General features: G+C 43.3%; 2 protein-coding genes and 1 pseudogene across 6 annotated transcripts; 1 reads left to right on the forward strand and 2 right to left on the reverse strand.

Moving 5' to 3' along the window:
• Positions 1 to 2570: 2570 nt before the first annotated feature.
• On the reverse strand, positions 2571 to 170277 carry TOR (target of rapamycin). Of its 4 annotated transcripts, none has more exons than XM_086799123.1 (57): positions 169859 to 170277; positions 169438 to 169776; positions 164505 to 164579; positions 164204 to 164376; positions 163757 to 163855; positions 163496 to 163655; positions 163262 to 163405; positions 162990 to 163159; positions 162586 to 162790; positions 162270 to 162479; positions 160375 to 160527; positions 160143 to 160264; positions 159912 to 160011; positions 159733 to 159828; positions 159464 to 159594; positions 158651 to 158753; positions 158380 to 158574; positions 158212 to 158301; positions 157904 to 157939; positions 146652 to 146750; positions 146405 to 146503; positions 146107 to 146269; positions 145889 to 146013; positions 114999 to 115051; positions 114770 to 114893; positions 114461 to 114661; positions 114216 to 114368; positions 113978 to 114130; positions 113753 to 113824; positions 113535 to 113669; positions 113384 to 113445; positions 110903 to 111000; positions 89069 to 89178; positions 88811 to 88984; positions 88657 to 88722; positions 75662 to 75730; positions 63247 to 63345; positions 62950 to 63090; positions 62713 to 62859; positions 58350 to 58533; positions 58053 to 58267; positions 57739 to 57945; positions 57405 to 57527; positions 57092 to 57286; positions 56639 to 56719; positions 56476 to 56550; positions 56322 to 56388; positions 56075 to 56235; positions 55733 to 55906; positions 55500 to 55628; positions 55315 to 55398; positions 55157 to 55218; positions 54926 to 54998; positions 32008 to 32142; positions 31543 to 31710; positions 31192 to 31457; positions 2571 to 2862 (listed from the first exon to the last, which is right to left on the reverse strand). In XM_086799123.1, exons 1-57 carry the CDS (start codon positions 169961 to 169963, stop codon positions 2844 to 2846), a joined length of 7467 nt encoding a protein of 2488 aa, XP_086655249.1. In that variant the 5' UTR covers positions 169964 to 170277; the 3' UTR covers positions 2571 to 2843. The 4 variants fall into 4 exon arrangements, with proteins under 4 accessions (XP_086655249.1, XP_086655250.1, XP_086655248.1 ...); XM_086799124.1 differs by lacking the exon at positions 2571 to 2862 and adding an exon at positions 13989 to 14115; XM_086799122.1 differs by lacking the exon at positions 2571 to 2862 and adding an exon at positions 18273 to 18372.
• Positions 91177 to 93070, reverse strand: LOC147637340 (uncharacterized; annotated as a pseudogene).
• Positions 170278 to 221182: 50905 nt separating the features above from the next.
• Positions 221183 to 222029, forward strand: LOC147637341 (protein yippee-like At4g27745). Of its 2 annotated transcripts, none has more exons than XM_086798850.1 (3): positions 221183 to 221314; positions 221437 to 221541; positions 221662 to 222029. In XM_086798850.1, exons 2-3 carry the CDS (start codon positions 221446 to 221448, stop codon positions 221884 to 221886), a joined length of 321 nt encoding a protein of 106 aa, XP_086654976.1. In that variant the 5' UTR covers positions 221183 to 221314; positions 221437 to 221445; the 3' UTR covers positions 221887 to 222029. The 2 variants fall into 2 exon arrangements, with proteins under 2 accessions (XP_086654976.1, XP_086654975.1); XM_086798849.1 differs by having other exon boundaries at positions 221206 to 221311.
• The last annotated feature ends 66329 nt before the right edge of the window (positions 222030 to 288358 follow it).

Raw genomic sequence — 288358 nt, forward strand, 5'->3', positions numbered from 1 at the left:
AAGCACCTAGAGGCTTTGTAAGCTTTTGATGAGCACAGGGATGTAACCATTAACCTAGGAAAAACCAAGGTCATAGACTTCAATACCTCACCACAACGAGACTCAAAGACATGATATTCACATATGTAGGGCAGACAGTGGAGATTGTGCACTCTTATGTATATATGGTAGGATACCGGATGAGACCAACAACACATGGTAGGATTGCTAGGGGATATGCAACTCTTGTGAGACTTGAGCAATAGGGCTTTCAAGGCTACTTTCTAGAACCGTACAAGAGATCGTTTTTTTTAAACGTGTCAGTGACATCGACATCGATGTATGGGACACCCTTTGTGGGGTCCCAATCTTTGATTAGAGGAGGTTGGAGAGGCTACAGGTTATGATGTATTAACGTATGACTAGGAGCAAACAATCAATGCCTCATGCATTTGTTCTAGCAGAGTTTAGAGTTGTGGATACCCTGTTCCAAACAATCACATATATACAAAGGGTCTATAGTTTGAGGAGAGATAGGCTCCCCAAGGTGGTACTCGAGTCATCCTGCCGCCTACTAGAGGCAGCACACACGTAGACTTGGTATGGTAGCGTCACACAATTGTTTCAGACACATCGGTTCCATATAGACCGATTACCTCCTTTCCACTATAGCCTTGATGCTCCTCTCTTACAACTCACCCACCACGACATTAATCACCTAATCCATATAGATCTATCTAGACTACAGACACATCACACGGGTAGCACCACAACAGACTAGCACTACAATGTAGTTCTATCACAACACCTGCCTACAGTTTTGGCCAGGTGGTTTCATTCAAAAACCAAGTTACATGCTCGTGCATGTCACATACCATGATGATTGCTATTGGCCAGATTAGAGTTTCGTCTCACCAACTTAGGGTGGAGACAAGGAGAGCAACATATATCCCTAGAGAGAACATGATCTGCTTGCTATGCACATTGGAGGTGGAGACAGAGGAGCACTACATATGTAGATATCCAATGTATCATGAGATCAAAGGGAGATTCCACTGTCTTTTCTAGGAGGGGTTTGGGCCACTCATGAGAGTTCTGGACTATCCAGATCAAAGATGCATGGGGCTTTACCTACTAGAGATCAAACGACACATAGATCATTTACTTCACAAGACACAGAGACAACCCACATACACATATCATTTACCCATAACGCTCCTTAGCCTAAACTATGCTCTAATGCCCTTCTTTGCACCCACGTCCACCAAGTGCTAGAGAGAGTCATCTGAGAATCACCTATCGATGAGATGCACGAGGAAGTGTTTACAAACCCTGAGGTTCCCCGGTGCTTCCTTGGAGAGTGCTACTTAGAGCTAGAGATCCAAATGGTCGCGATCAAGGACGAAGAGTACCATCCCCTTGCTAGTTCTAGCTTTGGGATATCCTCGAAAGATATCAGTGCACTACCGGGCAACCAGTACACAGTTACACATATAGAGCCTATTGCCTTGCCAACGACCACCTCCAACACTTGACCCTACCACACTTTTCGGCCCCTGTGGGGATTGTATCTCTATTTATGAGGATGCATTGCACTTTTATGATTTTGAGCCTAAGTGTAGCACAAAGGGCTTTCTTTGACAATTTTGATAGTGATAGCTCAATTTCAGTTCAGTTCTTGTTTCATTTTTAGTTTGTTATTCCATGATTCAGTTACTCATGGATTAAATGTAAACCCTTGCGGTCTTTTGCAACTGTTCACACACACACAAACACTACTAAGCAAACACCACCTAATACTCCTTCGAGTAACAACCCTCCACTATCTTGGCCCGACACCACACTTACAAGACTACCCACATCCATAACAACATACACCTACACATGATCCTCTAGCCCCACATACACTAGGTGACTATTGGGCGTGCACGATACATTCTTAGAGAAAATGCTCATATTGTCTCTCCACGCGACAGCTACAGATCCAATATGTCCTTGACAACATAGCCATATAGGGAATAAAATACGACTACTTTTGTTTCTATAAAAACCAAAATCAAAAACTAAAATTTGTTCTTAAGCACAAATGTCATACGGTGAGGGCGATGCAAGGAGACACCCTAGACCTATCATTACAAAATAAAAAGTTAATATTCTCTTTGAACACAAATGTCATATGGTGAGTGCTAAGTATGTAATTGCCTTCTACCGAAGTATCTATTAGCAACACCAACATCACTCTGTGTTGACAATGAAGTTGCATAGGTTCTTTCTTTTGCTGCTAAGACCAACCTTCTAGTGTGCCTTCGGTGACTGAGCTTAGCAGGCTGAATTCAACAATTCTTGTAATACCAAAAACATCATAAAGTCACCCGAATTTTTTTTTTCAAAAACAAAGACGCGTGCATAACATACCAACAAGGTATCGACACAAATAGATTGAAAAAAACCTACATGCCACTATTTCAAGAGGGGTTTTACGACACCTGTCACAAGCATTTGCCTCTAATTTAAATCTTTAGAGATCATAAGCGTGTACCCCCAATAAACAAAACTCTTGTTACGAAAAATCCACAAGGGAAGCCCTAAAATCTCATATAAGAAAGTCTTTAAAGGTGAAAAAATACAAAAGCTACCGTTGCTTCTTATATATGGTATGAGAAAAAATATTGGTTGGCATGGAGCAAGGAAGCTTATTTCCATGCAACCATGATTTATACACCTTTGTACATATAGTACATGTAAATTGCAAGTCACAATCTGTACATCCAACACTCACTAGCAGCTTTCCTAGCGACTCCAGCAATTAGCAAATCATTCCAACAAGATGCTACAACACTTCGGCACATGTACTGATTTACCATTTACCAAAAAGGACACCACCTGTAACAAAAATAATACTCTCTCTCTCTCTCTCTCTCTCTCTCTCTCTCTCTCTCTCTCATATATATATATATATATATACACACACACACACACACACACATATATATATATTAATATACATACATATATATATATATATATACATACACACACACACACACACACACACACATATATATATATACATACATATATTAATATATACATACACACACACACACACTCTTCTTTTTTTTTTTTGTAAAACCAGTTGAAATTGCATTATATCATAAATGTACAGAAGGGTTTGACATCAAGAGGATGTCTAAACCCTAGAACTTTAAAAACAGTAGAAAAAAAGTTCTATCGAATATCAGGGCAGTGCTCAAGAAAAGAGCCTATGCCCTATCCATCAGAAACAGTAAAAGAAAAGCTGAACACAAGAAACATCCAAATCTTCCTCATGTACGGCATCATATAAGGATTGTCGCAATGAGGCTCGGAAGAACTCATAAGGGTGCTGAAGGGGTGAATTCAGATATGCATGATTTCGCTGTAGCCAGAGGGTCCATAAGGCCCAGTATCTGATCCAATGGAAGAAAAGAGAATACTGTGACAAAGAAGCTGATAACGTGCCAAACATCCAGAAAGACCTGTAGAACCTGTGTGCACGAAATCTGAGAGAGAAAAAATAGGAGATCCTGTCCAGAAGGTCTCTGGAATATGAACAAGACCACAATAAATGCGGAATACTCTCAGTAGTATGATGACATCTTGGACAAAGAGGAGAGGCAATCCTTCTTTGAGCCAATTTCACTCCCACTGGAAAAATACCGACAATGCATCTCCAAAGAAAGAGTCTCTGCTTCAATGGCATTTTCAACTTCCATATCAATGTCAGTTTTCCTTTCCACCAAGCTAAAGACTTATCCAGATGCCAAAGAGAATTAGCATGATGAGCAATCCATGGAGGAGGTAATATCAATCGATAAGCCTGTATAGAAGTCAATAGATGCAAAGGCTGAGAGGATAATCTTGAATTTGAAGACTGAAGATGCCAATCTTGAAGCCTGTCTCTTACATCCAATGTTGGAATCGGAATGAAAGGGCGTAAGAGATCTACAACAGCTTTCCATATAGATCTATGATGCATCCCAAGATTGTATTGTTGACATGGTGCCGGAAAAGAAAGAATTTGCCCTTGAGTATCTACCACGTCGTCAATGAACCGGATGCCCAACTTCATAAGATTGTAAGCTCTGATTGGTAGCTGTACAGCAAGGGGAGAGTAAAAAACAGCACTCCAATGTATGCTTTCCATTCGAAGCGAGGAAGCTATAGAAGCAGGATGGGGAGACCATTTGATGTGAGAGAGCACTTTCTTCCAATCCTGAATCAAGGAAGTAGAAAATGGACAACCAAGGATTTTACCTTGAAATTTGCCAAGCACTACTTCCGATGGATCAACTAACCAACGACCATAAGCATTTGTGCGCATCTGACCACACAAAATTGCCAACATGATAGACCAAGGCTGCTCTTGTTGAAAAAAGGTTTTGAGCATAGTGATCTTTCTTGCCAGCACATGAAATTTGATGTTTATAATATTCAAACCACCATGCATTCTTGGTGAGCAAAGCAGGTCCATTTTGAGCAACCTTAAAGCTTTTTTATGAAGCTTAGTTTTCCAAAAAATCTCCATGGCTTGAGACATAAAAGAAGAAAGATCTCCAGATGACCAATGTAAGAGAGGAAGGTAGAACTGGACATAGGCCAGAATAATGGACAGAACAATTCGGAGCCGTACATGCAATGGCCAAGTGGAGATCTTTCAATATTCTAATTTGTCCTGAATTTTGTTTAGCACCCGAGACATTTGTTGCTTATTTCTGATTTTCCAGCCAATGGGATAACCCAAATGTCTTACTATGCTTTCCGGATAAATAATCTGGCCGGGCCACAAGATAGCATGCCAGTCACAATGCTTGAGAGGTAATAGTTTTGATTTCTGAAAATTAATTTTTAGACCAGCAGCCAACCCGAAATCTGAAAGAGAGTCCATCAATAGGCGAAGCTCCAGAGGACTGTTCTTTGGCATGAAGAATGAATCATCTGCATAAGCCTGTGCAATGAAAGGCCGTGAACCAGAAGCCCCTCTAACTGTCTAGTATCAACCAGATGATCCATATAAAGAAGCAAAGGATGTGAAGCAATAGCATAGAACAAAGCACTGAGAGGGCATCCCTGTCGAACTGATCGTTCTAGAGTCCAAGACTCAGACAAATGTTTCCCTATAAAGCGTTGAGCAGTGGAATCTGAGTAAAGCCAATATATGACATTAACTAGCTTTGGCCCAAAACCAAGTTTAGACATGATTTGAGAAACATAGTCCCACTGTACCGTATCAAATGCCTTTGCCACATCCACCTGCATGACCAAGACATCTTGAGCAGAATATTTTGCATATTCCATTGCAATGAGAGTATTGGAGATATTATCATGTATATGCCTTCTTGGAACAAAACCATATTGCTTGGGATGAAGTCCATCATGAAGGATATCCTTTATCCGATGTACCAACATTTTAGCAATAAGTTTATATATAACAGGCATCAAAGTGATAGGCCTCCAGTCATCCATTGTCTCACACAGAGGTTTTTTGGGGAGAAGCTTAACCAGACCATGCTTCCAGGCTGAGGGAAGATGTTGATGCTGCCAGGCTACATTAATGAGCTTCAGGATTGGACCCTTCAATTCAGCCCAGAAGGCTACAAAAAATTCAACCGTCAAACCATCCCAGCGTGGGGATTTATGTTTACCCAAATGCTTAAGGGCTTCATCCAATTCAGTATCTAAAAAGGACATTTCCAGCATTGAAGCTTTTTGCAAAGACACAATAGGAGAAACAAGCTCAATAAATCTGCTCCGAACCAATGCAGCCTGAGGTGTAGAAGAAGATGGTAGAGAAAAAAGAAGCTGAAAATGATCCAGACATTGTTTTTCTAGCTACGATAAAGTCTGGGTCCAAAGACCATCGGGTTTCCTGACTCTCATGATGGATTGACTTCGTCTGTACGTGTGTAAATTTCGAAAGAAAGATTTCGAGGAGCCACCCTTATCTAGCATAGGTTTATCTCTAGCCCTTGTCTGCCATTTGGAAAGATTGCGTTTATCATTAGCATCAATTATGGCAGAAGCACAAGACAATGAATTCTGTTCAGAAGCAGAAAGAGACCTTTGATGGCTAATTTGTACCAAGGACTGTTTGTATGATTTTGCCCACTGGATATGCTGTCTGGTTTCTGCCATGTACCATCTTCCATATTCCTTAATGACATTTTGAATACGATGCACAAAAGAGTTCCAAGCAAAATCCAGATCCTCCTGAGCATGGGATAACAACGGCTTACAAGCCAATATCATACCAAATGAAAGGTTGATCCAAAGTGCAGTGTGATCAGATAGTTGTTGAGAATAATCAGTCCACATTTGACATGTATAATCATCATATTGCTGAGCATGAATAAGATACCATCTATCAAGCCTGGCCCAATATTCTGTAAAAGCATTATGATGATATGTAAATCCCAAAACCGAAGGGTGAGTTGCTGTCCATAAATCTGCAGTATGAAGCGATGAAGTCATATGTTCCCATTGCTGGATTTCAGAGGGAAGCATATGGGATTTATGTGTGGTATTGTCCTTCCAGTGAGGAGAATTATTAAAGTCACCACAAAGTAGAGCATTTGAGGACCAAGGATATTGGTTTATGGAGTCCCACATTTGAGCTCTTGAAGCTGAAATTTGAGAGGCATACAAGGAGCCTATTTCAAAAATCTCTCCATTGATCATACATTGGATAATCATCCATCGGCCACAAAGATCATTATATGCTACACAAGGCTGCAGATCATGTCTGGCTAAAATGCACAGCCCAGAGAATTGTCCAGCTCCTGCATAAAATATATCATATCCTGAAAAGAAACCATGCTGGCCAGCAAAAGAATGCTGATTATGCTCTTGCAGACACACAACATCTGGATGAGTATTATTTATATAATGCCATAGGAGCCTCCATTTATGCTGATTGCAGAGGCCCTGTATGTTATAAGAAAAACATTTAAGAGAAGTACGCATGAAAATATGTACAAGAGATGAGCAGTCCTCAAAGAGAAAGGGAAGCATCAGGCCTCTGCCATTGCCACAGGGTCTTGCTGACCCTCAGAATCCAATTCCCTGACTAGATCATCTTCTTCACAAAGTGGAATACCCTTCTTAACTGCATTGACCCATGCCTTTGAGATGGGGCTATCCGAAGAGGTAGAAGGTTGACTAGGAGATGGAGCAGAAGCATCCCAATTTCGATATAGATATATATATCTATATATACATACATATATATATATATGTATCTATATATACATACATATAGATATATACATACATACATACATGCATGCATGCATGCATGCACATGCATACATATACATACATACATATATATGTATGTATATATGAAGCTCCCGCTCTCCCCCCCCTCCCCCCCCTCGCGCTTCTATCTGCACACCCCTCACCCTGCCCGCCCTCGCGCCTTCCCCCCTCCGCCTGCCCTCGGGTTTGTGCCGCCCCCCCCTCCGCCTGGCTTTTCCTACGCTGAAGCCCCCCCCTCCCTGCACTTCGCCTTCGTGCCCCCCCTCCCGTTGCTCTTCGCCTTCGCGCCCCCCTCCCCTGCACTTCGCCTTCGCGCCCCCCCCCCTCCCGTTGCTCTTCGCCTTCGCGCCCACCCCCCTCCTGTTTAGCGCCTCGCACCCCCCCCTCTTTTCGCCAGCTCTCGCTTCCCCATTTCCCCCCCTTTTTTTTTCGTGCTGCTCCCGCTCCCCCCCTAGGGTTCTGTTTTTGCCGCCTCCCCCCCCCCCCTCCCCTTCTTTCTGGTTTTCTCCGCCCCCAGGGGTTTTAATTTTTTTTACCTTTCGCCTCCCTCTCCTTCATGTGCTGCTCGGTTCTTGCAGGTTCTCCATATCCGCTCCGCCTCCGACACAACTTCAGACTCTGATGGAGGTTCCTCCCGCCCCACCTCAGAGGGACTCATCCGCAGCCCCCTTGCCCACCCCTGAGGACACCCCCATCAGGCTTTCTCTTTCGCCAGAAGAGGAAGTGAGCCTCGCCGCAGAGGTGGAACGCTTTCAGGCACATTCCACCATCTGCCGTATAGTCAGCACTCGCCCCAGCAAAGGGGAGATCTGGGATCTTCTCCAGGCCCGCGTTCTTGCAGATGTGGGCAGAGCGTGGCCAAGGTCCTAGCCATGAGTCCCCTTGACATTAGGGGTGCTCGGGCTTTCTTCAGACCTTGGCAGCATGGCTTTGACCCAGCAGTGGCCGAGCAGGGAGAGTGCCTTTTCCATGTTACAGTTTGTTTCCCTGGACTCCGCTGGGAGTACCTTCCGCTCCTTCCTAGGCTAGGAGCATTGGTGGGTTTGGTGCTAGAGACTGGTCCCACAGCAGCTTCAGTGGTGGCCAAAGCAACTGGGCTACCCTTAGTCAGAGTTTTGGTGTCCAACATCTCCTCCCTTTCGAAGGTCATTCAGCTACCTAGGATAGGGAGGGGATGGATTGATCAGAGAGCGGGGTTCTCGGGGCTCCTGAACCAATGCTTTATTTGCAGGCAGGTCAGTCACCTGGTCACGGCCTGCCCTCGCAGGAGACCCCGACCTTCACCGCAGCAGCAGGCCCTTGATGGCCCGCCCACAGATGCGGCTCGGCAGGCAGCCTCCGGGACACCTGCTGAGGCCACAGAGACCTCGGAGTGGCAGCCTGGACAGGGGCGCCGTCGAGGGAGACAGCCACAGCAGCACGCCCAGAGACCGTTGCAGCAGCAGCCACAGTCTTAGCATCACTGGGTTCCCGTGAGAAACAGCTTTGCTCCCCTCCAGGAGGAGACCCCTGCGACGACCGAGGACCAGGAGATGCCAGCACCCCCTCCTTCACCCCCCCCACCCCCATCCCCTCCTACCGCCTCACTTCCACCTTCGCCGCCTCCCGTCCCCGCTCCTGTTTCGGCAGCGGCTCCTTCTCCACCTCCCTCGCCCCCTCCTCCTCCCCCCCCGCCCGCCTTAGCTCTCTTCGAGGCCCTGGCAGCTCTCTGGCGTTCACCTGCAGTCAAGAGGGCTCTGAGCACCGATCTTGATCGAGCACCGCAGAGGAGACTTACCATGCGGATTCGGGCTTCACGGATATCATCTATCCGCAGTCGGCTAAGTCGTCTCGGCACTACACAGCCCTCGAAGGCTTTTCATTACTCCTTCACACGGCTTTTTGGAGCAGAGGGCCCCCATGAGCCAGCACCCATCCGAGTTCATGTAGTGATACCTCCGGCCCGCGAGGAGGAGGCACTTGATTCAGCGGTGGCCTTCTCGTTCCCTCTCTGTGGCCCATGTGACCGGGAGTGGACTCTGAAGCTCGCTATTAGCACGTTGAAGACTCAAGCAGTTGAGTTTTCTCATCATGTGAGCGATCTGGAGGTGACAGATGTGACAGGCCGACTATGGGAGTTGGCTCATTTCTTCCTGGATCCCGGGAGTGTGGACGCCTCAGGGATTCGTCATTTGGTCGTTCGCATAGTGGCAAACTTAGCACGCGACCCTGGATATGTATGTATACACGAGGTTGCTCTGTCTGAGCGGGAGGCAGTCGCCATGGGCCACAGCCACTGGCGCCTGATCCGTGATTCTTGCAGTACACCGGGTGGGCAGATTCGCAGCCGCTCGGATGGGGACTACTCTCCATCCAAGCCGCTTGCGAAGGCCCGCCGTACGGCTGAGACAGCATCCACCTCAGCAGGTCATCCATGAGGATCATCTCATGGAATGTACAGGGCCTTGGCGGAGCACATTTTATACGCTATCGTGGTTGCTTGAGGCAGGAGCTTCAGAGATGCCTGGTTGGTGGCAGCATTGATATTTTGATGATGCAGGAGCACCACTTGGGTGAGAGCAGGATCCAGAGATATGGTTTGGTGATGCCTGGTAGATGGGACACCTTTTGGTCTGCAGGGTTTGGTCCTTTGGGTGGACAAGGAGGAGTATGCATGGTCATTGCAGATGTATGGCGGCAGGCCATTGTGGATCGAGGGATCATTGTGCCTGGTAGAGCACAAGATGTCATTCTGAGGATGCATGATGAGCTATTGGGCGTGCTCAACGTCTATGCGCCCAACCATGCTAGTGCCAGAGCAGAGTTCTAGACCCAGGTTACGGATGCATTGCCAGAGGCCGCACATTGGTGTGTCAAGGGAGACTTCAACATGCTTGAGGACCTGGCCGATAGGGTGGGAGGCAGTCATGTTACAGTGCACGACACGGAGCTTGCAGCTTGGGACCGGTTTTGCATGTCATTGAGGATCACTAATGCATGGCAGCATGGGGCCTTCTCCCGCTCTCAAGACAGTCTTAGTTTCTCGGTCGGATCGCCGACAGGGAGGGACTAATCTATCACGGATTGATCGCTTTTATGTGGGCGACTGGTTAGGGGAGCGAGGGGGCTCCGTCGGCATTCTCGCTTGCACCTCATTTTCAGGTCATGCGCCAGTTATCTTGACATTGGAGGAGAGGACACGGGAGCCCAGCTTGCAGTTGAGGATCCCAGAGAGGGTACTTACAGATCCCAGTCTCGCTGAGGACATTGAGAGGATCTGGCATTATAGTCAGTGCTCTGACCAGGATGCAGCAGGCCAATGTGCCCAGGGACTCATCGAGCTCAGCTCTTTTCTACACGCTGCAGCTTTGACACGACTGGGAGAGATTCGCGAGCGGGAGCATCGGTTGAGACGCAGCCTTGCTTCGCTTCAGCGCCTTCAGGAGCAGCAGCCTGCATGTGAGTGGGTGGCGTCCCAGCTTAGCCAGGCACGCCAGGAGGTTAGAGAGGCAGAGGAGCAGAGACATGAGTTTTACTATCGTCGTCAGGCCTCTCAGTGGACGCAGCTTGGTGATAGAGTGATTGGGGAGTTCTTTGAGATTACTGGACCCTGCCATGCTCGAGCAGGAGTCCGTCAGCTTGGGAGGCCGGATGGATTGGTAGCTACTGAGCCTGGAGAGATCAGAGCTATTGCCACTGGATTCTATAGAGACCTGCTTTCAGCGGAGCCAGCCACTGAGGATCGGGATGCTTGCAGACAGACTGTGTGGGCCCATGTGCAGAGGAGGGTCACAGATCGTATGCGTACAGTTCTTGGTGCGCCTCTTTCAGGGATTGAGCTTGCCGAGGCCTTGAGGGTCCTGCCACGACATAGTTGCCCAGGGGAGGACGGAATGACGCCGGCCTTTTTTATGCGCTATTGGGACCTTTTGGGGCCAAGCCTCCGCAGGGGCTTTCAGTATGTTTTGGATACTAGGGTGATGCCACAGAGCTTTTCAGAGGGCTTGATCTTTCTTATCCCCAAGGGGAGGGAGTATCAGATGATATTCGGCATTGGAGACCTATTACGATCCTCAATACTGTCTACAAGGTCTTAGCAAAGGCCTTGAGTTTGAGGATCCAGCCCTTCCTGGGGGAGTTGATTCATGCTACCCAGACAGGATTTGTCAAGGAGCGCAGTATCCTTGACAACATTTTCACCTTCTGGGAGGCGACGGTCCGAGCTAGATTTCTTGGTGAGGACTTGGTCGTGATGCTTCTCGATTTTGAGAAGGCATACGATAGAGTCGATTGGGGTCTCTTAGAGGGCACTATGCTTTGCCTGGGCTTTGAGCCAGGTTGGATTCGAGGGGTGGCGGCTCTGTATTCCACAGCTTGTAGCCAGGTGTTGATTGCAGGAGGACGGGGGCCGAGTTTTGAGCTGACCAGATCAGTCCGTCAGGGGTGTCCCCTCGCCCCTTTTCTTTTTCTCTTCTTTGCGGAGGCTATGAGCATGTATTTGACGACAGAGGAGGTTGGTTTGAGAGGACTCTAGCTCCCACTCCGGGGGGAGGACCTGCTCGATGCTGAGTTTGCTGACGACACGGGCTTATTTTTGCATGGCCAAGAGGCCAATCTTCTTCGGGCAGAGCAGTCGCTCCAGGTTTTTAGTGCAGCTTCGGGAGCATTGATCAATTGGTGCAAGACAGTGGCCTTTTGGATCAGCAGCGCTCCCACTCCGGCATGGAGCCCGGACCCCGGTTTTAGATGGATTCCTCCTGGCACAGCTTTGGACTAGATTTGTCACCTGAGCAGCAGATTGCCATGCTTCTTCTGAGCATTCGGAAGAAGCTTTTGTATTGGAGTACAGCTCGACTATCCTTGGCTAGGAGGGTGGTGGTGGCAAATCAGGTGCTGTTAGCGACCATGTGGTACATTACGTCTTGCTGGATCTTCTCGAGCTCTTGTATCAACCAGGTACAGAGGCTGATCACGAACTTTCTTTGGTCTAGGCGGGACGGTCAGCCAGCCCGGGCAAAGGTTGCATGGGCAGTTATTACACTTCTGCTGGCTCAGGGAGGCTTGGGCAATATAGATCCAGTCGATCAGAGTAGAGCCTTATTGGGGAAGCTTATTGTTCGGGGGCTGCTTCCAGGCGCAGAGCCGTGGAAAGAGCTTCTCTTGCAACGGCTGGCTCGGGCTCCCCCAGCAGGGGGGACTTGGGCACCAGAGATTCGATGGATCTTCATAGAGATGAGGAGGACAGGCCTCAGTAGAGGATGGGAGGACAGATTTGCTTTGAGCATCCTGAGAGCTTGGGAGCTGCTGAGACCGGGGTTCTCTCAGCGACCTCCTTCTTGTGTTGAGGAGCGGGCCAGACAGCCGCTCATCTGGAGCCCAGCGGTTCGCACAGAGCAGGGTCATATGCTGGGTTCTCGGCCTCGTCTAGCCTGGGGACCTTTGGTGGCAGGCCCAGCACGTAGTTTTGGAGACTGGCAGGCCTTCTGACTCTCCCAGAGGAGATCCAGGTGGAGAGGCTAAGTCACTTCAGAGGGGGGTTGATTATGAGGGATGATATTCAAGAGGCACTCACAGAGGAGTGGTTCACGCCTTTCGAGCTAGTGGCCCCACGGTGGATGGGAGCCTTTACACAGTTGGAGATCCTGATTGCTGTCAGAGCTTGCACTGAGGATGGCAGATGCCTCTACTATAAGATTCAGGATGAGGGCAGACTTCAGAGAGTGGAGGTGGAGTCGCCTTTGGTTGCAGAGTGCACCTTTCAGAGGATACGGGTAGTGGCCGCCGCTTCTCAGAAGTGGCATATTGACCCAGACCCTGCAGATGTGCTCCCAGATTGGCGCATATGGGCATATGCAGCGCGCCCCTTGGCCCGGCTACAGTGGGACCCTGGGGAGTACGAGTGGCATGATCCTTATGCATCCCTTGAGGCCACAGAGATCACCTTTTTCCAGTATACTGTTCGGCTGGGGCGGCATATTTTGACGGCGAGGAGGATGGTCTCGCCAACTGAAATAGAGGCAGATAATTGCAATAGCAAAATGTGTGGGGTAGCTGATCATAGCCTCATCGTGCCACCAGAGAAGAAGCAGTACTTCACAACGTTCTACATCCGAATGGAGGGCCATCACCTACGCCAGCCCTTCATGTTGGTGGGTTTCTCACTCTCTCCCATGCATTCCATCTTCTGCATTTCTATGGGCTTTTCCATTTTATACAATTGCTCTACTGACATTAGTATAGACCATGTGTGTATATCATCTTGTGCCCACTTGTTTTTTTGCAACACTCAGAAAAACTCTTTCGTTTATGCAACAAATTCCAAGAGGGGTCACAAAGCTACTACCCAAGCTACCATGTATGGCAGCACGTCTCCAATGCAATTGCGAAAGGGCATGGAATGTTGAGTTACTTGACAGCTCTAAAGAGGGTTCCGTGTTTTTCCACAACTCCGGAGGTTTTCTACGAGACCATAACATAAATGAAGGAGATTTGTGCATTTTTAAATCGAGCCCCTCTTATAATTCAAAGTTTCATGTGTATGTGTACAAATCACAACATGCAAAGCCATATTGCCCCATCTACCACAACAGAGCTAGCAATCCTTATTAACCATTAGACAAATGGTCCCAACCCTTATACAATGGGTCCACCGCTAATACAATGGGCCCTTATTTCAGAGGACAAGTGAGTTTGGGCCATTTTTGACGGGGGTTTTGAGAGGCGTTTTGATTGAAAGTCATCATCATTCTCCCTGAAAAAATAATATCTTTTGCTTGACTTTGAATAAGCAAATTCTTAGGCCTCACATGCTGAGATGATATGTACTTGTCCAAAGTGCAATCCATTTATTTGCTTCTTGACCTATGATAAAATTAAGATACCTTAGGATAAAAATACAAGAACTTAAAGTATTAAAGACAAAAAACTATATTCTTGTATTTTAAGGTAAAAAATTATGCTCTTATTTCTAAAGACAAAAAGGTCAAAAATTATGCTCTTGTATCTAAAGGTAAAAAATTATGCTCTTATATCTAAAGACAAAAAGTTAATGTTTCATTTTATAGCTGGACCCATTCTAAGTAGATATTTGAATGCACCCCTTAGAGATGCATTTATTTCTTTTGAAAAATAAGATAATTATAAGGTATGCAGCACTACCCATTATAAGGGGAAGGACGTGGACATAGCTCACAAACATCATTAGGTCCTCTTGATGAGATAGCCTACTAGGTCACATACATCATAAATGAATGGGACAATATGTCATTCAACAACTTTCTTAGGAAAGATTTATAATCTTGTTTTAGGAGAGAGGGTGTGACACCAAGAATTTTCTTAAAACCCTAGGTATATTTTACTTCTCAATGACATAGACTTATTCTAGCAATTGAATGTGGTTATTAAGAGAAGCTAATAGCCCAATACTTATTTATTGATAGAAGATTTTAGTATTCAAGCTTTGAGGCGCCCATCACAAAAAGCAAAAAGCTAAGGACAAAGAGTACAGATTTAGAATGTTACAACTTTTGTATGACAAAGATGGTGAAAGAGGCAGTGATGGCCAATGCAAAACAAGGCGTGAATGTGAGAGGGCAATTGTTCTCAACTTGCCTAAAGCATTTCAATGATCCATTCTAAGAGGGGGTGTTTCTCTCCTTGCAATAGGCACCTTTCAATCCTAGATGGGCATGCAAGCCACACTAGCGCAAAGCTGGTGGTGGTGGAGAGGGCAAAAGACTTGGGGGGGATACACATTTGTATAATGTTGACATGGGAGATTTTCGTGTGTAATAATTTGAATGTTGCTTCACTGAAATGACTGACGGAACCCTTTTGCTCCAGAACTGATAGCCTCGCTCGAGTAAGCTACCAACCCATCTTCTGTAATGATTTCCTGTTTTATTTTTCACAGCTTTGCGTTTCCATTTCCCATTTTTGAACGTTCACAATGGATACCATCGCAGACCTTACCTCTTCAAAGGTCTTAATGGTTGAACTGTGCTCCAAGAAGGCATTGTTGATGTTTGGGCCGGACTCGCACCTCTTGCAGTAAGTAAGAGAGGTTCTCGAGTTGATCCCGGCTGTTCTAATAATTGATAACTTGGCTGATGCCAAGCTTGCGGTTGCGTCCATCTTCCCGCACTGGAGCCCCGTTGATGTCATGAATGTTGCCTCAGTTGTCTACAGGACACCAGGTGAACACCTCTTTCCAAACTATTTTAAAAGCTAGTTGTGATAATTAGGTGACATTAAAAATCAGAAAATGTTGCATTCATGTTCCCTTGTGACTATGGCCTCAGAAAATATGGGAGAGCATATGAAGGGGTGACATTACCACAGAAGATGGGGAGAGCATAGGAATGGGTGACATTACCACAGAAGATGGGGAGAGCATAGGAATGGGTGACATTACAACAGAAGATGGGGAGAGTATAGGAAGGGGTGACATTACCACAGAAGATGGGGAGAGCATAGAAATGGGTGACATTACCACAGAAGATGGGGAGAGCATAGGAATGGGTGACATTGCTACTCATGCACACAAGGACACATGATTTTCTAAAAGTAAGATGATTGCATTCACGAGTTCCATTTATGAGTACCTTGCTTTTGTGAAAATCATGTGTCCTGAGGCCTCTTTGGTTCATGTGCAGGAGTACGTCTCAATCCTGATTCCACAACCTCTGAGAAAGGTGAATTTGCTAAAGGCTCTCCTCATGATGTGACTCTTCCAATGCCTTCAGACTCTGCAAAGGCAGATGAAATTTGGTGCAGATATGAATGGGATGAGTGTATGCAGGAGTTTAATTTGGAAAGACTAGTTGAAATTGCCCATTATGATGGGTGAGAGTTTGACATGTTCATGGCTGAATGTGGAGTTATGCTTCGCTTACGGAATTTTCCTCCTTCCCCCTTAACCGTAGGTGGCATTATCAAGCTGCATTCAGATATTGATGATGTGGAGTGCATTGGTGAACTGATTACTAAGGGGGAGTTGCATCTTAGAGAATGCGGACCCGAAAAAAAAACTCTCATCCTTGGTATCACAGACTTGAAGAAAATAAGGTGGCTTCGCCTAACCCTTGATGGCTTTCCTCTTATTACTCGAAGTTTTACGGATGAAGATGTCAGAAGAAGTATTTGCGGTTATCTGCATGCTAAACCTTGTCTGTTAGGTATACACAGGCAATTGAATATACATTGTCTGCCATCTTCTTGGAAATTGTTGAAGCACTTGGGTTCTGGCTTCACAAGTAATGTCTATCTTGTTGATAGATCAGGCAGCAAATTCGCAGTCAAAACACCACGATTAGCTTTTGATCTCCAAGAAGACATTCAATATCTTGAACTTTTGAGAGGCATTGATGGAGTACCTATGATTCAAGAAAAGATCCATAAAATGATAGTTTTAAAACCTCTTTGTGCACACTTTTCAGTTGAAACTTTCTTTGAATGTGGAACTTCGTCATTGGGTGATTTGGTTGAAACTCTTCGGTGTAGCCATGAAAGGGGAGTTGTAAACAGAGATCTACGTGCAGAAAATATCATGATTGGGGAGAGTCTGTATGATAGAGGGAAGATTAGATTCTTTATTCTAGATTGGGGTTTCGCTGCCCATGCTAGTGTGACCAGCAACTTCTCTGGCAGTTTTGTTACGGCATCAGATTAGGTTCTGTGTCTGTTCCATGCTGGATTTGCACGGATTGCTGTATCTGTAAACGATGACTTGGTTTCCCTTGTACGTTGTCTGTTTTTGATCTTCAATAGGGAGGTGAATTCTGCTTTGCACAAGGTAAAGGACCACCCTAAGAAGATCATAGAGTTCTGGCAGCAGCACATAGAAAAGAGCCCTTTTTGGAGAAAGGCTCAGGGAGCTGCTCTCCAACTGCAGTATGATGGTCTCAAGGAATTGTTTCAGATGTCTACTCGAGAAAGCTAATTGAAGTATGATGGCATAAATGCCAATGTTTGTACTAGACTTGGTAGGCTGTATGTGGACCTTGCAGATTTGCCCATAAACTTTCTTTACTGTTCTTGAAGAGTTGGATACAATTACACATAGATTTGTACTCTGAATTTTACACAATTACACATAGATTTGTACTCTAATTTTCTTTATTTTATTCAAAAATATCCTAAAAGTGATTCTTGAATTGTTTGTACTGAGAGAGAAAGAATTGTGAATGTTGCAGTGCTATAATTCGGAGACTCAAATTTTTTGCTGGAGTTACCATTTCCAGATCGAGGGGCGGACCGAACTCCTATTTAGTTGTTTCGAAATTTACCCTCCGAAGTGTACATGATGTTTTATAGGCCTATGAATGGCTCCTTCCCTCTTTTTTGACATTTTGTGCTAAGATTAATGCATATGACAATTGTTGTGAAGTCAAAAATTTCAGCTGGAATGTGACTTGGTTTTTTGAAATTGATGTGATTATGAATGTTCTTATTATAAGAAAGATGTTTATGATAAGAAAGATGTTTATGAATGTTCTTATTATAAGAAAGATGTTTATGATATGTGATTTGAGATGGCTAATCCCTGCAATCATAGGAGATATTGGGACAAGCAAATGCTTGGCAAGAAGCATTGTGGCTTGAAATTTGTGGATTTGTAAGTGGTCTAAAGCTGTCGTAACATATGTGGATTTGTAAGTGGTCTAAAGTTGTTATAACATATGGCTAAACATTGTCCTTTTAATTGTGGTCCAAAGCTGTCATAACATTTGTGGATTTGTAAGTGGTCTAAAGAGAGCAAGAGGAAACTTCAAGCTCAATTATGACTTTGCGTTTCTTACAATGCTCAAGTCTATTGATGGTGTACCTAAACTTAGGTTTCAACTGGAAGGCATGTTGGCTCTACAGCCTGTAGGTGTTCCCTTTACCAAAGAATATATACAGAAACATGAGTTGAATCATTCGTTCAGTCAGCTCGTAGATATTCTTCAAGCAGCTCATGCACAAGGGATTGTGAACAGGGATGTTCGAACAGAGAACTTTATGATAGCAGGCTCTACGGACACTTACAGGTTTTACATTATAGATTGGGGATTTGCCTCTAGGCTTGGTACTCGTAGTCCATTTGCTGGGTGCCTGTACACTGCATCTGATAATGTCCTGCAACAACTTCAAGATGGAACAGAAGTAGGAGTGATTTTTGAGGCAGCTGATGATCTAGTTGCTCTTGTACCAAGCCTTTGTCTTTGTCTTTTATAGTATCAAGCCTTAACAACAACTCAAAAACACATCCAAAATATTGAGATTTTGGGGGACAAGCCCGGCAGAGAACCCTTGACTCGTACATAAATAGGACTAGAAATTGAGGAATAATCCCCCCTTGATGCCGGTGAAGATCCTTTGCATTGTCGTTTCCAAGCAATGGGCACTTGGACCAATGCAGGAAACCTGTGGGTAGATCTGTTCATCGATGAAGAAGTAAAATTCAATGCAGAACACACATGGCCAGAAATAGGCATCAATGCTAACTTCTCAAGATCCCCTGTGAATAGCTCCATGAGAGATCCAGGCTATGTTGTACTGGTGGGGAGATTGAGTCTAAGGAGCATTACATACTTAGATGCCCAGTTTACTATGAGATATGTGGATATTACCACTATATCTTTAGGGAGGGGTTTGGTCCCTTTGTCACTGGTGATGCAGTACAGAGATCGAAGATGCTTGAAACTACACCTATTGGAGCTGAGGCGTCGCAGAGACGGACTATTCAGGCAAGCGGACCCAAGATGAGAGATACTCCAAAGACATCTATCACTGACATCGTTGGCCCCAGCAGAGAGCCCCCCTGCTAACACAGCCTACACGAGATTCCCTGAGACACATGTACCGGAACAGAGCTGCACATCCCCATCGAGTTAGCACCCTCCAAACCCACGGCAAGCTGGCACAATGCACCCGGGGAGTCCTCCAGGAGAGCACCCGGTCCCTTTAGAGAGTGAGGTCCCCCCCTCCCGCGACCCAGACCCTCCACTCACCAGCTCGGGGTCTAAGGCTTGCTTCATGGATATAGAGAGGCAGCCCCACAGGTGGTGGATCTTGACGCCAGGTTTCTCTGCTGCCGACTTCATTGTACACACAAGGTCTATGTAGTATGTTGACCCTGTTTATCTTTTCAGCAGCTAATCTTTTACTTTTTTCATGTTGTCTTGACATCCAGTTTATTCATTGATGACATGTAACAGCTTTTTGGTCTCGTAGACCCTTTGGGTCTTTCATAGACGTCAATAATGACTTTCTTTCTTCTCTTTTGGGGGCTGATGCTCCTCTCATGTTTCCTGCTCCTGGTATTCCATGATAAAATATCCATCGACAGTTTTGTATCACTCCAGTAATGATGAGATATGCCATGGACATTATTGTATCACTTTGGTCTTGTTATTCATAGGCACATTGGGTCTTTACTAGACGTTTAATCATGATTGTATACTCCATGCATATAGCTTTGCATTCGCCTAGTAGTAGAGCTCCATCCCCTCCCCCACTCATTGTACTTATTGCACACCCCGATTCAGCTTTTTAGTTCAGTACTTTTTCATTTTGTTGGGATGACAGAGGATACCCCATACAAGTACACCGATTTGTCTCATAGGCCGAGTTCGGTCTTTTGGAAGACGTTAATAAAATCTTTCTTTCTTTCTTTCTCTCTTTTTTTATCGTGAAATGGTGTTTTATATTATATGTAAAAATGTACATCAGCCACATGGCTCACACAGAACCTACAGCCCCAAAAAACCCCCACAAAAGATCCTCTAAAGAATCATGACCATGCAAACCTGTACACTAATAAGAAAGCCTCCCAGCCAAATAAGCATCCCAGGTAAAAGCATCAAAGATGAGCCAACCGACCCGCCGTAGACCATAACGAAATAACATCTCCATCCAGTAGCTGAGCTGAGAGAAGAGAAGAAAACTGCCAACGCAGCTAACCGCGGATACGTAGAATGTGCCCATGTATTCCAGACAAGGAATCAAAGATGAACCCATTCCGTTTAGTCCAAATATGCCAAAGTCCTGTCCATCCAAGGAAATGGAATATCACAAGGTGACTGTCCGAAGTAATGACTTGAGGACAACTCCCAAATATCCACTAATGAGCGGAAACAGTAGACCTCTCTACTACCTCCCAAACGCGAGAGACAAAAGACCAAATCTGACGGGCCACTGGACAACTCATGAACAGATGCATAACTGTTTCAGTGCATGTCGTGCAGAAGAAGCAAGAGGCCAATGTAATTTTACGACGGATGAGCTGATCCCGTGTAGGTAACCCTCCCACCAACATCCTCCAAATGAAAACCTTACCTTGGTAAGGGAGTTTAGACTGCCAACCACGCATAAGAGTTTTCTGCCACCATGATTTAGACTTGTGCAATCCCCACACCTTATTGGCCTTGGCTGAAACCCAATCTTTCTTTGATACGAGCTTATGATAGACCTGGTTAGCTGAAAGTGATATCAAGTCACCAGATTTACATAGTGCCCAATCAAGCCAAGGCTGATCTGCAGATGGCCGTGGCCGAGGCAATGGAGTAAAAGGCTCAACTGCATGCATGATGTCAACCCATAGTGGCTGAAATGTCCAAGGAACCCTAAAGTGCTGCCGAATACGACGAAACGAATATGGCCTGTCACGACCAGGTATCACAGCATCTCGGATTCTAACCAAGCCTAACCTGACCATGCGGTTGAGTCGTATGCGTGAAGCATCTCTGTGTGGCCAAACAATGACACGCGACTCCACAAATGTTTCGAACTGCAAAGAGTTCAAAAGCACATATCCTGAAAAAGCGCCCACCTACGCACCACCATATGCAAGCGGACATCTAGTAAAGCAGCCCCACCCATTCTTTTGGGCGTCGTAATGTGATTCCAAGCTATCCATGTTTGACCCATAATATTTCCTTGCCTCTTCCACAGCATAAACCGAATGGGAGCAACCAAACGGAGAAGAGATTTGTGCGTCCAAGGTAGCAAAGGCAAAAAATAGGAAATCATGCTAAGCATAATAACCTGAGCTACCTTAGCCCTCACGTGCATAGGCCACCCATGAGCTTTCCAATACACAAATTTATCCGAGATCCGAGCAGAAATCCAAGCAAGAAGCGCTTGGGGGTCCACATCCACACCCACCTGATACCCAAGACAACGAACAATGTCTCCTGTATGCACCACACGGCCTTGCCACCCTACTACCTCAAGATCAAATTCCGTGCATACAATAAAGGCTGATTTTGTTGAATTTATTTTCAGCCTAGAAGCCAATGCAAAATAATTCCAAGCTTCCATTGCTCGATCTATATTGGCTTTTTCGGCCCTGAGAAACATAAAAGTGTCATCCGCAAGGGCTTGAGCAACCAATTGCTTGCCATGAGGGAGATGCAAACCAACCACTTCACCATGCGATGCCATAGCATCTAGGCGAGATAACATAGGATGAGTGGCAATGCAAAGAAAAGAGGGCTAAGAGGACAACCCTGCCGGAGAGAACGGGTGAGAGAAATACCATCCGAAAGTCCTCTATTGGGCATAATCCGCGTGATAGAGCCAGAGCCAAGTAAATGCACCAAATTAGCCATTTTGGGACCAAAGCCCATGGCTGTCATTAACTGAGAAAGGAAAGACCAGCTGACATGATCAAAAGCTTTTTCAAGATCCAGCTGCACCATCACAATCTCTTGCTTCTTTGCCTTGGCATAATCCACTCCAATTTGAACATTAAGAATATTATGCAAAATATTCCTGCCATGCACAAATCCATATTGATATGGATGAATAAGAGTAGGAAGCACCTTCTGCAAGCGATTGGCAAAAATCTTTGTAAAGATTTTATACATAATACCCATAAGTGAGATCGGGCGCCATTGAGCCAAAGAAGTAGGCGAAGGGACTTTGGGCAAGAAACGAAGTATGCCCAACTTCCAATCGGCAGGCATATATCCCTCATCCCAAACCCTTTTGTTGGGTTTTATGCTGTGTATGCACCCAGGGGAGTGCTAGTGATCATCAGTAGGTTACTGGGGCACTTTTTACTTCAGTTAGTGGAGGTTTTTTCCCGGAGTTTAGCTTAGTTTCACTTATAATGATTTATAAGTGATTTGGTCCACCTCGCACTATTTATGGCCGGACCATGTGAACACACTATTAGTGTCACATCTTTTATGTGGCTATTGTACTTCACTTTATCACAATGAATATATGAGCAGTCGTGTTCCTCTCTCTCACACTCAGATTTCCTGTTAATGTGCCTTCCAAACCCTAACCCTAACAGCTCAACCCTACATTTTGGTATCAGAGCAGGTTCGCCCAGCTGCCCGTACAGTCAGTCGCCTTCAGCTGCAGCCACTCAGTCACTCGCCATCAGTTCGCCTGCCCGTACAGCTACAGCTCGCCATCAGCTGTTCCGTACCCTGCAGCCGTCCGTACAGTTCGTCGCCTAGCTGTCCGTACAAGCCCTCGCCACCAGCTGCCCGTACTGGTTCACCTGCACTGCCCGTACAGTCCCTCGCCATCAGACTGCTCTGCTCCGTACACTGCTCCGTACAACAGTCTGCTTCGTACAGTCACCGAACAGTACCTGCAGCTCCGTACAGTCGCCGTTTTGCTCCGGACAGAATGTTTCGTACAGACGACCAGAGTCACCGTACAGTACCCGCAGCTCCGTACAGTCGCCCTTTTGCTCCGGACAATCTGTTCCATACAGTCGACCAGTACCTGCTGCTGTTCCGTACAGCCTACAACCGAGTGTACCTGCAAAATCTTTTGGGTAAAAATTTACAGCTTTACATGTTTTGAAATTTGGGCATTTTCTCTGTGAGAGTTTTTCTGGCAAATACAGGGAGGTTTTCTTGCAGAGAAACCTCTACAGGCTTTTTGCAAGGCTTTGGGTGCATGAATTTTTGGACATTTTGGCACTGTGTGAGCCACCTTTGTTGCTCTACTCAGTCAATGGTGCATTGTTTTGCGCATTCAGAGGATTGAGAGTGCATGCATATTTGGGTCAGTTGTACTCAGTGGAGTACAGTTGCTTTCAGGGTTGTTGTTTTTGGGTTTTTTGATACACAGGTACAACATTGTGCAGTGGCATAATGGCAAATCAACAGCAGAGTGATGTGTTCACGTACTTGTCTAAGGAAGACAAGCTGGATGGCATGAATTACTCCTTGTGGAGTTTTATGCTAAGCAATGTGCTCGTGGCAAAAGGTCTTTGGGATTTTGTTAGCGGTGATGAACCACGTCCGGGTCCATTGGCTCCAGAGACTCCTCCCCAAGGGGGTTCTCGTGGAAGAGGACAACAGGCACAGGCACCAGGTCAGCCACTGCCTGTTCAAAGAACAAATGCTCAGAAGACATGGAATGCCAAAGATGCACAAGCCTTATCACTTATTGCATTGTCAGTACAGAGGTCTATTATACCTCATATTCGTTCAGCTGGCTCTTCACGGAATGCATGGGTGACTTTGGAGCAGATGTATGCTGCTCGTAACGAGACACGGATCTCATTTTTGAAAAGAGAGCTGGAAAATCAGAAGATGCATGAAGGAGATGATATGTCTAGCCACTTGAACAAGCTGCAGGATTTGAGAGAGCAACTCATCAATGTGGATGAGATTATTCCAGAGACAAAGCTTGTATCCACCATCTTGAACTCTTTGCCAAGATCATAGTCGGCTTTTCATACCTCTTTGAACCTTAACATGAGGAATGCTATTGAGCCCCTAAAGTATCAGGAACTTGTTGATCTCTTGTTACAGGAAGAGCAAATCAGGAAGAACATGAACATGAACACAAGTGCTGAACAAGCATTTGTGACAGGTCAAAAAGGAAAGGCAAATCTCAGGCAAAGAGTTCAAATCAGAATTCAGGTGATGGTGGTTCATCTCAGGATACCAAGAAAGGTGATGGACAGCCCAAGAAGAAGGGCAAATGCCATTACTGTAAGAAGCCAGGTCACTACATCACAGAGTGTAGGAAGAGGATTGCCAAAGAGAAGGCGAAGGAATCTGGGATGTCTGTAAATGATGCCTCTAAAGCTCCTCCGAAGACTGCTTCCTTTGTTGAAGACATGGATTACTGTTTCTACACATGCAGTTATGATGCCTCTTGGTCTTCACAGGCACTCAGTGTGACTGAGCATGCATGTACTTGGTATTTTGATAGTGGTACTTCAAAGCATATTACATCTCGCAAGGATTTGTTTTGTAATGTATGCCCTGCCCCTGTTGGCAAGACCGTTCAGTGTGCCAATAATGCTTCATATCCAGTTCGTGGCATTGGGGAGATTCAGCTCACAGCCATTGATGGCTCTATTCTTCGCCTTACAGATGCCTTATACGTACTAGGGATAAAGAAGAATCTGTTGTCCATTTCTTCTTTAGCACAATGTGGTATGCAAGTCAACATTGATGATGACAAATGCATGGTGAGAGACAAAGTTAATGCCTTGACCTTGATGCTTACTGCTACATTATGTCATGGACTCTATCAGTTGAATGCATTTCAGACAGTGGATCAGTCTGCTTATAATGCATTCACTCTTACTCCAGCTATGGTTGATGAGGAGTTATGGCATGCTCGCATGGGGCATGTAAATTTTGGTAGTCTTATGCTTATGCAGCGACATAACATGTTGACAGACCTACCTCTTATGGAGAAGCCTCCAGATCACATATGTGAAGGATGTATTTTGGGAAAAATGCATCGGTTTTCCTTTCCACGCGATCAGGCTCTACGAGCAACTGCAAAGTTGCAGCTTATACACAGTGATCTTTGTGGTCCCATGCAAACGAAGTCATTAGGAGGTTGTTTCTATTTTGCTACATTTATTGATGACTTCTCTCGTATATGCTGGGTCTATCCGTTGACACGGAAATCACAGGTGTGTGATGCATTTTTGGCCTTTGTAGCACTTGCTGAAACAGAGTCAGGATGCAAGGTTAAGACTCTCCGTTCTGACCGAGGGGGGGAATATGTGTCACACATGTTGAATTCCTTTCTTGAGAGTAGAGGTATCAAGCATCAGTATACTACTCCTTATACTCCACAACAAAATGGGATTCACTCATGGAGATAGCCAGATGTATGTTAAAGGCAAAGAAGCTACCACATGTCTTTTGGGTGGAAGTTGTTATGTGTGCTTGTCATATTTTGAATCGATGTCCCACAAAGACATTGGTTTCCATTACTCCTTTTGAGGCTTGGCATGGCCGCAAGCCTTCGGTATCACACTTTCGTACTTTTGGGTGTCTAGCATATGCACACATACCCAAAGAGTTGAGGAGGAAGTTGGATGATAAACCACAAAATGTATTTTTGTTGGGTATAGCCGTGAGAGCAAGGGCTACCGGTTATATGACCCACTGTCCAAGAAGATATTCACTAGTCGGGATGCGATTTTTGATGAAAAATCAGAATTATCCATGGCTAGTTATGATGCAAATCAGGCTGAAAATGATGTGTTAGAGACCTACTACCTATGGAGTTTCATTCCACAGTTGGTGATCCAACCCATGAGGGTGCAGGACAGCCAGCTAATCATGAAGATGGTGCAGAAATTAAGCAGGAGATTGAGCCTGAAGTTCAGCCAAATATGAGACAACAGGCTCCACAAGTCAGACATATACCTAGATGGTATTTGAGGACATTAGAGGACAGCCATCTAGAGACTCCTCTTGCTGGCCGTACTCGTAGGGAGACACGGACCAATGAGCATGCACACATCATGGATTTAAATATGGTTATGGCAGCCAGTGTACAGGATGATGATGAGCCTGATTCATTTGTGGATGCACGAGACAATGTGCATTGGAACAAAGCCATGCAGGATGAACTTGATTCTATTAAAAAGAATCAAACATGGGATTTGGTTGATCTGCCCAAAGGCAAGAAAGCCATTGGTACTAAGTGGGTCTATAAGTTGAAAAGACATGCAGATGCATCCATTGACAGGTACAAAGCCCGTCTAGTTGCAAAGGGCTATGCACAGAAGAAGGGCATTGATTATGAGGAGACATCTGCTCCTACATCCCGTATGTCGACACTTAGGAGTGTCATTGCATTGGCTGCACATCGTGGTTGGGTTGTTCATCAGTTGGACATCAAGACTGCTTTCCTACATGGGGACCTCGAGGAGGAAGTTTATGTACATCAACCCATAGGTTTTACAGAACATGGTCATGAAGGGAAAGTATGCAGGCTGAAAAAGGCCTTGTATGGTTTGAAACAAGCTCCACGAGCTTGGTATGCAAAGATAGATGCTTTCTTGCTCACTCAAGGCTTTATGAAAAATCCATCAAAAGCCACTTTGTATGTAAAGAAAGAAGAGAAAGATCTGCTGGTCATCAGTCTTTATGTAGATGATCTTTTGCTCATGGGATCAAATGATGACAAAATTGCAGCTTTTAAACAGATATTGCAACAGACATTTGCCATGTCTGATTTGGGGCTTGTACACTACTATTTGGGCATACAGTTTGTGCAGGATAACAGAGGCATTGGGTTGTTGCAATCTCGGTATGTTGCTAAACTTCTGGAGAAGTGCTCAGGCTGTTGGGTGCCTTATTTACTTGTGTACTACACGGCCAGATATTTAGTATGCCATATCTCAGTTGAGCACATTCATGCACAGCCCGCGATTGTCACAATGGCAAGCTGTGAAGCGTGTATTTCGGTATTTGCAGGGTACCTTGTCTCTTGGATTGCTTTATCCTGAGGGGGGTGACATGCAGTTATATGCTTACAGCGATTCAGATTGGGCTGGTGATTTTGATACCAGACATTCCATTAGTGGAAATTGTTTCTTTCTTGGCTCTTCATGTATTTCTTGGCTAAGCAAGAAACAGACCACAGAGGCAGAGTACAGAGCAACCTACACTACTACCGTTGAGTGTGACTGGCTGCGTCGTCTTATGACTGATATGGATATTTTAATGGAGGAGCCTACACCTATCTATACTGATAGTCAGAGTGCCATTGCCGTGGCCAGGAATCATGTGTTTCATGCTCGCACGAAACACATTGAGATTCACTATCACTTTGTTCGGGAGAGACTCCAGGCAGGTGATATCAGTCTGATTTACTGCCCTACAGATCAGAATGTGGCAGACATCTTCACCAAGGCATTACCACGTCCGAAATTCGAAGCATTCCGCACTGCTTTGAATTTGTTTCCTTTTGGTGGATGATGTACAGTGATCACATATCACTCCAGAGGGGTTTGTTGGGTTTTATGCTGTGTATGCACCCAGGGGAGTGCTAGTGATCATCAGTAGGTTACTGGGGCACTTTTTACTTCAGTTAGTGGAGGTTTTTTCCCCCAGTTTAGCTTAGTTTCACTTATAATGATTTATAAGTGATTTGATCCACCTGGCACTATTGATGGCCGGACCATGTGAACACACTATTAGGTCACATCTTTTATGTGGCTATTGTACTTCACTTTATCACAATGAATATATGAGCAGTCGTGTTCCTCTCTCTCACACTCACGTTTCCTGTTAGTGTGCCTTCCAAACCCTAACCCTAACAGCTCAACCCTACACCTTTGACAAATAAGCGTCAAAGGCTCTGCAAGCTGATCAGCATATTTTCGGAAAAACTCATTTGTCAAACCATCCCAACCAGGGCTCTTTCCCATGGGAAGTTTGGAGAGAACAACTGCCACTTTCCCTTAAGTAATAGGAGCATCAAGCTGAACCGCCACATCAGAGTCAACTTGATATCGTACTTCAGCAAACAATGTCTCCCTTGCAGCCAGGACAGCCGACGAGACATCCTCTCAAGGGGCAAGCAAATCTTCATAAAACCTGATGCAATGCTGAATAACCTCACAAGGATGAGTAACAAGGTTGCCTTGCAGCCAGGACAGCCGGCGAGACATCCTCTCAAGGGGCAAGCAAATCTTCATAAAACCTGATGCAATGTTGAACCTCAGAAGGTTGAGTAACAAGGTTGCCTTGGGCATCCATCAGCCTAACAATATTCTCACGCATATGTTTTTTATGCAACTTATCATAGAAGCGATGAGATTGACAGTTAGCATCCCGCAAAGCATCAAGACGTGCAAGTAGTTTAAAGCGAACATGTTGTGCTTCCTGCACCCTAGATAGCTCCTTTTTCAGCCATTCTATGGCATCCACAACTTCAGCATCCATAGAGTCAGTAAACATGAACGCCTGCAAGCGCTTTAAAAGCGACTCAAGAAGAGCCACATGCTGTTTTTGTATAGAGGCATTAGCAAGACCATAATGCCGCGCTAATTTCCGAGTGTTGGTAAGGAACACTGGCCAAGCATGATAATCAACCATGGACACTCTTGTGGAGAAATGTCATATCAAATGACGCATATAAACATCAAAAACTTCATGCTCCAAAAAAGTGTGATTTAAGCGCAAAGGCAAGCGTCCCAACAAGCCTTTATATGCATCCACAGGATGATAGACCATTTCAAACACAAGCGGCCAATGATCCGACAAAACCTGTTGCTAATCAACCATCATAGTAAGAACCTCTGGCAAAAAGAGATCTTGATGTAAAATATACATCCTATCCAATCTAGCATAAGTACCCCGAAACTGTTGTGAGGCATAAGTGTAACCCCTTTCATCTGGATGCAACCAAGACCACATGTCTTGTTTTAGCGACCTTGCTGCAAAAGCTTCCCACACCATTCTCTCCGGGCCATCCATTACAGAATGAGGCGACGTGGCTTGATCCCTGGAGACACATATTAAAGTCTCCCTTCACAAAGTCAGGATGAGAGATTGAAAGAGCACACAAGTCGTTCCACAGCAAACGGCGTGCACGCTCTCTCTCTCTCTCTCTCTCTCTCTCTCTCTCTCTCTCTAGCAAGGAAAACCCTAAAACAGTAGCTTTGCTGTAGGCGAAACCCTAAAACAGCAGCTGTAAACGCTAGACAGCAACAAAACCTCTGTTCAAAACCCTAAAAAAGCTGTTTTGCTGCAGGAAAAACCCTAAAACAGCACGTGTAAACCCTAAAACAGCAGCCAAATTTCTGATTGAAACCCTAAAATAGCATCTTTGTTGCAGACGAAGACCTAACACAGCAGCTATGTTACAGACGAAACCCTAGAACAGCAGCTCTGTTACAAACGAAACCCTAAAACAGCAGCTCTGTTGCAGACGAAACCCTAAAACATGTACAAGAAACCAAGATTCGCCCCCAGACTCTAGCACGGCAGAGTCTCTCTCAATCTCCTCTCTCTCATATACTCTCTCTCTCTCTCTCTCTCTCTCTCTCTCTCTCTCTCTCTCAACTTTCTCACATGATCCTTGTAACATGGTCTCTCACATGATGGTTTTATCTTGGTAGATCATTTGTTTTCTTTTTTTTCCCCGTATACCGTTACTTCCTGTACTTACTATAAAACTTTTGGTCTCATAGACCTTTTGGTCTTTTGTAGACGACGATACTGCACTAAAAGCAAATCACAAGTCAAAGCAGCCAATAAAAACATATCCGAATCTAGTTCTGATCAAATATGTTACACCAATAGGAAAGCCCATAGGCAACCTCTGGCATCAACCCATGCTGAGAGCTAATTCCCATCATAATAATAATGAGCCTTAGGCTCTTTTACAATAATCTTAACCTTGTTTTTCCTCTTATTCTTTTTTATTTTTGCTTGTGCTTTTCTTTTGTACTGCTTTTTGGGTCTACCCTTCTCAAAATCAAGCAAGGGAGAAATGGTCCTCTCTCGGTTCTTTCATGCGACTTTGCTATCTCGAATGACTTGAGGATCTATTAATTCACGCTTCGTATGCTGCCTAGGTCATGTCTATTTTCACACTTGTCATGCTATAAAATTGGGTGCCCACGTGCCAGCATGAGAGTGATTTTATAATTATGTTCTTTTCATGTGGAACAAAGATGATATTTGCAACTGCCAAACCCTCGTGAACCTCACGTTGCCTTCTAACTTTTATCATCGAACCCTTTGAGAACTTTACTTCTACTCTGAAACCATAATTGGAGAAAATGGATTGTCCTTCAATAGCTTTCACTTCTGCATATGCCTTCCAAATAGTCCGATGAACATCCTCCTCCCTCCACCTCGTCGGTCCCCTTTCAAGAAATCTAAATGATGCATTATTACATGGCATTATACTACATTCATAGTAATTCTACACATGGTAGCTTTGCACCATCAGCTTTTCAACAAGCACAATGACCAATTCTGTTAATCAACAGTCCCTCTTGTAGTAAGTTAAATTACTCTCTTCAATAGGGTAAAAGTAGGCTGCCTCACCATGGTCCAAACCCAGCTCCGCTCGAGAAATGTTCTGGTGGGGCACTATAAAGAGCAGGCAAAAGTCTCATAAAAGGTCTCATGAAGGGAATGATGACAAGGGAAACCAGTGAAGGGCCGTGAGCTGTTGTCTGAGTGGTTTAGATCACAACCCACCCTATACAAAGGTCATGAGTTCAACCCCTGAAACCTGTAGTGCTGCTCTGCCATCAGGAGGCTTATAGATACACGTTTCAGTTTTTCAGTTTTCATGTTCTTTCATAGTTTTTCTATGGCAGGGTACACCCATGGTATCATTGTACTATTCATGGCCTCATAGGCCTTTCAGGTCTTTTGTAGACAATTATATTTCCTTCTTTCTTTCTTTCTCTACCCCACCAGTAAGAGAGATGTGACTTATTTTTTCCTTTCAAGGCAATCAATGAAGGGTGGAAAGTAGCCGAAAAAATTTGAAGTCCAGAGGTAAATACAAGCAGGAGAAAAGGAAAAAAATCAGAACATATCCTATTTCACTGAAAAAGACGATTCAAAGCCTTCAGTGGAGTGATTTCTTGAACAAAAAATGGTAACTATTCGTGGCCACCCCCACAGAGACTAACAACATTCTATGAAACTAAAGTAATTGCTCACTATCCACGGAAGGAGAAAAACATACCCAACATAGCTTTGACATAAGTTCTCATGAGACATCGCTTGATCAATAAGTTTCTGCACTTGAATCGGAATAGACAGTCCAGAGTCCAAATCACGATCAGCATTGAGTGCACTCCGGTCAGCCAGAGCAACACTATTTACAATACTGCCACCAGATGATGAGGCTGGGGAGAAATCATGCCCAGTGAGCTTGTTTTTCATGCGGGCCATCACTGCTACAGCACGCTCGTTAAGCACCTCATTTGCATCACCCAACTGTCCTACAGCCTGACAAAATAAGTGAAGACCATGCCCTCAGAAACAAATCATCAAGCACACTCAACAATGCTGAAAAGTAATGATACTGATTTACCTGCAGCAGCTCACGTTCCCTCATTCCACGTTGGAGAGGAGATGGAAGGTCTGATGCACCTCCGTAAGCATCACTTGCTAGGCCACGGTTATTTGCAAGGCTTCCCATTTGTGGCACCTCGTTCATGTTGAAGAGACGCCAGTTTATCAAAGGATCGTGGACAAAGGCCTGAACATTTACCAACCTATTAGACCTCAGGTCACCCCTCATAAAGCCAAAATGAGATTTTCACTGCAGAACTGTGCGGCTACTTGGTGAACAAGTCTTCGCATGTGCTTATGCCTACGACTATTTAAAGCAACATATGAATCTAATAAGGCCCCTCCACACAGCACCATTGCTTGAATACTTTGCTTTCTAAGATCATAAATGCCATGCCCAAATAATTCCCTGCTAGCTGTATGTAATGTCCACTCTTGGTATTACAATTTCACCCTTTGTATTGATTCGAATTCAACAAGTTACCTCCATCATGGCCATCACACTGTCCTGGTTAGTGCGAAGCACTTGTACAACATTCTCGCATGTAAACCTGAAGTTTCCTTCGATCCCACTAACTTCCATGGCTTTAACTAGCATCCGTGTAAGCCTGAATGGAACCTGTCACAATCCACAAATAGCACCATGAGGATAGATCTGACCATGCATGTGCACCAATGTTACAAAGCTCTCTCTCTCTCTCTCTCTCTCTCTCTCTCTCTCTCTTCTTGCAAGACTCTTCCTTGTACATGCCACTTTACAGTGACATTACAGATGGTTCCACACAGGGAGAATTCCTATTGGGGGGAGACTTCAATGCACTGACACAGAGTTTCCAATCTCAGGCATATGATTTTGATTGGGACCCAACCATCGTGTATGAGCTTGACCCCACTGAAATGGGCACCAACAGGACCTCAAAGGACATGGAATTCACAGCAGTGGGCAGAGCCTTACTAGACATGGGTGCAGCACATAACTTGATCATTTACAATGGAATGTCTAGATGACCCGATCCTGGAGGATTCACATGTTTCCCACAAGGAGGGAGTAGTACAGCTGACAAATGAATGGATCCCCGGCCTTCACATCCCACATAAAGGACTTTATTATACCCCTTCCACGTACCTTGCTTTCACAATTTCAGGACTGCCCTATTCAGTACCTTGCCCCACTCCAACCTCTCCCTACACAACTATGACTTGGACTGCATATATGGGGATCACATATGGTGCCCTCTCTCGAGTATTAACCTACACACTACCCCCCTAGCTAGTATCACCACTCAGCTCTCATCTATCCTCCATGAGTCAGCCCAAGCCACGTACCCTTGCACTACCCACCAACAAAATCAAGCCCACATTCAATCCATATCTCAAAACAGCTGGTATGATGAAGGATGTAAAGCCTACCGCTTGCAACTCCCGCAAGAATCAAGCAAGGGCAATCATCACGGCACGCCAAGCGCAAAGAACGTCTCAACAGTTTACCCGGTGCAAGAAGAGGGCTTTCTTGGCCAAGCCGGAGGAGGAGTTTTACAGATTGTTTCTAAGTGCAAATAGTTCCAAGGCATGAAAAATGTTGGACGAGGATTCTCCCACTATCATCACAGACCCAGCTACATGGCATGCGTATGCACAAAGACTCTAAGATGTCCCAGCCGAGCCCTTTGACACATCTCAGATACCCCGACCAACCAGATTCTCTCTCTTCTCTATGGCCAATGTCACTAGGGCCATACACAAGCTTAAAAACTAGAAGGCCAAGGACCGTGATGATCTCTGATTAGGTCACCACATGGTATTGGATTACTGTAGAGACAGTATGGCTTGGACAATGGTGGTCCTAGAGGCAGAAATCAGCAACCATGTAGAGAGACACCGGCAACGAGGCAAGGGGCAGGTGGGATTTAGGAGATTTTTCTCAACATTAGACCACATCTTCACTCCAAGAGCTATTTTTGAGGAGGCCAAGCATAGAAGCAAGTGTGTGTATTGCTGTTTTGTGAACTTCTGCAAAGCATTTGACAGTGTCCCATGGGCTCGTCTATTCAAAAGACTCTAGGAGCTTGTTGTCCCAGCAAATATGGTATGGGCAATCCTCACATTATATGAGTGTGTGACATGGACAGTTTGGGCATATGGAGATGTGACACACAGATTAGGAGCACCATAGGGATGAAGCAAGGCTGCCCGCTATCACCCACTCCCTTTGGCCTCTACATCGACGAGATTGAGAGCTTCATTGATAGGCTAGGACTCAGGAGGCGTTGGATCTGCACTAGCTGATACATTAACACCTACCCTCCTCTGAGCCGATGACATTGTCCTAATTTTGGATTCTTTGCAGGCCTTTTGTGATGAGTAAGCCCTCATGGTAAACCTAGGGAAAACCAAAGTCATCATATTTAAGCAGAAAAAAGACATGCATTTACATATGGCGGAGGGGAGGTTGAGATAAGTCTCATCATACCTATAATTAGGTATTACCTTCTCAGGACCGATCTTTATCATGAGGCCAAGAGCACGCACACATATGACACAAGTGGTGGTGGCCAACACATGCTCTCTTCATTTATGCTCAGGAATTATATCCATAGCAGTACTAGTCCACAACAGCGAGCATTGATCATTTTCGTGATTACTTTATAGGTCACATGCATCAATGTAATAGGGTGCCAATCAAAGATATTTGGACACATTTGTTTTTTTGGCACCAGTTTGACTAACCCCTCTTGCCAAGAGGATAGCATAATACCCTATAACCATGATTGATTGATCATAAGCAAGAGTGGTTGTTCCACTATTTCCCAGAACTAAAGAAAGAATTCCACAGTTAAACCATCCCAACGTGGGGATTTCCATTGGGCATTTGAAGTCTTGAAATGCATTGCTTTTGCCTTGTTATACGCAAACTTTAGCATGCTATTCAATAAAGCCATTATGCTGAAATGTATAACCTTTTTTGTCTAGACAAGTTTCTTTCCAGATATCCATTGCATTCAAATATGCATTCCGTTTGTCCATGATACCCTTTCAACTGGAATCATATGTGAGTGACCACAAGAGTTGTCATCACGCAGTGGCAAATTATTAAAGTCCCCACATACAAATGCATTTGTCAGCCATGGATTCTAGAAAAGTTTGTGCCAAAGCATAGCTCTTTGGGCTGAAACGTTAAAAGAGCATAAACCGATGCAAATTCATAAACTTGGCCATTGCACAATGATCACACGGCCATCTGGATCATTATAGGCGATTGTTGGCTGTAATACATGTCTAACCAGCACACAAACTCTAGAAAAAGTATTCAAACTTGCATAATATATATCATAGTCATCGAAGAAACCAGTCTGCCCAACTAGAGCATGATGATTGTGTTCCTGCAAACATACCATATCCGGCTTCATTATGTACATATTGTTCCAGACCAATCTCCAAGTTCTCGGGTTATTCAACCCCAGTACATATGTCATACATTTTATTGGCGCATTCATTGTCCGAAGAAAGGGAGTGGTTTCGAGTAAAGGCCATATCAATATCAGCCTGCATACTTTGCAATTTCATCATTCCACCCTTAGCACATCAGCCCATAACATCCAGTACCAACATTGAGCCAAGCCTAGCAATGCTTCGCTAAAATTCACAGGAAAGTTAACCACCTCAATCCATACCCAGCATTGATGTTTCATAAGGGCCTGATAATCCTTTGTAGCAATCCACGGAAGCCCATGTACCATTTGCCTGCAAATGCTGATTTTTCCAGCAGTTGTTGTTTGCATGTTGCTTTTGGAAGGACTTCCTTGTGTACAGAACATCATAGAAGTATTGTGCATCGGGACTATCATCGTGAGACAGAGTAGAAGCTGATTCTTTTAGCCTTTTAGAATCTTCAACAGTCAAAGTGATACACCCATGGGAGTAAACTTTCTCATGAAAGACTTGATCAAGATTGTCCATGGTGAGAGCAGGAGATTAAAAAAAGCTGAACAAAAGACCAAAAAAGAGGGGAAAGCACAAGGCTATGAACAAGACGCTCAAAAAGGACAACAAAAGAGAAGGGAACAGATACAGAAGAAGAAGATGAACTCCAACATGAACCGACAGCCCTCACAGCAGAAAGAACAGTCGACAGTAGAGAACTGGTAAGAACTCGTCATGCAGGCAAACCGATAGAGTCTGTCAGGTACAATCAGTAGGAGGAACTGACCGCACAATAACCAGCGGGAGCAGTTGACAGCTGACAGGGGGCAATGACAGTAGGAAGCGGGAGCAAGCAACAACTGACAGAGGGCGATGACAATGATGGCAGGAAGCTGAAAACGGAACCAGGAGAAACAGTTGCAGCACCCCCCCCCCTCTCTCTCTCTCTCTTCATGATGAGTTTCCATGCACAATTTTGCATCACCCCAAGGAGATAGCTATGTTTATGTTTTGTTTCTATTTTGTTTTCCATTCCATGATGAGATATGCCATGGACAGTATTGTATCGCTTTGGTCACCACGAAACATTTCACTATTGAAAGGAAACGATGCTTATTTTGGAACAAAAAGTTTCAACAACAGGTAGGTGGACAATGAAACATTGGACCCAAATGATCATATACATAAAATGTGCAGGTACTGGCCAACAGTTATAAGTTGACATTAGCATATTTATCATCAGTAAACAAAGAAGACATACAAAAGAGAAGAGAAAAGATCAAATATGATGAAAGAAGGAAAGACAAAGAATTGTAAAAGATAAAAAGCGCACAAAATCACAACCTATTTCCCCACATAAAACGACATGGTTTCAATGTGCACATGAAACGTTTCAACACTGAAACGTGAAACGAGTTTCAAAGCCACTGAAACGAGTTTCATGGTGACCATGGGCCCATTGGTTCTTTAGTAGACTCTTAATCTCTCTCTCTCTCTCTTTTCTTTTTCGTGAAATGGTTTTTTATATTATATGTAAAAAATGTACATCAGCTACATGGCTCACACAGAACCTATGGCCCCAAAAAAACCCCCACAAAAGATCCTCTAAAGGATCATGACCATGCAAACCTGTACACTAATAAGAAAGCCTCCTAGCCAAATAAGCATCCCAGATAAAAGCATCAAAGATGAGCCAGCCGAGGCGCCGTAGACCATAACAAAATAACATCTTCATCCAGTAGCTGAGCTGAGAGAAGAGAAGAAAACTGCCAAAGCAGCAAACCGCGGATACATAGAATGTGCCCATGTATTCCAGACAAGGAATCAAAGATGAACCCATTCCGTGTAGTCCAAATATGCCAAAGTCCTGTCCATCTAAGGAAATGGAATATCACAAGGTAACTGTCCGAAGTAATGACTTGAGGACAAATCCCAAATATCCACTGATGAGCCGAAACAGTAGACCTCTCTACTACCTCCCAAACGCGAGAGACAAAAGACCAAATCTGACGGGCCACTGGACAACTCATAAACAGATGCATAACTCTTTCAGTGCCTGTCATGCAGAAGAAGCAAGAGGCCAATGTAATTTTACGACGGCTGAGCTGATCCCGTGTAGGTAACCCTCCCACCAACATCCTCCAAATGAAAACCTTACCTTGGTAAGGGAGTTTAGACTGCCAACCCCGCATAAGCGTTTTCTACCACCATGATTTAGACTTGTGCAATCCCCACACCTTATTGGCCTTGGCTGAAACCCAATCTTTCTCTGATATGAGCTTATGATAGACCTGGTTAGCTGAAAGTGATATCAAGTCACCAGATTTACATAGTGCCCAATCAAGCCAAGGTTGATCCACAGATGGCTGAGGCAATGGAGTAAAAGGCTCAACTGCATCCATGATGTCAACCCATAGTGGCTGAAATGTCCGCGGAACCCTAAAGTGCTGCCGAATACGACGAAACGAATATGGCCTGTCACTCACGACCAGGTATCACAGCATCTCGGATTCTAACCAAGCCTAACCTGACCATGCGCTTGAGTCGTATGCGTGAAGAATTTCTGTGTGGTCACACAATGACACGCGACTCCACAAATGTTTCGAACTGCAAAGAGTTCAAAAGTAGTCTTTCATGACCAGGATCCCACCGAGCCAATAGTAGAACTTCATGCCAAGAAAGGAGAATATGAGATAAAATGTGAGATGAGCGAATACGGACAGGATCAGCCACATTCACAATGTCCCACCATGAAGCCTGCACACGTGTCCGTCCATGTGACAATCCCTCCAACTCAATCAAGTCACGAGCCATGAATACCCAAGGCTGCTCCTGCGAACACATATCCTAAAAAAGCGCCCACCTACGCGCCACTATATGCAACCGGACGTCTAGTAAAGCAGCCCCACCCATTCTTTTGGGCGTCGTAATGTGATTCCAAGCTATCCATGTTTGACCCATGATATTTCCTTGCCTCTTCCACAACATAAACCGAATGGGAGCAACCAAACGGAGAAGAGATTTGTGCGTCCAAGATAGCAAAGGTAAAAAATAGGAAATCATGCTAAGCATAATAACCTCAGCTACCTTAACCCTCACGTGCTAGGCCACCCTTGAGCTTTCCAATACACAAATTTATCCGAGATCCGAGCAGAAATCCAAGCAAGAAGCGCTTGGGGGTCCACATCCACACCCAGCGGATACCCAAGATGACGAACAATGTCTCCTGTATGCACCACACGGCCTTGCCACCCTAATGCCTCAAGATCAAATTCCGTGCATACAATGAGGGCTGATTTTGTTGTATTTATTTTCAGCCCAGAAGCCAATGCAAAATTATTCCAAGCTTCCATTGCTCAATCTATATTGGCTTTTTCGGCCCTGAGAAACATAAAAGTGTCATCCTCAAGGGCTTGAGCAACCAATTGCTTGCCATGAGGGAGATGCAAACCAACCACTTCACCATGCGATGCCATAGCGTCTAGGCGAGACAACATAGGATGAGTGGCAATGGCAAAGAAAAGAGGTCTAAGAGGACAGCCCTGCCAGAGAGAACGGGTGAGAGAAATACCATCTGAAAGTCCTCCATTGAGCATAATCCGCGTGATAGAGCCAGAGCCAAGTAAATGCACCAAATTAGCCATTTTGGGACCAAAGCCCATGGCTGTCATTAACTGCGAAAGGAAAGACCAGCTGACATGATCAAAAGCTTTTTCAAGATCCAACTGCACCATCACGATCTCTTGCTTCTTTGCCTTGGCATAATCCACTCCAATTTGAAAATTAAGAATATTATGCAAAATATTCCTACCATGCACAAATTCATATTGATATGGATGAATAAGAGTAGAAAGCACCTTCTGCAAGCGATAGGCAAAAATCTTTGTAAAGATTTTATACATAATATCCATAAGTGAGATCAGGCGCCATTGAGCCAAAGAAGTAGGCGACGGGACTTTGGGCAACAAACGAAGTATGCCCAACTTCCAATCGGCAGGCATATATCCCTCATCCCAAACCATTTGACAAATAAGCGTCAAAGGCTCTGCAAGCTGATCAGCATATTTTCGGAAAAACTCATTTGTCAAACCATCCCAACTAGGGCTCTTTCCCATGGGAAGTTTGGAGAGAACAGCTTCCACTTCCCCTTGAGTAATAGAAGCATCAAGCTGAACCGCCACATCAGGGTCAACTTGATATCGTACTTCAGCAAACAATGACTCCCTTGCAGCCAGGACAGCCGGCGAGACATCCTCTCGAGGGGCAAGAAAATCTTCATAAAACCTGATGCAATGCTGAATAACCTCAGAAGGTTGAGTAACAAGGTTGCCTTGGGTATCCATCAGCCTAACAATATTCTCGCGCATATGTGCAACTTATCATAGAAGCGATGAGATTGAGAGTTAGCATCCCGCAAAGCATCAAGACGTGCAAGTAGTTTAAAGCGAACATATTGTGCTTCCTGCACCCTAGATAGCTCCTTTTTCAGCCATTCTATGGCATCCACAACTTCAGCATCCATAGAGTCAGTAAACATGAACGCCTGCAAGCCCTTTAAAAGCGACTCAAGAAGAGCCACATGCTGCTTTTGTATAGAGGCATTAGCAAGACCATAATGCCGCGCTAATTTCCGAGTGTTGGTAAGGAACACTGGCCAAGCATGATAATCAGCCATGGACACTCTTGTGGAGAAATGTCGTATCAACTGATGCATATAAACATCAAAAACTTCATGTTCCAAAAAAGTGTGATTTAAGCGCAAAGGCAAGCGTCCCAACAAGCCTTTATATGCATCCACAGGATGATAGACCATTTCAAACACAAGCGTCCAATGATCCGACAAAACCTGTTGCTGATCAACCATCATAGTAAGAACCTCTGGCAAAAAGAGATCTTGATGTAAAATATACATCCTATCCAATCTAGCATAAGTGCCCCGAAACTATTGTCAGGCATAAGTGTAGCCCCTTTCATCTGGATGCAACCAAGAGCACATGTCTTGTTTTAGCGACCTTGCTGCAAAAGCTTCCCACGCCATTCTCTCCGGGCCATCCATTACAGAATGAGGCGACGTGGCTTGCTCCCTGGAGACACACATATTAAAGTTTCCCATCACAAAGCCAAGATGAGAGATTGAAAGAGCACACAAGTCATTCCACAGCAACCGGCGTGCACGAGCATTATTTGGAGCATACACCCCTAACAACCATAAAGGCGTATCATCCCAAATAATCTGTATCACTAGGAATCTTCCATGAACATCTTGAATCACAAGAGAAGGCTGAAACTGCGAACGAGCAGCAAACATAACACGTGACTGCGAAGCAGGATGTCCGCTGTAGAAAGCATGAAACCCCTTATATACATAGGCTTTGCCAGCCAACTTATGCTGCTTATGTTCAACTGCACACAAAATATCCCAACCATGACAAAAAGTTGTACGCCTAAGCCAGAACTGCTTTTGGCGCGAAGAAATACCCTTTACATTCCATTGTACAATTTTCATAAGCCTTCCCAGTACAGGAATCAACAAGGCCGTGTACTAGGCCCAGGACAATCTGCCAAATCACGAACCTTTTAAAGCATTGCATTTTTAGACATGGTATTTGTGATCTCAGACTGCCCTCGGAGTTCCCGAGCACGTGCCGAAGGGTAATGAGCATCCCATGGCGAGATGACCTCACCCTTCGAACCAAACAGAAGAGGCAATTGTTGTTGTGCTTCTTTTGTTAGGCGACTTCTAATAGGATAGCGTTCTACTCTATCCACCCCAAGAGCCCCTGTACCCTGGAAAGTTGGCCTCCCGGCCTCTCAAACCTGGTCTGTTGCTGGGCACCTGAACCCAAAGGGCGACAAGCATATGTATGTAAGGGCCCCTGATGAGTACGCAAAGGCCCCCGCCAAACAGCATCTGAGAAAATCCCCCGCGGGGCAACAAATCGTGTCTTCTTACCACGTACTTCCACCCATGGCTACTCAACCTCATTCTGAACATCCACATGTACATCCATGTGCCGGGCATCATGTAAAGGAGCATCATGCTCATCTTCCACGGGCAACTGCCCACCATCAACGATATCCTTGGTAGCAACAACTTGTTCTTTCTTAGGACATTCGGAAACAAAGTGGCCCATCTCACCACATTTGAAACAGTGGCCAGCAAATGTATCCCACCTCAATTCATACATTAAAGGTTGCAGCCCAGCCATATTGACACGCAAATGTGTCGGCCTAGGTCTCCCAGTATCCCACAACATGCATAGACGATTTCGGTTTCTAGATGTCATTCGAGGCACCACCAAGACATCACCAATACCTTGCATGAGACCTGGTAAAACACGCCAAAACATTAGTGGGAATTGTTTCACTTCAACCCAAACTGGGCAAGCCTGGCGCAACATATCTTGGTACTCTGCCATAGGCTTCCACGGAACCACATGAACCAACTGCCCATCCAAAAAGAGTGGCACCTGCTCCAAGACTGCCCTATGGGCTTCCGAAGTGCGAAAAATTATTTCATAAAAGCCTCTCGGACCATCATAAATCTCCTCAAGTGCCTCAGGCGACACCAAGCGGCCCAACCATGCTCTAAGACGAGGCAACAACAGAATACGTCCAATAAAGAAGAAGATAGCAGCACGATCATGAAACTCTGCTAGCTGTTGTAGCAACAAAGGAGTCTCCATGCATACATCAGCCACACCACCATTATCTACTGCAGCCATTTGCACGCTATTTGCCTTCACATATTCTTGCAGATGCTCACCAGTGATCTACAGCAAACGTGCAAACTCCGGAGAAGGTACCTCAGAACTTTCCTGCATTCTCTCCAACATTCACCGCAGTGTAGCTTGCATCAACATCAAGCCTTTGACGTTTCTGTTGCTCCGAGGCATCTAAAGCATAACCCACATCCTTCTCGATCATCTCCTCAATAAGATCCATGTTAAGGCTATTGGCAGCCATGCCACCAACAGCAACAGCTGGGTCATCCAAATCCATGTACAAAAGCAAAGAAAACCCGTTCTCTCAAACCCTAATTCAGCACCTGCAAACCCTTGAATAGTTGCTTGAACCCTTGCTGCACCCTTGAGAAAACCTACAAACCTGAATTTGTTTTTATATTTTGTCTTTAATCTTCTTCCACTACTGCCTGAAACCCTAGAGCCGGAAACCCTCTTTATAAGATACAGACAGCCTTTGTAGTCTTCTCCTCGACTGTCTGCACAAATACCCGAAATCTCTCCCGGTGGCTCCACAGAGCAAATCCGTCCCCACAACGGGCAGTTTCACTGGCGAGAAGCACCCATCTCTCTCTCTCTCTCTCTCTCTCTCTCTCTCTCTCTCTCTCTCTCTCTCTCTCTCTCTCTCTCTCTCTCTCTCTCTCTCTTCGTGAAATGGTGTTTTATACTATATGTAAAAATGTACATCAGCGACATGGCTCACATAGAACCTATGGCCCCAAAAAACCCCCCACAGAAGATCCTCTAAAGGATCATGACCATGCAAACCTGTACACTAATAAGAAAGCCTCCTAGCCAAATAAGCATCCCAGATAAAAGCATCAAAGATGAGCCAGCCGAGCCGCCGTAGACCATAACGAAATAGCATCTGCATCGAGTAGCTGAACTGAGAGAAGAGAAGAAAACTACCAACGCAGCAAACCGCGGATACGTAGAATGTGCCCATGTATTCCAGACAAGGAATCAAAGATGAACCCATTCCCTCTAGTCCAAATATGCCAAAGTCCTGTCCATCTAAGGAAATGGAATATCACAAGGTGACAGTCTGAAGTAATGACTTGAGGACAAATCCCAAATATCCACTGATGAGCCGAAACAGTAGACCTCTCTACTGCCTCCCAAACGCGAGAGACAAAAGACCAAATCTGACGGGCCACTGGACAACTCATGAACAGATGCATAACTGTTTCATTGCATGTCGTGCAGAAGAAGCAAGAGGCCAATGTAATTTTACGACGGCTGAGCTGATCCCGTGTAGGTAACCCTCCCACCAACATCCTCCAAATGAAAACCTTACCTTGGTAAGGGAGTTTAGACTGCCAACCACGCATAAGAGTTTTCTGCCACCATGATTTAGACTTGTGCAATCCCCACACCTTATTGGCCTTGGCTGAAACCCAATCTTTCTTTGATACGAGCTTATGATAGACCTGGTTAGCTGAAAGTGATATCAAGTCACCAGATTTACATAGTGCCCAATCAAGCCAAGGCTGATCTGCAGATGGCCGAGGCAATGGAGTAAAAGGCTCAACTGCATGCATGATGTCAACCTATGGTGGCTGAAATGTCCGAGGAACCCTAAAGTGCTGCCGAATATGACAAAACGAATATGGCCTGTCACGACCACGTATCACAGCATCTCGGATTCTAACCAAGCCTAACCTGACCATGCGGTTGAGTCGTATGCGTGAAGCATCTCTGTGTGGCCAAACAATGACACGCGACTCCACAAATGTTTCGAACTGCAAAGAGTTCAAAAGTAGTCTTTCATGACCAGGATCCCACCGAGCCAATAGTAGAACTTCATGCCAAGAAAGGAGAACATGCGATAAAGTGAGATGAGCGAATACGGACAGGATGAGCCGCATTCACAATGTCCCACCATGAAGCCTGCACACGTGTCCGTCCATATGACAATCCCTCCAACTCAATCACGTCACGAGCCATGAATACCCAAGGCTGCTCCTGCAAACACATATCCTAAAAAAGCGCCCACCTACGCGCCACCATATGCAAGCGGACATCCAGTAAAGCAACCCCACCCATTCTTCTGGGCGTCGTAATGTGATTCCAAGCTATCCATGTTTGACCCTTAATATTTCCTTGCTTCTTCCACAGCATAAACCGAATGGGAGCAACCAAACGGAGAAGAGATTTGTGCGTCCAAGGTAGCAAAGGTAAAAAATAGGAAATCATGCTAAGCATAATAACCTGAGCTACCTTAACCCTCACGTGCATAGGCCACCCTTGAGCTTTTCAATACACAAATTTATCCGAGATCCGAGCAGAAATCCAAGCAAGAAGCGCTTGGGGGTCCACATCCACACCCACTGGATACCCAAGATGACGAACAATGTCACCTGTATGCACCACACGGCCTTGCCACCCTAATGCCTCAAGATCAAATTCCGTGCATACAATGAGGGCTGATTTTGTTGAATTTATTTTCAGCCCAGAAGCCAATGCAAAATTATTCCAAGCTTCCATTGCTCGATCTATATTGGCTTTTTCGGCCCTGAGAAACATAAAAGTGTCATCTGTAAGGGCTTGAGCAACCAATTGCTTGCCATGAGGAAGATGCAAACCAACCACTTCACCATGCGATGCCATAGCATCTAGGCGAGATAACATAGGATGAGTGGCAATGGCAAAGAAAAGAGGGCTAAGAGGACAGCCCTGCCGGAGAGAACGGGTGGAGAAATACCATCCGAAAGTCCTCCATTGAGCATAATCGGCGTGATAGAGCCAGAGCCAAGTAAATGCACCAAATTAGCCATTTTGGGACCAAAGCCCATGGCTGTCATTAACTGAGAAAGGAAAGACCAGCTGACATGATCAAAAGCTTTTTCAAGATCCAACTGCACCATCAGAATCGCCTGCTTCTTTGCCTTGGCATAATCCACTCCAATTTGAACATTAAGACTATTATGCAAAATATTCCTGCCATGCACAAATCCATATTGATATGGATGAATAAGAGTAGAAAGCACCTTCTGCAAGCGATTGGCAAAAATCTTTGTAAAGATTTTATACATAATATCCATAAGTGAGATCGGGCGCCATTGAGCCAAAGAAGTACTTTGGGCAACAAACGAAGTATGCCCAACTTCCAATCGGCAGGCATATATCCCTCATCCCAAACCATTTGACAAATAAGCGTCAAAGGCTCTGCAAGCTGATCAGCATATTTTCGGAAAAACTCATTTGTCAAACCATCCCAACCAGGGCTCTTTCCCATGGGAAGTTTGGAGAGAACAGCTTCCACTTCCCCTTGAGTAATAGAAGCATCAAGCTGAACCGCCACATCAGGGTCAAATTGATATCGTACTTTAGCAAACAATGACTCCCTTGCAGCCAGGACAGCCGACGAGACATCCTCTCAAGGGGCAAGCAAATCTTCATAAAACCTGATGCAATGCTGAATAACCTCAGAAGGTTGAGTAACAAGGTTGCCTTGGGCATCCATCAGCCTAACAATATTCTCACGCATATGCTTTTGATGCAACTTATCATAGAAGCGATGAGATTGACTGTTAGCATCCCGCAAAGCATCAAGACGTGCAAGTAGTTTAAAGCGAACATATTGTGCTTCCTGCACCCTAGATAGCTCCTTTTTCAACCATTCTATGGCATCCACAACTTCAGCATCCATAGAGTCAGTAAACATGAACGCCTGCAAGCCCTTTAAAAGCGACTCAAGAAGAGCCACATGCTGTTTTTGTATAGATGCATTAGCAAGACCATAATGCCGCGCCAATTTCCGAGTGTTGGTAAGGAACACTGGCCAAGCATGATAATCAGCCATGGACACTGTTGTGGAGAAATGTTGTATCAACTGACGCATATAAACATCAAAAACTTCATGCTCCAAAAAAGTGTGATTTAACCGCAAAGGCAAGCGTCCCAACAAGCCTTTATATGCATACACAGGATGATAGACCATTTCAAACACAAGCGGCCAATGATCCGACAAAACCTGTTGCTGATCAACCATCACAGTAAGAACCTCTGGCAAAAAGAGATCTTGATGTAAAATATACATCCTATCCAATCTAGCATAAGTGCCCCGAAACTGTTGTGAGGCATAAGTGTAACCCCTTTCATCTGGATGCAACCAAGACCACATGTCTTGTTTTAGCGACCTTGCTGCAAAAGCTTCCCATGCCATTCTCTCCGGGCCATCCATTACAAAATGAGGCGACGTGGCTTGCTCCCCGGAGTCACACATATTTAAGTCTCCCATCACAAAGCCAGGATGAGAGATTGAAAGAGCACACAAGTCATTCCACAGCAAACGGCGTGCACGAGCATTATTTGGAGCATACACCCCTAATAACCATAAAGGCGTATCATCCCAAACAATCTGTATCACTAGAAATCTTCCATGAACATCTTGAATCACAAGAGAAGGCTGAAACTGCGAACGAACAGCAAACATAACACCTGACTGCGAAGCAGGATGTCCGCTGTAGAAAACATGAAACCCCTTATATACATAGGCTTTGCGAGCCAACTTATGCTGCTTATGTTCAACTGCACACAAAACATCCCAACCATGATAAAAAGTTGTACGCCAAAGCCCGATCTGCTTTTGGCGCGAAGAAATACCCTTTACATTCCATTGCACAATTTTCATAAGCCTTCCCAGAAAAGGAATCAACGAGGCCGTGTACTAGGCCCAAGACAATCTGCCAAATCACGAACCTTTTGAAGCATTGCATTTTTAGACATGGTATTTGTCATGTCAGACTGCCCTTGGAGTTCTCGAGCACGTGCCGAAGGGTAATGACCATCCCATGGCGAGATGACCTCACCCTTCGAACCAAACATAAGAGGCAATTGTTGTTGTGCTTCTTTTGTTAGGCGACTTCTAATAGGATAGCGTTCTACTCTATCCACCGCAAGAGCCCCTGAACCCTGAGAAAATTGGCCTCCCGACCTCTCCATCCTGGTCTGTTGCTGGGCACCTGAACCCATAGGGCGACGAGCATATGTATGTAAGGACCCCTGATGAGTACGCAAAGGCCCCCGCCAAACAGCATCTGAGAAATCCCCCCGCGGGGCAACAAATCGTGTCTTTTTACCACGTACTTCCACCCATGGCTACTCAACCTCATTCTGAACATCCACATGTACATCCATGTGCTGGGCATCATGTAAAGGAGCATCATGCTCATCTTCAACGGGCAACTGCCCATCAACAATATCCTTGGTAGCAACAACTTTTTCTTTCTTAGGACATAAGGAGACAAAGTGGCCCATCTCACCACATTTGAAACAGTGGCCAGCAAATGTATCCCACCTCATTTCATACATTAAAGGTTGCAGCCCAGCCATATTGACACGCAAATGTGTCGGCCTAGGTCTCCCAGTATCCCATAACATGCATAGACGATTTCGGTTTCTAGATGTCATTCGAGGCACCACCAAGACATCACCGATACCTCGCATGAGATCTGGTAAAACACGCCAAAACATTGGTGGGAATTGTTTCACTTCAACCCAAACTGGGCAAGCCTGGCGCAACATATCTTGGTACTTTGCCATAGGCTTCCACGGAACCACATGGACCAACTACCCATCCAAAAAGAGTGGCACCTGCTCCAAGACTGCCCTACGGGCTTCTGAAGTGCGAAAAAGTATTTCATAAAAGCCTCTCGGACCATCATAAATCTCCTGAAGTGCCTCAGGCGACACCAAGCGGCCCAACCATGCTCTAAGACGAGGCAACAACGGAATACGCCCAGTAAAGAAGAAGATAGCAGCACGATCATGAAAATCTGCTACCTGCTGTAGCAATAAAGAAGTCTCCATGCATACATCAGCCACACCATCATTATCTACTGCAGCCATTTGCACGCTATTTGCCTTCACATATTCTTGCAAAAGCTCACCACTGATCTACAGCAAACGTGCAAACTCCGGAGAAGGTACCTGAGAACTTTCCTCTGCATTCTCTCCAACATTCACCAGAGTGTAGCTTGCATCAACATCAAGCATTTGACGTTTTTGTTGCTCCGACGCATATGAAGCATAACCCACATCCGTCTCGATCATCTCCTTAATAAGATCCATGTTAAGGCTATTGGCAGCCATGCCACCAACAGCAGCAGCCGGGTCATTCAAATCCATGTACAAAAGCAAAGAAAACCCTCTCTCTCAAACCCTAATTCAGCACCTGAAAACCCTAATTCAGCACCTGCAAACCCTTAAATAGTTGCTTGAACCATTGCTGCACCCTTGAGAAAACCTGCAAACCTGATTTTTTTTTTTTAATCTTCTTCCACTGTTGCCTGAAACCCTAGAGCCGGAAACCCTTCGGGTAGCCTAATACTCTTCCAAGAAAGCAAGGCACTTAGCCATCCATCGTCGCTTGCCTTCGCTCTTTGTGCATCCTCTAAAGTCCTTGCCCGCCGCTCGTGTCTTCACTAGCTACCCTGCTCGCGCCTACCTTGTGTTGCTCTCTCTCTCTCTCTCTCTCTCTCTCTCTCTCAAATGGCCAGTGTTAACGGCTAGTAGCCCCCCCTCCTTCCTCTCTCCCATTGCCCACCATTATTCACACCTAAAATGAGGTTTTTCCTCTCTCTCTCTCTCTCTCTCTCTCTCTCTCTCTCTCTCTCACACACACACACACACACACAAGCCCTGAGGTAGAGCAGAAGCTCGACTATGAAACAAGAACTGGCGACGACCAGCAAGTGGGAAGGACCAACAGGAGGGCGGAGGCGGCGGGGCAACGGCAGAATTGGGTGCCTCGGCAGGCGGTAGGCCTCTGTAGTAGTACCGCCTAGACAGTCGAGCGGAGATGGCTGAGCAGCGCAGCGGCGGCGATTCTCTCTCTCTCTCTCTCTCTCTCTCTCTCTCTCTCTCTCTCTCTCTCTCTCTCTCTCCACACTACATGATGATGATCTTCAAGCCACCTTAGCTAGCTTGATCTACTAAACCTTACCCTACACTACTTCTCTCTCTCTCTCTCTCTCTCTCTCTCTCTCTCTACCTCCATAGTGTACCTTCCAGTTCCAGTTTCATTTTCTAGGTGCCAGTAGTATCATCTTTATTTTTCATTTTCTGGGTTTTTTTATCCAGACATTGTATCAGATCCACCATGATGTAACTTTTGGTCTCATAGGTCATTATGGCCTTTTGAAGACGTTAATATAACATTTCATTTCATCTCTCTCTCTCTCTCTCTCTCTCTCTCTCTCTCTCTCTCTCTCTCTCTCTCTCTCGCTTCCCCTCTACCGAGGCGAAGGAGTTCTTGGAGAGGCGACCCACTTTAAAGAATACAGACATTTTTCCTGGTGACGATCTTCCTCTTTCACAGTTTGCACATATGAAGGGCGGCAAGAGAAAAGGGAAAGATAGCATTTTATAGAGAAGGGAGGGTGGTCATCGTGGAGCGACGCTCTACATGACGGTGCAAGACCTATGGGACCAAATTAAAGCCGGCAGCGTGGAACTGAGGACAGCTTTAGAGATAGAGATATAGTCTTCTACTCGGAGACTCACCAGGCCCGTGGTCAGATGATGCCACAGGTGACAGGATACAGATGGGAGACAACTTGCAGACTAGGAACGAGATCGGTACACAGTACTAGAGGATCAGGGGGGGGGTGGCAGTTCTTTTCAGGGAGGAGCTACAACCGCTTCTACGCATCGTTCGGAGAAATGATCAGGCCAGATGTATGTGGGTGAGACTGAGGACCGACACATGCAGATTCCTGTATATTGCCATAGCTATTTTGCTCCTAGTACATCGACATATGCAGCACCTAGAGGGCAGTCTCCTTTCTCTGTGCTAGATGATGACATATGGGAGTTCGCTAGGGATGGAGACATCATCCTGTTAGGGGACTTTAATGCCCTCACGGGCAACCGCCAGACAGCCTTTAGGATCATGCATTGTTGACATTGACCATCTCTTTTCACTTTACCACAGCTCAGAGGACACGAGGGGCAGATCACACTCGATATACTTTTACTTCAGAGACTGATGTTGTCTACAGAGATGGGATTTATAGACGTCTGTACACAGAGGAGCCAGGGAGACCTTTGGAGGAGCTGACCCATATACCGACAGAGACTTTACAGGATGCAGCGAGAGAGGCATATCCACATACTCAGCCTGGACAGAGACAGCGTTCTAGGTGTATGCCCCAGAACAGCTGGTATGATGAGGAGTGCAGAGAGACAAGAGCCCGACTGCAACGGGAGGTTGCTTTGGGAGTCACTACTCACCGACAGTCACGTATTGCCTTCCGGTGCCTTGTGCGAAGGAAAAAGCGTGCCTTCCTTGCTCAACTAGAGCAGGAATTATACCAGCTGTTCTTGAGCCAGGATTCGAGGGAGGCTTGGCGTTTGTTTCATGAGTCCTCCCCTGCTTTGGCTATCACTTCTACAGAGGTCTGGGGTAGTTATGCAGCATCTCTATATACAGTTCCTGGACACACATTTTCCTGGCCCGCCAGCACCATGCCCACTGACATGTACTTTCTTTACCGCAGAGATGGTAAGGAAGGCCATTTATAGGATGAAGACTGGGAGAGCATATGATCATGATGGATTGGTCGGTGACCACTTTATTCATGCGAGAGACATGCTGGCAGAGCTTCTAGCAGTGATGTTCAATCGTGCTATGTGGGAAGGCTCCGAGACTTGGAGTATGTCCACCATCGTGCCTATCTTCAAGTCAGGGGACCCTATGGAGCCAGGGAATTATCGCACTATTATGATTGGTCACACACTAGCACGATTGTATGCATCCATTCTTGAGCAGAGTTGAGTAGATGGGCAGAGAGAAAGGGCATTCGAGCAGAGGGACAAGCAGGGTTCATGAGAGGTTTCTCTACTCTTGACCACATCTTGACTCTGCAGGCCATTATTGAGGAGGGCAGGTCGCATGGGCGACGGATTTATTGTAGCTTTGGGGGCTTCCGCAAAGCATTTGATACAGTGCCTAGAGCCAGATTGATGAGGCGATTACAGGAGATGGGGGTACCCACAGAGCTCATATGGGGGATTATGGCTTTATATAGATCAGTTTTTGCAGGACAGGACGCACCCAGAGGGGGTCTCTACTTTGGTTCCCTCCACTGGATCCCACTATTGTTATATGCTGATGATATTGTGTTGATCTCTGACTCCCCTGAGGGTATGCAGCATCATCTGGATGCTTTACATGAGTTTCCACGTGATAGTGGATTGCCTGTCAACCTTGGCAAAACCAAGGTTATGGTGTTTAACACCACGCCACAGTGGGTTAGACGATCAGCTCCCACATTTACATATGGGCAAGAGATTGTGGAGTATACAGATGCATATACATATCTTGGGGTAGTATTTAGTGGGCCAGTGTTTTCGATGAGGAGAGCAGCAGAGACTAGATTGACTAGAGCACATGCAGGCCTGGGTGGTTTGGAGAGGATGTGTTCGGAGGTTCAGTTTCAGGAACCTCGAATGAAACTTTGGCCTTTTGACACTCTAGTGACATCAACTATGCTTTATGGAGTGCAGATATGGGGACCTTCAGTGGGCCATCACAGCACAGGCGGGTGGAGAGGTATGGAGAGGCCTTTGGTATCTATGATTGCTAGGATTATTAGAGCCAAGGCCTAGGTACCTCATGAGATTATTCGAGCAGAGCTGGCGGTTGCCCCTCTGGTGATTGAGGCTCTTACGAGATCAGTCTCCTACATACATGGCTTATGGGATCTCCCCCCAGACAGATATGCACGCCTCGCCCTTGAGTCCACCCGACAGTTAGCTTTATAGGGAGACACGGCTTGTTGGTATGGACAGATGACATCTTGGTTCCAGGCACATGGTTTTAGCATGGACAGATTGCCTCCCTTCCAGTATTCTCTGGAGGCACCCTCTCTCACTCTCACACGGACAGAGATTACTAGACTCATCCGTCAGGATTTAGTTCAGCTGGACATTAGGAGGACATGGATACACCCGACTGAGGAGCTGCGCACGAAGATGGCTTTCTACAGAGAGCATTTTCTTCAGCTCACAGCAGATGGTTTTGTGATCAGACCCAGTTACATGGATGTACACTTGTCTTATGCAGTACGATGTGCTATTGGTCAGATTCGCACACCCTCACACCAGCTTGAGATTGAGATTGGCCGATATAGAGGTATACCAGCTGAGGCCAGGATATGTCGAGTATGCCATGAGGAGCCAGAGACAGAGCTGCATTATATATGCCATTGTACTGCATGATATGAGAAACGTGGTCGTTTCCACTGTTTATTCAGAGAGGGTTTTGGACCACTTTCCAGAGTCATGGGGTACCACGGACAGAGGTGTTTGGGATTTCTCTTGCTTAGATATAGAGATGGCCTGCTTAGGCGCACAGAGAGCCAGACTCAGAGGCACATTACAAACTTCTTTAGTCCAGCCACCACTGCGCCAAATGGACCACAGCACCAGCAGGACATGGATACCGCCCACACCAGCGGTACACTGATTCATCGTGCTATTGAGCTTGGGTGGTCCAGACGCCCACGACTACGGGGGAGGGCATCCCAGCATAGAGGGAGGTTGCAGTTTACCTTCCAGTTCCAGTTTCATTTTCTAGGCGCCAGTAGTATCATCTTTATTTTTTCATTTTCTGGTTTTTTATCCAGACATTGTATCAGATCCACCATGATGTAACTTTTTGGTCTCATAGGTCATTATGGCCTTTTGAAGACGTTAATATAACATTTCATTTCTCTCTCTCTCTCTCTCTCTCTCTCTCTCTCTCTCTCTCTCTCTCATAGGTCATTATGGCCTTTTGAAGACGTTAATATAACATTTCATCTCTCTCTCTCTCTCTCTCTCTCTCTCTCTCTCTCTCTCTCTCTCTCCCAGCGTACATGGATGTACACCTATCACATGGGATACGTTGTGCCATTGGACAGATCCGAACCTCATCACACCAGCTGCGGATTGTTTCTACTTGAGCTCAGGAGACATAGAGAGACCCTCTTGGCAGACAGGAGGCTGAGCCATGATGTACCTAGACAGAGGACCCTGACAGATTTCTTCGGGACCAGCACCAGCACTAGCACCAGCAACCCAGCCCCCACACCTCCTGATACCTCCTCCATTGGGCCATCAGACCACCGACCACGCTCCTAGGGAGTCACCACTGATAGAGCAGTTATCTTATGTCGTGCTCGTCGGGCATGCCCACCCGGATCCCGACCACGACATCCTCACCATCGCCAGATCAGAGCCATTATTGCTCGGCATCGGAGGCGCCTACCTCGCTTCTACGACCTCTCTATTCTAGACAGCCCCATGGCGGAGATACTTGATCTAAGGAGAGGGCAACACTTCAACTGATCACCATACATGGATCTACTTGATATACATTTTCCAGTATTTTCTACTCAGTATCATCTCGGAGTCTTGCAGTTCTGCTCTTATAACTATAGGACAATCAGTTTATTGTACTTCTTAGTCTTGTTCTCTTTGATGAGACACCAACTTCAGATGTACTCTCAATTTTGGTCTCATAGGCCATTATGGCCTCTTAGAGACGTTAATATATCATTTCATTTCTCCCCAACACAGAGCTCTCTCATCAACTTCTTCCATACCAGCACTCCGAGGGCCGATCCGAACACCATATCCGGACCACGGGCTAGTGCAGGAGCTCGGCCGAGAGGTATGACATTCGACAGAGCCACTGAGTTATGCAGAGCTCAACGCCCCAGACCCCATGGCCTTCACCCACAGCCACGCCACCATCTCCCATCATCATAGGACCTCCTTCGCCGGCTAGTTTTACAACCTTGAGCACCATGTCACAGTGGCCCATGGGGGATGTATTAGGGTGATATGCGAGCTCTCTGCTCATGTACCTAGATCAGATTTTATAGTTCTAGGTTTTTGTTATCCTTATTATTACTATTTTGTACCAGAGATGATGTACCTCATGGATATGATGTAACCTTTTGGTCTCATAGGTCATTTTGGCCTTTTCAAGACATAAATACAACTCTCTCTCTCTCTCTCTCTCTCTCTCTCTCTCTCTCTCTCTCTCTCTATGATCAGTCTGCTCCACGGGGTTACCTCTCTCTCAATGAGAGGAACAGAGTGATGAGACAAGACATATGGCAGCACTACATACAGGAGACATGGACAGCACCAGAGAGCCCACTACCACCGAAGATGCTGTACTACAGAGACCACTTTATGAGCATCTCAAGGGATGGGTTTATACATCGACCGCGGTACATGGATGTATACATGCCACACAGCTCTCGCGTTGCTATTGGACAGCTACGAGTCTCATCACATCAGCTAGAGATAGAGGCTGGGAGAGCGGCACGGGTTCCTAGAGCTGAGCGGATATGCAGATTGTGCCGCGAGGAGGTGGAGACTGAGGATCACTTTGTATGTAGATGTAGAGCCCACCAGGAGGTCAGAGATAGATATGCAGGATTGTTTGAGGAGCACTCTTCACTACATCAGTTGATGGAGGCCTCGGACCAGCGACAGCTTGGCAGACTACTACTAGAGCTTCATAGTTCTCGAGAGAGAGTCCTCCAGACACCCGCTCCCACTAGGGGTGGGAGACAGTCCCAGCTCACAGATTTCTTCCAGAGAGCTATGCCAGTGCCAGGTGATGTACCACGTGGGGTGACCGTACAGAGAGCAGAGGAATTGAGAGCCAGGAGGAGACCTAGACAGACTGGACATAGAGCACCCCGACTCCGTCACCGAGAGATAGCAGCTATCCGAATGAGACACCAGATGGAGACACAGGAGAGGCTAGCTCGCTTTCATTCAGACTCAGGGTACATGGTCATGCCATTCACAGCCTCAGCATCGGCGATGTATGATATCTTATATCCCTCTTATGGCACTGGATGGAGTTAGACATAGATCTGCATAGCAGGCTTGTACTACCCCTTCAGCATATAGAGATGCATCTTGCCTTAGCACTCCATCCACATCCCCTGTATATGGGCTCCACCGATCCATGATGATTCACAGTTGTATCCAGACACATGCACACTTTTTCTTTTGTTTCTTTTCTTCCGATGACCGGAAGAACACAGTTGTATTATCTTTTGTCTCATAGGCCGACTTTGGCCTCTCGTAGACGTTAATATATCTTTCTTTCTTTCTCTCTCTCTCTCTCACACACCCCATGTGTGCATGCAAACGAACCTGCACGCAGGCGCATGCACACGCGCGCACACATACATATTTATCCTGATTACGATGATGACTGACCTTTTCCGGAAACTTCTCTCGATTCATCGAGGCCTCAAAGCAGTCCCCAAAGTCAATGTGGAGGATTTTACCACTGATTTTAACACCAAGAAAATGAACGGCAAAGAATATAGTCAGCTCGGGAAATTATTGAGAAAACTTTCTTTTAATAGAATTTTTTGTTTGGAAAAAAGTAAAACAGCTTGAAGCATAGTTGTTCAGCTTCCAAAAAAGCTATGTGATCGAATTCACCTGACACGATGCAGCATAAGATTACTTGGATGGCGATCGCCCAATCCAAGTAGATAGCCCACCTGAAAATATACAATCATATAAAACACCACACTGTTTTTAGTGTGCAGTACGATGGTAATTTCCATGAGCCAGAATAGAACTAGGATGTGAAGTACCATGCTCATCACAGCCAGACTGCGTGTATAATTAGTTCTACGAGAAAGCCAAACCTCAGAGGTTCTACTCTTTAGCCAAAGCACCTGAAAATCAAAGAATAATTATCAGCATCCTAAATGCAAAGTAGTGCTCATAGAACTTCATACCTCAGCCATAAGATATTCACAGGTTCCTTAGTACTCAACTTAGCAAGATCATTCCCATCTGTGTTCTGCAATGCATCTTCAAAAACCTCAACTTTTGCAATTAATGTGAGATTTTCATAATCAGGAGCAAATTGTATCATAAGTCGGTGTTCCATGTTCACAGGAAACTGCCATGAAAAAGCAACCAAACTCTCCAACAATGAAGTCAACCACGGAAGGGGACTGAAAAAACCTGTCTATACTAGAAAGTATTAAAATTGTAACATATCACCTTCCGTGCATCCCTGTATTCACGGATTAGATGGTGAAGTGTGTCACAATTGGGCACCCAGCCTATTAATCCACTGTTAGGGGACAGTGGAATAACAGCATAGCGCCGTATAGAGAGATCTTTCTCCGCAGTATTTGGGGCATTCGCAAGCAACGTGTTCACCAGCCCAAAAAGCTGAATCATCCATAGTAGAAGAATCAGAATAACCTCTAAAAAAGCAACATTGGGAGCCAAGACACGCATTTGCAGGGTCCTCGGTCTACCCAGAATTAATTTCTCACAACAAGCTTCATGCAAGCCATATGATTGACAAAATCCAAGCAAAGACACTCTCAACTATACCTGCATGACACGCTCATCCTGTCGTAGATCCTCATGCCCTTTTAACAAAAAGGCATGATCCTCACCATCACTACCATGAATTGTACACTTTCTGGGCCGTTGCTTTGATGCGATTACAATTAGCTGGGGTGAAAACCCAGTGATTGTGATGACAGGAGCCCCTACGAGAAACAAGAGAAACGCTTCATTTACACGCATTGCCAAGGGGCCAGGTGATTGAACATGACATCCTGCTACATCAGTGTACCTGCACGATATGTTCCAGGCACAGCAAGCACCAGGTCCCGAGCATTGAGGAGTGCTGGGGATACATTCTGTGTTGACAAAGAAGCATACAAAGTGTAGTCACCAACAGCATCTAGGGACAAAAAGGGAAAAAACTCAATTTTCAAAGAACACACCTGCAGCTCAAGTGTGGTAAGGCCTGGGAGTTGCTTATTTATCCTCTTGAACACATGGTAATATAGGTCCCATGCCTGAACTTCACCAGAAACAAGGTTCCAGCCAGTCAATACCAGCTCAAATAGCAAAATAATGGCATAAAGCCTTGTGTTGGCACTTCACCTGAGTAAGCTCTGCTTCCTTTCCTGTTTTTCGATACTTCATGCAGCACTCATAAGCTTCTTGCAGCTCCCGACCATAATTCTGACAAAGGGGGAAAAAATACCCCTCCTTAGAGCTTAAGGTTATTTTCTACAATCATGGCAGCATACCCATAATAACTTTATATTTTTCTATCGAGAAGATCCTTCTGTAGTCATAATTTGGTCCCCGCCCGAAGGCAGCTTGGTCTTCCCGTGACAACTTGTGGCCACAATACCAACGAGGGCCTCCGGGGATTTGAACTCAAGACCTCCCCTACCCAAGTCACAAGCCCACACCACTGGGCTACACCCCATTCACATGATAACTTGTTTTCCTTCTCATGGAGGGCATAATAATTTAAAGTGAACATACTCCAGTCTCCTACTAGCAATAAAATTTAACACTCAGTAGACATCGTCCCCTAAATTTTACCTGAACAAAATGGATCTCCTGTGCAGTCGTAGGGCCTTCTTTTTCGAGCAATTTGTGCAATGGCAAAAGCACGTGCAACATTCCCTCTACATTGTGCTCACCAAAGTACAGACGGCTTGCTTCCTCCAAAGCTTCATGCCATGTCTCGTGCCACAAAATGGCTACTCTTATAAGCTCCTTGGAAACCAATTGAGCCTGGCAAATGAATCATGTGCAATAATCAAGATATCTGTTTAGTGTAAAAAATTTCCCTTTCTACACCATTTGAAAATAGAAGGTTATGTAAGACGTTTCCTTATGGGATTATTTATACCTGCTCAACCAGCAGTGCACTATGTTGACTGTGTTGCCGGACCTGTTCAACCACCTGTTCTGCAGCAGTCCGGCGCAAAGAGCTTATTGATTTACAAGCCACGAGCAGAGGATACATGAGTGCCTGCACCAATTTAACCATGAAAGACATAGATTAGATTGCATTCAAAACTTCAAACTACACTTGTTCAACACTTGCACATCAAGCTAAGAAGAAGAGTAAAAAGCAGCATGCCAACAAGAAGCTGATACCAAGAAGAGCAGCCAACACAAAAGTCAGCACTTTGCTACTAGTACTGAATTAGCAACAACTGCTGTTGCTAAGGGAAACAAACCTGAGGGTGATCTCTCCCGATTCGAACTAACAATGACTGAATCAGCTCTCGAACAGCAGGGATATTGGAATGTATGCGTGCAATGATCTGTGGCAGCACCACAAGCCATGTATCAATATTCACATCGGCAAACCCTTGTTGAAGGGCATCCCTGACTTCATTGCTTGCACCATAGCTGAACCAAAGAGTCAACAGTCGCAGAATATCCTGAAATATTGCAGCCATGTGATCAAAATCTCATCATTACATGCAGAAGTAGAGATAACCCCTTCATTTGCATTCATGTTTCTGTATGTAGATATACAAAGACTAACCTGTAAACTATCATCCCCACCCTTTCGTGCAGAAGCATACGCGATAGAGCGGAAATACCCTTTGACTGCAGCCTCAACATACCCATGCAGTACTGAAGGATGCCCTCGGGTTGCATAGTGTGAAACAACGGCCGTATTAAACAATGCCCACTTATGCCAAGATTTGGCCCACATAGGCGCATATTCTGTTGCGCTATTTAACGCATGGAGTATACCTTGAATTACACCAAGTGACACGGGGGTCAAAATCAATAGTCAAAATTTGAATTTTATGATTTGAATTAAGTATGCAGATACCTTTTACTGAGTCTTCGTCTAGACTGGGCTTGAGGGACCAGTGCCAGGTTCCAAGTTTCAAATGAACCCGAGCTATGAGAGGAATGGGTGTTCCTGTAAGATTGCTTGTATTCAAAGGGAGGCCAACATGAGTTTCCAACCCTGGGGGGTGCCTAACTGAGTCATCCAGCTCAAGAGCAAGTTCCTGCATAAATTAACCATAACTCTCTCTCTCTCTCTCTCTCTCTCTCTCTCTCTCTCATTCATTTGTTTGCCTCTCTGTTTGCTTCTCTCCTCACTCATCCAACCTTAAGCAAAACAGAAAGGGCTAGACAATGACCAGCTCCACTACATGGAACGGACTGCATGGTAAAATGAAGGACATATTGGATAAAATGGAAGCCTACATCAATGATTACAAGGAGAAGACCAATAGCTACATGCGCGAGGGATTCAACATCATTCAGACATTTTGGCATTCCAAGAGGAGCAACATGATAGAGAATTGGCTGAACTCAAGGTTGTTTCTGTATGGCGTAGGACGGCTTATCGTACGGAATACCATACGGTACGATACCGTACATACTCGTATGGATTTTTTCAAAAAAAAAATATTTTTCCCCAACATTTTTTTTCAAAAATAATTCTCTCTCCAAAAAAAATATTTTTTTGGGTGGTAATGGTTTTTTTTTTTTGCTTATCTACGGCTGTTTGAGCTTCCTTTGTATTATGATGCTTCCCTCCTTTCTAAAACACTCCATATCTCGACTTGGAAATACCTAAGTTTATAAGTATTTTTTTAAAACACTGTCTTTTTATCGTACGATAAGAAAAAAATTATATCGTACCGTATTTTCCCGTACGGTATCGTATCGGACGAAACGTACGGCATCGTACCTGACAACTATGGCTGAACTGAACAAAGCCCATAACCCATAGCTCACAAAGATGGAGGAGCATCATGAGGGGTACTCGGCAGAACAAAAAGCAACCATTGCCTCCCTTGACAACAATCAGAAGAAAGAGGAGGAATCACACAAGGCAGACCTCAGACAGCTCAAGGAGGCCACTGCCAAGCCTGACGAAGACATAAAGGTTACCACATCAAAAATCAAGGCTGAGAACGCAGACTTGTGTATGAACATTGAGGCAACCTCCCAATGCGTGAAGGTTGTCAAGAAACAGAAAACATAACAGCTACCCTTGATGAAGAGAAGTGTAGACAGAGAAAAATCATTTAATGTGCACATTACAGGGATCCCTTCAGCAATTCGAAGATGGCGCACAACTATGTCCATTGATGGGTATGGAATGAACACCCACCATTGTTGCTTGGTGAGTCGGCAACAATATGAGCAGATATAAGCCCCTTCTGGATCATGGCTTCAGAATAGTTGGTATGACGAGTGTAAAGCCACATGCCTTCACCTTCTACATACATGGTGAAGGGATCGATCTCTACACAAGAAATGCAAGGATCCTTCCGATGCCTTTCCCATAGGGGGAAAAACATGCATTTTTGCTAAGCACTAGTCAGACATATATGAGTGCAGAGAATACAGAGGCCTAGCGCATGCTCGAGGAAAAGAGACCACCCATGTCCATCACAGATCCCTGCACATGGAGAACTACCTAAATAAGCTACATGATATCCCCAATGAAGTTCAACCTTACCTGTCCCACTTCCACCACCCCCTTCACAACAAGCAACATCACAAAAGCCTTCTTGAAATTGCATAACAAGAGGACCAAGGACCAAGAGAATCTTTGCATGGAGCACGTTGATCATGGGTGGAAGACTCTGGTCCCTATCTTAGCCAGCATCTTTAATAGGGCCCTTCCAGGATCCTGCCACCTAAGCAGCCCAAAGCATTCACTTGTGCCATGACAATGGAGATCCTATAATGCTAGTCTTTCCACACTCTTGCTGAAATTGAAACCCTGCCCACTCTCCAATCCATCATCTCCGCAAGACTACAATACAATCTTTTCCTTCTACTATTCATCCACATAGAGTTTGAACTTTGGTGGGACGAGTGCAAGAAGATGTGTAAACATCGCAATGATCCATGTGCGTGCTAAAGGGAACAAGAATACAACCGTTTGATAATTCTAGAGAACCATGACTATCACCATTTGGCCACCCAATTGGTCCACCTGTGCTTTCCCATCATGTACATAGTAGCAACGAAACCCGTTTCAAATCGTATGAAACGGACCGAAACTTTTACAAAACGTTTTAAAATCTTAGTGGCATTTTGGTAAGTAAATAATGTAATAATTATTTAAAACAAGGATTTCATAATAGAACTCAATAGCAGATATAAAGGCATTCAAGGATTGGAATCAGGGTGCAAGCAAAGTAATGTATTGGCTTTCAATCAGTTTTGAGGGCTGTCCAAAACCTGCAAAATAATGGACAGCCAGACATCCTAGTCTTCTCGAAGACTAAAGAAGAGCATAGAGCTCATTTGGCTATTGTTTTTGAAGAACTCCGTAAGCATAAACTCTTCATAAATGCAAAGAAGAGTGAATTCTTGAAGTAAGAGATACATTATCTTGGGCATATTGTGTCCAAAGATGGAGTGCGGATGGATCCTGCAAAGATTGATGCAATTCGAAATTGGCCCAAATTGCAACGGGTGCAGCGCACCACAGGGGAAGGAAGGAAGGGTGGGGGGGGGGGGGGGGGGGGGGGGGGGGGCGCGCTTGCTTCAACTGCTGATCAAGGGCCTCCCTTCGCAAATAAGAGCAAGGGCCGCCCAACCCATGAATGTTCAAATGATCTACATGGCTAGGGCTGGGCGGAATGAGATATGCTATCTAGATTAATGATGCAAAGACCGCCTCCATGACAAGGCTGGATAATCACCTTCTGGGCTGCTTGTGCAGATCCAACCCAAAGATCGCAAGACTTGCTCAGCCTGGGGAGAGAGCAGATCAGCCAATACAAGTCTCGCTGTAAAAATCTGCTCCAATGGCACCAAAATAATCTCTCTTTTTTCTTTACCACTTAAATCTCATAGATCATTTAGTTTCATAAGATAATTTGGTCTCCCTGGCTATTTTCGCCTCCTGTAGACGTAAAAAGTGTTTTTGTCTCCCTGGCCACTTCCACCTCCTGTAGACGTAAAAAGTGTTTTTGTCTCCTTGGCCACTTTCGCCTCCTTGTCAGCCAAGGGTTTACAAAGAGACTTGGGTGCATTGTAGTGGTTTTGCATAGAGAGAATCCTTACTGCTGCCAACCTTGGCATCACCAAAGGGAGATTCCACTGCCTCTTCTGTGAGGGGTTTGGTCCACTCGCACAAGTGATGCAGTTGATGATTTGAGATGCCTCGGCATGTACCTCCTCGAGCTCAGTTGTCATAGGGATGCATTACTGAGACAGGATAACAAGATCAAGACCCGACATGATACTTCCCAGAGGGTCATTATAGATTTCTTCAGACGTCCCATGCATCCGGCCCACGGCCTACACTAGCAGTCCAGTCCTCCACCCTAGAGGGGTCCCCAGTGATAGAGCTCGAACTATTTTGCAGGCCAGACGTCCCCAACCTAGACCAATACGACCCTCCACCGAATAGAAGTAAATCCAGGAGGTTCTTTGACGCCATGACATGCTGCCATCACAGAGGCCAGATATTTTCTCGGCTATCAAATCTGTATTGGCTGAGGAGGGCATCATTATTAGTTGATCATGGCTAGTTTCTCCGGTACAGGGTCACATGATGATGTCACATCTGTATACGTTAATGATAGTTGTTTTTCCTTTTCTCTCGGTTACTTTTTCCATGGCTCAGTATATTGATGGTATTATTTTACCATTTGTGGTCTCATAGACCCTTGGGGTCTTTTGTAGCCGTTAATATTACTTTCATTCTTTCTTTCTCTATAGGCGGGCAGAGCCAGGCCTTTTTAACATTTGATTAGATGCCTTGATGAGTAAGTCGATCATGCCAACCACGTAAGCAAGCCCTGCCTGGTTTACATAAAGACAGCCTAGGCTTTCTTTAAATTTGATTGGGCGCATGGTCTACAAAACCTTGACTATTTGAACTGTCCCCTACTATGGTCACACAAATCAATGCTTTCCAGATTCCCACATCCATGCCTGAATCTGGACACTCCTCATTATCAAAACACATGATCAGGCTGATCCCCAATTTTCCAGCAAATTGTTGATCATGTATAACCCTACACATTATGGGGTTATGAAACATAACACCCTTGAAGTGTCCTCATATCTCTAATGCCTGCAGCCATGAAGTACATAGAGCTGCTTTTCCATTGGTAGTTCATGTCCAGCAAAGTGTGAAGGTTTGCAAAGAAAATCATGGGTTATTATTTATCATTTCTGATGTCAAGATGTTTCTAGTGTGTAACCTGTAATCGATGAAAGGCCACGAGTCGCTTTTGATCATCTCCAGGTTTTTTTCCTGAAAACCATTGATATTTCAGGTATGCATACATGACCTGAGGTGCCTCACGATATACATGTGCTCTTGGTGGGGATGAGTCTTCAGGATCATGCTGCAGAAAGAGAAAAAGCAGGTCCACAGTAAAGCTCTCAGGATACAGAACCATTCTTTAAAGACCTAAAGGCCTCAAAAAAGCTTTTACCAGTAGAAGTTTTTCCAGTGTGGCCCGGGACTGGTTTGTGCGACCACTCTTTCGACATAGCGAGGCAAATTTCAGCCATGTCTCAACATCTTCTTTCGCAGGAAGAACAAGAGCTCTGACGGCCAACAGGGCATGCCATACCTATCAAAATCCCATAAGCAAGCATGAAAATAAGTGAGAAAAAAATAACTAGAATAATCAGAAACACCAATGAGCTGCTGCTACATAACCATCGATTCCAGCTATCTGAAATCCAAGAAATACTGGGAACACTGGGAACCTTGTTTTATCACCAACCTCAACATTTCTTTTAGTGCCCCGAATGCGGTCATGCCACATCTTACGAATCAGAGCAGCATGACCCTCACTCCCACCATTTGTAGAATAATCAATGACCTGTTGCACTTGCAATAAAATTAATTAATTAGAAAAGGCGGAGCAGACTTGGTGCTTATGAGGTAATGCAAGTGTGAACCCCATCAAAAAGGATGGTAGACATACAATCACAACAAAACACTGTGTCTTCCACCTCCCTTCTCTCTTCACTTCCGCCTGCCTTCGCCCTCTCCCTCCTGCTTGCCACCCTGCTGCCTCCGCTCCTGTATGCCCTTGCCTCCATTTCGTCCCGCTTCATCCTTCAAGTCCCTCTACAGCCCTTCCCCTCTGCCTTATCCTGCTTCTGTGTCGCCTCCTTTTCCCTCCTATGAGCTCCCCCCTTTGCCTTGCCACCTCCTCGCGCCCCCACCTCGCTTCCCACCTCTTCAGTGCTTCTTCACAGCAGGTTTTTCGACAGGTGTCGGCTTCCTTTGGTCTTCACCCCCTTTAGGAGAACTCCAGGGCAGCCACTCCATCACCCCCGACCAAAACCGCCGCCCCTTGCCTCTTCTCCAAAGAAGACCTCCAGCACCTAGCATCAACTGCAGCCTCCCTCTAAGCCTCAACATTGGTTTGCAAGATTGTGGATAGCCGTCCAGCGTGCAGCCATCCAAACCCTCGCCCAATTCTCTAAAGGTGGAGGGCATCATAGATAGATCTCACTGTTGGGAATTTTGGAGTCTCTTGTGTCCTGTATGTACACCTCGTATACTTGTTAGTATGGGTGTATCCATCTACATGTGGTTGTATAGGTGTGAACACCCCATGTTTGTGTAAGTGTGCCTAACACCCTCTTATCTGGATAAGATAAGCATGTGCCATGTGTAATGCCCCGTATCTGAGTGTGATTTGTGTGAGTCAAAAGATAAGGTTTGCAACCTGTAAAAGCATGTACTTGTACTTCATAACATCATCAATCTAATGTAATCCTCATCGAGTCGTGCATTTTGGCCCACGTGTACTTCCATCTCTCTCTCTCTCTCTCTCTCTCTCTCTCTCTCTCTCTCTCTCTCTCCATAGTGGATCGTGTGGACCCTCCACGAGTTGCTCTGGACCTATCTCCCCCAAGAGGAGTTACCTCGGACCAAGCCACTATACTCCAACGTGCCCGACGCCCTCGACCCCCCCGTCAGCCACAATCACCGCATCAGCTCCAGATCCAGGACATGCTCCACCGCCATCGAGCTACCTTTCCACGTGACATAGCTGAGGGAGACCTCTCGGCCATACTCGTCAACCCCATGCTTGAAATTTTGGAGAGTGGTATACCATCTACTCAGAGCTGATGTTGCTCCCATGTTTTTATGTTCTTAGTATTCCATGACGAGTTTCCATGGAAAGTTTTGTATCACCCCAGTGAGATAGCTATATTTATGTTTTCATTCTGTTTTATTTTCTATTCCATGATGAGATATGCCATGGGCATTCCTGTACCACTTTGGTCTCATAGGCCCATTGGTTTTTAGTCGACGCTTAATATATCTTTCTTTCTTTCTTTCTTTCTCTCTCACCCCCCCCATCTCACATTACACTCATGTCCTCTTTGATCACAAGCTTGACCTTGTTTACTCCAACCACATCCACCGCCAACTCCAGGATGTGGAACCTATTGTCCCCCTATCCACCCTCACAACAACACTCACCACCATACTCCACACATCCGCCCCAGCTTCTTTCATTTGCACGCGGCGGTCTACCGCCAAGCCACCTTGCAGTTCCATGCCCCATAACTGTTGGTATGATGACGAATGTCGGGCCACACGCTCCCGTCTTAAGCATGAGGTACGGATTGGGCAAATCACGAAGCGCCAAGCGCAACGAATTTCTCAACGGCTCACCCATCGCAAGAAACAAGAGTTCTATGCTCGGAAAGAGGATGAGTTATACCGACTTTTCTTAGGGCCGAACTGCAAAGAGGCATGGAGGAAACTCCAAGAACATCACCCTCCCACACCTATCACCTGCCCGGACACATGGCACTCCTATGCACGCTCCCTCTATCATATCCCCCATCAACCACCCCTACCCCCACCACCAAATCCCTGCCCCACCACCTCCACCTTCTTCACAAAGGGCATGCTCCTCAAGGCCATTCGTAGACTACACAATGGGCAAGCCCAACATCATGAGGCACTCACTGCCGAGTACATCTCGCATGCCCACGATACCCTAGCGCCCCTACTAGCCTACATAATCAATAGAGCCCTTTGTGAAGGATTTCCACCCTCTTGGCCCACCAACACCATCACCCCCATCCTCAAAGCCGGAGATCCACTTGATCCTAATAACTACATGACGCTCATAATTGGCCACACATTGGCAACCTCTATGGATCAGTGCTAGAGGCGGAGCTTAGTTCATTTGCAGAGAGCCAGGGATGCAGAGCCTGGGTACAGGCTGGCTTTCGAAGGAGCTACTCTACCCTTGACCACATCTTCACCCTCCGTGCCATCATCGAGGAGGGTAGAGCACGACACCAGAGGATTTACTGTTGCTTTGTGGATTTCCGCAAAGCTTTTGATATTCTACCCCGAGCCCGGCTTTTACACCGTCTACAGGAGATTGGAGTCCCATCTGACATGGTTTGGAGCATCATCGCCCTCTATGAGTCCCTGACCAGACGAGTGAGAACCCTAGGAGGTACATCACAAGAGATTTCCAGCACTATTGGGGTGAAACAGGGCTGCCCTCTATCACCCACTCTTTTCGGCCTCTCCATTGATGAGATCTCGAGCTTTATTGATGGATTAGGCGGAGCTGGTCCCACACTAGCAGGCATATTGCTCCCCATACTACTTTATGCAAATGACATCGTCCTCCTCTCACACTCAGCCGAAGAGCTTCAGAGACAGTTGAATGCCTTACATGACTTTTGCACTCAGCGGGACCTCTCTATTAACCTTGGTAAAACCAAGGTAATGGTCTTCAATACCTCTTGCCCCGTCACATCCAGATTGAGCTTCACATATAGAGGGGATCCTGTGGAGATTGTCTCATCCTATGTCTACCTTGGTGTAACTTTCAGTGGCCCACGCTTTACCATGCTTCCCGCAGCACATGCCAGAGTGATGCGGGGATATGCAACCTTGAGCTTACTTGAGCGGCAATGCTTCCGGGCACATTTCAAGGAGCCCAGGACGAAGGGCTGGCTTTTTGACACCCTCGTCACACCAGCCTTGATGTATGGAGCAGCTTTCTAGAGGCAAGATTTATCCGATGAGGATTGGCAACGAGTTGAGAGGCCCCAGGTCATGATGTTCTCCCGTATCATCCGCAGCAAACCATCAGTCCCACACCAGATTATCTAGGTAGAGTTTGCTGCAGCCCCAATGGTAGTGGAGGCACTCTTCAAGACAATCACGTACCTTCATTGCATCAGTCACATGGATCCCCACAGGTACCCGAGGCTTGCCCTGGACTCCACATAGGCTAGCACTTGAGGGGCACTCTAGAGTATGGTATGCACTAGTTTCCACTTGGTTCTCACTATATGGGCTCTACATGGACCGCCTACCCCCCCTTCAGTACAGTTTGGACTCCCCTCTTCTCCAACTGTCTCACGAGGATACCAACCAGGTTATCCGGTCAAATCTTCTTAGCCTCTACACACGTTGCACATGGATCACACCCCCGGAGCTCCCCACGAAGATGCACTTTTATAGAGACAAGTTCCTGACACTCACTGAGGATGGATTCATCCAGCAACCGGGCTACTTGAGTGTTCACATGTCCCATGCCATGCGGATTGCGATTGGCCAGATATGGGTTTCTTCCCACCGCCTCAGAGTGGAGACAGGTAGAGCTAAGCGCATCTTCAGAGCCGGGAAGCTCATACGGACACCCAAAGAGGAGAGGATCTGCCGACTATGCCACACAGGTTGAAAAGGAGGAGCATTACATATGCCGCTGCCCAGTATACTATGAGATCCGCGGGAGGTTTCGCTATCTATTTCGTGAGGGATTTGGTCCACTCCCCAGGATCATTTACTTACAGGACCAATGTTGCCTGGGCCTCTTCCTGCTGGAGCTCCACAGACACAAGGACACCTTGAGAGAGCCTCGGCCCTAGCCACCCCGCCCCCTCCCTCGCAAGCCTACCATCACCAGTTTCTTCCGGACCCAGGAGGTGGAGGACACCGACATAGTGGATCTTGTTGACCCTCCACGAGCTGCTCTCGACCTACCTCGCCCGAGAGGAGTTACCTCGGACCGAGCCTCTGTACTCCAACGTGCACGACGCCCTCGACCCCCCATCCACCACGATCACCTCATCAGCTCCAGATCCAGGACCTTCTCCACTGCCATCGAGCTACCTTTCCACGTGACATAGCTGAGAGAGACCTCTCAGCCATACTCGTCAACCCCATGCTTGACATTTTGGAGAGTGGTATACCATCTACTTGGAGCTGATGCTGCTCCCATGTTTTTATGTTCTTAGTTTTCCCTAACGAGTTTCCATGGACAGTTTTGTATCACCCCAGTGAGAGAGCTATATTCATGTTTTCTTTCTATTTTACTTTCCATTCCATGATGAGATATGCCATGGACATTATTGTATCACTTTGGTCTCATAGGCCCATTGGGTCTTTAGTAGACGCTTAATATATCTTTCTTTTCTTTTCTTTCTACATCATGGCTGTAGTCGTGTGCTTTCACTCGCCATAGCTATTGCTGGAAAACCCTAGCTCTGGCTATTCCTTCGATTGGTATTAGAGCACAGGCCTCTGCGCAAGCCAGTTGAAGAGTAAGTGTGCCCTAGTCCGCACCTATCTGTGCTGTTCTTCAGCTTGCTGTCTTCACATCTATCCATGTAGCAAGCAACCTCTCACTGTCTTCGCATCTGGACGCACTGCTTCATACCGTACGTCGTCTCCCTCTGCTTCGGCTCGATGACATCACCGCGTTAAGTACAGTAACCATCCAGGTCGTCTTTAACATTGCGCATCAGTTGCCATGCAACCCGACGCAAGACTATCTGGCCGATGTAAATAATATTTTTCTCCTCCACATCAGCAACACGATGAACAGCTCCGCCGTACGTTTCACGTCACCGACCTGAATGAGCACCTACTTCATCCGCTGCCTCTCCTACACCACATCATTAGTGTTGCCTCGTCAGCATGTGCCCACCAACACCTTGTTCATCTTCAGTGCATTGAGCTACAGTAAGAGTGCGCTCAACCACCTCCAGCAGGTATGCACTGTGCACGTCATAAAAGATTAATTTGGAAAAACAAAAATTACATTTCCCATTTCAACAAAAATTTAGGGCTTTCTTCAAAATCATCTTTCCTGCATCAAATTGAAGCCAATTCAATCCCGAAAATTTGGGCCTTCTGCTGAAATCAGAAAATTTGAAGTCCTTGCATATACCAGAATTTGAGGCTTTTCAAAATTAGGCCATAAATCCTCTAATTACACCTTCTACAATGCAAAAATTTTAAGGTTTTTCGATTTGAAACCTTCTACGACGCATTGAAGTCTTCGTGGGTCTTCTGCCCTAGCCCTCACGCCTAAAATGACCGACCAAGCATCCACTGCTTGGCGACGCCGTCAGAACGGTATCTGCATTGACACACTACCTTCCTTGGAAGTTATTAAACTTCCAAAATATTTATCTTTTAATGTGTGAGAATCGAGGATCCTCTGCCCGGGTTGTCCCCCGAAAAAGATTTATATGTTAATGTGTTTGTGCCACCTTGTGCTATAAAAGGCTTCGTAATTTTCTCCATTACCCTGTTTTGAGTCAAGGCGGGTAGGAAGCCTGAGCGATCACCCTTTCACCAACAATCTAGCTTCACCGGAGCTCTGGCTTCTTGTGCAAATCCGATGGTAAGGTAAGGTCTTGTTAGGCCGGATAATTTATTTGTGATCGCCCCTAAAATGAATGTCTTCTTTTCAGTCCTTTTTCCAGAGACAGTCTTTTTTCCAGTCCTTTTTCCAGAGACAGTCCCTTTTCGAGTCCTTTTTCTAGAGACAGTCTTCTTATTTCCACTCTTCTTCTTGCTTCTCGATCTCATTTCTAGTGAATTCCATGATTGTCTCAGCTTCTTCCTTTGATCTTTCTTTCAAATGTAGTATCTATACCCTCTCCTTTTCTTTTGGCCAACTCATCAGGCTCATGACCTGAAGATTGCGGGTTCGAACCCTGCCCCCACACTATATGCTGGCAGTAGTAAAAAAGCAAACCAAGATTATCGTATAATAATCCATGCTTAAGAATGGGAAACGTTCCCGTCCTGCAGTTCGGTAGGAAAGCAGTAAAAAAGAAAACAAAGATTATTGTATAATAATCCATGGTTAAGAATGGGATGTAAGCTCACGAGGTGAATAGGGAACAATTGGTGAGAATAGCCTTTTCCGACGACAGAACAGGATCGTAACCAACTGTTTATCGGGACCGTAATCTAGAAGGGCTAACGAATCTTATGTGTGGTCAAGCTTCATTTGCAAGCTTGATTGTGGTCCGTTGTATCACGTCACATATGGCCACTGTGATCTTTTGCATCACGTGGTGCGAATGAGTCCAAATCACTGTAAGTATGAAGGCCACTTCATAAGATATCACCTTCGTTCCAAAGGGGTTTTTTTGGGTATTTCGGTGTCTCTTGTGTCCTATTTATCCACCTCGTATGCCTGTCAGTATGTGTGTATCCATCTCCATGTGGTTGTATAGGTGTGAACAACCCATGTTTGTGTAAGTGTGCCTATATGTGTGTGAACACCCTCTTATCTAGAGAAGATAAGTGTGTGCCATGTGTCATGTCCCCGCATGTGAGTGTGATTTCTGAGTCAAAAGATAAGGTTTGCAACCTATAAAAGCATGTACTTGATGTACTTCATAACATCATCAATCTTTTATCGTCGTTCAGTCATGCATTTTGGCCCACATGTACCTCCATCTCTCTCTCTCTCTCTCTCTCTCTCTCTCTCTACATCATGGCTGCATTCGTGTGCTTTCACCCGCCATAGCTGTTGCTGGAAAACCCTATCTCTGGCAACTCCTTAACTCACCACACCAGACCCCTTTGATGTGGATAGTCTCTTGGAACTTAGGATTGAGCAGCCCGCAATGCCACTCTACGCGGGTAATCCTTCATGAGGAGTTGCAAAGAGTCTTAGTGAGAGTTTCTATTGATACTCTTTCTTCAGGAAAATCATTGGTCAACCGGTCGTACCCGCAAATGCGGGAAGATTTTGCAAGGCAAGAGTCACACCTTTTGGTCACCCGCCTTCGGCCCATCTCGAATCCAAGGCGGAGTATGTATCTCACTTAGTGAGCAGCTTCTTTCAGGCGACAGTGGGTGACTATGAGACTTGGGGAGAGGACTGGGTGGGCCTCCCCAACATTTATGCCCCTAATTCCATGGCAGGTCAAGCGGACATCAGGAACATGATTCGGCAGGGCCTCCCTTAGGCTGATTTTGGATGTATGGGGGGAGACTTAAATATGTGGGAGACCACAGAGGATAAACTAGGTGGTAATTAGGATACCGTCTTTGGTGCTGCTTGCGGCTTGGGAGGAGGGGACAGAACATCTGGCATCTCCCAGAGTTTGGGCACAGTCAGGGAAGTCTGAAATTCTTTCTCCAGATCTAATAGGTGGAGCATATCCTCACCTTTTGGGAGGCGTTCGCTGCCACCACCCATCTACAGCTGGGCTCGAGGACTTAGCAATTCTCCTTTTGGATCTTCTCACAGTCGGGTGTTGATCCAGGGCGCTCGCTCGGGGGTGATGAGTATCCATTTTCTCGTTCAATATGCCAAGGTTGTCCCCTTGTGCTCTTCCTCTTCCTTTTTCTGGCGGAGGGTATGAGCACTTTTTAAGCTTCCAAAGAGACGAGACTACACAGCCTCAAGCTTACTATCATATCTCAAAGTTTGCAGATGACACAGCGGCCTACCTCTCCGGAGATGCGGAGAATCTCCGTAGGTTGCAGATGTAGTTGAAATCTTTTGCGAGGCCTCAGGGGCACAAATCAACTGGCACAAGTCGTCAGGATTTTGGGTTGGCTCATCCCCTACCCCGGCTTGGCTTCCAATTCAATCCTTCAAGTGGATTTCGAGGGGTAACCCAATGCATTATCCTGGCTACCAGGTCGAGATCAACATCACCTCATGGAAACAGCTTGTCCCCCTCCTTGTAAACATTCGATAGAAGCTTCTTTACTGGAGCACGACCAGGCTTGCAATCGCTCATCAAGTAGTGGTAGTGAACCAAGTCCTTCTTGCTAAGGTGGCTTGGAGAGCCATCATTCAGGCTCGCCAAAGAGGGGGTGTGGGCATTATCGATCCTTCTATGCAGAAGAGAGCCCTTTTGGAAAGCTGATCATCAGAGGCCTCCTCTCATGTGGTGAGCCCTAGAAGGACTTTCTCATGGCCCGTATCTCCGCCCGCACTCCAGTTCTTGGCAGTCCTTGACCCTCAAGCCCAAGATGGATTTTCATAGAGATGAGGACCCATGGGCTAAGCCTAGCCTTTGAGATGGATTTTATCATGGCCCATATCTCCGCCTGCACTCCAGTTCTTGATGGTCCCTGGCCCTCAAGCCCAAGATGGATTTTCCTAGAGAGGAGGACCTGCAAGCTGAGCCTAGACTTCCAGAACAGATTTTCAGCCAGCCTCTTCTGAGCGTTGGACCACATCCGCTCTGCTCTTCACCACTCTCCTCCAGTCCAAGACGAGGAGACACTTCGTCAGCCACTAGTCCTGAACCCCTTGATCACCCTTCCTACTAGCCACATGCTTGGCTCCCCTCCTCACATCTCATGGGGCACATTGAGCGAGGGGACTGGCCTTGTCTCTTGGAGAGTGGTTCACCTTCGGCTCCTACCCAGAGACCTAGAAGCAGAGTCTAGCTAGGATATGAGGAAGAGAGAGGCTCACCCTCACATCGGCTCTTCTATCCCTCTGTAGTAGCTCACACCGGTCCACACCCGCCTCCCCCTAAGTGGGTAGGGGTTTTCACCAAACATGAGTAGTTTTCTCTCCGCCCAAGAGACCCGACTTCAGGGATTGTGCCTTCCCCTCTGCTCACAAGGAAGCTGCTCGACTCAGAGTTTGCAGACGACACAGCAGCCTACCTTGCTGGAGATGTTGGGAATCTCCAGAGATCCGCGGAGGCAACAGATTCTCTGCAGTGCATCAGGAGCACAAATCAACTGGCACAAGTCGTGTGATTTTTGGGTAGGCTCAGCACCCACCCCGACTTGGCGACCAGTTGAGGCTTTCCAGTGGATCTCGAGAGGCACTCTAGTCCGATACCTCAGCTGCCAAGTTGGCATTGATATCTCTCCTGAGCAGCAGCTCTCTCCGCTTCTTCTCAGTATTCGGAACAAGCTTCTATACTGGAGCTCCGCTTCTTCTCAGTATTCGGAACAAGCTTCTATACTGGAGCTCCGCGAGGCTATCCCAGCAGGCAAAGTGGTGGTGGCGAACCAGGTACTGCTTGCCACCATGTGCTACATCACCTCGTACTGGGCCTTTTCTCGGGCTTGTATTGGTCAACTACAGCGTTTGATCTGGAACTTTTTGTGGCCAGAAATGATGGGACACCAACCAGGGCCAAGGTGGCATGAAGAGTGATCATTCAACCACATAGGAGAGGGGGGCTAGGTCTCATTGATCCAGCTATACAGAGTCGTGCCCTATTGGGCAAATTGATTGTCAGAGGACGCCAACCCAATGGTGAGCCTTGGAAGGATTTCCTCTTGGCCCAGATTTCAGCCCGCACTCCAAGCCTTGGAGGCCCGTGGCCGTAGAGAACTAGATGGATCTTCACAGAGATGCGAGCTCGTGGTTTTAGTCCTGCCTTTGAGGACAGATTGGCAACCAGTCTACTTCGTGCCTGGGATCATCTCAGGCCAACCCTTAGACAGATTGTTCCAGTGGCCTCAGAGGCGCAGCTTCGGCAACCTTTGATCTGGAACCCCTTGATCCGTTTACCCAGTGGCGACATGCTAGGGGCCTGACCGCACATATCGTGGGGCGTCTTTGAGCATGGGACCAGCCAGGTCTCTTGGAGATTGGGTTGCACACAGGCAATTACCTCAGGAGGAGCAAGAGAGAGGCCTGACAAGGATCCGGGGTAGAGACAGGCTCAGCATCGACATTGACTCAACTATTCCTCCAGAGTGGCTGACTCCTATTCCAGACCCAACCCCCCCGATATGGCTAGGCGTGTTCACCAGACACGATATTCTCGTGGCGGTCCATGGAGCAAATGAGGACAGTTGTCTGATCACTTTTTCTATTGGATTAATTGCCAGATTAGAGAGATCAGAGCACCCCTTGGAGGATCTCAAAGGCTGCACCTTGCAGAGGGTGAGGGTGATTGGTTTTCGGGCACATTCATGGCACATAGATCCAACACCAGCCAAGGTGGCCAAGGAGAGATTTTAGCGGTTATGGATTTGGGAGTGCCGACCTCTCACGGGGTTGCAGTGGGACACTGGAGAGTGGACGTGGCATGATCCCACAGATCGGGTGGAGACTCTGGATGCCCCTTTCTTTGCATATACAGCGAGGCTCGGCCATAGGATCCAGATGTCGGAGATAGATGACAGACAGGCAACAACAGCACACTAGCAGTCTCACGGCCTAGGAAGATCACTCTCAATAGTATCAATCCTAGCCCCACCTACAGGTGTTTGGCGTCCAGGATCATGCCAGCACTGGGAGATTTGCAGCAACGTAGCCGACTAGCACATCTGGCATGCTAGATGTAGCGAGGCCATCGAGGGTACCCACACTCCGCCGGCTCAGACCATCAGGAGCATATGGCTCGCCATCATTCACACCCTCCGCGGTCAGTGGGGGAGGCTGCAGGGAGGTTCTTACCGCATGCGAAAGCCGCGGGAAGCCTTCTTGAGACTTTGGAAGCCTGGCCCTTTCCTCACAGATAGAGGGGGTGACCCCATTCGGCACTACATACCACCTGTGTGGTTGCCCCCACACCCCCCCCCTCCCCCTCCCCCTATATGAGATAGCCTTCTCCTCATAGACCGGCTTGCCGGAGGAGAAGCATCTCTCCCCCTTATGATCACTTGTTTACCGCCCTTAAATGTGGCGAGTTTGTATTCAGCCCTTCGTGGTTGTATTCATCCCTTTGTGGCTGTTTTCTCTTTAACTAAATTTCCCAGAAAAAAAAACATGGGATATAATATCCCAATACCAATCCATGATACAGATGGAGGCACCCTCATGGCTTTTTCTATAGGGCCACAGGGCAGATTGAGCCAATCCGCTCCTCAACACATAGGGTCTCAGCAGCTGCACTTTATAGAAGCTGAGAGTGAATGAATTTCATGACCACAGATGGCACGTCAACGCTCCCCCCGCCCAAAGTGGCCAGCGAGAGATTGTGGAGATTACGGTTATGGGAGGGCCGACCACTAATGCGGCTGCAGTGAGATCCAAGTGAGTGCTAGTGGCACGATCCCTTCTCCCCCAACATCCCCTTCTTTGAGTACGCAGTCCCTCTCGGCCACAGGATGCAGATGCCAGAGATTGATAGTACACCAACAGCAACAGTACATTGAGAGACTCAGGACATCCCCATGCCTTTCCTCCGTGATTTTTGGAAACAGCTGTGGGACATCTTCCAGCTACGGAAGATTACTCTTTTCCTTTGGCATATAGCTCACAGGAGCTTGGCAGTGGGCACTGGGCACCTGGGTGGCAGTTGGATGTCGGCCAGCCTTCTGTTCTAGGTGTGGACGCCCACAAGAGTCAGTGTGTCAATGCCTTCAGGATTGTCCCCAGGCACAGCAGGTTTGGTTGCAGGCCCTCCGTATCTTCACCGTGGACTAGGCATCTGCCCACACCATCACCTGGGGGACTTAGTCTGGAAATCTCATTCAGCACCAGCCCTAGCATATGAGGAGACGGACATGACCTCGCCCTTCCGCAGACGTAGAAATGCCTCATGTTTAAAGCTTTGGCTAAGAGAAATTTATGAGAAACGGGGAGTGACATATGAGAACATGCCAAAAACACTGATAAAATTGAGTAAAAAAGATGGGTAGGATTTATTTGCCACCAATTGGGATTCGAAAATAGAATGTGGAAACATTAACACACAATAATAGAGATTGGAAAAGTTTTTTTACTCATATGTCTCAGTTCGGTACACATGCATTCAACAATTTCAATATATTGAGAGTTACCTATGAATGCAAACGCGTGAGTAAAAATAAAAAATAGAGAGAGTCCATATACAACAATTTTCTAATATTTAAAAACATTTTGAAGACAGAAAGGCAAGCTTATTCATGGCACCCTTCAAGCCATGAGTTGTTCTTATCCTGTTACTGTGTTCCTCCCTAAATATTTGTACCTCCTCCAGCTCAGACAATTGTTGCACTCGCACCATGTTGTTGTAAGCACGATCATAGCTCTCCAATACCTGCCCATAAACAGTCAAGCATTCAATCTCTCTCTCTCTCTCTCTCTCTCTCTCTCTCTCTCTCTCTCTCTCTCTCCCCCAATCAGTTCTAGCCGAGGTGAGCATCATCATTAGCTGATCAGGATATATCTCAGTCTACACAGGATAATTTGATGATTACATGTACATACACTAGTGGCAAAGCAGGCCTACACAGATGATGTGGTTGCTCTCCTGCCGATAGAGATCCAGGGAAGGTGCATCTAAACTGTACTCAAGTGAGAGAGAGAAAGAAAGAAAGAAAGTGATATTAATGTCTACAAAAGACCCCAACGGTCTAACCAAAAGTTATACAATGGTACCAGTGATATACTGAGCAAGGGAAAACTGAAAGAGAAAGTAAAGAGAAAACATCTACTACTCTTCACACGAGCTGGACATGGCTACCTCCGCCGGATCTTTCCAGTGTCCATAACAAAGCTTCAATTCTACGTAGAGCATTTCCTGAGAGTTACCATGAGGATGCTTTCATCACTAAACCTGTCTATCTACACAGACACATGTTCCATGCCATGAGGATTGCCATTAAGGTGTTTTTCCACCGCCCTCGGATAGAACGGAAGAGCAGAGGGCATACTTGGAGAGGCATGGGTATGCAAGCTCATAGCACCAAAGAGGTAGAGATGGAGCACTATCTGTTCATATGTCTCCATAAATATACTATAAGATATGAGGGAGGCTTCACTATGGACTCTGGAAGGGATTGGCCCCCTCGCACGAGTGATTCATTACCCAGATCATAGACATCAGGGCCACTCCCTCTCGGAGCTCCGTTGTCCGAGAGGCCTTATTGAGGAGCGACTAGGCAGCGTTGGGTTTTGCATCTCACAGCAGTCTGACACACGGTCAATGGTCAAAATGCTAGTGAGCAGCAGAGTGGCGAGTGGAACTGGTGGCACAGACGAGGTCCAAGCGGTGGCGAACAAAGACAAACAGCTGCAGTGAGCAAAGGCGACAGATGGCAGGCAACTGTTGACAGATGTTAGCAAGGCATATACGAGCACTTGTAGAAATGCTAGAGTGAGGTAACCCTAGCTCTGATACCATATGTGGGTATTAGGGTTAGAGATCTGCACATAATATCAAACTAATCCATGCTGTGCATGTGCACAAAGAGAGAAATGAAATGAAATGAAGGGTGCCCAGAAGGGTGCTCCATACAATGCCAAGAGTGACCAAGGTATCAAATAGCCACATCTTAGTCCTCGGCTCCTAGAAATGGACTTGGAAGCACTCTCTCTCCATGAGAGCAAGAGAAGCATACCCTCACATCAGTCTAGCCTTTACAGTATGGCTCATCGAGAAGACCGGTCCTGTAAAAGTGACTCCCAGGTACACGAGTTTGCAATCTCCACTGGGCTGCCCATGTAGGTGAAACTCAGTCGAGACGTGAAAAGAGCGGATGTGTTGAACACCATAACCTTGGTTTTCCCAAAGTTTACTATGAGATCCTTCCATGCACGAAAGTCCTATAATGTGTCAAGATGCCTCTGCAAAGGCTCTGGAGAATCTGCAATAAGCACAATGTCATCAGCATAAAGTAGTATGGAAACAAGGATGCCTGCTAGTGATACAACACCTCCTCCTCCTCTATCAATGAAGGCCAAAATCTCATCGATGTATAGGCCAAAGAGAGTGGGAGATAGTGGGCATCCTTGCTTCACTCCAATGATACTGGAGATCTCTGATAATCCTCATGGGCATCTTACCTGCCCTATCACCGACTCATATAATGCCATGATCCCCCAAATAATGTCTGATGGTAGTGTGTTGAGCTCAATCTCAAGTAATAACCCATAAAGTTTGGCTGGTGTGTGGCCAATCATAATAGTCCTGTAATTGTTGGGGTCCACGGAATCTCCGGCTTTATGGATGGGTGTGGCTGTTGCAAGCCCAGAGGGGCGTGTAGTGACTAGTGACAGACTCAACCACCTGTCCAAGAGATAATGATAAAGAGAGAGAGAGAGAGAGAGGGGAGAGAGAGAAGGGAATAGGGATCTTGCACAGTACACCACACTAAGCGGGGAAGAGGCCCCAACCCCTTTCAGGAATTTATTCAAGAACAATCTACGAGCACACTGGCCAGGATCAATACAATCAATGAATACAAAAGCAAACAAATATGCCGATGCAAAATCCCTAAGTCCAAGTCCAAGTCCAAATCCAAATCCAATGAATCCAAGTCCATATCCAAATCCAAGTCCAGGTCCAGGTCCGGGTCCAACTCCAGATCCAAAACCAATGAATCCAAGTCCAGATCCAAGTGAACTCAATACCCAATCTTCAAGTAAATCCTCAGCAAGCTTCTTGAACCCAAGGTGGCAATGCTGAATAATATGGGCAGCTGGCGGACAGAGGTGGCTGCGGCGGTGGTGAAACTTGGCGGGCGGCGAAGCTGGGCGGAGGCGGCGCTGGAAGCGGATCAGCCGATGGTGGCAGCAGCCAAGTAGTGTGGAGCCCAGTCGGCTATCACATGCCATAAATCCAAGCATTGTCCACACCATAGTTGCCAGGCGTTTCAGAAACGGCAGGTATGAAACGGGTTTCATACGTTTTGAAACGTTTCATAAAAGGTAAGAAACGGGTACAAAAAGGTTTCATACAAAATAGAAAAAACATGTATATTTTTAACTTGAAATATAGAAAAGAAAAAACTGTTGACATAACTTATAAGAGACCACATTGAATTCATTTCAATAAAAACAAAATACATGTAAGATATGATGATATCACAAATCACGTGGGTGATCACTGATGACTAAGCAGAAATCAAAAGGATCACCACGTGGGTGATGAGTCATGACTCAAATCCAAGATCAAAATAAATAGCATGTCCAAAGTTCAAACTAAATAACATGTCCAAATAAAATGATACTGGCAGCAGCTGCTAGCTACTATCTGCATCCTCATCTGCGTCCTCATGCTCATCCTCATCTGCATCTTTTGCCTTTGCAGCCTCACTCTCAAGGTCACTGCCGGTAGCCAAGTCCTCAAATGCCTCATCCTCTAGAGGTGCAGGTGCACCACTAGTACTAGCCTCTCGAGAAGATCGTGTAGTGCGAGCCGGAGCCATGATCTCCTCATAGAGCATAGAATAGATGTCTCTCTCCTCCTGAGGAATGTCGGAAATCTCCTTGCACTTCATGATATCAATCTTATCTGGATTCACTTGGCGAGGCTCAATGGGATGACCCTTTTGTTCTAGCAATCAGAGATTGCAATGACAAAAGACAAGCCTCTCCAATTGTGGTGAGGAGAGTCTATTTCTCTTTTTCGTGTGAAAAAGAGCCCATGTACTCCAGTTTCTCTCACAAGGCCCTGAATTGCAATCCTGGGAGAGAACTCTCAATGCAATCCGTCTCTACATTGTACACAAAAAAAAAAAATGGATGATGAAAAAAACGCGTTTCATACAGGACGAAACGTTTCGAAACGTTTCGTACGTTTCGAACCTGTATGAAACGCGTTTCTATGCAACTGTGGTCCACACATCAAAACAGCACATAGAGTCAAAGAAATTCAAACATACATCAGTATGCAGTGCACAAGTAACGATCCTCGTGTTCATGGATTGTCCAGTATGGTTTCATCGAAACCGTGCTGCCACTAGGACCGCTCGGACTATCCTCAAGGCCATCTGGTCACTAGGACCGCCCGAGCATTCTTCCATAGTCATCTAGGCCATCTGGTCGCATTGACTGCCTAACTATGAAATCCGATACAGTCATCTAGGCCATCTGATCGCAATGACCGCCCGACTGTGAAATCCAATACAGTCATCTGGTCGCAACGACCACCCAACTGCGAAGTCCAAGATATCTCACATCGTTGCTGTCCAATGAGTCATGTGGCATTGTTGCCTCCAATATACAAACCTCGTTCGGGCATCGTTGCCTCCCATATACAAATCTTGCTCCTTGGGCTATCGGGCATCGTTGCCACCCAAACTAGAGCATGTCCAAATAACCAAAATAATGATCAACTCCAATCCAATACATATACAGTGAAGAGGGCTAGAGGCACAATCCCTCCCTCTTGAATCTGTCTTGATCGCAGGACATCCATATCTGTACTTCAAATACATCTAGACCAACCACTTCCTCATAAGCTCGAAGTATATCTGGATAGTCCTAGAAGTACTTCTCTGGCATCCATTTCACGTCCAATAGCGAATAATTCTCTAATTCTAAGAGGAACATTTTGACCTCTTTCTTTCCTCCTTTTCTCACATATTGAAACTCAATCTGTTCTGGCTCTTTCACTCTTGGTGGATCCTCCAAAACAGGCTCCTCTGGGGATAACCTGCATGGTTCCAATAAACTGTCAAGGAAGGTATTATGTATCCTCCAATGATCTAAAAGGTCCAACTGATAACATACACGGTTGATCTTCTTGGTAACCTAAAGAGGTCCATATACCATAATTCCCTGACTTTGGCAATCCAAAGATAAAATCCATAACAATACTCTCCCAAGTCACGGCTCTCTGTGATAGCGCATCTGCTACTTTGTTGTCTTCGACATTCATAGGCCACAACATGGCCTGCTTGGTTCAAGACTGCTCCAATGCAATCTCATCATGTTCAACCACAAAAAGGTCTAGAATAACCAACATCGGTCCTTTGCTAGCATAAAGTCTCGATGCTTCAAAAAGAGTTCTGTTTCAACTTTGCTCCACAAAGATTCCACGGCTTTATTTGTCGAAACATGCAATGGGCCAAGCACCACTGCAAACCATTCGTCAAACTTCCTCGTATGATGTCAATCTGATGATCTTCCAATCTCTCTGGCTTCTTTGCCTTCCTTTCCCTTACCTGTCCTGAGGAAATTGCATCTGAGAGAGCAGGCCTAGGAGTAGCTTCCTTGTCTCCTCCATGATAAATAGAGCGGGTAGCTCTAGATCCTTCTACAACGGTGACTCCTTTGGCCCGAAGATAGGCGTTAGCAACTTCAACTCCTTCGGCTTCGGTGGCTCGATCCTTGATAAAATCTTCAAACATTCGAGTCCTTCCTTGATCGCGTTCCCTCTTGGTTCTCCAAGCAAGGAATTCTTCGTCTCTGAGAAATTGTCTAAACTGCTGAAACTCATGGTACTCTTCTGATGACATGGCCGCGGTCTCATGAGTAATAGATCGACAACCCTGGCTCTTATCCTGAAGTCCTAGATCGCTCTGATAGTTGTTCCCTTCATTAGACCCTTGGTTTCCCTCTTCTCTCAACATGGCTTGTCACCCCAAGAAAGTTTCTTCAAGAGAAATCCTGCTCTAATACCACTGTAAGCCCAGTGGAGGGTGCAATGACAGACTCAACCACGTATCCAAGAGATAATGATAGAGAGAGAGGGGGGAGAGAGAGAAGGGATAAAGGATCTTGCACAGTACACCACACTGAGCGGGGAACAAGCCCCGCCACCTTTCAGGAATTTATTCAAGAACAATCCACGGGGACGCTCAATGACTACAAAAGCGAACAAATATGCTGATGTAGAATCCCTAAGTCCAAGTCCGAGTCCGAGTCCAAGTCTAGGTCCAAGTCCAAAACCAAATCTAATGAATCCCGGTCCGGGTCCGGGTCCGGGTCCTGATCCAAGTCCAGGTCCAAGTCCAAGTCTAGATCCAAATCCAATGCATCCAAGTCCAGATCCAAGTGAACTCAATACCCAATCTTCATGTAAACCCTCGGGAAGCTTCTTGAACCCAAGGTGGCAATGCTGAATGATATGGGCAATTGGTGGATAGAGGTGGCGGCGGCTGCGGTGGAACACCAGGCAGCACAGCTAGGCAAAGGCGGCGGCCGCACTACACAGAGGCGACGGCGGCGGCAGCAGAACCAAGCGACGGCAGCAGCAGATCAACCAACGGAAGCGGCTCTGGGTGGCGGCAGTGGCGGCTCAATCGACGGTGGTGGTGGTTCTAAAGTAGCGATGGCTCTACAGGCAGGGTGGAGAGGAAGATGATGATGATGATGATAAGGCTCTTGCTCTTCACAAGGTGAATCCCTCAAGGTGGCTCTTCTCAAATTCTTCTCCACGAGGTTGATCCATAAAGAGTTGTTCGTTCATCATCAAGAGGAATACAAGCTTCTTATATACTTGAAAGGGGTCCCTGCTTTTTACCATGCCTTGCTTTTTGCTTTTCCTCTTTTGAATATAGCCAAATATAGCCAAAGTTCTTGATTTACGCTTTTGTAGCTTCAGGGCCTTGCTTTTTGGCCCTGGGGCTGCCTTTTTTGGGAAAGCGGCTTTTAGCTTTTTGATCCAGTTCGATGTCCTCTTTCCAATGATGCCTTGAGCTCTTGGTCAACACAGTTGACTTTTTGCTTTTTGACCAAGACTAGTGCTTTTTCCTATGCCAGCTTTAAGAACCCTATTCCCATGTGTCCACTAACCTGTCCATGTGTCCGGGCTTCCATGATGTGAAAAAGAGCTCAGACGACCAAATAATTATAGCTATCTAGGTGGGTGGGAAGCCTTCCGAAAGAGTCCAGTTAAACATCTGGGCCGGGAGGGGTGCCAGAGTCTCCCCCGCATGAGAGATGTGCTCTACCAAGAGGCCCTCATAGTCCTGTGATCTACAGTTTTTGAGTCTCCACGTGGCTCCATGTCAGGTGTGAAGAAGATGGATGTGATCGGGCATGGATGTGATGGTGGTGGGATGGGGGACTGATCAGGGACTTCGTACACGGACTGTGCATATGTGTGCCATATGGCTGGAGATGTGATGGGTGTGGGTGGGCGTTTCTCACGGATTTTCTTCCAGCCCTCAGTACAGTTCACACCTTTGAGAGATTAGTACAAGTCATTGTGTTGGCCTTTTAACATGTGCTAACATGTGCTGGCTTCCTGATTGGTGTTCTATTTTAGCCTCTAGGGCTGACCATGTTATAGCTATAGGGGCGGGTCACCCCTCACATATGTTTTCCCATATTATTCCCCATTTTATGGAGTCTTGAGCTTTTTTCCCTAGTCATGGACCTTTTTTACCTAGTCGGCTACCTTCATATGGGCATATATATAGCTAGCTTGCCTCCCTCATTCGTCACTGCTTGCTTGGCATTGTTTGCTGCAGTCCCTCACATACGAGGTTTTCTCCCCTCTTTCTCGGGACATGTATTCCTTTGGATGATGATAAGAGAGCAGGTTCTCACCTATGTTTCCTCTCCATCTCTCTCTCACTCTCTCTCCTCTGTTTCCACTTTCCCTTCTTCCGATGTGCATTCTACCATGGTATCAGAGCGCCGGTGATCTTTAGTGTTGGATGCTCCCTCCTGTGTTTTTGCGTTTTCAGCAAGGTGGACAGAGCTTAAGTTTTTTTTTCTCAGAATTGCTGCCTCTTCCAGGCGTTTTTGCTCTGCAGCCTGTGGTCATCCATAACAGGTTTTGATCCCTGAAATTACCCCTTTCCTCACCTGTTTTCTGCTCTGTTTTCAGGGTAGCAGCACCCTGGTGTGCTGCGTTTTTTTCTATAGGTGTAGTCTACAGCAGTTCTGTAGCAAGTCTTCAGTATTCAGCAGCATCTATCCCCCACCTTAATGCTGGCCACCTATTCTGTGCAGGACAGCAGCAGCCTACCTGCTGCGTTTTTTCTCCTACAAGTTTTCTGATGCCGATTTGCTGATATGAGGCTCAGGTGTACCTATTTCTTCTGTGTTTCCAGAGTTTGCCCATTCTACAGCCCCTTTTACCTCTGCGTTTTCAGATATGCAGCCATGGTTGCTGCGTTTTTCTGAACTGATCTTGCTGGTAGCTCTACCTTCACCCGGGCCTCATCCGTTGGACCCGAAGGTACCTTCTCTTCAGCGTTCTTCCTCATAGGGGGTATGGACACTAGTTGGCCTGAATTTTCAGGTTTGTAGCCCCTGTTTGGCTGCATTGTCTTCTCCAGTGGACACAGATCACTTGCACAGGGGGTGTTTTGTCTGGATTGTGGCTTTGGAGGCAGTTTAGTACTTGAGGAGGACACTAAATTTCTGATTTCAGTCAGCGTTTTGCTGATTTTGGAGCGCATCTATACTTGTGTTTTAATCCTGACCTTCACAGTTACCCGGTTTCTTCATTTTCCTTGCCTTCTGTTGGCAGTGAAGTGTTGTTTTTGATGGACAGCAGTGTTTTGTCAGTGTTTTGCTTCCCAAAGGAGTTTTCTACACTCAGAGGGGGCCCATCTCCAGCTACTTCACTTGAGGATCGGTTTCAAAGCTGTTTTGAATCTATGGAGACTTTCTTTCCGTGAGGAGAGTAGTCATCTTTTCAGGGATCCTGAGGGGAGTTTATTTTGTCCGAGCCTGTGTTCTTTGCAGTGTTTGCAGAGAAAGGAGGGTGTTTTGCCTATGAGGTGTGATCCTTTCACGTGGATCACTTGTTTGTTGCTAATTCATGGGATCTTGTTACCATTGAAGATTATATTCCTGCTTCCCTTCCTCATTGTGAGGAGCCTCTCTTTGTGATGCTTCTGAGGATGCCCCTCCCCCTGCCAATTTGATGCGGTGTGCAGGTTTGTGATTTGGAGGATGGATTTTTGGACCCAATGGGATGCTTTGGATTTGTGGTTGCTAACCGTGCCTAGGGCACAATGGTACTTCCACAGTTTTTTGGATTTGGATCCGAATCAGGTTGGTCTTGTATCAGTCCGGCAACATCTTTTTTCAGAGGAGGATGTGGAGTCCTTTCATCTAGCGATGCCCACCTCAATGGAGTGTGCTTATGTACAACTTTGGGCAACTCATGGTACGGAGTTTGAGCAGATGGCCCCATCCTTTCTACAGAGTCTTTACATCTTGCGATGCCGATCTTTTCAAAGGATGCCGATCTTTACATGTGCTCGTTTCTAACGTTTGCTTGTGTATTAGTTAATCCTTTGAGCATCTTGCTCTCGAATTTGGCCAGTTGCAACCTCGCATAGGAGACGCTCACATGTTGTGCGGCATTCCTCGTCCTACCAATCGTTCTAGGCCATGGTGCCAGTGGGGGGTCTAGCGGTAGATCGGCTGGTGGATGGGAATGCGGCTATGGCAAAGGTGCGTAAGATTGTGGTAAGCTGAGAGGTGAGATCGGCTAGTGGGAGCTTGGGGTCTACATATGTTAGATGTCGATAGGTATGGTCAGAGGAAGTGAATTTGGGTGTAGTGGGAGATGGGCGATGGTGGTGGTGAGGATGGTCGGGAAAAGTTGCGGTTGAAGGAGAAATAGGCATGGTGGGCTCCAAACGGGAAGGAGGGGGGAGGGGGTGGGAGGGTGCTGCAGGTATGTATGGATGTGGCTTAAGCCGGAGATCCCATAGAGTAGTCCACTGTACTCAAGCCTCCACCATGTGGGAAGCATGTTACAGCTCCAGAGGAAGGCCAAAGAGACATCCACTGAAGATGGCTAAGCTGCAATGTCCCCTCTATCCTATAATGCGCATAGGAGATGCTCATGTGTTGTGCGGCATTCCTCGTCCTACCAATCGTTCTAGGCCATGGTGCCAGTGGGGGGTCTAGCGGTAGATCGGCTGGTGGATGGGAATGCGGCTATGGCAAAGGTGTGTAAGATTGTGATAAGCTGAGAGGTGAGATCGGCTAGTGGGAGCTTGGGGTCTACATATGTTAGATGTCGATAGGTATCGTCAGAGGAAGTGAATTTGGGTGTATTGGGAGATGGGCGGTGGTGGTGGTGAGGATGGTCGGGAAAAGTTGCGGTTGAAGGAGAAATAGGCATGGTGGGCTCCAAACGGGAAGGAGGGGGGAGGGGGTGGGGGGTGGGGGGGTGCTGAAGGTATGTATGGATGTGGCTTAAGCCGGAGATCCCATAAAGTAGTCCACTGTACTCAAGCCTCCACCATGTGGGAAGCATGTTACAGCTCCAGAGGAAGGCCAAAAAGACATCCACTGAAGATGGCTAAGCTGCAATGTCCCCTCTATCCTATAATGCTCATTGAACACCAACTCCTCCGAGTCTATCTCCTCCATAGTCGGCTCATATACAGATGCCTACTCGCTCTGAGTCCAGGCATAGAAGTCCCCTCAAAGGAGAACGGCACCCAAGCGTGAGAATGGAGGGGATAAAACTGCTCTTCCTCCTCCAGAATAGCATATGAGGAATATATTGCAATGGGTAGATGTGTCCTGAATAGTATCACCACTCCGCCACACCCGTGTACCCCACCACATGTGCGTGTCTCCTCTAGGTATGTGGATGCCCACTCATAGCCTGAAATGCGTGGTAGCTCTCTCTCCGGGCTCTGGTGGGTCTCTGTGAAAAGATAATGTCCCTCTCTGTAAAAACTTCCCTAAGTCCCCCAATGTCCGACCATAGTGTCCCATTGTAGTTCCAAACCGCCAGCTCTAGGCGTATGGTCCTACAGGCCGTGCGTCCGTATTTGGGACGCCGCTCTATGATGATGACTCAACCGTCTCTATATGCTACCCACTTCCACGCCTTGCGGGCCTTGTGGACCTTGGGCATGTTCGCCCTCTGCTCTACCTGGGTTTGGGTAAAATCATCCCCTAGGTATATCTTCTCCCCTCGAAGAGATGTTTGTGTGTCCAGGAAGGCCTCTCGACCAGCAAGGTCTAAGAATTTCAAGATGAGGAGACACTCCCATGAGGTGTCCGATCCCACATGCCATGTGTCCACATAGGGGGTCCCTTCGACTTTGAGTTTCTTGCATAGGGCTAGAGCGTAAGCCCCCTCCTTTAGTCTTGTCACCCTCACATGCAAAGCGCAGACCTTCCTCCTCTTCGAACGTATCATGTATGATGGAGGTGGTGCGAGGTGCTTTCCCACCACTTCTGTCCATTCTTTCTCTACTTCTTGCTTAACCACTGCGGTTGGAGTCTCTCATGCTCCAATATCCTCTGAATGCAGTCACAAAGGACTTGCAAATGATCTTCCTCACTAGTGGCGTGAGGAACCAACTGAACGATATCCTCCTAGCTTTACCCCATAGATTAGGGCAGTGCCCAAATCCGTAAGAGTTTCCTCTGCGGCATTATACACCCAGTCTTCTGTTAGAAGACATTGATCCAAGGTTTGAATGTTGATGGACTTCTTGGAAGTCGACGCAACATTACCACTAGCCTTTCGACTATCTAGCACCACCTAGATAGTCTCTACTGGAGCCATTTGAACAGCTTAGGCTGCTAATCTTTGTTGACCTCTACGCAACATCTCTTGCACTGTAGCTCTCCATCTCCTTCTTGCAGTTTGATTTTTAGGCTTTCAACCTCCGAGACAAGAGAGGAGGGGGGGGGGGGGGGGGGGGGGTGGCGGGCAGATTAATTTCCCCTTCTTCTTTCATATGTGTTGTGCATACATGTAGCTCCTCCTTGAGGTCTTCAACTTGTGCTTTCCCCTTTGCCACCTCGGTCGCATTGGCTTCCTTGAGCTCTTTAATTTCCCTATCTTGTGTATCTTCCTCGCATATCAAGATGTCCCTGATAACTTTTAGCCCTTCTTTTGCGCATCCGCCTAGGGGGAGCTTCTCTGGCTTCTCCGAGCTTGCAAGCACGTGTTTCTCCATCCTGTCAATGATTGCATTCAGTTCTTAGTGCAAGGCGTCCCATTTCCGGGATCTCTTCACCTTGATGCAAGCGAGAAAGAGTAGAGAGGGAGAGAGAGAGAGAGAGAGAGAGAGAGAGAGAGGATTATGTTGCAGATACACATGTCACATGCTATGCGTATCACGATCGGCCAGCTTAGGGTATCCTCCCACCGCCTCAAAGTAGAGGATGAGGTCCATTACGTATGCATCACGAGAGGACATGCACAGTATGCATCACGAGAGCAGTAGAGGATGAGGTCCATATGTTTAGTTGTCTGGCTTACTATGAGATACGGGGGAGGTTCCACTACCTCTTCCGAGAGGGATTCGGACCACTCACACGGGTGATATAGTTTGAGGATCAGAGGTGCTTGGGCATGTACTTGATGGAGCTCAGACGACACAGGGATGTAGTGTTGAGACAGCCTCGGCTCCGACAAGACACCTTACAAATATCTTTGTGGTACACACATCCACATCGGAATCCACTGCCCACAACAGTTTCTCTACTATGACATCACAGCTCACCACCCGTACCCACGCTCCAGCTCCACGCCCCAGAGGAGTTCTTAGCGAGAGAGCTCGATCCATTGTGCGAGCCAGACGTCACTGACCCAGAGCACCAAGATCCTCCACCACACAGAGAGATTCGTGAGGTTCTCCGCCGACATGACACGCTCCCATCACAAAGCCTTCACATTCACTCCACCATCAGATCGGTTCTGTCCGAGGCGGGTATTGTCATTAGCTGGTCATAGCATATCTCACTCTACACAGGATCATCTATTGATCACATGTACTGTCAGATGTTTTCATTTTACTTTTTCTTTCAGTTTTCCATGGCTCAATATATCCATGGTACCATTGTATTACTTTTGGTCTCATAGGCCCTTGGGGTCTTCCGTAGACATTAATATAACTTTCTTTCTTTCTTTCTCTCTCTCTCACAACACACCACAAACTGGCAGTAATGGAGCTGTTGACCATGGATTTTCCTAATCCTTGACAAGACAACCAATGGACTCGCAAGTTCTCATCCAATTACTGTTGGCTAGACCACCACAAACATTACTGATGATACTAACCTCTAGTTCCAGCTCTGCCTACTACTTGCAAATTCTCAGATGCCTAAAAATATAACAAGAGAACACAAATTTGTTCTAGTCTAGCTGATGTACACTATAACATACAAAAAGGAAAACAGACGTACAAGTTTTCAAGAATGCTTGGCCAGAGGAAACTAGGAGACACACACATACACACATGAAAATAGCCCACACAACCATCTATTAAGATGTGCCTCATACAATACAGTCAAACAATATTCAGCCATCTAGTCTCAGCAGGAAATTGGGCATGGCGCAGTTCTTACCAAAGCAGAAAGATCAGTGGCCACACATTTTCGAGCCCGTTCTATAAAGTCACGAGATTCATCAAACTGCAAAAACACCCATCAAGAGGACTTTAGGAAATAGAAAACCGTAAGCCAGTTCAATTAACCAAAAATCAAAACCCCAAGTTTGAACCTTTCCACGTCTGATGCATAGGACTGCTCTAAAAAAAGGCCCATCACTGCTCCCCTCAGCACTATTCGTAGAGTTCCCCAGATTGCGTAGCTTCCATTCATCACCATCATCGAGACGAGAAACATACTCTCCCATCATTTCCCAATCACCCATGTTCCATGCTGCATTTGCAGCCTGCAGGTCTCAAGGAAAAGATAGATTAAACTTTCTGAAAGACATCCTTTTAACTGAATTCATCAAAAGTAGCAAAAGACGGACCATGGGTGCCATCTCCAACCGAGCACCAGGCTCAGCACGTGTCCAGAACTCTTTGCAAAGATCATTCAGCTCATCCCATCGAGCCAGTGCTGCTAAACACCGCATCTTCCCTGGAAGCAAAAAGTCATGGAATTTAAGAAGTCTCAAGACATTCCCTTCTGAAGGGTGGTTTTACAGAAAAGGGCTTTTTGATCCTCTTATATTTTCTTTTTATGTCAAATTATTGGTAAAGCTGTTTTTTTATCATGATGTATTTCATTTCAAGTACAGATCAAATGATTCTTTTTTGGCCTGCCTTTTAAAAAGCAGGTCTGTTGTTGGGATTTGGAGTCTCGTGTGTACGTCTATGTATGTAAACCACCTTTTAGTATGTGTTAAGTGTGTTTATGTGTGTGAACACCTCCTTATATGTGGAAAAGATAAGTGTCACATGTCATTAGTGTGTGTGTGTGTGAGTGTTGACATGTGCAATCAAGGACTAAACTACTGCTTTGGCATGCTGAACTTTAGCTCTCCAGTCAGGCATGAAATTACTCCCATATTCATGAATAGCATGCCGAAGCCTGTCCACAAGGCGTTGCCATGCAAAATTACAGTCATAATGGACATGGGCTGCAAGAGGAATTATGGCATATCGGATCAATTGTTGAAATTGTGCATGCTACAGGTATCCTTTATTGATATGCTTCATCCGAATGGAATGTAAAGGCATGTCATCCCAACGTTGACCAAACTGAATATTCAGCCATAAAGGAGCATGGTCAGAGAGACCAAGAGAGTGATCAACCTCAATATGAAGACTGAAATCTGTATATTGTTGAGCATGCAGTAAATACCATCTATCCAAGCGAGCCCAGTAGTTAGTAAAGGCATTATGATGATAGGTGTAGCCCACTATTCCAGTGTGCATGGCTGTCCATAAATCTTGTGCATGTGTCGTGATAAGTAACTCCTCCCCTGATCGCTTTTCAGAAGGGATCATATGAGATCTATGAGTAGTCTGATGGCATGGGAGAGTTATTAAAGTCTCCGCCAAGAAGAGCACAAGATCGCCATGGGTAAGAAGCAATAGCATGCCACATGGAAGCTCTGGAAGCAGAAGTTTGCGAGGCATAAACAGAGGCAAATTCCCAAATATCACCATTGACATCACATTGAATCACCATCCATCTGCCATCACAATCATTGAAGGCAAGCTGGGGCTGCAGTTCACGTCTGACCAATATGCAAAGACCCGAGAAATGCTTAGTACCTGCATAGTGGATATCATAGCCCCCAAAATAGCCAGCCTGGCCAGCCATAGAATGTTGGTTATGTTCTTGCAAACAGAGAATGTCCGGCTGCCTGGTTAAAACATAATTCCACACTAGCCTCCACTTAGAAGGATTGCAGAGGCCCTGTACATTAAGATGACACCATGGAGTTTGTCAAGCATGAGGATATATACAAAGGAGGAGACCAAGAATATACAACCAAAGAGTGCTTAAGCATCAGCCATCATGGGCTGTAGCCCTTCCTTCCCTGGGTCAAAGGATAGCCCTTCCTCAAACTCACAAACAGGAATGTGAGTGTTGACATGTGTCCTGTGTATGTGTCAAAAGATAAGGCTACACTACTAAAGCCTACAAAAAGCATTGTACGTGGTGAACTCTAAAAGACATCTAATCAATCTATCATTGACTCATGCAAATTCTCCGCATCTGGTGTATGTGTCAAAAGATAAGGCTACACTAAAGCCTACAAAAAGCATTGTATGTGATGAACTTTAAAAGACATCTAATCAATATCATTGACTCATGCAAATTCTCCGCATCTCAGAGAGAGAGAGAGAGGGAGAGAGAGAGAGAAATGAAAATGAAATGAAATGAAATATTAACGTCTTCAGAAGGCCAAAATGACCTATGAGACCAAAAAGGTTACAACAATTGGTGGATCTGATACAATGTCTGTGTAAGGAAAGCTAAAAACAACTAAACAACTAACTGAAACTGAAACAACTCAAGAAAAGTACGGTACTATGAGCTCCTAATGGATAACATCTGGAAGGAAAACTCCAGCAACAAAGGTAACCATCATACACATCACTATCCACAGATGTCTCTCATCAGTCAATGGCGGATATCCTCAATGTCCTCCATGATGAGTACTCTTACTGGACGTCTCCCATGCCGTGCTAGTATGGTCCTGATCCTCTGTTGTAGTCTCCGTCGGTGTCGAGATGGGCCTCTCATCTTGGGACGCCTAGACCGCCCCAGCTCTATAGTCCGATCAATCATTGTACCTCTGGTGCGGCTGTACTCTGGGGCTAGCTGCAATGCCTGCTGGCCTGACTGCTCAATCTCTGGTCGAAAGAAGTCTGTAATCTGCCTCTGTAGGTGTCTCTCCCTCTCTGATCCCCTCCCTCTTAGGAGACCCTCTCTATGTCTACGCAGCTCCAGCAAGTACAATCCGAGGCATCTCTGATCCTGGTATCTCATGACTCTAGAAAGTGCTCCAAAGCCCTCTCTGAACAGGCAGTGAAAACAGCCTCGTATCTCATAATATACTGGACAGTGACATATGTAATGTAACTCTCTCTCTGGCTCCATCTGGCACAGCTGACAAATCCTGGCCTCAACTGGTACTCCTCTAAATCTGCCATCCTCAATCTCTAGCTAGTGTGAGGATGTGCGCATCTGACCAATAGCACACCGTACCACATGAGAAAGATGAGTATCCATGTAGCTGGGTCTAATCACAAACCCATCCTCCGTGAGCTGGAGAAGATGATCTCTTTAGAAAGCCATCTTCGTACCAAGCTCGTGTCTCGGCTGTATCCATGTCCTCCTAGTGTCCAGCTGAGTCAAGTCCTGCCTGATAAGTCTGGTAATCCCTGCCTGTGTGAGAGAGAGGGAGGGTGCATCCAGGGAGTACTCAAATGGAGGTAGCCTGTCCATACTAAAGCCATGCAGTTGGAACCAAGCTGTCATCTGTGCATACCAACATGATCCGTCTCCTTGTGATGCCAACTGTCATGAACACTCCAGGGCTAAGCAAGCATATCTATCTCTAGGGAGAGCCCAAGTGCTATGTATAAAGGAGACTGATCGAGTGAGTGCCTCTACTACCAATGGGGGGGCAGCCATCTCTGCACGGATAATATCATGTGGTACGGAGGCCTTGGCCCTAATCATCCGATAAATCATAGAAACCAAGGACCCCTCCATACGTCTCCATCCATCAGTGCTACCAGCTCGTCGGCTGTGGTGATCCACTGAGGGTCCCCATATCTCCACTCCATATAGCATGGCTGAAGTGACCAAAGTGTCAAAGAGCCAGAGCTTTGTTCGAGGTTCCTGAAACTGAACCTGCGAACACATCCTCTCTAGTCTCCCCAATGCTGCATAAGCTATGGTCAATCTAGTCTCCGCTGCTCTCCTCAAGGAAAATAGTGGGCCACTAAAAACCACACCAAGGTAAGTATATGCATCTGTATACTCCACTGTCTCCTGACCATATGTAAAGGTGGGTATTGACCTCCTAACCCACTGTGCTGTGGTGTTAAACACCATCACCTTGGTTTTACCAAGGTTAACAGACAATCCACTGTCCTCTGCAAACGTGTGCAATGCATCCAAATGACGCTGCATCCCCTCTGGAGAATCTGAGATCAGCACAATATCATCAGCATACAATAACAGCGGAATCCATGTCCCTGCTAGCTGTGCTCCTCTGTCACCCTCCTGCTCTACATACTCCGAAACCTCATCCACATACATCCCAAATAAGGTGGGAGAAAGGGGGGCAGCCCTGTTTCACCCCAATAGTGGAGTGAACCATCTCAGATATACCCTGAGTAGTACGTACCTACCCCACAACTGTCCTGTATAAAGTCATGATTCCCCAAATTAGCTCTGTGGGCACTCCCATCTCCTGTAGTCTACGCATCAGTCTGGCTCTCGGTACTGTGTCAAAAGCTTTGCGGAAATCCACAAAGCAACAATAAATCCTCCTACCATATAATCTGCCCTCCTCAATAATAGCTCTGAGTGTCAAGATATGGTCTAGAGTGGAGAAACCTCTCCTGAACCCTGCCTGCCCTGATGCACGTATGCCCTCTCTCTCTCTGCCCATCTACTCAACTCCTACTCAAGAATAGATGCATATAATCTAGCCAATGTGTGACCAATCATGACGGTACGATAATTCCCAGGAAGCATGGGATCCCCTGACTTGACGATAGGCACAATCGTGGGGACATATTCCAGGTCTCAGGAAAACCCTCACACATGGCTCGGTTAAACATCATAGCAATAAGCTCTGCAAGCATATCTCTGGCATGAATAAAGTGCTCTGCTACCAAACCATCATGATCATATGCTCTCCCAGTCCTCATCCTGTCAATAGCTTTCCTTACCATCTCAGCAATAAAGAAAGCACATGTCTCTGGGCATGGCTCCGATGGGTCTGGCAGGGGCGGCTGTCCTGGTGCTGTGTACAGGGATGCTGCATACTCACCCCAAATCTCTGTGGAGGTAATGGCTGGTGATGGTGAATGCTCATGGAATAGTCTCCATGCCTCGCCTGAGTCCTGACTCATAAATAATTGGTACAAATCCCTCTCTAACTGAGCAAGATAAGCCCTCTTCTTCCGTCGCACTAGGTGTCGGAAGGTAATCCGTGACTGTCTGTGAGTGGTAACACCCATGAGCACCTCTCTCTGTAAGCTGATCCTCATCTCTCTGCACTCCTCATCATACCAACTGTTCTGGGGCATGTTACCAGATCGTCTCCGTGTAGGCTCACTATGGGGATATGCCTCGGATGCTGCAGCATGAAGCGTCTCTATCAATATCTGAGTGAGCTCATCTAATGGCCGTCCCGGCTCCTCGGCACATACTTTAGCACAGCAGAGGCAGGGTCAGGACACAGCCGCATCCACATCCAGAGGGGTCACTCTTGAGCAAGCCTCTCAGCTATGTCGGGACAGACACCCTAGACCTCAGGGTATCCGTAGCAGATCCAGATGGCATGGGAGGATTAGAGAGATCATCACAAATCACCAGCAAATACCCTCTAGGCAGTTCTCACCCCGGAGGAGCTTGTCTTCATGCTTTAGCGACCTATGAGGGATTTCATCCACTAAGGGCCCATCTATACCCTCACACATTCATGAGCCTCACGTGCCCAGAGATGTCTGTGTGTGGACACTTTCGTCCCCTCTTAGTAGCTTCCCAAGTTTCCCATGTTTCCCATGTTACTCTTGATCTCTAGATCTATATATCTTTTCTCACTTTTTTTTGTTACACACCAGTGACATTTGTACTTCATCTGACCAGATTATTGTAGCTTTTGGTCTCATAGGTCATTTTGGCCTTTTGAAGACATTAATACAAATTACATTTACGACTCCGCCAGGAAGATTTACTATGGCACAGGCAGCCAGGGATAGACTCACACGAGGGTATGTAGCTCTAGCCATGCTAGAGAGATAGTGTCACCAGGCACACTTCCAGGAGCCCCGCACGAAGGGGTGGTTGTTTGACACACTAGTCACCCCTGCTTTGATGTATGCTGCAACAGTATGGGCACCTGGGCTCGCCACCTCCACATGGTCTTAGATAGAGAGGCCTCAGGTTCTCATGCTCTCACGGATGATCCGCAAAAAACCCTCCATCATAGTCATACACCTCACACTGTCTGCTCTGTGTGTGGGCATTGAAGTCACCCGTAAGAAGTACCTCCCCTAGTGTAGAATAATGCATAATCTCCTCTGGCAGACAAGTGTATGGTGAGGCTCCTGTCTCCTCCTCCTGTGGCATGTCCTCTGTAATGACATAGGAGGATCCTGATGGAGGAAAGTAACATAGGGCTATGTATATAACCCTGTCCTGTGAGAGCTGTAAGCTGATCCACATGTATCTGGCCTCTGGATCCTGTGCTACCACTCTCAGTCTCCCATGCAGCTCCCATCTAAATAGAACTGCTACTCCCCCGGCCCTCTCGAGGTACCCTGGCGTGTGGTCCTCCTGTATGCTGAGGTGGGAGTCAGGCATCGTCTCGTTATGTATAACGGGATGCTACAGTGGCCGGGATCAGGAGGACTGACATGCTTCCCCCATGGGAGTCATGCACGGACCGGAGGCACGGTGGTAGACTACATTATAGCATCACAGCTTGTCACCTCATTCTCCATCCCACCTGGCGAGTAGGCAGAGATGAAACCAGGGCGAAGATATTGATCATCAGGTTTGGTGACTTGGAGAAGAAGAAGGCCTTCCTCTCCAAAAGGATGGCCCTTAAGGGGGAAAAGATTTATTTGGATGAGGACCTTACACCAGCACAGATAACACACCGAAAGGAACACATGCCGCGTGTGCTTGAGGCAAGGAAAGTGGGGAAATGGGCGGCGGTATACAGAGATGGCCGAGGAGTCATTATACGGAGAGAAGGCCCACTTGACGGTGCGCGGCCTATGAGACCTTGCGATTCACGATGTGGAATTGCAACGGAGTCCTTAGAACAGATGCAGGGTACTTTGAGGATACTTTCAGACACAGTGATACTGCTATGTATACGGAGACCCATCAAGAGGCTTCCTGACGTCCAGGGTTATAGATGGGAATCAGTTTTCCACCCTCAGCCACGCACAGTGGGAGGTACTAGAGGATCTGGAGGAATGGCAATACTTTATAGGGAGGAGCTTCGTCACAAAATACATGTGGTACATAGAGATGCAAATGCGAGGTACATGTGGGTCGAATATGCAGAGAGAGGCTCCACGAGCTATATGTGGCGGTATGCTACTTTCCCCCAGCCACTCCAGGTTTGCACCATTAGGAGAGTCGCCCTATATACCACTATATGATGATATCATGAGGTTTGCCAGCATGGGAGTCATATTACTATTGCGAGACTTTAATGCACGTACAGGCACAGAGCAGACAGAGTTGTATGATACTCAAGAGGCTATGTACCCGAAGATCACGGTAGAGGACGTAGGGTTGCAGAGATCAGCACAGGATGAGGGGGAGATTACAGATTATGGCAGGCATTTTCTCACACTCGGGAGTGCACATGGGTTGGTCATATACAATGGCTTATCGAGATGGCAAGGATCATATGCTCTCACACACTGGAACTCTAAAGGGGGAGCGAGCACAGTGGACTACTTGATGGGATCTCCTTCACTGATACCTGATGTGCGGGGTTTCACGATTTCATTGGCATAGCAGCCGATCATGCATACCTGAGTTTCACACTAGTAGGTAGATCCCCGAGAGATGGGCCAGCCACTCATCTACCTAGGTACTCGAGATATCAGTTTACACGTGAGACAGTTGGGGTTTATCGGGATGCAGTATCTGATGGCTTGTTCGCTTTAGACCCACATAGCCCTTTGGACAAGATCACGAGAGGATTGGCAGGTGTACTACATGCATCCGCCTCATATGCGTTTCCCTGCACTATGATCCCTTCCACCCACGCCCGCAGCACTGCCCCACAGAACAGTTGGTATGATGATGAGTGTCGTGAGACACGAGCACAACTGCAACGTGAGATTGCCATTGGGTCTCACATGCATAGACAAGCCAGAATGATCTTTCCGCGCCTTGTGGGGAGGAAGAAACGAGCCTATCTGGCTAAGCTAGAGCAGGAGATCTACCAGCTCTTCCTAGGGAAGGACAGCAAGAGGTCATGGAAAATGTTTCGCCTGGTACTCCGATTACTGCACCTGAGGCATGGCATACTTATGCTAGAGAGCTATATGATGCACTAGGACAACCCCCCACCCCCCCTTCATGGAAGCGAAGAAGGACTTCTTGAAGAGACGTCCTACACTCAAGAAGACGGGAATATTTCTTGGAGATGACCTCACACTCTCGCAACTTGCCCACATGAAATAAGTTATGCCAGAGATAAGGGCAGCCCGACAGAAAGGGAAAGTGGCCTTCTATAGAGATGGTAGAGTGGTGATTATGGACAGGCGCTCTTCATGACGGCGCGAGACCTATGGGACTACACTCAAAGTTGCTACTTGGAATTGTAATGGATCTCTACGCCTTGATGTAGGGGCTTTTGAGGATAGTTTCACTAGGAGGGACATCATCTTCTACTGTGAGACGCATCAGGCTCCTGGACAGTCCATGCCACATGCTAGTGGATACCGATGGGAGACAGCTTGTAAACAGGAGACTCGTTCAGAGCATAGAGGACGGGGCTCAGGAGGAGTGGCAGTATTGTTTAGAGAGGAGCTACAGCCACTGATACATATAGTCCACAGAGATGAGCAGGCTAGGTACATGTGGGTTAGACTGAGGGCAGAGACGGGCAGATATCTCTACATTGCTATATGCTATTCTGCTCCTAGTACATCAATGTATGCAGGGAAGTCTCCCTTTTCTATTTTGGATGATGACATTTAGGAGTTCTCCAGGGATGGTGACATCATTCTCCTGGGGGACTTCAATGCCAGGACCGCCCATAACCAGACAGTATTTTATGATACCTCAGAGGAGATGTTGAGGGAGCTTGATGTTAGGGATATGCGCCTATCTAGACTCTCACAGGATGAGGAGCATACAGTGTATAGGCGGTATTTGATAGACATGGGGACTGCACATGGATTGGCCATCCTGAATGGCCTACAGAGATTCCCGACATCGGGCGGTTTCACTAGCTTTCCACATAGGCATGGTGCTAGTACAGTGGACTATGTTATGGCTCAGCCCAGTCTCATTCCCTCTTTTCACGATTTTATGGTAGGCACTAGGCCGGTTGGAATAGCAGTGGATCATGCTATCTTGTCCTTCACTCTCACATTTCAGTTCAGCACCGCTCCATTGGGACAGGTCTCCACACACACTCGTTATACCTTTACGAGGGAGACTGACACCGTGTACACGGATGAGATATACAGACGCTTATGTGCCAAGGAGCCGGGACGGCCATTAGATGAGCTCACTCAGATATTGATAGAGACGCTTCATGCTGCAGCATCGGAGGCATATCCCCATAGTCAGCCTACACGGAGACGATCTGGGAACATGCCCCAGAACAGTTGGTATGATGAGGAGTGCAGAGAGATGAGGATCAGATTACAGAGAGAGGTGCTCATGGGTGTTACCACTCACAGACAGTCACGGATTACCTTCCGACACCTAGTGCGACGGAAGAAGAGGGCTTATCTTGCTCAGTTAGAGAGGGATTTGTATCAGTTATTTATGAGTCAGGACTCAGGCAAGGCATGGAGACTATTCCATGAGCATTCACCATCACCAGCCATTACCTCCACAGAGATTTGGGGTGAGTATGCAGCACCCCTGTACACAGCAGCAACAGGACAGCCGCCCCTACCAGACCCATCGGAGCCATGCCCAGAGACATGTGCTTTCTTTACTGCTGAGATGCTAAGGAAAGCTATTGACAGGATGAGGACTGGGAGAGCATATGATCATGATGGTTTGGTAGCAGAACACTTTATTCATGCCAGAGATATGCTTGCAGAGCTTATTGCTATGATGTTTAACCGAGCCATGTGTGAGGGTTTTCCTAAGACTTGGAATATGTCCACGATTGTGCCTATCTTCAAGTCAGGGGATCCCATGCTTCTTGGGAATTATCGTACCATCATGATTGGTCACACATTGGCTAGATTATATGCATCTATTCTTGAGCAGGAGTTGAGTAGATGGGCAGAGAGAGAGGGCATGCGTGCATCAGGGCAGGCAGGGTTCAGGAGAGGTTTCTCCACCAAGCTGGTAGCACTGACGGATGGAGACGTATGGAGAGGCCCTTGGTTTCTATGATTTCCCGGATGATTAGGGCCAAGGCCTCCGTACCACATGATATTATCCGTGCAGAGATGGCTGCCCCCCCATTGGTAGTAGCGGCACTCACTGGATCAGTCTCCTTTATATATAGCACTTGGGCTCTCCCTAGAGACAGATATGCTCGCTTAGCCCTGGAGTCTTCACGACAGTTGGCATCACAGGGAGACGGCAGATCATGTTGGTATGCACAGATGACAGCTTGGTTCCAGCTGCATGGCTAGTATGGACAGGCTACCTCCATTTCAGTACTCCCTGCATGCACCCTCCCTCTCTCTCACACGGCCAGAGATTACCAGACTTATCAGGCAGGACTTGATTCAGCTGGACACTAGGAGGACATGGATACAGCCGACACACGAGCTTGGTACGAAGATGGCTTTCTACAGAGATCATCTTCTCCAGCTCACGCAGGATGGGTTTGTGATTAGACCCAGCTACATGGATACTCATCTTTCTCATGGGGTACGGTGTGTTATTGGTCAGATGCGCACATCCTCACACCAGCTAGAGATTGAGACTGGCACATTCAGAGGAGTACCAGCTCAGACCAGGATTTGTCAGCTGTGCCAGATGGAGCCAGAGAGAGAGTTACATTGCATATTTCACTGTCCAGTATATTATGAGATACGAGGCCGTTTTCATTGCCTGTTTAGAGAGGGTTTCGGCCCACTTTCTAGAGTCATGAGATACCAGGATCAGAGATGCCTCGGATTATACTTGCTGGAGCTTCGTAGACATAGAGAGGGTCTCTTGAGAGGGAGGGGATCAGGGAGGGAGAGACACCTACAGAGGCAGATTACAGACTTCTTTCGACCAGAGATTGAGCAGTCAGGCCAGCAGGCATTGCAGCTAGCCCCAGAGTATAGCCGCACCAGAGGTACACTGATTGATCGGGCTATAGAGCTGGGGCGGTCCAGGCGCCCCAAGATGAGAGGCCCATCTCAACACTGGCAGAGACTACAGCAGAGGATCAGGACCATACTAGCACGGCATGGGAAACGTCCAGTCATCAAAGTACTCACTATGGAGGACATTGAGGATATCCGCCATCGACCGATGAGAGACATCTTTGGATAGTGATGTGTATGATGCTTCCTTTGTTGTGGAGTTTTTCTCCCAGATGTTATCCATTAGGAGCTCCTAGTACCGTACTTTTCCTCATAGTTGTTTCAGTTTCAGTTAGTTGTTTAGTTGTTTTTAGCTTTTCTTACACAGACATTGTATCAGATCCACCAATTGTTGTAACCTTTTTGGTCTCATAGGTCATTTTGGCCTTCTAAAGACGTTAATATATCATTTCATTTCATTTCTCTCTCTCTCTCTCTCTCTCTCTCTCTCTCTCTCTCTATTCTGCTTTGTATTCCTGATGATGTATTCCTAAGGATGCTACTTGTATTTGTAGCTAGTAGTCTTTTTCAGTGTTTCATTTTTCTGTTTTACCAGGATCAATGTAACACTCAAATACTTTGTAACACCTTTTTGTCTCATAGACCCTAGTGGTCTTTTTAAGACGTTAATAAAAGTTTCTTTCTTTCTACACTCACATTATGAGTACGTACTATCCACCTTAGGTTAGTTACCTTCTGAAAACCCTAAGTACAACATTTGGTATCAGAGCCAACTCCTGCCCAGCCCCTCAGCCTTCTTGCCGCCCCAGTGCCCTTGCCTGCAACATCCCGTTTTTGCATGTGGCTCCACATCTTTGCCAAACCTTCTTCACCAACTGCTTCTTTGCTGCTGTTGCTACCCGTCTTCACTGCTCTGACAAGAAAGTAGCTTTGTACCTCTACAGCCCGATTGTTGTGATCTTCTCTACTATGGCAGACAGTAGCTTTGCAGCCCGACTGCTGTGAGCTTCTCCACCTTAACTCCCACACATGTGCCTGCTCTCGACAGAACACGTTGAGCTTCTCCTATGCCATCACCATTAGCATCTCATCTCAGCTTGCCAACTGAAACTACCTCTGCTTCGACGTCATGGCTCTATCAATGGCAAAAATCGACAGGTTCTCTGGCACCGGGTTCCCTACCTAGCAAACCAAGATGCAGCTCTTGCTGATGATGCAAGAGCGAGTATGGGAGGTAGTCATAGGAGACCACCAAGATCCAGGAGATATTGAACTAGACAAGCAAAAGATATGGCGGCAACACAATGAGAGAGCCATCGCCTTGATCTACCTATGCCTCGCAAATTCCTTGGTGCATCACATAGACTTCAAATCCACAGCCAAGAAAATCTGGGCGAAAATGGTAGGTATCTTCTGTAATAAAATCACTAACTCTTCCTAAAGCTCAAGTTTTATGATCTTAAAATGAACGGAAATGAAGAGTTGAGTTATCATCCAGCCAATTTTGGGTCAAGAGTCCAGCAACTTGCTAGTCTTAAATGTGAACCGGAAGGCGGAGACAAGGTTGTTGTACTCATTAAGAGTATGCAAGCAGTCACTCGATATGAGCAGAGTTTGGAAATCCTTCGTGTGGCAGCTACAAACTTTGAAAGCCTAGTGGCTTTCCTTCTTGAGAAGGATAGAAGAAATAAAGAGGAACAACAAGTTCGCAGCAGCCTTGACCACAAAAAGGCTTTTGCCAAAGCAGAGAAAAGGAAAAGCAATAAAAAGATCCAATGCAGGTACTACAAATGAATGGGCAAACTGTTTTTAAAATCTTGAGAAAAGAGCAAGAAAAGCACCATGCACATCTCGTTGCTGAAGATAAGGTGGAGCCAACTGAAGAAGAAGAGAGAACTACAACAATAGCCCAGGTCTCCTCAATGAGGAAGACTATGATTGGGCATTCCAGTTTTCTTGTGTGTTGAGTCAATAAGGGTTCTCTATCCGAGTTGTCCCCCGAAAAAGCTTTGTAACAAATGTTTGTATGTGTTATAAAAAGGCTCCGTGTTATCCTTTATCCATGTTAAGAGCTAAGGGGGTGACGAAGAGATGGCCTATTTCCTTTGCCTATTTGGTCTCACCAGCTTCGCTCCAAAGGGAGGATTGTTGGGATTCGGAGTCTCTTGTGTACCGTCTATGTGTTAACCACCTCTTGGTATGTGTTAGTGTATTTGTGTGTGAACACCTACTTAGGTGTGAACACTCCCTTATATGTGGATGAGGCTTGTCTTCTTATGCATTCATGAGTACGTCAATTGAACAGGAGGAGGGAAGTATTTACGCCTAGGGTTAGGACTAGGGACGTCTACTTACCCAAGATAAGGGTTAGGGTTAAACCAAGATTAGGGTTAAGAGCTTAGCTAGGACGTGGGAACCTAGAGGGTTCCCACGTGTGCTGAGCACACGAGCAAGATAAGGTCTAGATTGACTAAGAGCTTAAAATTAATAGCCTAGGGCTAATAACGGCTAGAAAACTTATAACCTCGTCCAGAGTTTGGGGTGGCCCCCCTGGTTATAGATGCCCACTTTCACATCATCACTTACATGCAGCATGTGAACACTCTTGACAGACACCACCTAGTACTAGAGTCCTCTATGCAGTTACATGAGGAGAGGGAGAGGGAGCAGGTGAGACGGGCTGGATTTCCCCCTTCCTCGTTAACACGGCCACCACCATTACCCATACGTGCAAAGTATTCGGAGGTAGCTTAGTGGTTTCATGCACATGGCAAACAGATGGACCATCAACTGTAACAGGCCTTCGTAAGGGCTATGGCACATGTACTTGGCTTATCTTCAAGAAAACAACAAACTCACGGGTACTTAGCTTATCTTCAAGAAGAAAACAACAAATTCATGCATAAAACCTTGAGAAATTTTGAAAATAAACGAGAGAGAGAGAGAGAGAGAGAGAGAGAGAGAGAGTTAACTCCTTGGAGGTGTCTTGAGTACAAGTTTTTAGAGCTAGAGAGCTCTCGTCTTTTTACATGTCTCAACAATGAATGAATAGCTGAATTTATAGTTCTTGCCCAAAAAACCTTGAGAAAAGTGCTTCAAAACTCACTTATACCCCAAAAAGCATCTTTTTAATAATAAAATCTCATCTCTTTTTAGTATTTAAAAAGCTATTAATCTTTTGCTTTCCAAAAGCTAGGCATATCATTCCAAGCCCGTAAGGTGGCCCTCTGCTGCTATCCTACCACATGTTAGTAACACATCACCATCGCCACATCACTTTTTATGTGCATTGCATTTTCACATTTCAGCAACCTATATTTTGATGCTTCGGCGATTGTTGGGTGTTGGACTCACACAATCACACACACAAACCTGCACATTAGGGTTAGGTGGAGGGTAGAAAAGCTCACACAGAAATGAGAGAGAGAGAGAGGGAGAGCCAAAAGTGTGGTATCCACAAAATGCAAGTCAACCCTTGCATGTGTGCCACATCCATATAATATAGAAGTACAAAATATTATATGTTAAGAGCGTCCTTTCACACTTAATGTCCAAGGGGAAAAACCACATGGGAAAAAGTGCCCTTGGTTAAGCCCTGTTCACACATAGCACTACCATAAGTGAGCATATGCCTACAAATCCCCCCTGTAGTGGAAGTGTGAACCTGTACAAGGTAGCAGATCACTCTCTGTATGAGAGTAAGCCCAAAGCTTTGCGGAAAGCTTCAAACTTTTCTCGAGGTAAAGCTTTTGTGAATAGATCTGCAACATTATCCTGTGTAGCGCAATAAGATAAACTGATCTCCTTTGCATGTAGCCTCTCTCTGACATAGTGATAATGAATCTCAATGTGCTTGGTGCATGCATGAAATACTGGATTTCGTGCCACGGCCATAGCACTCTGGCTATCAGTGAGAATGGTGGTGGGTGTCTGCTGACACTCACAAAGATCAGCCAATAGTCTCCTCAACCATACACAATCTACTGTAGCTGTGAAGACTGCCCTGTACTCAGCCTCACAAGTAGATGTAGCAACAGTGGGTTGCTTTTTACTCAACCAAGATATGCATGAACTGCCAAGAAAAAAACAATTCCCACTGGTGGATTGCCTGGTATCATAATCACCAGCCCAATCTGAATCACTGTATGCATAAAGCTGCAAGCTGCCTCCCCTGGGATAGAACAAACCAAGATCCAGGGTACCCTTAAGATAACGAAAAATGCATTTGACTGCTTGCCAATGCTTTGTGTCTGGGCTGTGCATGAATTTGCTCAACAAAGACACCCCAAAAGATATGTCTGGCCTCGTGTTACACAAGTAAATGAGGCATCCCACTGCCTGCCTGTAAATGCCGGCCTCAAAAGGCTCTCCAATATCATGCATAGTAAGCCGTACACCTGGTTCTACCAGAGTAGTAATGGGCTTAGATTCATCCATGTGAAACCTTTTTAGCAAACTTTTTATGTACTTAGTTTGCTGCATAACAATGCCATCATCTGTATGCATAAACTGTATGCCGAGATAGTAGTGTAAAGGCCCCAAATCTGACATATCAAATTCAGCTTTCAAATCAGCTTTGAAATCTGAAATTTGTGCTTTGCTAGTACCTGTAATGAGCATGTCATCTACATACAAGATGACTCTAAGAATATCGGGATCGGTTTTCTTCACATACAATATGCTTTCAGCTGAACTATTCTCATAACCTTGGCTGGTTAGATGAGCATGTATCTTATCATACCAAGCTCTTGGAGCTTGCTTTAACCCATACAATGCTTTGTGTAACCTGCATACTTTATGTTCCTCGCCAAGAACTACAAAACCAATGGACTAATTTACATATACTTCCTCCTGTAAATCCCCATCTAAGAATGCACTTTTGATGTCCAATTGATGCACTATCCATCCTTTGCCTTTAGGCAATTCCACAAGATCCCATGTATTGTTCTTCATGATAGAAGAAATTTCAGCTTGCATAGCTTGCAACCAATGCTCATTCTCATGTGCTTCTTCATAAGAAGAAGGTTCTTCTGAATCAAAGAGACCACCCATTGCTAATGCAGACTCCCCACGATGTATATTCAAAGCATGGCTGGAACTAGCCCTTGTTCTACCTGTGAGTGGAGCTGCAAGTTTGCTTTCTTGCAAAGTTTTCAGCAACCATCTTGGCACTGACTTGGCTGTGTCTATGGCTGTTTGCTCTTCCCTGACAAGATCTTCCACTTCTTCCATAGAAGGGGGCTGAATGGCTAGCTGTTCCACATGTTCTACATGAGGATTTTGTTGTGTTGGGGCTGGCTGATCTGAATCCCCCCTAATTGCAATGGGTAAAAGTCCATCAAACATGTCCTGTATGCCTGTATCATTGCTTTTATAAAAGCTGTCCATGGGCTGTTCTGAATTTTCAGCAAATACCACATCTCTACTTACGAAAATCCTTCGTGTAGTTGGATTATAAAGACGGTATCCTTTGCTCTCATTGCTGTAGCCCACAAAAATGCATTTAATTGCTTTGTCATCTAGCTTTGTTCGTAGTTGTTCTGGCACATGTGCATATGCCAAACATCCAAATGTACGCATATAATCCACTGTTGGCTTTCGGCTATGCCAAGCCTCAAATGGTGTTATGGTTGTTAGACACCTGTTCAACACATGAGTTGCACACATTATGCTTCCATCCAAAATTTGTGAGGCAATTTCTGTGCTTTCACCATGCATCTTGCCATCTCCATGAGAGATCTATTTTTCCTTTCAGCTACACCATTCTACTGCGGTGTATAAGGCAAAGAACATTGGTGTTTGATGCCCTTTTGAAGCATATAATCCATGAGTGCATTTGACATGTATTCTCCACCTCTATCTGAGCGGAGTGTTTGGACTTTACATCCACACATATTTTCAGCCATTGCTACAAAGTGTCGAAAGCATGTAAACACATCTGCTTTCTCTTTCAAGGGGTAACCCCAAGCAAACCTGGAGTAGTCATCAATGAATGTAACGAAGTAAAGATGCCCCCCTATGGATGGTGTCCGCATTGGACCACAGACATCACTATGTATGAGCTGTAATTTACTTTCAGCTCTAACAGCTCCATCCTTAGGGATGGTTTTCGATGCATCTTTCCCAAAATACACCCCTCACATACATGTCTTGGTGGAGACTCAAGAGGCGGCATATTATCAACCATATGATGCTTCTGCAAAAGCATCAAACTCTGAAAATTTACATGCCCAAAACGAGCATGCCATAGCTCTGCATCATGCATAGCAGGAGTGTGGGCAGCCACTGTATTTGCATCATAAGTACGCTTGTCATAGCTGTCCAGCTTATACAACCTTTGTATCGTGTTCCAGAAGTGACTTTCATAACCCTTTGATGGGTCTTTTACCAAACACTTCCCATCTTCAAATTCAACCTTTAAACCTTGGTCGTTTATGGTTGAGACGGAGAGCAGATTTTTCTTTATCCCTAGAACATACAATACATTTTTCATATATATATTGGCACCATTGGTTGCAATAAGTATGACATTGCCAATTCCCTTTACTGGATAAGTGGTATGATCTGCACATGATACAGTGCAGCCATTTGAAGCATAAACCAAGTGCTGAAATACATCTTTGCATGAAGTGATGTGGCTCGAAGCACCACTATTAAAATACCATGATGCATTCTGTCTGTCACATGCAATGCAAGACATATCAGTGTTTAAAGCACTTGGTGTGCCACTAGTGCATGTGACCAAAAAAGTGTGTACTCTTCCTGGATTACATTAGCTGATTGCTGTGCTTTGTCATCAGAAGAGTCTGCTACTGCATTGCCTACTTCTTTCCTTCTCTCTTTTGCAATCCGCTTCCTACATTCACTGATGTAGTGTCCAGGCTTATGGCAGTAGTGACATTTGCCCTTCTTTTTCGGCTTGTTTGCATCCCCTTTGTCAGACTTTTCACCACCAGAAGAGGGCTGTCCATGACCAGCCTTGCTAGATTGTTGTCCCCCATGCCTAAAGCTCTTTGCTTTACCCTTATCCTTGGCTGTAAATGCCTTGTCTCCACCACCGTTGCTCGATAAGTTTGCTCTTCCTGCAAGAGTAAACCCACGAGCTCTTCAAAAGTGACGGGATCACCACCTCCTCTCATTGAGAGGTTGAGAGAGGTGTGAAGGCCCAAGTAGGAAGGCGGTAAAGAATGCTAGGTCGGCTCAATTAAAGCCACTTTACCTAGAGCAATTTTCTAGCTTCCATATGGTTTCGCGTACAACGTTGGAAGTTGGTAAGCCAACACGGATCCTAGAGCAAGCAACATAGAATGAATGATACACAAATCCTAAAGCGTAACTGCCATAATTAAATGCGCTTTCCTATACAAAGCCAACTTAAATCCGCCACGTTTTAGTACCTGATTCTACTGTTGCAAGGTGGTGAGAGATAGAAAAGGCCATTGCAGGCATGAGCCACAACACAATTAGCATTCTTGCCATGGGAGTGGTTTTAGAGACCCTTGATGCTCTACGTCGAAGTTTTGGCTACAGAGACTTGTTGATGAGAGCGTGGATGCTGTAGCTAGAGAGCCTTGATATCAATGTGTGTTTGGGGAGGCCACAACTTCTTCACTGACTGAAGGCTAGACAGAAACACTCTTGCACAATCCGCACCCCCCCTACCCGGCCCCCCCACACGCACACACACGTGTATATATATATATATATATATATCTGTCTGGGATAACCTCATCAATGTTGAGCAATTGTTCCTGCAAATCTTTCACTTTGGTGAGATGATCTGCCATGGAGTCACCCTCATCCATAGAAAGAAGATCCAATTGCCTCTTCAAGTAGGCAACTCTTGCCTCGTTGCGTACCTGATACATTGCTTCCAATGTGTCCCATGCAAGCTTCGATGTCTTGCAAGAACGAATGTGCGAAATAATAGTCCTTTTCACTGAAAGGGCTATCAATGACATGGCCTGTGCATCTCTAGAGTCCCATCTCTTCTGCTCTTGTGTGGGAGCAGGTTCTACATCAGGAGCTCTTTGAGCACCTCCCCTTTGAGGTGTGGCTGGCTGTATGGTAAGTGGGCGTGTGTCATCACCACACACGATGCCCCAAAGCCCTTTAGCTACCAACAAATTACGGATCATGAAACTCCAGAGGGAGTAGTTAGATGCATCCAGCTTGTCCTCCTGGGTGAGCACACCAAATACATCTGTAGCATTCTGTGCCATGTCAACAAAATATACCTGCAAGCAAACCAAGCACCAATGTGCACTGCCAGGCATCCAAATGTCCTGTGCAAATGTATGCCTGCAAATCAAAGCAAGTGTAAACCAGCACCAAATTGTCCAATTACACCAAATGTGTATACATACGCGACAAATCACAGCTGTAATGCTCAATTACATCCTCCAATCTGAAAATCCCCAATTTTTATGCACTCCAATCGCTTCAATGTGCATCTAATAGGCCAATTTTCACAACAGCCCCAAATTTCTGCAAATGGAAGAGGTTCAATTTGCTGATTTTGACCTCAATTTTGAAAACCCCCAAATTGCAATTTTTCAATTTTGCCTCAAATTGAGAAATCCCCCAAATTGCAATTTTTTAATTTTGCCTCAAATTGAGAAATCCCCCAAATTGCACCTGCAACTTTCCTTTGAATCTGACTTGCACACTGCAAAATCTGCATATGACGTGCACTGGAATGGCTGCAAATTTTGTATTTGTGTTTGACCAAAAATGTGTACAGAGAATACCTTCAGGCAAGGGCAGCACGTGTGAAGCAGGTGGTAGTCGGGGAGCACACAGGGGAATAGAGTTGACGTGCCAGCAGCCTGGCCAAGGCGTGCAGAGGGTGAGGATGGGCAGCCGACGAGGCGGAGGAGTCGTTGCAGCTGAGCAGCCGACGAGGAGGAGCGGCGACAGCGGCGCATAGAGCAGGTGTCAGGCAAGTGTCATGCAGGCGGTGGCGAGCGCTGGGCACGAATAGCGTACGGAAGCGGTAGGCGCAGGGCGAGCACGGCGCTGGAGTCGGAGGCCGCAGGCAAGTCGGAACGGGCGGGAGCCGGTTACTGGGCACGGCGCTAGAGTCGCTGGTGGGTACGCACGGGAGACGACGGACGGCCCGAATGAAATGTCGAAGGCGGCCGAAGCAGAACAGAGAGGGCAGCCGGAGCGGAACAGAGAGGGAATGGCGGCCGGAACGGAACGTCAAAGGCGGCCGGGACGAAGATGTGACAGCGCGGCTCTACGCGGCCGAACAGAGCGCTGGCGGGCGGAGGCGCTGTCGCCGCCGGCTGGAGAGGGGCCCCCAGTGGGCTGAGCTCGACGGAAATTCGCAGGTTTTCTTCCAGCAGGCATCCCCAACCCTTGGCACACATACAAAGATATGCTCACAAGTATAAATCAAATGAACAAATGAATGCACAAACAATTCCTTGGTTTTTACACCAATTCCTAATGTAGTCCAACTACACATGCCAGTGTGTGACTATGGTAGACTAACATTATACTCAATTCCAATTTCCTTTCACTGATAGATGGTGCCTCCATGAGATGGCTAGTTCCATGACTCTTGTACAAAAGATTAATGGTTGTTCAATCTCAGAGTTGCTCCTTTTGGATACAACTTGGACAACCCTCGAGTTCTAGAATACTCAATTCCCTGCAATGGAACATAAACCTTGAGAATTATCCTTTGTTCCTGATTCCTTGGATGTCAAAACAGAAAGGAAGGTGACATCAACCCCGATTTCAGCACAACCTGACTTCCCCATATCTTGATCTCTCATGGAAGGAGATCAACCGTAACATCCGGCTACACATCCATCAGACGTGGGTGTCCCTGTCAAAGATTGGTAAGAAATGTAAGTTCCACACAGACCACTTCTTTAGACTCTGAGGATGGATTCTTTGAGATCCCGAGATACATACAAATACACATGCCGCATGATATGCATATCTGAATTGGCGAAGTGCTCAAGGTATCCTCCCACTGCATCAAGGTAGAATTCGGCCCAACCGAGGATATCTCATAGGAGGAGACGATATGCGCAGTATTTACCGTGAAAGAGGTAGAGAATGAGGCACACTATCTGTTAATCTGCCTGGCCTATTATGAGATACGAGGGAGTTTCCACTACCTTTTCTGGGGGGGTTCAACCCACTCGTACAGCTGATATAGGATGAGGATCAGAGATGCCTAGGCATGTACTTGATAGATCTCAGATGACACAAGGATGATGTGCTGAGCTAGCACGCTAAGAGATGGGCTCAGCCTCCTCATGACCCCGCTGAGAAAGCCATCACAAATTTCTTCACAGATCCACATGAGTGTCCACCACCCATATCAGTGCCTCTACTCCGACATCGTAGCCCACCACTCATACGTGCGCTTCGGCTACGCGCCCATTACAAATGAGGAATTCTCATTGTCATAAGGGGTGTTCACGTCCAAGCAAGGAAAACACAGGCAGTTAACAAACATAAGGAAGGTCAGGCATGCATTAGATGAATCCTCGGCATTTAGCCCACGGAAGTTAGGTTCTCAAAGGAGTACCTCAGTGGCTTTCCGGGAACACGAGGTGCAGTCTCACGTAGGTGCCTTGATCAACTTCAATGAAAATCATCAGTGTGCTAAGGAACGGGTACCGAGGCAAAAGGGACAACAGATTCACAACTATGACAGGGATTTCAGTTAAATTGCTACAGAGGAAGTATAACAAGTTGGAGTCCCATTACAGTCAAGGGATGATGATAGTCATCCAAAGTCAGGAGACATTGAAAGTTCGATTCCCGTCATCAAGCTCAGCGGGAGAGGATGTCACATGCACGCAACGAGACATGGCTAGCCTCGCATCTAATTCCCTTTTCCATCGATACTTTTTATTGAACCAAATCTAATTTACTGCCTAGGGCAGCAATATCAATGGTAAATTTGCTACAAACATAACATGTGCAAATGTTGCCCTGCTACATCATGCATGGAAGTCTTTATAGCACATTATCAGATATAAAATCAAAGTGTTCTTTAAAACTAGGACAGAACTCTACCTTTGTTTATGCATGATCCAGCATAAACCAAATTCACATTCTCAGAAAAAGTAAAAGCACATCACCTACTATATAACTAAGTGAAATATGTCAAACAAAAACAAACGATGAGCTTGAAAGAGTCAAACCTAAAGTTGCCTCCAGTATGGCATGCACACTTGTCGCTTGAAGAGACTTTGTTGTATATGCTTGCAAAGCCTCCTCCCATCGCTGCAATTTTTCATACCTTAACACATACAAATTACCTTTTACTTCTCATGTGATCCGGTGCTCTAAAATCATAATCATACCAAACACACATGAAAGGATGATACATTGTTCACTCATAATGATGGTTCCAATTGAGTATACATTCAACAGTTACGTAGAGAGAAAACAAGATATAACAAGATCTAGTTTCTTGAAGCCTGTCAAATAGCAGTAAATATGTGAATTCATTGGATCCCCTGGCCTTGTGAATGGGTATAGTGATATCTCCCCCCCTGGAAAATGGACTCATTGACAAGCTTCGCTAGAATGCGTGCAAGGGCTCCAATCGTAGAGACCCTCGTTATTTTTTCCCTTACCCTTTTTGCGTCTCTAATACCTTGAGTAACCCGCTCAGTCGATTAAAAGGTAGATGGTTTGGCACATGTTTGTGATGTCAATGGGGAGCTGGTTCGCCACATTGCGGGGGGGGGGGGGGGGGGGGGCGGTGGTAATGTTTGGGTTTGTTTGTAAGCGTAGGCTTGCCATATGGCACAGTCAGTAAGAGAAAAGACTGAGTTCCTTGCTGTAGACAACATCAAACACTTCCTTTGTGAGAACCACTCATTTCTTGCATCTAATGAGATGGACCATCCATCCGTGGGGTGGTAATTTCTACATTTCTTGGTGGCTTAACACAGCTACATGCAATATGGAGTACTTGGCTGAGAAAGAAGTCTCTTAATGTGAGTCTGGGGGACATGTTGATTGATGAAAACAGATTACATGTGCTTATTTATGTCACACTCTTAATGTGAGTGTCGGGGACGTGTTGATTGGTGAAAACAGATTAGATGTGCTTATTTATGTCACACTCTCGTGGGAGAAACGACAGCAGTGGCAAGCTATTAGAGGATTTGAAGCTCAAAGATAGGTGACCGTAGTCTGCTTCTGGCACGCACGGGGGGATGTCACCATTATTTTAGACATTCTTCAAATTTTATATGTGGATTCCCGAAAGGTTGTGTGGATGGGCTTTGGAGGGCACTAAGACGCCCGAAAGGTTATGATGTACAAGATTTGGGGAATAGGGGATTATCCAGGAACAGTACATACGGGATTATCCAGGAACGGAGGGCTGGGCACACTTTGTTTTATTAGCCGTGCCCGGTAGGATGACATGGATTCGTGGTTCGCTTTTGCAGGCCACCGGGAGGTGCCTGGGACAAGGGCCCTGTGAACAAGGTTTAAAGGAGGACACGTGTGTGTGTTTCATAGCAACCCGTTCACATTCTTTAAAAACGGTGGACAATTTAAATAAAAGGCCAAGAATTTTATAAAACTAGCCCTGGGTTTTTAAATGCATGTGAAAGGGATGACTCACAAGGGTACCCAGTTTTACTATATTCCTATTGAGACACTCTATTTATGTTTCGGAACTCTATTTTTACTTGGTCACGCTTTGTATATGCTAGGCACATATTAAAGAGGGCAGGAGCATGCATCTTGGCAGATTCGTGCTGTTTTCGACTTCTCCAAGCACCGTTACAGGCCCAGCACATGTTTCGTACCATCCATACACATGCCATACAGATTGTACTGTTCCGTATAAACGCTGTACTGATGTCCATACACAAGTGACCTGCTGGACAGCCTGTACAGCATTTCCATACAGTCAACATCCGTCTGTACAGCACTATATATGTTCCATACCTGCTGCTGATCTCGTACTGAACGGTACTCATCCTGTAAAAGTTGTACAGACTTCCATGCTTGACATACGGACTGTTTTTGGCTGATTGATATTTTATACCTGCTGATTTGCCTAGCTTCAGTTGTCGGCTGCATGCAAGTTTACCCCCTGATTACACACAAGTACTTGCGGTGTTGATGGTGTGCTTTGATTTATTGATTCAGCTGTGTTTTATGCTATTTATGAAGGCCTGTCGCCATCCATAGTTGTTTAATTTGCAATACTGATTGAGTGTGTAAGCGTAAGCCCCCAGCTTGAGTTACATATGACTAGAAAATCAAATATCTAAGTGATTGAGGCATGCTACCATGTCATTCCATAAAATATGACCAATCCAACATGTTGTACCCATGTCGATAGAATGTCCCATATGTTGTGACTGTATGTATCATCACAGTTGGCTGAGCATAGACTTAAGTCCATCTTTTTCGGCATCATCTCTATCACAAACAATGCATGCTCAAAAAAGTCTAGCATACATGCCTGATAATAAAGCCATTATTATTTTCATTCAACATCAGGTGAGCCATTCATGAGCAGTCACCGCTCGCACAATTCGTTTTGTTTCACTTGGAGTACCTTGTTATACTCCTGTAGTGTTCTTAAGCTCACAATGTAATTAATGCACATATAGAAGAATGCTGCACTTATTAAAGCTCCTAGTCTTTACCATGATTCTTTGAGCTCAACAGAAAGATGCTGCTGTGCATAGGTCAATATGCCCACTGCAGCCTGCACAGAATAACATGAAGAGTTATCCAAGAGAATTGCCAAAGCCTTGTAAATCAGCAATCGCTAATGAGTACATAAAGGAGTGGCACCTCATGCTGATGCAGCTGATTGTTGATGTGAATCAATGCTTCAACCACCGAGACCGGGTTCCCCTCCATCTTTTTTGATTGTGCCCCGTCAAATTCCATCTCTTTGTAGTGCAAAGCCTTTGCATATGCGTGGCACTACCAAAACATGGCAAGAAAGCATGAAGAGGGAATCATTTGATAAAAATGTAAAGCCCCAAAAACCTTACATAAAGGCATACCTTCTCAGCTAGGGCACCCAAGAGTCTGATGTCAATTGGAAGAGGTTTTTCGTCATGCTCCATGAATTCCGCCTGCACAAAATTTCAAATCATCTTTAGTGTGTATTAAATGTCATCAACACTATTTATATTGTTGGCATCAGACACTAATATCCTTTATGGTCCAGAGTCCCTATGCATGGGTTTTTTCAAGGTCCTTACTGTCAAATGAGGGATTCAAAATACCAGATTTAGAAGTGTGCCAAGAATCTCAGGAGGAATGTTGGGAGAAGAAAAAGCCATCTCAAGGCTCCGTACTAGCTGTTGTTGATAAGCTTCATTGAGCTGGGCCCAGCAACTTACAAACCCTGCAGCAAAGAGCTCTCTCCCTACAAACGGCTGAAAGAAACAGACTCATTAATGTCTTGGCTTCAAATTTCAATCCTAGAAAAACCTGAACTTTCCTTAAATCGTGCCAACAAACCTGAAGTTGGGCTAAGCGAGCACAAGTGCGCAAAGCAGGAGAAGGAGACTCTTTAAGAAGCTCCACACTGAAGTGTCGCATCCACTCAGCCCAGTCCTCTTTAGTACTTCTTTGTGATGCCTCCCAAGCTGCTCTAATCCGCCCATCATTTACCTTAGCACCACCAAAATATACATGCGCCTTGATGAGCTCACAAGTATTGTCCAATCGCTATGCTGATTACAGATTTCAACAACATCCCATACCTTAAAGTGCTTCACTTGACTTGATGGATCTATTCCATCATCATATCGATCATCAAAATCAAGTCCGTAGTAGCCAGTGTTTGCAGGGATAAGAGAATCCCCATTTGCAACACTTGTATTTGTGGAGTGACTGCTTTGGACATCTAAGAACAAAGGCTCCTGTCTTCTCAATCGTCCTTCGATTGCATCAAATTGGGCATGCTGTCCAGTGGTCAGTTTAAAAGCACTTCAGACCCAAACACAAATGTACGAAATTAGAGAAATATAGCATAATGTTTTCTTATGACGACCAAGCACTCCACCAATTACCTGTAACCTATGACGTTGAAGCATTTTGCGGACTGAGGGTAGGAAGAACGCAAAATCAGCACCTAAAGCCACAGCAACAGAACAGATGGCATCGACTGCATCCTTACGCAACTCATCAACCGTCCTACAGGGACACAAGCACAAGTAATTCAGTCAAATAATCTTAAAAAGCCATAATAAAACTAATTGATTTGCACCAGTATCTGAGCTTGCAAAGAATACAGCCTACCCATCAAGGACCTGTTTCAGAGAGTGCATCAAAGCAGAAACGTGTCCAAAGACCTGCCAGATACAAACTCACTGTGAGTACAGTAATAAGTTAGAAGCATTTGGTGTGAATCAAATTGTGGAGAGTCAGCACCAAAGTAAGGAGCGATCAGAGGCAAGCATAAAGAGAATGCTTTGGCGAATATCCAGATGCTTTGCTATACCCCTCTTTTTTTAGCTGCTACTGTTTTTTATTCAAAAGTATCTGAGCATGCATGCTTTATTTTTACCCCAAGAAAAACATACAAGCCCCCTTTTTAAAGTTTTGCTAAGACAAGGGTTTGTATGCTCTTTTTAACTAAAGCCCATGTGTGCCCATGAAAAGCAAACCGCAGCACAATTTTGTGGTAGCCTCACGTTTTCCACAAAAAGTTCGCCATACCTGTGTTAAACTACAGAACACACACAGCTTTTCAAAAAAAACATTTTTTTGCTAAAGGAGATGATGGACACTTTTCTGCTTCAACTGGTCATCTGCATGTGCTTTTAGATATGTGCGCTGGTCTTAGCCCCTTTCTACCGACCTGACCTCCTCTCCCTCATTGGCTGCCACGTGGCACGCCATAGAAGCTGGCTGTACGTGGACATACTGCAGAGGTTGGTGCTGCTGTTTGTTGCATTGCAGATCAGCCACTGGCGGTTATGTGTATGGCCTTCACTTAGAGGAGAAGTAGCAAGGCAAAGATGGAGTCTCCTACATATGGTCTCATAGTTGCCTCATACACACCTCTCCCCTTGACTATCGTCACATGCACTCTGCACTGTAGTGCACGGTGACAAGATGGCTCATCATCATCAGTGCAACATGACAAGATGGCTCATCATCATCAATGCAACATTGTACAGTATTAGTACCCTTTAGGATGATATTTGTCGTACGTCATGACCCCTGTAATCCTGAGTCCAGGATATGTCAAGCACGGGCTACGTAGGTCATTCCTCTGCCATATTGTGTTAGTCAGTCAGTCAAGTCCCTTAACCCACTCGGAGATAATCATTTATGCATGTAGAGTCAGTAGAAACCTTAGGGTTTGCATTAGAAAGCACTCTGCATATAAAAATCATTCATCCATTGCACATAGACCGTTGCAGAAGCCTTGAAATAGCATTTGGTATTTTTAGGATATTTATTAACATTTATCTGGCATTTTCCCATATTTTACAGCATTTAATATCATTATTTATCATAAACCATTCCTGTAGCTCTAGGGAGCCAACCGACCAGCCCTTAGATAAGTATAAATAGCTTTGCTTTAGCACTCATCTAGCATCCAACACCAAGTGTTTCAGCCATCAGCATTCTAGGGCACCAACACTTGGTCATCTAGGAGCATATCATCAAAACGCAGCAGATCCAGCAGCCGGCCAGCATCAGGGTTCCCTCAGCCTTGCATTTTCAGCACATCCATCAGCCGGCCAACAACACAGCATCCTCAGCCTTACGTTTTCAACATTGCATAGCATCAGCCTTTGCTACAGCCCTTGGGTGAAGGTAAGAAAGCAACAACAAAAAGCAGATAGATGGAACGTATGCATACATTCATTTTCAGCATTCATACATAGCTTAGAACAGTCCCAAACACTCCATACCTCAGCCTCAGATTTGCAGCCTTCCCTCATTCCATTGGGAAGAGTGCATAGGCTCGAGATCGGTCATTATTGGTGCTTCTACAGCCGTATGCAGTTCAGCCCGACTCTTGGTCCTCCGAGATCTTGCGTTTGGCTTATTGTCAATCCAAAGTCATTCTCTCCAAAGTAAAAAAGCAAATTCTATTCCAGTAACGGAATAGGGAGATCTTCAATGGGTAATTCGGGACCCAATCTAGTGTGCAGTTTCTATCTCTCTCTCTAAATATTTGAAAGTTTGAAGTCATAAAAGTGAATTGCTAAACTAGCGAAACTCATGATACAGAAGGCGGTGTGAGACTTGTGTGACAGGATCCTTAATTACAAATACTTCCACTGCATGTTACAACTATGCACACCCACATAAGCCTTGCCACTTGGGCCGCTTGCACACAACTCATGCGACTAAGCCTCATGATTGCACACATCTTTTGCATACGACTCTCTCACATGCAGCCTTCTCTCTATTGACCTATACACACAGGACCACACCATGCAACATGCGTGACACAAAATTCAAAAAAAACAACATAACTTTCATTGAGATATTCTCAGAAAAAAAAAACTTTCATTGAGATCAAAACGCAGTTGTAGTGCAAAGAGAAATACCTTGGATTCGACACACGTGCAAGACTTGGGAAAAAACACACAAATCTGGCTTTCTCTGCTTCCGTGATTAGGGTTGCTCTGATACCAACTATAAGATCCCTCCAAGATCTCCCAACCGTAAGTTTGCAAACCACACTCGAGCCCGAGGCTAAGGCTCACTCATATCTACCAAGTCCATGGTCGGAATCTTGGTCTAGGCTAAGACCCACTTTCACCAATTGTGAAAAATAACAATAACAAGCCCACTAGTCAAATAGATAGTGATTACGAACCTCGTGCCGTCACACCCCAATCCTTCTGCATGGCTTCCGTAGCTAACTCTATTGGTCCAACTCTTATAGTGAACCAATAGAGTTGGCTACGAAAGCCAGGCAGAAGGATTGGGGTGTGAACACAATAGTATCTTTCATTCTTGACTTTACATGGATTAGATTGACCCTCAAGTTGACCTAAGGTTTGGCCTTGGTGTTCAGAGAGGAATTCGGTTGCTTCAAGGCTGGGTTGTAGGTGGAAAAGTTAGTCATTCCACCTATGATCATGCTTAACGTGGGTTTTATGTGGGGTCTTCTCTCCTTGTATGGGATGCCAAAGTATATTGCCATGTAGAGTCTCCCGAGGCTTTGCAGGTTTCTAGTCTCGGACGCTATACTTTGACATAGTTGACCTATGGTAACTATGAGGAGCAGTGACAGTTTGTGAGTGACAAAAAGATAAGGGACTTACTTGGTTGTCTGAGCATTGGTATGTCACTCATAGAGTGACAAGTTTTATAATTCATCACTGTTAAAATATATGATGTACAAGTGATAAAGGGTGAGAGAAAGAGATCATGTAGGTGTGAACACACCCCAAATAAAGTGGGCATGTGGGTGGAAAAGGGATCTAGGGTTGACCCAACCCTAGCCCTTGGTGAACCCTATATAAAGGGCAGGAGGCTTCACTTTTTGTAACACAACACAACACAATCAAGACATTCATAAGGTGAAGGTCAAGCCAACTTTGGAGTGGCTGAAATAGAAGGTAATATAGAAGCTTTCTATGCATCTTGTGTTCTTGCTCTCTCTCTCGTATATGTTGCTCTATCTTGTCATCAACTATTACTTCCGTTGTGCATACTCCCCATTATTTTGACATGGTGTCAGAGCCTTGCAAAGGCTAAGTTCCCCTTCAATCCCCTTTTCTTTCTCTCTCACTATCATAAGCCATTCACATCCTCATCAAGGACGGTGGTAGAAGAAGGTGAGAAGCAAGAAGGTGGTGAGAAGAAAGAAGGCATCAAGAAGGAAAGCAACAAAAGAGCTTCATCAAAGAGGAGATTCTCTTCATCAAATTCAAGATCTTCAGCAAGTGAAGCAAGCCAACAAATCAAGAAAGCCGGAAGAGAATATTGGAAAAAACAACACAAGCAAATTGATAATTTTTTGGTTTTTTTACGTCAGCTTTTTCCGTCAATGATCCTCTTCGAAAGCTTTGGAGCCGTCCAAAGAAGCTATTTTGATCAGTTGAAGGTGTGGAAGATTTGTTGTGTTTGGCATGTCCTCTTACAAAGGAGAAACTTCATCTTTTTGGCGCATCAAAAGCAAGTCATCAAAAAACGCAGCCTAGCAATTCGGTCGCCGTCGTCCGTCCGTCACTACTCCGTTGCCGTCCGTCCAAAGGTTCCGTCACAATCCGTTGACCGGACTGGTGCGCCTGTCGCCTTGTGCCTGGGTGGTTAGCTTGGCGACAACACAAGCTAGCCACATCAACAAGCAAAAGCGGCTGCAAATCGCGCATCATTGAAGCAATGCACAACGTGCATTTTTTTCACCCAAAAAAAACGCAACATCAAAAAAAAACGCTGCCGTCCGGCTGCTTCTTGTAGCAAGCGTCGACTCCATCCTCTACTACAACAGCAAGTCGAGCCTCAACAAACGCAAGCTTTAGTAGCCGACATCAATGAGCAAAACGTAGCACATAGCAAGCGACAACAGCACAACACACACCGAGCGTTTTTTAAAGGAGGAAAAAAACGCATTTTTTCATAAGGTTTAAAAACATTTGTTTTTTTTTCATCAAAGGTTTTTTTTTTTAAGAAAATAAAAGACCAACTCTCTAGTAAGCTTTTTGAAACCTTTTCCAAGTTCTCTCCATTTTTCAACCTTTCTACAAGGCTTTTTTTTTTTCTTTTGCTCTAAGGTTTTCCGAGCACACAAAGGTTTTTTCTCATTTCTTTCAAGCTCAAGGCAAGCGGAGGAAGAAATTATTATTTTTGCCTTTCCCGTTTGGAAAGTGCAAGGCATGCACATCGACGCATCAAGCATGAAATCCGATCTAAATTTATTTGATGAACTCATATACATGGAAGTCATCTACCATACTGTAATGGAGTTAGACACTGCCCTTGTGTTGATAAACAAGTGGTAAGATCTCTCCTAAATCAATGTCCACATCGGTGTATGTATTTAAGCATCATGATGAAGTGGAAGGTGGAAGCAAGAAGCATATTGAGAAGCACATGCATAAACTATTGAAACATGGGTGGCAGCCTTGTGTTAGTCTATGTGGCAGCTCGACTAAGGAAGCTAGCATGATTGGAAGGAGACATGTACGCATGAAACGTGTCTACCATGAGAAAGGATTGGAGAAGCACGAAGATGCAACCAATGAAGCCAATGTAATGAAGAATGGTACATCCAAATCCAACTTGAAGATTGTCTTTTGCAAAAAGATGGTTTCATCAAAGCGAAGATCAAAGAGGGTGGTTCACGAAACCACTATGGAAGAGATGGTACCAAAGATGTTACTAAGGTTGAGGGGAATTTTGGAAGTTCCTCAAATGATAAGCAACTCTTCTAGTAGAGGAGTGAAGCATGTTTACTAGAATTGGGAGTGAACCACATTTCTCTATAACTCATCACTTTTGAAAAAGCCTAATTTATAAATGCTACCTACCTTGTCATCTATCCTATGGTTGAGAGGGGGTCATTTTGTTCTTGTATGTCCAATGCTCACCTTGCTCCATGTTTGGCATTGTCCCATGGTGGCATTGAGAGGGGGTGTTCAAATATATGATATACAAGTGATAAAGGGTGAGAGAAAGAGGTCATGTAAGTGTGAACACACCCCAAATAAAGTGGGCATGTGGGTGGAAAAGGGATCTAGGGTTGGCCCAACCCTAGCCCTTAGTAAACCTTATATAAAGGACAAGAGGCTTGACTTTTTGTAACACAACACAACACAATCAAGACATTCATAAGGTGAAGGTCAAGCCAACTTTGGAGTGGCTGAAATAGAAGGTAATATAGAAGCTTTCTAGACATCTTGTGTTCTTGCTCTCTCTCTCATATATGTTGGCTCTATCTTGCCATCAACTATTACTTTCGTTGTGCACTCTCCATTATTTTGACAATCACACACTCTCTCGTGATGGCTAAATGCTATTGATGCATATTGATACATCAGGCATTCTCAGAATTGTACATGAGAGAGATGAGAAGGCTTCTCCATCTTAGACTGAAGATCTAGACCAATTGATGATTGGACCGTTCAATATACTAACTTCGTGAAGTATGTGTAGTTGGATCCCACAATGGTCAGAGATAACTCCAAAGTGCACGGAGTTCCATAGGGTTATTTTGATTCCATGACTTTGGAGTCATATGGACTTTCCACTTCTTCGTGGGGTGTAACCGATGGACATGTTAGAGGTGCAATATGTTATAAACATTGTCCTTCACGGTCTCTATTCAATGGATGGCATGGACCTTGGATAACAATAAGTCCATTCCAATTTGGTGGGATAAAAGTTGTTGCAAATCGTACGTTGCCTTCAAGCTGTTCGAGAACGTGGGTCATAGGCAAAAATTGTTGGAGAGTGGTATGCTTACCCTAAAGTAGACGTGGGTATCCATTGTTCTATGTGAAAACAAAATCTCTATTCAATCTTAGATGAGGATTAGACATGGGAGATCTTGTGGTTGGAATATTGTACTCGAAGTATATGGCACTAGGTCTTGGTTTGTGCATCAAGAGGACTAGTGTTTGCCAACAACTAACAGGATGTCATTTGGTATGACATTTGAGTTGTGATGTGAGTTTATGCTAGGGTTATTACGATAGAGCTTGTTGCACTTTAAGACTGGATGTCCTATTGGGATTCAGCTCTTGAATGAGAGTTAGATTGACAGTAAGAAATTGGATCTTTGTAGCAAGGTCTACAGATAGAGTGTTACACTGGCCTAGGTAAGAGGCACTACACTTGAGTAGAAGCGATGTACGAATGTCCGGATCCTAGGATTCGCTTACATAGGCTTGTCTCCTTATGCATTCACGAGGAAGTGAATTGTACAGAAGGAGAAAAGTATGTTACATCTCGATAGGCCCAATGTTAAGGCTAGGGACATGGACTAACCCAAGTTAGGGTTAGGGCTTAGCTCGGACGTGGAGACCTTCACAAGTGGTGCGCTAGCAAGATAAGGTCTAGATTCGCTAAGAGCTTATAATTAATAGCCTAGGGCTAAATAAAGCAAGAAAGCTTATAAATAAAGCAAGGGCTCATAATAGCCAAGTTATTGCTATATAAGTAACCTTGGGGACACTTATTAGTTATTGAGGTATCCGCACGGTAATAAAGAGTAGCTCTCAAAGTTACCAGGATATACTAAGGAGATGACGTCATACCCTTGGAAGTGGAGCACAGAAAAGCTCGAATGGTCCAAGTCATGGAAGTCCGCCGAGCAAGGAAGTCAGCGGTCTACCAGGAGGGTAGGGTCATAATCACATACAAATGCCATGCGTGACAATGTAGGGTCTGTGAGACCGTAGACAAAATTCACATGGCTATATGGAAGCCATCGATTTACTGCCAAGGTAGGGTCATAATCACAGACAAACGCCCCATGAGACGGCACGGGGTCCGTGAGACCATAGACAAAACTCACATGGTTGTATGGAATTGCAATGAAACTCCATGGTCCATTGATCCAAGAGGTTTTGCTACGACACTCATAAGGAGAGATATCTGTTGGATATTTCGCAGTCTATTAAGTGTCCAATGGTGTGTGAACATTAGGTGTGAGCACCCTCTTATTAAGAGAACATTGTTGGGGTAAAGGCGTTATGCCCACCCTTATAGTGTGTACAAGCCCATAAGTTATAGTACATAGTACACTTAGTACTTTTAATGTACTAAGTGCACTATGTGTACTAGTGCAATATACATGTGTGATAGGGGAGTCGCACACTCATGCCTCATGAGTTGACTTATCCCCACAACTCTCTCTCTCTCTCTCCCTTGCTTCTCTGTGTATGTCTCCCATGAATGAACTCTAAACCCTAATTCTGGTTTTCTCCCCATCAACTGGTATCAGAGCCCTTAGTGATCCCTCCCTTCCTCTTCTCCTTGATGGTAGCAAGGAGTCAGGCGCAGCAAGGCAGTACAACAGGCAGCAACTTCAGGCGTGTAGAAGGCACTTCAGCGTGAACGAAGGCAGCAGCAAAGCGAAGCACAAGGTGGCGAGCTTTAACACAAAGCGTCGACTTCAAGCGTGAGCGAGCGCTGGGCGTAGATGCGCTAGGCGAAAGCAACACAATCGTGTAGGCGTCGAGCGTGGAGCACAGGCGGGCGTTAAGCGAAGGCGAAGCTGGATACGAGCTTGTAAGCGGGTGTGTAAAAGCATCATTGGTATACGCGGGTGTGTATACGCAGGCGGAGAAGGCTGCATATCACAACCGGCGACACACACAACAACCGCAGGGGGCCCTTTCGCTCGCTTGGGAATTGGTGGCTGAAGCAATCGACGCCTTCGAACAACCCACGCAGCCCAACAAGTGCAACAAGGGCTACCCAACCGGGCTGCCCAGGATAATCCACGCAGCCAGCCCACGTGGCTGCCCAAGCTGCCCACAGCCAGCACACGAGGCTGCCCAGCTGCTCCAGAAGCTGCCCAGCGCCGAAGTCGCCGCCACCACCGCCTCCATCTCAGTCTGCAAATCAAGAAACTCAGAAAAATCAAAAATTTCAGAGGTATTTTTGCTTCAATTTTGCGAATTTCTTATCAATTCAAGCAATTGAGCAGGTACAGGTGCCCAATTGCTCAATTTTTGAGCAAAATTGGTAAAATTGGGTGACATTGGTCACAATCAGGGTCAATTTGCAGGAAATTGGATGTCGAAATTTGGGGCTTTTGATGTAATTGTGCAATTAAGCACTCATACATGCTGTATGATGTGAAAAATCGCACATTTGGGCAAAATTGCAGCAAATTGCAGTGCAAATCAAGGGGCTTTTGTGCCGATTGAGTTGATTTGCATGCAGGCAATCGCATTTGATGCTGTGGATAATGTGCTGATGCCTTACAAGCACTCAATGTGCCTGTGAATCAAGGGGCTTTCATGTATTTGATGTATATGTGGCCAGGGGGAAGCATCGTGAACACTCTGGATGCCTTCATGTGCGTCAATGTACCATGCATGATCAGAAATTGATCTCAAATCAAGGGGCTTTTCAAGTTTGTATGCTTGTTGAGCTTGGCAAAGCAGCAGACAAGACATTTATGCCTTGAATCCTCAAAAATCAGCTTGCAATCAAGGGGCTTTTGCCCAATTTCTGTTCGGGACTGTTGTATGCAGTGTACGAAACTGTAAAAGTCTGATTTTCACTCATTTGGACAGCCAGGAGAGCATTTATTGCTATTGTACCTGCTGGTACAGATTTGGCACAGCTTTGTGCAAGTTTTGGCATGGCTGTACATTGTTTTGAGTGACCAAAAGGTTCAATTTCAGCTGCTGAAATTGCCGGTACAGGTTTGGTACATCATTAGTGAGCGCTTAGTACTGCTGTACAGTACTTTGGAAGGGCAAAAGAGCACATTCAAGGTGCTGTCCAAAATCTGCAGCAACCAGATTTTGGTGTTTGCACATTTGCAGGGAGTCAGGCATTAAAGGTTGCATATTGCTATGGCAACCACAGGTGAGAGCTCTTCATTGCTTCACATCAAGAAGCTTGAAGGCTCGCAGAATTATGATATTTGGCAAACCCAGTGCTACAATGTGTTGCTCCAGAAAAAGCAGCACAAGCCTATCAAAGAAAGGGGTGTGATGCCCGCTTCTCTTACAGCTGAAGAGTGGGAAGATATGGATGAGCTGGCAAGATCTACTATCATGTTGTCTGTGTCAGACTCATTACTTTTCAGCATTCGTGAAGAGAAGACAGCTTGGGGAATGTGGCAGAGATTGCAGGACTTGTATGCCCAACAAAGTGCCTCAAGCAAAGTGTATTGGTTGAAGAAACTCATAGGCCTTCAGATGAAGGAAGGGGCTTCTATGACAGCCCATCTAAATGAGTTTAATGGTATTGTCAGCCAGGTCATTAATCAAAAATTGGCAATGGACGATGAGTTCAAAGCCACTTTTTTGTTATGCACTTTGCCAGAGAGTTAGGACACATTTAGGACAGCCACTAGCAATTCGAATGCTATGCTGTCATATGCAGATGTTGAGGGTGCTCTTCTTCAAGAAGAGATGAACAGGAAAAACAACTCTGTTGGAAAGTCCAATGCAATGAATGCACGTGGGAGATCCCAACAAAGGGGGAAAAGCCAAGAAAGGGGAAGGAGCAAGTCTCGCTCCAAAAAGGATTTGGAATGCCATTATTGTGGCAAAAAGGGACACATTAAAAAGCAATGCTACAAATGGAAAAATGATCAAAAGGAAAAGGGAAAAGGCAAAGACAAAGAGAAGGATGAAGCCAAAGATGTAAAGCCAAAGGGCAAAAGTGGAGTCAAGATTGAAGAAATCAATGTGTCACATGCAGGTGGCAGTGAGGATGAGGTCCTCTTTACGTCTTCACTTGATGCCCATTCACTTCTTACAGGTGGTCATGGTATGCACTCATGGATCATTGATTCAGGTGCCTCCTTTCATGTCACAGGTTGCAGAGACTTGTTTGTCAGGTATACTGCTGGCAATGAAGGAGTGGTTTATTTGGGTGATAACCATGCATGCAAGATTCTTGGCAGAGGTGATGTGAGGCTTGTGTTTTCAGATGGCTCACAGCTTATGCTCCATGATGTCAGGCATGTGCCTGAGATCAAGAAGAATCTGCTTTCTACTGGACAGCTTGATGATGCTGATTATGTTACCACATTTGGTAGTGGAAAGTGGAAAATTAGTAAGGGCTCACTGGTTGTTGCCAGAGGCTCTAAGGTGGACACTCTTTACTTCATGCATGCAGGTGTTTGTCACCATGCTAATGTAAATGCAACCGAGCTGCCGGAAATTTCTATGTGGCATAGCCGGTTGGGACACATGAGTGTCAAGGGAATGGAGCAATTGTCTCGTTTGGGTTACTTGCCTTCTCTCAAGTTTTCAAGTTTTCAGTTTTGTGAGCATTGTATATATGGTAGGCAACTACAGTGCCCCCACAAGAAAGCTCTTGGATTGAAAGATGCTCAGTTAAAGCTTGTGCATACAGATGTATGTGAGATGCCTCAGCTTTCTTTGGGAGGGGCAAAATATTTTGTGTCTTTCATTGATGATGCCACACGTAAGGTGTGGGTCTATCCTCTTCGTTTGAAGAGTGATACATTCTCAGTGTTTGAGAAGTTTGTTGCTCTTGTTGAGAATCAAACTGGCAAAACACTGAAGGCTTTGCGTTCCGACAATGGTGGAGAGTACATGTCCAAACAGTTTCAGGACTTTTGTGATGCTAAAGGCATCAAGAGGGAGCTCTCTACTCCTTATGATCCTCCACAAAACGGGACAGCAGAGAGGATGAACAGGACCATTCAGGAGAAGGTGCGTTCTATGTTGTCACATGCTGCATTACCTCATGGTTTTTGGGCTGAAGCTGTTATGACAGCCGTTCACCTTATAAACAGGTCACCTAACACGAGGCTTGGTGGGAAAGTGCCGGAAGAAGTATGGACAGGGAAGCCTCCGTCATACAAGCACTTGAGAGTGTTTGGTTGCGTTGCGTACGTGCACATACGCAGGGAAATGCGCACCAAACTTGATCCCAAGTCTCACAAATGCATATTCCTAGGATATGGTGACAGAGGTGAAATGGGGTATAGACTTTGGGATCCCATGAATAGAAAGATCATACGCAGCAATGATGTCATTTTTGATGAAACATGCATGTATAAGGAGCCTGCAAGGCAACAGGAGCCTGGCAGAGTCATCTTTGATGATGATGGACATCATGGACAACAACAAAGGGCTGTAAATCAGCCATTACAGCAGGAAAACCAGCCCTTAAATGGTGCTGAAAATGGTCCAAATGGACAGCCAGAGATGGCAGAAGATATCCCTATGGATATACCACAGTTGGAGGAGATACCGGGCATGATATTTCAGCCTTATGGCATGGAACAGGAGCCACCAATGGGTGATATGCAGGCTGGACAGCAACCTGCAAATGATGGTCATTGGGTACGGAGGTCCACTAGACCCTCCAGAGCCCCTGACAGGTTTGTTCCAGGGGTTGACTACTTGATGCTCACTGACTGTGGGGAGCCCTCATGTTATAAAGAGGCTTTACAGAGGGCAGACAAAGCTCTATGGGAGCGTGCCATGAAGTCAGAGATGGATTCTCTGCATAAAAATGGAACTTGGAAGTTGGTGCCTTTGCCTGCAGGCAAGAAGGTTTTGCCATGCAAGTGGGTATACAGGCTCAAAGTTGCATCAGATGCTAAGCCAAGATACAAAGCCAGGTTAGTGGCTAAGGGCTTCAAGCAGGAATATGGTGTGGACTTTGAGGAGATCTTCTCTCCAGTGGTCAAAATGACCACACTTAGAGCTGTGTTGGCTTTGGTTGCGCATGATGATCTGGACTTGATTCAGATGGATGTGAAGACTGCTTTTCTTCACGGTGATCTCCATGAGGAGATATATATGCAGCAGCCAGAGGGTTATGCAGTGAGTGGAAAGGAGAAGCTTGTATGCAAGCTGAAAAAGAGTCTTTATGGGCTCAAACAGGCACCAAGAGAATGGTATCATAAATTTGATACATTCATGAAATCTCAGAAATTCAGGAGAAGTGACATAGATCACTGCCTGTACAACAAGAAAGCTTTGGATGGCAGTCTCTTGATTCTCATTTTGTATGTTGATGATATGTTGATTGCCGGGAAATCTCGTAAAGAGATGGATGCCTTGAAGCAGAGGCTGCATCAAACCTTTGATATGAAGGATTTGGGTGATGCAAATCACATCTTGGGTATGCGGATACTTTGGGACAGAAATCAGCATGTGTTGTATTTGTCTCAGAAGGAATACATTGGCAAAGTCTTGCAGAGGTTCAATATGGACGGGGGGAAGAAAGCTAGTACTCCTTTGCCTCCATATGTGAAACTCAGTGCTATGGACAGCCCACAGTCGGATAGAGACAGGGCTGATATGGCCAAGATTCCGTATGCTTCAGCTTGTGGCAGTCTCATGTATGCCATGGTTGCCACTAGGCCGGACATTGCATTTGCAGTGGGAGTGGTTTCTAGATACATGGCCAACCCTGGCAAGAAGCATTGGGAAGCAATGAAAGGTGTCATGAGATACCTGAAGGGCACACAGGATTTGTGCATTTGCTTTGGCAAACAGGATGCATTAGTGCATGGTTACACGGATTCGGATTATGCCGGTCATCCAGATAACCGGAAGTCTACTACCGGTTATGTATTTACATTCACAGGAGGTGCTGTGTCATGGATATCCAGGATGCAGAAGTGCACTGCCTTATCTACTACAGAGGCCGAGTATATTGCAGCCACAGAGGCTTGCAAGGAGGCATTATGGCTATCTCGGTTAGTGGTTGATTTGGGTTATACAGGGGATATTCCATTGTTGCATTGTGACAGTCAGAGTGCCATTCAGTTGGCAAAGAACCCTGTCTTTCATGCAAAGACGAAGCATGTGGATGTGAAGTATCACTTCATCAGAGAGGTGATAGAGAACAAGCAAATTCAGCTTGTTAAGATTCATACGGATGACAACCCGGCTGATCTGTTGACGAAGAGTTTGCCTACGGAGCGGTTTGCTCATTGCAGACACTTGATGGGCATTGGATGAGGCCATTTTCAGCCTTGATATGGCCTTGTATATTATCATGTACATGCTGATTTTTTCTTTTCCTTCATTTAAGGGCACTTTGCCTTTAAGTGGGAGGTTGTTGGGGTAAAGGCGTTATGCCCACCCTTATAGTGTGTACAAGCCCATAAGTTATAGTACATAGTACACTTAGTACTTTTAATGTACTAAGTGCACTATGTGTACTAGTGCAATATACATGTGTGATAGGGGAGTCACACACTCATGCCTCATGAGTTGACTTATCCCCACAACTCTCTCTCTCTCTCTCCCTTGCTTCTCTGTGTATGTCTCCCATGAATGAACTCTAAACCCTAATTCTGGTTTTCTCCCCATCAAACATAAGATAGGGCCTTGGAGCCAGTATTGTACATGGTGGAATAATACACTCATTTTTGTGCTGTGCAACAACTCTCTCTCTTGTGTGTGTGTGTTATCTAGAAGTGATGAAGAAGAACATCAAAAAGGAGATGCAAGAAGATGTACAAGTGATGAAGAAGAACATCAAGAAGGAGGTACAAGAAGATGTACACATGATGCAGTCTACTCTTGATGAAGAGAAAATGCGACGGATCCGGCGCCTCAACATCCGAGTCACAGGGATACCAAAGAGCACTACCTCCACGCCCGAGATTGACGGGCGGAACCTATGTACCAAGCTAGGACTAAAGGAGGATGAGCCGCTCCCATTCACTAGAGTATGGAGGACAACCCCAAAGGACTCCACCAAAGGCAAGGCCTTAGTGCTACAGTTCCCGGATGAGGAGAGTAGGATGAGCTTTATGAGAAGACGGGTTATCTTGAGGAGCTTGCCAGGGGACCCCATCTACTTCGATGATGACCTCACATGGATGCAACTGGAGCATAGAAGATTATGCATGCCGAAGATCAAGGCGGCACGCAAAGAAGGGAAGAAGGCACATTATAGGGATGGTCACATCTACATTGATGGGAAGAGGGTCGAATAGCGCCATCTGGCCTATGAGACACGGAGGAAACAACATGAGGACAAAGAGATACACATAGCAATCTGGAACTGTAATGGAGTCCTATGGACACATCCAGGGAGACTTGAGGAGGTGATGGAGGATCGGGATATCATCTTGCTGACAGAGACACACCCCGGAGAGGGGCTTACCACGGGTTGAGGGTTATCAGTGGGAGTCAGCTCACCGACAGGGGATGAGACAGGCCACCTCCCGAGGTTCAGGAGGTATTGCAGTGCTTTTCAGGCATGGGTTACATGAGCATGTTCGAGTCGTAGCACGAGACTCGGAGGCGAGATACATGTGGATTAGCTTACGCCTCTCGGCGACCAGATGGATTTATATCGCCCTTTGCTACTTTCCTCCGAAGGGGTCGCGGTTTGCCACCACCGAGGAGCCGGGTGGAGGAGAGGCTAGTGAGTCTCCATACTCTGTCTTATCTGAGGAGATCTTACACTATTCGACACTGGGAGAAGTCTTCTTGATGGGGGACTTCAATGCACGGACTCAGAGCAGACAGTGCGAGATCTATGACTTTGAGGATCCCCTGAGACTAGAGCCGCTAGCTACAGACGATACAGGGACCACTCGGATCTCCGCTGATGGAGGAGCTGACAGCACTGGATATGGGCAACATCTGCTGGAGCTTGGGGCCCGACACCATCTCGTTATTTATAATGGGATGACTCATTGGCCAGATTCAGGTGGGTTGACTTGCTTTCCAGTGGGAGGCGGCAGTAGTACAGTGGATTATGTGATGGGATCCCGGGAGGCAGCAGATATGGTGTCTCACTTCACCGTACCACCATGCCCCATTGGGGCGGATCATACATACCTATCCCTCACTTTTAGGAGCTTATTGGAGACCCACCCACCCATCATACAGCCACCACGCACTATTTTTCACTTCACTCAGGACCTAGCCGAGGTGTACGACTATCATGTTCATGATCAGCTATTTGCCTTAGATCCATCGGCACCCATGGCCATGCTCACCTCCCAGCTCTCAAATGTACTTCACTCCGCAGCCGCGAGGAGTTTCCCATACCACATACAGACAGGACGGCCACCTACATCTGGGAGCATGCCCCAGAACCGATGGTATGATGATGAGTGCAGAAACCTTTACCGCAGTCTCCGAGTGCAGAGGGCCCGAGGGGAGATCACCCGGAGGCAGGCAGGCAGGAGGATGCATACTCTCACCCGCCATAAGCGGCGAGCTTATGAGGAGGCTCAGTACTGGGACACATATCACATGCTCATGAGCAGAGATGCTGCTGCTGCTTGGAGGAGACTCAGAGAGCCCCATCCTCCCACACCTATTGCCGAACCTCAGACCTGGCAGACATATGCAGAGAGACTTTATGATGTGCCTGCACAGCCCCCTATACCACAGCCCACAGAGCCATGCCCCACAGTCTCCACCTTCTTCACCCCACCTATGGTTAGGAGGGCCATATGCCGACTCCAACATGGACGGGCGACAGATCATACAGGATTACAGGGAGAGCATCTCATCTATGCTATTGATACATTGGCACCATTTCTTGCTCATCTCTTCAACAGAGCTCTGTCAGAGGGGTTTCCGGCTGAGTGGACGATGCACACTATTGTGCCGATCCATAAAGCGGGAGATGTACTAGACCCCGGGAACTACAGGACCATCATGATTGGCCATATATTGGCCAAACTATACGGGGCAGTTTTGGAGGCAGAGCTGAGCACTCATGCAGAGGTTAGGGGATTGAGAGCAGTAGGCCAGGCAAGCTTCCGTCGAGCCTTCTCGACCATCGACCACATTTTTACATTGAGGTGCCTGATTGATCAGGCCAAGGCACGGAGGCAACGGCTCTATTGTTGCTTTGTGGATTTCCGCAAGGCATTTGATACTGTGCCCAGAGAGCGCCTCTTTCGGCAACTACAGACACTAGGCATACCTTCAAACATGATGTGGGGCATATACAGGCTGTATGAGCAGGTCTTTGGGAGAGTCCGATGCCCAGGAGGCTTGTCCGACACAGTTGCTAGCACCATTGGTGTGAAGCAAGGGTGCCCGCTCTCCCCCACGCTCTTTGGGCTCTATATTGATGAGGTGGTCGACTACATCACACAGGGAGGAGGCTCTGGGGTTGAGCTATCAGGTATTACTGTCCATGTTATGCTTTATGCTGATGACATCATCTTGGTATCCGACACGCAGGTTGGGCTTCAAAGACACCTTGTGGCTCTTGATGACTTCTGCGCACAGCAGGGGCTCACAGTGAACCTTGGGAAAACCAAGGTTATGATCTTCCACACTTCACCCGCAGTCAGGAGCCACACTACTCTCACATTAGCACGAGGGCGGGTCGAGGTGGTGAGCTCTTATGTTTACCTTGGCATCACATTTACTAGCTCAGCTGGACGCTTCTCCATGGCTCAGGCAGTCCGAGACAGAGTGACCCGGGGGTATGCAGCTCTTGCTGGCCTTGAGCGTCAGTGTTATCAGGCACATTTTCAGGAACCCCGCACGAAGGGGTGGCTCTTTGATACATTAGTGACACCGGCCTTGATGTATGCAGCAGCGGTTTGGGCACCAGGGCTTGCAGCCTCCACATGGGTACAGCAGGAGAGACCACAGATCTTGATGCTCTCGAGGATGATACGCAACAAACCATCCGTCCCGCACGACATTGTTCGAGCTGAGTTTGCTGCACCACCTATGGCAGTGGAGGCATTGTTCCAGACGATCTCCTTTATATACAGGATGAGGGAGATGCCCATGGAGAGATTATCCCGCCGAGCTTTTGAGGCATCCAGACAGCTGGCCGAGGCTGGACACACTGGATCTTGGTATGCACAGATGCTACAATGGTTCTCACATCATGGTATAGACATTGAGCGGTTGCCACCTTTTCAGTGTGATCAGTCTGCTCCACGGGGTTACCTCTCTCTCAATGAGAGGAACAGAGTGATGAGACAGGACATATGGCAGCACTACATACAGGAGACATGGACAGCACCAGAGAGCCCACTACCACCGAAGATGCTATACTACACAGACCACTTTATGAGCATCTCAGGGGATGGGTTTATACATCGACCGCGGTACATGGATGTATACATGCCACACAGCTCTCGCGTTGCTATTGGACAGCTACGAGTCTCATCACATCAGCTAGAGATAGAGGCTGGGAGAGCGGCACGGGTTCCTAGAGCTGAGCGGATATGCAGATTGTGCCGCGGCCCGCGAGGAGGTGGAGACTGAGGATCACTTTGTATGTAGATGTAGAGCCCACCAGGAGGTCAGAGATAGATATGCAAGATTGTTTGAGGAGCACTCTTCACTACATCAGTTGATGGAGGCCTCGGACCAGCGAGACAGCTTGGCAGACTACTACTAGAGCTTCATAGTTCTCAAGAGAGACTCCTCCAGACACCCGCTCCCACTAGGGGTGGGAGACAGTCCCAGCTCACAGATTTCTTCCAAAGAGCTATGCCAGTGCCAGCTGATGTACCACGTGGGGTGACCGTACAGAGAGCAGAGGAATTGAGAGCCAGGAGGAGACCTAGACAGACTGGACATAGAGCACCCCGACTCCGTCACCGAGAGATAGCAGCTATCCGAATGAGACACCAGATGGAGACACAAGAGAGGCTAGCTCGCTTTCATTCAGACTCAGGGTACATGGTCATGCCATTCACAACCTCAGCATCGGCGATGTATGATATCTTATATCCCTCTTATGGCACTGGATGGAGTTAGACATAGATCTGCATAGCATGCTTGTACTACCCCTTCAGCATATAGAGATGCATCTTGCCTTAGCACTCCATCCACATCCCCTGTATATGGGCTCCACCGATCCATGATGATTCACAGTTGTATCCAGACACATGCACACTTTTTCTTTTGTTTCTTTTCTTCCGATGACCGGAAGAACACAGTTGTATTATTTTTTGTCTCATAGGCCGACTTTGGCCTCTCGTAGACGTTAATATATCTTTCTTTCTTTCTTTCTTTCTCTCTTCCACCCATCCACATCACATCTCTCTTTCTCTTCCACCCATCCATGTCTATGCACCAAGTCACCACGGCTTGATCTCTCCATCTCTCCTTCCACTCACTCTCTCTCTTGGCTGAACTATGTTCACCACCACAATGTGTTTTTCTTTCTACTGCCCGCCATTCAACCTAGAGTTTTTATGATGCTAATATGCGCTCTTTGCTGTGTTAATCTCTGGATGACTCGCCATCCATTCAACCTTGCGTTTTTTTCATGTTGCCCACCATCCAGTCTGCTGCCTGCTATCTATGATGCATTTTTCTCTACAGCCCACCACCACTCACTTCTCATACTTTGCGTTTTGTTCTCTCATCACATGATGCCTTTTTTCTGCCCACCATCCATTCTGCTGCTGGCACCACATGATGATGCATTTTTTCTGATGCACAAATGATGAAGCTTTGAATTTTTTGCTAGCTGTCCATACACAGCTGAGCGCTTCTCTTTGCCACCTCTTCATCATCATGGGATGTGCCCTGTTGTAACCAGCCATACATGCCACCTCTTCATCATAAGTTGTCCCTTGCTGTCTCAAGGCGTGCATTTTCGGCATACAAACGCCGCCCTACCAGGATCATCTGTTCATCAAAAGCAGCCAACCGGCATGTGTGTTTCTTCCTAAATCCAGCAATATCACCACTTGATAGCTTCCTACAACATGGAGGCATGTGCGTTTTCAGCATACAAACGCCGCCCTAACAGGATCATATGTTCATCAAAAGTGTAGGCATATGCTCACTTATGGTAGTGCTATGTGTCAAAACAGGGCTTAACCAAGGGCACTTTTTCCCATGTGGTTTTTCCCCTTGGATATCAAGTGTGAAACTTCAAACGACACTCTATCCATAAAACTTTTGTACTTCTATATTATATGGATGTGACACACATGCAAGGTTGACTTGCATTTTGTGGCTACCACACATTTTGTGTTTTGGCTCTCTCTCTCTCTCTCTCTCTCTCTCTCTCTCTCTCTCATTTCTGTGTGAGCTTCTTCTTCCTGCACCTAACCCTAATCTGCAGGACTCTGTGTGTGGGTGTGTGAGTCCACACCAACAATTGGTATCAGAGCCCCCTCTGGAAGTTCAGTCTTCGCCGACCAGATTTCTGACGCTACAACTGTTCTTTTCCATCGCCTGTGGATTTCCGTCGACCAACCAGACAATCGTCGCCTGTGCATTTCCATCGACCAACCAATCCGTCCTGCAAGCCGCCTGTCCATTCATTGCGTCGCCGTCCATCGCCTCTGTGCGTCGCCCGAATCCGCCTCCCAACTGGCGGCACTAGTGGACAAACGTCCGCCGCCGCCTATTTCCACCACCTTGTTCGGCAGGGCTACTGGAGACCGCTCCACCAGCCACCTTGCGCGCCAGCGTCGCTACTGCGCAGCTTTCCGCCGCCGCCCGATTCTTGGCGGAGCTAGTGCTGCGAGCACCACCGCCTCCTCGCCCACCGGCTCCATCGACTCCTACACCTCCAGCCGACCGGCCAGTTCCCGTCCGGCCTGCAGTTCCTACAGTTGTCTGTCTGCAACGGACCCTGCACCCGGCTCGTCTGACAACAGCCACATAGCCTACTGTACCTGGTCATCTCAGTGGGGCAGGTACTTTTATTTGAATATATATATACATATACATATACATATATATACATATACATATACATATACATATATATATATATACATATACATATATACATATACAAATAAAAATACAAATACATATATATTAATACATACATACATACATACATACATACATACATACATACATACATATATATATATATATATATATATATATATATATATATATATATATATATATATATATATATATATATATCTCAAAAATAAAAAATATTTGCAAGAATTGTATTGCAGGTTCAATGAATTTGGGAGATTGGCAAAATTTCCCTTCGCATGGAAAATTGCAGGAGGCAAAATTGCATGGAGAGTATTTGCTACAGAATTGTCAAAAATTGAACATGCTACTTTGATTGTAATTTGGGGGTTTTACAAATTAAGTCCAAAATCAGCAAATTAAGCCTCTTCTAGTTGCAAAAATTTGGGGCTTTTGTGAGAATTGGGCAATTGACTACACATTGAAGCAATTGCAATGCATAAAAATTGGGGCTTTTCAGATTGGAGCATGTAATTGGGGATTACAGCGGTGATTTGTCACATATGTATACACATTGTGTGTAATTGGACAATTTGGTGCAGGTATATACTTGCTTCAAGTTGCAGGCAAAAATTTGCACAAGACATTCGGTTGGCAGTGTACATTGGTGCTTGGTTTGCTTGCAGGTGTATTTTGTCGACATGGCTCAAAATGCTACAGATGTATTTGGTGTGCTCACCCAGGAGGACAAATTGGATGGATCAAACTACTCCCTCTGGAGTTTCATGATCCGTAATTTGCTAGTAGCCAAAGGGCTTTGGAGCATCGTGTGTGGTGACGACGCACGCCCACTTTCCATACAACCAGCAACGCCTCAAAGGGGAGGTGCTCAAAGAGCTCCTGAGGTAGAACCTGCTCCCACACAAGAGCAGAAGAGATGGGACTCTAGGGATGCACATGCCATGTCCTTGACAGCCCTTTCAGTGAAAAGGACTATTATTTCACACATTCAATCTTGCAAGACATCAAAGCTTGCATGGGACATATTGGAAGCAATGTATCAGGTACGCAACGAGGCAAGAGTTACCTACTTGAAGAGGCGATTGGATCTTCTTTCTATGGATGAGGGTGACTCCATGTCAGATCATCTCACCAAAGTGAAAGATTTGCAGGAACAATTGCTCAACATTGATGAGGTTATCCCAAACAGACAGCTGGTCACCAACACTCTTCATTCTTTACCACCTTCCTACTTGGGCTTTCACACCTCTCTCAACCTCTCTATGAGAGGAGGTGGTGATCCTGTCACCTTTGAAGAGCTGGTGGGTTTACTCTTGCAGGAAGAGCAAACAAGAGCAAACCTATCTAATAACCGTGGTGGAGATAGGCATTTACAGCCAAGGATAAGGGTAAAGCAAAGAGCTTTAGGCATGGGGGACAACAGTCTTGTAAGGCTGGTCATGGACAGCTCTCTTCTGGTGGTGAAAAATCTGACAAAGGGGATGCAAACAAGCCTAGAAAGAAGGGTAAATGTCACTACTGCCATAAGCCTGGCCACTACATCAATGAATGTAGAAAGCGGATTGCAAAAGAGAAAAAGAAAGATGCAGGCAATGCAATAGCAGACTCTTCTGATGACAAAGCACAGCAATCAGCTCATGTAATTCAAGAAGAGTACACCTTTTTGGTCACATGCACTAGTGACACACCAAGTGCTTCAGACAATGATATGTCTTGCATTGCATCTGACAGACAGGATGTATCATGGTATTTTGATAGTGGTGCTTCAAGCCACATCACTTCATGCAAAGATGTATTTCAACACTTGGTTTATGCTGCAAATGGCCGCACTGTATCATGTGCAGATCATACCACATATCCAGTAAAGGGAATTGGCAATGTCATACTTGTTGCAGCAGGTGCCAATATATGTATGAAAAATGTGTTGTTTGTTCCAAGGATAAAGAAAAATCTGCTCTCCGTCTCAGCCATAAACAACGAAGGTTTAAAGGTTGAATTTGAAGATGGGAAGTGTTTGGTAAAAGACCCATCAAAGGGTTATGAAATAGGCACTTCACGAACACGATACAAAGGCTTGTATGAGCTGGACAGCTATGACAAGCGTACTTATGATGCAAATACAGTGGCTACCCATACTCCTGCTAAGCATGATGCAGAGCTATGGCATGCTCATTTTGGGCATGTAAATTTTTGGAGTTTGATGCTTTTGCAGAAGCATCATATGGTTGATAATATGCCGCCTCTTGAGTCTCCAACAAGACATGTATGTGGGGTGTGTTTTGGGAAAGATGCATCGAAAACCATTCCCTAAGGATGGAGCTGTTAGAGCTGAAAGTAAATTACAGCTCATATACAATGATGTATGTGGTCGAATGCGGACACCATCCATAGGGAGGCATCTTTATTTCGTCACATTCATTGATGACTACTCCAAGTTTGCTTGGATTTACCCCTTGAAAGCGAAAGCAGAGGTGTTTACATGCTTTCAACACTTTGTAGCAATGGCTGAAAATATGTGTGGATGTAAAGTCCAAACACTCCGCTGAGATAGAGGTGGAGAATACATGTCAGATGCATTCAAGGATTATATGCTTCAAAAGGACATCAAACACCAATGTACTGTCACCTGTGCCTTATACACCACAGCAGAATGGTGTAGCTGAGAGGAAAAACAGATCTCTCATGGACATGGCAAGATGCATGGTGAAAGCACAAAAGTTGCCTCACAATTTTTGGATGCAAGCTATAATGTGTGCAACTCACGTGTTGAACAGATGTCCAACAAAAGCTTTGAAAACCATAACACCATTTGAGGCTTGGTATAGCCGAAAGCCAGAAGTGGATTATATGCGTACATTTGGGTGTTTGGCATATGCACATGTGCCAGAACAACTCCGAACAAAGCTAGATGATAAAGCAATGAAATGCATTTTTGTGGGCTACAGCAATGAGAGCAAAGGATACCATATTTATATCCAACAACACGCAGGATTTTTGTCAGTAGAGATGTGGTATTTGCTGAAAATTCAGTACAGCCCATGTACAGCTTGTATAAAACTCATGATACAGGCATATAGGACATGTTTGATGGGCGATTACCCATTGCAATTAGGGGGGATTCAGATCAGCTAGCCCCTACTACACAAGAAAATCCGCATGTAGAACATGTGGAACAGCCAGCCATTCAGCCCCCTTCTATGGAAGAAGTAGAAGATCTTGTCAAGGAAGAGCAAACAGCCATAGACACAGCCAAGTCGGTGCCAAGATGGTTGCTGAAAGCTTTGCAAGAAAGCAAACTTGCAGCTCCACTCACAGGTTGAACAAGGGCTAGTTCCAACCATGCATTGAATATGCATCATGGGGAGTCTGCATTAGCCATGAGTTGCCCCAGTAAACTTCTCAATGGACATGTTGCTCTTGTGTGTCTCCATGCTGTAGGAAGCTATCAAGTGGTGATATGGCCTGATTTAGAAAGAAACACACATGGTGGTTGGCTGCTTTTTTGTTGGTGTGGACTCACACACACACACACACACACAGTCGTGCAGATTAGGGTTAGGTACATGAAGAAGAAGCTCACACAAAAATGAGAGAGAGAGAGAGAGAGAGAGAGCCAAAACACAAAATGTGTGGTAGCCACAAAATGCAAGTCAACCCTTGCATGTGTGTCACATCCATATAATATAGAAGTACAAAAGTTATATGGATAGAGTGTCCTTTCACACTTGGTAACCAAGGGGAAAAACCACATGGGAAAAAGTGCCCTCGGTTAAGCCCTGTTCACACATAGCAGAAGAGATTTCATATTGCATGGCTTGCACCCAACGCTCATTCTCATGTGCTTCTTCATAAGAAGAAGGCTCTTCTGAATCAATTCTCTTAACGAGGAAGATTATGATTGGGATTCCTAGTGCTATTGGTATGAGTCAAAGATTCTCTTCCCGAAAAGCCCCCCAAAATCTGAATGAAATATTTTGGATATTTTTTGTAAAGCCTTGTGTCTATAAAAGGCTCAACTCTATTTTTCATTTATCCCTACTTAGAGCCAGGGGGTTTGTTTATGGATAGACTAATGTAGGTCTACTTAGGTATACTGTACGATCAAGCTCTTGTATCGGGCCAAACATGAGAGTTCCAAGTGTTGGCATCATTGTGTTCTTTTGTATCACATGATTGCAATCTAAGAGCCCAAATCATCTACTTAGAGCCAGGGGGATGACTATGGATAGACTGATGTAGGTATTTTCTATGGTCAAGCTCTTTTATCGGGCCTGACATGAGAGTTTGGGGTGTTGGCATCATTGTGTTCTTTTGTATCACATTAATATAGTCTAAGAGCCCAAATCATCATTATGAAGATCTCTCTCTTAGATGAGACGACCTCCACTCCAAAGGCGGGTTTGTTGGATATTTCAAAGTCTAGTAAGTGTCAAGTGGTGTGTGAAGACCCTTTTATTAAGAGAACGTAAGATAGAGCCTTGGTGCCTATATAAAGCATTGTACATGGTGGAAGTATAATCATAATACAATCATTGTTGTGATGTGTAACTCTCTCCCTCTCTTGTGTGTGTTATCACATCTCTCTGTCTCTTCCAACCATCCATGTCTATACACTGGCAGAGTAGAGGATGGGCTCCTACTCATGGATCCCCTGGCACCTATGGATACCATTACAACCTAGCTGGCATCACTCCTACACACGGCTGCATTACAAAGCTTCCCACATCGTGTCCACTCAGGAGAGCCTGCGAGATCTAGGACTATGCCCCAGAACAGATGGTATGATGACGAGTGCAGAGCCCTATACTCACGGCTCCGCATACAGAGAGCCTTGGGAGCCATCACAGAGCAGGAGTCGAGGAGAGAGATGAGGAGACTTACTTGCCGCAAAAGGCGGGCCTCCGCAGAGATACAGGAGCTAGAGATCTTTCATTTCTTCATGAGTAGAGATAGCCCTGTCTCATGGCGGCACTTCAAAGAGCCCCGGACACCGACACCTATTGCAGACCCACAGACATGGCACACATGCAGAGGGCCTATACCACGCCCCACATCAGCCACCTATACCTCAGCCACAGGAGAGGAGCTCGACCTACCACAGCTAGCTTCTTTACCCACTTGATGGTACAGGAAGCTATCCGCCGCCTGCAGCATGGACGGGCCGCCGACCATATGGGCCTGCAGGGTGAGCATTTCATATATGCAGTAGATTCTTTGGCTCCTTTTCTTGCACACCTGTTTAACAGGGCACTAGCAGAGGGTTTGCCTGCGGAGTGGACGATGCACACCATTGTGCCGATTCACAAAACAGGGGATATGCTCGATCCGAGCAACTACAGGACGGTTATGGTTGGCCACGTGCTGGCCAAACTCTATGGTGCAATGTTGGAGCAAGAGCTTAGCTTATATGCTGAGCGAGCAGGTTTACGCTCATCAGGGCAGGCAGGCTTCAGGAGAGCTTTCTCTACCACTGACCATGTATTCACTTTGAGATGTATGATTGATCAGGCCAGAGTGAGGAAGAGAAAGCTCTATTGCTGCTTTGGGCAGGTTTTTGGGCGAGTCACATGTCCAGGAGGTATGTCCGAGACTATTGCTAGCACCATTGGTGTGAAGCAAGGATGCCCACTTTCCCCCACACTATTTGGGTTATACATTGATGAGGTGGCTGACTTCATTACACGGGGAGGCGGAGATGGAGTTGATTTAGCAGGTACCTCAGTACATATTATGCTTTATGCTGATGATATTGTATTAGTGTCTGAGTCTCCAGGTGGTCTACAGCAGCATCTACATGCACTCGATGATTTCTGCACACAGAGGGGTCTTACTGTGAACCTTGGGAAAACCAAGGTTATGGTCTTTCATACATCAAGACAGGGCAGGAGTCAGCTGACATTCACTCTCGCAGGACGCCAGGTGGAGGTGGTGACATCATACGTGTACCTAGGGGTTACCTTCTCTGCAGCAGCCACACGCTTCACCATGGGTTCAACAGCCAGAGCTAGATTGACACGGGGATATGCAGCATTGGCTATGCTAGAGAGACAGTGCCACCAGGCGCATTTTCAGGAGCCCCGGGACGAAGGGGTGGCTATTTGACACATTAGTCACACCGGCATCGATGTATGAAGCAGCGGTATGGACGCCAGGCCTTGCTACCCACTGGTGGACACAGATAGAGAGACCACAGGCCCTCATGATGGCACGCATGATACGCAACAAACCGTCAGTACCTCATGACATTATCCGAGCAGAGTTTGTTGCGCCTCCTATGATTGTAGAGGCCATATTTCAGACTATATGCCTGGTAGACACATTCAGAGAGATGCCACAGGACAGATTGTCATACAGAGCTTTTGAGGCATCGAGACAGCTGGCTGAGGCAGGAGACAGAGGATCATGGTATGCACAGGTCACACATTGGTTCTCACAGCATGGCCTAGACATGGATCATCTACCACCATTCCAGTATGACAGGAATGCACCACATATCCGTCTCTCTCATAGTGAGAGGAACAGAGTATTGAGACAGGACCTATGGCAGCTCTATACACGAGAGACATGGATATCGCCTACACAGCCTCTTCCACCGAAGATGCTATACTACAGAGATCACTTCATGAGTATCACTGATGATGGATTTATAGAGAGGCCTAGATACATGGAGGGCTTTTTACCACACGGCTCCCGAGTGGCTATTGGTCAGCTTAGAGTTTCATCACACTGATTGGAGATTGAGACTGGCAGAGCAGCACGGGTCCCCCGGAGGAGAGGGTATGCAGATTGTGCAGAGGTGGAGAGTGAGGAGCATTATGTATGCAGATGCAGAGCATATACAGCCATCAGAGAGAGATATCCCATTTTATTCAGAGAGCCACATTCCCTACGCCAGATCTTTGAGGCAGCAGACCAGCGCATACTGGGGAGATTTTTTCTAGACATACAGCGCCACAGAGAGACATCATTACAGGCTCAGACAGCACCAGAGGGGGGACAACAGACAGATTACTACATTTTTTCAGAGATCCATCCCACTCCCAGCCCCTACACGGCAGGGAATTACTCTCCAGAGAGCAGAGACACTCAGAGCCCGCAGGAGATAGAGGACACCTGGCTTTCGGACACCACGCCTATACCAGAGAGAGATGACAGAGATCAGAGCTCAGTTTCACAGGGAGGGTGCGGAGCGACTGGCTCGCTTCAGAGCACACCAAAGTACCCGCGACCTTGACTAAAGTGCTCACACATACATCTACCACGTGGCCTACATCATCGGTGGCTCAGAGGTGGTTTTACTTTGTTGGGGCAGGTTACATTGGGTTGTGGGGTCTCTCTCTCTCTCTCTCTCAGAAAAGATGATCCGACTCCACTTCCTTTGGAGCCTCCATGAAGTCTGCCGATGTCGTTCCTTCTCCACTGGGTTTGCTGTAGCAATCTCTCGCCATGTGTCCTGGCTTTCCACATTTGTGACAAGTGAAGGTCCTTCCTCCTTCTCTGCCTCTTCCTCGTCCTCGTCCTCGAGAGAATCCTCCTCGAGTGAAGAATGCTTTTTTCTCTCCTGCTGTTGAGTCGAGCCCTTTCTTCTCTTTGCATCTGCTCTCTTGCTCTAGTAGAGCTGCTTCTATCTCGTGTAGCTTCAATTCAGGTACATTCTTTAGTGTTGCTACAATGTTTTCATAATCACCTTTGTCCACACTCTTCAGAAGCACTGCTAGTGCCTCATCATCTTCTACCTTTTTGCCAATAGCTGCTAGCTGTTGCTTAATGCTTTTATTTTTGTTCAAGTGTGTGATTAAAGGTTCACTTTCCTTCATGTCTGTGTACCAAATAATTTATTGAGTTCATCCCATGCATCTTTTGCCCATTGTATCCCTGTGATGTGATGAATGATTTCATCATTTAAACTGAGTGCAATAAGTCCCAATGCTTTTTCATTCCTACTCTTCCACTCATTTTCCCCTCTCTGGGCATTCATCTCTCCCTTCAACTAATCCCCACAGATTTTTCCTCATGAGCAAATACATGGTTTTTGTCTGCCATGTATAAAACTGCTCCCCATTAAATTTGGCTATTTCTTGTGCTGAACTCATGGTGATGTGAAGGAGGATCTTGCCTCTTGATCCAATTTCAAGATTCAAGGACAGTGTCTACCCTTTTACAACTCAATCTGGTGTTTAATAGATGATTACAACAAATTTATCAGCATAAAATCACCAGAAATTACACTAAATCAAGGGTAACCAATTTGTACGGAATGGTTGGAGTATCAAACCAACTCCGAATTGCAATCTGAAGTTATAGGGATCTGTATCAGATACCTAATGGTTAACTTAAACCCTCAATTGCACCAAAATACAATGATTAGCACTGATTAATCACTGATTAGCAAATTAATGCTCTGTTTTGTGTGCAAAAAACAGAGTATGCAGGGAGTCTAGATCTGGTGCCTTAGACTTCAAATGAGCTCAAATGCTTTCAAAGGCATCAATAGCAATGAGTCTAGTAGAGGATTAAGCCAAGAAACACAAGATTTGACCAAATATTGAAAGCTTAATCTCTGTTTTACCAAAGTCACCTGCAGATTTGATGAAGAGCTTGGATCTCACGGTAGACTTCATGAAACTGAATTCTGTCTTCACCAGCTTGTAGAGCATGCTTGAAAACACCTTGGGCTAAGAGGAATTAGAGACCTTTGATCTGTGCAAGCTACAATGTCAATTTCACTCAGAAAAAAAAGGCGCCGACGAATTTCGCGATTTCTCCTAAACGCCTTGGCGGTTTGCTGCGCCGTTTTGATGGGCTTGAAGCCAAGTGAGTTGGCTACCATATGCTAGAAGGGTTTGCCCTAATTCTATGTGTGCAAGGTGAATGAGATCCTCCACTGGCTGGGGGTGAAGGAGTGAAGTGAAAAATAACTAAAATTTAGATTATTTCCTAATTATCTACTAATCTTGATTAATTAAATAATGGACTCATAAACCTGATGGATTCTAGGCATGGCTCTGATACCATGTTGAAATTAGGACATTGTGATGAGCTATGGTGGATCAAACACTAGAATCAACATCATTAACAAAGTGATTAGCAAATAATTAGACGTAATTAGTGAGTAATTAACAAATAGATTAATGTAAGCATGGATACTCAAAAACCAGCAAATTCTCATTAGGGCTATGCCTCAATTTATAGATTTTACATCAAGCATCAAATCCCATTGATTTCTCCAAGATTCACTCCACCTCTTTTCCCTGATTCTCTCCACCTCTTCACTTTTCCCAGAATATCTCCCTGAATAACTCCACACTTTCCAGAATATCTCCACACTTCCTAAATCTTCTCATGCTACCCTTTATTCTCTCCCAGTAGATTCTTCTCACCATTTCACAGGTTCTTTCACATTTACTCAATCTCTTTTACAGTCTCTAACCAAGGGCTTGTTCCCGCACACACCCTATTCACTTGTATTTTCAACAAGTATGGTACAGGATGGAGCTAGCTAGGTTGCATATCATGATTGTATACTCCATGCATATAGCTTTGCATTCTCCTAGTAGTAGAGCTCCATCCCCTCCCCCACTCATTGTACTTATTGCACACCCAGATTCAGCTTTTTAGTTCAGTACTTTTTCATTTTGTTGGGATGAAAGAGGATACCCCATACAGGTACACCGATTTGTCTCATAGACCGAGTTCGGTCTTTTGGAAGACGTTAATAAAATCTTTCTTTCTTTCTTTCTTTCTTTCTTTCTCTCTCTCTCTCTCTCTCTCTTGGCCATGTTCTCCTACAATATCATCTTTTACATAAAGACTCACCAAAGTCTTGAGAAAGGGCTAACCGAGGTGTCTAGATATGATTTGGCGTCAGCATTTGAAGGGAAAACATGCCCCAGAGAGGGTGTTACGACCTGACCAGCCTAGGGTTAGGGTAACCCGAGATTAGGAGAATGTAGGGTTAAGGCGTAGCAAGGTATGGGGACATGGAGGATTGTAACATGCGGAAGCTTACAGATGAGGATTATACTTTGATAAACAACTTTCACCCCTTTTGTTCTTGGCGATGTATAGCACGGTATATTGAGAATAAGAGTGCAAAGAGAGAAGAGAGACAATACACACTATTGGGTCCCAAATATCGTCTGAAGGGCCCCCACCACGTATGATGTATTTGCTTTATTGAATGAGTAGAACGACTGACTGCTGGCTGTAAATAACCAGGACTGAACTGACCTTGGAGACCTTCTCTTGGCTAAGGCGACTCTCAGCCCAAAGATGACCCTTGATCTTCACTTTCCTGTATTGACAAGATTCCCTAGGGGCAAGTGCGTGATTGGGAATCTGGAGGGCTTGCCAATGTTTGGGGTAGCCAATGTTAAGTAGAAATGCCTAAGGGAACACCTAGAAGCATTGAAGGATTACGGTAAAAGCCCCAAAGGGGTTTGTCCCTTAGAGAAGTAATCAGGCACATGGCAAGCATTGGGCAAGGAAAGTGACGTGCATGAGAGTTAGGCCATACTATAACTGGGAGGTGAAGAAGGAATCTATCCCTCTGATGTAACTAGGGTTTTCTCGCCTTTTATGTTTAATCATATGATTATCTGCTAATTGTTGAAATTAGGGTTTAGCAGCTGTATACCTGCTATGGAAGATAGTTATTGTATCACCTAATGTGCAGAAACTATCTAAGGGTGCTTGGTGGAAACAGTTCCTCTGAAACCAATTTTGCATTGAGAACCCAGCAGGCTTGCTTCCTACTCAAACCTCCATAAGGAGCAAAAGTTTACACTTAAACAGACCTTGTACATCAAACTTCCCAGATTTGATTCACACTTGCCACTTCTCTATAGAAAACCATGTGTCATCAACTAGATCATATACCTGTACCGATGGAAGTAGGTGGGTAAGGGCCTTTATCGTTGCACGTCTGACCTCTAATGGTGCATCTGGCTGGAAAAAACGAATAAGGGCCGGAAGCAATAGATTCATGTGTTCATCCAGATTACCTGCCATAAGGACACCGCTAAACTCAAACCGAAACTTTTGAGCTACCTTGATGCTTGTATCACATATAGACTTGGACTTGCCAAAAAGCTCACCACCAAAAACCTCTAAAGTGTGCAGTATGGGAGGCACAAAAGTGTAGTCAGAGTTCCGTTCTGCATCATTCAACGCCTGTATGAATCGAGGGAGAATCTCTGGCAAATACGTCCGAAACTCATCATTCAGAGCTTTACAAAGCTGTTCCAGCAGATTTAATATCTGCAGAATCCATTAAACTGATGAGATTTTTTCCCCTGTGATGGACATTAGCATCGAAACCAGTCTATTTATGACCTGCAACAACTTCAGAGATAAGAGCTTCCTACTGAAGCAAACCACAGTTAATGGGCTTACAGGGGATCCACTGTTAGGGCGGCTTGTTGTAGGGAGAAGCAGGGTGGACCAAAAGTCTGAGATAAGTAAAAGCATTTCAGGTAGATACTTTCGAATATGCTGTACAATGACACCAGAACATGAGTAAATAAACCTTATTTCGAGTATCATTCACCTATATGGTGAACAAAACACCTGGCATGAGCAAGCACATAAACAGAAGATTGTTTTGAGAGTCCGAAACTATTACAGGGATCTAACATCACACCTGCTTCACAATGGAAACCAGCACTGCAAATTGAAAAAATATGAATTCCCTCAAGCTCTCTTCACATGTTCGAACCGTGACAAAAAGATCCGGCATGACCTGAATAACAGCAGGTTAAACATAAGAAGAGCAAGAAAATCTTGATGGTACAGCTGCTTTATTCCCTAAGACCTCATATTATTCTTTTCCTTATGCCCATCATCTTTTGCAGCTGTTAATTTGATTTAGGGGAGTGATCCTAGAGGGGAAAGAGAAAGAAGAACGATTGTATTAATGTCCATGAAAGAGCCAAAGGGTTGAGACCAAACAGAAATACAAGTATTTCACGAATAGACTAAAAGTCAGAACATGGAAAGAAAAAAAAACAGAGTAAAAGGTCTGTACAGCGCATAGCACAACGACAAATGACTTTTTTTTTAATCTACCATAAGATGAAGTCATGTATCGTCTGCATCATAGACATGGTACATAGCCTCAAAATCCACCCCTTGGGTAAATGCGTCTATGTGTCTTGGGAGTCTGTCCCTAATCCGAAGAGGGTCATAATTGAAATGGAAGGCATCTGGCCCTCTCGAAAGACTGTGCCCTCTAATTGGGACTCTCTGCATCCCCAGAATGGCAATACCACCATGCGAGAAGGCAGTGCCATGTCAAGATCCAATGCATCACCCTTAATTTATATAATCTCTCTAGCATCGCCACAGCTAAGTGTCAGTCTAGCTGTCCAATGTGAGCTGAAGAAATTTGTAATGCACGTCTGAGTAGTATCCTGTTGATCCAACCTATCTAAGTAGAGCCACATCAAGGTCTCAACGATGGTGCTATTCTATTGCATACATAACCAAGCATCTCTAATCTTTGTGATTCTTCACTCATAAAGGAAGGCGAATTCCCCTCTACAGAGGCAATGAAATCTCAAGTGTAGCTCATAATGGATTGGACATGTCAACAAGTAGTACTCCTATCTCTTTCCCTACATACTCGCTCTTCTCGTGTTATGCCCTCTGCTCTCCCTGCCTCAATCCGAAGCTGGGAAGATACTCTCATCTACCCATGGCAATCTAGACAAGTGTCTATAAAGATACTTGGGTTTCCCAATGAAAACGTCCTCTATCCCTCTTACAAGATGCTCTCTATAGATGTGAAGATTTATAGGCAGCTGTAGTAGGAGCACCTACGTTTGACTCATGTGAAGTTGGATCAAATTGAGATGGATGATGTGGTTGATCTCCTGCCGAGATAGTCTATGAGACCAAAAGTGTTACAATATATCCAGTAAGTGACTAAATCATGGAAAAACATAGAAAGCCAACTAGAACTAATACAATGATATAATGTGATCGTATCAATGTGGATCCTTAGCATCATGGCTGCAAAGAGACTCTCAATGTCCCCACTGCCTATAGAGGGGCACTCCTGAGTCTCCAGAGGCTCTCTCGGATCTGAAGCTGTCCAGTGGAGCATCTCCTCAGACCAGTGGGTCTTTCATGTCTAGCTCGCTACACACGGATCACTCTGTCTAAGGAGACACCTAGGAAACAAGGCGGCACATGGGCTGCTGAAGTGCGGTGCCTGATCAGTTAGTCGGTGGACAAACACAAAGCCAGACTTGTGGCTAAAGGTTATGCTCAGCGGCCAGGCATCGACTACGAGGATACCTTTGCACCGACAGCACGGATGTCCACGATTCGGACCGTTGTTCCCCTTGCTTCTTCTCAAAGGTGGCCCGTGTATCAAATGGATGTAAAATCTATGTTCCTTAATGATGACCTGCAGGAGGAGGTGTATGTTGAGCAGCCTCCAGGCTTTATTGTTCCAGGATCAGAAGGGATGGTTTACAGGTTACGTAAGGCCTTGTCTGGTCTTAAGCAGGCTCCCTGTTGACACTGCTCTCGTTGCTACCGCATGTAATGAAGAACATATTTCTCATGTTGATGCTTTGGAGGAGGGAGCCCTCCAAGCTGTAGTCAAAGGACGGGAACTGCTAAATCTCAAGACTACATGTGGTGAACCATCTAGTGATGCAAGGGCACCAGGATCTACTACGGCCTTTTTGTGCAAGCTGTCTAGAGGACTCAAGAGACAGCTTTTGTCTAGTGTATATAGATGGTATATATAAGTAACAACCTCAAAGAGAGCATCTAAGACCAAAGGAGCTGCTCCAAACTCAGCAAGTATGATCTCACCATCCCACCCACCCTTTCTTTCCCGCCCAACCTTCATCAGACTCTATTGTGGCATGGGTACCACCTTTTGCTTCTTGGCAACCTCAATCCACTTGGAGGTTACCTCAATGTCAATCCTCAGCCCTGGGTGTCTATGGCCATAGTGTGTTTATTCTCTGCCAGTGAAGTTTTTAGTTACTTCGCATCATGAGCTAGGGCTGCCTGCATGCATATTTTACCCTCTTCCAGCCCTTTCGTTATGAAGGCCTTCATGCCATCCAGCTCTTTGCGTAGTTCAACAGTCCATACATGTGTTTTCAGCCTTCCATGAGGCTTTAAGGCATCCATACATGTGTTTTCAGACTTCCAAGAGGCTTCAAGGCCATCTGATTCTGCCTTCACATGGTCTGCATTTCAGCCTTCCAGGGAGCTTTCAAGGCATGTAGCTCTGTCTTCATGTGAGCTTGCACTTCAACCTTTAATGTGGCTTACGAGGCATCTAGATCTTTCTGCATTTGGGCTCCCTCACTGCTGTTATCCCTGTGAAAAGATTTGGAGTGAGGGTTGGTACATTTGGCCTCTTCGATAAGTGTATCCATTTCTTGTAACACTATTTTCGGCGTGAAATTCCTAGTGTTAAGCAACAGACCCGCCGCCGGGGGGGGGGGGGGGGGGGGGGGGGGTGGGGGGGCATGAACCTACACCTGCAAGAAAGAAAGAAAGAAAGAAAGAAAGTTGTATTAACGTCTTCAAAAGGCCAAAATGACCTATGAGACCAAAAGGTTACATCATATCCATGAGGTACATAAACCTAGGTACCCATAATAAAGAAAGATAACAAAAATCTAGAACTTTAAAATCTGATCTAGGTACATGAGCAGAGAGCTCTCATATCACCCTCATACATCCCACATGGACCGCTGTGACATGGTGCTCAAGGTGGTAAAACAAAGCTGGCGCGAGAAGGTCCTGCGATGATGGGAGATGATGGCCCGGATCTTCCTGTGGTGGCATGGCCGTGGGCGAGGGCCATGGGGTCTAGGGCGTCAAGCTCTGCATAACTCTGGCTCTGTCAAGTGTCACACCTCTCGGACGAGCTCCTACACTAGCCTGTGGTCTAGGTATGATGGGTGGATTGGCCCTCGGAGTGCTCATATGGAAGAAGTCAATGAGAGCTCTCTCTGCTGGTCCTCGAGCAAGTACAACTGATCTGGATCTCACTAAGGACTCCCTGTGTCTACGGAGCTCTAGAAGAAAAAGTCCCAGGCATCTCTGATCCGAGAAGTCCATGATCCTGGAAAGTGGTCCGAACCCAACTCGGAAGAGGCAATGGAACCTCCCCCGAATCTCATAGTACCCGGGGCATCGAAATATGTAATGGTCCTCTGTCTCCGGCTCTGTGTGACAGAGCCGGCATATCATGTCCTCTGGTGCGGCCGCCCTAGGCCCATATCTAGCAGTCTCCACTCTCAGCTGGTGGGACGAGGTGCAGATCTGGCCGATCGCACATCTCACCCCAAATGATAGGTGTATGTCCATGTAGCGTGGACGGACGATGAACCCATCCTCTGTCAGGCATAGGAGGTGATCTCTGTAGAAGGCCATCTTTGTCCCAAGTGGACGACTAGGTGAACTCCATGTCCTCTGAGTGTCCAAACTCCAGCCTGACAATGTCCTTCCTAATAACCCTGTTCCGCTCTGTGCAGCTGAGAGCAAATGACGGGGCCTCTATGCTGTACTGGAAGGGGGGGAGTGCCTCCATCTGCATACCGTGCATGCCAAACCAAGTGCCTACCTGTGAACCATAAATCTTGGCCAAGGTGTGACCAATCATGATAGTCCTATAGTTGTTGGGGTCCATGGGGTCACCTGCTTTCAAGACAGGTACAATAGTATTCAATGACTAGCTAACGGGGAAGCCTTGTTAAACATGTGAACCAGTAAAGGGGCTAGCATGTCTCTAGCATGGGAGAAATGCTTGGTGAGGAGTCCATCATGATCCTGTGCTCTCCTAGTCTGCATCCTGTCAATAGCATCTCTCACCATGCTGAGGTGAAAGAAGGAAGAGTGTGGGGGACGAGGTTCCGGTGGATGGGGGAGAGGTGGCTACTCGGGGACATGGTAGAGAAAGGTGGCAGAGGTGTGCCAGGTGCTGCGTGAAGTAATCGGAGTTGGAAGGCGATGCTCCTGGAAGATCCTCGAGGCTCCTTACAGTCCCTTCCAAGAAATAGCTGGTATAGCTCCTGCTCAAGCCTTGCTAGTAGGTAGGCTCTCTTCTTTCTCCGTGTGAGACGTCGAAAGATCACTCGCGCCTGCTGGTGAGTGGTGGATCCTAGTGCCATCTCTCGATGTAGACGGGCTCGGGTATCACGACATTCCTTGTCGTACCAACTATTCTGTGGGGCAGTCCCTCCTGGTGATGTAGGGGTGGCTTTGGAGTGTGGGAAGGCGGCTACAGCGGACATCTGGAGGGTGGCTGAGAGGTGTGTAGTAAGCTCATCAAGTGGGATGTGGGGGTCAAGGTCGGAGAGGATGCGGTAGACGTGATCAGAATAGATGGAAGAGGTCTCTCTGGTGAAGTGGTATCTCAGACGGTGATGGGGCAAAGCAGGTGGTTGCATGGTGTATCGCATGTGAGTGAGAAGGCCAGGTACGCATGGTCAGCTCCAACACCGATCGGGCAAGGAGAGATGGTCAACTCCGAAATGAGTGGGATCAAAGAGAGGGATCCCATTAGGTAGTCCACTGTACTAGCTCCACGTCCGAAGGGGTAGGAGGTGAAGGAGTTGGATCTAGGCCATCTAGCCAGGCCATTATAAATGGCTAGCCTATGAGCCCCACCAAGGGCTAAGAGATACTCTCCATAGTCTGTGCGGGCTGCTGTATCCTGTGATGTCCACTCCAGATCTGTACCCATCGTGTCAATCTCCTGGTACATGGGATCATCTGTCTCAAAGAAGGGTACCTGTGCACCTGCGGTGCGGGCATTGAAGTCTCCAGCCAGGAGGATGTCCCCTAGACTGGAAAACTTCATAATGTCACCATAAAGGAGCAGGTACGGGGACTCTCCATGGGTGGCATATTTAGAGTTAGAGGGTGCAAAGTAACACACTGCAAGGTAGATGTCTCGGCCCTCGGGCCCTCTCTATCTGGATCCTCACCCACAAAACCGTGCGGCCTCATCCCGTTCGACCATCCTGTTCGACCGCCTGTATCACATGTTGAAGCTCCTCCCTGTATAATAAAGCCACCCCTCCCGACCCCCGAGTACCCCCTACTGTGCGTGGGTGTGGGCGGTGAACAAACTCCCATCTGTATCCTCTCACCTTTGGAAGCCGACTCCCCTGGCACTGATGAGTCTCTGTGTATAAGACCAAGTCTCTGCCTCTATATGTCTCCTCGAACAGACCTACATCTGTCCTCAAGGCACCACTGCAGTTCCAAACCGCAATCTCTAGCTTGGTCTCATACGTCTCACACCGTCATTGGGCACGTCGCTCAGTGATGATCACCCTCCCATCTTTGTACACTGCCCATTTCCCTGCCTTCCGTGCATCCACGATGCATGGCATGCATTCCCTCCTATGTGCCACCTGTGGTAGTGTGAGATCATCTTCGAGGTAAGTCTTTTCTCCTTTTAGTGCTCGCCTTTTGGTAAGGAATGCTTGCCTCGCCTCTAACCCCGCAAACTTGAGGATGAGTGCGCATTCCTTAGTGGTGTCTTTGCCCACCCTCCATGCCTTGACGAAGGGGGTATCAGCAATTTCTAGCTTTCTGCATATTGCTATGGCGTCCTCTTTCGGCGAGGCTCCTTCCTTCCATCCCACCACTCTCACATTCAATGCCCTAATCTTCCTTCTTTTCTCCTCTTCAAGTGTGTCATTGATGATGTTTGGGGATGATGGTGCATTCCGTTGCTTCTTGGCAACCTGAATCCAGCTGCCTGCTTCTTCCACTTGTTTCTATGTCTTCTTAAGCACCTCAGCCCATGTGGTTGCCTCGTTTGCCTTCTTCTCTTCTTGTTCTTGGAGGGTCTTCAATTGCACTCTTAAGTGTATTCAGCTCATCATTGAGGGATAGTTGAATCTCTCCTTCTTCGAATTGAGTACATGCCCTCAAGGTCTCATTTTCCACTCTAAGGGTGGCGACTTGGGCCTCCAGCTCCATGATTAGTGAGGTGTGGTGGCTGGTTTTTGTGTCCAACATTTGGACCATTTCCTCCTGCATCTTGCTTAGCTCAGTTGCCATGTATGCCTGCATGTCTGCCTTCCACCTATCCATCTCCTCTTGCATGGAGGCACGCAACTCATGCCCAAGGCCATCACTATCCTTGTTCTCCCCGAGCTTCTTTTGTAGGTACTCAATGTCAGTATCCTGCATTTTGCATACTTCTCTCATGGTGGTCAGAGAGAGAGAGAGAGAGAGAGAGAGAGAGAGAAAGATAGATATATTAAGCGTCTACTAAAGACCCAATTGTAGCACACCTCTTTGCTCAGCACGACTGGACTAGGACGGTGTACACCACAATGAACACGGAGTTCCCTCTAGGGTAGTATGCCCTCAGGAGTTGTCACAAGCTATGGGGCACGTGAGCTATGGGGCGCACACATAGCTCACTAGCACACAGAACACAGAGATGAGCAAGAAACACAGATGAGCACGAACAGTCAGAATGGCAAGAACATGCAGATGAGCAAGAACAGTCAGAATGGCAAGAACACGAGAACACAAAATAGATGAGACTCGAGTTGCAGTAGTAGTGCCAGAATGATCCCAATCACACAATCCCCTGTCCCTTTGTACAATGCCGCTTGGCCTTTGGGTTGGTCCAAGGGTGACCATCAAGAGGCCCTGCTGTCACGCCGAGGAGCGTGGTGTTCATTAAGTGAACACAAGAGACAAGTGGTATAGTGTTAGTGCAAAAGGTGGGCCTACCCCAGGTGTCAATGCAATGGTATGGACCGGTCTAAAGTGACAATGCAAGTGGTTGGACCGGTCCAAGGTAGCTGGCACTTTTGTCCGGTCCAAAAGTCAAGGCCAAAGAGTGGCGGCAAATAGTAGGCAGCTAGGGTGGCTACAAATCACCCACCACTAATCGATTCACTGTCCTTGGTGAATTGCAGAGAAAAGCCGATGTAGAGGATGGAGAGGCTGCCAAGTCATCGGGGGGATGGTTATGAGTTCAAAATAGAGATTACAAGAGAGATAATGTGATCAACATGTTCGATGATATATACAATGAAATGAATAAAAGCCTACATACTAAAACTTGTAATGTAACAGTAACCAAAACTGAACTAGAGGCCTTCAATGTGAGGAGGATCAGTAGAGCCATTCTGCCCTGTAGATGATGGTCCACTAGTAGCTGCACTCTGACTCTGGGTCGGACTGGCAAGAGGGGTGGCCATGAGGCCTCCAAATGCAAACCACAGAGCCTGTCTCACAACCTAAAACTGGACAGCCTGCTCCCTGAGCGAAGAAAGTTGTGCAACATCCATATCAACCGTAGCAAGGTGTGTCCTAGCAGACTGAGGCTCTGCCTCCAGCATGGCGGCATGATGCTGGGATGCTGTAAGAGAAGATCTGAGAGTAGCAACTTTATGACGAAGTTGTGTCATAGTAGTGGTAGCTTGTGTCAGCTCCTCTTGAAGACAGGTTACTTCCTGAGAGCATAGTTGCTAGATGGTGGTGTTGGCACAACGCAGCTCTCCCATTCCTCTCAAAAAATATGTCAAGTACTCAGAGTAGATGCGTGCCTCGAGGGACACACTGTCAAAGTTGCACACAAAATGTCAGGCACGTGCAGCAGAGGGAAGATCCAAGGTGTGTGGAAGCCTGGTGCAAGGAAGCTCATCCCATAAGGGGTCCGGAGTGGCATCTGTGAAAGGAGATTCTCGAGGATCCTGGGATGTCACATAGGTTGGGTCATTGGTGTCAGACCCAGGTGAGGGGGTGGAGAAGGAAGAACCTTCAGGGGTGGTGGTGGAAGAAGAGGATAAATCAATGTTATCCACCGGAACTTCATCATCCATGGTGATTGCAATGAAGTTCTCTGTTGGCGGCCGCGTGGAGCAGAAGAGGTAGACATGTTCCAGCTCTGGGTGAGGCTGCAGTGGACGGCGTTGGGTTGGCCCAGTCCGAAGTAGAGACGAGGGAGGTGAGCAAACTGAAGTGCAGATTTCGGGCTAGAGTTGCAAGGTGTCCACATTAGAAATTGGTGTAGAGGCCAAACAAAGAGGTTGTGTGGTAGTGGTAAAGGCTAGACCGACAAGTGAGCCCGCACCGGCAAGAGGAGGGGTGTTCCAAAGAATATAGTTTGTTGTTTCGCAACCGTAGGAAATGGGCTCGGTCCCCCAAATATGAAACTTTGGTTGGGAGAAAAACTTGGACCTGCAGGTGTCCCATAGATGGAGGTTGGGCCAGCAAACAATCGCAGACCTACAAGGGTACCAAAGACGTAGCTCGGGCTTGCAAAAACTCCAGTATGTGGCTTGAAGCTTGGTCCGGCAAATGGAAGTGTGCCAAACTGTGTCACAAGCTAGGGGGAACGTGAGCTATGGGGCGCACGCATAGCTCACTAGCACACAAAACATAGAGATGAGCAAGAACACGGATGAGCATTAGCAGTCAGAATGGAAAGAACAGCAGATGAGCAAGAAAAGTCAGAATGGCGAGAACACGAGAACACGAAATAGATGAGACTCAAGTTGCAATAGTAGTGCCAGAATCATCCCAATCACACAATCCTCTATCCCTTTGTACAATGCCGCTTGGCCTTTGGGCTCGTCCAAGGGTGACCATCAAGTGGCCATGCCGTCATGCCGAGGAGCGTGGTGTTCATTAAGTGAGCACGAGACACAAGCGGTATAGTGTCAGTGCAAGTGGTGCGCATAGCCCAGGTGCAATGCAATGGACTAGACCAGTATAAAGTGACAATGCAAGTGGTTGGACCAGTCCAAGATAGCTGGCACTTTTGTCCGGTCCAAAAGTGAAGGCCAAACAGTGGCGGCAGATAGTGGGCAGCCAGGGTGGCTACACGGATGGCCTATGAGACCAAAGTGGTACAATAATGTCCATGGCATATCTCATCATGGAATGGAAAAACAAACAGAAACAAAACATAGCTATCTCACTGGGGTGAAACAAAACTGTCCATGGAAACTCATCATGGTGAGAGAGAGAGAGAGAGGTCTGATTTTTGGTTTTTCTATTTTTGATTCTCTGGTTTTCTGGCTATTTGGCAAAAAAGAAAAAGAAAAAACCCCGATGACGACTAGCGCTTGTGCTTGACAAGCAAGCCACATGGAAGTGGTGAGAGCAAGGCAGATGGTACGCATGAATAGAAGCGGAAGAAGAAATGGCCAAAATATCGAATGCAGGTGAGATGGAGCAAAGAAGAATAACACGAGCAGGATAGCCAAAATATCACGTGCAGGTGGGATGGAGCAAAGAGGAGCAACACAAAAAGAACATGATGCAGCGGAGTCTCCTGTGTAAGCGGCGCCTCCTCTGGAAGTGCGCAAGGCACCAGATGGGTAACACAGCAGCGATGGGCAGCAACGGGCAACGAGGGCAACAAGTGCTAATAACAGCAACGCCAGGCACAAGCAGGGCAGGGTGCACAGGTTCGCGCCGTTGCGAGAGAGAGAAAGAAAGAAGAAAGAAAGAAATATATTAAGCGTCTACTAAAGACCCCAATGAGCCTATGCGACCAAAGCGATACAATGATGTCCATGGCATATCTCATCATGGAATGGAAAATAAAACAGAAAGAAAACATAAACATAGCTCTCTCACTGCAATGATACAAAACTATCCATGGAAACTCATCATGGAATACTAAGAACATAGAAACATGAGAGCGGCATCAGCTCCGAGTAGATGGTATACCACTCTCCAAAATATCAAGCATGGGGCTAATGAGTATGACCGAGAGGTCTCCCTCAGCTATGTCACGTCGAAAGGTAGCTTGATGGCAGTGGAGCATGTCCTGGATCTAGAGCTGATGAGGTGATCGTGGCTGACGGCCGGGGGCGTCGGGCACGCTGGAGTGCGGAGACTCGGTCCGAGGCACCTCCTCTCGGGCGAGGTATGTCCGGAGCAACTCGTGGAGGGTCCACACGATCCACTATATTGGTGTCCTCCACATCCTGGGTCCGGAAGAAACTGGTGATGGTTGGCTAGCGAGGGAGGGGGCGGGGTGGCTAGGGCCGAAGCTCTCTCAAGAAGGTGTGTCCCTGTGTCTACAGAGCTCAAACAAGAAGAGGCCGAGTCAATGCTAGTCCTGGAAGTCAATGATCCTAGAGAGTGTACCGAATCCCTCACGAAATAGATAGTTCCCGCGGATCTCATAGTATATGGGGCAGCGGCATATGTAATGCTCCTCTATCTCAACCTCTCTATGGCATAATCGGCAGATCCTCTCCTCTCTGGGTCTCTGTATGAGCTTCCTCGCTCTGAAGATGCGCTCAGCTCTACCTGTCTCCACTCAGAGGCGGTGGGATGAAACCAGTATCTGGCCAATCGCAATCCGCATGGCATGGGACATGTGAACACTCAAATAGCCTGGCTGCTAGATGAAGCCATCCTCAGTGAGTGTGTGAGGAAGTGATCTCTGTAGAAGTGCATCTTCGTGGGAAGCTCCGGAGGTGTGATCCATGTGCAATGAGTGTAGAGGCTGAGAAGGTCTAACCGGATAACCCGGTTGGTATCCTCGTGAGAGAGAGAGGGGAGGGCAAGGGGGGGGGGGGGGGGGGGGGGGGGTTGTGTTCTGCAAAAGACCCCAAAGGGTCTATAAGACCAAGAAAGTGGTACACAAAAATTTCATGAAGTGACTAGCCATGGAAAATTATAAAAAACTATCTACCTATAAAAAAGGATCATGTGAGGACAGAGTTACAAGTTAGCCATGTGGCTGAAACATATGAGGTGATAATCTACATCTGAGAGAGAGTTTGCATCAAAACTAGATGAAAACACATGCTAAGTCATGGTGTTAAAATACTTGAAAAAAATTGCGTCAAAAACCCCATTGAAGAATAGTTACAGAAATAACATCATCCCCACAATCAGAACCATGACACTCACCTTTGGAAGATAAGGCACACAGCCTAGTCCCATAGTCTGAAATTCAAAAATTGTTCACAGTTACTAATCTTTGAAAGCATAAGGTAGTTACAAGAAACAAATCAACACTAGCCTTGTAATGTGCAACGTAATACCATTAATTCAACTAGCGCACATAGGGTGTACATCATACTACTTAACAAAGAGCCTTACTAATATATCTATAATATGACACCTGAATAAACCATTAAAAATGCACTCAAGTGTTTCATCCTGCTAGGGGAACAAATAAGCTGGATGTTGCTTGTAGATTAGCTCACTGAACTTACCTTAAAGATAAACATGAGAGAGCCAACCACTTTCTGGTGATAGCTTGACTGGGGATCCTTTAATATGCGCATTAATGCATGTATGGCAACCTGCAGGGCAATGGTTTATGGTGATGGATTTCTACTATCTTCCTCACAACATGGAGACCCACTTCAACTTAAAAGTACCGTCGAGTAATAGTCCTCAGACGTCATAAACAGCCCTCCTGCAGGCCAAACATCAAGAGGAAGCTCCTCCATAGAATGAATCTGCTGCCGCACGTCTGCAACCACAGCATGGTTCCCTTCACCCAGGCCGCCTTGCAGTGACTGTTGATTGTGCTTGTGTATATGAGGATCAAGTGCACCAAGTATTCCTAAAACCTGATATCATGGTGAGGAGTCAAAGCAAAGTCCTACTAAGGATGGTCAAACTCCTTATGATAAACTAACTGAATACCTTAAGCACTTCCCCTCTTGTAGACCAAGCAAGGTCTCCATTCAATAGACGTAGCAATAAGCCCAGTAGTTCAGGATAGTCTGTGTAAGGAGTCACGACATACCTGCACAATGTAACAAGTAAAAGCCATTAAATACATTATATCAACCACCATGCCAATCACCCCTAAGCCATTGCTACCATGCCACTGAAACCTAATAGCTTCTTTTGGCAGCAGTTCAACAAGTAAATATAAACAGTCCATACATCCAACTTAGACTGTTTGTTTACGTTTTCCCCCTAAGACCCAACCCATTTGAGTCATGAACTCATATGACAAAAACAGGTTGCAAATGATTCCAGCCTCCACATTCTCGCACAGGTGCAAGCTTCCATCACAGACCTGCATTTATTGCATCCGTACCCATCTGTATGTGACCCTGACCCTTTAATAAATAGGGCTCACAATTTATGTAACTCTCCTAGACTACCTGTACATACATGGCACATGCATTCAGGTGTTGATGGATACAGGTCAAGAGTGAAGAAAGGTCTACAGCTTCAAGAGAAGCAAGGTCTTCCCTATATGTTATATCCTTACAGCACAATGATGGTACAAATGCTCCACAGGTTTCCATTGAAAATCCTCCCAAGATGACCTTCTTGTACTCTCAAGAAGTGTCTTTCTCACAAGTAAGATTGCCTCCAATACAATCCTACAAGCATTAGATGCATTTGTGTATGTCAATCTGCACATGTGTAGAAATGCAAATGTGAAGGGATACAGAACCACCAAATTATTTCCATCAGCTCATTTCAAGGGAGGAAACTGACCCAGTACTTTGAATCAGCTGTCCAAGTGTAGAAACGGCAACCTCCCTTTTGACAATTGCTGCTCCATCAAGGAGAACATCCCTTATTAGAGGCATCAATTTACCAAGATATTGTCGCATAGCGAGGCCACCCTGTGAAAACACAAATCTGCCACTATCAAGACAGGTTTACAGGCGATAGCTGGAAGTGCTTTAGGACACAAGTTACCAGTTAAGCACTATCATGGAGACAAAAAAACCTTATAACGGTGTAAGTTGCAGGATACATACCACCCGTGCTAGCTCACCCACTGTTGCAAGAACCCCTGTGACCACTCCATTGTTCGCAGCTCCAGCTGATCCATCTTGCAGTTTTTCTAGTAGGACCTATCATAAGAAACCTTCAAGCACTGTCAAATATAGCCACACTTATCTCATTGAAAGCATGTGCGCCATAAAGAATTAAGCACCTTATGGACTGGTCCAATATATGGAAGCACTAAGCGTTCACAAGATCTGATGAGGCAGCCAAGAAGCTGAGCACTCTCCTCCCTGTTTTTACTGTCTGGACTGCAGTTTAATGAAGTACAAAATATGATGTAACCAAAAGCCGTTCCATAAATCCCAAAAAATGTTCAGAAAACCTTGAGTCAAACCCCAAAAAAACCCTTGACACAAAGATCAATAAGAGAGCATCACACCTTTGTCCAAGGTCAGTTAAGAGCTGCACAAGATGGCAGCGAAGGGCTGGAAGAACATACGCGGGATTTTGATCTGAAAGCCTGCCAGCCATGGAGATAGCAAGCTCCCTCACTTCAAGGGCCTGTACCAGGAAATCAAAATTCCATATCGCCATTAGACTGTACAGAAGAAGCACGAGCTCACCTTTCAAATCCAAACAAGCACGGTATCATAATAGGCAATGTGCTTTACCTCATCATTCAGAGAAATGAATATAGCACGTAAGCTATCGGCTTGAGCTAAAAACGCATCAAAATTTCTATTTCCATGCAAAGAGAACAAAACTGCCTTTCGAACACCGGCATTTGCATCTGCAACTGCTGCAACTAGAAGCCTTTCTAGAATCTGGCCACTCCCCTCCCCACCCCCCCAACAAGCAGAAAGCCACCACCACCACAAAAAATAAGGGGACAGAAAATTATATCCAGACAGTAGTTTCAGATAATTTGAATTTCTCTTAGAGGACAACTTTACTGAAACCTAAAAAACAATGCAGGAATTCTGGTTCAAACATCCAAATGGGATCCATTGACAAACCATCAAAAGTAAAAAATTTGATGACAGACAGTTCCTATAAATGAGCCAAGATGTATGAATGTCCACGAAACATAATCACAATGCAAATCAACCATCGCTTGCTCCATGCTTTGGTGCCTCCAGTAACCCCTCCTGACCTCTCATAACGGATGTAATTCAGATGTTGCTAGTCTCTAAAATGCCTAAAGTGACTGGGTGGTCTTGTAGGCTGATGTTATTGCTTACAAATCCTTGGAAGGAAAACATAATGGGTGTCTGGGTAGTTTCTTCCCCTGCAATTTTGCTTTTGCAAGAGCTGTCGAAACTGACATCTGTACCTACCTTAACAGCCATAAAACAATCTTTCAACCACCTTTGACCTGCTGCTCATTAGTACCTTGGGTGGTCCATAGTTGTCAGGCGTTTTTAGAAACGTGTTTCAAAAACGTTTCTTTCAAATCCTAGACATTTCAAAAACGTTTCATACAAGAGGGGGGGGGGGGGTTACACGCCCCAAAAATTATATACAAGTTTATAATATGCAAAAAAATATGTTGCCTTGCCTGCAAAACAATATTCAACATGCATCATTTACACATTAAAACATGTTTACAAGTTAAAACTAAAGATTCAAGGTGACCCAATTACAGTGGGCACCCAACCGACCAATTGGCATAAATAAACTGGCAACATCAAGACTCAAGATTCGAATTCCATCATCAATAATGGCAACTACTCAACTCAAGAAACAATATAAAGCAAGCAAGAGTGACACAGTCCGCTGAACACTCAAAATTCTGAATCTTGAGCTAATACAAGAAAAGAAAACTGAAGTCTGAAATACACAAAGTAAAGCATGTTGATAGATGCATGACAAATTAGAGGAGCCTGGTAGCCCCAAAGACTAGAGTCCTCAATCTGGAGTCTGGGCACTCAATCCTCAACATCCTCGATGTCCGCATCAGCAGCCTCCTGGGTTAAAAAAACACCCAAATTGTACTAATAACATGTGGGAGGGAAAGAAACGTTTTTGAAATGTCTCGTTTCATTAAAAATAAATGAAACGATTTTCTTTGCAACTATGCTTGGACCTTACTGAAAGTGTTGTCATGCTCACGTCCCAACCATAGCTCCACTATCGTGCATCCCCAAGCCTCAGGTTAGATTGACACCGTCCTAAGCTCACCCAAGCCTCCATGTCCCAGAAAACCAGAGCCCACCCTCAAGGTGTACAGCCTTGAGCTAACCCAAGGCCTGATTCAGGTCCTTGCCCTTGGGCATCTGCCCAGCTAAAATGGATTTCTATATTTAACATGTAATTCAAAAAATCTAAATACTAACAGAGGTGCTGCTCCTGCTAGGCCTAAGCAGTAAAGTATGGTACCATGTACTACTTAATCCGGAGAAGATGGTTGCACAAGATAGATCTAATATGCAGATGACTATATCTCTCTGAAATATATTCTGCATTTTGAGATCAGATGAATCATATATGGGCACAAAACAAAATCTCAAGGGAGGATTATGTAACAAAATACAAGGAAAAAGAGCATGTTTATGGAAATTCATACCTCTTCAATAAGATGCCGACGCCTCCAAGATCCCGCCCCAGAACGAACCGCTCTATTAGAGGTAAAGTTTGAATTAGCCGATCCAGAGCAAGAGAAAGAGTGCTCCATAAGCCTACAGCAGCAAACTGCAGCATCTCTTCTTGTAATCGCATCCTCGTCCTCCAAGTAAGGTATCACAGCCGCCCTTGTGAACTCCAACAGTTCATGACCCTGACCAGCAAGTATGCTCTCTAAAGAAAGACGAAAAAGGGGGTTCCAAAGAGATACACACAAAAAGCAAGACAACATACATTAAAATTTTCCCAAAGAAACGGACCTTCAGATCAAACGTTGTCAATGTCCTTAATGCAAGTTGTACTAGAGCAGGGCCAGTTAACTCCAATGATTGTGGCGAACTGGGCACAATAGGGGGACGAGTAGGCACCATGGTTGCTTTGGCGGAGCGATACGATGATTTTGCCAGCACAAATGAGATGGAATCTAGCAGGCGCTCCTGAACAGTGGATAGCAAAGAAGGCAAGCTGCCAACATAACAGAAAAACGTTCAAAAATGGTCCAGTGAGTAATACACCTACAGACACATGGATGAGTAGAGTACAATATTCAATGACTGTTTGTGTCCCAACATCTAGCTTTCGTGTGCTAAAATCAAAAGTCCACTCAATTCTTGCCTTTACAACAACATCCACACCAACATCATAAAAAGTAAACCAGCAATACCTGGAAACTATACTTTCAAGCGCTTCGACAAGTACGGGTGTTAACCCTGCCACAAACATGGCATCCAACAACCCCCTCACGTGTTCCTCCATAGCAGGCCCCATTGCCTTTGCTAGACTGCCAACACAAGCCAAGGCTTCCATTGAGGGCCTGCCTCTCCTAGGTGCAATCTGTTATATCACCAAGAAAAGAAACCCAAATTGCACATATAAATCCCCCATTCAAGACAAAAAACATAAAATCTTCTGGAGTACTGATAGTTGAAGCCTTACTGCCTCTCTTAAAAGGCCTGCCACAACTGGCAGGTAAGACTCTAATTCCCCACCAACTGCCCCTGCCATCTCTGCCAGTGCAACAAATCCACTACCACGCTCGGTTGGATTCTTCATGACAGCGAGCAGATGGTCCATACAGATCTTATGCATTCATGGATACGGGTAAGAGATTATAATGTAGCAAAGCAAAACATCTTGAAACTTGCAAGGCACACATTTTATAAGAAGCACCTTGAGATACGCAGAGACAAAACGATCCCTCAGAAAGTGGGCAATACGAGGAAGCAGCGCAGTGATGCTTCTTCGAACAAGGCGATCCCGATGATCACGATATTTGAAGACAATATCTGCTACTTCTTTGTACCGGGACATCATGAATTCCCCAGTGTTCCTGTTCTTAGACCAAAGCAGGACATTTCAAAATTCTACCTTCAGCTGCTACAAGCAACAACGTTGAAATGAAGACATGGTAATTATGGATTACTGCCCAACCTTAGAAGTTCTCCAACTGCAAGCAATGATCCATGTATACTTTCAACACTTGCGTTCTTTCCAAGACCATCTTGAGTTGCTTCAAACATGCGGTAATACCTACCGATAAATGGCACAAAAGTCAAAGATCGAAGGTGCATGCATGCAACACTTTTACGCCCAAAAAAAAAAGGTTTCTACAAAAGGCATGACAGGTACGCATCAAAAAAGCGCCATTTACTTAATATTTTGAAAGCCTTGAGCACACATCTAATAACACACATTACATTCACACTTGTCATGAAGGCATCGAGCTCCTGTTGGACTCCCCAAACAAGGGTGAAGGAAATGACGGCCAATTAGCTGTCATAAAATCTCTCACAATGCCCTCACTTTATGACATTTCTAAACCTTCAAAATAAATTCGACGGTAAAACCTCAGCAGATTTTTACAATGGATGGCATTACCACTGCACCCGCCACCGTGTCTCCCTCTTCTCTATCACACAAAGGCAGGCCCTTAGAGCTTCCACTGCTCTCTCTCTAACATGAAGTTTTGGATCTCGCAATGCTACCCACACGGCATCAACAAATTCAGGAACATGAACATTGAACATGGTAGGGGCATTTTCAGCCATTTCCTGCACCAGATAGAAATGATCTTGAGAAGTGGAGTCCTGCTGGAGCTAAGTTATAAGTTTTCTCATTTTTTGGTACTAATAACCAGAAGTTTACACTGGGACCCATAAACAGAACAGACATCACATACTTTTAGAATGAGAACAGCGGCAAAGCGACGAGACTCCACGCGTTCCTCTTGCAGCCAGTGTAGTGCATGCTTCACCTATAAAAAGCACCACAAATCAGCCAACGATGTATCATACCATTGGGACTTATGCCTTCTTAGTGAGCTTAAGCATGAAAGAAGTTTAAAAGTAAAAAAAACTTATAATCAGCTATCACGCTATGCCTTCAAAGTAGCCTTTGACATGGTCAGCTCAAGATGGCAGAAGACGTGAGTAAACATGCCTCTCAGCAGACCTGAAACTGAGATACCCCTCAGCTAGATGGTTTGAGATGTTAGTAGACATGCCTCTGAGCTGTCAGAAGAATGAAGAGACCCCCCAGCTGGTGGTGGTTTGGCAGAAGATATTGATGATTGGAAGGCTATCTGAAGAAGCAAATTAACACCATAGGGCATCCATTCCTAGCCAAAAGGAGCAGGACAAGGTCATCACAAAATGGCTTGCCCAGAGGCCATTACATACCAGGGGACTGTTCCAGAGTTGCCATTTATGAACAAAAGAAGCTGTGAATTTAGGGTGACAAATCGACCCATCAATCTCAGCAAAAATGAGGCCCCTTGTAGCAGGCCCAGCAGCAATCAAGCTCATATGAGCCATTGACACCCTGGTCAACTAGCATTCTGAGCACTAAGATCTGATAAAAACGATCAACCACTGGTGCAATAACAATCGAGTCCCTGTGGTGGCATTCAGACTCTAGATGCACCAGATGCACCAGCAAGACAAAGAGGAAAAATTTAAGCATCCAATCATCATAACAAGGTATACTGATGACAATATGTAGGTGTTAGAATTTGTGCATCTCAGTGTTATGGGGTTGTGCCTATTTCATAGGCTTTTATGTATTTTTCTCTTGTGTAGTAAGTCTTGAGCAGGTCGGCCTGTTTCCAAAGGCAGTCAACCAGGTCACATCTCCACTATATAAAGCTGGTCCTCATATTCACTTGTATCCATCCAATCCCTTGCACATTGTTCAACACTTCTGCTGGCTATTGCCATTGTAAAGCTGATTGCTATTATAAAAGGTGATCCTGTGCATTCTCCAACATGGTATCACTCGCTTAGGTTCAGGCTGCTCCGACACTCTGCATTCTACTCGCCGTCTTCTTTTGTGCTGTGCATTTGCTTCCATCGCTTCTCCAGGCTGCAGATCAGCATCAACAGTGGCTGCATTACTCTGTATCCTGCTGCATTTTCTGGTCCAGCCATCTTCTTGCTGTCGGCCAGCCTTCTAGGCTGCGTTTTGTTCTACAGAGGCAGGTTGTGGTGTGTGGCTACGTTTTCTGCTTCAGCATCTATTGGTGGTGAGTTTCTTGCATGAGGTGTTTCCAGACAAGTGGCACTACATCTTCCTCTTCCTCCACGAGTCCCTATCCTTCCGGTAGGAGGTTCCCAGTGGTTCTAGGACTGTTTTGCTGCTGTCCAGCCTCTTTCTCTCTCAGTTTTGAGAGGGGGCTGATTGGTCCTGGTGCCTTGCTTCATTGGAAAGCACTCAAGAGGAGTTTTGGAGTGCTGAGATTTGTGTTCTTTGTTGCTGTGGATATGGCTCCCCCCCCCCACCCCCCCCCCTCTTACGAACAAGGATGACAAGTTGAACGGACCCAACTATGCCCATTGGAAGCTACAAATACGGATCTAGTTCATCCACAAGGGTTTGTGGGAGATTGTTCAGGGCAGTGAGAAGAAGCCCGAATGTCCTCAAAACTCTAGGCAGTGGACTCAGGTGCACAGATTCCATCTTGCATCATTGTTGTTTTTAATCAAGTAAATCATAAAGACTTTAAGCTTGTTAAAGTAGTTTACCTTGAACATTATCACAATTGAAATGGTTTCCTCTAAGATCTTGAAAGTGGCTTGATTAAACACACAATTAAGGTTGTACAAAACTTAGTGTACTGTACTTAGGGGAGGTATATGGTACAAGTACACAAAGTAAGTGTGTTCAACTTTCTCAATGTAACATATAGAACTTTAAGTACGTTCAACCTTTTCAATGTAATAATATGCTTTATAATGTACACAGTTTCAGAAATTGGAGCCTGTTCCACAAACCAGGGCTGATTTCTTAACCTTAAAGTTCTAGCTGTAATTGGGGCATCAATGTTACGACCAACATTCTTCTACCCAAATTATGGTTTCTAGGTGAAGGAAAAATTAGGGGCTTTTAGGTTAGGGTGGACAAAGCGCATGAAAACTAAACAATCTGGCATGATTGCTTTAGCACTATAGCATATTCTTAGAGTTAAAGTTATTGGGAAGAGAATGATGATGCCAAGACCATGAGGCCACAATTGAAAAGCCTTGAGGAAAAAATGAAGGATTTGCTTCAGAAGCTGAATATTGTCACACAGTGGATTCATGCTATAGACCTTGCTTAAGGTTAAGCCTATCAAGAGCATCCAATTCCAAGGACAAAAAAAACGAGCCAAGCTCCCCGTGTGAAGCATATAGAAGACAAGTCCTTAAGACATCAAGCAGAGGAGGAGCTATGATAAGAGCGGGTAGTCCAGAACTCCAACAAGCTTATGGCTAGAGGTCAACTCTAGTTACTTTTGAGGTGACTCATCTACTCTGATCCATCCAAAACACCCAAATCTAGTCCAAACAACCATAACCAATGCGTGCCAAATCGGGTCAAAATAAGCATAACGAGTGTCCACTATCTCAAGGCCCACTGTTTGTTAGCTCAACAATCTCAACCATCCAAAGAGATCCTTTAGGACAATTTTTTCAGTGTCCAGAACAAGAGAGGTTCTATCAACCAATTCTTAGACTAGTCCCTTTAGGACTCAAGGAATTTTGAGCTCCAACATTCATGAAGACGAAATATTTTGAGGAAATATTCTTATTGACTAATAAAACTAATGAAAGGTCTCCCTTTTGGGCAAGTAAAACTCCCCATCAGGTGTTCTATGTGTCCTTTGTCCTCGTAAATCCTGAAGACATAACACACAACCAGCTCAAACTAGTTGTTTACTTCTAGAAACTTACAAGTATAATCCTCATCTAACTTGTCCATGGTCTGCAACCCATAGGACAAGCAGGATGACTTCAAATTCTCATAATCATCATGATTCCTCGTAATCGCAAGGAGTTTCATTGAGCTCAGTTCATTTCAAGCAATCCTAAAACTTAGCTGGTCTTAGGCACGAAGTCCTAGAAAAGAAGTTGCAAACTCCTCATTCTCTCATGTACACTTGAGGCTACCTCTTGTATCGAACTACAATGACATCATTGGAGCATCATGAGAGTGTAAGATGAATCAGAAAACCTGTCACCCTTCTGGTGATTTCCCATGCCTAGACAGCCAAAAAGATATGTTAACTTGTTGTCACTCACAAACTAGCACTTCTCCTCAAAGCTATCGGAGGTTAACTATGCCAAAGCACAGAGTGTCTCAAACGTGAAATCCAAAAACTTCAAGAGATCCTACATGGCAATGCACCTTGGCATCCCATACCACCATGGCACACCCCACATAAAACCCCATTTAAGCATGCGATCGTAGATGGAACAGCCAACTTCCCCCCCCACAACCTTGCCTTGAAGTAACCGAATTCCCCACTGAACACCAAGGTCAAACCTTACATCAACTTTGAGGGTTAGCCTAATCCATGCAAAATGAAGGACAAAACATACCATCTTACTTACACCCAATCCATGTTCCAATCAAAACTAGTCATGGAACATCTGTCAAGTGTTAGTTCCACCTAGAACCCCAGCTTCCGCATAGTTAGGCTCAACTAGCCATTTGTAAGCAGTCCAACAACCTCGACATCCTCGGTTACTAGTAGCCTCGCCTGACACATGCATCAGAGTGTTGGAGATAATGCAAGTGAACATCTCCTCTAGCTTATATTGGTTCAGCAATCCTCCCCCATGCACCACCGTATCTCAATAAACTAGGGCAGTGGCTACTGCAGCAGCTGAAAAATCTATAACTAGTACATGAACTGGTACTCTATCCTAGCCTCAGTCTAACACTTCTGCTTCTATATCCAAAAAACATGATGCACTGAGATGTTTGAAAACAGGTTTGAAAACTCCTCAAATTCTATACCATCAAGCATGACCTCCACAAAGATCCATATAACCTGCATACTTGGCCCCATCAATGAAAGACATGCAATTCAACCATGTAACGAGTCTGCAAACTCATCATCCTGCCCTGTGTGCACTAAGCTACTGAAAACCTCGACCATCATAGGTACTGCTGACACCATATCATCTCCAGATACCACCGATTGTATGAAGTCTGTCCTTAAGACACCTAATTTAGAACTTTTAATAGTACTAGAACTTGTCAGCCTCGTCCACCATGAGGAAAAATTATGTGGCTAAAGGCTGCTGGATCTTTGTAGTCGATGTTACCACCAACTCTAGGCTCTGAATGTCTGTTAGTTCTTTAAAAATAAAAAGTGGCACCTCCCCTTGTATATAGATCTTAGTCCACAAGATTCTAGACCAAATTTCCTTGCCTCGGTCGAGTTTTGTTTTGGTAGTCAGACTCTGTTTCCTTACAATCAAGTTAGTTGTCACACGTTATCAAATTGAACCAATTGTTGAGCCCAGCCTTGTAGGTGCTAATAGCGATTTGTAATTATACTCTCGCTTAAGGATTTGGGCATATTAAGAAGAGAAACACCCCCCACAATAGGTGATAAGACCTTGCAGTGTAGGCCAGTGTCATGGCAGAGGGCACAGTTGGTCTGTTGTATGGAGGGTTGTGAAGTGAAAAGTCGGTACTCCAACTAGTCTCTGAGTACCTGAGCCTCTTCTTTAGCCAGGTGCAATGGCAAACATTTGAAACCACTCATGTACTTGGGGATGTTGAAACATACGTTGTGAATGCGGCAGCAAAAACCACACTATGACGAGTGGGTGGGATCGGCAAACCTGGCGCTCGACTTCATCTGCCATGGCAGCCCCTCCAGCTCGAGCAAAATGGCCAAGGACCTTGCTTGCAACCAGTAGGACATCAGGGTCATGTTTCTCCTCAAATGCATGCCACAGGTATCCCGCAAACCGTGACAACTTTGATGCCTTCTCACCCAGCTTCACATCAATAAGCTCGTCGATAGCACGCAGTGCACCCAGGTTGTCTGTTACCTCGGAGCTTTCGATCAGTGTGTTGATTCTGTGGTACAAATTGTCCATAAACCTAGTGAAACCCTCCCCTCCCAAATCACGAGCTTCTTCCTCGATATGCCTTCTGAAATGCACAGCAGCTCCATCCTGCACAGACATGGCAATGTAAGGATTGAAATATGAGAAGGAAGGAATCGAAGCAAGCTTATGCCTATGACGATGAGGGTACCTTGGGATGGCCGCGAGTGCATAGGTCAGCCAGCAAGCGACGCAGGGTGTCGGGGCCGCCTGGTGCCCGCGGCGCAGGAGAAGGGGGAGGGGGCGGAGCGGCCATCGGTAAGCGACAGCTCGAAACCGTCAATTTCTGGTGGGGTGAAGCACCATAGCTCTATCGATCCTATGGTTAAACAAGGGAAACGAAGCAATGGCTATGGCGTCTCTGTGGGTTCTGGGGGACCAAGCTGGTTGCTCCTGCAATGAAGCGAAGCAAACGAAATTATGTCTGCAAATGGCGTCTGTGTGATTTAGAGTTTCGACTGCGTAAGATTAGGGCTTTGGGAAGATCCGTATAGTCCCTGAGGTCATAATAGGCTCTGTGAACAGCGGAGGAATAGAGACAGTCTCCACTGCACGCACTACGAGTTGTTTATTAAGACTGTGATTTGAAAATATTATTATTATTAAGATCATAAAATTTGCACCCAATTTGATTTTTAATTAGTTAACGTTTGGTTTCACTAAGGTGCGTTAATTTTTAAATGAATTAAATCTTTATGTCGCTGATTGTTTAGTATATTTATTTAAAAATAGCAAAAACATCCATTCGGATCTCTCCTAATAAGCGCCCACAACGTTTTTTTCTCATTAATTAATTAGTTTGGGCTCAGGGAAGATAGTGTTGCTTAAAGTTTAAACCTTCAAATCAATATTCATTTCTTAAGGCACCTGATTTGATCTTTTTAGAAACATTAGTAGGGGCATGGTCTCGAAAATCACGAGGGCGGATCACTACATCTTTCCTAGTGGAGCAACTTGCACTTGAACGTGGCCGGCTTCGAGTATGCTGCAGAAGGTGGACGTGGCCAGGGAGTGGCAGTTAGCTGGAGTTTCCAAACTCGTCATGCTGCTCCATGCCTAAAATCTATAAAAGGCTCTGGTGGGAATCGAGGAGCTGGAGCTCGAGCAACATGGCCTGTTGGTGTCTCAGTATACTGACGCCGACAAGATCACATACGTGATAGAAGGAGAGGGAGCGTAGTAAGGAGAGGGAACGCCAAGAGCGAGAGCAAGAGCATGAGAAGGAGAGGGGCAAGGGGGGAGGCCAACTCTATGCATGCAGTTTCTTATCGTTTACACATTGTCATGATGCTTTACTCCAATTAAGAGTCTCCTTTGGTTTGAATTTTACGTGCATGTACTTATGTTCCTCCGCATTGTATATGTCTTGAATCTTCTTTGTTGCATGGCCTCCATAGTTTTCCCATATTGGATGATGTATTTTCCTATAATATCCTTGCTCTCATGTTTCTTACCATGTTCTTTCTCCTCGTTCTATGTTTCTTCTTCTAGCATGTGCAATACACGCTACCACCTCATAGAATTTTGATGTCCTCTTCTTGTAGAAGAGTTTAACCTCTCAGTCTTTGCATTATCACTCTGCACCGATTTCTAGTTCTTCCAAGTATCCAAGGCAAGCTTGTACTAACATAAGTTTTCCAAGAATCATCACACCTCTAAATGGCAGGGAAGGCATGAGGTTAAGAAGCATGCATGGGTTTGAGGTTATTTTTTTGTTCATACTCTATTTTTTTATTTTGATTTTGATATCCTTTCTTGGGTGCTTTCGATTTGTAACTTCGACTTTCTCATTCCTAAACCTAGTCTATATAGGTGTTCTAGAGTCCTCACACTTGAAAACCAAGTTAGAAGGTGGATTAGGGTGGGTAGAAATGCATTACACCTATGGCTTTAGCATAATCTAGGTACTAATTAAGAATAAGGAAATGATTAGCAATAATGACAAGAGTCAAGTAGACTCAACACACTAGTTTTACATTAGATGTATGCCTTTAAAGAGGTTGAGATACAACATCATTAGTGCCTTCATTAGTGCCTAATCATGCATCTAATCAAGATCCCACTAATCAAGGGCCACCTACCCTCACTTTTAGGTGCAATGTTAATTGTTGAGTACAACTCATCCACTAGCCTAGGAGGTGCCTACTTTTGAGCTAGTTTCTAGTTGATTCTTGTTCACATTGCACTCCTTTTTTATGCATAAAAGATACATCAAATCTACCTCTATTATATCCTAAGGTTGCATGCCCCCCTTAGTGCCAAATTATTGCACCCTTCACTCCCCTAAAGTGATGAATTCCTATCTCTATCATGTGCTAGATTCTACACCCCTTAGTGCCAAATTATTGCACCCTTTATCCCCCCCTCAAGTGATGAACTCCTATCTCTATCATGTGCTATATGCCATGGATGGAACAATCTAGTATTCTAAAATGCATGTAATTAAGCTCTATTTATGCTTAATTTTCACTAATCCCAAGTTTAAGCTTTATGCAAAAATACAATGTTTTGGATTAGCAATTTCGACAATTAAATCAAGGGGGTTTTGTGAAATGATGCAAAAAAAAGCTATAGCAATTGCCCAAATGTGTGTTTTGAACTACCTGTTCAATTAACCCACTCTGATTTAGGTAATCACTATGATTGGTGATGCTTATAGATTTGGGGGTTTTAATTAATTTGACCAATGCAAGTGTTAATTGAAGCAATTGAACACATATACCTTCTCTTTTGATCAATGCTAACTGCTCCCAAGCTTTGGTTTGACCAATATCTTCAACTTGAGCTTTAATTTCTTCAACCAGGCCATGAATTTTACGCCTGTTTCTGGGCAAATTTGTGATTTAATTCTAGAGTTTTTACTTGATATGGAGCTTCATGTGAGTTCCCTATAGGCTTGACAAACTGATTATAACTTCAGGACTCAATAGAAACCATCCCAAATGGTGCTTTGAGCTGATTTGGAAAGAGGGGTGCTTTGAGCTGATTTGGAAAGAGGGGTGATTATAAAGAGATTTTAGACTAATTACTAGGATCCTAATTGTCCAGAGAGGAGGGTGTTGGCTTTGATACAAACTTGGAAAACCAAGTTAGGAGGTGGATTAGTGTGTGTAGAAATGCATGACACCCATGGCTTTAACATAATATATGTACTAATTAAGATTAAGAAAATGATTAGCAATAATGTCAAGAAGCTAGAGTGGACTCAACACACTAATTTTGCATTTGATGGATGCCTTTAAAAAGGCTGAGACACAACACCACTAGCACCCATGTCTCTAGCATAATCTAAGTACTAGCTCTAGGATTAAGGAAACGATTAATAATAATGACAAGCGGCAAGAGTAGACTCAACACACTAATATTACATTAGATGGAATGCCACACTTGTTGGAATTAGGGTTGCAGGAAAGCACACAAAGCTTGGAGAAGAAGAAGCAAGAATGCACACAACACAAAGTGTATTAGATTGTGTCAATGTACAAAAGATAAGTTAGCCCAAGAAGGATGGGCGTATATAAGCCGGGGGAAAAAACCTCCTAAAGAGGGAAAAAGTGCCCCGGCGGTCCTAAGTGTGTTCACACACATCACTGCCTATATATATGTGCCTATATATATGGCAACAAATCCCCCCTGGGAGTGATGGTGTGAACGAGAGCTGGCACTCATGTATAGGGGAGTGCCATGCCCAAAGTAGATCAGTCCACAAAGGGCAGCAAGCCCAAAGCTTTGCGGAAAGCTTCGAACTTCTCACGAGGAAGCGCCTTTGTGAAAAGATCGGCGAGGTTGTCCTGTGTTGGCACATAGGCCAAGCTGATCTCTCCTGCTGAGAGTCTCTCCCTGACATAGTGATAATGCACCTCAATGTGCTTTGTGCGAGCATGAAAAACTGGGTTTCTCACAACTGCCAATGCGCTCTGACTGTCAGTGTAGATAGAGGTGGCAGACTCCTGTCCAACACCCAAGTCAGCCATAAGCCGTCTGAGCCACACACACTCAACCGTAGCTGTGAAAGCTGCCCTGTACTCAGCTTCGCAACTAGAAGTGGCCACAGTAGGTTGCTTCTTGCTCAACCAAGATATGCATGAGCTACCGAGCATGAAACAAAAACCACTTGTGGGACACTCTTGTGTCATAGCAACCAGCCCAATCTGAGTCCGAAAAAGCATGTAAATCTGGCAGCAACGATCCCCCCTTGGGATAAAACAACCCAAGATGTATGGTGCCACTCAAGTAGCGAAAGATGTGTTTAACTGCTTTCCAATGCTGAGACCCTGGGCTATGCATAAACCTGCTCACCTGTGAGACTGCAAACTGAATGTCCGGCCTCGTAATGCATACATAAATGAGGCAACCAACAGCTATCTGATAGAGTGTGACATCAAAGTGATCTCCAGCATCATGAAGACTCAACTTCAAACCTGTCTCCATTGGAGTAGCAATAGGCTTGCAGTCTTCAAGGCCAAATCTCCGCAACAATGTCTCAATATACTTTGTCTGACACAAAGCAATACCTCCATCACACTGCTTAAATTGTATCCCCAAATAATGATGCAAATGCCCCAAATCTGACATCTCAAAAGAGGCATTCAAATCAGTCTTAAAATCAGCAATATGACTCTCATTTGGTCCTGTGAGCAGCATGTCATCGACATAGAGAGCAATGATTAGATGTACCTCATCCATACGTTTAACATACAAAGTGCTTTCTGTTGGAGTATTCTGAAAACCATGTGCAGTCAAATATGCATGTATCTTTTCATACCAAGCTCGTGGAGCTTGCTTTAAACCATAGAAAGCCTTTTTCAACCTGCACACTTTGTTTTCTTGCCCTCTTTGAACAAAACCACGAGGCTGCGATACATACACCTCCTCATGCAAATCTCCATTCAAGAATGCAGTCTTTATGTCCAACTGATGTACATTCCAACCATTATGAGTTGCCAATGCACAAATGCTACGAATGGTAGTCATACGACAAGTGGGAGCAAAGTTCTCATCAAAATCAATGCCCTTTTCTTGAGCATAACCCTTTGCAACAAGTCTAGCTTTATAGCGATCAACACTGCCATCTGGCTTTCGTTTCAACTTAAAAACCCACTTACATCCAATGGCCTTTTACCAACAATAGGCAAATCACACAAAGACCATGTACCATTCTTCAGTATAGCATCATATTCACTTTGCATTACAGCCAACCAATTTTCTGATTTTTGTGCCTCATCAAATGAAAGAGGTTCTTCCTCCTCACACATACTAGACACAGCCAAAGCATAACAATCTGATGCATAAGAGGCATGCTGAAAACCTGAACGAGTACGACTAGACATAGGTGCATCAATTTTACTATCACGCAAGGTTTGCACCAGCCATTTAGGCATACCTCTAGCCTGCTCATTTTCAGCCCTATCCTCATAAATTACATCCTGTAAATCTGCATCAGAAATAGGCTGATGTATGATGTCGTTTGAAATCTGCATAGGCTGAATATTTGCCTCATTAGGACTTACATTTGAATTTTCACCTGTAAATAGAGGCAATAATGTATCAAATACACCCCGTGAGCTCACAGCTGTCTCTTTGGTACATGATAACAAAGGCTGCACAGCATCTTCCACAAAAACAACATCTCGACTAATCGAGATACGCTTTGATTGCGGATGATACAATCTGTAACCCTTGCTCTCAGCACTGTAACCAACAAAAATGCATTTGACAGCCTTATCATCCAATTTTCTGCGTTGTTGCACAGGCACTAAAGCATAGGCCAAGCAACCAAAGACACACAAGTGACCAATAGAAGGCGTCCTGCCATGCCAAGCTTCGTATGGAGTAATAGACTGCAAGGCCTTAGTGGGACACCTGTTCAGTACATATGCAGCACACTTGACAGCCTCAAGCCAAAACGCATGTGGCAAAGCTTGGCTCTTGACCATACATCGTGCCATCTCCATAAGTGACCTGTTTTTCCTCTCAGCAACACGGCACTGTACATTGGTGTTTTATCCCACGACTAGCCAGAAATGCATCAAACTCTTTAGACATGTACTCCCCCCCTCGATCAGAACGGAGGGTGCCCACAATACAATTGGATACATTTTCAACCATAAGCAAAAACTGTTTGAAGCACAAAAACACTTCGGACTTTGCCTTCAGTGGATATACCCATGCATGCCTTGAGTAATCATCAATGAAAGTCACAAAGTACAAGTGTTTACCAAATGACGGAGTTTGCATAGGCCCACATACATCACTATGTACAAGTTGCAATTTGCGAGTGGCCCGCACAGAACCATCCTTTGGAAACGCAGAAGGCTACATTTTGCCCAAAATACAGCCTTTACAAACATGTTTCAATGGTGCCTCAAGAGGGGGCAATGAAGCAACCATATCGAATTTCTGCAAACGCAACAAACTAGCAAAGTTCAGATGACCAAAACGAGCATGCCATAGTTTTGCATCTGAAACTGCCTTTTCATCAGAAACTGCATTTGTTGAATCTTCCACACACTTGTCATAAGAATTGATCCTATACAGCCCACGAAACAAGGTGCCAGATACAATAATCGTATCACCAGAAGTCAAATCATGAACAGTACATGTGTCATCCACAAATTTGATTACAAGTCCAAGTCTAGCAAGCGCAGAGACAGACAATAGATTCTTCTTTATCCCTGGCACATACAAAGCATCTGAAAGTGTGAAAGCGCTGCCATTTGCAGCAGTAAGCATAATTTTACCAATGCCCTTCATTGGGTAAGAAGCATTATTGGCACATGTGACAGTATTCCCATTAGGGACAGCCTAAAGACAAGTGAACATATCACGATGCGAGGTAATGTGCTTTATAGCACCACTATCAAAATACCATATATGAGAGTCAACAGAAACTGCCAAACATGCATCATGTACAGATGGATCATACTGGCAATACACGCTAAACGCCCATTCTGTATCCTGCACAACATTTGCAGAATCTGCATTTGTAGAAGCATCCGCTATTGTGGCTGCATTTGACTCTTTCTTCTTTGCCTCTTTAGCCTTTAGCTTAGGGCAATTCTTAATGACATGATCAGCTGCCTTACAACAGTTGCACCTGGTCTTTTTCTTGCCTTTATCAAGAGCCATCTCAAACTTATTGTTGCTACCCGTGGAAGGAGAAGAAGTTGCAGACCTATTAATAGGAGAAGAAACAGTGGAAGGGGCTGCCTTACCACTTCTTCTCTGCTGGGCAGCAATAAATGCTTGATCAACTGCACGCTGCCTAGCCCTGTTTTGCTTGGACTGCGCTTCTTGCAAGAGCTTGTTGACTAAATTATCATACTTGACAACATCAGGTCTGTCCTCAGTAACAAGTCTCCACGTGGAAGCAAAAGTCTGATATGACTCAAGTAAAGCATCAAGAACAGTCTGCACAAGAGAATGATCTGGAATAATCTCACCTGCAAAAATCAACTGTTCCTTGAGATCTTTAATCTCAGCAAGAAAAACATTCATGTCATCATCTTCCTGCATAATCTTCGATTCTAGCTCTTTACACACAGGTAAGAGATTTTTGCCTCGTTACGACCTGCATACAAACCAGCTAGAATATCCCAAGCCTATTTTGCTGTTTTAGCTGAACGAATATGTGGGGTGATGTTACGTTTGACAGAAAGTGCAATCAAGGCATGAGCCTGCGCATCTTTACCATCCCAACGAGCTTGTTCAGCAGTGGGTAAAACAGCAGCAACAGTAGAGCTGCTAGAACCTACAACATCCTCAACAGATCCTACATCCACAGAACCTAGATGTACATCCATACCCTGCACAATGTTCCACACTCCTTTTGCAACCAAAACATGCTGCATCATGTATGCCCAAAGTGGGTAGTTGCTGTCTCCATCCAATTTGTCATCAGCAGACAACATGTGAAATACATCATTGCTGTTATCAACCATGGCCACTGACTGAAACTGACGCAAAAGCTACCTGTAATTAAGCAAAGACTGAACAGAAAACAGCTCGTGCTATGTAGCACGGTCCACAATAGAATACATATGCCTGTTTTGCAGAAAACTGCACTGTCAAAATTTCTACAAAAAATGACGAAAATACCTGTGTAGAACTTGCAATGCAAAAATGGAGCCCGAAACGACCTCAAATGCGATTTTTGAGAACGCAAAGCCCTACGAGTTTATTTGCAGAGTATAGAGACTTGCAAACGCAAAGCCCTACTACGGGTTTATTTGCAGAGTATAGGGACCTGCAAACGCTCGTGAAAGCTCACCTCAATTGGAGAACGTGAGTCGGAGGGTGCTGGCGGCGTAGCCCTGGGAGCCGATGCCTGCTCTGATACCAATTGTTGGAATTAGGGTTGCAATAAAGCACACAAAGCTTGGAGAAGAAGAAGCAAGAATGCACACAACACAAAGTGTATTAGATTGTGTCAATGTACAAAAGATAAGTTAGCCCTAAAGGGATGGGCGTATATACAAGCCGGGGGAAAAAACCTCCTAAAGAGGAAAAAAGTGCCCCGGCGGTCCTAAGTGTGTTCACACACATCACTGCCTATATATATGGCAACAACACTAATGACAAGAGGCACTAGTAAACTCAACACGCTAATTTTACATTAGATGGAGTACCACACTAATGACAAGAGGCAAGAGTAGACTCAAGATGCTAATTTTACGTTAGGTGGATGCCTTTAAATAGGCTTAGATACATCATCATTAGCACCTAATAAAGATCCCGCTAATTAAAGGCCAACTCCCCCCATTTTTAGGTGCATTAAATGTTGATTGTTGACTATAACTCATCCACTAGCCCACTCAAACGAGACGCCTGTTTTTGAGCTAGTTTGGGGTTGATTCTTGTTCACATTGCACTTCTTTTTATGCATACAAGCTACATCAAATCCATCTCCATTATATCCTAAGGTTACATGCTCGCACCATTCATCTTTCATATTTTCCACACTTATATCAAATTCCAAAAGAAAACAACAAGAGGGGATCATCTAATGATTCACCTCCTTAGAAATATGTCTTGGATTTCCCAACCCAAAAATGTGACCTTTTTAAGTTTCTCTCACAATAAGGGTAGGGATATGGATTTTTCTTTTCAAGAGCCAATAGAAGAGTTCATTGGGATGGAATGCATAGAACTATTCTCCATAGAGAAGGAGGTAAACTCCATAGAACTGTTCTCCATAGAGAAGGAGGTAAACTCCATCTTTATTTTCAAATGGTGGTTAAGCTAATCTGCATGTCATTGATTGCAATGTTGTAGAACTCCTTAAATCCTACATGGCATTGGATTTGTGTAAACACAATAGAGGCCTTGTGATGTATCATAGCTTAAAGCAAATCTGCATGTATGCTTTTGAAGCTATGCTTAGATATTGTATGAAGGACCTCCATAAACCCCATTTTCACTTCTTTTTCTATAGTTCATGAGTCCAAGTTTTCATCATGTATGGTCTCGAATAACAAAAACACCTTACACAATCATGATGTGCAATTAACATGTAAACAAGGGCCAACAACAGCGTTTGCTCTGAGCATGACTTTTGGGAATCTTCCTTGGAAGAGCAGTGATGCATTTTTTAATATGCATATGTGAAAGGCATGAAAGCTTGAGAAAAGCTTAGCCAGCTCATGCATAACAAGGTATGGAAGCATATGTGAAAGGCATGGAAGCTTGAGAAAAACTTAGCCGGCTCGTGCGTAACAAGGTAGCCACATTCATGCTCACGCTTTGTACTGCACATAATTGGAGAGAGTTAGTACAAGAGTCGGGATTTAGCTAGGTTCTAACCCTTGGTGGGCTAGTGCTACTGCAAAGACAACTAGCCACCAATTGAAACCATGTTGTAGAAGCAGTGCCAACAAGAAGCTTGTATGCTTGGAGATGATGTAAGGGTGGAGCCCCCATATGCACTAATCATCATCAAGTTGTTGCCTTTCTCCAATAGAATCGCCCCTTTTTCTTGGCCCTAAGGCATGGATGTGATTGTTAAGTTTCTTAGTATGGTCTCACAATTTTGCACTTATCATCATGAAGGAGTAAGTTAAAATATATTTAAAAATAGATTATCTGAAGGGTACTAGTTGAGGTATTTTGGTGATAATCAATTTGTCTCATATCGAGGATGCCTTATTAGACTATGTGTCATCTGTATTTATGCCATGGTAGATGATCGATATTGTGGTTGATGTTGTCCATGTGAATCCATGTAAATATCAACGTCGCTAGTGTTATTGATATCGTGTTCGTGTCAAGCATTAACATGTTGGGATCAAATGATGTTAATATTCAAGCATTAACATGTCGGGGCCAACTCATTATGTCAAGCATGTTGGGATCAATAGATCTTAACACCCTCTTGGGATTGACACACTTTTGTATAGTTATTTGTACATGTATTCCTTTCGACTTCTTTTGATATACTGAGCCAAAAATAGCTTAGCCAAGAGTTGTATCATGAATCCATATAAGGCTAATGTATTTCCTTTTTATTTTATCTTTCTTCAAATTGTGAACATGGTGGTCTAGTATAAAAGCGAACTTCCTATTGTACTCACACTCTAATACATAATGCAAAGACTCTTGGCTAACTCATGTTATTCATGGCTCTCGTGAGCATGGTGGTGTCATGTATTTTGCATTGAAGAGTTATGACCTTTTGACATATTGGGTAAATCTTATCGATGGATGTTGTTGTTTTTGTGCCTTAAGATGTGACAATGCGTCTTAATTTTGCCCTTGCCTACTACCTTAAGATGTGACAGTGCACCTTAATTTTGTGCTTACCTACTGCCCTTTCCTAGCAGCTACCTCCAAATATTTGCTTCCAAATCAAAGGGAAAGAGATGAAGTTACCATTACCCATGCACCGTTTCCTTTGCTTGCCTCTTGAGCTCTTCACACAAACCAACGCTCTGATACAATGAGAATAATGTGGGGGATAGGATGAGCTTGAGCTCTTGTAAGGACTCTCCTACTGTAACATACAAAGGTTGGTCTATAGTGTGAACTCGATTACATGAGCTGGTATAACTATGCCATAGCTCTAGTACACATCAAAGTGACTGTTACACAACCCATAAACCATTGGTGGCATATTGTCCATAATCTCACCAACCCATCAAGTGGCGTAAGTGTGAAGGCTACCCCCTTCGACTCCTCCTCCTGTGGTATTGCTTCACTGCTCATGCATATCACTGCCTCCCTTGCTCTGCCCGCATTATGCACAACCATGTGAAGAAAGCCACCTCCCTTTTCCCACTCATCACTTGCGTGTGCTCCTCGCCCCTCCTTTATCTCCATTGCTACCATGTCACTTGCTCAATCTATTCCATCATGCCTACCACCATTGCATTGCATCGCCACCATAACCTTGTCCCATTCAAGCTTGTTGGTAGTACGACTCTTTGTCAAAAAGAGAGCCCACTTCTTTTGTCAAATGTGCAGAAGATACCAATATGAAGTAGAGAAGAGAGACACATAAATTTCTATTGAATATCCTACTAGCATAACTCACGTGAAGAGAAATTATAGCTGAATATGTTCAACCATTTTAGACACTAGGAGGATTTTTATATCCAAAAATATCTCAATTTTGGATTACCTCTCTCTAGACATTTTCTCTCTCTAGGCCAAAATAGGGTAAAACAAGATCTTTCTTTTATTTCAAAGAGGGGAATAATTACAAGAATAGAAGGGGAGGTTCTTACACCTACAACTTAAAAGCTGGAGGGAGGAATCTTACATCCTACCCCACTTAAAAAACACGAGATATCCTCATCTTGCAGGTGGAGTATAATCTCTTTTGTCTTCTTCTTCTTCAATCACTTCCAGTATTACTACCTTGCAAGTGGACGACCGATTCGGGAACATCTCTCTTTGACTTCCCTTATTCTGAGGCGGAGGTCTTGCATTACTTTGGATTGAAACTGAGGGTTCGTTAGAGGGTCTACCTATGGGATTTCCCTGATTTTAGTGGAAAGGAACTTGATTACTCTGGAAAGATGGAGCTAGAGTCTGGAATCTTGGTCCCTGATTTCCCCGCCCCGAAAACCTTGATCCAAAAGGAGTTGGGCAATCCATATCGCGATGTCCAAATCCTTGACAGTTATAGCATTTCACTTCCTTGTTCAAGGGTGGAACCTTTGAAGTTGAATTCCAGGGGATTGAGTTCCGAGAAAAGGACCTTTCTTCCATTCTGGAACTTTCCATATCTTGAGCTTGACTTTGTTGTCTCTTAGGTGGGGGAAGGTTGGAATCACCTTTAGGAGCTAGATATCTTTTGAGAGATGATGGTGATGGCTTCGGCGGGACCTTGACATCAAAGGCCTTGGCAAAATCCTTTGCCATCTACACTGCTTCGGCCATGGAAAACCATCCGCACTGCTTCGTCCATGGAAACTGGCTTGGCATTCTTCACTAGGATAGTCAAAGGTTCGTTCAGTCCCTGAATGAACCTGGCCATCAGTTGTTCTTCATCCAGCGGTGGTGAGTATTTAAGGAGGAGAGCGAACGCTTGGTGATACACTTCAATAGTTCTGCTCCCCAGGGTCAACTCTAAAAATTTGTTCATCTTGGTTTCCAAAAAGCTGGGAGGACAAAATCTCTTCCTTAGGTAAATTTTCAGATCATTCCATGTCTGGGTGTTCCGATCTAGACGGTTTGTCAAGCAATGTAGCAAAGAAGTTGCCGTCGTATATGGACAATTTAGACCATTCGGCATGAATCTCCTCCTCATCAAACAAATTCCTCTGATGGCTAAGCACCAAAACTCTCAAGGTTGAGCAACCAACCATGGCATGAATATGCCACCTCGTAATAACGAGAAGCCGATGAGTCAGGATCTAGAGGTCTAAGCCTTGGTGTGCCAAAGGTATGTGCGAATGCCGCAAATGAGATGTGCTCCCTGACACAAAGTGTGGCAACGCGTGATAACGAGTGTAGAGCCAGGAAGACAATGCATGCGCGACCTCCCTAAAATCATGATCTAAGATGTTGTCATAATGATATCAACGACAAAGATGATCTATGGTGTGTTGGTCAAAAGAAGGATAAAAAATAGTAAGAAACACCCGTAGCTGCGTGTGAACACCACTCAACATAACTCCAAGTGTGTGAACAAAGTCTACAAAACCCAAAATGTGCTAACACACATGAACACACCCTACAAAATTCATAGGCATGTGAACAATACCCCATGAAAGCTCAAAGCGAGCGAACAACTCACACAAATGGACTCATGTGTGAACAAGGCTCACAATGCGCTAAGCATGTGAACAAACCCATAAAAAATACGAAGCATGTCAAAAAGGTGTCCAAAAAGGTACAATAGTAGTCCATGAGTCCCCCTTTTATACTTGAGCCTATGACCAAGGTCTTAAACCTAATCTAAAGTTGTTCCTTCATTACACGTGCCTTCTTCTTAGATACAGGTAGAGGTAGAGGTAGATTGTCATCCAGAGGATGCGATGGTGGTGGTTGATTTAGAATAAAAATTATAAATAACAAATACAACAAGAAAACTAGTCTCATATAGGTGGAAGAGAACACTCTAGAGACATGGTCAAAGAGGCTGAGGTGGTTGGTTAAAGAAAACCAATCTCATATAGGTGGAAGAGGGAAGTGGTCATCAAACCATGTCAGATGATGATGCCATAATGTTTTAAAAATTTGGTGTTGATCCGAAGCTGTGTTTATTCCAAGCTAACCACAAGCAAGCAGCCTAACAACCAATTATGACAATTGAGACATGTCTCCTTTGTTGTACCGTTAGGGACGAGTCTTCCTCAAAACATAAGAATTTCACTTTCTATGGGAGCCCATTATAGAAATTTCTTCACAACCACCAGAACCAAGTTCTAGTTCTTCTCCATTTTACAAGGAATGGGGGACATGAGAAAGGGTAAAGATCTGATGCTCAGGAATACTACCTGAAACTAAAGGGATCCATAAAGGCAGCATTCACATAACATTTTCTCAATCGTAGTGAGCATGCAGCCTCAAATCTAGGTCGGTGAAGGATAAAGTACCATTACAAACCACACAACCTAAACCCATGGGATAAGAAATCACTAACCTTAAAAACAAAGGGTTTCATATAGCCACTGCTTTACATTTCACCATCACGTGAATATGCATAAGACATGCTTAGGATGGCATTTGAAATGGAAAGGGGGGTTTCCACAAACATAGCACCTATAGACACACATCCAATAGTTACCTTGTCAAGTAGAGAAGAAGAGTACAAGGGGTGCTACTATGGTAGCTTGGTTTCAAGAGGTACTTGTTGATATGGGTAAGCGTTGGATAGGGTCATTATTATATATTGTGAATAACATGAGTAGGATATGGTTGGCTAGTAACCTAATCTATTATGCTAAGACGAAGCACATTGAGGTATATTATCATTTTGTGAGGGAGAAGGCTCTAAATGTAGATGTAGATGTGGTATATATCAGCACAGAGGATCAGGTGGTTGACATCTTCATGAAGGCATTAGGTACAGAGAAGCTCCGTAAGTTTAGGAGCTTACTTGGAGTACAGTGTGTGGAGTTGAGCTCGAGGGGGAGTGTTAAGATATCGATCTCGGCTAGTACTATGAACATTAATGACCCACTTGGGTTATATCATTTGCACCTATGCCACTGGCTAGGTTGGTGAGATTATGGACAATATGTTGCCCCCAATGGTTTTTAGGCTATGTGATAGAAGCCACTTTGGTATACTAGAGTTATGGCATAATTATAGCCATTTTATATGGTAGTGATGTGTGGATGTAGGTTAATAATAGGCCGGGACATTTTAGGCTATGTGATAGCCACTTTGGTGTACTAGAGTTATGACATAATTATAGCCATTTTATATGGTAGTGATGTGTGGACGTAGGTTAATAATAGGCTGGGACATTTTTTTCGCTCTTTAGGAGATTTTTTCACTCGAGTGTATGTGCATATGCTTATGAGTGTATGTAAGTGACCTTATCATGTCACTTCACTTGTACTTCACTCATTCTCATTAATCTACTTTTGAGGGTTATTTCCATCTCTCTCTCCTTACTTGTTACATCTTTGTGTATGTTGCTACATTATCTTCACTCCAACAATTGGTATCAGAGCAGGCTCTCTTAGCTCTCATCCCCTTGTCATCTTCTCCTCCCTCGAGTTGTTGTATTGATTGTCTCAAATTGTGCTATCCTCTTAGGTGAAGAAGGTATACCATAATGTGCAATATTAACTACGGTAGTAGTGTTTTGCATGTTTCAAGAGGCACCTTTGCATACTATAAGGTTTCTACAGGCATCCTGGGGGGAGTGTGAGCTTGAATTATTTTTTCTTGATTTTAGCTTTGCTGCACAACAACAACAACAACATTTGGTGTGCATATAGGTCCATCATCCCATCTTTGAGCTCATATTCAACAACTCTTCAACAACTTCAATAGGATCATCATCATTATCATCTATTTCTACATTTCTGCTAAGTATTATTTCCACACTCTACACTCTATAATTTTCCATCTGCTTTGTAGGTTTCTACTGTTATCAGTAATTTAATAGCAACCATTTAGGTTGTATTTAGTGCACATTGAGAGTATTACTTGCAAGTAGTTTAGATATTTACATTTTGTGTCTGAGATTAGTTATTTGCATGCAAAAAAGTAGGCCATGATGTATTTGGTATGCTTTCCTCGCTAAGGATAAGCTTGATGAGGCCCGCTACCCACCATTGTGGTCTTATATGATGCGCCATGTATTGTTCAACAAAGGGCATTAGAACGTTATTATTGGCATTGAGGTATGCCCTATCTCGCAAAACACAAAAGCACAATACAGATACTTTAGATGGTCATATGAGTTTTAATGTAATTGTGGCATCTACCTTTGCACCTCCCATAGCAAAACAAGTTAAGTGGGATGGTAGAGATACACAAGCACATGCATTAGTGGCACTTTCAATGTAAAGGAGCATTATTTCTTATATTCTCTCATGTACAAACCTACACAAATAAAATAGCGGTATAGCTTTGTATTGCATGATGAGGAGAATACATGTATCTATATTTAAGAATAAGTTGATCAAGAAGGGAGCTTCACAAGGATCCATAACAATGCGATACGGACAAACCTATATAAATAAAATACGTTATCGCTTTGCATTGCATTGATGAGAAGAAAACATGAATCTATATTTAAGAAAGAGTTGACCAAAAAGGGAGCCTCATAGGGATGAATAACAATGCGATATAGATGAACCTATATAAATAAAACAACAGTATCGCTTTGTATTGATAAGGAGGAAATATATATCAATTTCATATGCTTTAACTATATCTGATGGATGCATAACAACGCGATAGACACGAGCCTATATAAGTGAAACAATGGTATCACTTTGTATTGAAACATGCATGACAACAACCTTAAATTGAAATCCTAATGAAGTTTTTCTATCGACGAGGCAATAAAGAGATTGAAAGCCATACAACATGTACTTGCATACCTTTATAATGCAAAAGCAGACTTTTAATTTGCAAATCCAAGTGTGGAGTAACATTCCAAGGAAACAGTGAAAAGGTCAAAACACGATTGCAGCATGATATCTATGAGACAAAGTACTCAAAAATGATAAAAACGGATGGAATATTCAGAATATAAAGGGAAGAAGGGGTAAAAATGCTCATGAAATCGGGCAAAATGTTTTATATTATCAGGGTGGTTAATATCGGTGAGGATGGTTCTTGAGAAATGGGCATACAACTAAATCAGCAAGACAACCGACCTCCACCAATCGATGTAATGATCAAGGTGACATAATCGATTCAATCAACGAATACCACTGGCATTAACTTGCATGTATTATCGCACAACTTTTTCTCAAAGAGAATGCTACCACATGTGTCGTCTTAAGCACACTCACTCGCTAATGAGTTGCAACCTCACTAATCATTCACATTTTCTTCTGATCTAATGCAAAATTTTCCACTATCTAGCATCAGTTTCGGCAGACTCTACAAGGTATTGCGTGTTCTAAGAATTGGTTTTCCACCGCCCAACATCGGTTTCGATGAGCTCTATGACATATTGCATCTTGTGATTGGTTTTCCACCGTCCAACATCGATTTCGGCAAGCTTTGTGAGGTATTGTGTCCTCCCTAAGATATGATACACTGTGTTCCTTATGTTTGTACTATGCATCACTTTCTAGGGTATCGTGTCCTCCTCCTCCTTGAGACATGATACACTGTGTTCCTTATGTCTGCACTATGCATTACTTTCTAGGGTATCGTGTCCTCCTCCTCCTTGAGACATGATACACTGTGTTCCTTATGTCTGCGCTATGCATTACTTTCTAGGGGATGTATTTTTCTTTTTGTATGCACTATTTCCTTCGCTTACTTAACTCTAATCTAGGTAATGTTTTTCTCAAAACGAGTTGTGTGTCCTTGAAACACGATATGACTCTCTCTCTCTCTCTCTCTCTCTCTCTCTCTCTCTATGGTCCCTATAGCCTCTAGCCGTGTGTTACTCATATCATCCATTTGAAATCAATTTTTGTTTTTGTTCATCACAACGCGATTTGGTTAATTTATCTCTATCAAACATATTGCATTTTATTGCATGTGATTCTTTTCCATGTGCTAGTTCACAACACGATATGGTTGATGCATCTCATGTCTATCAACCATATTGCATTGAATTGTAATATGGTTGATGTATCTCATGTCTATCAACCATATCGCATTGAATTGCATGTGATTCTTTTCCATGTGCTATTTCATCACAATGCAATATAGTTGGTGCATCTTATGTCTGTCCAACTTATTGAGATAGGCCTACCATGTTGCCTCTTTACTATGTGTGTGTGTGTGTGTGTGTGTGTGTGTGTGTGTGTGTGAGAGAGAGAGAGAGAGAGAGAGAGAGAGAGAGAGCTTGTTTCGTGGCACGATGCAACATGATATCGCTCATTTAAGTTATATTTGGTCCGTATATCAAAGTGTGTTGCTTAAACCATCCATTTGAAATGAATTTTAATTTTTGTTCTCATCATAATGCGATATGGTTGATGCATCTCAATTTTGTTGAATATATCATGTTGTATTGCATGTGATTCTTTTCTATGTGCTAGTTCATCACAGTGCGATATGAATGGTCGATGCATATCATGTCTGTTGAACATATTGTGTTATATTGCATGTGATTCTTTTCCATGTGCTATTTCATCACAACATGATATGGTTGATGTATCTATTGTTTGTTTAGCTTATCGCATTAGATTACATCTAATTTTGTTTCATGTGTTAGTTATATTACATCTAATTCTATTTCATGTCATGGCTCTGTTGCCATATATATAGGCAATGATGTGTGTGAATACACTTAGGACCGCCGGGGCACTTTTTTCCTCTTTAGGAAGTTTTTTCCCCCGGCTTGTATATACGCCCATCATTCTAGGGCTAACTTATCTTTTGTACATTGACACAATCTAATACACTATGTGTTGTGTGCATTTTTGCTTCTTCTTATCCAAGCTTTGTGTGCTTTCCTGCAACCCTAATTCCAACAATTGGTATTAGAGCAGGCATCGGCTCCCAGGGCTACGCCGCTAGCACCCTCCGACTCACGTTCTTCGATTGAGGTGAGCTTTCACGAGCGCTTGCAGGTCCCTATACTCTGCATCTGAGGTCGTTTCGTGCTCCGTTTTTGCATTACAAGTTCTGTACAGGTGTTTTCGTCGCTTTGTGCAAAAATTTCAATAGTGCAGTTTTTTACAAAACAAGCATACGTATTCTATTGTGGACTGTGCTACATAGCACGAGTTGTTTTCTGTTCAGTCTTTGCTTTATTACAGGTAGCTTTTGCATCAGTTTCAGTCAGTGGCCATGGCTCATAACATCAATGATGTATTTCGCATGTTGTCCTGCTGATGACAAATTGGATGGAGACAGCAACTACCCACTTTGGGCATACATGATGCAGCATGTTTTGATTGCAAAAGGAGTGTGGAACATTGTGCAGGGTATGGATGTACGTCCAGGTTCCGTGGATGTAGGATCTGTTGAGGATGTTGCAGGTTCTAGCAGCTCTATTGTTGCTGCTATTTTACCCATTGCTGAACAAGCTCGTTTTGGGATGGTAAAGATGCGTAGGCTCATGCCTTGATTGCACTTTCTGTCAAACGTAACATCACTCTACATATTCGTTCAGCTAAAACAGCAAAACAAGCTTGGGATATTCTAGCTGGTTTGTATGCAGGTCGTAACGAGGCAAAAATCTCTTACATGTGTAAAGAGCTAGAATCGAAGATTATGCAGGAAGATGATGACATGAATGTTTTTCTTCCTGAGATTAAAGATCTCAAGGAACAGTTGATTTCTACAGGTGAGATTATTCCTGATCATTCTCTTGTGCAGACTGTTCTTGATGCTTTACTTGAGTCATATCAGACTTTTGCTTCCACGTGGAGACTTGTTACTGAGGACAGACCTGATGTTGTCAAGTATGATACTTTAGTCAACAAGCTCTTGCAAGAAGCGCAGTCCAGGCAAAACAGGGCTAGGCAACGTGCAGTTGATCAGGCATTTGTTGCTGCACAGTAGAGAAGAAGTGGTAAGGTAGCCCCTTCCACTGTTTCTTCTCCTATTAGTGGGTCTGCAACTTCTTCTTCTTCCACAGGTAGCAACAATAGGTCTGAGAAGGCTCTTGATAAAGGCAAGAAAAAGATTAGGTGCAACTATTGTATGGCAACAGATCATGCCATTAAGAATTGCCCTAAGCTAAAGGCTAAAGAGGCAAAGAAGAAAGAGTCAAATGCAGCCACAATAGCGGATGCTTCTACAAATGCAGATTCTGCAAATGTTGTGTAGGATACAGAATGGGCGTTTAGCGTGTATTGCCAGTTTGACCCATTTGTACATAATGCATGTTTGGCAGTTTCCGTTGACTCTGATGTATGGTATTTTGACAGTGGTGCTACAAAGCACATTACCTCACATCGTGATATGTTCACTTGTCTTGAGGCTGTTCCTAATGGGAATACTGTCACATGTTCCAATAATGCTTCTTACCCAGCGAAGGGCATTGGTAAAATTATGCTTACTGCTGCAAATGGCAGCGCTTTCACACTTTCAGATGCTTTGTATGTGCCAGGGATAAAGAAGAATCTATTGTCTACCTCTGCGCGCTTGCTAGACTTGGACTTGTAGTCAAATTTATGGATGACAGATGTACTGTTCATGATTTGACTTCTCGTGATACGATTATTGCATCTGGCACCTTGTTTCGTGGGTTGTATAGGCTCAATTCTTATGACAAGTGTGTGGAAGATTCAGCAAATGCAGTTTTTGAGGATGAAAAGGTAGTTTCAGATGCAAAACTATGGCATGCTCGTTTTGGTCATCTGAACTTTGCTAGTTTACAGAAATTTGATATGGTTTCTTCAATGCCCCCTCTTGAGGCACCATTAAAACATGTTTATGAAGGCTGTATTTTGGGCAAAATGCAGCGTTCTGCATTTCCAAAGGATGGTTCTGTGCGGGCCACTCGCAAATTGCAACTTGTACATAGTGATGTATGCGGGCCTATGCAAACTCCGTCATTTGGTAAACACTTGTACTTTGTGACTTTCATTGATGATTACTCAAGGCATGCATGGGTATATCCACTGAAGGCAAAGTCCGAAGTGTTTTTGTGCTTCAAACAGTTTTTGCTTATGGTTGAAAATGTATCCAATTGTACTGTGGGCACCCTCTGATTGAGGGGGGGAGTACATGTCTAAAGAGTTTGATGCATTTCTGGCTAGTCATGGGATAAAACACCAATGTACAGTGCTGTATACCCCTCAACAAAATGGTGTTGCTAAAAGGAAAAGCAGGTCACTTATGGAGATGGCATGATGTATGGTCAAGAGCCAAGCTTTGCCACATGCATTTTGGCTTTGAGGCTGTCATGTGTGCTGCATATGTACTGAACAGGTGTCCCACTAAGGCCTTGCAATCTGTACTCCATACGAAGCTTGGCATGGCAGGAAGCCTTCTATTGGTCACTTACGTGTCTTTGGTTGCTTGGCCTATGCTTTAGTGCCTGTGCAACAACGTAGAAAATTGGATAATAAGGCTATCAAATGCATTTTTGTTGGTTACAGTGCTGAGAGCAAGGGTTACAGATTGTATCATCCGTAGTCAAAGCGTATCTTGATTAGTCGAGATGTTGTTTTTGTGGAAGATTCTGTGCAGCCTTTGTTATCATGTACCAAAGAGACAGGTGTGAGCTCACAGGATGTATTTGATACGTTGTTGCCTCTGTTTACAGGTGGGAATTCAAATGTAAGTCCTAATGAGACAAATATTCAGCCTATGCAGATTTCAAACGATATCATAGATTAGCCTATTTCTGATGCAGATTTATAGGATGTAATTTATGAGGATAGGGTTGAAAATGAGCAGGCTAGAGGTATGCCTAAATGGCTGGTGCAAACCTTGTGTGATAGTAAAATTGATGCACCTATGTCTAGTCGTACTCGTTCAGGTTTTTAGCATGCCTCTTATGCATCAGATTGTTATGATTTGGCTGTGTCTAGTATGTGTGAAGAGGAAGAACCTCTTTCATTTGATGAGGCACAAAAATCAGAAAATTGGTTAGCTGCAATGCAAAGTGAATATGATGCTATAATGAAGAATGGTACATGGTCTTTGTGTGATTTGCCTATTGGTAAAAAGGTCATTGGATATTAGTGGGTTTTTAAGTTGAAATGAAAGCCAGATGGCAGTGTTGATCGCTATAAGGCTAGACTTGTTGCAAAGGGTTATGCTCAAGAAAAGGGCATTGATTTTGATGAGACCTTTGCTCCCACTTGTCGTATGACTACCATTCATAGCATTTGTGCATTGGCAGCTCATAATGGTTGGAATGTACATCAGTTGGATATAAAGATTGCATTGCAGCTCATAATGGTTGGAATGTACATCAGTTGGATATAAAGACTGCGTTCTTGAATGGAGATTTGCATGAGGAGGTGTATGTATCGCAGCCTCGTGGTTTTGTTCAAAGAGGGCAAGAAAACAAAGTGTGCAGGTTGAAAAAGGCTTTGTATAGTTTAAAGCAAGCTCCACGAGCTTGGTATGAAAAGATACCTGCATATTTGACTGCACATGGTTTTCAGAATAGTCCAACAGAAAGCACTTTGTATGTTAAACGTGTGGATGATGTACATCTAATCATTGCTCTCTATGTCGATGACATGCTGCTCACAGGACCAAATGAGAGTCATATTGCTGATTTTAAGGCTGATTTGAATGCCTCTTTTGAGATGTCAGATTTGGGGCATTTGCATCATTATTTGGGGATACAATTTAAGCAGTGTGATGGAGGTATTGCTTTGTGTCAGACAAAGTATATTGAGACATTGTTGCGGAGATTTGGCCTTGAAGACTGCAAGCCTATTGCTACTCCAATAGAGATAGGTTTGAAGTTGAGTCTTCATGATGCTAGAGATCACTTTGATGTCACACTCTATCAGACAGCTGTTGGTTGCCTCATTTATGTATCCATTACGAGGCCGGACATTCAGTTTGCAATCTCATAGGTGAGCAGGTTTATGCATAGCCCGGGGTCTCAGCATTGGAAAGCAGTTAAACGCATCTTTCACTACTTGAGTGGCACCATACATCTTGGGTTGTTTTATCCCAAGGGGGGATCGTTGCCACCAGATTTACATGCTTTTTTGGCGGACTCAGATTGGACTGGTTGCTATGACACAAGAGTGTCCACAAGTGGTTTTTGTTTCATGCTCGGTAGCTCATGCATATCTTGGTTGAGCAAGAAGCAACCTACTGTGGCCACTTCTAGTTGTGAAGCTGAGTATAGGGCAGCTTTCATAGCTACGGTTGAGTGTGTGTGGCTCAGACGGCTTATGGCTGACTTGGGTGTTGGACAGGAGTCTGCCACCTCTATCTACACTGACAGTTAGAGCGCATTGGCAGTTGTGAGAAACCCAGTTTTTCATGCTCGCACAAAGCACATTGAGGTGCATTATCACTATGTCAGGGAGAGACTCTCAGCAGGAGAGATCAGCTTGGCCTATGTGCCAACACATGACAACCTCGCCGATCTTTTCATAAAGGTGCTTCCTCGTGAGAAGTTCGAAGCTTTCCACAAAGCTTTGGGCTTGCTCCCCTTTGTGGACTGATCTACTTCGGGCATGGCACTTCCCTATACATGAGTACCAGCTCTCGTTCACACCATCACTCCCAGGGGGGATTTGTTGCCATATATATAGGCAGTGATGTGTGTGAACGCACTTAGGACCGTCGGGGCACTTTTTTCCTCTTTAGGAGGTTTTTTCCCCTGGCTTGTATATACGCCCATCATTCTAGGGCTAACTTATCTTTTGTACATTGACACAATCTAATACACTGTGTGTTGTGTGCATTCTTGCTTCTTCTTATCCAAGCTTTGTGTGCTTTCCTGCAACCCTGATTCCAACAGGCTCAATGTTGCTCATTAAAGCTATATCTAGTTTGTATATCACAGTGTGTTGCTCATATCATCCATTTGAAATCAAATTTTATTTTTGTTCATCACACACAACACGATATGGTTGATTCATCTCATGTATGTCAAACATATCACATTGTATTACATGTGGTTATTTTCCATGTGCTAGTTCATTCACAATGCAATATGGTTGATGCATCTCATGTTTCTCAAACATACCGTGTTGTATTGCATGTGATTCTTCTCTATGTGCTATTTTATCACAAGGTGACATGGCTGATGCATCTTAGGTCTATCCAACTTATCGCGTTGTATTACATTTGATTCTATTTCATGTGTTAGTTGTCTAGAGATAGCATGTACCAAGAGCACTGCAAGAAGAAAACTTAATCTAGAGGTTGCTAAGAAGATGGAATCTACAAGCAAGGGACCAAAGACACTAGGAAAGGAAAGTCTATAAGAAAGGAGAAATCAATGAAAAGCCTTAATTCATCAGGAAGGAATTGAAGATTCAAGCAACATACTTATACACTTAAGGAAATCAAGAGAGCCTAGAAATATGGCTATGCCGAAGCTTCCTTTCTAGAGATTGGTTAAGCAAATTTGTGAGATCAGTATAACATAGGAATGAGGTGGCAATCATCGGCCTTGTTGTGCTTGCATGAGGCTATAGAAGACTGGCTTATTGAATTTTTTCAAGATAGCTTTATCTTTGCAGCCCATGCACATAGAGTTACTATCATGGACAAGGATATGCATTCTTTGCGCTGTGTTGGATATAGAAAAGATCCAACATTAGAGTCTGTATACATTAGAGATGAGAAAATGTGTGAAATCTTAGAAGCCCCCCTTGCTTGAAAGCCTAAAGGCAAAATTAAGATAGAGGAAGTAGCTCATGAGAGATGGATTCGATTGGGTGAAGAAAAGAACGGGAAAGAAATACAGACCATGGCAGAGAAGAAGAAGGCATAAGAAAAAGAGCAAAGAGATCGGAGGCAAATGTTTTGTGAGGAAGTAGGTCATGTAAGCAATTCTACTCTGTAAACAACTTAGACCTAAAGTTACTGTGAGGGTAGTTATGCATAGTGAACCACAATAGTTTACTCTACATGAAGAAGAAAATGACATCTTCCAAAACCAAATGAGAGAAATGAATGACATAATTATCATTACTCTTCTTAGGTAAGTTCTTACTTTAGTGTTATGTTATATGTATATTGACATATTTTGTATTTCTTTGTGACTTATATGTGTATACAGTGTTCAGTATGATCGTGAATGGACTTTTAGAAGATATGCGACCAAAGATCTATATTTTTGACTCTATCATCTCCATTTTTTTGCACCATAAGAATAAGAGCTTCCTGAACATCCTAAATTGGTTTTCAAGAGTGGACTTAGACACAATAGTACTTTTTGTCTTGGCTTATAATGAAAAGTAAGTTAATTTTCTTAATATAGTCGTTGTTGTCATAAGTTAAGTAATCACAGTATTGATATGAACGCTAGAAATTGCTACTGTGCCAAAATTCTATCTCGCAGGATACCATGGAATTCTGAAATTATAAGTGGTTTAATCTTTGTAATATTAACAATGTGAATATTCTATGTAGATACTTACGTGCAATATTGATAAATCTGCCATGTTGTCATGTGTAGGCACATAGACCAAGCTGATCTCTGCTGTGCAGAGAGTCTTTTCCTGACATAGTGGTAATGCACCTCAATGCGCTTAGTGCGAGCATGAAACAATGGGTTCCTCGTAACTGCTAATGCAATTTGGCTGTTAGTGAAAATCGATGTGCTAGACGACTGTCCAACACCCAAATCAGCCATAAGACATCTAAGCTACACACACTCAATTGTAGCTGTAAAAGCTGCCCTGTACTCAGCTTCAAGGTTGGAAGTGGCCACTGTAGGTTGCTTCTTGCTGAGCCATGATATACATGAATCACTAGGCGAAAGCAAAACCCACTAGTGGACACTTGTGTGTCATAATATCTAGCCCAATCTGATTTAATAAAAGCATGTAGCTGTGACTCACCCCCTTTTGGATAAAATAATCCAAAATACTGAGTGCTTTGTAAATAGTAGAAAACTTGCTTAACAGCCTGCCAATGCTTCGTACCTAGGCTATGCATAAATCTGCTTAATTGTGAGACCGCATACTGTATATCTGGCCTTGTGTTGCATACATAAAGAAGGGATCCAACAGTCTGCTGATACAAACTAGTATCAAAAGAGTCTCTTGCATCTTGAAGACTAAGTCGAGTACCTATCTCCATAGGTGTAGCCACAGGTTTACAGGCTGTGATATATACACCTCCTCATGTAAATCACCATTCAAGAATGCAATCTTAATGTCCAATTGATGTACATTCCGCCCATGATGTGCTGCCAAAGCAATGAGACACCTAATGGAGGTCATACGAGATGTGGATGCAAAGGTCTCATCATAATCAATGTCCTTTTGCTGGGCATACCTCTTTGTAAAAACTCTGGCCTTGTAGCGATCAATGCTACCATCTGCTTTGCGTTTTAACTTGTAAACCCACTTAGTACCAATGACCTTCTCGCCATGAGGTAGATCTGTCAAATACTAGGTGTCATTCTTGAGTATAGAGTTATACTTATAGCATGCATCTAATGATCATCATCCTGTGCTTCCTCAAAGGAAATAGGTTCCTCCTCATTACATAAAGTAGAAATGAGAACATGATCAACATGAGAATAATATTTACGATGAGAACCTACACAAGTTCTGCTAGGTAAAGGAGTTGCCAACTTGCTATCTCTCAATGTCTTCACAAGCCATTTTGGCATACGCCTAGATTCTTCTATGGCTGCTCTCTCCTTATCCACTACATCCTCAATAATTGCCTCATCAAAAGGTTGATTTGTCGGCTGATTTTGCACCTGCAAAGGCTGAATTTTAGCACTTGATTGAGTATTCAATGGCTCTACATATGGATGCTCTCCATTAAACAAAGGTAGGAGCGAATTAAACATGTCCTGTGAGCATACATTCTGTTGTTTTTTGCATGAACTGAGTTTTTGACAAAAACAACATCTCTACTTACCAAAATTTGCTTTGAGATCAGATGGTAGAGTCTATATCCCTTGCTTTCTGAACTGTATCCCACAAACATGCATTTAATTGCCTTACCATCAAGCTTACTGCATTGTTGCTCAGGCACAAGAGCATAAGAAAGATAACTAATAACACACAAATGAGCCACAGTAGGCTTCTTGCTATGCCAAGCTTCATAAGGAGGTTTAGATTGCAAGGCCTTGGTAGGGCATTTGTTAAACACATAGCTTGAGCACATACATTCTGCTGTTTTTTGCATGAACTGAGTTTTTGACAAAAACAACATCTCTACTTACCAAAATTTGCTTTGAGGCTGGATGGTAGAGTCTATATCCCTTGCTTTCGGAACTGTATCCCACAAACATGCATTTAACTGCCTTACCATCAAGCTTACTGCATTGTTGCTCAGGCACAAGAGCATAAGAAAGATAACTAATAACACACAAATGAGCCACAGAAGGCTTCTTTCTATGCCAAGCTTCATAGGCGGTTTAGATTATTGCAAGGCCTTGGTAGGGCATTTGTTAAACACATTACTTTAGCACATAGTTGTCTCTAACTACAAAAAAAATCTACTTGTGTTATGGTTCCAATGCAAATTTGGTTAAGGAATCACATCTTGCAGCTACCAAAGGACACACTCCTCACAAAAATTCGACCTTTCTTGCATGCGGCATCGACTACTCTTCATTGATAGCTTCCGAGGATGGAATTTGCATCAGGAACGGGGGGCATGTTAACCCTCGTCGGAGGCTCCTATAGATTCTGGCCATGAATTCATTTCTACATGTTTTGGCCACGCCAAAATGGGCCCATATCCACATCTCATCACATCACATTCATTCACATCTCATCCATTCAGACCACATCACATCTCATTCTTTTTACCTCACATCTCATTCATTCACATCTATCCCGATTCACATCACATCACATCACATTCATTCACATCTCATCCATTCAGACCACATCACATTCACTCACATCACATCTCATTCATTTTACCTCACATCTCATTCATTCACATCTATCCCGATTCATATCCCATCACATCACATAACATTCATTAACATCTATCCCGATTCACATCCCATCACATCACATTCATTCATATCCATCATATTCACATCCCATCACATCACATTCATTCATATCCATCATATTCACATTCATTCAAATCCATCATATTCACATTCATTCATATTCATCACATTCACATTCATTCATATTTATCACATTCAAATCCACCACATATATATATGACACATCATATCTCTTTCCATCACATCACATTCTTTCACATACACATCTATATCCATTCTTTCACATACTCATTCACATCAATTCTTTCACATATACATTCACATCCATTTTCATCACATACATTCACTCACATCCCATATCATTCATTTACGTTCTGATTCACATGACATCACATCTCATCCATTCATTCAATTTATCTGATTCACATCACATCTCATTACCTCTATTCACATCACATCCATCCATCCATTCATTCCCATCTATCTGATTCGCATCACATCTCATCACATCTATTCACATCTATTCACCTCACATTCTCATCACCTCTATTCACATCACATCCATCCATCTGTTCATTCCCATCTATCTGATTCCCATCACATCTCATCACATCTATTCACCTCACATTCTCATCACCTCTATTCACATCCATCCATCCATCCATTCATTCCCATTTATCTGTTGATTTGCATCACATCTCATCACATCTATTCACCTCACATTCTCATCACCTCTATTCACATCCATCCATCCATTCATTCCCATCTATCTGATTCACATCCATCTCATCACATCTATTCACCTCACATTCTCATCACCTCTATTCACATCCATCCATCCATCCATTCATTCCCATCTATCTGATTCGCATCACATCTCATCACATCTATTCACTTCACATTCTCATCACCTCTATTCACATCACATCCATCCATCCATTCATTCCCATCTATCTGATTCAAATCACATCTCATCACATCTATTCATCTCATATTCTCATCACTTCTATTCACATGATATCCATCCATCCAATCATCATCAATCTGATTCACATCTTATCTCATCACATCTATTCACCTCATATTCTCATCACTTCTATTCACATCACATCCATCCATCCAATCATCATCTATCTTATTCACATCTTATCTCATCACATTTATTCACATCTTATCTCATCACATTTATTCACCTTATATTCTCATCACTTCTATTCACATCACATCCATCCATCCAAACATCATCTATCTGATTCACATCTTATCTCATCACATCTATTCACATTTATTCACATCTTATCTCATCACATTTATTCACCTTATATTCTCATCACTTCTATTCACATCACATCCATCCATCCAAACATCATCTATCTGATTCACATCTTATCTCATCACATCTATTCACCTCATATTCTCATCACATCCATCCATCCAATCATCATCTATCTGATTCACATCTTATCTCATCACATCTATTCACCTCATATTCTCATCACTTCTATTCTCATCACATCCATCCATCCAATCATCATCTATCTGATTCACATCTTATCTCATCACATCTATTCACCTCACATTCTCATCACTTCTATTCATAGAATTTAAACATAGAATTTAAGAGAATTCTAATTTTTGATATAAAGATTCTTTACGCATCTATTTATGCATAAAAATCAACTTCAGTGCATCTATTTATGCATAAATTCAAATTTAAGAAAAATAACACTTTTGAAATAAAAATAAATCTTTTATGCATCTTTCTATGCATAAATTCAATTTTAATGAGAATATCACTTTTGAAATAAAATATAAATCTTTTATGCATCCTTCTATGCATAAATTCAATTTTAATGAGAATAACACTTTTGAAATAAAAATAAATCTTTTATGCATCCTTCTATGCATAAATTCAATTTTAATGAGAATAACACTTTTGAAATAAAAATAAATCTTTTATGCATCCTTCGATGCATGAATTCAATTTTAATGAGAATAACACTTTTGAAATAAAAGTAAATCTTTTATGCATCCTTTTATGCATAAATTCAATTTTAATGAGAATAACACTTTTGAAATAAAAATAAATCTTTTAGAATGCACAAACGGAGGGGATTACTCTTTTAGAATAACCTATTGATAAACTTTAGTTCTACAAAATTTAAGAAAATTTTGCCATAACCTCCTTTGTATGGCTGACCATTTCTCAATTTTTACATTCTAACATCAATTTAAAATTAATCCCAATTTGAAGTAAAGTACTCTAGTCTACTCAATTTTCACTTTCTAAAGAGTAAACAATAAGAAAAGTTTAATTAACTTATTTGTTACTCATTTTAGGATAAAGAAAGGCTAAATTCTTAAGGAAGAGAAGGGGTAGCCTTTTCATCAAGGCATAACATTAGGATTCACTTCAATCACTAAAAGAAAGCAAAGAAATAAAAAAACCATAGATTAGAATTTAAAAAGTAGAATTTTTAGCTTACATGGAGTTTTGTAAGCTTTCCTTTGGCTTGAGGGATTGAGGGTTCTACTCTTGTTTGGATCAAGAGTGGCCACCAATTCTTTTGAAGAGGATTTAGTCAAAAACAATTGAATTATCAAGTGAATTCAATGTATTTGACTCTGGGGAGGAGTAGAGTAACAGTGCATAAACACTATTAATCTTTTATAAAGAGAGAGGCTTCTATTTATAGAAAAAAATGAGCCTCTAACCAAGCAAACTGATTCTAGAAATTTTCAAATCAGTTTGGTCAATTTTGACCATTTTTGGGTCAGTTTAGCTTACTTTTTGGATCTAGTTGAAACATGAGAGAGGAGAGATGAAAATATCTCATTATTTATGAGCTTAAAACTCCTCCACACATGTGAAATAGGCGCCTCCTTCATGAGGAAAATTTCCCATACTGAGGTGTCAAAAATGCATCATTTCCTCTAAATATCTCTTCTTTTTTAACTAATAAACCTTGTCCTTAGTCAACTCATCATCTTATGTGAGTATTTACTCATTTTTGGGAGATTTTCTTTTATTCTTCAATTTATCTCCTCCCTACATTTGGATTAATCTTATTGGTCCATAGGAACTTTAATTGGAGCATAATTCAATTTTTTTTGAAAATCTGGACCCTTAGGCTAAGGTCCTTTATACCTATTTTTTATTAATTCCAATTACACATTGGAAAGTTCTTTTTGAATTTCTGTTTCAGAGGAACCCATTTTAGACACTAGGAGGATTTTTATATCAAAAAATATCTCAATTTTGGATTACCTCTCTCTGTAGACATTTTCTCTCTCTAGGCCAAAATAGGTAAAACAGGATCTTTCTTTTATTTCACAGAGGGGAATAATTATGAGATTAGAAGGGGAGGTTCTTACACCTACACACCTCAAAAGAGCTGGAGGGAGGAATCTTACATTGCCAAGATGGCAATGAGAGTGGGTTTTACATCAAATGGATGTAAAGTAACCATGAGAGCTATTATTGTAGTGGCTACATCCAAAGGCTAGGTTTTACATCAGATGGATGTAAAGAATCTATTCTTGCATAGTGAGTTGCAAGAAGAAGTATATTTAAAACAACCACTTAGTTATGAGGATTCGAGTCAACTAGATTATATGTGCAGTTTACTTAAAGCCTTATATGGCTTGAAGAAGGCACTGAGAGCATGGCATGATAAGATTGCACAATATCTTATCACCATTGGCTTTCATATGGGAGATGCTAATCATTCACTCTGTGTGAAAGAGTAATAAGGGGATTGTGGTCATCACCATCTATGTGGATGACTTGATTATTGGGGGTGACAATGAAGATGAAGTTAAGAATACAAAGGGTCTCCTCAAGAAGAAGTTTGACATGAAGGATTTGGGTGAGTTGTGATGCTTTCTTGGCATTGAGGTCATCAAGATGCTTGAGGGCATATGGCTGCACCGACACAACATGCATTGGACATATTGTGCAAATATGGTATGGCTAGATGTAAGACCATTTCTATACCATTGGATTAGAATGTCAAGCTAAGTGCAAACATAAGTGAGATTTTGGAGAATGTCGCTATGTAGAGAAAGATAGTGGGAAGCTTGATCTACATGATGATCACCCTAGTCCTCCAGACATGAACTACATAGTTGGGTTGCAGAGCCAATTCATGCAGGCTCATTGGAAGCCTCATTTGGATAGTGTGATGAGGAGCATACTATGCTATGTGAGGTCCATAGTGGATTATTGTCTCTTCTATGAGGCTAGTAGGTGTATGGATATACTGATGCAGATTGGGTTGATAGAGCATCTTGAATAGAAGATCTACCAGTGGGTTTATGTTTTTCTTTAGGAGTGGTGTTGTTACATGCAGCAGCAAGAAGTAGCCAACAATTTTCTTGTTGATGAGTCTGAAGTACAAGAGTGTTATGATGGCAGCATGTGAGGTAACTTGGTTATATAAGCTACTTGGAGATTTGGGGGCTAGATGTGGAGAGGTAGGTTGTCATCTATTGTGATAACCTTAGTATCATATAGTTACCTAGGAACCCAATGTCTCATGCTGCTTGGAACAAACACATAGAGGTCCATTATCACTTCATTAGAGATAAGGTCTTGGCAGGAGATATTAATCTTGTGTATGTCAGCACACAGAGGAGCTGGCGGCGGGCCGGCTGACATTTTCACCAAGGCCTTGGGAGTAGAGAAGCTTCATAGATTTTGCACTATGCTTGGATTCTTGGAGATGGAGTTGAGCTTGAGGGCTTAACATGAGCTGCCACTTATGATACGCCTGGGTGACCATTCGACTGGCGTGTTTGGTAGTTGATATGATGGATCTTCACTAGTGATTTTATAGCTGGGCTACACATCTATTCCAATTGAGTTATGGGATACTTATCTTGCTAGGTAACCTACTTAGTGTGTTCACATTATGTATCGCTTGTACATAGTACTCTAGTACTTATGTTGGTTTTCACTTATCTTTTGTAGCCTTCTTTTGAGAGTAAGAAGAAGAAGATTTCAGCCTTTCATATTTGTGTGTGTCTTATCTTTTGCTATGTAAATGTGTGTGCGCTTGTAAGAGCTCAAGATCTCTCTCCTTCCCTAATCTTTTCACTTCCCCCAGGGAGGATGAATACTTATACATCTTAGAACAAGTGCAGCAAAGGGGTGGCTGGTGGACACTTTATTGCAAGAAAGATACTTCAAGTGGACATATCTGCAAGAAAGATACTACAATATATTTAGTGGTGGCTCATGTTTTTTAAGGATTGTGCATTATTTGTTAGAGGATGTGACGACTGCCAACGATGTGCCAAACCACAAAAAAAAAACATGATGCCTTTGCACCTTGTCTAGGTTTTAAAACCCTTTACGAAATGGGGCATTGATTTTGTGGGACCCATTAGTCTGGCCGCATGGAGCACCCAAGCAACATACATTTAAATAGCTTCAAACTATGTCGTAAAATGGGCCAAAGCAAGAGCTTTAAGAAGATAATTTGCTATGTACAACATGTTAACTGAAAAGGATCGCCAAAAAAATGGTTTGATAATAATCTCAAGAATAAAGAAATTAAAATCGGAGATCTTGTACTTATTTACGGGGTCCATAGTAGCAAAAAATAAACTCAAATATACAAGAAAAGAACCATTTAGAGTTTGTGAAATAACGCCCAAAGGTACCATGTGTGTTACAACTCTAGATGGAGTTGAAATAGTAGGTTTCCTTAATGGGAGTAAGTTTAAAAAGTACAATGGCCTTCTCATCAACAGAGAAGCCTTGCGAGCTGCACATGATAAGAAAGCAACTAAAGAAAAAGCTGAGTTAAAAAGATCCATGCTCAACAAGAAATATGACAACAAAAACGATGACGAGAAGCTAGCCCCGGACCTATAGAAGCCTTTGTTAGAGAGGTTGAAGGGGGAGAGACGATCACATAGCACCTCTTTGAATACCCATAGAGTTGACTAGCCCTTATGTGGTAAAGTGTTCTATAATGCATTGCTTGATATTGGAGCTAGTACCAATTTAGACTCTTTTAATGCATGGAACCAGTTGGGAAAGCCTCAACTCATAGATACCTCTTTGAAAGTGAAAGGTATCAATGGCAGGAATACCAAGGTACTTGGTATTCCTACCATTGATACTTTTCCCAATGGTATTCCTACCATTGGGAAAGCCTCATCTCATAGATACCTTTTGAAAGTGAAAGGTATCAATGGTAGGAATACCAAGGTACTTGGAAGTCTACAACCTAACATATATTATGATAACAAGCACCTGCTGGTGGGAGAATTCCTGGTTATGCCTACAAGAACACTAATGGAACCACTAATTCTTAGCCTCACAGGGTGGATGAAAAATGCAAAGTGCACTATTAATTGGTCAATAGCATGTGTCTTTGTGGGGGAATTTCCAACCCCCACCTCTTAGTCCTCTACACATAACTCACCGCTACCTCTTACTCTCATCAAGAATTGCAAGGAGGAAACCTCATCTGTGAACCTAAAGAAACCTCTTCTAGCTCATCGTCCATTGATCAGCCAGTTCCTAGTTCTTTTCCCTTCATGTCAAAACCTCCTCATCAAAAAATCTAACCACCCCAATGGGCTAAAAATTGGCAACCCCAATCCACCTTCAAATGGGTTCCTAAGTTAAAACAAGTATCCCTAGCATCAAAGCTATAGCCAACTCCCAAGTCTCGTCAGTGTTCACAAGCTCTAAAGTTTAAAATTAGATAAGGGGAAGAAAATTTTAGATGAACCTTCACCATCATCACCCCGGACCCCTAAAAGATACCTAAGGTCAACAATACCTAAGAAAGGGGAACTCTTGGGGAAGCTTCTACTTCTATGCAAAAGGTTATAGTACCCTTATTAAATATCCAAACCCAAACCCCGTTCATGTCCCAAGGGGGTTCCATCACACAAACAGAACTCACCTTGTCACAAATGCCACCTCTAATGCTCATTCATGAGGAAAAACCCATAAGCCCCATCTAGTCTTATGAAAACCCCTTACCACCCTTGAAGCTAGAAATAAATGTGGTACAACAAGTAAAGTGGTGTGCCTTTAAACAACTAACACTGATGGAGAAAAGCTGGAGAGTATGGTAAAGTAAGACCTACAACACCTTTCGAGAAAAAAAGGTATGATATGAAGTAGGAAGGGGAGAAAACATGCTATTTTCTACACTTCGACACCCACGTTTTTGCTCCCTGACAATTTTCATGCCCATATAGGGGGGGAGCTTAATGGGAAAATCTACCCCACAACAACCATGGCTTGCATCGACATGTACAACAAGATGGCACATATACAAAAATAAATAAAAATAAAAAAGACGGCGGTGAGAAAGAGCACGATTAGAGAGAGAGAGAGAGAGAGAGAGAGAGAGAGAGAGAGAGAGAGAGAGAGAGAGAGAGAGAGAGAGAGAGAGAGAGAGAGAGAGAGAGAGAACGTAAGTCTGTCTTGTATTACTTTTATTACTTTAGGCCTTGAGCATAAATGTAAGTCTGTCTTGTATTACTTTTATTACTTTAGGCCTTGAGCATAAACTTTTCATTATGGATTGATGCGGGTGCTCCTATCTTGGACACATATTGTATGGACTGGTACTATGAAGGGGAGTTAACTATTCTTTCTTTCAAACTCACTCGCACTATTTTTTGCATCATTAGGAGAGTGATGTTATGGAACTAGCTTTGTTGACTAATTTTGCTTATAGTTTCACCCCATTGCACCATGTCTTTCATAGTATGCTAATATTATAGAACTTACTTTAGGGGCTATGGGAAGGGACTCCTTCAGTCCCTGGTAGGAGAAAACCCACAATGACATGATGAAATGAGTGTGATTTACCTAGTGAGTGGAACTTATTAAGCAAGGACTGCCTAAGGAGAACTGGTAGAATGATGAAGAAAGGAAAGATATTATGCTCTCACACCATCATTCTATGAAATAATGTTGACCCATTTGTCCCTTTTGGAGCATAATGGGAGATTTCCTTGATAGCTTAGAAAGAGGTATCTACTTAGCTCACTTGCCTATAGTACCCATGCCATTTGATAGTCAGCATGCACATAGATTGTTGCCCTATACACTTGAGGAGGCGTATCTATTATAGTGGCAACCCATGAGGAGGCGGATGACCCTAGTGAAGCTGAGTTAGACCCGGTGTATAAGTTTTGGCTATCTAATGTGACAAACTATTACAATAAGGTTGAAGAGTTTTACAGGTTCAACAGGATGCAACCATGAAAAGAAGCCTACACAATGCATGATTTAATTCTATAAGAGCAGCTTCCAAACCATACGATTGACTAGGTGCATTCAAAACCAATCTTTACATGTCACTATTATTTTTAAGTTTTAATTTTCTTTTTGGTGTTTTATTAAGTTCTTTCCTATGTTTTATATGACTGGCTTGAATTTTCTTTAGTTATTATTTGGATGACCATTAGTGCTAAATTCCTCTATTGAAAATGGTCCTAGTTCAATCTTTACCTAAAGTGAACTTAAGGTATGATAAAGGAGTATGTCGAGAAGTCCACCTTCCTTTGGTGTGTCAACTCTAGCTAGACTGTAGCTTTCTAGGTGAGTTATAAAGGTGAGGATAGTTTTATTTAAAATTAAAAAACAAAAAACAAAAATTTAGAATTTGGAGAAAAAGAAAAAAAAAGGGAACCAAGAAGATAACCATCGCCATGCTAGATCTTAATAGGTCTTTTAGCTCCTAGTGCTAGTGCCTTGGTGCTGTAGCTTAGACCTTCATGGGGTGGGGCCTTGTGTATGAAAACATGCTAATAAAAGACTAAAATAAAGCCATTATTGTAATCACGAGGTACTTATTAGTGGTTCTTAAATACTCTTAACGGAGGTCTTTGGGCCATTTCTTTAGTCTCTATGGGGTGGTGCCTTATTATTACTTATTTATTTTAGATTTTAAACAATTCTTTTTCAAAACAAGCTTCATGAATAAATCCCTTTTATCTACTTTACTCTTATAAGGCTAGATAGTGTGTTGAGACTAAGGCTATAACCATAGGTGTATTCTTAAATAAGTTTTGGTTTGATAGAATTTGGACCATCTTTAATATTAATCCTTGTAAAAACTAGGGAAATTCGACCAGGCATAAACACAATTTCATTATTGCATATTTTGTAAGGTTCCCCCCTTCAAAAAATTGGGGGAAAACTTAAGATAGTCCACTAAGCCTTATCTTAGAGAAAATTTCCTACTCATCGACACCTTGACCATACAGAGATTCAAGGATACGATTCATAGGTAAGACCTAGTTCTATCCCGCAGGGGGAGCGTGGTCTTCTAAAAATCAAATCACCCATAGGGTAATTGATCATAATTTGGGCAACTACCAGTCTTGATTCCTAGAGACAACGCTTTTTTCCTCATCCATGCAAGGCACAGCCGCCGCTGGCCTAGTCTTCTATAATAGAATCGCTCGAGAACCTATTTATCTAATGTAGGGCTTTCACTTAATCTGTTGGAAAGCTACCCGACTAATCGGGTCCACCCGTCCGTAGGATGGTGCCGTCGGGGCATTCCATCCTCCCACTTTCCACCCTACTCACGTGTCAATTTGTTTTCTAATTAATCCTACCACACTGTTTGACATAAATAAACATGTTCCTTAATTAAGGCCCTTTTCACAAGGTTTGTTCAAACAGCCTTTTTTCACAATACAATAATGCCAAAGACAAGATTTATAAAAACAAAGTTTAAACATGAATCAATTTCATACAAGCCAAACCGGCTCTCTTATTCTTTTCCTTTATACTGCCGATGATCTAGCATTCGGCCTTCTAGCCTCTACATGCTGGGCAAAACCCTACGGGACCATACACCTCATCGTCGGCCGTTGGCGAGGACTCAAGCCGGCCTGTCGCCCTCTCAGGCTCCATCGCTCGATCCTCCCGCCCCTCAGAGGGATGTCTGTGCACTAGGGTGGGCTAATTCACCGCACTAGCCTGGGCCCTCAGAAGTAGGCAGCATCACAATCACTCGCCTCAATCGGTAAACCTCATTCTCCCAATGGTATGAGGGATACCATGGGCCAACTCCGGGCCTTACTAACGTCTCCGCCGTCTGGCTATACAAGCACACAAGAACGGGGCAGCGTCAAGGCAGGGAGAGTTGTACCTGTACCTTAATTTAACCAAGATAACAATCCATTTACTCACTAAACCATAGGACTAGAATCCATGTTACCTTCTTAAGAAAACAATCCTTTTCACAAATATTTTAGCATTTCAACTTGAGATTGTGATAAGACATTCTTTATTAAGGCATGTGCTATTGCTTAAAAGAATACAAACTTTAAATAGTAAATCAATCAAATAAATCACTATTAAAAAATTAATAGAGAAGCCGGGGCCATACCTCAATCCCTAAGAATGATATATAATTGAAAAACAAAATATGTATATACCTTATAGAAATTTATCGTTTATCGTTGCCTTTGCTTGTTAACAAGAGCTTTAGAACTTGACATATGAGAATAGAGTCTTCTAATACCTCTTCTTACGATTGAAATCATCCAATCATCTCCAAGCTTTATCTCCTCTTACTCGTACTGTGACTTTTCTCTGTTTCTAAGGTCTATGGCAAAATAGCCTTCTTCTGTTTACAAGGCTACGACATACTATTCTTTCTTTAAAAGAAAACCTATGGAGTTTTGGTCTCTTCCTTCGAAAGACCATAGCAATCTAATCTTCTTTTCTAAGATATTAGATAAGAATGAAGGGATATATACATCTCAAACTCTAGGATTACCTTGAGGCTACTTGCTGTCTTCTTACAGTTTTCTCTGTGTAGAGACCCTGACAGAAACAACAAATTGTTTTGGCCATAACTCTCTGATAAAAACTTAGAATATGGTCATATAACCAGTCAAAAGAATGGGAAGGCATTTGATCTACAAGCCCTCGCGGGCAGAATAGGCAAAAACGTCTGTATATAGCCACAAACGCGCCATCTTTAGAAACGCGTTGTTTTTTCACATTTTTAGTATGCATGGACTCTAAATGTGTAAAAGTACTCTAAATACGACCTCCTATCACCTAAATTCGAATTTCTATTTTTGGAGATACTTATCTCTTAATAGAACTATTCTTATCTTCTTATTTCTTTTAAGATTTTTGGAGCTAATATTTTTATTCTAACACTTTCCTAATGTTTCTAGCCTTATTGTCTCACTCTTCTCTAAGTGCACTCTTTCCTTCTTGAAATCTATATTAAAAGAGACACATACATACGTGGCTTGGGAGGGACCTTACAATCTCCCCCACTTAAAAGATTCGAGATGTCCTCATCTCGCAAGCTGGGGTAGTATCTAAGTAAATCCTCCTGTCTCTTTCAAAGTGGTGTCTCCATCTTCTTTTATCTAAATATTGTTCTTAAAGAGTCATTTATTTCATGTGCTTGGCTCATTTTGTTGTGCCTCCAAAAGGTCTATTATTCTAAAGTTAATTGGCCTTATTATCCTAAGTTCATGCATCCATATATCTCTCAAATGCTATGAACCTTCGAATTCCTTATTCTATACCCCCATGTAATATGGTACTTAATAAATTATCATGGAAAAACGTAAGGGAATCAATTCTTAACGCAATCTAACCTATGATAGCAATTTCATAATCTTAGTATCGTCTTGTAGAATACCTCTATTCATCATGCACATTACTTCACATGAATCTTGTACCAATCATCTTCTATTTACTTATAGAAATACTTGTTGCATTCGATTATCTTTAACCCTGTTATCCCTGTTTATTGACCTAATTTTTGCTCTAGCTCACGATTCCTTGTAGCCAGGGGTGGGCTTGACGTTCCTCTTGAATTAGGGGACCTCTTCTTGATTAACATGGAACGACTCATGTCCTTCTCGACACTTTCTATATAAAAAAAAACTTTATCATAGTCTCTAGCTATAATTATGGCTTCTGAAACAGAGGATGGTTTCACATTCTTGATGAGGTTATTCAAAGGTAGATTAAGCTTCCAAATGAATTGATGGAGAAGAGTTAACTCATCCATCCTTGGAGCAAATCGGAGAAGTTTAACAAAAGTTTGGTGGTATTCTTTTAGGGTCTTCCTTTCTTGGGTTAGCTCCAAAAATTCATTCATTTTATCCTCTCGAAATCCTAGAGGACAAAACCTTTCACGAAGGTGTACTTTCATGGCATCTCATAATTGATTCTAGCTTTAGTGGTTAGATTGACAACAGTGCTTCCAACTAATTTTACATTTCTTACGATTTTTGGACGCGAGCAAGGGTGAACTTGCTTCTTTTATTGTATCCATGAAAAGCTCAAAACTATCAAATACTTATCATAGCATCACATCTAAAGGCACTCTGGATTAATATATGTGAGATCTTCATTTTTTTGAGAATTACACATCTGGTGCCTTCTTGGGATTGACACATCCAAAGATTATCAGGATTAACATATCTGAGATGATTAGTTTTTCTGAAAATTACACATTTAGTATCTTGGGATTAATACATCTAAGAGCACGATTCTCTAGAAATTACACATCCGAGACCCATGTTTGTCTGAGAGACGGGTTCAAAATCTTGGATAATTGTCCTAGTGTAAAGCATCCAATGGATGGGATTCACATATCAACTATTCAAACCTTAATGGAGTTATAATCTTAATAATTTATAATATGCAAACTAATGAGATATGTCCTGAAAATGTCTCTAAACAAAGTTTCAGTCTATCCTTCTATTCAGTCTCTCACTAGTTTCTTAATTTGATTACCCTATGTTTTTCCTCACAAAAGGTTTTCTCCCCAATCTAATTTCTCAAATTTATTGTATAAATATCTTGCGGCACCCCCAAGATACAAGAACAATTTCATAGGATGATTGTCTCAACATGTGAGGATATTCAAACCACTTCTATGGCCAGTAGAGATGATTGATTCATCCTCATATGATAATCAATCACCTGTTTTAATCCCTTGACAATTAACATTTGAAAAATAAATCCTAGGAACTAAGATCGGCTCTGATACCACTTGTAAGGTTCGCCCCCTTCCAAAAAATAGGGGGAACACTTAAGATAGTCCACTAAGCCTTATCTTAGAGAAAATTTCCTACTCATCGACACCTTGACCATACAGAGATTCAAGGATACGATTCATAGGTAAGACCTAGTTCTATCCCGCAGGGGGAGCATGGTCTTCTAAAAATCAAATCACCCATAGGGTAATTGATCATAATTTGGGCAACTACCAGTCTTGATTCCTAGAGACAACGCTTTTTTCCTCATCCATGCAAGGCACAGCCGCCGCTGGCCTAGTCTTCTATAATAGAATCGCTCGAGAACCTATTTATCTAATGTAGGGCTTTCACTTAATCTGTTGGAAAGCTACCTGACTAATCGGGTCCACCCGTCCGTAGGATGGTGCCGTCGGGGCATTCCATCCTCCCACTTTCCACCCTACTCACGCGTCAATTTGTTTTCTAATTAATCCTACCACATTGTTTGACATAAATAAACATGTTCCTTAATTAAGGCCCTTTTCACAAGGTTTGTTAAAACAGCCTTTTTTCACAATACAATAATACCAAAGACAAGATTTATAAAAACAAAGTTTAAACATGAATCAATTTCATACAAGCCAAACCGGCTCTCTTATTCTTTTCCTTTATACTGCCGATGATGTAGAATTCGGCCTTCTAGCCTCTACATGCTGGGCAAAACCCTACGGGACCATACACCTCATCGTCGGCCGTTGGCGAGGACTCAAGCCGGCTTGTCGCCCTCTCAGGCTCCATCGCTCGATCCTCCCGCCCCTCAGAGGGATGTCTGTGCACTAGGGTGGGCTAATTCACCGCACTAGCCTGGGCCCTCAGAAGTAGGCAGCATCACAATCACTCGCCTCAATCGGTAAACCTCATTCTCCCAATGGTATGAGGGATACCATGGGCCAACTCCGGGCCTTACTAACATCTCCGCCGTCTGGCTATACAAGCACACAAGAACGGGGCAGCGTCAAGGCAGGGAGAGTTGTACCTGTACCTTAATTTAACCAAGATAACAATCCATTTACTCACTAAACCATAGGACTAGAATCCATGTTACCTTCTTAAGAAAACAATCCTTTTCACAAATATTTTAGCATTTCAACTTGAGATTGTGATAAGACATTCTTTATTAAGGCATATGCTATTGCTTAAAAGAATACAAACTTTAAATAGTAAATCAATCAAATAAATCACTATTAACAAATTAATAGAGAAGCCGGGGCCATACCTCAACCCCTAAGAATGATATATAATTGAAAAACAAAATATGTATATACCTTATAGAAATTTGTCGTTTATCGTTGCCTTTGCTTGTTAACAAGAGCTTTAGAACTTGACATATGAGAATAGAGTCTTCTAATACCTCTTCTTACGATTGAAATCATCCAATCATCTCCAAGCTTTATCTCCTCTTACTTGTACTGTGACTCTTCTCTGTTTCTAAGGTCTATGGCAAAATAGCCTTCTTCTCTTTACAGGGCTACGGCATACTATTCTTTCTCTAAAAGAAAAGCTATGGAGTTTTGGTCTCTTCCTTCGAAAGACCATAGCAATCTAATCTTCTTCTCTAAGATATTAGATAGATACTTATCTCTTAATAGAACTATTCTTATCTTCTTATTTCTTTTAGGATTTTTGGAGCTAATATTTTTATTCTAACACTTTCCTAATGTTTCTAGCCTTATTGTCTCACTCTTCTCTAAGTGCACTCTCTTTCCTTCTTGAAATCTATATTAAAAGAGACATATACATACGTGGCTTGGGAGGGACCTTACAATCTCCCCCACTTAAAAGATTCGAGATGTCCTCATCTCGCAAGCTGGGGTAGTATCTAAGCAAATCCTCCTGTCTCTTTCAAAGTGGTGTCTCCATCTTCTTTTATCTAAATATTGTTCTTAAAGAGTCATTTATTTCATGTGCTTGGCTCATTTTGTTGTGCCTCCAAAAGGTCTATTATTCTAAAGTTAATTGGCCTTATTATCCTAAGTTCATGCATCCATATATCTCTCAAATGCTATGAACCTTCGAATTCCTTATTCTATACCCCCATGTAATATGGTACTTAATAAATTATCATGGAAAAACGTAAGGGAATCAATTCTTTACGCAATCTAACCTATGATAGCAATTTCATAATCTTAGTATCGTCTTGTAGAATACCTCTATTCATCATGCACATTACTTCACATGAATCTTGTACCAATCATCTTCTATTTACTTATAGAAATACTTGTTGAATTCGATTATCTTTAACCCTGTTATCCTTGTTTATTGACCTATAGAAATACTTGTTGAATTCGATTATCTTTAACCCTGTTAACCCTGTTTATTGACCTAATTTTTGCTCTAGCTCACGATTCCTTGTAGCCAGGGGTGGGCTTGACGTTCCTCCTGAATTAGGGGACCTCTTCTTGATTAACATGGAACGACTCATGTCCTTCTCGACACTTTCTATATAAAAAAAAACTTTATCATAGTCTCTGGCTATAATTATGGCTTCTGAAATAGAGGATGGTTTCACATTCTTGATGAGGTTATTCAAAGGTAGATTAAGCTTCCAAATGAATTGATGGAGAAGAGTTACCTCATCCATCTCTGGAGCAAATCGGAGAAGTTTAACAAAAGTTAACAAAAGTTTGGTGGTATTCTTTTAGGGTCTTCCTTTCTTGGGTTAGCTCCAAAAATTCATTCATTTTATCCTCTCGAAATCCTAGAGGACAAAACCTTTCACGAAGGTGTACTTTCATGGCATCTCATAATTGATTCTAGCTCTAGTGGACAACAGTGCTTCCAACTAATTTTACATTTCTTACGATTTTTAGACGCGAGTTCATACAAGCCAAACCGGCTTTCTTATAGTTTTCCTTTATACCGTCGATGATCTAGAATTCGGCCTTCCAGCCTCTACATGCTGGGCAAAACCCTATGGGACCATACACCTCATCATCGTCAGCCGCCGCTGGCGAGGACTCAAGCTGGCCTGTCGCCCTCTCAGGCTCCATTGCTCGATCCTCCCGCCCCTCAGAGAGATGTCTGCGCACTAGGGTGGGCTAATTCACCGCACTAGCCTGGGCCCTCAGAACTAGGCAGCATCACAATCACTCGCCTTAATCGGAAAACCTCATTCTCCCAATGGTATGAGGGATACCATGGGCCAACTCCGGGCCTTACTAACGTCTCCGCCGTCCGGCTATACAAGCACATAAGAACGAGGCAGCGTCAAGGCACGGAGAGTTGTACCTGTACCTTAATTTAACCAAGATAACAATCCATTTACTCACTAAACCAATAGGACTAGAATCTATTTTACCTTCTTAAGAAAACAATCCTTTTCACAAATATTTTAGCATTTCAACTTGAGATTGTGATAAGACATTCTTTATTAAGGCATATGCTATTGCTTAAAAGAATACAAACTTTAAATAGTAAATCAATCAAATAAATCACTATTAACAAATTAATAGAGAAGCCGGGGCCATACCTCAACCCCTAAGAATGATATATAATTGAAAAACAAAATATGTATATACCTTATAGAAATTTGTCGTTTATCGTTGTCTTTGCTTGTTAACAAGAGCTTTAGAACTTGACATATAAGAATAGAGTCTTCTAATACCTCTTCTTACGATTGAAATCATCCAATCATCTCCAAGCTTTATCTCCTCTTACTCGTACTGTGACTCTTCTCTGTTTCTAAGGTCTATGGCAAAATAGCCTTCTTCTCTTTACAGGGCTACGGCATACTATTCTTTCTCTAAAAGAAAAGCTATGGAGTTTTGGTCTCTTCCTTCGAAAGACCATAGCAATCTAATCTTCTTTTCTAAGATATTAGATAAGAATGAAGGGATATATACATCTCAAACTCTAGGATTACAAACAGCAAATTGTTTTGGCCATAACTCTTTGATTAAAACTTAGAATATGGTCATATAACCAGTCAAAAGAACGGGAAGGCATTTGATCTACAAGCTGACGCGGGCAGAATAGGCAAAAACGTCTGTATATAGCCACAAACGTGCCATCTTTAGAAACACGTTGTTTTTTCACATTTTTAGTATGCATGGACTCTAAATGTGTAAAAGTACTCTAAATACGACCTCCTATCACCTAAATTCGAATTTCTATTTTCGGAGATACTTATCTCTTAATAGAACTATTCTTATCTTCTTATTTCTTTTAGGATTTTTGGAGCTAATATTTTTATTCTAACATTGTTTCTAGCCTTATTGTCTCACTCTTCTCTAAGTGCACTCTCTTTCCTTCTTGAAATCTATATTAAAAGAGACACATACATACGTGGCTTGGGAGGGACCTTACAATCTCCCCCACTTAAAAGATTCGAGATGTCCTCATCTTGTAAGCTGGGGTAGTATCTAAGCAAATCCTCCTGTCTCTTTCAAAGTGGTGTCTCCATCTTCTTTTATCTAAATATTGTTCTTAAAGAGTCATTTATTTCATGTGCTTAGCTCATTTTGTTGTGCCTCCAAAAGGTCTATTATTCTAAAGTTAATTGGCCTTATTATCCTAAGTTCATGCATCCATATATCTCTCAAATGCTATGAACCTTCGAATTCCTTATTCTATACCCCCATGTAATATGGTACTTAATAAATTATCATGGAAAAACGTAAGGGAATCAATTCTTTACGCAATCTAACCTATGATAGCAATCTAACCTATGATAGCAATCTAACCTATGATAGCAATTTCATAATCTTAGTATCGTCTTGTAGAATACCTCTATTCATCATGCACATTACTTCACATGAATCTTGTACCAATCATCTTCTATTTACTTATAGAAATACTTGTTGAATTCGATTATCTTTAACCCTGTTATCCCTGTTTATTGACCTAATTTTTGCTCTAGCTCACGATTCCTTGTAGCCAGGGGTGGGCTTGACGTTCCTCTTGAATTAGGGGACCTCTTCTTGATTAACATGGAACGACTCATGTCCTTCTCGACACTTTCTATATAAAAAAAAACTTTATCATAGTCTCTGGCTATAATTATGGCTTCTGAAATAGAGGATGGTTTCACATTCTTGATGAGGTTATTCAAAGGTAGATTAAGCTTCCAAATGAATTGATGGAGAAGAGTTAACTCATCCATCTCTGGAGCAAATCGGAGAAGTTTAACAAAAGTTTGGTGGTATTCTTTTAGGGTCTTCCTTTCTTGGGTTAGCTCCAAAAATTCATTCATTTTATCCTCTCGAAATCCTAGAGGACAAAACCTTTCACGAAGGTGTACTTTCATGGCATCTCATAATTGATTCTAGCTCTAGTGGTTAGATTGACAACAGTGCTTCCAACTAATTTTACATTTCTTACGATTTTTAGACGCGAGTTCATACAAGCCAAACCGGCTTTCTTATAATTTTCCTTTATACCGCCGATGATCTAGAATTCAGCCTTCCAGCCTCTACATGCTGGGCAAAACCCTATGGGACCATACACCTCATCGTCGGCCGCTGGCGAGGACTCAAGCTGGCCTGTTGCCCTCTCAGGCTCCATTGCTCGATCCTCCCGCCCCTCAGAGGGATGTCTGCGCACTAGGGTGGGCTAATTCACCGCACTAGCCTGGGCCCTCAGAACTAGGCAGCATCACAATCACTCGCCTCAATCGAAAAACCTCATTCTCCCAATTGTATGAGGGATACCATGGGCCAACTCCGGGCCTTACTAACGTCTTCACCGTCCGGCTATACAAGCACATAAGAACGAGGCAGCGTCAAGGCAGGGAGAGTTGTACCTGTACCTTAATTTAACCAAGATAACAATCCATTTACTCACTAAACCATAGGACTAGAATCCATGTTACCTTCTTAAGAAAACAATCCTTTTCACAAAGATTTTAGCATTTCAACTTGAGATTGTGATAAGACATTCTTTATTAAGGCATATGCTATTGCTTAAAAGAATACAAACTTTAAATAGTAAATCAATCAAATAAATCACTATTAACAAATTAATAGAGAAGCCGGGGCCATACCTCAACCCCTAAGAATGATATATAATTGAAAAACAAAATATGTATATACCTTATAGAAATTTACCGTTTATCGTTGCCTTTGCTTGTTAACAAGAGCTTTAGAACTTGACATATGAGAATAGAGTCTTCTAATACCTCTTCTTACGATTGAAATCATCCAATCATCTCTAAGCTTTATCTCCTCTTACTCATACTGTGACTCTTCTCTGTTTCTAAGGTCTATGGCAAAATAGCCTTCTTCTCTTTACAGGGCTACGGCATACTATTCTTTCTCTAAAAGAAAAGCTATGGAGTTTTGGTCTCTTCCTTTGAAAGACCATAGCAATCTAATCTTCTTTTCTAAGATATTAGATAAGAATGAAGGGATATATACATCTCAAACTCTAGGATTACCTTGAGGCTACTTGCTGTCTTCTTACAATTTTCTCTGTGTAGAGACCCTGACAGAAACAGCAAATTGTTTTGGCCATAACTCTCTGATTAAAACTTAGAATATGGTCATATAACCAGTCAAAAGTACGGGAAGGCATTTGATCTACAAGCCCACGTGGCCAGAATAGGCAAAAACGTCTGTATATAGCCACAAACGCGCCATCTTTAGAAACGCGTTGTTTTTCACATTTTTAGTATGCATGGACTCTAAATGTGTAAAAGTACTCTAAATACGACCTCCTATCACCTAAATTCGAATTTCTATTTTTGGAGATACTTATCTCTTAATAGAACTATTCTTATCTTCTTATTTCTTTTAGGATTTTTGGAGCTAATATTTTTATTCTAACACTTTCCTAATGTTTCTATCCTTATTGTCTCACTCTTCTCTAAGTGCACTCTCTTTCCTTCTTGAAATCTATATTAAAAGAGACACATACATACGTGGCTTGGGAGGGACCTTACATATTTAAGTATTATATTATTGTGAAAGTTATATTATTTTCAACAAGAACACTATACTAGTTTGCCATGTTGTCATGCAGATCTCGCCAAAATTGTTGACACATTCCCATGAGATCTATAGCACAATCATGCAAAACCAACCTATTGTGCAGGCAACATCAACTCATCTTCATCGACATATTTTGAGGACAGAATCTACATAAGGAAGGGGGGCATGTTAACCCTCGTTGTTGGGACCTCTTAGCTTTCAATGCCACTCCATCATTTTCACCTCTTTTGACCATGGGAATCGAAAGTTTGAATTCACATTAAACACTTATAATGTATTATTTTATGTGTATGATCATCACCACTTGTATATTAAAGAAATGGCATGGGATAGCTTAATTAAGGGTATTAGCGAGTATAAGTTTTACACTAGTGTAAGCGGTCTAGGAGGCCTAGGACCTAATTTGTAGCTTTGGTTGCCTAAATGGTGTAAAGCCTAAAAACCAAGGAGATAAGGCAAAATGCAACCCCAACCCCTCATTCTCTCTTATATTCTCCTATGTCAAGCAATCGAGTGCTCTTCTTCTCTACTCTCTTTTGCTTGTCTATCATTTGTCTTGCTTGATTTGAGCTCTAGTGTACTTGTCTACACGTGTGTGTGTGTGTGTGTGTGTGTGTGTGTGTGTGTGTGTGAGTGAGAGATTGAGTAGGAGGGTGGAGCTTCTCTTGTGCATGACGATAACGTGGAGGTCATTTATAATGCTTCCTATAAGGATCGAGGAATCCAAGCATTCACAAGGTAAGTGACATATCATGGCCATGCATTATTGTAGGCAACGCCATGGTATATTGTTTATTATTATGGTATATTGGGTACTCAATTTTCAAGCATTCACAAGGTAAGTCACATATCATGACCATGCATTATTGTAGGCAACACCATTATATATTGGTTATTATTATGGTATATTGGGTACTCGATTAAGCTCTTATGTGCTCTTGATGGTGGTTTAGCAATTCCCCATGACATTAGTTGTGCACCTGCACCTTTCTAATGGTGTTAGGGACACCCACTAGTCTACATTAACTTTTCATGGGCCTCATTAATTCCACCCGTCTACATTGACATACTATTCATTGGCGTTCGCTAGAGCATCGACTCTAGCCTCATACATATGCAATCCCAACATACACCTTTGGGTACCCCTTCGTGAGTTTTCGTGTTTTCATTTCAGATCCTAGTAGATGGGATCAACTTTCGAGGTGGGGGAGCACCCCCTACTTCCATGGTCTACACTCTTGACACTCTTGACATGGGGGACTTTCTCTCAATTCATTTTTTAGTGCATGGAGGATCCACTTTCTCGACACATCATACAGATCCTTGGGCTTAGTTCATGCTCTATATCGACACATCCTTGGCATGATCCTTTCTTCTTTTTGGGCTTCATTGACCTTATCTCCTTTTTTTCTCTTCCCCCCTCCATTTTTGTACTTATTTCCATCTCATCTAGCCACATTCGTGGGACCGGAAGTGCATTAGAGATGGGAGGATGTTAACCTCTTTCCATTCACCATAGTCTAGCATTACATACCCTCTCCACATGATGGTTCACATGCACATGTATTTCATATTAACCCCGTTCCATACACCATAGTCTAGCACTACATACCCTCTCCAGATGGTGCATATGCACGTGTATTTGCATATCATTTTGGTGCACATATCCTATATTTTCCATAAGATACTTGGGTAACATTGAGCTTCATGTATACCTTTTTGTGGACTCACCTATGCTTGCCATGTGGCACTTGTGCATATGGGATTACCCTACATTCTACCATATATAGAGAGCATGGGTGAGGGAGAGCTCGCTTACCCTCTAGCCCAAGGTATGGAGTCCCTCTTGTGTTCTTTCCCTTTGAATAGGATTAACTTTACATTCTACCATATGTAGAGAACATGGGTGAGAGAGAGCTCACTTACTCTCTAGCCTACATTCTACCATATATAGAGAGCATGGGTGAGCCCAAGGTATGGAGTCCATCTTGTGTCCTTTCCCTTTGAATAGGATTAAGTATTGTGCTCCCCTCTCTCATCTTAGAGGTTGAGGTATCTCCTTTTATAGGGTTTTGACACGGATCTAAATTTTCGAGGAAAATAGAGTTTTAAAGAAACTTTTCAAGAATTGATTAAATCAAATAACTCATCAAATTTCGCATGCTCAACATATTCAATACTTAAATGAAACACAAATGATACTTAGCTCACAAAGCATGACTCCCAGATTGGGTGCAATCATCCCCCCTCTTGTGTGTGGCCTATCCTCACACATGAGTATTTATGGATTACTTTATTCCAATTTGGGCCTTAGCCTCCAAAAATATAAAAAGGTGTTTTTTCTTGCACGACACTCTCTTATGCTCAAAATAGAGTGCCCATAAGTTGAGGCTAGGGTTTAAAGCATATTACACTTTACAAAATATTAAAGTTCAAGTCTATGCTTGATAAACTAAGGCTTTCCAAATAAATCAAAATGTGCACAAGCTAGTACATGTATATCCAAAGCTTATTTACAAAAATAGTGTGCCAAGTAATAAATTTGTGTAATTTCTCCTCAATCTTTGGAATCCTCTTCACCTATAAAATAACCAACAATAAATTGGTGAAACAAATATTCCATAAGTATACAAACCATAACCACACACATGTTTGCCAGGCGTAAGTAACACATGAATCACCCTTCCATACAAACCAACTGAAACAGACATTGGAGGCCCCAAACATACGTCAATATCCACCAAACGTATTAATATTTATAATGGCATCACCCATGATATTAACATAATTTAGCTTGATGCAAAGATAATCCAAGCGTCCCCGAATTAACTAATAGGGTCTGAAAGCCTTCCAAGTAGAGGTATTTAGGCTTTTGATATTGACCAAAAGGAATAGTATGACATATATTAATATGTATGAAATAACCTTGGATGTTTTTAGTGGCATGTTATTTCCATGATCATGATTTGTGGAATTTTAATTGGTTTACAAATCATGACATCTATATGTGTATAAACACAAATGCACTATCTAATGGTAAACCATGAGTGAAGATCTTATAGAAGATTCAAGCGATCACCACAAGAGTGTCTTCAAAAGGTGATCAGTTGTTCAAATAGTCGACGGCGCAAAAAATGCAAGTAGACTAGAATCAATTATTACACATAGTTAGTGTGGATACCAAAGGGATTCCATAATGAAGTATCTCTATGGGTATGCCAAGTTCATAAGGGTGGCTTACATATAACATGCACAACTCCATAGTGCACTACATATACTTTCTAAAAAGGTCCTTGTTGAGTACTATTAAAGCTATGCAGAGGACTTGATTTGAGTCATGCGTTCAATAGAAAGCCATGTACAATTGTTGAAGCAATTTTTACATGTCTAATTCAAAAAATTGTATGCATCTTGCTCGTGGACAAAGGACGCCTCCTACCACGACAATCATGGGGAAAAAAATATATTTTTCGATTTATTCCTTTATCCAAAGCAACGGTACACAGATTGAAGATTGTCGACAATATTTGGACATACGAAAAAAGTTAACAAACTGAAAGTTTGAAATAAGGAATAGCTAACCAACAAAGAAGGATACTTTGAAGGACAAGGATTCCTATAAAGAAATAAGCTAGTATATGTGCAAATTAAATAACAAAAATAGGGACACTTAAAAGGACAATAGGGATTCCTATAAAGAAATTCATTAGTGGCTTGAACAATTGATATAAGCAATACAATTTGTAGGGGAAAACTTCTTTATGTTTTAAAAAATGTCATGACATTTATGGATTACCCTAGTGGAAACACAAACATGAGCATTATGAAAAGTGCACTATTAGTTCTTAATGTGGTCACACCAAAGGTGGCCCTCCTTATATGTACAAATCAGAGCAAGGTCATACATAGGCCCCTCTCCCACCTTTGTGTGCGATGGGGTTCTCCTGTCAATGCATTTGAGACCAACATCGCCATAGGCTTTTGAGAGGTGGTGGGGCTCTAAAGCACTTTCTTTAATAGGCGGCAAAACTCAAGTTCTATCCAAGGCACTTTCTTTATCAGGTGCGAAAACGATGCCGTTCTAAACTTTAGCTTTTTTCTCGTTGTTAACAGCAGCAGGCTATGGCGGCGACCCACCATCCTCCTGGCTTCTACAGCTGCTTCCACTGCCGTAGCCACCTTGCTTACCACCATGATCTCATCTCCAAAGGATTCCAGGTTCTCATGCATTTAAATTACTTGCTGCTGCTCGCATGTTTCCGGCTTGTGTTTTGGCTCTTTGGTTTTGAGAGAGAGATCTTACGTAGGGCTCATGTGTTTGCTGTGGATTCGGAGAAGGGGAGGAGCGGGCGCGCGTTCCTGTTCGGCAGGGTTGTCAACGTCTTTGTGGGAAGGAAGGTGGATCGAGAGCTGAGGACCGGGCTTCACACGGTGGCTGACATAAGCTGCGGCACGTGCAAGCAGGTTTTGGGTTGGAAGTACGAGAGGGCTTACAACGAGACCCAGAGGTACAAGGAAGGCAAGTTTATCCTTGAAAGGGCAAAGGTCTACACTGAGGATTGATGGAGCACGCGCGCGCGCGCACACACACACGTGTTCTTCATGTCTCTCTCTCTATATATATATAGAAAAGATGAAGTGTACGAGCGTCTCTCTTATACTACCCAACGAATTGGCAAAGTCCAAGCTTTTACGTTTTTGGTAAATCCTATTGTTTCTTTTGCATTTTTTGGTAAATCCTATTGTGTGTGTATATATATATGTGTGTGTGTGTGTGTGTGAGAGAGAGAGAGAGAGAGAGAGAGAGAGAGAGAGATAACCTTCTTCCTTCTTTTTTTCTCCTCCATCCTCCCCCATAGCAAGGGCTTGCACAATCATTTTGCACATCTATCCACCCCCCTCTAGAGAGTATGGCATCAAGATTATAGAAGAGCATCATTTTCTATGTATTGAAGCATTTTATAAGATGGCTCCTCATAAACTGAGGGCAAATGCCCTCATTTTATAAGATGGCCCTCATTTCCTATGCATTGGAGCATTTTATAAGCTGGGTCAATGAGGGCAAGATGCCCTCATTTTCTATGTATTGGAGCATTTTATAAGACGGGTCCTTCTTATAAAATGAGGGCCAGATGCCCTCATTTTCTATGTATTGGAGCATTTTATAAGATGGGTCCTTCTTATAAAATGAGGGCAAGATGCCCTCATTGAAGAAAGCTCTTCTACAACGTGAATGGTCTAGGCGGTTTGATAGTAGACATATTATTGCTTTAAAATCATCAAAGTTTACTTTTTCCCAAAAGTAACCTCAAAAAATTATTCAAAAGATCCGATCTATGCTTTTATCACAATTGTAACAGATTATAGAAGTGACCATGAAGCAAAACATCACGTTTTTGCATAATTTCTTTGGTGCATCCCCATGATGTTTTTTTTCTCCTCAATTAAAAAAGGCTATCTTTATAAACAAGAAAAAAAGAAAGGTGTTATAGTTGAACTCTTATGCATTAGATTAATTTAAGAGTGGCCCCAGATTTTCATTCAAAGTAATGGACCCATGCTTCCATTGACATGCAAGTAAGTAACCGATTTTTGTAGTCTCTCTTGAACTCATAATTCATATCCAATTACTTATCTTTTAGGAGACCTTTCTTCTTCTTCTCAAATCTCAATGTAAATCATGTCTTCAAAATTTCTTATTGAATTGACTAGTAGAATTTAATGACCCTCAATGCAAATCATGTCTTTAAAATTTCTTTTTTGGTTTAATTAGTATCTAATGACCATTATTATGGAAGGAATGGCACCACACTTCCTTTATATTTTGAATCCATCAATATTCTATAAGAGTGACCATTTTGTTAGATTCAATCCTACGCATCTTTCACGTGTTCTTTTTCCAAGCTTCTTTCTTGCTTTTTTCTTTGCATATTTCTCTCAACAAATTTTAAAAAGACTCAATATATTCATTCCAAGACAAATGGAGATTTCGATTTTCATGTCTCTTTCTTCATGTTATTTATGTGAGCAAGTACCATTGTCTTGCTTTTTTCTTTGCATATTCCCTTCCTAAACTTGATTGCATCTCATGATTGGTAAGAGGTTGTTGAGGCGCGCAGGGAAGTGTTGCACTTGGTTGGTTCTCGTCTCTCCGGAAATGAGAGGGGGTGGGGGAGTTAGTAAGATGGAAAGAAGTTAGTGGAGTACTAGCGATGACTAGTCTGATGGGCTCTTAAGAGTTTTCTTTTTCTAGTAGTGCCTAGCAGTTCTCTTTATTTTATTTTTGGTGTTTTTTTCTTTTTTGTCGCCTTTGCGACGGGACATCCTCCTTAAAGGAGTTAAGAGTACATGAATGAGTAGACTAGCATGGAATACTTAATGATCAATATCTAAGAGGTAGGTGGTATTATTAAGGAGGTTGTTAGTAAAACAATGGTGTTAGTATGCAAGTGGCGAGGGGGGAATTCCGGAGGGACAAGGAGGAAACTCGTATGGATACTGTTTGTGCTCTGAGATGTTGTATGTTGATGGCGATGTTCATGATGCTCTAGCATCTTTGTCAAGACACTGTGATGGGTATCTTGGCCCTCGTGGATGTTATCGAGTTGCGGTGTTCTCTTTTTCTTTTTGTGGGTAGTCTTCGTCAGTCTTCTTCATCCTGTGTTGATAGGAGTAGTAGTTGATGGCGAGGATCCAGACATTTTGAGCCGAAAAATTAGGCTCAAAATGAAGTGGGGGTGATTAAGAAGATCGAGGCGATGGATCATACCATTGACCAGACTTGTGCCCACCATGGTCTCCCCATCCAAAGATGTACTTGGATGGCTGTCAATGATGAAGCTTTGTGCGGTGTATGCGTATAGGACAGAGTCCAATGAGAATTATAGGTGTTGTGTATGGGCGAGGAAAAAAGGTGTGCCCGTGGTCCTAATCACCAAGATTTTCCTAATCCTAATCACCGTGTTGTGTATGGGTGAGGAAAAAAGGTGTGCCCGTAGTCCTAATCACCAAGATTTTCCTGATCCCTTAAAGACTTTTTTTTTATACAGGTGTTTATTGGTCAGCACCCCTAAAGAGGGTTTTGTATATTGAGTAGCTCATTTGGCTAGATTTGTTAGCTTACCCTTGAGTGTATCTTTGAGTGGTTGGATAAGCTCTGCCATTTGTAGCATTGCTCCTTGGTTTGGTGACGAAGAAGACGGGATGGGGTGGAGCTTTGTGAAGAAGGCTCCGTGTAGGGGGAAAGGGCTAGGTAAATTGAGCTTTTGAGCACCCATGGGTTGGGTGTGGGCAAGTCTGTAGGATTGAGTTGAGGAAGAGGAGACTTGCTTGCCCCTTGGTCGCTAAAACATCTTTGTTGATTGGACAAATGCTGGTTTGGTTGGTGTGGTTTGGGAGAACTGCTGAGGGTTATGCCATGGGAGCCAAATGATGGAGTTGGCATCATAGAAGCCAAATGATGGAGTTGGCATCATAGAAGCCTTGGGCTTCTAAGAGACGTTTGGGCACCCAATGTTGTCGAGTGATGAATGTCCGTTGTGGTTGGTGAGGCTTCTTGGTTTTTGGTTAATGAGGCTTTGAGCTAGGAGTAGATGGTTGACAGTGAGGACATGCTTTTGATTGGGGCTTTGGGAGCCACATGTATGTGTTGCTTTCATGGAATCCTTGAGCTTTGAGCACATTGGTAGGCACCCAGCGTGGTTGGCTGTGCTGTGCTTGGGGTTGTTGCCTAACCTTTGGCTAAGTTGATTGTAATTGTAGCGTTCTAGACCCAGCTTCCGCCAAGCATGAATGCTTCTTTTGTCTCCCCCGTTGGAAACCACATAGAACTTACAAGCCAATGGGTTAGAGAAAGTATGTACAGTTTACGTAAAAGACCCAAGGCTTTGTATGTGTTGTCCACTAGGCAATTAAATTTTGGCATGGGCAGTTTTAAGAGATGGTTTGCCTAAGAAGACCCAAGTTTCCCATGGAAAAAGATTGTGGCTAGCTATGGGAGATAGCAAGGCATGCTTTTGTTGCATATTTTTGCCAAAGGGAAAATCTATTTAGACCTTAAGGGTGGTTGTTTCAGGTTGTGGAGCTACACTTACACTTCGGGTGTTAAGCGAGGCAATGTCTTTGTAGGGTTCATGAAGGGTCTGGCTGCTGTGGGGAGTAATTGCGTACCGAGTTTGAGATTTGGAAGGGTATCAAGTGTAGCAAATATTTTTAGCTAGTCATGGTCGACTTTGTCACTATTGATAGAAGCGACCGTGTATGAAACCCGTGCGTCCCATCAAGGGCTTAATGACACACATCGCCAAACAAAGAGATCATTGCTCCTGGTGCGGTGGTCATCACAGAGTCTTTGGCAAAGGGATTTTTGGCTATGGGATGCGAGTGCTAGTGCCAGGTATATAAATTGACCTTTGAGCATTTGCGACCCTTTGCGGAGGTAAACGTGATGTGTGTCACAATCATGGATCAGTTGTGTTTGTCGCATGAAGGATGGTGTCATAGGCGGTGTTACAAAAGTCCATGACCACAAATGTGAGGTTGAAAGTCATGTCACAGACTTTTCCCTTGAAGTCATGCACTATGCCTAGGGGCTTTTTAGATTTCCAGTCCGCAAGCTTAATCACCAATGTGGTATGATCAAAGTGTGGCTAGCCCCAGTTTTCCCAGCATGTTCTTGTGAGGATGTTTATGCTTTTGACCACATGTCCGTTATAGAAAATGGGCAGGGTTACGTTTATGTCATCACCTTCTAAGTAATGGCCTAGCACATTTACTTGAATTTTTGGTGCGCCTTTGGGTTGTGGGTTGTGGTGGTGATGGAGTAGTTTAGGATGATTGGGCTTAGATTCATTGGAGGAATCTGAGTTAGCTCCCTCCTCCACACCAAAGCCTGCAATTTCTGTTCTATCCAATCTCGAAGGTCATTCCATAAAATTAGACTACCTTTTAACAAGGTCCCAATGGGCATTTGGATTTGGGAGGAAAGGAAGGCTGAGAGGCCGGCCATGTTGCGTTGATGAGCAGCTTCTGTAGGTGCAGGGCCTTGATCATAAGGTGGACCAGCGATGGTATATGGAAGTTTGATGTGGTCCTTATTTAACGGGGGTGGAGGTCGAGATTTGGTTGCTGTAAGAGGGTAAAATACCTCAAGAAATTTGTGTGGGGACCTCATGAGTCTCTGTCAACCTTTGTCACTGTTCGCATCGAGTTGTTCGATGTGAATGTGGGATTTGGGCTTGGCCGCCGCCGGTGGAATAGGAGCTGGAGGATTAGGAGGCACATGTGGCGCAAAATCTTTGTTCGTCAATGTCATGTTGGCGAATGGATCTTCCTTGGCCTTGAGCGTAAGTGGGGGTTTCTGCCTTACCGAGTGTAGAAGTTGAGGTTCTATGAGGGATGGCACACACTCAGGTACTGGGTCAAAGGTCACAAAATAGGCAGCGGTTCAAGTTGAGCCTAGTAGTGCTCTACCTGGGCCTCCTGAAGATGTTGTTTCTGAGGGATGGCATTGGGATATTTGGGTAACCGTATTTTTTGTTTGGTGAGTTTTTGGGGGCTACATGGGGGAGTGGCAGTTGGTATGATTATTGCTCTCGGAGGAGGATGATGTGGTATTTGTTGAGCCGATGTGGATGCTCACCCGATTGTCACCTTGGCCAACGTGCTTAGAGCATTTTTTTAAAGGATGTGGCCTTCTTTAGCCTAGTCTGCAACTGTATGACGACATTTAATGGGACAGTGGAAATCTTCCCATGTTGAACACTCAACACGTTGAGGGATGGCATGCCTTCAACTATGGAGTGAGAAAATAATTTGCAAAAAGGAAAATCCTTGTAGTAATGGTCGATTCCACAGCCACCATGATATTGTGGTGTCACTGGCGGCAGACGTTCCTTTTGAGGGCATTTAGCCACTCTATGGGGTCCTAGGGCAAAGGAAACACAGAAAAGGTGGTTTCCTTGGGTGCACCGATGCTCTTCACAATTGGTTTAGGGTCCATGTGAGGCAGCAGCAAAGGGAGATGATGGGTGATGGGGGTGCCTCAGAGATGGCGGAGCGCATGGGCTCCAGGGGTTTAGCAATGGACCTAGTTTGAATCTTGCCACATGATTAATGGGGTTTTCCTGGAGAGGCAACGATTGGAGTGGAAAGATGGTCTCTAGAGAAGGTTACAGGTGACATTTTGTGTGAATAGTGAATGGGGGTGTTGCCACCAATAAGTTTGATGCCCGGGAGGAGAGGAAGGTAATGTTACAAATGAGCTTTGGGTTGTCATTGGCGCGGTGGCCAATTGCGTGGAATAGCTTGCTTTTGCATGTTGTCATCGATGAGAAAGATTGCCCATTTGCAGGCTTGATCAAAGGTGGAGGGGTCCCCTTGATCAACATGTGGTCGTGGAGTCTTGGATTGTGCAAGCCTAAGAGGAAACGGTTCATTAAGTGCTTATCACTCAATTTTTTCCTCTCTTTGCAATGCGAATCAAGGTACTTGATGTGTGTGATGTATTTGCGTAAGGCTTCCTCTGGTTTTTGTTCCAATTGGAACAATTGAATGATGGAGCTCCATTTGGGCTTGTAGGATGTAAAGCCATGAATGAAGGTCTCTCTCACTGCTTTGAAAGCGTCTTTGTGCCAGGAACCAAGGATTGGATGTAAGATTTTTCCCTCCAGATTCTGAGGTGTAAAGGTGTAAGAACCTCCCCTTCTGTTCTTGAAATTATTCCCCTCTCTGAAATAGAAGAAAGATCTTGTTTTACCCTCTTTTGGCCTAGAGAGAGAAAATATCTAGAGAGATAATCTAAAATTTAGATATCTTTGGATATAAAAATCCTCCTAGTTTTTAAAATGGATTTCCTCCTGAAACAAAAGTTCAAAATGAACTTTCCAATGTGCATTGGGAATTAATTGAAAAGGGTATAAGGGACCTTAGCCTAAGGGTCTACATTTTTAGAAATTTTTGGATTATGGTCCAATTAAGGTTCCAATGGGCCAATTGGATTAATCCAAGTGTTGGGATAAGATAAATCCAAAGAATAAAATAAAATACCCAAAAATGAGTAAATGCTCACATAAGATGAAGAGTTGACTAAGTACAAGGTTTATTAGTTAAAAATTATGAGATATTACTAAAAAATTAAGATATTTTAAAATAATGATGTATTTTTGACACCTTGGTAAGGAGAGGGGGACTCTTGAGGTAGGCACCTATTTTACATGTGTGGAAGGGTTTTTAATTCAAAAAAATTGTGATATATAATCCTTATTCTATGGAAAAAAATCAACGGCTGTGCGTCTTGATGGTGGTGAGGAAAAAAGCGTTGGACTCTATGATCCAAGCGCAAGTCTTTTCCTTGATCTGACTATGTGACTTAAAGGTTCGGTTGGATCAGTCTGTTTAGTTAAGGCTCGTTTCACCTTATACATCCACTTACAACCAATAGATTTCTTGCCTTCAGGAAGTGGCACCAAATCCCAAGTCTCATTTCCATACAATGGATCCATCTCCTCATCCATAGCTTTCTCCCAACACACATTTCCTATAGCCTTATCAAACATGTGGGTTCTACAACCTGCACAACTTTTTCCATATAAGTATAGTGATGTGCCACATAACCATCATAAGTCAACCTCTGCATAGGGTTTTTGACTCTACTAGATCTTCGTAACTTTGCATTCATGGCTTCCATGGCCTTCTTTACAGTAGGTGTCTTCATTGCTGGAATCCCAAGCTGCTTCTCATCAAGGCTCATCTCCGAGCCACTAGAATCTCCATTAACAAGAGAATGCCCTGCAAAAATATCAAGCATACCAAGGGGCTCAACCACTTTCTCTTTGCCTTTATGTGATGTACCAACTACATTTTCAGGATTGGTATTATGACGTAGCCTGCCACTCTATGGTCTATCAATAGAACCGCTAGATGAGGACTCTCTAGGTCCACTCAATGACTGTGATTGCTAACTTGCATTCTGTGTAACCACATTTCCACTTACATCAGCCCCAACAACATCATTTTCAGCAGCATACCAGCTACTCATCTCATCAAATACAACATCCTTGCTTACCCTCAATTCATGTGTTGCAGGATTATAACATCTATATCCCTTTTGCTTAAGGGAATACCCGATAAACACACATTTTTTTGCTTTTGGATCCAGCTTGGTACGCAACTCATCTGGCACACATGCACATATGTAATACATCCAAAAACTTTCAAGTGAGACAAATCAGGTTTCTTGCCAGTAAACTTCTCCTCTGGCGTTACATCATGTATGGCTGTAGTAGGAGTCCTGTTCATGATATAAACTGTTGTAGACATAGCCTCAGCCCAATAGCTATGCGGCATATTCTTCTCTGCCATCAATTCTCGTGCTATCTCTGCAATGTGCCTCTTTTTCAACTCACAACAACTCCATTTTGCTGCGGAGTGTATCTACATGTGAATTCTCTCCGAATGTCATTCTTTTGCAAGAATTTAGAGAACTCATTGGAGAAGTATTCTCCCCCTCCATCTGACCTTAGGCACTTCACATGCTTTCCTATCTGTTTTTCAGCCATAACTCTAAAATTTTAAAAATGAGTGAACACTTCACTCTTTTCCTTCATGAAATACACCTACACTTTCCTCGTGTGGTCATCAATGAATGTTATGTAGTACCTGTAGCCACCCATAGACATAGTCTTCGCAGGACCCCATACATCTACAACATCTAGCACATTCCTGCTCACATTTCTGTCATGTGGAAATACATGTTTTGTTTGTTTTCCAAATTGACATGCTTCACAAACTTTCTATATACCTTCAACTTTAAACTTAGGTAGTCATGTCGCAATTTCTTTAGTCTGCATAGAGTTCATTCTTTGCACATTTACATGCCCATTTCTCTTATGTGACAAATGCTTATATCTACAACAAGTCGTGAACCATTTGCAAACATTGTAGCACTCACTTCAGGCATATTTATATTCAATGTAAACATTCTACTCACTCTGTTTCCTTTTGCAACCAACCTGCACTTATCTTTAAAGTCTTCTACATAGCAGCCACCAGGGTTAACTGGACCTGCAAACCCTGCTCAATCATCTGGCCAATAGAAACCGAATTCTTTGTAATGTTCAGAACATGAAGTACATCTGCAAGGTACTTCACCTTACCATCCTGCATAGACAATGGCACATCTCCAATATGGGCAATTAGATGAGCAATGTCATTCCTTGTTTCGACAAAACCTGGTCTTTCAAGACTCTTCATTTCCTTGAACCACTCACCATGACTTGTCATGTGGTTTGAAGCACCTGAATCAACATACCATACATCATCCTTACATGCTGCTACATCATTTCGAGACACAGCATTAACCACATGTTGCATAACAAACATACCATACATCATCCTTACATGCTGCTACATCATTTCGAGACACAGCATTAACCACATGTTGCATAACAAATAACCTCTCATTATCCTCATTATTTCTACTAGAGGATGCATAGTTGTTTTGCTGCACTTTTTCATTTCACATCACTCTATTTTTTATAGTAATTTGCCTACACATGTCTAGGCTTGCCACCATAAAAACACCCTCGTGTATCATTATGCTACCTTTGCCAATTACCACGACCTCTTTGACTCCCTCTCCCTCTGCCTCTAAACTAGCCTCTTCCGCCTGTATGTTGTTGTTGTGAATCCTGAGGCTGTTGTTGCTGGCTGACCATAATTCTGATTACCTGTTCGGCCACCACCTTGGCCAAGTCCATGACCTCTACCTCTTCCTCTATCTGAATTTGTGTAAGAAGGCTTGCTGTTTTGAATTGTTTTTGTTTTGTGAAGACTATTGATCTTCACCTAAGTTCTTCTCTTCAATGATCACCATTGACACCAAATTTGTGAAGTTGGGAATGTTCTCCTGAGTCTGAATAGACGTCTTGAATGCCTTGTATTGTAACCCGAGACCATGCAGACACACTTTCACCTTATCATCATCATAAATAGAAACACCAATTGATGCAAGGCATTCCACAATGCCCTTGATATTCAAAGAATAATCACACATACATATTCTTCTTCTCCACAGTATGAAGGTCACTTTCAATTGAATCTTTTGTGCCTTGGTGTTGGTTTCATACAGCTTCACCAAGGTCTCCCATGCCTCCTTAGGTGACTTGGCTGTATATGCCCAATCACAGTGTCATGTATGCTGATAGAAATCCAATACATGACTTTCCTTGCTCTTTGATTCCAATCCTTGAACTCTTTTATATCTGCAGTAGTTGGATTAATCTGCGGTATCTTCAGTGCCTCCTCATGTTTCACCTTTAATGTAGTCCCAGTAGCCTTTTCCTATCAAGAAATTTGTTAATCTAAACCTCCAAGCATGTAAGTTATTCTTGTCAAGATTCTCTACAACAATTTGGTTTATTCAATCATTTGACATCTTTTCTCTGCAACACAAATTTACCAACAACAGCAGTCTTGCTTGACTCGCACTAACTGCTGTATTTTCTGCAAGCAGTACTATAGTAAACCCAAACTGTCACAACCAGTGATCTCAATTTGCATACATACACCCAATGGAAACTTTAAGACCTCTTTGTAGTACACACAGTGTCTGCACAACCAATCGCCCTTCCTGCAGTTCCAAAAACAAAGTTCTATAAAGAATCAAAACTTACCGCAGTACCCGTGGATGCCTGTGAACTGAAAAATGGAGGTCCAGATGTGCTCAAAACGCATTTTTGGCCTAAAAATACATGTCTAACAAACTACCAATGGACATAATAGTTTCCCTATAGCTCTCCTCTCGTGAAGAAAGCTCCTCAATCAGAGTTTGTTTGTCGGTGTCTCTCGAAGAGCTCTCAACAAGGGTGTATGTACCCTTGTACCACTTCTTGTGCTTCTCTTGCTTGCCACTCAACCCTTAGCATGAACCGGGATCTGATGCCATGAAAAGATGCAAGGGAGAAGAGAGCTTGAGGTCTTGTAAGCACACACACACTCACACAAACCCTAGAAGATAACACATAAGGTGAGAGATTGAAAATTCTTCTTCTTCTTCACACAACAAAAGAGGTCTACAAAGAAGATAAATTGACTAACACACATAATAGAGTATATACATGCGGCGAAAATATGAACACGCTAACAAGAGTGGGTAGATGTGGACTAGTTGTAGTCTAGCTATCGAATCTCTGGCAAAGATATGTCAGTGTGCCAGCTACCAAAACCCACCAGTGATATAAATGTCGAATGGTCATGCAAGCACCTCGTGAGTGTCAGCTCACGTTGAGCTTGACATCTGAACAACCCATGCACTATGCCATCCCTAAGGCACCCCTAGCACCTCATCTTCTTTTGTCGGTGTCTCACATGGACCCTAAACCACTTGTGCACACTATAGCTGCACCTATAGGGAAACCACCTCTTTTGTGGTTCCTTTGCCAAGGATCCTATAGAGTGGCTGAATGCCCTTAAAAGAAACACTTGCCAGTGACAATCTAATGTCATGGTTGTGGAATTGACCATTACTATAAAGATTTTCCTTTGCAATCGATTTCTCACCTCCACAGTCGAAGGCATGCCATCCCTAAACATGTTGAGCTTTGATATGGAAAGATTTCGAATGTCCCATTGAATGTCATCACACGTTACAAGCCAAGCTAAAGAAGGCCACATCGCAAAAGAAACAACGCTTTAAGCACGTTAGCCAAGGTGAGAATCGGGTTAGCATCCACACTGGCTCAACAAAGACCACATCATCGTCTTCTAGGAGCGATGATCGTGCCACCAAATTACCACTCCCCCCTCGCCACATATCCCAATACCATCCTCAAGAAGTGACATCTTCACGAGGCCCAAGAACTAGTAGAGAAATACTAGGCTCAACTTGAACTGCCACTTGTCTTTGTAACCTTTGACCCAGTGCCTAAGTGCGAGCTGTCCCCCATTGAACCTAAACTTCCACACCAGGTTAGGCAGGAGCCCCCACAACTGCTGAAGGCCGAGGAAGATCCATTTGTCTCCAACATGATGTTGCCAAACAAAGATTTTGCCCTACATGTGTCCCCAAATCCCCTAGTGTCTATTCATAAAGCGGCCATGCCCTAATCCCACATGTGTCCCCAAATCCTCTAGTGCCTATTCCTCAAGCGGCCATGCCCTAATCCCACGTTCACATCGAACAACTTGATGAGAACAGTGACACAGAGTTTGACAGCGACTCATGAGGTCTGCACACCAAATTTGTTGAGGTATTTTTATCCTCCTAGTAGGGAAACCAAATTTCGACCTCCACACCTGTCAAATAAGGACCAAATTGAACTTCCATATATTATTGCTGATCCACCCTATGATCAAGGCCCTGCTCCTCTCAAGAAGCTCCTGCTCATCAACGTGACCTGGCCGGCCTCTCTGCCTTCCTTTCCTCTCAAATCCAAATGCCCATTGGAATCTTGTTAAAAGGTAGTCCAAATTTATGGAATGACCTTTGGGATTGGATGGAACACAAACTATAGGCTTCTATGGAGGAGGGCCCTACCTCGGATTTCTTAGATGTATCTGAGCCCACCAACCATCTTGAACTACTCCATCACCCCAACCCACAACCCAAAGGTGCACCAACCATTCGTGTAAATGCTCTAGGACACTACTTTGAACGTGATGACACAAACACAGCCTTGCCCATTTCCTATCATGGACATGTAGTTAAAGGCATCCTAGATGGAGGTATACTCATGTAAGCATCCTCACACAAACATGCTGGGAGAATTGGTGCCAACCATGCCTTGATCCCACCACATTGTTTGGTGATCAAGCTTGCGGATGGGAAATCTACAAAACCCTTAGGCACAATGCATAACCTTAAGGTAAAATCTGTGACATGACATTCCACCTCACATTTGTGGTCATGGACTTTCCTAATGCCGCCTATGATAGCATCTTGGTGGGTAGACCCTTCATGATGGGACAAACACAATTGATCCATGACTGGGACAACTGATCCATGATTGGGACACACATCATGTCTACCTCCGCAAGGGGTCTCAAATGCTTAAGGTCATATTATATACTTGGCACTCACATCCCATGGACAAATCTCCCTTCATTGAAGACTCTATGACCACCGCTAGGAGCAATGATCTCTTGGTTTGCAATGCTTGTCTCATCAAGCCCTTGATGATGCGTGTATGCCATGCATGGTTGCTTTTGTCAAGTGACAAAGTCGACCATGATTGGCTTAAAATCCTTGCTACACTTGTCCCAGGTTGCAATCTCAACACACAATTTGTGCTCCCAAATGGCCATACCATTCATGAACCCTACAAAGCCATTACCTTGCTTAACACCCTAAGTGTAAGTGTAACTACACAACGTGAAACAACCACCCTTAGGGTCTGGATAGATTTCCACCATCCCTGAGGCATCTCCCATTGTGCACACTATTGGTGCACCTACAAAGAAACCACCCCTTTAGTGTTTCCTCTGCCAAGGACCACATAGAGTGGCTGAATGCCCTTAAAAGAAGAGCCTACTAGTGACACCACAATGTCATGGGGCTATGGAATCGACCATTACTTCAAGGGTTGCCCTTTGCAATCAGTTTCTCACTCCACAGCCAAAGGCATGCCATCCCTCAATGTGTTCAACGTTCAACATGGGAAAATATCAAGTGTCCCATTGAATGTCATCACACAGTTGTAGGCCAAGCTAAAGAAGGCCACATCCCAAAATAAACAATGCTCTAAGAACATTGTCCAAGGTGATGATTGGGTGAGAATTTTCACCAGCTCAACAAAGACCACATCCTCCTCCTCTGGGAGCAATGATCATGAGACGAACTTCTACTCCCCCATGCAACCCCCCAAGAACTCACTAAATGCCAAAAACAACTAGCCGCATATCCCAATGTCATCCTCTAGAAGCAATGTATTTAGGAGACCCAAGCGCTTAGTAGAACACTATCAAGCTTAACTTGAGCCAAAAGGTTAAACTTTCCACCCCCTATTCCTACAATTACACAAGGTGGTCAGCACAATGAAGAAGGAAATACAACCGAAGATGAGGTGCATGAAATTGTTGATAATTGCCAAGATGGCAACTGTAAGAAGAATATTAAAAACTGTGGGCAAGGTGTTCCAGATCCTTCTTTCTATGGTACTACGAGAGAGTGCTCAGGAGGGCAGAGGCATTAGTTAATGTGGTTTTGTAACAATAGCATGGATCACACTTTACTATCTGTTAGCTGCAAGACCCTCACTTGTATGGCCATGTAAGAGGTACAAACCTTACCTTGGATGAGGTCAGCACAAGAGGCGGGAGGATTTGTGTTGCAAAAGGTATTACACTAAGAAACAACAAATGATACACCACATTGGTCACAACAAGGTATAGAAGTGGCATATCAGATATGGTAGCTAAGAGGATAAATTCAACGATTTTGAATACGATTAATATCTGTCAAAATCACCAGCAAGACCCCCAGTTGTGTGGCCAATTATACAAGAGGTACAAACCTTTGGATGAGATCTGAGCATTGGTGGAGGCTAGAGGATTTGTGTTGCAAAAGGGATTACACCAAGAAGGAAATGATACAGCCCATTGGTCATCATCAATAAGGTATAGAAGTAGCATATCGGATATGGTAGGCTAAGAGGATATATTCAACAATTTTGAATACAGCTACTACTGTCTGAGCATTTGGTCATTAAGGTTGGACGGATGGAAGTGTTTGTAATCAAGACCTCGGAATCACTACTACGTAGTGAAAAATACAAGGTGACTATGGGAAAGAATCCATCATACACACGGATTTTCAAACTAGTGAAAAATACAAGGTGACTATGGGAAAGAATCCATCATACACACATTGACAAGATTTTCAAACTAGGGTTGGGACATGTAGATCATACTATGCATGCAAGCATCTATATTTTATATATTTGCATATTTTTTGGGTTAGATGTAGACCATAACATGTTTATACATCAACACACTCTAAAAAAGAAGGACCTAATACTAATGAGAATGTTCAGCAACAACTAAGCAGCGTGAGCAATCTAAACAGGAGCTCTTTTAGTTGGTATCTAAGTTGAATTACAATATTAATGAGAAGACTATTTTTTAGAATGTTTGCTTTGACAAATTTTCATGAGAATGTGTACATAACGTTGAGTTCAAATATATGTTATAAAATGATATTGCCAATATATAATGTCCTTGTGATGTCATGTCACTATCAACATTCTCATCAACTTCCTTTATGAAGGTTTATATACTTTTTACTTTTTTATATTTTTCTAAAACAATCAACATGGTTGTAATGTAATGCTTCAAATGAAAATAAAAAAATACATTTTTTTCTATTGATGCCAACATCATTATTTTATATATAATTGATATCATATAACTATCAACTTTCTCTAAGGTTTATACACTTTCCACTTTTTAATATCTTTCTAAGATTATCAACATGGTTATATTACAATGCTTTAAATGGAAATGACGATATATGTTTTTTTTTGTTGATATCAATGGTTGGAATATCATCATTTTATATATTAACATTTCTTTATGTTGATGTCAACATCAACATTTTATATATTATCAATGGTTGGAATATCTTGGCACATTTATTTGCGTATATAATTTATCCATGAAATTAATTTTTCTAAATATAGCATTTATCTATGCAATTACTTTAGCTAATTATAACAATTATCCATGCAAATCACTTTGTGCTTTTAGCATGTTCTATCTATATGACCCCCTAGCTCTCATTGGCTTTGGTCACTTGAACATGTCCCAGTTTCACCCAAACTATCAAAAAACAACCCCCTTATCATGCTTTCACTCGCAATATGCATTGAGCATTAAGCATGCTTTATTCATGCCTATAATCTTTGGGACAAGCTTCTAGTGGATGATTTCATCGTCTCAAGAGATCTAAGAACATAAAGATTTGAGCTGCCATCAGTACTTGGCGGAGTTACAGCTACACTGGTGAAGAAAAGGAAAATCCTTTGTGTGAGGAGCTGAAGAATAGAGTAGCCCTTAAAAGCACTTAGGTTTAGGGACCCTTAGAACCCTCTCCTACCAACAACCAGCTTGCATGTAGTAACTAGTTATGTAGTTATGTCATGTTGTTTTTAGAAAATAGTCTACAAGGCTGATGTAATAACTTTTTTGGACTTTTACATATAATTATGTATGTTACTCACCTTGGTAATTCTACATATTATTTATTGTTTTTAGAAAATAGTATACAAGGCTGATATAATATCTTTTTTCAAATAAAATTATCTTTTACCTATAATTGTCTATGTTATTAACCTTGTCAATTTTACATTGTTCATTGTTTTTAGGAAATAGTGTGCAAGGTTGATGTAATATCTTTTATGGAATAAAATTATCTTTTACTTATAATTGTATATATTATTCACCTTGTCAATTGTACATTGTTCATTGTTTTTAGAAAAGTGGAATCTTGAATTTTAAGTTTCATGAATATTTAATGACATGCAAGAACGTGTAAAGGATAAGAAGAGCATGCAATCACATGAAAAGGCATGCAATCACTAGCAAGGGAATTAAATCACGTGAAAAGGCCTACAATCACTTGCAATCACTTGCAATCACTTGCAAGTGCATACAATGGCATGCAACACTATCCAAATGTTGCAAAGAGTATTAAAGAGCATGCAATCACATGTAAAGGCATGCAATGATATGCAAAGAGTATTAAAGAGCATGCAATCACATGCAATCACATGGATTACATGCAATCACATGCAATCACATGTAATCATGGATTACATGCAATCACATACAATCACATGTAATCATGTAATCACATGCAATCACATGTAAAGGCATGCAATCACATATAATCACCTGCAATCATGTAATCACATGCAATCACATGTAAAGGCATGCAATGATATGCAATCACATGTAATCACATGCAATCACATGTAAAGGCATGCAATCATATGCAAAGAGTATTAAAGAGCATGCAATCACATGTAAAGGCAATCACATGTAAAGGCAATCACATGTAAAGGCATGCAATGATATGCATCACATGTAAAGGCATGCAATCACATGTAAAGGCATGCAATGATATGCAACACTATTAAGTGAATGTAAAGAGTATTAAAGGACATGAAACCACATGCAAAGGCATGCAATGATATGCAACACTATGCAAGTGAATGTAAAGAGTATTAAAGGACATGAAATCACATGCAAAGGCATGCAATGATATGCAACACATGTAAAGGCATGCAATCACATGTAAAGGCATGCAATGATATGCAACACTATGCAAGTGAATGTAAAGAGTATTAAAGGACATGAAATCACATGCAAAGGCATTAAATGGCATGCAAGGTTGTGCAAGAACATGGTACAAAGATAAATAAAGGGCAAAAATAATCATGCAAGGACATTCAAGGAGGGATAATAAAGGGCAAGCAATGCCATGCAATGCAATGACATACACATGCAATAACATACAGCGCAAATGTAATGCCATGCCATGAAATAACATGCAAATGTAAAAAATGCAAGTGCATACAAAGAGTATTGAAAGGTAGTGACATGCAACGCTATGCAATTGCCTACAACGATGAGGTGAGAGAGACAGAGAAGGAGGGGGAGAGAGAGAAGAGAGAGAAAGTAAGATGACACGAGCGAGAGATGGAGGGAGGGAGGCAAGGTTGGAGATGAGGTGGGTTGTTGGAGACGAGGTGAGAGCGAGAGAGGGTAGGAGAAAGAGAGGGTAGGAGGCAGAGAGAGAGAGGGTGGGGAAGAGAGAGAGAGAGAGAGAGAGAGAGAGAGAGAGAGAGAGAGAGAGAGAGAAGAGAGAGAAAATGACATTCCAACACATACAAAGGAATAATAAAAGCAAACATAGTAAGAGGGAGAGAGAACGATAATAGTCAAGGAGAGAGAGAGAGAGAGAGGGTGTTAACCACACTGGTTAACATCATTTTTCAAGTGTGGTTACGCTTCTTGTAATCCATTATTATGTAATCGCACTAAGCACTTAATGAGAAAAGATATATGGGATGACCAAGCCTATGACTTGTGTAACACCTGGTCGTAGGAATGAGCCTAGATGTATATAGATCTAGGAAGTCAATTTTGGGCCCCCAATTGTAAATGGGCAGCCGGCCATTGTAAAAAGTGAGCTTATGTATATAAGTGATTTCTGAAATATGAAAAGGGACAATCCCATTTACCACAAATGAGTCTTGCCTTCTCTCACTCTCTCTCACTCTCTCTCACAATTGAGTCTTGCCTTCTCTCCATCTCTCTCACTCTCTTGTGTTTATGGTTGCAAGCTTGTGTTTGTGAATGCTTGCTTTGCTTGATTGTGGTGTATGCATGGAGTGGATGGTGCTAGTCTAATATTCTCTTCTCTTCTCCCTTATTTTGTCTCCCTCTCAAGATCCCTCTTGCATGCACATTGGCATTGAGTTGCGATAGAGCTTTCCATAGCTCCCTTCTTCCTTGCTCACTACCTAGCTTGTGGATCTCCATTTTAGTGACACAAGCGGAGGTGGACTGAGCCCCTAGTAGGGAATTAACCCTCATTAGGGTTGGCTAAATGAAAGTCTCTGAATCGACCCTTGCATGGCATCATTCTCTTCTTGTATTCTCTCTTGTGCAAGGTAGTATGTTTTGGTTTACATATTTGGCGCCATTGCTAGAGATTAGCATTTAGCTTATAGTCCTCCATACATTTTTACTTGCTGGGGCCATCACATAGCCGGGTTGGAGTACAAATCCACCAATGGTTACATGTTGGATGTGTTAGGTTGCTTGTTGTTTGATTTTGTTTACTTTTGCCATGGAGATCAATGGAGCATGAGGAGCATTGAAGTCTTCATCGGATGTGAGAGACACAAATAGGAGCTTAAACCTTGCTCTGGAGATTCATGTAATTCTTGGTTTTGTTCAACATTTGTCAAGTTTTGCATAGTTACATTAATCCTCTATTTAATCTTAGGTAATTAGGTTTTCTTAGGTGTTCTAGGCATCGATTTGGGTAGCTAGAGACTAGCTCTAGCTTCCCACAAAAAGAAAAACTCAAAAAATCATAAAGGAAGAGCTCAAATCATCAAAAATCAGAGGAGGAGAAGAGGAAAAATATTCATTTTGTCTGCATTCTGAGAAGCATATGCTTGTACCCTTCTCAGTGCCATGGCCATGTCTTCTTTTTCCACGCCCGTGTCATCCTCCAGTGCAAATCTTCCAAAATTAATTGTATTAAAATAGCAAGAGGGAAATTAAAGAAAATAAATTGCATTAAATAGGCATAAAAGGACATTAAACAAGGGGTACAAAGTGGGTACAACTATACTATTAGGGAATATCAGTGGGGTAGCTATCCGTTCTTGCATAATTAAAGATCTCTATAACTTGATAAGCGTATGACCGTACCTTCAAAAGCATACGCCTGTTCCTCCCCTTAAGCCATGCCCGTTCCTTCCGCCCTACTAGTGGGGTAGCTATCCGTTCTTGCATAATTAAAGATCTCTATAACCTGATGAGTTTATGACCGTACCTTCAGAAGCGTATGCCTGTTCCTTCCCTTAAGCCATGCCCGTTCCTTCCGCCCTCCTGCCATGGTTGTGTCTTCCGTTTTTCAACAAGCGCACACCCATTCTTTCACTTAAGACTGCATCCTCTAAGCGTACGCCTGTTCCTTCATATTCCAGAAGTGCACATCTAAACCCTTCCAATAGCCATGCTGCCCGAGTCTTCCTGGGAGCGTATGCTCATGTCTTTAGTCCTACCATGCCCATTCCATTCCCTTGTTTGGAAGCGTATGCCCATGTCCTCATCTAAGCGTATGCCCATACCTTCTTAAAAGGTACGACCATACCTTCCCACCCAAAAAAACGGAACAGACAGAGAGACTGCCCACAAGGGGGGTCTAGCACTACTATTCCTCACATTCATGCACTTATGCTCAGGAAAATTGGTGTGAAACAACCCTCTATTTGACTATATAAATTCTCCTGACGCTCCTTCTCTCATAATATTAGACCCTTCGGTCAACACAACTTGAAGCCAAACGGTGTTGGTCTTTGAGAAGCACCAGTGAGAGTGAGTAGCATCCCAACACCGAGACGAGCTACTCCTGACTTAGAGACAGGAGGACTAGAGGCTCAATGCATGGACAGACCACCTACCTTGGAGGAAGACCCAACATCCCCTACCCATTCACAAAGAAGCCTTGCTTTTCGAGACTTCGGAGATTTATCCTAAGAAATGCACAATCAGACATTTCAATTTCCAGGGATAGAGGCATGGAACACCAACCTGAAAGCCCATGCGCCTCTAGAGGGGCAAAGTGAAAGTAACCCAGCCTAGACTCATCCACCAATCTGGGGGGCCATGCCTGCCAGGAATGGCCGATTCATACCAAGTCCAAAGGCCAAGAATTGAATCTCCAGGGGCCCGAGACATCCTATCAGAGAGAGAGAGGGCCTACCCGGCCCCATCATATCAACCTAGGACCTTTAGACCATAGAACAGAGATGAGACAAATTGAAAGTAACCCAACCCAGACTCATCCACCAGTTTGGGGTTAAATGCCACCAGGAATGGTCGATTCATACCAGGTCCAAAGGCTAGTGCTAAACCCAAGACAAGAACCTGCACTCTAGGGGGCCCAAGATGTCCTATGAGAGAGAGAGGGCATACCCGTCCCCATCATATCGACGTGGGGCACCAATGTACCACAGTACCCGCCTCATGGGACATACCTAGGATACCATATGGTGCTATATGAAGCACAGCCCGGTCCTCCCTTGAGACAAGGACCCCCAATGGTATATTATCCACCTAGCCCAACTCCCCCACCTATCTTACCCCAACTAGCAAGTGCTCCAGCCATGGGCTAACCCTTGAAATGTTAAGGATAGCCATGGAAATATGGAGGGGATATCTGTTAGAATCACACCCCCACCAATGCCAGCTCAGCCTACACAAGGACCCAGCCACATGAGCGAAACAAACCCACTAACATCTCTAAGGTGATCACCAAGTTTGATGGAACTGGAGACCCCATACTACACTTAGAGATGTTTAATTAGATCTATGAAGCATTTGGCCATGTGGATGATCAAGGCAAGGTGAGTGCCTTTGGCCTCACCTATATGATCTCTGAAGACAAAGGATAAGGCCACCTTTAAAGACAGAGGATAAGGCCACCTTTGAAGCCTTAAAAGAGACCTTCAAAGTTGGATACTCCCATCAGGGAACCCGATGGAGTCCTGTGTTGAGAAATTACACAATGTCGAACAAAAGGATGGCGAAATGATCCGGGAGTACATCAACAGGGTGAGGTATCTCCCCTCCCGTTGTAGTTCCAGAGACAAGTTCTCTGAAGAAAGGCTAATTGGGAGATTTCTTGAAGGCCTTGATGATGTATCCTTACATAATTCTTTGTATGCCCTAGCCCATACCTCTTTTGAGAAATGTTGCATAAGTTCTATAGACTTTGAGGATAACTTCAAGGGAATGCGTTCCCGAGAATTGCATGACACATTTGAGGCCTCCTTCAAAAAATAACCAGCACCAAATCTGAAAGAAAAGGCAAGGAGTCCACCTTGGGACAACAAGTCAAATAGTTGGCGCTACATTAATGCAGCAAATGCCCTAGCCCATACCTCCTTTGAGAAATGCTGTAGAAGTGCTATGGACTTTGAGGATAACTTCAAGGGAATGCATTCCAGAGAATTTCATGAGGGCACAGGGCACATCCGAGGCTTCCTTCAAAATAACTACTAGCACGCACCAGCAGATGTGACGAAAAAGGCAAGGAGTCCACCTCAGGACAACAAGTCAAACAGTTGGTGTTGCATTAATGCAGCAAATGACCCAACACTGAAGAACTCGCCCCCATAAGTTGGTCAATCCCATCTCTACCCCAAGAGGAAACTAGTGTGGTGCCCAATTTGTCAAGCTAACCATACTATCTCTAAGTTTCCACATCTGAGACCCTTTCCCACCCCCTCCACTACACATGCTACCAAAGATGGGAAATCATGAAATTACAAATTGCTATCAGTAAAGAGCTGCTCAAACCTGAGCCTTGCCTCAAGCCCTTCCAGCAAACACCAGGCAACCGCTGGCCTAGCCAATACTCGCACTTCGTAACGCACCTCAACCAGGCCAGGAAGTGGCCCAAAGAGGGATCCTTAGGGTACCAAAGATGCCCTTACCACCCCCCATGTACTTCCACATCAACCCCCATTACCTCAAGTCACCCCTATTTATTAGCTAACCTTGATAGAAATTTTCAAAGAAGGTGATGAGGGGGAAGTTGTTGAGGGACCCACCTTTATGTGATGTATCTTGTATACTTAGCCACCCCATATCCATGGGGACGGGACATGAACACTGTGACTAAACGACCACCCATGCAATGTTACCGTTGCATAAGACCTCACCAAGTAGCTGAGTGTCTCATCAAAAAATGGATGGCAAGTACTTATGTGGGTGCTTCCACACTAACCCCTCTATGCATCAAGTGCATAATGGACCACATGTATAAGGATTGTCCACTGAGAGTAGGCAAGCAGGAAAACCTCGTGAAGCTAATCCCAGCACCAGCATTAACTTACTGAGTGTATGAGACGGCTTCATCCACATGATCCCTCTTAACGCAATGACCAGATTACAGAACAGACGAAGAGCCGTAACTCAATCTACAATAGAGGCATCAACCTTGTAAAAGTAGGGACACAAAAGTTTTATCTCAAAAGAATGTCCTAAAACAAGCACACACGACTAGACACTCACAAAAAAAGGCCACAAAAATTGGAAAAGGAGATACACGGGTAGTCATAAAAAGCAGTTTGGAAGACAACACAACCAACCATGCATCAACCTCTTCATTTGAAGAGGACCAACTGCTAAATTTAGCCACCTATGCCAAGGAGCTCATTGACCCTAACTAGCTTCCCAAGAAGTTAGCTGAATACCCTAATCCCATTGAGGAAAAGGAGAGGCTAACAGTAGCCCAAGAGTTGGTCTAGGACTGCCAAGCTCAGCTAGAGGATGAGCCTCCAATGGCTTATGCCCATCGATTTCAAACATGCAACCTACTTAGGAGGCTTGGGAGCATACCGAAGACTTTTGAAAGATCCCTGCCCGCTCCGCGCAACGACGAATTTGGGGGTGCTAGCAGCGGGAGTAGCACTTCTTGCATGGGGCACGGTCCCTCACTCGGGGCCTCGCCCACGGATATCCGGACAAGAGACTAATTCCTCGGTTCTTCCAAAACTGAACCCGAAAAAACTTCCCTCGCCCAGAAAGCACGGGCGATTCCTCTAGGATATTTTTACTCTCACGTCGTCAAGAGCCTTAACTAGCTGAACTGATCCAACCAAACTTGTAAGTCCCATGGTTAGATCAAGGAAAAGACTTGCACTTGGATCATAGAGACCAACGCTTTTTTCCTCATTGAGAGGCACAACCGTTGATTCTTTTCCATAGAACAATTTTTATTCGGGATTTACTTCATCTATCGTACACCATAACAGAATTGAGTCTCATTTTAGGGGTCCATCAGTCTAGCCTAACCCATCCAGTCCCATGGGTTAGCCAACTGCCCCCACCAGTTGCTGTAGTGATGGGATCCAATTAAGAATTTGGTTAGGTTTTGTCCTGGGTATACCAGGGAAAAGAGTTTCCAGCCCCCCTAGCCGGATATTCATACAAACTTAAAATTAGTCACACCACTTACACACCTAATATGAAATTGCCTTTTTCACAAATTCAGCTGTCTTTAAAACAATCATTTAATGAAACCATAGTGTCACTGATCATAATCCTCCAAATTATCCAGTTGAATCCTAATTTCCAATCATTCCTTCATCGGTGTACCTATGGCATCATTAGCAACTAGAACGTTCACCACCTGTCCACTCAGGGGCCTTTTCGATAGTTCCTAGCTCATAGTACCTGGCAATATATTTACTTATAAAAATCAAAATGGAATCTCCGTTGAAGATCAGCAAGATCAACCAATAGATCCATATAAAAGAGCCATGGACTCATCTGTTGAGGACTAGCAAGGTCAATCAACGAGATCCATGCCCGGTTTTAGAAAACAACTCTAACTCCTTGTTCCATTATCTTCCTCGACGCACGTGTGTATCTTCGGCGACCCAGAGCCCGAGCAATGTATGGTCAGCACCCTCTAGGATCCTTCACAAGTCACCTAGCGCTTCACTTATAGGCCGCTTCCTTGGTCCCTCATCCACCGTATCAAAAGCTCACCATTTAAATTGAATCGAGGCTGGTCAAGACCTCAGCCGACCTTACTACACGTGAGACGTCCTCCATTGACTCTCCGTCAGCTGTTGCAACTTTATCAGTTAGGACTCCATGACCTCATTCATAAGACGGTCAAAATGCTTCCCCAGCATTCTTGACATAAAACGGTCATTTAAAAACAGGTCATATTTATATTTTATATAAAGAACTCTCGTCTTTCCACATTGTTTCACATCAATTCTCCACATTACTTAACCCACATTCATTTCATATGTATTCCCATTCTCATCACATCATTTTCCATCTCATCACATCTTTCTTCATTTATCCTCATCAGATCTCATCCAGTCGCATCTACCCATATCCACATCTCATCACATCATATTCACTCACATCACATATCATCCATTCACATCTATCCCAATTTACATCACATCTCATTCATTCACATCCTGATTCACATGACATCACATCTTATTCATTCACATCCCGATTCACATCACATCACGTCTATTCACGTCCGTCACATTCTCATCACCATCCCATCCCATATATTCTATCCACATTACATCACATCACATCACATCTATCCACATCATGTCTCATTCATACACATCTCATCTCATTCATCCACATCGATCCAATCGTTCACATGTACGACTACCCACATCTATCCATACACATCCACATCCACATCCATTCTTTCACATACACATCCACATCCATTCTTTCACATACAAATCCACATCCCTTTTACGTCACATCACATTCTTTCACATACACATCACATCACATTCTTTCGCATACACATCCACATCCATTCTTTCACATACACATCCATATCCATTCTTTCACATACACATCTCATACACATCCACATCCCTTCTTTTGCATACACATCCACATCCATTCTTTCACATACACATCCACATCCATTCTTTCACAGACACATGTACATCCCTTTACATCACATCACATTCTTTCACATACACATCACATCACATTCTTTCACATACTAATCCACATCCATTCTTTCACACACTAATCCACATTCATTCTTTTACATACACATCCACATCCATTCTTTCACATACACATCCACATCCATTCTTTCACAGACACATGCACATCCATTCTTTCACATACACATCTACATCCACATCCACATCCACATCCATGTACTTTCCATCTCACCCTTTCACATATCCTCTCATCTCATTCTCATCTCATCATTCACATCCATTTACTTCACATCTCATCCTCATTCATTTTTATCACACCACATCCTATCACATCCCATCCACATTTTATTGCATTCTATTTACATCTTATCACATCCATTCAAATCCTATCGCATCCCATTTACATCTTATCACATCCATTCACATCTTATCGCATCTTATTTTCATCTTATCATATCCATTCACATCTTATCGCATCTTATTTTTATCTTATCCCATTCACATCCTTTTTCCATTTAGTAGTTTTACTACTTTGATACCGATAATGGGACTTTTTTTAAATTTCTGCCAATTGCTTGGCCTAGATAAAGGTTCTTTTTCTCGATGACTATATTCTTTCTCAATTTCTCAAATGAATTATATTCAATATTCCTCTTTTGGAATAGAAGAATTCATGGGATTTACAAAAATCAATTCTACCCATATTTTCACTTTTGATAAATAATCATAAATTGAATTATACTAAAAATTTCTCTTTTTCTCATTTAATTTCTTGGACCTCAAATATCATGGGAATTCCTCTTTTTGCATTTGATTATCTGCATTCCAATATCATGGGAATTCCTCTTTTATCATCAAATATTTCTCATAAAATAAATTCATTAAAAATAAAATATCCATTAATTCAATATGCTAGGAATTTCTCTTTTCCCATCTAAATGATTGAATTCCAAATTTCATAGGAATTCCTCTTTTACCATTTAAATATTTCTCATAGATAAAATAAATTTATCTAAAATTTATCTTTGAATTTAAATAAAATATCCATTAATTCCAATATGCTAGGAATTTATCTTTTCCCATCTAAATGATTGAATTCCAAATGTCATAGGAATTCTTCTTTTATCATTTAAATATTTCTCATAGATAAAATAAATTTATCTAAAATTTATCTTTGAATTTAAATAAAATATCTATTAATTTCAATATGCTAGGAATTTCTCTTTTTCCATCTAAATGATTGAATTCCAAATGTCATAGGAATTCTTCTTTTATCATTTAAATATTTCTCATAGATAAAATAAATTTATCTAAGATTCATCTTTGAATTTAAATAAAGTATCCAATAATTTCAATGTGCTAGGAATTTCTCTTTTCCCATCTAAATGATTGATAAAATAAATTTATCTAAAATTCATCTTTGAATTTAAAAACAATATCCATTAATTCCAATATAAAAGGAATTTCTCTTTTCCCATCTAAATGATTGAATTCCAAATGTCATAGGAATTGTTCTTTTATCATTTAAATATTTCTCATAGATAAAATTGTCAATGGATTTTTTTTAAAGTTTTAAAGAGGAGTGTGTGCGTATCTGTTTTCTAAAGCTAAAGTTAAGAAAGGCATTTCAATTATGGGTGGGTGAGTACTTGTTTGGATCTATCGATTCCAGTGGGGCAGGGTGGTGGCTAACCCATGGGCCGGATGGGGTTAGGCTGGAATCAGTGGAGTTTTAATAATCAAACTAAAAAATCTTAGGATTACGCTAGGATTCGAGTAGATAGTTGATTCCCCGATAAAATTCTCGATTGAGTGGATCAACGGGTTTGCCTAATCTTGATTAGGAAAAAAGTGTTGAATTGCTCAGATGATCAAATTATATTAGTGATAGTTTCCTTCTATCTGGTTTATTCAGGTGGAGGATAGTTTAGATTTTGATCTCGTTAGAAAACTCGTTAAGAAAAATTCAAAAAGGTGGAATCGTCCCCGGTTTTCGGGCATGGGAAATTTTCCCGGTTTCAGTTTTCGGAGTGACCACTAGCCTAGTCTGGTGCCCGGACATTCGTGGGCGAGGCCCAAGTGAGAAACCCTGCCTCGGGCATGAGGGGGCTGCTTCCGCTATCAGCTACCGGGAATCTGGTGCGGGGAGGGGACAGTGGGATTTCACATGTTCACCGCGGCTCCCATTTTCAAGGAAAAGATGGCAAAAAATCCCTTAGAGGGCCCAAAAGTGAGCCCAAATTTCCCCTAATGACATGTGTGAAGTACATTCAAGTTTTCCTCTCTTCTAGATAGGCTCTTGCTTAGTTGCAAGGGTTTTATAGGGCTTATGTTTCTCCTTTCGAGTCAAGATAGTTGGCCTTTACAATAGGGGGAGCAACCTCTTTGTGGCCTACATGCCATGATAGAGAATCCAAATTAGTAGAGGTGTAATTCCAAGGTATGGCTCCTTAGGGCTCTTCAATTTACATATCCTCACAACCTCATAATGAATTATCCCCGTAAAGTTTTCCTTTGCCTAATAGGGGTTCTGGCACTTCCAATCTTGTTGGACCTAGTCAAGATACTCACATGTACTTGAGTGGTCTTGTATGGTTTGTAAAATCATAAATAGGAATAATATAATTTGTAAGGAATCTCACCAACTATGGGGTAAGATAATCTCACTCTATTAGGGCTTCTGTGATGAGTGACCTTGAAGCACTCATCACTCTTCTTAGCCAGGGTGCTGATCTTCTTGTCCTAGTCCTTGGTCAGCAAATTTAGTGCATGCTAGATTAGATCTGGTGTGACCTTGATAAGTTGTTTCTTTTTGGCCTCATTCTCAAACGAGCTTATGGTCACACACTTATCTTTTGGTTTTAGGTAGAAATGGTTTCACAACACCTTTGAAGGTCTATGGCCCATTTTGGAATCCCTAAGATAGGTAGCATTCCTATCTTGTCCAAGACATGCCTTATTTGTTTGTCGGCTCTCAAGTGACGGTTTCCTCAATTTCTTGCACTCTAGTGTTGGCACACATCATACATATCTAATTCTATTTCTCGGGATAAAGCGGCTAAGAAGTCTAAAAAATCAGCATGTTTTGAAGTTCCTGGGTGAGAGTAGAACGTGCTGAACAAGCCCTAGTCTTATTAGAATCATGGCCAAGGAAATATTTTGCCTGAGCCTCTGATGCTGACTGGTACTGATGTTAATACACCGTCCTCCACAGAACCACATATACCGACGTCGTTCAAGAGGATCAGGAAAGTAAAGACTCTCAAAATGGCGAGCGAGTCTCACTCTGCTCATTGGGTTGTAGCAGAGTTGATGAGGTGATCAAACGCAAAAGCTATCATATCCTGACTCTGAGAGAGTTCAAGAATTCCAGATAGGTTTGGGGTATCCATCTATAAATTTCCAATTCATTTTATAAGTTTTCAATTTTTGAAGTTCATTCACATAGTATTAACAAGTGAAAAACATTTCTTTCCAAGATTTCTACTAAAAAAATTTAGGCAATTTCGGCTCTGATACCAACTGAGATCCCACTGCTCCCTTTGTGCACCAGATTCCCCGTAGAGCTGATAGCGGAAGCAGCCCCCTCATGCGTGGGGCAGGGTTTCTCACTTGGGCCTCGCCCACGAATGTTCGGGCACGAGACTAGGCTAGTGGTCACTCCGAAAACCGAAAGTGGGAAAATTTCCCATGCCCGGAAAGCGGGGACGATTCCACCTTTTTGAATTTTTCTTAACGAGTTTTCTAACGAGATCAAAATCTAAACTATCCTCCACTTGAATAAACCAGATAGAAGGAAACTATCACTGATATAATTTGATCATCTGAGCAATTCAACGCTTTTTTTCTAATCAAGATTAGGCAAACTGTTGATCCACTCAATCGAGAATTTTATCGGAGAATTAACTATCTACTCGAATCCTAGCGTAATCCTAAGATTTTTTAGTTTGATTATTAAAACTCCACTGATTCCAGCCTAACCCCATCCGGCCCATGGGTTAGCCACCACCCTGTCACTGGAATCGGTAGATCCAAACAAGTACTCACCCACCCATAATTGAAATGCCTTTCTTAACTTTAGCTTTAGAAAACAGATACGCACACACTCCTCTTTAAAACTTTAAAAAAAAGCCATTTACAAACAATTTACTGGTTACACATGACATACTTCAAAATTTCCATTGAGTCTTTGTTTCTCACAAAATAGTATCACTCTGGACTTTCCGTTGAGACCAGCGAGTCAACAACGAGATTCAGTGATAGATTACAATAACATTGGTCTGTCATACAATATCGTCCTCGACATATGTATGGGTGTTCTCAGCACCGCGAGCCCGTGCATCACCTGGTCAGAACCCTCCTGGATCCTCCTTAGGTGTCCTGGCACTTCACTCAGGGACTGCTTCGTCGGTCCTCGCCCATCGTACCGGAAGCGCACCATTTTAACCATACCGAGGCTGGTCAAGACCTCGGCAGGCTTTGCCGCGTGAGCTGTCCCTCGAACACTCTCCGCCAGTTGTTGCAACCGAACTTCCCTTAGATAAACATATATGCCAAATGCTCCCTCTAGCATTCTGGTGTAAGACAGTCTTTTAAGAAAACAGGGTTTCTATGCAAGTTTATAGTTTTGATTTTGTTTGAATACCATGAATAAATCTTAAATCCGTATCCCAATACTTCTAGATCCAGGTCTAAATTCCAAACAGAATTCCTCGAATTTTGTTAGCTTGATCCTCTGATCAAAATCAAAAGTCTTAACTTAGTTTCAGATTCGGTGGGTGATTTCAGTACATTTTCCCTGAACTGAGCACATCGTCATTGACGAAGGAATTAGGTCTTGGTCAATAGTCAGAATCTGAGTTTGGGTTTGGAAAAGTTCTTTCTAAACTATCTTTCTCGAAAGATACTATTTCAATTTCTCTTTTTCTAAATTTCGTTCAAACGAATATTTACTTACAGATTTCTAAAACATGAATTTCTTATGAGGAATAAAATAATCATTTATCTCAATCTCCAACTTCGATAGTTTAATTAAATTTTCTCATTACCATCTTAGTGAATATGAAACATTAGCATTTCTTCTCACATATTATCTACTTATTCATTTTTCTAATTTTTACAAAAATTAAACAGAGGATTAAGGAAAACTCTTATTTAATTATAAAGATTCTATATGCATCTAATTATGCATAAAATCCGATTCTGATGAAAGTCACACTTTTATCATCATAAAATTTCATTTATGATAAAAATCACTCTTTTAACATGAAGAATTTCTTTTATGCATATGTTTATGTATACAAATCATTTATGATGAAAATCACTCTTTTAATAAAAAATATCTTTTATGCACCCATTTACGCATAAAAACCATTTATGATGAAAATCACACTTTTAATATAAAACAAAATATCTTTTATGCACCCATTTATACATAAAAATCATTTATGATGAAAATCACACTTTTAATATAAAACAAAATATCTTTTATGCACCCATTTATGCATAAAATTCATTTATGATAAAAGTAACACTTTTATAATAAAAAAATAATCTTTTATGCATACTTCTATGCATGAAAATCAAACATGATAAAAGTAACACTTTTATAATAAATTTTTTTTATGTATACTTCTATGCATGAAAATTCAAATATGATAAAAGTAACACTTTTATTTAAAAAAAATCTTTTATGCATACTTCTATGCATGAAAATCAAATATGATAAAAGTAACTCTTTTATAATAAAAAAATAATCTTTTATGCATACTTCTATGCATGAAAATCAAATATGATAAAAGTAACAGTTTTAAATAAAAAAATAATCTTTTATGCATACTTCTATGCATAAAAATCAAATATGATAAAAGTAACACTTTTATAATTAAAAAATAATCTTTTATGCATAAAAATCAAATATGATAAAAGTAACACTTTTATAATAAAAAAATAATCTTTTATGCATACTTCTATGCAGGAAAATCAAATATGATAAAAGTAACACTTTTATAATAATAAAAATAATATTTTATGCATAAAAATTAAATATGATAAAAGTAACACTTTTATAATAAAAAAAAAATCTTTTATGCATACTTCTATGCATGAAAATCAAATATGATAAAAGTAACACTTTTATAATAAAAAAAATAATCTTTTATGCATACTTATATGCATGAAAATCAAATATGAGAAAAGTAACACTTTTATAATTAAAAAATAATCTTTTATGCATACTTCTATGCATGAAAATCAAATATGATAAAAGTAACACTTTTATAATTAAAAAAATAATCTTTTATGCATACTTTTATGCATAAAAATCAAATATGATAAAAGTAACACTTTTATAATAAAAAAAAATCTTTTATGCATACTTTTATGCATAAAAATCAATAATAATGAAAGTAATACTTTTATAATAAAACTAAATTTCTTTTATACAAATAATCAAAATGCATCTTCTATGCATGAAAATGACACTTTAGAATATAGAAATCATAAGGATTACTCTTTTAGAATAATGAAAGATAATACTTGTTTCCAAATTTTTGAAAAATTTTGCCATAACCTCCTTTGTATGGCTGACCATTTTTCAATTTTAAGTCTCTAAAATTAATTAGAAATGCATCAAGAGTATTTAAATCATTCTAAAGTAACATTTTTCTACTTATTTATTAAGAGAACATTATGAATAAACTTGATTTTATTCATTAATCATTCACCTAGGATAAAGAATGGTTGGATTTACTAGAGAAGAGAGGGGAATGCCTTTTGCAATGAGGCATAACATCATTTGCAATGAAGAGAAGACAAAAATCATAAAAAAACCATAAAAACCATAAAATGAATGGTAAAGAGAAGAATCTCTAACTTACTAATGAATTTGAGAGCTTTCCTTTGGCTTGATGGTTTGAGGGTTCTATTCTTGTTTGAAACAAGAGTGGCCACCAATCTTTTGGAAGAGGGAAGGCCAAAAAACTAATGCATTATGAGTAAATTCACAGTTTTTTGGCACTTGGGAGAGGCAGGGTAACAGTGCAAAACACTATTGAGTTTCAACAAAGGGGAGGGCTTCTATTTATAGGAAAAAGTGAGCTTCTAACCAAGCCAACTGATTCTAGAATTTTCCAGATCAATTTGGTCAATTTTTGACCCATTTTAGGTCAGTTTTGCTCACTTTTTGGATCTAGTTGAAACAGGAGAGAGGAGAGATAAAAATATCCCATTATTTGGGAGTTTAAAACTCATTCAAGCATGTGAAATAGGCACCTCCTTCATGAGGGGAATTCCCCCATGCAGAGGTGTCAAAAATGCATCATTTCATTTAAATATCTCTATTTTTTAACTATTAACCTTGTCCTTAGTCATTTCTTCATCTTATGTGAGTATTTACTCATTTTTGGGAGATTTTTCTTTTATTTCTTCATTTATCTCCTCCCTACATTTGGATGAATATTATTGGTCCATAAGAACCTTAATTTAAAATTTCGAAAAAATCTTCACCCCTAGGATAATGCTTCTTGAACAGATTATACTTAATTTCTAATGCACCTTCTGAAAATCTTTTTCAACTTCAGTTTCAGGGGAACTTATGTTAATAAGATGAGATATTTTTCTATCCAAAAATATTTAAAAACTGAATTACCACTCTCTAGAAGATTTTCTCTCTCTAGGCCAAAACTGGTAGAAACAAGATCTTTTATATTTCTGAAGAGGGATTTGATTACAGGGGAAGATGCTGGACATCTTGAGAGGCTAGGGAGGAATCTTACAGAACATTTCTTACCTTATGTTAAAACCCCATCATATGACATATCATTAGAAAGATTATGAAAATTAGATCTTATAATTTCAAACCCCAAAACATTTGGAGTTGGTAAGCTCAAGATATACTATTTTCCTCAAAATCAAGTTTAAAGGCTACTGTAATGGTCCACATCATCACTTTTGACCCTACTTTTTGTACATCTTCCATGGGTCATGTCCAAATCCCATCATCATGTTATATATAAATGGAAAGATCTTGAAGAGTAGATTCTATATATGCACCCTCTGAAAAAATGGGAGTTGATTTACAAATAATTTACCATGTCCCCATTTTTGATGATGTGGCATTCCTTAGAGGGTCCAAAAATGAGCCCAAATTTTTCCTAATGATTATGAGATTAAGCATTGGATAAGGAAAATGCCTCTTATGAGCCTTGTTCACCCAATCGGAGCAAAAGCAAGAAGACACATAAGAAGGGGACATGGCTATGATCCCCTCACAATGGTTTGGCTAGTTGAAGAAACTTTCCAAGGAGACAAAAAGGTCTTAATAGAGGAGGCAAACCCCTCCACTTCAAAGCCAAAAGTAGCAGAGGCATATATTGAATCTATCATCTTGAGCACTCTCCAGTTGTTGTCCACACTTCCAAAATAGAGTAGTATGAAATGTAGCTTCAAGAAGCCTAGACAATAATAAGCAATCTGGAAAGGGATAATTAGCACATTCAGGGCTCAAAAGACTTGTTGGATGCATAGTACAGTTCTTGTTGTTGTTGGGAACTCATATACCCAACAACATGCCACTTTTTTTGAAGAAACACTTAAGCCACTTGTCACTTGGACAAGGCCAATGTGTACCTCAAACAAAAAGATTGACCTTAAACCAAAAGATTGACATAGAGCTAAACAAGGCCCAAGGCACCACAGGGCTCAACATTCAATTAAAAATTGTGGAAAGGGCTCTTGACAGCACCAATGTAATCATGAAGGCTCACGTGGATTTAAAAGATCAAAGAATCAGAAGATTAGAGGTTGAGGTGGTGGCGTTGAAGTAGAAACAAGTTGTCAACCCCTCGTCACCTCCTCTCCATCTTTAGACCAAGATGTTGACAAAGAAGTCTACATATAAAGGGCACCCTTTCAAGCTAGACAGTGCTCTAAAGACATTGAATGGCTAGTTGCAAGGGTAAAAGGCTAGAAATCACAAGGTACCAAAAGCTTAGTATACTTAAGTTCCTAGCATATCATCTAGAGCTATTTATAGTGCTGTATATATGAATTTGTTTCCAAATTTTCGAAAAATTTTGCCATAACCTCCTTTGTATGGCTGACCATTTTTCAATTTTAAGTCTCTAAAATTAATTAGAAATGCATGAAGAGTATTAATTAGAAATGCATCAAGAGTATTTAAATCATTCTGAAGTAACATTTTTTTACTTATTTATTAAGAGAAACATTATGAATAAACTTGATTTTATTCATTAATCATTCACCTAGGATAAAGAATGGTTGGATTTACTAGAGAAGAGAGGAGAGTGCCTTTTGCAATGAGGCATAACATCATTTGCAATGAAGAGAAGACAAAATCATAAAAAAAACCATAAAAACCATAAAATGAATGGTAAAGAGAAGAATCTCTAACTTACTAATGAATTTGAGAGCTTTCCTTTGGCTTGATGGTTTGAGGGTTCTACTCTTATTTGAAACAAGAGTGGCCACCAATCTTTTGGAAGAGGGAAGGTAAAAAAACTAATGAATTATGAGTAAATTCACAGTTTTCTGGCACTTGGGAGAGGCAGGGTAATAGTGCAAAACACTATTGAGTTTCAACAAAGGGGAGGGCTTCTATTTAAGGAAAAAGTGAGCTTCTAACCAAGCCAACTGATTCTAGAATTTTCCAGATCAATTTGGTCAATTTTTGACCCTTTTTAGGTCAGTTTTGCTCACTTTTTGGATCTAGTTGAAACAGGAGAGAGGAGAGATAAAAATATCCCATTATTTGGGAGTTTAAAACTCATTCAAGCATGTGAAATAGGCACCTCCTTCATGAGGGGAATTCCCCCATGCAGAGGTGTCAAAAATGCATCATTTCACCTAAATATCTCTCTTTTTTAACTATTAACCTTGTCCTTAGTCAACTCTTCATCTTATGTGAGTATTTACTCATTTTGGGAGATTTTTCTTTTATTTCTTCATTTATCTCCTCCCTACATTTGGATGAATATTATTGGTCCATAATAGGAACCTTAATTTAAAATTTCGAAAAAATCTTCACCTCCATGATAATGCTTCTTGAACAGATACTTAATTTCTAATGCACCTTCTGAAAATCTTTTTGAACTTCTGTTTCAGGGAAACTTATTTTAATAAGATGAGATATTTTTCTATCCAAAAATATTTAAAAATTGAATTATCACTCTCTAGAAGATTTTCTCTCTCTAGGCCAAAACTCGTAGAAACAAGATCTTTTATATTTCTGAAGAGGGATTTGATAACAGGGGAAGATGCTGGACATCTTGAGAGGCTGGGGAGGAATCTTACATTCTCTCCCACTTGAAAAACGCGAGATATCGTCATCTCACAAACTGGGGGTGATCCCGCAAAACAGATCGGCTTCATTCTCCTAGGTGGCATCTTCAAAAGGATAGAACTTCCATTTTACTAATAATTCTTTGAGAATTTTGTTCCTGAGAATCTTTTCTCGAACATTAAGAATTTCTTCAGGTTGGAGTTCCATCTGCCCTTGGGTTGAAGTGGTTAGGATTTCATCATCACAAGCACATGATTTGGGCTTGGCACATATTTCTTTAGAAGGCTTACATGAAATACATTATGAACTTTGAGATGAGGAGGCAGAAGAAGCTCGTAGGCTAAGTCACCTACTTTCTTTGTAATCAGATATGGCCCACAATATCTGGGGGATAACTTCTTGTACTTCGTAAGAGATAAATAACTTCTTTTGGGCCGTACTCGAATGAAGACCATATCTGCTTCTTTGAATTCTCTGTCTGTCCTCTTCTTATCTGCATATTGCTTCTGTCGATCCTGGGCAGCTTTTATATCTTTACGAATTGCCTGCATCTGCTGCTCCATGTCGTCAAGCATTTTTTTGGACATCTCGACCCTAATCAATGGGTCGGACCAAGTTAATGGAGTTAAGCAATCTTGTCCATACAGAGCTTTCCTGATACTTCGGTGATAAGAAGCATTGTAGGCGAACTCGACTAGGTGTAGATAGCTTAGCCACTTCTTGGGCTCCCTGCCACCACAGCATGACCGAAGTATATCTTTGATTACTTGGTTTACCCTTTTAGTTTGACCATCGGTCTCAGGGTGATAAGCTGTGCTGAGATCCAAGAAAGTTCCTACTGCTTCGAAAAATGCAGTCCAGAACCCTGCAGTGTAGGTTTCTTTTACTGGAATCAGATGGGCAACTTTGGTTAGTCTGTCAACTACCACGAAAATGGAGTTGTTACCTAATTACACTGAAGGTAATCCAGTAATAAAATCCATACTGATACATTCCCACTTCATCTGGGGGATATCCAATGGATGTAACTTCCCAGGCATTTTTACTCTTTCAGCTTTGACTTTCTGGCATGTTAGACATTGACGTACATGATTCAGTACATCCTTTTTCAGACCAGGCCAAAAGAAGCTTTTCTTTACAGACATGTAGATTTTGATGAAACCTGGATGTCCTGCTATAAGGCTATCATGGGCTTCATTCAGAATTTGACCCTTGGTTCCCTCATAATTGAGAATGCATAGCCTGCGATTATAATACATAATGCCATCATCCAGGCTGTACCCTTGAACTCTATTCAACTCCAGTGGAGTTTTGCTTTCCTGCATAAGTAGGGTAGCAATAGGGCCAAAGAATCTATCTTGCATGATCTTCTCTCTTGCTTCAATAATCAAAGGATTTGATATCACAAGCAAGGAGGCTTTTCTGCTGAGGGCATCTGCTACCACATTTTCTTTGCATGGGTGGTACTTGATTTCAAAATCAAATTCCTGCAGGGTCTGCATCCACCTTCTTTGGCGCATGTTGAGGTCCTTCTGAGTAAAGATCCACTTTAAGCTCTGATGAGCTGTCATCAAAGTGAATCTTTTTCCCAGTAGGTAATGTCTCAACTTTAAGGCATAGAGTACTGAAAGTAATTCCAGGTCATGGACAACATAATTCCTCTCATGCGTTCTGAGCTTTCGGGATTCATAGGCCATTGCATGACCTTCCTACATAAGTGCAGCTCCCAAGGCAAAACCACTGGCATCAGTTACTACCTCAAAGGGTAGAGAGAAATCTAGCAGCTTCAGAACGAGACTGGTTACCAAGGTTGTCTTTAGCTTATCAAAAGCACTCTGGCACCTGGTCTGAAATGGGGTATTCTTTTTGAGAAGGTTAGTCAGGGGGGAAGCTATGAGAGCATACTTTGGTATAAAAATTCTATACCAACAACCAATCAATCCCAAGAATCCTCTGACTTCTTTCACTATCTTTGGTTCCGGCCAATCTATGACTACTTGGACTTTTGTGGAATCTGGAGAAATTCCATCTTTGGATACCAAAAAGCCCAAGTATTCAATGTGGTTGGCAGAGAAAGTGCATTTGCTCTTTTTGGCAAAGAGTTGGTGCTTCCTTAGAATCTCAAGAACTTTTCGGACATGAGTCTCATGGTCAGCTGCATTCCTTGAGTAAATCAGAATGTCATCAAAGAAAACTAGAACAAAATCATCCAAGTATTCTCTGAGGATGTCCTGCATTAGGTGATTAAATGTAGCTGGGGCATTAGTTAATCCGAACGGCATGACAGTAAATTCATAATGCCCATAGCGAGTATTGATGGCTATTTTTGGTATATCTTGATCATTGATCCATAATACCCGGATTTGAGATCTATCTTTGTGAAGATCTGGGCTCCATTTAGCCTACCCAGGAGCTCATCGATTCTTGGGATAGGATACTTATTCTTAACTGTCAGTAGCTGATTCAGACCTCTATAGTCCACACAGAGTCTAAGCATTCCATCTTTCTTTTTCTGAAAGAGAACTGGCGCACCCCAAGGTGAAACACTGGGTCTTACAAACCCTTGTTCTAACAGCTGTCTAAGCTGTTCCTTGAGTTCGAACTGGCATTTTGTACGTGCGCAGGGCTACTAGCTGAGCTTCGGAGGTCAATTCAATCACATGATCTACTTCCCAAATTGGAGGCATTTCAATTAGTTCTGCTAGGAATAGATCATAAAATTCACTTAACCATTCTGGTTCTTTAGCCTTAAGCTTTGAGTCTACTGGGTTCATTTTGACAACATAAATTTGCTACTTCTTCCTAAGTCCTTTCAACAACCTGGAAGCTTTTACTAACTGAAGGTCTGGGGATCCGGAAACTCCAGCTTCTTGAACTTTGTTCTCATGAAGGTCATGGAAGGATATGGTTCCATTGTGACAGTGTATGTCAGCTTGATTTTTGTGAGGAGAGACGGAAGACTCTTTACACTTGTAGCAAGAGTAGCATGATCCATGTGTAGCTCAATCCAATGGGATTTGCATCCCTTTCGGAGCCAGGGATTCAACCCGTACCGGTGCACGGAAGCTTATCCACGAATGGAGAAAATGCTATGAACACCACTACCTTGACATAGACTTTACACACACAAGCTCAATCTTGCCATAGCTCATTCACTCATCATCCCACTCATTCATGCATCCAATACAAGAAGAAAGCTAAGCTAATGCATACACAAGCTCAAAGCATACTTCATTCTCAAGCACTTAGTTCCCTAGCATGCACAAAAACCTTGAAGTTTAATGGAACTTGAAATAAACATGCATTCTCATTCACTACTCAAGCAATGCCTTGCCCATGGATAAGCTACAAGCTATGGAGAAGCTTAAGCTTGAATCCACTACCACACAGCCTAATAGAGAATCCACAAGCATCAACAAAGAAGCATGCACACTAGAGAATAGAGATGAGAAGAGAGAAAAACATCATCTCATTGCATTGAATTAGAAGAGCATTGCTCATACAATAGTGTAGATGGGGAGAGAGAAGAGCTTGCACCTCTATGAACAAGAGGGAGAGCTAGTCTCAAGAGAGCTCAAGCATGAGTTTAGCCCAATGTGTATGTGAGCTCTCAAATGAGCCACTATTTATACTAAAACTCCTAAAACTCCCAAAACTTCCCATGTGGGATTATTCTCAAGCCCACTCCCACACTCACCCACAACTTGGAACTCTCTACAAGAGCCCTAAATAAGAATGTCAAGTCTCTTGTTTTCTTGCTTCCATCTTTGTGTTGCATCCTTGCATTGATCTCACCACTTGTCACACAACGTTCCCCCTTTCCTATTTTGCACACGTCCTCGAGTGCGTAGATGCCAAGGAAGAGTAGCATCTCCAGTGTGTACCTACAAGCAAAACGATAGGTGGTTTGTGTGTTCTTTTTTTTTTTTGGAGAGCAAAAGTACTGACAGACAATAACAAAACAAGCAATTTTACTGAATAAGACATGGCAATAAACGTCCAATTAGCTAGAGGAAGGAAACATTGAAGCAGTGTAGAGATTGAATAGGTTAGTTCAAGCCTTAATAAAATTACTACCTGCAGCTAACTAAAGTAAAGAATGTTTTATGCCAAATGTATTGTTCTTTTCCTAGAAGGCAAAAGACAACAGTTAATTGAGGGACTATCAAGTAGTATACCTAGCCTATGCTAAGTCAAAAATGTCGGTTCAACACTAATAAATCTAACACAATTATGTAGTGGCAGACTCTTGATATTGCTTAGTGTTAAGGTTTAATATTTTAAGCACAACGGTGACCATCCTGGATTAGACAAGCATTTCTCTTGGTGCCTTTCTGTCCTTTTTTTTTTGGGACAGGGCTCTCTTCAAGAGTATGTTTGCGCACCCGTGGTATGGCTATTCCTTGCTACACAAGGCATTGGTCTGGGAAAGGTATAGACCTCCCTCGCCTACCATGAATAACAAGGTAATAGGCCACAAACATATACACTTTTCTTTTATTTTTGTCATGCCAATTTTTGTTATGGAATGTTTATTAGATTGTCCCTAAGCAATGTCCTAGTAAGGGCAAGATATCCACTGACGGTCCTATGATTAATTTAGTCTCTTTGTCCTAGGTCTGGAACTCTACCTTTAGCACAAAACACTAATTACTTTGTATTGCTAAACGGGTAAAAACAATTACGGTCAAACTTACACTATCAAGTCTAAAGCTACTAAAATGCTATCACTACTCTAGACCAAAGGAGATGCATATTGCCATGCTTAGTAAAGTGAAATTTATAAACAATCAAGCAACAAGAAAAATATAGAAAACACTAGAGATTGGCATGAGTTCACCTGTTTCTTTTAAAGCACTGGTTGGTGAAGAATTGTTTGCACTTGATTGTATGACTGTCAGTTGGGGTACTGAAGCGGAAGATGTAGTTTGGTGCTTGTATCTGTTTTATTCCAACAAAACAAACTAAACAGAAAGAAAATTAAAAAGACAAAAAATAAAAACATTGGTGCTAAACACTGGATTTGGTCTCGAGGGGAAAAACCCAATGGGAAAAAGTGCCCTGGCTTCTAGTTCTTATTAAGAGAGTACAAGTGCTAGTCTTGTACTAGGAGTGGATGTATGTCTGCATTCTCAGGTGGGTGGACATCAATAGCTTCAGGATGTAAAGATAACCCAGAACGTAATCCTACCCATGGAGAAGATGGCAAGGGAAGAAGTGCATCTTCACTAACATATGGTATGGGCACAGTAGGAAGGCTAAAGAGGCACCTATGGTTTTGAAACCGTTCTAAAGACTCACTCACATCATTGAGCCAAAACTGACATGTAGATTCATGGGGAAGAAGAACCTGCAAAATGGGAGGGGTTAGCAAACGAAGGGTGTCTTCACGCCATGTTTGAGCTCTTTCCTCTTCCGGGAGTCTTTGTTGGTTGGGTCCATGTTGCGGCATCATAATTGCCCAGAGATTATGTCGCTGAGGTGTGACCCCCATGATCTGCTGCATCATACCAATGCCATAGCGACGGAAGTATGTGCAACACTGCCAACATATATGGGAAGCATTCCCCAATACCATACAAGCACAGTCGCGGTGGCAGTGTGGAAACGGATGATGTTGCTGGTAGTATAACTCCACAAATTGTCTTCCACAGCAATCCTCACCCACTGGGGCATAAAAATATCGGGAGTGCGTCTGAAAAGGTGCAATGCTATAGCCCCCTTGATGGTCAGGGTGAGTGCTATCTAGGTCTAAAGATGGACTGCATGTGTCCAGCCAAGTCTCCATTTGGTTATTCTACACAACACATAAGGGAGTGTTCAGATTTTTTTATTTAATGCAAGTTGAACGAAGAATACTAGTATGTACAGGCATGATGGAAATAGAGCTAATAGATTCGATAGATGAATTGCCAAAAAGTAGCTTTTGTAGCATGATAGCTCTTTCAAGAATGAGTTTGTTTTTGGCTGTAACATTATGCAAATTGTTTGTGGGGTGTTGATGTATGGCACAGGTTCCTTTTTGTTGGACTCTTTTTGGTACCCATTTCAGAGTACGTGCAAGAGATTGAAGTTTAGTCGGAGGTGACATTTTAGCGATAGGCATAGGAAATGCATTTGGACAAATAGGAGGTTTCTTTAGATTGACACATACTTGTAGTTTTTCATTCTTCTTAGGTACTACCACAATTGGTGAAACCCATTCTGTATGTTTAAGCAGCTTGTCAATCTCTTCTTTGATCTTTTTGGCAAAATTATCATTATACATGTAAGGACGCTGCTTGGACGGCTTGGCATCCTCTCGCATGGGAATTGTATGTTGGCAGATCTTTGGATCTACCCCCTTAAGGTCTTTGTAACTCCAAGCAAATATATCCCGATACTCTCTCTCAGAGTAGAGATTAGCAATTCTTCCTCCGCTTGGGTTAAGTTTGTGGAAATCCATACGTTATGTGGCTCTTCGCTTGGTTCTGCCAGGTCTATTTTCTTGGCGTCCTCAGGGCCATCATAGGAAACTCCCGGTTCCTCAGGTTTTTGTCGACGAATAGGTTGTTGCAAGACTATTTTCCGATCTTGTATGGTGAATTTCTTGAAGTTTCAGGGGATATTTGTGGTATCCTCTTCTTCCTTTGAGTCATCACTCATGGAAGACCATGCTACTTTTAGCATTCTCTTCCTTTCTTGCACTCGAGCTTTACGCTCCACTCTCGTCATGGTGCTTTGTTCAGTCTTGACTGAATGCACTGAAGCCTTAGATTTTAGCTTCGGTTTCCTTTTCCTCTTCTTCTTTGGGTTGTCACTCTCCTTCTCGTTTAGCTTTTGCACTAATTGAAAGCCGTATCTCCATTTCATCTTGTCTTTGATGCAATCATTAGCTCCCAAGTAGTACAAGTACTCGTTCTTACCTACAAAGGTTGGAGGTGGAATAAAGTCTCCTTTATCCACATCTTCTCTTTCTTTTTGTTGTTATTGTCTCTTTTCCTTGACTTTCTGTTTGCGAAACTTCCGATGACTCTTGCAAAACTTACGTTTCGGTTTGTCACTAGGAATACTTAGCAAGACCTCTCTACCCTTTAACAACAATCTTATCTTCTCTAACTCTGATTCAGGGACTATGGTATCGTCATCAGAATCCTTCCCATCAGAGGATTCTAAGCATCTATCCTCATCTCCTTCGTCAGTTGAGTTGTACTCAAGAGGGGATACTTCCTCTACAGATACCATATCTCCTAGCAATAATGATTTGTTTGCTTCATACCTAGGGGCTTCTTGAGGTTCCTCTGCATAGATTGGTCTTAGCATTCTTACGGGAATAATGTCATACCCATCTGGATCACAGAACTGTTTGCCTTGGCAATGCACGTGTCTATGGTAGCTAAAACATGGTTCCATTCTAAGGGATCTATCAAGTTCTCAAGAAAAGGTATAGGGATATACGCCTCATCCATCACACTTCTGTCTATGGTAACATTTCCAGGTTGCAAGTCTCGACAAGATGCTCCACAGATCCATAGATCAGCTCTTCCTTCAGACATAGTTGCTCCCGATGCTTCTGAAGAAGCGGAATCAAACTCATCCACAGGAGAGTGTGTCACATCTCGATAAGCATGGTTTTTCAAATTCGCCCTCGTGGTTACATTCTCATGTCTGAGGTACAAGTAATTGTAACCCCAGTCTTGAATCATTTTGAATTGGCGCATGAATGGCCTTCCTAGGATCACTTCGTAATTTGTGTTCTTGCCAAAGTCTACGATACCAAAGGTATGTCCGTACTCAATGCCACATGACTTGACTATAACATTCTCAAGCAATCCTATGGGACTCTCTAGATTTCCGTCTGCCAATTGCAAACTCATCCTTGTACTTCTAATTGCAGGTTTTCCCCGCATTTCCCATACAGTTTTTGTTGCTATACTCACCCCTGCTCCGCTATCTAGAATAGCTAGAGATTCAATCTTGTTGATCTCCACAGGAAGCGTAGTATTTCCTTCATCGTCCTCACAATGCTTGCCAACTTTGTTCACAAGAACCGGAATTGTTTGCTTAAGCATTAGCTCAAAAGCCTTTGCCTTCAACAACTCCTTAACCTGAATGTTCTGGTTCCACAATCCTTGCTCAGTTAATTGTGTAGCCACTTCTCCCCACAATCTTGGCCTAAGATTTAAGAACTGTGCAAGTGGAATGGTACACGTAACTAGTGCCGACATTAAAGCTTGCAAACTCCCTATGTCTTGTTCCTGATGAGGTTGTCGTGTCATTGATGGTACTCCCATGATTTGGCTATGTCCTTCGTACAGTCCTAAATATGAGGGCAGTGTCTTGCAAGTGAGCTTGTTGCTCCGAGCTGAGACAACAGTCTAAGCATCATCTGGTAGAGATAAAGCATCAAATTCTTGAACCCTTTGATTCAAGAATTCTACTATAGAAAACGGTGGTGACTTGTCTCAGAAGATGCTAGATCCTCAACTTGTTTTTGCACCGCTTCCCACATCTCCCTTGCTAGTGCTTCCTCTATTTTAGGAATTTCATCTCCAAAATCCACGGTAGTCAATGGTTTTGACTCGTCTGCATTGGTATGAGGTAAATCATCTCCTTCAGGCATTTCTGAAAAATGTAGAGATACAACTTCACTTCCCTTTTCCATGCTTGGCATCATGGCTTCTGGTATCGTCTCTAAGTTAGGCTTCAGAGAAGCAAGTCCTCTTGCGTACATAGGTGGTGGGCCGTCTATTAGAGTCTGAGTATCCCTAATCAACTGCTTATGGATAGCCAAGTTGATTGTCTCTTCACGAGGGTTGGGATATTCTTGCAGCTTCTTAGGCAGCTCGGTCAGAGCTGTGATCCTACTATTATACATTTGAAGCGCTGCATCTAAAGGCTCGTACACCTTGTCCATAAGGACTGATCCTCCTGAGCTTTCCTCAGACTCAGATGCTTTTCCCTTTTGCTCATTTTGAGTTTTCTCTCCGATTTGTTTCGTTTTCAACATTCCTTCTAGCTCTTTTGGGATAGAATTTCCTCCATCAGAGCTCTTTTGCTCCTTCGACTTCTTACTCCCCTTGCTGTGTGGTTTACGTCGAGTTGATTTCTTTCTCTCTTTTCCATCTTTGGATAGAACCTTAATCCCAGAGGGTTTCTCAACAACCTCTTTGACATTCTTTTGCGCTTGGGCTCTAGTCACTACTCTTAGCGACACTAGTTTGTTCTCCTCCTTAGATGTCGTGGGTGATGGAATCACTTCAACATAGTTGAGGGGACACTTTAGCTTTTTGTGCTGCCGGATCCGCAGGCTTCAACAAGCAATCCTTTGGTAGATGGTCAATGCTACACCCTTGGCAAAACCTCTCTATAGGTGGAAACGTAGATGTTGTGCCTATGTTAGCTAAGAGGGGTCGTTTCTTGTTTGGACATTCTCTCGCCCAATGTGATCCACCACATTCTTAGCATGGTCCTGTTTGTTGCGAGGGGTATAGTCTCTTTGTATGATACGGTCCTGGATAACCTTGAGTCTTGGTTGGCTGAGATGCTATAAGCATCAAAGAGCTTGGGTATCCATTAAAGTCATGAACTAGGCTTGGTCCAGTTGGGTTCTCAAAGTAGGGTTCGTCGACAAGAGGATGCTCCACTTCGATGTAGCATGGTTGAGAGCTAACCATCTCCATTCCTAATTCAGGATTCTCATATTCCACATATCTAAAGGAAGATGTGCCAAGTGGAGGAGGTTGAGCTCCTAGCACCGTCCGTGCTTGCTCTTGAGCAAGTAAGGTTCTCTCATGGTTCACAACTTGCTGTCTAGGTGCAGAGTTGGCTGCTTGTTCCCTTTGTATCCTTGCAATGTGATTGCAGTCCGAAGTCACATGCGTGTAGTTCCATTTACAAAGCTGGCACCACTTCTTTGTTGGTTGATTGCCAACCAATGGTGAGAAGGTTGGGCACTGCTCAGTTTTATGGCTACCTCCACATCCTCCACAGACATAGGGGCCTGCAGGTACAGTATGCATGTATGATGGTTGGGGTCGGTAGGAAGGTATGTAGTATTGCCCTATCTTTTTCAATACTATCTCGGCAATCTGATCTGGATTAACTAATGGCACACTAGAGTCAAAGCCCTTCCTAGAGCTACGTTTATCATCCGGATGACTCTTGGTTTCCCATGCCAGTCATATCAAAGTTATCATCGTAATCCATGGCATCCATGCAACACTCATGGAAGATGACATGCTTCTTTGCGTACAAGTGAGCGTGAGGCGTCTTGTTTCGTAAGCCTTCCAGGAAGATAGAAATTAATCTCCCTTGGCTTGGCTTCTCATCGTCAAGGCATCGATTGATGTACTGCTTTAGCCTATTTATGCAATCTCGCACAGATTCTTGATTTTTTGCTTAAAAGCGTAAATTTGAGCTACCGCATTGTGCTTAATTCCCATTTTTGAAAATGCAGCTATAAAGCTCTTTTCCAGCCCCTTGAAAGATCGCTTTGCCTCAAGCTCTAAAGTCTGAAACCATGATAAAGACTTACTCTCTAGCGTCAAGCCAAATCCTTTGATTTACGTATGCGTATCGGTGACTTGCTCCGCATGTATAGCTTGCTTAAAAGCTGCTATATGGTCATATGGGTCACCGGATCCGTCATACTTCTTAACAAGCTTTTGCAGCGTAGATGGTCTCAGTTTTCTAGAATATTCATCATCATGTCTCCTATATGAGTCTCGGCCTCTAACTCTAGGCTCTTCAAAAGTCAGTTCACTTGGTCTTTGGGGTTCTCTTGGAGGTACATATCCACTTGCTCATGGTCTTTCTTCTCTCCCTAATAGCCCCGGGTCTCCTCGTAGGATCAATCGTTTTGGAAAGACTGGTTCTTTACCAGTTGTTTGCATGGAAGGTGCTGGTCAAGCCACACTTGGGGTTCTAGCCCATGGTGGTGCTAGTGTTTCTCCTCGAAAGGCAGATTCATCTGGACGGGCCGTGTCTAAGGTAGACACCTTAGTGAAAAGGGGCCTTCCTTTCCATGTCATTTCCCTAACCTCTGGCCATTCAAGGGTTCTAAAGTCGTTCCCCCATCTATCATGAACACACTTAGTGAAACCTTCTAGATGCTCTACAGTTATTATATGCGACTGGAAGCTCTAAGCTCGGGTGCTTAGTGGTTGCATAGTAGGTTTCTACCACATCCCTATACACCTCTTTAATTGGGTCGTCTTGATAGATTTTAACTACTGGAATTTCTTTTACTATGTCCCATGGGTTTTTCTTGGTTTCTTTTTCTTTTCCCGTTCTTTCTCTATTCTCCCAATTCCTGTCAGAAAACAATTCTTCAAGTAAAGAAATGGGCGTACCAGGTCTGCGCGATGTTCCTGGCACATTTGGGTCCGATGGAAGCTCCTTTTTCTGCTTTGCTTGTGCGCTAGGCTGAAGTACACCCAAAGCATCCACTTGTTCAGGATTTTTGGTGACCTCATAGCGTACTCCATTTCTACCCATGTACATATCGTCTTGGTAGTTCACCCATGGTGTTGGTTCAAACGCAGAATGAATGTCTGCAATTTTAACAACAAACCGGCTCATTAGATCTTTGTAGATCTCACCGGCCATGTGCGTTTGTATACAAAAAATGGAGTCTCATGTTGTCAATTAACTCCCCATCTAGGATTTCAAATGGATTAGCAGAATCTGCCATATTAATGGGTGTGGATGGTCTATTCATGCCAAATGACTCATTTACGTCCATTGAAATATCACTCTCGGTTCTTGAGAGGCTCTCTGTTTGAAGATGTCTCGAGAATGCTCTCCAAGTTGCCAACAACCGATTGAGTGCCGCTCCCTTGAGTGGTTACCCTAGATGGTGCACTAGTGTTACGTCCCCCTAGTATTGTTCCCGAGCGTAGATGCATACGCTATTTTTAGCACGTTACAGTGTCTAGTTTTGAATTATATATATATATATATATATATATATATATATATTATTTTCTTTATTTTTTATAAACCCTACCTAACCACTAAATGCAACTAACATGAATATGTGTGTAAATACATATTTATTTTTTTTATTTTTATTTTTTTAAATAATTACACAAAAATACGAAATATGCTAAAAATACTAATTATACAGATTACACTAATTATGCAAAAGATTACCAAAATTAAAAAAAATACAGAATATGCAAAAATGTGGACTCAAAAGAAAACACATAATTTATAATTTTTTAAAATTATTTTAAAATTATTTTTATTATTTTATTTTTTTACTTTTTATTTATTTATTTATTTTTAAAAAAAATGCAAAAAACATGGAAATTGGTATGCAAAAATTGCAGATTTTAAAAAATTAAAGATTAAAAAAATAAAAAAAATAAAAAATAAAAAATAAAAAAATAAAATACTAACCTTATCTTATCGCCTGCGAATCTGCTCTACAGCCTTATCCGGCGCCTCTCCTCCTCTGCTGCCACCTCACCTTCTCTTCCTCTTCGTTTGCTGCGGCTGCCTTCACTGCACCTTCGCCTCCTCTGCGTCTCCTCACCTTCTCTGCTGCCTTCAGCGGCGGCGGCCGGTTCAGGGACCTTTGCCTTCTTTTCCTCCTCGCCGCCTTCTCTACAGTCACCTTCCAGTAGCCTCACTTTCGCCTTCGGCCTCCTCTACTGCGCCACTCTTTCAAGAAATCGACGAACTTCTTGCCATCAATGACTGGTAGAGGGTCTTCTCGAAGAGAATAGCCCCGGAAATGTACTCGTCTAGACCCGGGGTGGTAACCAGGAACTGACGTCGCGCAGCAAAGGCGGTTACGGAAAGAGCAGGCGAATAAGAAGGTGAGGTCGTAAGAAGGTTGATCACACGACGCAGAATTGTGAAGTGGGTACTAAGGTCAAAGCCCACCACCTGGCTCTGGAGTCTGCAGAAAAAGGAGAAGTCCCGTTCTCTCTCTTGCTCTGCTCTGGCATGCACCGTATAGGGGCGCAAGATTGGAGGCGAGCAGCTGGGACCTAAGGTTGAGTTGGAGTGCAGGATACGATGGGTGACGAGGGGAGGGTGCAACCGCATCCGCCAACAGCCGCGCCTCTGCCTACCTGCTAGGCATTGCCCCAGGCATCAAAGTCGACAAGGGCTTAGTGCCTTTGACTGGCTCTAACGATGAGTCGTGGTGCCAAGGTCTTGATGGTCTGGCGTCCAGGACGGCCGAGTACTACAAGCAAGGAGCTTGCAGTTCAGGAAGCCGCATGGGGCTTGCTAGATATGGCTTGGTCCCCATCGTTGAACCCGAGATTATGTTGGACGGAGAGCACGAAATTGACAGAACTTTGGCCGTGGTGGCCGAGAAGGTGTGGAACGAAGTGTTCTACTTTCTTGCTAAGAACAACGTGATGTACTAAGGCATAAACATGAATGAAAGCATTGCAATAAACAAAAAGAATTAAAGGTAGTAATGCAAGCTTCTCAACCGGTTTTGAGTCTTCTCCCCGGCAGCAGCGCCAATGGAGAGACGGAAGACTCTTTACACTTGTAGCAAGAGTAACATGATCCGTGTGTAGCTCAATCCAATGGGATTTGCATCCCTTTCGGAGCTAGGGATTCAACCCGTACCGGTGCACGGAAGCTTATCCATGAATGGAGAAAATGCTATGAACACCACTACCTTGACATAGACTTTACACACACAAGCTCAATAATAGCTCATTCACTCATCATCCCACTCATTCATGCATCCAATACAAGAAGAAAGCTAAGCTAATGCATACACAAGCTCAAAGCATCCAATACAAGAAGAAAGCTAAGCTAATGCATACACAAGCTGAAAGCATACTTCATTCTCAAGCACTTACTTCCCTAGCATGCACACAAATCTTGAAGCTTAATGGAACTTGAAATAAACATGCATTCTCATTCACTACTCAAGCAATGCCTTGCCCATGGATAAGCTACAAGCTATGGAGAAGCTTAAGCTTGAATCCACTACCACACAAAGCCTAATAGAGAATCCACAAGCATCAACAAAGGAGCATGCACACTAGAGAATAGAGATGAGAAGAGAGAAAAACATCATCTCATTGCATTGAATTAGAAGAGCATTGCTCATACAATAGTGTAGATGGGGAGAGAGAAGAGCTTGCACCTCTATGAACAAGAGGGAGAGCTAGTCTCAAGAGAGCTCAAGCATGAGTTTAGCCCAATGTGTATGTGAGCTCTCAAATGAGCCACTATTTATACTAAAACTCCTAAAACTCCCAAAACTTCCCATGTGGGATTATTCTCAAGCCCACTTCCACACTCACCCACAACTTGGAACTCTCTACAAGAGCCCTAAATAAGAATGTCAAGTCTCTTGTTTTCCTGCTTGTGTTGCATCCTTGCATTGATCATTCACACAACAGACCCAATCCATTCCAAGGATCCCGTCAAAAACTCCCAGAGGTAAGACTTTGAACTGACAGTCAGTTACATTACAATCTAGATTGAATTGGATAAGATCTGTCTCATGGTGAGTGAAAAGAGTCTTCCCACTGGCCAATTCTACTTGCATAGGTTTCCCTGATTTCTGTTCTAAGACTAGCTTACACAAGCATCCAGGGGAAATGAATGAATGAGAACTGCCTGAATCAATCAAAAGTTTAAAAGGCTTACCTTGATACTCTGCTGGAGTATGGATGACGAAGTTAGGCCCTTGATTTTCAATGGTAGCATAGATCTGCCCTCTTTCCTCTTCTACTACATCTGAAATTGTGACTGCTCTGGCTGCTGTAGTCTGAGGTGGAACTCTTTCTCTTTGGTTGCCCCAGTTCTGGGAAGGAGTTCTGAGGTTACTCTAGACAGAGGCAGATGGCTGAGCTAGAGTTCTTCTGGGGTTTCCCTGGCTTGGGCAAGACGGACCTTGATTAGATTGGTATGAAGGGGTTGGTCTCTGAATTTGGGGTCCTTGACTTCCCTGTCCCCTTGACATGGCAGGAGTCGGGCAGTCTTTTAACTGGTGAGACCAAAACCCTGGCATCCAAAACATCGGTTTTCAGTTCTGAGCTCATCCCTCTGATTTCTTGAAAGAGGTGGGGCTCCTGAGAAAGTATACTGGGGGAAGGGTCTTCCTTTACTTCGGAATCTTCCTGCATCCTGATTCTGATTCGGGCCTTGCTGCCTCTTTGGGGGTGGAAAGTTTGAAGTACTTCCCTGGGCTTGGAATCTTTTAAAGTTAGAGGGTGCAGGCTTTGGCGGGATCTTTACTACAAAGGCTTTGGCAAATCCTTTGCCATTCTTACTGCTTCAGCCATGGACACTGGCTTGGCATTTTTGACCAGTGTGTCCAAGGGTTCGTTCATTCCCCGAATGAACCTGGCCATGAGTTGTTCTTCATCTAGAGGTGGTGAATATTTGAGTAGAAGAGCAAAGGCCTGGTGATATTCCTCGATGGTTTTGCTCTCCTGCTTTAGCTCTAAAAATTCGTTCATTTTGGTTTCCAAAAATCCAGGGGAACAAAATCTCTTTCTTAGATAGGTTTTTAGATCATTCCAAGACTGAGTATTTCTGTCTAGACGGTTGGTGGTGTCACAGTGGTTCCTCCATGCTACCCTGGCTGTTTCCACTATTTTCAGCCGGGCAAGAGCCATTTTGCTCCGCTCATTGTAGCCTGTGACGTCAAAATATTCTTCCATGGCTTTCACCCATTTCTCCACAGCCTCGCCCAGGTTCTCCCCTTCTCCTTTGAAGGGTCCTGGTGGCTGAGTCCTATGAAGAGCCTTGCGAACATCAAGGTCAAGCTCGTCATCTTCAGAGAGAGGGTCTGGCTGATGGCCACGGTTTCCTCGTCTCATGATTCTGCCCAAAATTTATATATTATTGAATTTTTATTTTGATATCATCCACGAGATCCTAAGACTTAAGAGGTTCGGAAAAACAATTTCTTAAACAAGACAATGATCTTATTGGAGATCTATAACATATGTCCGATAAGAGATTTTTCTTTATTAGATCGTTCGTAAACAATCACTTATTCAGCAGCGAGTTTTTCTCCAAAAAACATTTCTATATTTATATAAAAGTTGTAATATGTACATAGAGCAGTTCCGGCTCCAGAATCACTGCCTCAGTTGTAATCGCATAAAGAAGTGAAACTGCGAAGAAGACATACCATGGTATACACGATTCATTACACAAAGAGATGCTCTAATTCTATTTCTCGGGATAAAGTGACTAAGAAGTTTAAAAAATCGGCATGAAGTTCTGAAGTTCCTGGGTGAATGATCACGGAGTAGAACGTGTTGAACAAGCCCTAGTCTTATCAGAATCATGACCAAGGAAATATTTTGCCTGAGCCTCTGACGCTAACTGGTACTGATGTTAATACACCATCCTCCACAGAACCACATATACCGACGTCGTTCAAGAGGATCAGGAAATTAAAGACTCTCAAAATGGCGAGCGAGTCTCACTCTGCTCATTCAGGTCGTATAGCAGAGTTGATGAGGTGATCAAATGCAAAAGCTATCATATCCTGACTCTGAGAGAGTTCAGGAATTCCAGATAGGTTTGGGGTGTCCATCTATAAATTTCCATTTCAATTTTTGGAGTTCATTCACATAGTATTAACAAGTGAAAAACATTTCTTTCCCAGATTTCTATTAAAAAAATTTAGGCAATTTCGGCTCTGATACCACCTGTGGCTCCCTTTGTGCACCAGATTCTCGGTAGCTGATAGCGGAAGCAGCCCCCTCATGCACAGGGCAAGGTTTCTCACTCAGGCCTCGCCCACGAATGTCCGGGCACGAGACTAGGCTGGTGGTCACTCCGAAAACCAAAACCGAGAAAATTTCCCATGCTCGAAAAGCGGGGATGATTCCACCTTTTTGAATTTTTCTCAACGAGCTTTCTAACGAGATCAAAATCTAAACTATCCTCCACTTGAATAAACAAAATAGAAGGAAACTATCACTGATATAATTTGATCATCTGAGCAATTCAACGCTTTTTTCCTAATCAAGATTAGGCAAAGCCGTTGATCCACTCAATCGAGAATTTTATCAGGGAATTAACTATCTACTCGAATCCTAGCGTAATCCTAAGATTTTTCAGTTTGATTATTAAAACTCCACTGATTCCAGCCTAACTCCATCCGGCCCTCCGGCCCATGGGTTAGCCACCACCCTGCCACTGGAATCGGTAGATCCAAACAAGTACTTATCCACCCATAATTGAAATGCCTTTCTTAACTTTAGCTTTAGAAAACAGATACGCACACACTCCTCTTTAAAACTTTAAAAAAAATCTATTGACAAACAATTTACTGGTTACACATGACATACTTCAAAATTTCCATTGAGTCTTTGTTTCTCACAAAACAGTATCACTCTGGACTCTCCGTTGTTGAGACCAGCGAGTCAACAATGAGATCCAGTGATAGATTACAATAACATTGGTCTATCATACAATATCTTCCTCGACATATGTATGGGTGTCCTCGGCACCGCGAGCCCGTGCATCACCTAGTCAGAATCCTCCAGGATCCTCCTTAGATGTCCTGGCACTTCACTCAGGGTCCGCTTCGTCGGCTCTTGCCCATCGTACTGAAAACACATCATTTTAACCATACCAAGGCTGGTTAAGACCTTGGCAGGCTTTGCCGCGTGAGCTATCCCTTGAACACTCTCCGCCAGCTGTTGCAACCGAACTTCCCTTAGATAAACATGTATGCCAAATGCTCCCTCTATCATTCTGGCGTAAGACAGTCTTTTAAGAAAACAGGGTTTCTATGCAAGTTTATAGTTTTGATTTTGTTTGAATACCATGAATAAATCTTAAATCCGTATCCCAATACTTCTAGATCCAGATCTGAATTCTAAACAGAATTCCTCGAATTCTGTTAACTTGATCCTTTGATCAAAATCAAAAGTCTTAACTTAGTTTCAGATTCGGTAGGTGATGAGTACATTTTCCTTGAACTGAGCACATCGTCATTGACGAAGGAATTAGGTCTTGGTCAATAGTCAGAATCAGAGTTTGGGTTTGGAAAAGTTCTTCCTAAACTATCTTTCTTGAAAGGTACTATTTCAATTTCTCTTTTTCTAAATTTCGTTCGAACGAATATTTACTTAATACAGATTTCTAAAACATGAATTTCTTATGAGGAATAAAATAATCATTTATCTCAATCTCCGACTTCGATAGTTTAATTGAAATTTCTCATTACCATCTTAGTGAATATGAAACGGTAGCATTTCTTCTCACATATTATCTACTTATTCATTTTTTTTAATTTTTATAAAAATTAAACAGAGGATTAAGAAAAACCCTTATTTAATTATAAAGATTCTATATGCATCTATGCATAAAATTTGATTCTGATGAAAGTCACACTTTTTATTATCATAAAAATTCATTTATGATGAAAATCACTCTTTTAACATGAAGAATTTCTTTTATGCATATGTTTATGCATATAAATCATTTATGATGAAAATCACTCTTTTAATAAAAAATATCTTTTATGCACCCATTTACGCATAAAAACCATTTATGATGAAAATCACGCTTTTAATATAAAACAAAATATCTTTTATGCACCCATTTATGCATAAAAATCATTTATGATGAAAATCACACTTTTAATATAAAACAAAATATCTTTTATGCACCCATTTATGCATAAAAATCATTTATGATAAAAGTAACACTTTTATAATTAAAAAAATAATCTTTTATGCATACTTCTATGCATGAAAATTCAAATATGATAAAAGTAACACTTTTATTTTAAAAAAATCTTTTATGCATACTTCTATGCATGAAAATCAAATATGATAAAAAGAACTCTTTTATAATAAAAAAATAATCTTTTATTATGCATACTTCTATGCATGAAAATCAAATATGATAAAAGTAACACTTTTATAATAAAAAAATAATCTTTTATGCATACTTCTATGCATGAAAATCAAATATGATAAAAGTAACACTTTTATAATTAAAAAATAATCTTTTATGCATAAAAATCAAATATGATAAAAGTAACACTTTTATAATAAAAAAATAATCTTTTATGCATACTTCTATGCATGAAAATCAAATATGATAAAAGTAACACTTTTATAATAAAAAAATAATCTTTTATGCATACTTCTATGCATGAAAATCAAATACGCTAAAAGTAACACTTTTATAATAAAAAAATATCTTTTATGCATGAAAATTAAATATGATAAAAGTAATACTTTTATAATTAAAAAATAATCTTTTATGCATACTTTCATGCATAAAAATCAAATATGATAAAAGTAACACTTTTATAATAAAAAACTTATCTTTTATGCATACTTTTATGCATAAAAATCAATAATAATGAAAGTAATACTTTTATAATAAAGCTAAATTTCTTTTATACAAATAATCAAAATGCATCTTCTATGCATGAAAATAACACTTTAGAATATAGAAATCATAAGGATTACTCTTTTAGAATAATGAAAGATAATACTTGTTTCCAAATTTTTGAAAAATTTCGCCATAACCTCCTTTGTATGGCTGACCATTTTTCAACTTTAAGTCTCTAAAATTAATTAGAAATGCATCAAGAGTATTTAAATAATTCTAAAGTAACATTTTTCTACTTATTGATTAAGAGAAACATTATGAATAAACTTGATTTTATTCATTAATCATTCACCTAGGATAAAGAATGGTTGAATTTACTAGAGAAGAGAGAGGAATGCCTTTTGCAATGAGGCATAACATCATTTGCAATGAAGAGAAGACAAAAATCATAAAAACCATAAAATGAATGGTAAAGAGAAGAATCTCCAACTTACTAATGAATTTGAGAGCTTTCCTTTGGCTTGATGGTTTGAGGGTTCTACTCTTGTTTGAAACAAGAGTGGCCACCAATCTTTTGGAAGAGGGAAGGTCAAAAAACTAATGAATTATGAGTAAATTCTTAGTTTTCTGACACTTGGGAGAGGCAAGGTAACAGTGCAAAATACTATTGAGTTTCAACAAAGGAGAGGGCTTCTATTTATAGGAAAAAGTGAACTTCTAACCAAGCCAACTGATTCTAGAATTTTCCAGATCAGTTTGGTCAATTTTTGACCATTTTTAGATCAGTTTTGCTCACTTTTTGGATCTAGTTGAAACAGGAAAGAGGAGAGATAAAAATATCCCATTATTTGGGAGTTTAAAACTCATTCAAGCATGTGAAATAGGTGGCTCCTTCATGAGGGGAATTCCCCCATGCAAAGGTGTCAAAAATGCATCATTTCACCTAAATATCTCTCTTTTTTAACTATTAACCTTGTCCTTAGTCAACTCTTCATCTTATGTGAATATTTACTCATTTTTGGGGGATTATTCTTTTATGTCTTCATTTATCTCCTCCCTACATTTGGATGAATCTTATTGGTCCATAGGAACCTTATTTTAAAATTTCGAAAAAATCTTCACCCCTAGGATAATGCTTCTTGAACAGATTATGCTTAATTTCTAATGCACCTTCTGAAAATATTTTTGAACTTCTATTTTAGAGGAACTTATTTTAATAAGATGAGATATTTTTCTATCCAAAAATATTTAAAAATTGAATTACCACTCTCTAGAAGATTTTCTCTCTAGGCCAAAACTGGTAGAAACAAGATCTTTTATATTTCTGAAGAGGGGTTTGATTACAAGGGAAGATGCTGGACATCTTGAGAGGCTGGGGAGGAATCTTACAAACCATTTCTTACCTTATGTTAAAACCCCATCATATGAAATATCATTAGAAAGATCATGAAAAGTAGATCTTATAATTTCAAACTCCAAAACATTTGGAGTTGCTAAGCTCAAGATATACCATTTTCCTCAAAATCAAGTTTAAAGGCTACTGTAATGGTCCACATCATCACTTTTGACCCTACTTTTTGTACATCTTCCATGGGTCATGTCCAAATCCCATCATCATATTATATATCAATGGAAAGATCTTGAAGAGTAGATTCTATATATGCAACCTCTGTAAAAATTAGAGTTGATTTACAAACAATTTACCATGTCCCCATTTTTGATGATGTGGCATTCCTTAGAGGGCCCAAAAATGAGCCCAAATTTTTCCTAATGATTATGAGATTAAGCATTGGATAAGGAAAATGCCTCTTATGAGCCTTGTTCACCCAATCGGAGCAAAAGCAAGAAGACACACAAGAAGGGGACATGGCTATGATCCCCTCACAATGGTTTGGCTAGTTGAAGAAACTTTCCAAGGAGAAAAAAAGGTCTTAATAGAGGAGGCAAACCCCTCCACTTCAAAGCCCAAAAGTAGCAGAGGCATATATTGAATCTATCATCTTGAGCACTCTCAAGTTGTTGTCCACACTTCCAAAATAGAGTAGTATGAAATGTAGCTTCAAGAAGCCTAGAACACCATATTAGAGAATTTGGGAATCTCCCAATTCCCATTTTTGAATACTAAAAAAGGGGGACATGGATAACATGTTTGTAAGTTTCTCAAAGCCCTATCATATGACCTATCATTGGAAAGCGCTTGAAAAACGGGATCTAAAGAGCATAAACCACTCATTTTGGATTAATGGTGTTCAAGTTATGGAAAATCCAAAGTTTTGACCACATGTCCCAAACTTGTGGAAAATTCCCATATTTCCCAATACGGTGTTCTAGACAATAATAAGCAATCTGGAAAGGGATAAGTAGCACATTCAGGGCTCAAAAGACTTGTTGGATACATAGTATAGTTCTTGTTGTTGTTGGGAACTCATATACCCAACAACATGCCACTTTTTCTGAAGAAACACTTAAGCCACTTGTCACTTGGACAAGGCCAATGTGTACCTCAAACAAAAAGATTGACCTCAAACCAAAAGATTGACATAGAGCTAAACAAGGCCCGAGGCACCATAGGGCTCAACATTCAATTAAAAATTGTGGAAAGGGCTTTTGACAGCACCAATGTAATCATGAAGGCTCACTTGGATTCAAAAGATCAGAGAATCAGAAGATTAGAGGTTGAGGTGGTGTCGCTGAAGTAGAAACAAGTTGTCAACCCCTCGTCACCTCCTCTCCATCTTTAGACCAAGATGTTGACAAAGAAGTCTACATATAAAGGGCGCCCTTTCAAGCTAGACAGTGCTCTAAAGACATTGAATGGCTAGTTGAAAGGGTAAAAGGCTAGAAATCACAAGGTACCAAAAGCTTAGTATACTTAAGTTCCTAGCATATCATCCAGAGCTATTTATAGTGATGTATATATGAATTTGTAAACATATGGAAAAGTAAAGAGAAGCAAATGCATACTTCTTTGACACAGAGCATGTTACATACCCTAAAGCTTGATGAGCATAATGATCTTGATGACTTGCTTATAGATATTGAAATTAGGCCACCAAAAAAAGATAAATCTTTAAAGGGGGATGATAAGAAGAAGATCCAGAGGAGCCGAGCAAAGACAAAGATGAAGATGAAGGCAGTGGGCCAAAACTAGAGCATAAGGATGATGGCACCGAGGAAGCCAAGGGCAACAAATCAAAGAGGAGCGCAAGATGACACCCTTCTAGAGCTACTAGCAGATACCTCTGTATTGCTCACAAATAAGGGATCCAAAATTCAAATAGTCAAACCTAATGAGGACCTAGCTGATGTAGATACCTCTACATCAGCCAGATACCTCTGCATCGTGGGATCCAAAATTCAAATAAGTGATGCAAATACCTCTACATCGCTTATAGATAAGGGATCCAAAATTCAAATAGTCAAACCTAATGAGAACCTAGCTGGCGATGACACATTGGAACCTCCCTCTCGAATGGTAAAAAATTAATGATGAGAAATCCTTGAAGGAGTATTATGATTTGCCACCATAACATCTAAGTTACTATGGTGCAACAACATCACAAGGCATAATAAAATAATCTATATATTTACTTTCCACACCACCACAAGCCAACAAAAGCCACCCCGTGCATGGGCATGCCAATATTAATGGTTGATCTAAAAGCTAAATGAAAAAAGTGGCGAGGAGAACAATCTAGAACACATGAGGGATGGTTTCATGTGACCCACAAAGGAGAATTCCTATACTCAGGTCACCATACAAAATCAACCAAGATGGTGACTTTCCTAGTTTTGCAAGGGCCGCCTTACCCTTTTGCATGTCAATGCATGTATGTGCCATTACAATATACATTACACATCATGACATGGCATGGCATTGCATCCGGATGTTATTACATGTGCATGTCATTGCTTGGTACTTCTTGCCCTTTGCATAGTGTTGCATGTCATTTGCATAGTGTTACATGTCATTGCATGCCTTTGCATGTGATTTATGTCATTTGAAGCCTTTTTATGTGACCTTATATCATTGCATGATGCGAGTACAATTGACAAGGTGAATAATGTATACATACAAGATAATTTCATTCTAGGCATGATATCTAGTATGCCTTTAGTACTGTTTCATAAGAAACAATACATTGCATGATGCGAGTACAATTGACAAGGTGAATAATGTATACATACAAGATAATTTCATTCTAGGCATGATATCTAGTATACCTTTAGTACTGTTTCATAAGAAACAGTGAAGAATGTAAATTTATTAAGGTGTCAATAATTTTTCAATTATGATTACATTCATGGCATAATTATTTGACAAAAAGAGGGAGAGAAATAGCGAGAGGGAGTTAGAGAGAGAAGAACATGACGTCATTAAATCCTAGGATCGAAAATACCAGTTTCAATTACAAAAAAGAGTTCATTCACATACAACTCTTCTATCATAATTGGTATTCTGTAAGGTTCCCCCCTTCTAAAATAGGGGAAACACTTAAGATAGTCCACTAAGTCTTCACTTGGAGAAAATTTCCTATTCATCGACGCCTTGACCATGTAGAGATTCAAGGATATGATTCATAGGTAAGACCTAGTCCTATCCCGCAAGGGGAGCGTGATATTCTAAAAATCAAATCACCCATAGGGTAATTGATCATAAATTGGGCAACTACTAGACTTGATTTCTAGAGGCAACACTTTTTTCCTCATCCATGCAAGGCACAGCCCCGCTGGCCTAGTCTTCTAGAATAGAGTTACCCAAGAACCTATTTATCTAGCATAGGGCTTTCACTTAATCTATTGGAAAGCTACCCGACTAATCGGGTCCACCCATCCATAGTAGGATGGTGCCGTGGGGGCATTCCATCCTCCCACTTTCCACCCTACTCACGCATCAATTTGTTTTCTAATTAATTTTACCACATTGTTTGACATAAATAAACATGTTCCTTAATTAAGGCCCTTTTCACAAGGTTTGTTAAAACAACCTTTTTCCACAATACAATAATGCCAAAGATAAGATTTATAAAAAAAATTTATACATGAATCAATTCCATACAAGCCAAACCAGCTCTCTTATTCTTTTCCTTTATATTGCCGATGATCTAGAATTCGGCCTTCCAGCCTCTACATGCTAGGCAAAACCCTACGGGACCATACACCTCATCGTCAACAGCCGCCGCTGGCGAGGACTCAAGCCGACATGTCGCCCTCTTAGGCTCCATCGCTCGATCCTCCCGCCCCTTAGAGGGATGTCTGCACACTAGGGTGGGCTTATTCACCACACTAGCCTAGGCCCTTAGAACTAGACAGCATCATAGTCTCTCGCCTCAATCAGGCGAACCTTATTCTCCCAATGGTATGAGGGATACCTTGGGCCATTCTTGGGATTTGCTAATGATGCCGCATGGCTACACAAGCATGGAACGGAGTTAGCGTCGAAGCCAGGAAAAACTTGTACTCTTTAAAGATAACAATTTCAATGCAATTCATTGAATACAACATCACTCAATTCATAACTTCATACAATTTTATGTCATTATTTTAAAAGGAAAAGATACACATTTATTAATACTAATATTTAAAAAAACTCTTCTTTAAAAGATAACCAAGCTAACCTGGCCACCATTTCCTTGAGGAGCTTGTAAAGGGAGGGTTGGAGCTGCATCGGGAGCATCTTCTCTAAACTCGTTGTTGCACGCTCCTCCCGAGAGGCAATATTTTGACATTTTCAGGAAGGGGCCATCTTGGACGTCGTCTTGTAGGGCTCGCCCGTTGTGATCGAAATGCTCCAGTCAGATCTCCATTCTGAGATCGTTTGCTCACCGTATGAGCAAAAGACCACAACGCATGAACCCTCTCTTATGGCTACAACCTCTTACTAAAGTCCACGCAAATGGGGGGGATTGTGAGATGTCCTTAACACAAAAACATTTTGCTAAAGGAGAGAAGGCTGCTGTAAGTCTCTTCACATGGAGGAGGGGGGAGAAGAGCTAAGGACACTGCCTCCAAGAGGGGGATAGAGAAGAGTTAAGGACACTGCCTCCTAGGGGGATAGAGAAGAGTTAAGGACACTGCCTCCCAGGGGGATAGAGGAAAATTGCCTTATCTGAAAAGTGAAAAATGAGGGGGTGTGGAGAGGGGTGGCTGTAAGGGGCGGCTGTACTATAGCAAGTACACTGCACAGGGACAGACGGCAGTACGGATGGCGGAACAGCAGAGCATAAGCTACGCAGAAATGCGTGTTATCCATGGAGCACCCCGGGGTGTTTATGTAATTGTGGGGTATGGATACAGGCGCTGTGCAAAGCAAGGACGAAAGGATGGTGTACTAGCAAAGGCTGTAGATCAGTGTCCTGCATGGCTCTGGGGGGGAAGGTACGGTGTCGGTTAACAGGGAAAGGAGTGGTACACATGTACCTTATCTGGTTAGGGGTAGCATGGGTGTCCACGTAGCGGTACATGTGGACCACATAGTGGGTGTCCATCCTTTGGTTCTTGTGCGGCCATCGTACGGGCACCCTCGTAAGTGTGTACGGTCTAAATTTTGGGGCGGGGTCCCCAAATTTGGGGTGCCGGCCTCGATTTGCATGCCGGACCGCCTCGGGGAACGAATTTTTTTTTTGTCTGGGGGATGTTCTCCTGGTCGTTGGGGTGCAGACCGTTCGTCAATCGGACGCCTGGTCGTGCATTTATTAAGGTTTAAAGGTCGTCTGACTGAAATTTGCATATAAGCTTGATCCGGTGTCCATTTTGGATGATGTAAAATCCTATATTAGGGTAAAATTGTGTGCAGATTCTAAATTTGGACTCAAAATTTAAAGATTCCAAGTAAAAATGACTCATTTGATAAAATCATTGATTTTTATACCATAAAAACTCATAAATTTATCTATTACATGGACGTTTCTTTATTAGTGAAGATGGGTATGTTACATCCTTCCCCCCTTAAAGAAATCGAGATGTCCTCATCTTGTCTCATGAATTGGGGATAATCCTTTAAGAGTGTAGCTTCATCGTCCCAAGTTACATCCTCTTTAGGGTAATCTTTCCACTGTACTAGATGTTCTACAAGAGTTCTATTTCGGAGTTGCCTTTCCCTAGAATCTATGATGCTACTGGGCTGTAATTCAAGGACTCCTTGAGTAGGGATTACAACTTGTTCATCATCAAGAATATGATCGAGACTGGTACATAAGGTTTTAACAAACTTACATGAAATACATTGTGGACTTTGATATAGGCTGGGAGTTGGAGTTTATAGGCACTTTTACCTAGACACTTGATAACTGTATAGGGACCACAATACCTAGGGCTGAACTTCTTATATTTCCCAAGTGATAGAGAACTTCATTTGGGTTGAACTCGTAGAAGAACTTTGTCTCCTTCCTTGAAGATCCTTTCAGACCTCTTGGTGTCAGCATAATGCTTTTGTTGATCTTGGGCAGCTTTAATATCCTTTTGGATTGCCTTGGTTTGTTCCTCCATCTCTTCGAGCATTTTCCTAGATGCCTCAACTCTTATGGTCAGATCAGAGAAATTTAGAGGAGACAAGCATTCTTGCCCATAGAGTGCTTTGAATGGTGACATTCCTATGCTCTGATGATAAGATGCATTGTAGGCAAATTCTACCAGACGAAGGTATTGAATCCACCTTCTTGGTTCCCGTCCACAATATGCTCTAAGAATGTCTTCAATTACTTGATTGACTCTCTTAGTCTCACTATCGGTCTCTGGATGATAAGCTGTGCTAAAGCAAAGTTGAGTTCCTAAGGCTTGAAATAAGGACTGCCAGAACTTTGAAGTGAAGTCAAAATCCCGGTCACTTACTATCCTTTTTGGGAGACCATGAAGTTTGAAAACTTCCTTGATGAATATTTGAGCAACATCAGAAGTTTTGAAGGTCTTCTTTGCTGGTATAAGGTGAGCTAATTTGGTAAGTAAGTCCACTACTACCAAAATGGAGTCATATCCTCCTTGAACAATGGGGAGACTTGTGACAAAATACACACTAATGCACTCCCACTTCATTTGGAGAATATCCAAGGGTTGAAGTTTCCCAGGCATCTTGACCCTTTCAGCTTTGATCCTTTGGCACATGAGAGACATTGCTTCAAGTACCGAAGGACATCATTTTTTAAGCTTGCCTAATGAAAGCTCCTTCTTACAACATTTAATGTTTTTGCATAGCCTGGGTGTCCTGCAGTAAGACTATCATGAGCTTCATGGAGGATTAGTTTCTTTAAAGCACGATCCTTAGGGATACATAGCCTGTGATTGAAATAGAGGCTTCCTTCATGGGTGGAGTATCCCTTGATTAGATTCTTCTCTTTCTCTGAATTTCCTCCTCCTTCTACTAACTTCATCATCCTCTGATAATCTGGATCATGAGATGAGACTTCTTCCACCTTGACCAGCATGGGATTATTTGGCATTGAAATTGCACTTAAGAAAGATTCGGCTAAGTGCATCTGCTACCACATTATCTCTCCTAGGGCGGAATTTGATGTTAAAGTCATATTCTTGTAGTATTTCAATCCATCTCCTTTGCTGCATGTTGAGGCTAGGCTGGGTGAAGATCCACTTCAGACTTTTGTGGTCAGTTTACAAGCTGGAATTTGCCCCCCAAGAGATAATGTCTCCATAATTTGAGGCAATGAACAACTGCTAAGAGCTCCAAATCATGGGTGGCATAATTTGCTTCATAGTGCTTCAGCTTGCGGCGGCGGGAAGTATAAGCGACTGGTCTTTCTTCTTGGCATAAGACACCACCAAGTGCTAGACTACTAGCATCAGTAACCACTTCAAATTCTTTGGTGAAATCAGGAAGTTTCAGGATTGGGGTAGAAGTAATAATGACCTTGAGCTGATCAAAGCTGTTTTGATGGATTGGCAGACACACTATTTTGCAATCCTTCTTAAGAAGATCCGTCAAAGGTGCAGCTCTACTAAGGCATAATCTTTGATAAAAATCCTATACCATCCCGTGATTCCCAAAAACCCACAAACTTCACGAACTGATTTAGGGGGTGGCCACTCCAGAATATCTTTGACCTTGGCGGGGTCTACTGAAATGCCATCTAAGGAGATGATGAAACCAAGATACTCAATTTGATGAGTAAAGAAGGTACATTTGCTCTTCTTGGCATAGAGTTTGTGTGTGCGCAATAATTGCAAAACTCTATGCACACGCTCCTCATGCTCTTCCATTGATTTGGAGTAGATTAAGATGTCATAAAAAAACAAGCACAAATTCATCCAAGTAAGGACGGAATATATCTTGCATTAGGCGGTTGAAGTTTGTAGGAGCATTGGTTAACTCGAATGACATTACAGTAAACTCATAGTGGCCATAACGGGTATTAAAGGCTGTCTTGGGTATATCTCCTTCCTTGACTTTGATCTGGTAACCAGACCTCAAATCTATTTTTGAGAAAACTTTGGCCCCATGAAGCCTGTCAAGAAGTTCGTCAATGCGAGGGATAGGATACTTATTCTTGACAGTGACTTGATTTAGTCCTCGATAATCTATGCAAAGGCGGAGAGTTTCATCCTTCTTTTTTTGGAAAAGGATAGGTGCCTCCCAAGGAGAGCTACTGGGGCGTACGAATCCTTGCTCAATGAGTTGGGAAAGTTGCTCTTTAAGTTCAATGGCTTCAGGAAGGGACATTTTATAGGGCGTTTTTGAGACAGGTTGAGCTCCAGGGATCACCTCAATTTCATGATCGACTTCTCGAGGAGGGCGGTAGCCCTGTAAGCTCGTCAGGGAAGATGTCAGAGAATTCTTGGAGCCAAGAGGGTTCTATCTCCTTAAGTTCAATGGCTTTGTTGAGCTTGAAGAAAACTTGCTGACCCTTACGTGTTCCCTTGAGAAGATGTTTTGCCTTGACTATCCTAGATTTAGGTTTTCCTATTATCCCCCCTGAACGGATATTACTTGGCCATGCTCATTTTCAAAAGTGATACTCCCCTGGTTACAAATGAATACTAGCTTTGTTTGCAATTAACCAATGCATCCCAAGGATTCCATCATAAATTCCTAATGGGTGGCAAGACTCTAAAGTGGCCATGAGTTCGCTCATTACCCATCTCAAAATCAAGGTTTCCTATAGAGTGGCGAGATACTACTTCTTTCCCACTGGCTAACTCTACAGTCATTCGTCTTATTGTTTTTTGACCTAAGTTTAATTTTTGCAAACGCCTAGGAGAAAGAAATGATAGGGTACTGCCACAATCAATCAAAAGCTAATATGGCTTACCGTGATGAGTGGCTAGAGTTTGGATTACACCAAATTGTTTATTCGGACCTTGGTGTTCTACTACTGCATGGACAGTGGCGCGCTCTTCTTCAGCCATTTCCAAGGTCGGTTCTTCACTTATAATATAGGCAGTCCTAGAAACTGCTCCTCCGCGGCCTCTGGGGATCCACGGCCTTGATTTCCTCTGCCACCTTGGGGAAATGATGTTGCCATCTTGGGACAGTTGGCCCTAAAGTGTCCCAGCTCATTGCACTCAAAACACAGAGGGCCTTCTCTAGAAGAAGCAACATACGAGCGGGAGACAAAAGAGTTGCTTTGTCGCCCTCTGTTGTAGTAGGGAAAATTCTGTTGGGGTTTCTTGTAGGGTTGATCTTTAGGATTTGCCTCAGGGTAAGATCTCTTTTGAGGCTTAGGTTTGTCAGTTCTCATTTCTTTCACAAGGGGCTTTGCTCATATGAGAGCATCCTGTAATGTGCTTGGCCTCATTGCTTCAAGGCGGGAATCTAAGGGTTCATTTAACCCTTGGCAAAAACGAGCCACTTGCTGAGAAGTAGTCATAGTTGGGGCATACTTCTGAAGAGTGATAAATTTGGAATAGTAGTCCTCAAGAGTTAAGCTGCACTGCCTAAGACAAAAAAACTCATTCATCTTTATGGATTCATGGGATGGGGGAAGATATCTTTCCTTCAAGGCTTGCTTGATGTGTTCCCACATTTGAGAATGCTCGGTGACTCCCTTGTCACGGCACCACTGTTTCCACCAGAGTTTAGCATCTCCGATGAGGCGAAACCATGCAAGCATAGACTGATTTGCTACTCCAGTACCGGCGGTAGAGAAATAATCGTCCATCGCTTCAATCCAGACTTCAGCATCCTTCTCAATCTTTGAACCTTCTTCTCGTGGATATCAGTGTAAAGCGCATTGGGAAGTGGAGGGTGATCGTCCTGGCCATCATTGTAAAAACAATTTTAAGATTACAAGATTCATACTTGCACAACGCTTATTTTGGAGAGTAAAACATTGAAATCATTTTATTTTCAAATATTTACAAGGATGAGTTTTATTACAAAGATCCGAGACTAATATAATTAGTCGTATTTGCATCAAGGGAAATTCCTAAGCTTCCACATAGGTGAAATATGGGGGTTCCGCTGTAGTTTCTAAGACTCTAAAAACTGATGGTAAGGGTGGTAGACTCTGGATTGGGGTAGGTCCCAACACAGTTACTCTGTCAGCAGGTAAGACCTGCATCACTTGGTCATACACCTAGTGATCCTGAGGTATGCAAATCCCATCTATAGTCATAGAGGTGTCGGCCCTGGGGGTACCCGACGAACCAAAATAAACGGATCATCTTCAACTTTTCAATCCAACGAATCCGCTTTAGGTCAGTGGTAAAATTCCCAATTTGATCTGCTCGGATGAAGAAATATCTCGGCCCATGACTCCAGAAATCTCTACCCCATCCTCTTTCAATATGAGAGAAATGAGGGAGGGACATCTTCTCTAGTATCTGCACCATGGTGTCACGGAACTCGAAATTCTCTCTCGAAGATGCATTGGAAAACTAGAAACTTCAAGTAGGCATCTTCCTCTTCCTACAATCATTCAAACATCAATTCAACTTGTTTTTTTTAGTAGGATGTTTATATTAATTAGTATTATGTTAGGTAAAACATACATTGCAAAATAGTCCTTAAATGGCAAATCGTAGGAGCTAAGATCGGCTCTGATACCAATTGTAAGGTTCCCCCCTTCTAAAATAGGGAAAATACTTAAGATATTCCACTAAGTCTTAACTTGGAGAAAATTTCCTATTCATCGACACCTTGACCATGTAGAGATTCAAGGATACAATTCATAGGTAAGACCTAGTCCTATGCCGCAGGGGGAGTGTGATCTTCTAAAAATCAAATCACCCATATGGTAGTTGA

Source organism: Cibotium barometz, chromosome 6, assembly GCF_041138505.1.
Source record: "Cibotium barometz isolate CiBa-2024 chromosome 6, ASM4113850v1, whole genome shotgun sequence".
Classification (NCBI taxonomy): Eukaryota; Viridiplantae; Streptophyta; class Polypodiopsida; order Cyatheales; family Cibotiaceae; genus Cibotium; species Cibotium barometz.

What these genes read in the sequence shown, in the direction of transcription:
- TOR (XM_086799121.1), bottom strand. Translation starts at nt 169,963, where the DNA reads ATGGCCGCTCCGCCCCCTCCCCCTTCTCCTGCGCCGCGGGCACCAGGC. An exon ending in TTGTCTCTGCGTATCTCAAG is followed by an intron (nt 163,406 to 163,495) that starts GTGCTTCTTATA and finishes TGAATGCATAAG; the next exon opens with ATCTGTATGGACCATCTGCT. An exon ending in CAGGCCTTTTAAGAGAGGCA is followed by an intron (nt 163,160 to 163,261) that starts GTAAGGCTTCAA and finishes GTGATATAACAG; the next exon opens with ATTGCACCTAGGAGAGGCAG.
- LOC147637341 (XM_086798850.1), top strand. Translation starts at nt 221,446, where the DNA reads ATGGCGGCGACCCACCATCCTCCTGGCTTCTACAGCTGCTTCCACTGC. An exon ending in TCATCTCCAAAGGATTCCAG is followed by an intron (nt 221,542 to 221,661) that starts GTTCTCATGCAT and finishes GATTCGGAGAAG; the next exon opens with GGGAGGAGCGGGCGCGCGTT.